Raw genomic sequence first — 235,689 nt, forward strand, 5'->3', positions numbered from 1 at the left:
GCAGTTACATTCATAACAATGGGGGGGCGCTATTGATTTTCTTTATGTTCATGTAAAGTGGCAGAATAAATGCAGGAAATACAAGGTTTCTTCTTATATACAACACAGTAACTTATTTTAGTTGTATGTGTGCACCAATATCATCACCAGCAGCCTGTTGTGTATATATATATATACATACACACACACATATATATTTATACATATATAGTTAATCAGCAATTTATATGCAGCCGAAGCCCTCTAAAGTGCATATTTTCACATTAGAACATAAGAAAGTTTACAAACGAGAGGAGGCCATTCGACCCAAGCAGTACATTTTGGGGGAATGTTGTTTTTCATAAGGGCTAAACAGGATATTCACCATACTTACAAATGTGGGTTATGGGTTGGGATAAAAAGGGCAGTTATTGTTAGCTGCTCTTGGAACATGAGGAGAGCCATGTTTTATCACACTTGAGGGCTTATATTGTCTATAAAGGGAGAAGTTACCTCACCTTGGCCACCAACCTTCCTGTCTCGTCCCAGATATGATTCAGCCTAAAGTGTGCAGAAAATATCTTCTTACACTGGGGACCCCTGCTGCATTCTCCAGGGGAAAGACGACCTCCTGGGAATGTGGGCAGCCATGCTAAGGTATCTTTAAAAAGCATCTGTTTAATTTCCAACAAACTTTCCATGCTTTAGAGGCATAATACCAAAACCTGTCAAAAGAGATCAGTACAAACCGCAGAGAACTCTCCCATGTCGGGCTTCTTCCTAAACATAAATCTTTGTTTTTTTCTGTATTAATCAAGTGGGTGGGGGAAAATACATTTTATTGTCTTCTTCACAAAAGTACAATAAAGATCACTTTCCTTTAAAGGATGTTATACATTTTATTGATCAGCCTTTGTGACTGTGTCAATTGCTGTTGCAGAAGAGAATATATAGTGCTACATAGGTAACTTGTAGTTTAGCTCTGCAAGGAAATAAATTGATTGAAATTAAACTTGTCAGAAAAACAAATGGATAAACAAAAGCCTATCGAAAAGTTTCTAACGATTATTCTGCCAACTAGGAAAATTGAGAATTCCATAAGATCTGTGTTTAAAATAGGCCTCCTATCTTAGTGTCAACAACATGAAAGAAGTCAGCTGAGCGTCATTACTAGAAAAGGCAACACCTTGGCTATTGAGCTGGCCTGTCCTTGGCTTTTTTCAGTGTGTCCTGTGAAGCTCAGATCCATTTTCATTGGGGACTCATGCTGTATTCTGCATAGGAAAGCTGATCCTTAGGGAATGTGGGAAATGCTCCTTGGAATTCTTTTGGCAGCCTTAAAGTAACCTCCTAGAGAAGATTGCCCTCTTAAGAATTTGAGTCATACCCTATCTTGTCAGAAGGGGCCAGTATAAGCCCCTTGATACATCTTCAGACCAGATGGTTTTAATATGGGAAACTAATCCCATCTTGGATGGAACTATTCAGATATGTTCAGATGACACTTATTTACTGACCAATAAATCAACAACAATTTGCCTATAAATGAAGGCCCCTGTTGTGGTGATGTTTCTGGCTATACGTCAAGATATGTTGGGGGACAGAACGGTAATATGGGCTGTGTTGCTTAAGAAGATAATACTATAGGAACAAATAAGGATATGTGTTCTATTAAAGGTGTGTGTATGTGTGTGTATATATATATATATATATATATATATATATATATATATACACATATCTTGGTAATTCAATCCTGACCACCAATTAAGACCACCTTTGTTTAAAGATTTTGTTATACAGCCTCAAATTAAGAAATAAATAAATTATTTTTTTATTTAGGGAAAATGCAGTATATCCCCCTTTATAATAATTGTACAATGGACACTATGCCAAGCAAGTTGTGTTGTGAAAATCATTAGGCAAAAACCTATAATTATGCAAACAAAAACAATAAGAAAGTAAAACAGAAATACTTAACATCAAAGTTTCACTACATAACCATATTTATTGGAAACCACACAGGTTGTCATGGCTTTTTACATTTCAGACTATATTACAGTAAAATCTTAGTTGAAGACAAAGTATATTTAAAATTCAAAGACTTTTGTTCAACAAATGAAACAATTTAAACCTAAATATTAACTGTTCGGTGTCATATAGTGCATTTTGTTTTTTCAGAGGGAATTTACAAAATATCCAATATATTTTCAGCACAGTGACTAGAGATGCATCTACAGGAATTTCATACAGACATGGTGAATAGTGTGCCACACAAACATCGTCAAGAAATAGTATGCTTACACAAAGTCAATTTGTCAATATAAATTAAAATAAGTAAAATTTTAAACAACATTGAATTACTTAATATGTCACCTTATTAGTATTGTTGTTGATTAGTATTATTATTATTATTATTAATAATAATAATAATAATGAGCAGATGCTTTTATCCAAGTCATCTTACATGGTTTTACAGACACTACCATACAACATTCTACATATACACAACATTACAAAGGAAACAAAAGCACTATATAATCTTTCTTGCCATTGTACATATTAGTCATCTGTTTGATGTACATTTACTGTACAGGTTACCTATTATGAAATAAACCATGTATTTAATTATTGTGAACAGTAAATTAATAATTCAGTGATATTACTGCAACAAAAAAACACATACCATTCTGGTACTTTTCCATTAATTCCCCATAATGAAGTATTTGTTTTGCCTTCAGTGCCTTCATTTTTACTTTGTTATTTTGTCATTCCAATAGTTAAAATAGTATGTCCCAAGACTTAATACAATTTACAAAGAAGGAGTTTAAGTTCTTTAAGAATATGGTTTGTTGCTTAAATTGTAATATTCATGATTTATTGTAATATACACACATAGACTCACAAATATGATCTTTTCTGGGTCCACCAAAGTACCTTCAGAGTCAAACTTATGATCCATTTCCAAAAAAAAAACCCACACTTAATGAATCTTCTTATCAAAACAGTCAAAACCATTTCTATGTTTTGGAAAAGTCAGGAGGCTTGATCGTACTAACCTTAAATGGTAGCTGAACATTCATACTTCAGTCGTTACAATTTGCTACTGTTCTGAAGAGGTGTCCATCAGCATAATAAGGACATTGTACTGCACTTGCTTTGGTAAATGTAAATAGAGGAGGTTGTTACAATGTGACCCTTGGTACGAGGAGATGAAGGGATGGAAAGAAAGAATGGCCTCATCCTAAAGGTTCTCGTGCCACCCAAACAATTTATTTGAAGCTCTTGCCATCTGTTATATGGCACTTCACTCCTAATGCCAACTAACGGCGACAACTGGACAAAGGCCATCTTCCACTGCATTTTTAAACACAGAGAAAACCGGACCCAGAAAGGGCTCTACACCCTTAAAGATGCTCAAATGATTGCAAGTGCAATATTACATTAATTCAAGCTGCTTTGGATCTCTGTACATTAGCCAATATAGATAATTCTATGTACAAGTGTGCATTATATTACTGTCACAGCTTGAGATAAGGGCTTCATATTATTGCATTAGCAGTGAATTAATACATTTGCAGAAGAGGCTTATTAACAGATAATCTATATGGTATATGGGCCTTTTACTCTTTGTTCAATACATAAAGCTTGCAATTGTAAGGCTTCAGTTGTGGCCTAATTCTGATCTGAATGATAGCCTGCAATATGAGGGTTCAGATACTTATAACTCAGAGAATACAAGTTTTACTTTGACAGAAATCGACAATTATCGATAATTTAAACTTCTCCCACATTTCTGTCAGAAACAAGGGCCAGTAGCCCTTAAATTGGGATATTATCATCCTGTAATAGTGTGCAGTCCATAACAAATACAGTTACACATGGAAAGAAGAAAAAGGTTTACACTGAGGTTCTTAAACCATAATCATTCCTTGGTGTTCTTATACACTAATTTTTGACAAATTTGTTCTGACAACCCTTTACAATATTGACTTTCCAAATCTCACCATAGGGATGAATTGTAAGTAGCATTTATTTACAATAAACAGCTAACAATTACATATTAATTTTATACGATCAGAATTAATAATATTAAATAACCATGTAGGCTGTGTATGTATGTATGTATATATGTATGGCAGGTCAATATGATGCTCATCTGTACAGCAATGAGGGGGTCAACTGCAAGGGAATCTTAAAAGTGGCAACTGATATAATTTTATTCTCCAAGTCTTTGGAATGGCTGTCTACGTCTTGGCACTGATGAGACATCTTAGCATTAATACCAGGTATCAAGTTTGATTTCTACAATATATTTCCAGGGATAGAGTAGAATGTATTAAGGCAATGACAGCAGATGCCATGTATGTGGCATCATAAATTACATCTCTGGGGTTTTATAGGAGAATATCATGAAATCTTTCCACAAGACATCAGAAGTCAATGTTAAAGAGAAGGCTCAGGTGATTCAATTTCCTAGGAATGTTTTGTTAAACTTTCTGGAGATGTCAGTTAGTCCTGAATTTAAACTCAATAGGGATTTTGGTACTGCTTTTGGAAAAGTTAAGTGAAAACATTCTACTTTTCAGCATATATAGTTAAGTCCATAAATATTTGGACACCACCTGTACACCACCACAATGGATTTGAAAGGAAACAATCAAGATTTGTAAGTGTAGACTTTCATATTTGAGGGTAGTTACATCCAAATTGGGTGAACGGTGTAGGAATTACACCCATTTGTATATGTGGTCCCCCCAAATTTAGGGTCTCAAAAATAATTAGACAAACTAACATAATCATGAATTAAACTGTGTGGTTTCAATACTTGGTTGCAAATCCTTTGCAGTCAATGACTGCCTGAAGTCTTGAACCCATAGACATCACCAGATGCTGGGTTTCTTCCCATGTGATGCTCTGCCAGGCCTGCACTGCAGCTGTCTTTAGTTCCTGCTTGTTTTTTTGACGTTTTTTTTTTCCTTTCAAATCCATTGTGGTGGCGTACAGAGCCATGATGACAATTGTGTCACTGTCCAAATATTTATGGACCTAACTGTATATGTTTATGTTCAAATTAAAGTTTTGTTTAAAGAAGTCATTATCTTGCTGCTGTAGACTGTAGACGTTTTCACATAACCTCCCCTTCGCCACAAACAAAATGCTATTCTTTAAGCAGCCACTGCTTTAAAGGAGAGTTGTAAGCCTTACTATTGCATTCATTTATCAGAGAGCACAGGAGGCAACAAGAGATGAAAGTTTCTGTTTAATCGTTCATGTTCAATTATTTTAGAATCTCTCCCTCCAATTGATAAATGAGCTTCAGATTTCAATACTGCACGGCACATACACCCCTTATTAAATTTACAGTTAATTTCTACATTTCTGCATTTAAATGCAAGTGAACATACAGCTGCTGTACCGGTTAATGATTAGGTTTCATGTAATAACTTTTGCACTTGCTTACTACATTTACAGCTGGGGTTATTTAATTTGTAGCCCACGACTTCATAATTTCTCCTACTGTTGGAAATAATGCTTGGGACAGGAAATTCAGATAGAATTTTTAAGTTATAATAATGACTATAAAATAACTGGGTAAAAAATAATGAAATACAATATGTTTTTCAGACAGCAAATTCTAAATTCAACAAGAAGATGATAATTATATGTGTCTAACACAACAGGTGAGAGGCCAAGTGGTGGGGGCAAGTCACATTTAATTAATTTGCACACGGTACATATTTTAGCACTTATTTAATCTGCTTTGAAATGCCATTATGTAAATGATCTCTAAAAACACATACTCCAATATTCTTGCCATGTCTGAAGGAAATGTCACAAGTATTACAATAGTGTATCTCTCATGACTGCAGGTGTCCCGTTAGAAAAGTTAACTCTTGGCATTTTCAGTCTTGGCATAGCAAACAAAGCATTTTTTTTTTCCATGTCACTATTTACATAAGTAATTGTGACATTTTAAATTGAGCAATATCCTAACTTCCTTCCAAAAATAGGTAGGAATTCTATTAAAGCATGGTTACAAGACAGTATTACGGACAATAATTATATTATATGCACCACTAGGATATGCATAGCTCCAACATGAAAAGGTCAAAGTTACAGGCAAATGTTGAATCTGCCTTTGACACATACGAAAGCTGTTTAATGTCTTTGAAGGTCCACCACAGACTCCAAGGGTGTCCACCAGGGCTACACATGATATAACCTGGGAGAGACTTGACAGTAAAAAAAAAAAAAAAAAGTGAGCCTCTTTAAGAAGATAAAACACTCAACATGAGTTCCTGAGTGCCTATATAAGCAATAACTGATAAAATCATAAGTAGGAGATTAGAGAAATTATATATACCACAGACTGTGAAAGCAAATACAAACCTTAACCAACAGAAAATGTATTTGGGATGGTATATACAATTTTGCCACAAAGGCTATACAAAAATAAATAAATACATTTGCAGGAATTTGACAATGACGTTACAGTGCACAATAGTTAAATTTGATTAGATTCATGGAATAACCTTAATGTGCAGCAGATGCTTTGTCAAAGTGTTGGTGTGTTGTGTTAGCTATCTCTCAGCTGTAATAAAAACTGCCTTTGATGAAGCAGTCTCCAGTTGTGCGGTTTGCTGCTGTTGGTTGCCAAGTGATTTGCTTAATCTTTTCAATCAGACTTCCAATTTCCTTCTGCAATAATGCTGCACATATTTCAGGGTCATTAAATAGTCTATGACTAGGAATCTAGAGATGAAAAAATAAATACTATTTGAAATTACACTATGGTTGACTTTGAAAAGCCAGTGCTTAATGCCAGCACTGTTTTAGGAAAATCATTCTTGAAGTAATGTATATTAAATGTCGACTTAAAACTATACTTGGAGGCAGTAGTAGGCATATAGTATTGAAAATCATATTTACATCAAATGGATTATTAAAATGCCATTCCAGGCGATAAAATAAATCCAAACAGATCATACGAATTGTCATTTTCATATTACACACTCCTGATAAAGTATTTTAAATCCATTGACCAGCACACTGGACTCTGCTCCTTTTGATTGAGCTGTCCATGACACACACTCTTTGATTCAATTAATGTGGGGAATTATATAATTTATATAAAGCCCCTGAAGGGCTTTTAATGGCCCTGAAAGGCTTTCTTTGGGATTATTCTTAATCATTCTTAACTCTCCCCATATATACAGAGGTGTATTTTGGAAGCATACCAACTTACAATAATAATAATAATAATAATAATAATAATGAACACAATGACAGACATGTCAAGTGGCAGTGAACAAACTGAAATTAAAAAAAGATAATTTGTACTGTATACGTCCTTATCTGATCATAACAGCCTGCTGAGAGTACATAAATCAAAGTAATAATGAATGTAATGTAAAAAAAAATGCCACAGATGCCTTAATCATCCATGAGCCCAGGAAATTAGACGTGTCATGTCAGAAACAAAGTAATCTAATCTTGTGTCTTTAGATGTCATTAGTTTTAATGGAACAGCTTTTGGAATTACAATTGAAAGGATTTCAAGGTGACCCAATGTATCTATTACAAAAGAGGTCATGCAAAAATTCAGGACCAAAGGGTGTACTTATTTCAGGTCCTCTTTACATTTGTGTACATGATCTTGCATATAGGAGTTTAAATGTCTTATATAAAAATGGGCAGCTAATTTAAAGGATACTGTCCTATTTAAAATTCTTCACAATTCTGTAGTTCACTTTTTTTCAGAACCTTGAATGAACGTCTAGCTGCTCTTTGACCTTGTGCAGTCAACAAACAGGTAAGAAGGGTACCTTTTTATTTACTTAAAGCTGCAGCCATCTGTTTCCTTCTGACTATGGAGTGATCAGTATATATTTGAAATGTCCTGTACTTTTTGCATCCCTTTTGCCATAATACGACATTTCCACTTCTACCAAATTTTCTTATTATGATTTATATTGTTTAGATATATTTTCAGAAAAATATAATATTATTTAACCCTTTCATTGCAACAGTGAATGTCTTAAAACACCTACACAATGTAAATCCCTAAATACTTTTCAGCAGACTGGAAGTGATAAACTTTGGTAGCACTCCACTGTGTCACATGACTCCTATTACTGTTTCAATGCACATGTGTTAAGTGTACTAAGGTCATTCTTTTCCAAAGGGAGTACTTACTGCCATACCTTTTCTTTGTGTAAAAACCTAGGGTAAATGTAGTGATTAGAGTTGAAGCTCATCTGCTGTTCTTTTTTTTAACCACTATGAAAAGTGACTGAAGTAACAACTTCACTTCCGTGTCATTTCAGACATACTCTGGACTTTCTGTGTCACTGTCAATCCCTATAAGTGGTTGCCAGTGTACAATCCAGAGGTTGTTGGAGGATACAGAGGCAAGAAACGTCAGGAAGTCCCCCCCTACATCTTCTCCATTTCTGATAATGCCTACCAGTTCATGCTAACAGGTACTGTCCCCTTTTTTTTATCAAAGGTCATTATAGCATATTGTTTCCATTTTGCAACAATATGCAACAATATTTGCACACACACATGCATTCTTTATATACTCATTTTAATATACTGATTTTAACTTATAATAATAAAAAGTTCAGAGACATCAGTGATAAAAATAAAACAGGAGCACACATAATCAACATTACATTACAGGGCTAAATGGATTCTGAGCAATGGAATGATTATATTTGTTATTTCTAAGCTGAGAAACATTTTCAATCACATTTTTTACCTGTGCAACACTGGGTTACTGGATGACTTTAAATATTTAGTTATGTGCTTTTTTGTTTTTTTACAGACTGTTAAAATCAGTCTATTCTGATTACGTAAGTATACGTACATTGTTAACATACATTCAATATAAATATGTATTTATAATTCAAATGTTTGATGATATTCTTTTCAAAGGGGAGAATCTGGCGCTGGGAAGACAGTGAACACAAAGCGTGTCATACACCATCGCTGCAGTTGGTGACCCTACCAAGAAGAAGGATCAGACTTCAACAAGGATGCAGGTATTAAAACAAAACAAAGCCGAATATTGCTTAATTTTACACATGGAATTCAGGTGAAAGGATCATTATTTTGATTGTGCATAAAAGGTAAACTTTTTCAACAAAACATTCAAACTACTGATTATCCTAGTAGACTGATAGATCCTTATACAGAAGCAGAAATCTCAACAGAGACCTTGCTAACTAACTCCACAAAGTCAGAAGATTAGAAATAACCTTTTCTCCTCTGTATGAAAACATTCCTGAGCGTGACAGCTGCACTCTCTTAAGACCCAAAGAACCAAAGAATGCCCACCATGTGTCGATCAGTTTCTAAACTCTTAGTGAGGCAGAACAGTCGCTGGCAGAAATAGATCATTCTTAAGGAAATGCCATAGGTTATATGATCAGTAGAAGGATTAGTAAAAGTAGGCAGTTATATTTAAAGTATAGAGAATAGAAAATTATTCTAAACTCTATCAACAAAGTACTGTCACAAACAGAAGTCTGCAGAATCTATTAGAAAAACTGAATATCACCAGCCAATCATTTTGACTAAAACACATTCTAATGTGACTGGAATGCAGTTAAGATTTAAATATGTCACTTATTTTAGCAATTAGTTATTTTTAGTCTATTCTCTGCTCTCATATTCTTAAAATGCAAAGGGCTGGTATTTTGTTTCGTTCAAAACCAAACTAACAAATGTCTAAATTTAATTAATTATGATAATCAGTATTTTAATGAACACAGATGTGTCATTAATTTGTAATGAACTTCTGAGACCCTAAATTCTGTGACAAATGCCCAGGGATTACAATGTCAGTATGTAATGGCTACACAGTACACAAAGTACAGATATATATTAAAGTACAGAAATACATTTCTCTCCTCTTGGAGAATGCTGTATACATTTCACTCACATGTTTGTGGTTTGAGTTGTTTCACAAAGATAAAATACACTATATACATATCCTGTTTAGCACATACCATATGCACTTTTCAAGCTACCTGTTATCCTTTAAACACATTTATGTGTCATCCTTCTTATGATGAATTCTAATATAGCCTGTAAGTGTCTTCACAAGATTAGAAACCATTGTAACCAATGTGTTTATGGTACTTTTAATTTAGTTTAATTTAATAATTGAAGTACTATTGAGGAACTACTGGCCACTGATGTGAGTAAATTAAATAGCAAAATAGCAAACACTATGGAAAGAAAAACTGCCAAAGAATTATCTGGAATTATACAACAACACTCCAATCCTTCACTCCCACGTCTTTTAAACCACAAGGTGTTTGGTAACCTGACCATTAATTAGTGGGTTTAGCTGCATATCCTTGACTTACATGGTTTACATTAGCGGTATCTAATATTTAGATCTGAAATTACATTACATGTTATAGAGAGCTGTAGATATCCTGGGCTTTAACACTGAAGAAAAGGTTGGCATCTACAAACTAGCAGTTGCTGTGATGCATCATGGGAACATGAAGTTTAAGCAGAAGCAGTGAGAGGAGCAAGCTGAACCAGTTGGAACAGAAGGTATTGATTGATGCCAGATATTTGCTTTAGAAATCTGCCACACACACAAGCCACTTGTACAGTGTACAGCTTTTAAATAAATGTATACATATTTTTGGTAAAATAGCTGTTGCATTGACTGATAAAGTGGCTGATAAAGTTGGGCCTGAACTCTGCTGACTTACTCAAAGCTCTGTGCTACCCCAGAGTCAAGGTTGGGAACAAGTATGTGACCAAGGGGCAGACTGTGCAGCAGGTAGGAGAGTGTTTTGCAATATTCAATAGACTGTACATCTCAAAAATGACTGTTGTAAAAGGCATAACGTTCCGTCATTCTGTAGGTGATCAATGGCATGGGAGTCATTTCAAAAGCAGTTTATGAGAAACTGTTTTTCTGGATGGTGGCAAGGATCAACCAACAGTTTGATACAAAACTTCCCCATCAGCATTTAATTGGGGTTCTGGACACTGCTGGGTTTGAAATGTTTGATGTGAGCCTAGGTGCTATCCTAAAAATGTACATACAGATATACATATTGTATTGTTGTTTGAACAGTGCATTAAACATTATACAGAAAGCTATACACTCACCTAAAGGATTATTAGGAACACCTGTTCAATTTCTCATTAATGCAATTATCTAACCAACCAATCACATGGCAGTTGCTTCAATGCATTTAGGGGTGTGGTCCTGGTCAAGACAATCTCCTGAACTCCAAACTGAATGTCTGAATGGGAAAGAAAGCTGATTTAAGCAATTTTGAGCGTGGCATGGTTGTTGGTGCCAGACGGGCCGGTCTGAGTATTTCACAATCTGCTCAGTTACTGGGATTTTCACGCACAACCATTTCTAGGGTTTACAAAGAATGGTGTGAAAAGGGAAAAACATCCAGTATGCGGCAGTCCTGTGGGCGAAAATGCCTTGTTGATGCTAGAGGTCAGAGGAGAATGGGCCGACTGATTCAAGCTGATAGAAGAGCAACTTTGACTGAAATAACCACTCGTTACAACCGAGGTATGCAGCAAAGCATTTGTGAAGCCACAACACGTACAACCTTGAGGCGGATGGGCTACAACAGCAGAAGACCCCACCGGGTACCACTCATCTCCGTTACAAATAGGAAAAAGAGGCTACAATTTGCACAAGCTCACCAAAATTGGACAGTTGAAGACTGGAAAAATGTTGCCTGGTCTGATGAGTCTCGATTTCTGTTGAGACATTCAGATGGTAGAGTCAGAATTTGGCGTAAACAGAATGAGAACATGGATCCATCATGCCTTGTTACCACTGTGCAGGCTGGTGGTGGTGGTGTAATGGTGTGGGGGTTGTTTTCTTGGCACACTTTAGGCCCCTTAGTGCCAATTGGGCATCGTTTAAATGCCACGGCCTACCTGAGCATTGTTTCTGACCATGTCCATCCCTTTATGACCACCATGTACCCATCCTCTGATGGCTACTTCCAGCAGGATAATGCACCATGTCACAAAGGTCGAATCATTTCAAATTGGTTTCTTGAACATGACAATGAGTTCACTGTACTAAACTGGCCCCCACAGTCATCAGATCTCAACCCAATAGAGCATCTTTGGGATGTGGTGGAACGGGAGCTTCGTGCCCTGGATGTGCATCCCACAAATCTCCATCAACTGCAAGATGCTATCCTATCAATATGGGCCAACATTTCTAAAGAATGCTTTCAGCCCCTTGTTGAATCAATGCCACGTAGAATTAAGGCAGTTCTGAAGGTGAAAGGGGGTCAAACACAGTATTAATATGGTGTTCCTAATAATCCTTTAGGTGAGTGTATATATATATATATATATATATATATAGTATTTACATTAGAACATGCATAAATACATGCATTATAAATAAATATTAAAAAGCATCAATCAAAATATCACAATGAAGCACCAGTTCACATGATTGATATAACTTCTGTTTTTTGGGGGATTTTTATGTCTTCTCTGGAACATGAAGAAGCCAAAATCCAACATGTTCAGCTGGAAATAAATGAAACACAATCAAGAATTGATGAAAAGATAGCCGACAAAGAAGAGGAGATTGGTCTGCTGAAAACGAATCATCAGATGATCCTGGACCGGACGCAGAACTCCCTGGATGCTGAGAATGATGCGCTGAGACTGAAGAAGAAGATGGAGGGTGACCTGAATGACATGGAGATCCAGCTGAACCACGCACAACAGCAGGCTTCGGAAGCACAAAATCACCTTCATAAAGTGCAAGCTCAGCTCAAAATGTGTTACCTCTGTCTTCACTAGCAATCATGAACACAGATCTGAACAGAGCTGTCGTCTCTGTTTTTATGGTTTAACCGAGATCTCAGAAGTTGACAATATATGTTTTGTGAAATGAACTCTAGTATCATTTTTGTGTATTGATTTGGCAGATGCCTTTATCCAGTGTCACTTACAATGTTTACAGGAGGCCACATTCCACTGAGTATACACACACAGTGGTATAACCAAGTCTGAAAGTGTTCTCCAAGAAAAATGTTCAGAGAACTAGTTCAGCATAATAGAGATAACAGAACATAACAGCAGCCACCAATGATTTCCTCTCTAATTTATAAAGAACTTATGAATATTTCAGGACGTTCAAATTCATTTGTATGATGCCCTGTGTGGAAAAGAGGACTTGAAAGAGCAGTTAGTCATTCTGGAAAGCAGAAACACTCTCCTTATTTGTTGAAAATGAGGAAATGAAGGCCACGCTGGAGCAAACGAACAGAAGCCACAGGCTGGCTGAGCAGGAGCTGACAGATGCTAGTGAGAGAATCCAGCTTCTTCATTCTCATAGTGCTGAAACCCACACAGCTTGTTGACAGGCACAATTAACTTGAATTCTATCTTTCTTAAAAAACCCTTACAGAACACAAGCCTCATCAACACCAAAAAGAAACTGGAATCAGACATCATTCAGCTACAGGTTGAAGCTGAAGAGACACTTCAAGAAGCAAGCAATCCTGATGAGAAACTGAAAAAAGCCATCACTAGTGTATGAACAGAGTTATTTTCAACCATAGGGAATGAAATATTTACAAATTTTAGTGTTATTCATTATTTCAACCTCTGCTAAATTATCTTATTGCTGTGGTGATCATGCAATAAATTCACATGAATATTAAGCTATTGTACTTGACCATACAATATGAACTAATATAAGTCAAAATCAGCATTTGTTTTCTGGACAGGCCGCCATGATGGCTGAGGAGCTGAAGAAGGAGCAGGACACCAGCTCTCACCTGGAGACAATGAAGAAGAACCTGGAGGTCACAGTGAAGGACCTGCAGCACCGTCTGGATGAGGCTGAGCAGCTGGCAATGAAGGGTGGAAAGAAGCAGCTCCAGAAACTGGAGGCCAGGGTAAGGAAGAATACACTTGTCCAACTGGCTTTTGGAAGGCTATTTAGTTTGTTTCATTGGATTTGTTTCACTGACAATGTAACTGCTTTCCTTTTAAGTTAGAGAACTGGAGAATGAGCTTGAAGCAGAGCAGAAACGTGGTCTGGAAGCGATCAAAGGTGTACATAAATATGAAAAACAAGTCAAAGAGCTCACATATCAGGTGGGAATAGCTGAATGGCATTCTGAATAGGCAGTAAGTATATGGGGGCCAAGGATCTCAATACGTCTGAGCAGCTAGATTTGGGCCAATTCCTGGTATCCCATGTTATTTATATAGCTAGAAGATTGAGTAATCCTTTAGAATCCTAAACTCCCCAGAGAATGGCTTCTCAAAAACCACAGCACTCACTAATTCTTGAAATCCTAGAATGTGCACAATAGTTATAATCTGAAATTGTCAAGTGTAAGTGACATAGCATCATCAGCTTGCCCTTTAACTTCCATGAATGCCATAGTAATCTGATTGCATCGTAGACTGTGTAGAATGGTTGAGTTGTCCTACTTATTGCAACGGCATAACTAGACGTCAACAGGTTGTAACAATTATTTCCCCAATTCCTTTTTGCTTTTGTGTTTGTTGACAGGAGAATCAAGCCAGTACTAACTTGTCAAAGTTCAGGAAGGCGCAGCATGCACTGTTGGAAGCTGAAGAGAGGGCAGATATTGTAGAGTCCCAAGTCACCAAGCTCAGGGCTAAGAGTCAGGACATTGGTTCCAAGGTAAAAGAACAATGTAAATCCTTTCACTTTATTTCTTTGCTCACAGTAAAGTCTAATCAAAATGTAGATAAGCAAAGATTAAATAACTAGTTGCACACAGATACAAGTTATATTATAAGCAAACACTGTATAAAAATGAGACATTTAAGGTTGTTTTGTTTACTTCTACAGAGAGGGATCAATGTTGAAGAGTGGCATTTGAAGATGTAAGAAAGCACTCAAAGGTGTATAATCATGTTACATTAATGACTGTTTGGCATTCATGTAGAGCTCCTTATTACTTGTAGTCAATAAAGCATTTGCAGCACCAACCGTCCAGTGCATCATTTATTTGTTTAAATGGAAAACCACAAACATTTTGATACCTACACTCACCTAAAGGATTATTAGGAACACCTGTTCAATTTCTCATTAATGCAATTATCTAATCAACCAATCACATGGCAGTTGCTTCAATGCATTTAGGGGTGTGGTCCTGGTTAAGACAATCTCCTGAACTCCAAACTGAATGTCTGAATGGGAAAGAAAGGTGATTTAAGCAATTTTGAGCGTGGCATGGTTGTTGGTGCCAGACGGGCCGGTCTGAGTATTTCACAATCTGCTCAGTTACTGGGATTTTCACGCACAACCATTTCTAGGGTTTACAAAGAATGGTGTGAAAAGGGAAAAGCATCCAGTATGCGGCAGTCCTGTGGGCGAAAATGCCTTGTTGATGCTAGAGGTCAGAGGAGAATGGGCCGACTGATTCAAGCTGATAGAAGAAGAGCAACTTTGACTGAAATAACCACTCGTAACCGAGGTATGCAGCAAAGCATTTGTGAAGCCACAACACGTACAACCTTGAGGCGGATGGGCTACAACAGCAGAAGACCCCACCGGGTACCACTCATCTCCACTACAAATAGGAAAAAGAGGCTACAATTTGCACAAGCTCACCAAAATTGGACAGTTGAAGACTGGAAAAATGTTGCCTGGTCTGATGAGTCTCGATTTCTGTTGAGACATTCAGATGGTAGAGTCAGAATTTGGCGTAAACAGAATGAGAACATGGATCCATCATGCCTTGTTACCACTGTGTAGGCTGGTGGTGGTGGTGTAATGGTGTGGGGGATGTTTTCTTGGCACACTTTAGGCCCCTTAGTGCCAATTGGGCATCGTTTAAATGCCACGGCCTACCTGAGCATTGTTTCTGACCATGTCCATCCCTTTATGACCACCATGTACCCATCCTCTGATGGCTACTTCCAGCAGGATAATGCACCATGTCACAAAGGTCGAATCATTTCAAATTGGTTTCTTGAACATGACAATGAGTTCACTGTACTAAACTGGCCCCCACAGTCACCAGATCTCAACCCAATAGAGCATCTTTGGGATGTGGTGGAACGGGAGCTTCGTGCCCTGGATGTGCATCCCACAAATCTCCATCAACTGCAAGATGCTATCCTATCAATATGGGCCAACATTTCTAAAGAATGCTTTCAGCACCTTGTTGAATCAATGCCATGTAGAATTAAGGCAGTTCTGAAGGCAAAAGGGGGTCAAAAACACTGTATTAGTATGGTGTTCCTAATAATCCTTTAGGTGAGTGTATATTTCACAGATTCCATCAACAAGGAGGGCTTGACAGCAATAACAGGAAACTTTAAACCAACAAAAGAACAAATGATATTAGATTCAGCACTGAACAATATCACATCCTTGATACACAGATCTTAAAAACTGGACTAAATATTTAACCGCTATCAGTCATGGAATATATGAATCTGGTTTCAAGTAGGTTTGCTGTTGCAGAAATAGGTAGTGCACAATGTAGGCTATTGACAAGATTTTCACAGATTTAAAGCAATAACTGTAAAAATATATTGTACATGTTCTGTTTTGCAGGAGAAACAGAAAGTCATAAGGGCATACAATTTAACACCTCACTGTATTTTCATTATAAGGGAGTCTCCACATAGAATTAGCAGTTAACTGATTCCCCCCTGGTGCTGTTACTGACACTGACCTGGACTCAAAGAGCATGCACTGCTATGTTGTCGACTTGAGCAACGAGTCCCTTGTGCATTGTTCAATGTTGTAATGTAAAGTACAACTTGGCTTCGAAGAGAAGAGTATTTAAAACACCTGTCTAGGTGGTGAAATCATCCCATCTGTCTCTGCTGCTCTATCACACTTCATTATCTATCTCTAAGGGGCTAATAAAGAGCCTGCAGGAATGTAAACCAAGTATAATCTACCATACACGTTTCCAGATTCTGCATGATATGACTCTTTAGCCAGTCTTTTTTTAATAACCCTCCGCAGCAGCATTTATGTTTATTATTACACCTGCTTGTCTCTCTATATCTAATATCACCGAGAAAAATGGAAGTGTTGTGTTGGTTAACCGAAAGGGGTGTGATGGTGTTTAAAATCAGGAATTCAAATTAAGCACTTTGTTTACTGTATTCATTTTGGAAAGATTAGAAAGTTAAAATGTGTTCTCCTACAACGACCACGTTGATCTGTTTCTTAAATGTACATTTTCTTAACAAAACAACAAACTTACCTGTGGTTGGTACAAAATATTGCGTCCTTTTACATCTTCTTCTTACAGAGATATATTTTCATAATATTACAATATGCGATAATAACGCTATTGGCTATCTTCAGACTTAGTTCACATGACTGATGAAATGCTTGAACGCATCATCTGATTTTGACATCCAATGAAATTAAATGAATTCTTGCAAGAAAAAAACATTAACACAAAACGTGTAAAACAAAAGTGAATTCGTCAGTACACATTTACAGTACAGTACACAGCTCTATTGTTTAGTTATTTACCATTTGGATGTACAAGGCAGTGAGATGCTACATTTTAAAATTGATTGTTAGCTTACAACATCACGAATAAAGGAAACAGTAAAGTTTTAAAATAAACACCAAGAACTATGCTGTATACACCAGATGATGCAAAATCTGTTGATGCTATGTGGCACTCTTTGCTATAACTCCATTATTTAAGAATGTGTACAATTTATTTGATCTATTATAGTCCTAAAGTAATATTTAAACAGCAAGTTGTTTTATAGACCTTGTGTTCAACATTGACCTGTCCCTGTCTTCTCTGTTGTTTTATGTGATCAACATCTTAATGTCTACTTATTCACATACTTTTAATACATTGGATGCCCTTTGTTCACATGTATATGATTCGGGACTGAGATCTGATTGATCCCAGAAGAGCTGTCTGTCCAGCAGGTGGGCAGGAAGCTGCAGGTGAGCGGGAAACAGAAGTAGAAGCAGGAGGATACTTTTATTTGTTTTTGTATTTTACAACATCAAAATAAAAACCATTCAAAATTTAAAATCAATTAAATTCTAAAATCATTAAAAAAAACTTTAATATAAATCATTTTCAAGAGCACAAAACAAACAGTGATTGAGTGTGTTCAATGAAGGCAAAATTAACTAAATTAAAGTAGCAAAGTTTCTAAATAAAAATCAATCTGCTGCATCGAATAACTAAATGGTAAATGCAATAGACAAAACAAAAAGCATAACAAAACAACAAAGGAACCAAACAAAAACAATCTAATGCATTTTTAAAGAATGCAACAGACAAATAAATAAAAAATCAAACAAGTTCAAAATACATTTAAAACAATTAAAATTGTTTTAAAAAACAATAATTTCTTAAGAGAATAAAAGTTCTTGGACTCAGGCTCCAGCAGGACGAGTATCTATCCCCAGAGGTGGTATCCCATCATGGGATCCTGAGCTCCCCCAGATCTTGGATTTCTCCTCCTTGCCCCTCTGATGGATCTCCAGATTGACATGGTCTTGTACTAGGACCATGCCCCTCCGTGCGATGACTTTTGGGTCCAGCTCCTGCTTGTTAAGCAGACAAATGTTCCGTCCCTTCTGTAGGGCCTGTTTCACTGTACAGACGACACGCCACCAGCACTTCAGAGATCTAGATGTTAAGCCCCTGGCTGGTCCATACAGGATCTGCTGGGCAGTCGTCTGCGCAGGTACGGCAAACCTGTGGAGGAACGGACAGAACAGGAGCCAGACGCAGAGGGGCAGTCCTTAAAATTATGAGCCTCTGTCTCCCTTCCCAGGCAGCCCTTGTAGGGGTAGGTGTCAAACAGGGCTAAACCCCTTCTGTACATGAACACTCGAGTAGGGAGACACTGACTCACAGTCATCCAGGAGACATCTTTCTGTGTATTTGTGAGGAAAACGTGCGTAGCGATAGCTCAGATATTTCTGCAGGTTTTGGGAGGAAAATCTTAAATTTTGCTGGTCTCCTGGGTAGATCTCATCTGACTACAGATGGTCTTGTAGTCCCAGGAGACCAGCGAGGCTTTGTCGAGGCCTACTTCAAGTGCAACGGCTCGGAGCGCCCTGTAGAACAGCGGGGGATCCCACGAGTGTGGCCTGGTGTTATCCATGGTGCAGAAGCTGAATGGTCTCAGGCTGCTGGCAAAGAAAAAGCGGTTCATAAAACTCACTTTCTTGCCAGCAGCCTGGATGTTCTTAACCACATACGCCAGCCCCTGCACCTTGATAAGTTGCACAACGTCAGGGACCCCCCTACCTCCATCCAGGGCACCCTTCACCATCTGCACTCATTTCAGCCTCTCCATTTTACTCCTCCAGACAAACCTAAATATAATTCTGTCAATCGATTTAGCAGTATTCTTGTCTGGGCGAAATATCATGCCTATGTAGAGAAGGATAAGGGAAGAGGATGGCCTTTATGGCCAGCACCTTACCAGTCATCATCAAGGTCCTTGTGCTCCAGCCATGGATCTTCCTTTGTACTTTCGATAAAGCTTCCTCCCAGCTCCAGGTGCCTGTGTTGGTCTCGTGGATCATGATCCCCATTACCTTGATGGCCGGTTTCACAAGGAACACGGTTGGCGGGCCATGCCTGAGAGAGGTAGACCCCACTCTTGGCCTTATTCACAGCAGCCCCTGGTGCTCTGCAGAAGCCATCCAGCAGTTTTTCCACCCTGGCCATGGACGGCGTGTCCGTGCAGACCACAGCCACGTAGGCCTGGGCTTTCAGGAGGATAGGAAAGGCTGCATGTGTTCAGACAGTAGTTTTCCACCAGGGCTTCTCTCTCCATTACAGGCTGTGCTGCTCAGCTACTTGCCTCCTGTTGGCCCAGCTTCAGACCTCGAGACACAGGGAGAGGAAAGGTTAAACAGACACTGTCATATAGCCTTCAGTAGGCTCTAGTCAACAGAGGCAATAAGTAATCAGTAACTCTAAAGATCAGAGAACAACAAAAAATAACAATTCAACACAGAGATATTAAACAACACCAGCAAATGTCATCATGGCAACCACAATAGTTCCATGGAAAAAAATCTATTCAATTTATCCCAGGATCTCCACTTCACTAAGTGAAAAGCTAAGCACTGGAATTCATTGCAGATTGCTTCTCATAGCAATCCATTCTGCCATCCCCCAAACTAAGAGTGTGTGTGTGGTTCTAGTTCATGATTGTGAGCAGAAACATACCAAAATCGATTTAACAAGCAGGTGTACCTAATAAAATGTCCACTGTCTGTATTTGCTATTGTTTGCCAGGCTTCTTCCCTCGCTTTATTCAATATCATGACCTATGCCTCCTCATACCCTTGCATGATTAGCTGCTGTTTAGTAGCACTGAAACAGGCAGCATTCTCTTTTGCGATCGCCAAATCACAGTTTCAGCACCACTGATCATCCTTTATTATCCAAACGGTAACGTGAACTTATCCTCGATGAGCATCGTCTGTCTTAAACTAATGAGCTAATTAAATCTGAGATAAGTGTTGGAAGAACTGAAAATCCCGGATATCAGTTAGTGCATGAGCTCAATCTGGGATATGTCAATTTAGCCTGAATTTGTTAAACCACATATGAAGAACAGACCCCTGAACAAATTTTAGACATCTGAACAAAAAGACAACCAAAAAAACATTAACTGAATGTACTCTGGCAAATTAATAATAATAATAATAATAATAATAATAATAATAATAATATAAAAAGATTACTGTCAGGAGATGCATGTCAGAGTAGGTCTTAAACTAACTAGAGCCATTAGTCCCTATTAAAAATGTTAATGATCAGATTATTTTTACCCTCTTGTTATTCGGGTAGTGAATACATGGCGACAGCCTATGTCTAAGGCAAATATTAAATGACAGACTATACACTTAGAAGTAACGATTCTATAAAGGTTCCCTTGGATAAGCACTCATGGCAGCGTCTTCAAAATCTACAACAGGCAGCTGACAAGAGATGCAGCCAAAACTGAGAGGACAGTGGTGTCATCCAATGCATACCATCCATTTTTGAGGGAGAAGGACCAGAGTATTTGATAGCTGACATGAAGGAGGTCACATAACCTTCTTGAAGATACTGTAGTCATATTTATGAGCTATCTTGATCATTTCACTTGGCACATTTTGTCTACCTTCTGAAATAGAAAGTGATGAAAGGGTGGGTGATTTGATGAAAGGCATAGGCTATTGGTACCAAATTATTATTCTAATACAGAACCCAAATTACAATTTTCGAGGACATTTCTCAAAAGGTGTTCCAATAAAGGCATATGATGTAGAAATATAGGGTAGTATAGCTTAACTATAATTATTGCTTGTATGTGTGTAAAGGTATAATATAAACATAGGATTTATTTTAACATCTGGTATAAACATGAATTCAATCAATATAATGAATTACTTAATTTATTAAACAATACTTTTCAATAACTTACCTTGTGGTAATTGTACAAATTATAATTTATATCTCGTTTAAAAAATACATACAAATATATTAAGACCTCAGAATTCAATACCGATTCTGTGAAGACATTCTGAAAATTAAGTTTGGGTTCCTTCAAAATGCAAAAATGTCAGCATTTCGATTCCTTTACTTCAGCTGTTAACACTAAAACGTAACTGATGCTGCACTGGACTGAAGATGCAGTCAGGGTGACAGCAGGCGTCTCACTAAGTGGAGCATCCCCCTGTGGAAAATGAACTACAGTACCAACGCTGGGAGTGCACTTCCCTAAACACTAGAGTGACATCACATGCAGAAGCACATTTGCTCTCTAATCTGGATTTATGACAAACTTTCTAAAATATCTTCATGACTACATAAGCTTCTATAAAACCTATTATAAATTGGAAGAATATAATTGGTGCATGTGATATGCCCCCCCCCCCCCCGAGATGTTTAATACCAAATATAGAGGTCAACTTTGATGCTGGCCCAACTATGCCTTATAAAAGGCCTTCCTTTCTGTTAGGGCCATGCTTGATGAACTGTTGCTCTGTTGGTAAGACAACTGAAACAGGTCAAATGAGATTGCAAAACAAATACATACATCTATAAATAAATTGTAAATAATAATACATAGTGCAACCCAATAACAAAACTTTAACTTATTCTATAGTACATTGTTTATTTCTTTATTTATTATATCAGTTGCTAAATGAAGTACAGATAGAATAATCCACTATATATTCACAAAGCATTAATATGTATTAATACTCTAACTGGTAAAACTGTCTAAGTTGCAAAAAGTTTTAATACTAAATATAACCTGCAATAACTGTAACACTGTAGGGTAGAAATAATGTTTAATTTTGTTTAATTGTTGTATTCCAGAGTTTGGGTTTCCCTAGTTTCTTGCCTGGCATCGGGGAAGGTATGTATTCTCTTTAATTTTTCATAATTAAGGGAGATTGCATTTATTGTGAATATGCTTTCCAATCCTTAAGCTAATAATACAATATACAAACTAAAATGCTATCAATGTAGTAATATATCAAGTAAAAACATGGGAATGTACATTACTGACTGATACTCGCATCACACAACATAACATTAATTTCCTTTCATTGAGTGTCTGCATTATGCCTAATTTGTTTTAGTGAGCTGCAACAATGAGTTCGGATTCGGAGATGGCGGTTTTTGGCGAAGCTGCCAAATTCTTGCGCAAATCTGAAAAGGAAAGAATAGAGGCGCAAAACAAACCATTTGACGCCAAAACGGCTGTCTACGTAATCGAACCCAAGGAGCTCTATGTCAAAGGCATTCTCCAGAACAAAGAAGGGGGCAAAGCCACCGTGAAAACTGAAGCCGGGCAAGTAAGTACCCTTCTGACATCAAAAAATGTAACCGCGCCTGCATCATTATCATCACAATGATTACCTATACCTTTCAGTGCTTTAAGTCATTTCTTTTTCTTTTTTCCTTTCTAAATATTCAGACTCTAACAGTTAAGGAAGATCAAGTCTTCCCCATGAATCCTCCCAAGTTCGATAAAATTGAGGACATGGCGATGCTCACCCACCTCAATGAAGCCTCTGTGCTGTATAACCTCAAAGAGCGTTACGCAGCATGGATGATCTACGTAAGTCTTCATTCAGTGAACTTACATGCTTCCTCTTTCAATTATAATAATACTGTTTAGTGGTAATGTTATATTTGTGCTATGTTCTAGACCTACTCTGGGCTCTTCTGTGTAACTGTGAACCCCTACAAGTGGCTCCCAGTGTACAATCAAGAAGTTGTGACAGCGTACAGAGGAAAAAAACGCCAAGAAGCTCCTCCTCACATCTTCTCCATCTCTGACAATGCCTATCAGTTCATGCTAACTGGTATGTATCACTTACAAATAATCAGACTGTTGAAGGTACATTCCCTTTAATGCAGCATGGTGCATGTATTATATGAATTGTACAAATTAGTGTTTGTTGCATAAAACTGTTCATATAGAAACACCTAATTGGTGTATTGCTTAACAACAGGCATCAGCACTGTAAACAAGCAATGTGTGAACAACTGAGTTCATGGTAATAGAGTTAAGCTTTAGCAAGGACTCAACAGCAATAAATTGTTATTTTTTTCTGCAGACAGGGAAAACCAGTCAATCCTGATTACGTAAGTACCTGATTTATTACAATTTCAGTTAGATTTGAGTGACATCTAACAGCTGAAAAACATTATTTCCAATTTATCCTATTGATCTATTGTGTGTATTTTAACCCTCAGTGGAGAATCTGGTGCTGGAAAGACTGTGAACACAAAACGTGTCATCCAGTACTTTGCGACAATCGCAGCGGCTGGGGACAAGAAAAAAGAGGTGGTTACTTCCGGCAAAATGCAGGCAAGGAAAAAATAAATATGGATATTTTTGCCACATTCCTCATCTGATTTTTTTTCATCTTCAAAGATTACATTTTTAAACATTATCTGTTACAGGGAACCCTGGAGGATCAAATCATTTCAGCCAATCCTCTGCTCGAAGCTTTTGGTAATGCCAAGACAGTGAGGAATGACAACTCCTCTCGCTTTGTAAGTTCTATGTAGCACGTAGTCTTGCTTTCCTAGATGAGGTGATTCCTATGCCTAATTCCCTTGCTCTGCTCTGTCTAATTAAGGGTAAATTCATCAGAATCCACTTTGGCACCACAGGAAAACTGGCTTCTGCTGATATTGAAACCTGTGAGTTTTTTTTTTCAATACATTAGTCATAATATAATTTTAAATCAAATTTAATACTTAACTTTATGTACTGTATTTATACATGGCTAATTTGTCTTTTTCTTTTTACAGATTTGCTTGAAAAGTCTAGGGTGACATTCCAGCTTTCAGCAGAAAGAAGCTACCATATATTTTACCAGATTATGTCCAACAAAAAAACAGAGCTCATAGGTATGGGAATAGTTTTACCATGCTAATTGAACTTTCAGAACCTGTACACACAAAGGTATCTTCACAAGCATTTAGATCACTTTATACTACCTGCAATATTATGACAGGAGGAACAATGAAAATCAATTGCAAAGAGATTCTGGGGATTGTTTTAAGAGCTTGTTTCAACACATTTTAACAGAAAGCTCCCAGCAGACTACACTAAACAGACAGCATTAATTTAGACAGCAAAAGAATGTGTAGCTGCTTATTTTGACATCTTCTATTTCTGGCAGACTCGCTGAAGAGTTTTTATTGGTGATAATTAATGATACAATTGGAAAGCAATGGTGTACATTTATATCTCTGTTGTTTGCTTGTTTCCCCAGAAATGCTTCTCATCACCACCAATCCCTATGACTATCCCTTTGTTAGTCAAGGGGAGATCAGCGTCAGCAGTATTGATGACGGTGAGGAGTTGCTAGCCACAGATGTAAGTAGTGTTTGCTGGCTGCTGCTTATTACCCAGTGTACATCATTGGAAGTCACTGAATACTTTTCCTTGTTCCCTTAGAGTGCTATTGACATTCTGGGGTTCACTGCAGAGGAGAAAGCTGGCATCTACAAGCTGACCGGTGCTGTAATGCACTACGGCAACATGAAGTTCAAGCAGAAGCAACGTGAAGAGCAGGCTGAGCCTGATGGCACTGAGGGTAAATGTTTTCATTGGATAAGTGTAACTATCTTTTGTGATCATATCCCTGAAATGCTGGGCTATAGTATGGCACTTCACAGACTTTATCATATTGTAAAGTGATGGCTTCCCACAAATTTCCTTGAAAGTTGGAAGGCCTGTAAGTTAATGAACACGTGTATAATGTATGTGTTTGTGTTTCAGTGGCTGACAAAGCAGCGTACCTTATGGGTCTGAACTCGGCAGATTTACTCAAAGCCCTGTGCTATCCCAGAGTGAAAGTCGGAAATGAGTATGTGACAAAGGGGCAGACTGTTCAGCAGGTACTGTGTTTAAGCCGGAACGACCCATAATTGTTAAGGACAAATTTAAAGTGAATGTCACTCATCACATTTTAATCATTCTTAGGTGTATAACTCAGTCGGCGCCCTGGGCAAATCTGTCTATGAGAAAATGTTCTTGTGGATGGTCGTTCGTATCAACCAGATGTTGGACACAAAACAGTCAAGACAGTTCTTCATTGGTGTCCTGGACATTGCAGGATTTGAGATTTTTGATGTGAGTAGTACTATAAAAATAGGCATAATCAACCATTACTGAAGGGGGGGGGGAAATGCATGTAAAAACATTAATTTACTGGATACACAATACATTGTGTTCTTATCTTTCTTAATTTAGTACAATAGCTTGGAACAGCTGTGCATCAACTTCACCAATGAGAAACTGCAACAGTTCTTCAACCACCACATGTTTGTACTGGAACAAGAAGAGTACAAGAAGGAAGGAATTGAATGGGAGTTCATTGACTTCGGTATGGACTTGGCTGCCTGCATTGAGCTTATTGAGAAGGTAGGAATTTTCCAACCATGCATTGAAGAAAAAAAAAGAGAAAGAACAACAAAATCACATAAATTCACATTTACATCTTTATGTATGTATGTAATTATGACATTGTTATTTATACATACATTTCTATCCATCAGCCCATGGGCATCTTCTCCATCCTTGAAGAGGAGTGCATGTTCCCCAAGGCATCAGACACAACCTTCAAGAACAAGCTCTATGACCAACATCTTGGCAAATCCAACAATTTCCAGAAACCCAAGCCTGCCAAAGGCAAGGCTGAGGCCCACTTCTCCCTGGTGCACTATGCCGGCACTGTGGACTACAATGTCACCGGATGGCTGGACAAGAACAAGGACCCCCTGAATGACACCGTGGTGGGGCTGTACCAGAAGGCTGCCTTGAAACTGTTGTGTTTACTCTATTCCACCTATTCTTCTACTGAAGGTGAGTTTGATTTTACAGTGTAATGTTTTTATACACTTCCAACTGAAGGCTATTTGGTTTTCAAGAATATCAAACAAAATGCAATTTGACTGTTTGAGAAAAATACATTTATATTTAAGTTGAACAAGATCTACACAGCAACATTTAGAGCTATCAGTTATTATATTAATGTATATTGTTGCTTTTGCTGTATATGCTTATAGCTTTTTCCTGAGACAAAATGTATGTTATTTCCATTACATCTGAACATATGTGTCAGTTTCATGCTTAAAGTTTTTGTCAAATCCTTGGCAAAACAGAACTATTAATTCATACTACAAAATACAAAAGTGACATTAGTCCAGATACAAAAATGGATACTGTTATTATTATGAATACTATGGTTTTGTGTGTTCTGTACCAATTGTATGAACCCTATAAATGTTTCGAGTTCACGAAGATGTACATTATTATTTTATCTAAATCAGTAGGGTTTTTCTTATCACAAACAATAATATATGTAATATATTGAGATGTATCTCTCTGTATGTTTTTTGTTTGTTTTGTATGTTATTTGAAATTTCAATGAAATTTGACCTTTAAAAAAAACCATGTAAAAATGGGTTATTCCTGAAGTAGGATGAATGATGAGATTATATCATATTTGTTTAAAATATTTTATTTGTCTGAAATTATTATTATTATTTTTTTTCTGTAAAGAAAGTAGTGGATCAAAGAAGGGTGGGAAGAAGAAGGGCTCTTCCTTTCAGACAGTATCTGCTCTCTTTAGGGTGAGTACTCTGTGTGTGGGTGTGCTAAAATCACCTTTGAGATAATAATAAGGTAAAATAATATGAAAAGTAGTTCTCAAAGTATTTTTTTTCTGTAATCTTATAAGTTTTTACTCTCATAGATCTCCTCTTCTTGTTGTGATTATATATATTTATTCTTTTTACTAATACATGCTCTGTGATATGTTACCTGCCCCTTGCCAGGAGAACCTGGGCAAGCTCATGACCAATTTAAGGAGCACCCATCCACACTTTGTCCGTTGCATCATTCCCAATGAGACCAAGACACCAGGTAAAGTAACATAACAACAGTGGCAATAATGTAAATTACCTACAAACACATACATTAATAGTAAAGATAATAGCATTTATTTTAGTCATAAACTAAATTGAATGGATGGATTTTTAAGTACAACTGAAATTAAAAGTAAATACAAATGTTAAAGACATTACATTACTCCCTGACTTATTTTATTTTAATGTTAGGGGCAATGGAAAATCACCTGGTTATACACCAGCTGAGGTGCAATGGTGTGCTGGAAGGAATCCGAATCTGCAGAAAGGGATTCCCCAGCAGAATCCTGTATGGTGACTTCAAGCAGAGGTATTGTTTACAAAAGCTATGTGACTATTTTTAATTATTAATTTTTATTTTTATTATTTCCATTATAGTCAAAGTATGGTGAAAATGTATAACATACATCCGTCCTAATGATTCTCGCAGATACAAAGTATTGAATGCCAGTGCCATCCCAGATGGTCAGTTCATCGACAGCAAGAAAGCTTCAGAGAAGCTCTTGGGATCCATTGATGTAGATCACACTCAGTACAAATTTGGACACACCAAGGTAGGTTTCTCATTTCTCATAAATTAAGGCCAGATAACTGATATCAACACTTCTCCTTTGCTCCAGTGTATGATAGGTGTATTCTACCCTGCAATATTGTCATTAAACACCTTATCAATTGAAATTCAAACTATCTTTACTTTCCACTTAATATATACATTAAGGTTCACTCCAGGTTCTACATATTTTACTCAATTGAAGATGAACGTATTACAAGTATATATTTGCAAATGTTTTATATGTGTTTACAGGTATTCTTTAAAGCTGGTCTGTTGGGCACTCTTGAGGAGATGAGAGACGACAAATTGGCCGCTCTCATAACCAGCACCCAGGCTAGGTGTCGTGGTTTCTTGATGAGAGTTGAGTTTCAAAAGATGATGGAAAGGAGGTAAATAACAGTATTTAAGATGTACAACACACTTTGAAGATTGCCTGACATCAGAAACATAATGGTATGATTTATTTAATTAATTTATTTAATTGTGTTATTTTGTTTATTCTCTTTGCATTGTCTAGGGAGTCCATTTTCACCATCCAATACAACATCCGCTCATTCATGAATGTGAAACACTGGCCATGGATGAAGCTGTATTTCAAGATCAAGCCACTTTTAAGGAGTGCAGAAACCGAGAAGGAATTTGCGAACATGAAGGAAGAATTTGCAAAGTGCAAGGAAGAATTGGCGAAATCAGAAGCCAAGAGGAAGGAACTAGAAACCAAAATGGTGACGCTGCTACAGGAGAAGAATGACCTGCAATTGCAAGTCCAGGCTGTAAGTAAATTGTTCAATGTACACTGCAACTAAAGTTGCATATTCAATTCTAAAGCCAATGCATTCCAGAATGATTAAATGTAACAACTCCCCAAAGTTCCCAGGAGCACACTTTGCTGACTAATTACACTGGGTGTAGACATTTTGCCTCATATTGTCTTGCAGGACATCCCACATCATTGGCCTCACAAAAAATATCTGTAGAAATAACTTGCACAAGAACACTGTAAGAAATTCAACCCCATCTTGCTCATTCATTCTTTTGTTAGTATTTTAATGATGCATACAACCACTTTCTAGGAAACTGAAAATCTCTCTGATGCTGAAGAAAGATGTGAGGGCCTGATCAAAAGCAAAATTCAGCTTGAGGCTAAAATTAAAGAGTTAACAGAGAGACTGGAGGATGAGGAGGAAATGAACGCTGAGCTGACTGCCAAGAAGAGGAAACTGGAGGATGAGTGCTCTGAGCTCAAGAAAGACATTGATGACTTAGAGCTCACCTTGGCCAAAGTGGAGAAGGAGAAACACGCCACAGAAAATAAGGTCTGACTAGTCAATTATAATGTATTATAAAGTATTACATTAACTCAAAATGAATTAAAAGATAATTAATCTATTTATATCTGTCTAAATATATATAATGTCTATATCATCTTAGGTTAAAAACCTAACTGAAGAGATGGCCAATTTAGATGAAAACATTGCCAAGTTAACCAAGGAGAAGAAAGCCCTCCAAGAGGCACACCAGCAGACTCTGGATGACCTTCAAGCAGAGGAAGACAAAGTCAACACTCTGACTAAAGCCAAGAGCAAGCTTGAACAACAAGTGGATGATGTAAGTGAAACAGTACATAATTTTCAAGCTCATTATTGATTCAGTAACAGGATAAGTCATCAACACACATGCTGACACCAGTGGGCCACCATCACACATGGCCATTAACAACATCAAAAGGAGGTTTTTGTTTGAATTCTCTCAAATGTCAGCTACGTGAGCTAGCATGCAATAATTAGTTTTACACTACAGAGGTGACAATAAACATGTAGTAGAGTTAGTGGTTCAATTCAGTTAAGTCTTTGTTTTATAATAAAACAAATATATTAAAAAAATATCCACAAACTCAAGGTAAAGAACAAATGTATGAAACTTAGTAGTTGCTGAATATAAGGTATATATGCCCTCCCTCTATTTTATAGCTTGAAGGGTCACTGGAGCAAGAGAAGAAACTGCGAATGGACCTTGAGAGGGCCAAGAGAAAGCTGGAGGGTGATCTGAAACTAGCCCAGGAATCCATAATGGATCTGGAAAATGACAGGCAGCAAATGGAAGAAAGACTGAAAAAGTAAGACTGTTTGGACTTGGTCGGAGGATCACTGAAATGAAAATCCAGATCGGAAAGTTACTTATTCTGCAAAATGTTTTTCCCCTTAACAGGAAGGACTTTGAAATAAGTCAGCTGCTTAGTAAAATTGAGGATGAGCAAGCATTGGGTTCCCAGCTTCAAAAGAAAATTAAGGAGCTGCAGGTAATTTCTGAAAGAAAAAAAGTATGGTTAGAGGTTTACATCTAAAAAAATGTATAAAACATGCTGTTCTTGTGGTTTTAATAGGCACGCATTGAAGAGCTTGAGGAGGAAATTGAGGCAGAGCGTGCTTCCCGAGCAAAGACCGAAAAGCAAAGGTCTGATCTTGCAAGAGAGCTTGAGGAGATCAGTGAAAGGCTTGAAGAGGCTGGTGGTGCAACCTCGGCTCAGATTGAGATGAACAAGAAACGAGAAGCTGAGTTACAGAAGCTCCGCCGCGACCTTGAAGAGTCGACTCTGCAGCACGAGGCCACCGCTGCTGCCCTCCGCAAGAAGCAGGCCGACAGCGTGGCAGAATTAGGAGAACAGATTGACAACCTTCAGCGAGTCAAGCAGAAGCTGGAGAAGGAGAAGAGTGAATACAAAATGGAGATTGATGACCTCTCCAGCAACATGGAGTCTGTTGCTAAATCAAAGGTAAATAGGTAGTGAGCACCTACTTCACTAAAGAATTAAAACAAAAAGATGACCTGTTGTAAAACTTTTTAAAATTATTATTTACAGGCAAATTATGAAAAGATGTGCCGTACTATGGAGGACCAGCTTAGTGAATTCAAGGCAAAGCACGATGAAAATATCCGTCAGATGAATGAAATCACTACTCAAAGGGCAAGGCTTCAGACAGAGAATGGTATGACACATTTCAAATGACTTGTTTACCTTATATTGTACATCGTTATAGTGCATTTGATACAAATCTTGAAATTATTTCCCATTAGGTGAGTTTTCCCGCCAAATAGAAGAGAAGGATGCCTTGATCAGTCAGATGACAAGAAGCAAGGTTGCTTTCACTCAGCAAATTGAAGAACTAAAAAGGCAACTTGAAGAAGAAGTAAAGGTGTGGTTTTCTGCATAAATAATTCACTCAGAATTTGAATAGTTGGTACAGTTGTAGATTCTACAACTATATATATATATATATATATATATATATATATAGATATATATATAGATACAGTACTGTGCAAAAGTTTTGGGCAGGTGTGAAAAAATGCTATAAAGTAAGAATGCTTTCAAAAATAGACATGTTAATAGATATGTGGGGGCCATTCCATCACTTCCAGGACTCCTTGTTCTTCTTTACATTGAAGATAGTTCTTAATGACTGTCGCTGTATGTTTGGAGTCGTTGTCATGCTGCAGAATAAATTTGGGGCCAATCAGATGCCTCCCTGATGGTATTGCATGATGGATAAGTATCTGCCTGTACTTCTCAGCATTGAGAAGACCATTAATTCTGACCAAATCTCCAGAGGTCCAGAGCACATGCTGCAATTTTTCTGCACCCCAGTTCATGTGTTTTCATGCATAGTTGAGTCACTTGGCCTTGTTGCCTCGTCAGAGGTATGGCTTTTTGTCCTCAAGTCTTCCATGAAAGCCACTTCTTACGAGACTTCTCCAGACCGTAGATGGGTGTACCAGGGTCCCACTGTTTTCTGCCAATTCTGCCAATTCTGAGCTGGTGGCACTGCTGGACATCTTCCGTTTGTGAAGGGAAGTAAGCATGTGCCTTTCATCTGCTGCAGTAAGTTTCCTTGGCCAACCACTGCGTCTACGGTCCTCAACGTTGCCCGTTTCTTTGTGCTTCTTCAAAAGAGCTTGGACAGCACATCTGGAAACCCCTGTCTGCCTTGACATTTCTGCCTGGGAGAGACCTTGCTGATGCAGTATAACTACCTTGTGTCTTGTTGCTGTGCTCAGTCTTGCTATGGTGTATGACTTTTGACAGTAAACTGTCTTCAGCAACCTCACCTTGTTAGCTGAGTTTGGCTGTTCCTCACCCAGTTTTATTCCTCCTACACAGCTGTTTCTGTTTCAGTTAATGATTGTGTTTCAACCTACATATTGAATTGATTATCATTAGCACCTGTTTGGTATAATTGTTTAATCATACACCTGACTATATGCCTACAAACTCCCTGACTTTGTGCAAGTGTACCTAGAAGAATTGATGCTGTTTTGAAGGCAAAGGGTGGTCAAACCGAATATGGATTTGATATAGATTTTTCTTCTGTTCACTCACTTGGCATTTTGTTAATTGATAATCTACTAACACGTCTATTTTTGAAAGCATTCTTACAGCATTTGTTCACACCTGCCTAAAACTTTTGCACAGTACTGTATATTATGGGGGAATGGATCCCAGGAGATTAAAAAAACACCACATAAAAGATGGGAAGATGAAATAAGATTGAAGCTAGTTCAAACAACTTGGGGAGGCCTTCAGCAGTGGATCACTATAGGCTGCTGATGTTTATCATAATATATATATCTATATATATATATATATATATATATATATATATATATATATATATATATATATATATGCTATCTATCTATCTATCTAATATATATATATATATATATATATATATATATATATATAATTTATAATTTCAATATTTATGTCTGGCCAAGAGCCTACGGAAAGTGGCATTTTAGTTGTCTAAAATACTCCTGTACTTCCAAACTTTAATTGGAAGTGCATCTCTCTCTGTGGATTTTTTCGACTCTTCATGGACGTAATTAAGTTTCCCTCTGTTTTCTTTCAGGCCAAGAATGCTCTGGCTCATGGTTTACAATCAGCCCGCCATGACTGTGACCTGCTCCGGGAGCAATATGAGGAAGAGCAGGAGGCCAAGACTGAGTTGCAGCGTTCACTGTCCAAGGCCAACAGTGAAGTGGCTCAGTGGAGAACAAAATATGAGACTGACGCCATCCAGCGCACTGAGGAGCTTGAGGAAGCCAAGTTAGTTCTCATACTTTAGCTACTTAATTAAAATGAAAATATCAATTTTAGACACTAACTGCTTTTTTAGACCTATACCATGTTTAAATATCTCAAAGTATTTTATTTATTCTAACCATTATCTGCAAAGGAAAAAGCTTGCCCAACGCTTGCAAGACGCTGAGGAACAAATTGAGGCTGGGAACTCCAAGTGCGCCTCTCTGGAAAAGACCAAGCAGCGGCTGCAGGGTGAGGTGGAAGACCTCATGATTGATGTGGAGAGAGCAAACGCTCAAGCAGCTGCCCTTGATAAGAAGCAGAGGAATTTTGACAAGGTACGCATCCTTTATCCGTCATTGATGCAAATAAAGTACATTGAAATCATTTTAGGATTAGTTTTTACTGATGTGTGCATATGCATATAATGCTTTCAGGTTCTGGCAGAATGGAAGCAGAAGTTTGAGGAGGGCCAGGCAGAGCTAGAAGCTTCCCAGAAAGAGGCTCGCTCCCTCAGCACTGAGCTTTTCAAGATGAAGAACTCCTATGAGGAAACGCTGGATCACCTTGAAACACTAAAACGAGAGAACAAGAACTTACAACGTATGTTTTCCCTTCTTCTACATATATGTGCTGATATGGTAGTGTTTGTTATTAAGAAATTATTATAATCAATGTCATTGCAGAGGAGATCTCAGACCTTAGTGAACAGATTGGGGAAAACGGGAAAGTAATCCATGAGCTCGAAAAGTCCAAGAAGCAGGTGGAATTGGAAAAGATTGAAATTCAGACGGCCTTAGAGGAAGCTGAGGTAACTTAGAGAGTGAGCTGCTGATTATGGTTGCATAGAACTAAATCCCCAACCTTCTTTTTTCACAAAATAAGTAATACATTCTTTTTGTAAATAGGCATCTTTGGAACATGAAGAATCCAAGATGCTTCGTATCCAGCTTGAATTGAATCAAGTGAAGTCTGAAATAGACAGAAAGATTGCGGAGAAGGATGAGGAGATTGAGCAGATGAAGAGAAACAGCCAGAGGGTTATCGATCATATGCAAAGTGCACTTGATGCAGAAATCAGGAGCAGAAACGATGCCTTGAGAATTAAGAAGAAGATGGAGGGAGATCTCAATGAGATGGAAATCCAGCTCAGCCACGCCAACCGCCAGGCTGCTGAAGCCCAGAAACAACTGAGGAACGTCCAAGGACAACTTAAGGTACATGGCAATCCTACATAAAAAGCTAGTCAAATTGACAGGGCATAGTATACTTCAATTTCAGAGACCTGTTAAATTAAAATTTTCACCTCTTCATGCAGGATGTCACAATTCACCTAGATGAGGCCTTAAGAAGCCAAGAGGACCTTAAGGAGCAGCTTGCTATGGTGGAGCGCAGGAACACCCTCATGATGGCTGAAATTGAGGAAATAAGAGCTGCCTTGGAACAGACTGAGAGAAGCCGCAAAGTGGCTGAGCAAGAATTGCTTGATGCCAGTGAGCGTGTGCAGCTGCTGCACTCCCAGGTTGATAGGAATTCACCTTGCAAGTTTTTGAACAATTTAATTATAGAAAATCATAATATTACAATTTACCTGTTTTAAAACATTGCAGAATACAAGTCTTATCAATACAAAGAAAAAACTTGAAGCTGACCTAGCTCAACTGCAAGGTGAAGTTGATGACAGCATCCAGGAAGCCAGGAATGCAGAAGAAAAAGCCAAGAAGGCTATTACTGATGTAGGTTTTACACTTCAGCAATATGCCACACAAATATGTTGCTAATCCTACAATGTTCTCAAAACAACTCTTGGTCCAACTGGTCCAACAGGCTGCTATGATGGCAGAGGAGCTGAAGAAGGAGCAGGACACCAGCTCTCACCTGGAGAGAATGAAGAAGAACCTGGAGGTCACAGTGAAGGACCTGCAGCACCGTCTGGATGAGGCTGAGCAGCTGGCAATGAAGGGTGGAAAGAAGCAGCTCCAGAAACTGGAGGCTCGGGTGAGTGATCGTACAATTTGTTTTCAGATATGTATAGAATAGGTAAAAATAAACGCAGGCTAATAGATATCATAATCAATTACAGGTGCGTGAGCTGGAAAATGAACTGGAAGCCGAACAAAGGCGTGGAGCTGAGGCCATTAAAGGAGTGCGCAGATATGAGAGAAGGCTGAAGGAAATTACTTACCAGGTATAGCAGCATAAATATAACGCAGATTCACTAATGCAATTGTTATTTATAAAAATGTATTATATGAATACATGTACAATTTATTTATATTTATATATCTATTTTATTCCCTACAGGCTGAGGAGGACAAGAAGAACGTTGTTAGACTCCAGGATCTGGTTGACAAGCTACAGCTGAAAGTGAAGTCTTACAAGAGACAGGCTGAGGAAGCTGTGAGTTCTTTTATTTTTGCATTCTGTATTTATTAACATTTATTATTCACTTTAATTCCTCGGATATATAATTATCTTTGAATGCAGAGTAACAGTCCAGAAAGGAAAGGCATTTATCCACCTAGATCAAACAGTAATGCTTGTCTTTATGACACTGTTGCCTTTCTTGATTGCTCCAGTGAATTTAATGGCATCCAGAGTATAGACCATGTGGCTCCATAATGACACTTTGAGACAGGACAGGATTGTACAATTGCCTTTAAACTGAAAGACATAAATCAGTTGAATCGTGCATTGTTGCTTAATTTCACTGCACAGCATTATTAAGAAGTAAAAGCTTATGTAACATTGGTTACGTATTAATTCATACTACATATTTTGTTAATGGTTATGAATGCATAAAATCAACCATTTATCTTATCAATTTTAAGGAATACATTGCATATAAAACCTAGTCTCCAGATCAAATCAGTTGTTCAGTCTTTCCAATTGGTTGCAGCAAGAGTGAGCATCTGGGCATTCTCCTGTTCTTTGCATGTGATATTTAGGTAACAATAATATAGTATATTGTGCAAGATTGAATTCAAAGTGAATGTCTTTCAGATGAAGGGAAAATTAACCACTCTCTCCTCCACTCTCAAAATGTCTTGGTGTCCATTAATTGGAGCCATATGATCACACTAAGAATGGAGTCATCATGTACAAGGGGTTCACATTGTTCATTAAGAGTCCTATTGTATTTTTTAATCTTTTCAGGATGAGCAAGCCAACACCCATCTCTCCAAGTACAGGAAGGTGCAGCATGAGCTGGAGGAAGCCGAGGAGCGTGCGGACATCGCTGAATCCCAGGTCAACAAGCTGAGAGCTAAGAGCCGTGAGATAGTCAAGGTGAGTGGCGTTCATAACGTATAAAAAAAACTAATGACAACAAATAATTCAGCCATACTGCTTACAATCAACAATTCTTGCTGTTTCACTCTGAGATATATTCACTTTGAAAGAGAGAGAGGTAGAGTGGCAAAAAATTGTGCATTTGATTGTTTATTATTATTATTATTATTATTATTATTGTTGTTGTTGGCTTTAAAGCACTAGTAACAGTTTGATTGATTTACCAAGACAGCAGTATTTCTTGCAACACAGGCAGTTAAAAAGAAAAACAGAGATGCATAATTATAAAAGGCTAAGAGTTTGGTTTTGGATTATTCTATATTACCACAAATAAGCTTGACAGTTTGCTATTTTTCTTTCAATCCCAAAGGGCAAGGAAGGAGAAGAGTAGAAGAACAGTAAGGGTGTACCTGCACGAAATTCATACAATATGAATTTCTACAGTTGTAGTTCTAGGTGTAGCATTTCAAGTGAATGCAAATAAAGCATGTTCAAAATAAGTTGCTTCTGTAGTTTTTGTTCAGTACCTGTTATTCAGTAAGAGTATTACCAGTTACTCTTCAGTACATATAAAGCAATTTAAAAAAGTGAAATGAATGTATTTCTAACCGCCACACATTCCCCATCTGTAGGGTTTGGACACTCACTGCCCGAATATCATTTTGTTCCTCTGTGTCACTAACATGCAGCCTCTCTTTGCACTCCTTTTGTATGTAAATGCTTGACCTTTATATGCTGTTGCAACTACAGCAAATCACAACATAAAACAATAATCTTTTAACTTCAGTAGTTCTTTCTACAATATAGTTACATTTTATAATGCATTATTTTCATAACTGGACACATTTTTCACTCACATCAAAGACCTATTCACACTGAAATAAATGTAATTGACACATAACCGAAGACCAAATCGGTTTGATCAAATTTAATGCAATGCACTAGGACAAAATGATAAGATGCATTGCATTTTACTTTACAAGTTACTTAATGGTGCAATGTTTAAAAATGTAAGCAATTTGGGCTATTCTAGCTCTACAAATGACTTGCATATTACATTTTTAATATGTACAATTACATTACTCAAGGCTATTGTGACATCAAGCTGTCACATCCAGGTGTGTGAATGCTGTGGATGTTTGTATTTTTTTTAAAGCCAGATACTGATTTTATAAGTGTGTTGTATTTGGCCTGGTGTGAATAGATCTTAAAAGGGAAAGCGTTGGCACAATCAGTGGGATTGTGAGCAACAGAACCACGACAAGGTCCTTTCCCATGTCTGCTGGTCAACCACACCCTCACCTGCAACAGCTCCAGGACACACCATCCTTGGCAAGAAAGGTGCCATTTGATAACTCATCACCTATTCCCACAGAAGAAATCTCAGCTTATCAAATAATATCATAATGCAATGACAGTAGAGTTGTATTTTTACATATATGCAAATCATTAATATTGCTTCTTTATATTGCCTTCAGAACCACAGACCAAATCTAAAAAATATGATTAAAAAATAATAATAATTAAAAAAAAAAAAAATTGACTGTTTGGGTCACCCAAAAGCCGAAATTCAACACCATTGTTGTAACAGGTTAGTTTGTTAAAGAAAGCAACAAACTAAATATACTGAATGATGTTTACTTCAAATAGAGTTGAACTGAAAATGGTTTCAGAAAAAAGACATGAAAAAGGTTCATGGTTTGAAGCAGTTGCCATCTAGTGGAGCAAGAGCGATTTCCATTTTTAGTATTGAACTGTGAAATTGCATGTAATGGTAAGATGAAAGTGTAGGTGCATATACTATATTTGTGTACTGAAATGTAGAAGAATATTTTTTGATTACATTTTCGAACAGAAAACCATTTTAGCTTTGGATATGCATTCTGCAAACACGTAGCAGAAATTGCTAACACTGCAGATGGATAGGAAAAGGGAACTTTCTTGATTCTCCTCTGATGTGCAGCACATAATCATATTCCTTTCAAAAAACACTGTAAAAAGCAACACTTTCTTGAACTAGATGCCAATTTCTGAGAAGGGATTACATATCAGTGATTCCCAGTTTACCCCTTAACACAAGTGGCCACAGTTCAAAGGTTAACTGAAATGCAAGAAACCTGAGAACTGTGCAGGATGAAGTGGTTAGCGGTTCAGTGAAATATTTAGTGGGATCACATGTCAGAAGTTAAGTGATTAATGCTAGAAATTCTTATATTAGAACCCTTTGAAAGGAACACCACTCAGCCTTTCCTACTGTCCCTTTAATAAGTTAACTATCATCTTGTACACATTTTCTTTTCAAGAGGGAAAATATTGAAATGTGTTATATTCTTATTTTGATTGTCATTGTTATGCATTCTGGTGTCATTCTATACTTTTTTTAAAGATTGGTTTAAAGTTAAATAAACAGTTCCTAGAATATATATAACAATGTTCCGATATGGAGTAAATGTCAGACTTCTTTCTTACAGTGCTTTGCTTTGAAGTCTGTAAGAGGATAGTGTAACACGTTACTTGTAATAGTGCTTGCCTAGGTTTTCACTGCAACTAAATCTTGTCGGCATGTTATTCCTATTGATTTCCTAAACTACAGGATTAATTGTTAGGTTCTTCATCAGCATTAGAAGTTTGAACTTCCTGTTGGCATTATAATTAATCTTTTTTCCTCTCCTGTTATCCTTGTATTGAGAATACTCTTTTGCCAGTTCTACACACACAGACACAAATGAGAAGCCACTTAGTGCCTTTCTAAATAAATTATAGTAGTTGTTCATATTATTCTATGCCTTGAGATGTTGCTAATTTGGCATAAGTCACTGCTTAACAGATGCACAGCAAACATAGATTTTATTTAAAATAAAATATTTCTTAAATATTTGATCAACCAAAAAAAAAAAGTTAGTGATGAGTAAAACATGCTTTCAATCAAATGTGTTTGTTACAATATATACACATTTCTTCATCATTACTTTAGCTCTGTTTTTACTTTTGTTTGTATTACTCTTGAAATTTGGATTTTGAAGTTAATTTTATTTGCAGCAGAAAAGAAAAGACAACAGGCACACAACCTATTCAACCATTAACCTGTGTTACCTTACATTAAAACATGTGTGTTCTGGATATAGTCACAAACATGCATTCATTCATGACATTACATATTCCTATTTTTGATATATACAAATGCAAACTCGTGCCCATGCATATTTCAACGATCTTTAGGGGATGTATTAGCCTGCTGTACCAAACATAATGCATGCACTAGTAATTAATTTGTTTTGTAGAAATACTGCTTCAAAATCATTTCAAAAACTCATCACTACATTAAGACCACATATGGCAATGTTATGTAAACAATAAGAAAAATAAGAGATAATGTTCTCTTTGCAAGTTAAAATTATATGAAAGTGCAGATTAGGACATAATGCATGATAGTTATTAGTTATATATGGTGTAGTTTAAATAATTATGGAATAAAATCACTAGTACAAACCTTGAACTTCACCTGATATGTAGTCTAAATGGTAATGTTCGTTTCCCCACAGACCTGTAAATAAAATAAATAACAAAATTAATTCATGGAAACCTTTAAAAAAAAAAATAAGATTGACAAATTCTAATATATTAAAAAAAAAAAGACATTCATTGCTGATCTGAATAGATATGTTTCACTTTCCCAGCTGCTCTAAGCGACTGAGGCTCAAATGAGAAATAACATTATGAAGCTGAGCTAGTCCCAGACTTGCCACGGTGGTTGGCAAAGAATGAATGAGACTCACACATTGGCTTTCACAAAATAAAAACAGAAGCACTTGCAAGTAACCGGAACTTTTCCCTATATTTGGCATTAACCATCCACACCAAGGAACTATTAGGGGCTTTAGGGATCATCTGCAAATTGACACATGTCCAGGCAATAAAAATATTTTGAATATTTTGAAACCAAATCCAGCAATAGATCACTCCTCAAGTGGAGTGAAGTAAGTTTTACTTTTATTGGCTGCTCTATATGTAGAAGCCTGTAAATAGATGTCTTCTGAGAGCAGCACACATAAAGGAACATGCTGATGCATAACAAATCTGTCGGAGAAGTTTCATTTGATACGGTGCAAGAAAGTGAGAGTGTGGCAGAGGTGGCCTTTTAGGCAGCTGCATTCAAATTGAATGATCCTTTCTGTAGGAATGAAAGGAGAGATGAGAGGAAAACAGGAGATTGAATTTGTTCCCTGCCATATAAATGTGATATGAAATACCATTATATTGAAATGTGCAACTTAATACAAATATTTTAAAATAGTAACATACGTGGCACATTTAATCAGCAGGTTCAAAATGAAAACAGGTTTTATAGCAAGCTGTTGCCCTAGAACTGTTGTATTAAAATACAAATTGAAAAACTTTCAGAACAGATTAAATAGACTAGCCCTTTCTCAGTAACTAACTACACTAAAGACTTAAATTGACAAATTGGATTATTGGTACTTCTGCTATGTTAATCTACAATAATATTATGTCTGCAAATCCTCAAATATCTGCAAAAGGGCCTGTATCAAAATCCAGTTTAGATCAGCAAGATACAGTCTTTCCTTTTACAATGAATATAGGTAATTTATTGAAAAACCTTACATACTGTAGTCACAGACTTGGAGTAATGGTTTACTCTCTGTACCTGCCTTGCATTTAATAACACACAATTTTACTTTGTTTAATTTTGCAATGCTGTGTGTATGGTGTGCACTTATTTCATTCTATCATATTAATAGAAGGGTAATAAGCTCATCTCACATAATTAACAATTAATACAAAGTTAATGCCAGGTATATAGGAACAGGTTCAAATGAGTGGGAAACAAATCCTAAAATATTTTGCATAACCTAGGTTTATAAGCCCTTTTTACAATTTAGTTCTTAGTACCAAAAGCACACTGCCAATATTCACACTTGCAATAGACCACTGCATTGAAAAGGATGTTATGCTCAAAGCCTCCAAACACGTCGAACAATTAAAGTGTGACCGTATGATCAGTAAGACTTCGATTTACAAATCTTTGCTTCTGGGTTAAAACGTGCAGATTTGAAACATCCATAAACCTCAGATGTATTGCTGTATTGTGGAATTGTTCGGAATGGTCTAAATGGACACATGTAAAAGCTGATTTCCATCACCAGGTGAAGACTGTCAGTGAAACCAAAAGGTGATAATTTTGGCGACTTTTTCTTGTTGAGTTCAATGGCTTGAAAACATTCCCATATTAGGTGCAGGGGAAAATAGATTCTGGCTAATAGATAATGACCTCAGAGGACACACATGTGTCTTCACTTATCACTTGTGAGTAGGTAACTGCAAATATTAATACATGGTCATTACACATAGGATAGAAAGAAAAGAACATGATATTTGCAGTTTTCAATGAGACAATAAGGAGGGCTTACAAAAACCACGCATAACAACACAAATTAGTGAAATGCAATGAGATTATTATGTGCTAAAATGATATTATGTGCTAAAATATTGCAAATGCAGTCAGCTGTAAATGAACTTAGGGACACATGGCATACATTTCCAAAACTTCAACGTGAAACCTTTGTGGAATAAGGTTAAGCAAACTATTGAAAGTTTTAGAAATATGTTCCAAAAAAGTTAAAATATAAAAATAAGAGAGTTTCTAATTCATTACAGTACATGCATGCCTGAGGATTACAGTTTTTGTAACCAGTACAACTGTTTTCAATTCCTCACGTAATACAAGCACTTAAGACCCGCTGAGAAAACCTCACTAGGAGTCCAAGGGCATTGGCACCATGTAGGTGTATGTCATCATGTCAATTTATTAGGTTACAGAAGACCATGTGACGACAAGTGCACCCCTTGCCATCGCTGATCCCTCTGCTGTCTATAATCCTGAAATCTCCAACGTGATTACAATAATTTATCATATTTTTATTCACCCACTCGAGTCATGCATTACGTGGGGAATGGCGTTGCAAAGGAATCACAGTATATTGGCTTGTGATAACAATCCTCAGGCTTGAGTCTCACTTCCAGAAAATGTGTCATCAGAACAACTTCCCAGTATAATCCTCTCACAACCACACAATGACATGACAGGAACTGTTTTTGTGGGAATAACCAGTCTGCATCAGTGTTGACAGAAGCATTATTATAATACGTCCACCAGAAATACAACACGATCCTCCGGTTTCTAATTTCTGTTCCTTTGGCTCCATGGAGATCGTCAGTGATTCAGTTTCAATGCTGTTCCCCAGCTGATGTATGACTCTGGGCTTGTGAATAGATGTATGAAAACATCTGTAACTATCATCAATATATTTCTGGAATTCATACAGCATGGTTGACAGTACATTTGTTGTCAACATCATGGGGTGTTTTTTTTCCCTCCTTTAAACATATGTACAAATTGATTGGTGCTAAATGGCTCCTGTGCAACACCCCTAGGGGATGCTGTACTTCATTGGGGGATCATTTACAATTATTTGGGATGAGAGATTGTACATAAATGTAAGGTATCCTGATTTCATATTATCACTCTCCAAACCTCTCCAGTATCACAGTTATTACAAGCATGTCCATCGCCAAAACAAAAGATAATTAATGTATAAACTGACAGAAAGAAAGGGCAGTTTTAAATGTAGATCTCACAGCAACGTAATTGTTCACACTCCTGACAAAAATATTATCATATTAAATATCAGGCTTGAGGTAAATCATGTATGGAAGATTTCTTATAAAAAAAATGAAAAATAAAAACTCTGTACTCTGAAAACAAATAAACCCAATGCTCCAACTGTGCAAGATCATATCATACTGTATTTGGCAGTTTTCCCATTGCCATATATCTTCTTAGCACTTCTGGCTTCCATGCTGCACTCATTCAAAGTCAAGCCAAGGAGGTATGGGTCAGCTGTGTTATACATTTTCTATCAGCTGTCACTTGATATTACGCCATTAAGCAGCACCTGTTGAGTCATGATTAATTCAATTATCCAAGTTACATTTGAATTGAGAGATCATGAGGATATGGATTCCTGTAAAGCTGGACCCAGTCTGTGTTTCACAGTCATCACCATTGTTTTCCGCCTATATCGATCCACTGCTGGATGAAGGACTCCCAAGATGTTTCCACTTGCTTCAATCCATAGCTTCTCTTTTCCAGGTCACGCCTTCAAACATTATTATAACATCTTCATATCTTTTATCTGGTCTTCTTCTGGGTCTTTTTTCATCTCTTGAGATCCATGTGATAGCTTCCTCTATAGATCTTGTAGAATGTTTTTATGTAGAACAAAATACTGCAGAACATTTCCCACACCTGTGTCACTGTTTTATACTGTATTAATTGCAGACATTAAATTATTCCTTATGGCCATGTATCCTGCAGATATGAAAACAAACTAGGAGACTTAACATTTTGCAATGCATCAACTGTAATAATAAAATGTATGTGCCTGAAGCTTATTTAACAATATCGGTTCTCTGATTTAATATACATATATTAAATATGTATGCTTCACCATATATATATACCATATATATATTTTAGAAAAGCTTAATATTTTTGATTTATGGAACAAATGTTCAAACAATTTAAGTTCCTAATTATCATTAAAGCTCTTTGAGGATTAAATTAAGATGTTATTTTAATGAAGGAGCACATCAGTGTTAAAGGTTGTAATTAAAAATAGACTTGAACGTTTGTCATCTAACAATGTTTTGGTAAATGGATTATTGTTTACGTTGAAATAAACAGTTTTAGCAACAAATGGCATAGCATCGGACCATATTCAGGCAAAGATATGAGCTGGGGGGACAATATTGGGCAATGTAAACCCATGGGCTAAAATTAAACCAAAAACATAAATGCTAATGAGCATCATTGTGGAACCATAACAAAAGCTAGACATGACCTTATACAGATGACAGTTCTGCTTGGTAAGCACATTTGCTCTCAATAAAAGCAGGGCTAGAAACCCTAGGCCAACACTGAGAAGGGTTCCAACTAGTGGTAAGTTGTTTCAAGATCAGTCCTAACAGTCACACACTCATAAGGAATGAATGGGACTGTATTTATTCTTAATTCAAAACACTTTAGATGATTTGTAAATAGATTATAATGAGCAGATGTCTGATATAAGAAATATTACATGATTAAAAAGCTATAGATTTAACTATATACAATACATTTTATTTAAAAACATGTACAGGCATATAATACTCGAAATAATAAAGCCATTCAGTAACTACGTTTTCTCTGTCTGGCTTATTAATATAAATCATGGATAGATTGTAATTTCAAAAATGCCATGGGCATCAAAAACAAATATTTCAGTAGAGAGCTGTCTGAAATGAGGAAAGCATTAAGGCTTTAATTAATTGACTAGATAGCAAAATGATTTGTGTGTTCCGTTCTGAGCATGTTTGAGTTTTAATGCAAAATTAATGTATTTTGTGTGATAATAATGGTCAACTCTCTCTCTATGCAGTGTTGCAGGTGAATTAACCATCATCTACCTGCACTTGCTGTGAAGGAAGGTAAGGTCTACATGTTCAGCTTCAGACAATTAAAATCAGTGAGGCAATTGAGTCTAAAGACATGGACAGTATAGACTGTGAAATAGTGTGAGGTGTATGCTATTTTACATAGGAAGTAATAGTTCAATTAATACAAAACAGAACACAACTAATCCAGTCACATGGAATCAATAGTGCTGGAGACTTCATACTATTGTTTAACATAGACCTAAAGCACAAATATATTTAGAACTTGATCACAATCAGGATAGGGGATTATGCATTCCATCTCATAAAAATGAGATTCATACAAGGATTTTGTGCAGGAGATTCTTCACAAAATGTAAAAGTAATACTATATTCCACACACATACACAGAATAAATGGGAAATGACTGTACCAGTTTGGTCACCTAATTATGTATTGTAAACCCACAGTAAATCGCCACCATGAGTACGGACGCGGAGATGGCCGTTTTTGGCCCGGCTGCCATATACCTGAGGAAGCCTGAGAAGGAGAGGATTGAGGCTCAGAACAAGCCCTTTGATGCCAAAACTGCCTGCTACGTGATTGATGCCAAGGAGCTGTATGTCAAAGGTGTCATCCAGAGTAAAGAAGGGGGCAAAGCCACTGTCAAGAATGAGAAGGGGGAGGTTAGTTATACATGGCTTATTTATGTATTTATTTGTTTGTTAATTTATAAATGTACTCTTTAAAAGAAAATGTTTACAAAATGCAATGTTTCCATTACAGACTCTAACAGTCAAGGAGGACGATGTCCACCCAATGAATCCTCCCAAGTACGACAAAATTGAGGACATGGCGATGATGACCCACCTGAACGAGCCCGCTGTGCTGTTTAACCTTAAAGAGCGTTACGCAGCATGGATGATCTACGTAAGAGAACATTAAAAAAGGAGAAACATTTGCAACATTGTCATAATATCAACACTTTGCACTAAAAAAATCATTTTGATTTCAGACCTACTCTGGGCTGTTTTGTGCAACTGTGAACCCCTACAAGTGGCTCCCAGTGTATGATCAATCAGTTGTGACAGCTTACAGAGGCAAGAAGCGCATGGAGGCTCCACCACACATCTTCTCAGTCTCTGATAATGCCTATCAGAACATGCTCACTGGTATGTACATGTCTATTCAATTGAACACACCCTTACATATCATTTGAATACCATATTTAAGTATGCATTTTACCTTAAACATATAATGTGTCTTTACAGATCGTGAGAATCAGTCAGTCCTGATTACGTAAGTTTGAGATAATTTTGCTCCAGTACATTTCAAATTATATATTTTATTTATCTCCAGCACTAAATTATATTCCCGTTCTGCCCTCAGTGGAGAATCTGGTGCTGGAAAGACTGTGAACACGAAACGTGTTATCCAGTACTTTGCAACAATCGCAGTGTCTGCAGACAAGAAGAAGGAGGCACAGCCTGGCAAAATGCAGGTTAGAAAATATGACTAATGGTAAATGAATGGCTTCGGAAACCCCTGCTGCTTCAGCATTGTTAATGATCCAATTTCCTTCATAGGGAACCCTGGAGGATCAAATCATCTCAGCTAACCCTCTGCTGGAGGCTTTCGGTAACGCCAAGACAGTGAGGAATGACAACTCCTCTCGCTTTGTAAGTTGAAGGCTTAACTTTTGCTAATGAAGAGTATATATTCATATTTTTCTCTTCATTAAAACATACGGCTATAATCATATCATGTCTTGTTTTGTAAAGGGTAAATTCATCAGAATTCACTTTGGAACCACAGGAAAACTGGCATCTGCTGACATTGAGACTTGTGAGTTATTCTTATCTTGAACATTATTTTATTTTAAGGCTTATTATGAACTTAAAAATACAACAGTTACCTTTACACAACTTCTGTTTAAACAGATTTGCTGGAGAAGTCCAGAGTAACATTCCAGCTGTCTGATGAAAGGAGCTACCACATCTTTTATCAGATCATGACCAACCACAAGCCTGAGCTCATTGGTAGGAGAAAAAACATTTTGTTGATTTAATAAAAAAGGTTCACATATGTACCGATTGCAGGCATTTTACAACCTTTGCTAATTCTTTGATTGTTTCCCCCCAGACATGCTTCTGATCACAACCAATCCCTATGATTTCCCTATGATCAGCCAGGGTCAGATCACTGTGGCCAGCATTGATGACAAAGAGGAGCTGGTTGCCACAGATGTAAGTTCTCCTGATCAGGGAGCATTGTCATAAATTACATTTATTTTTCCTATTACTAACGAGATACATTTCTGATCATTTAGACTGCCATTGATATTCTGGGCTTTAATAATGATGAGAAATTGGGCATCTACAAGCTGACTGGTGCAGTGATGCACTACGGTAACATGAAGTTCAAGCAGAAACAGCGTGAGGAGCAGGCAGAACCTGACGGCACAGAGGGTAAACTTCAGATTTACAAGCAACTGTATTATATTTATATTATATTGTATATACATGTGATCATGGATTTCTCACTATGAAGGTGGTATTTAAATTATGATTGGCGGTGAATTTTTATATTCTTTAGTTTAATATTGACATTAGTTTATATCAGATATAACACATATTTTAAGAGTGTTAGTAACATACTCGTAACAACAAGTTTATAAGATGAATCTTAAAATACCATTACATTAATTATTTATACTGTATACTTTTAGAGTCTTAGTAACATTCTGTATGTTTTCAGTGGCTGACAAGGTTGCATACCTCTTGGGCCTGAACTCAGCTGACTTGCTCAAAGCCCTGTGCTACCCCAGAGTGAAAGTCGGAAATGAGTATGTGACCAAGGGGCAGACTGTACCTCAGGTAACATATTCAAACATCCATCTCATTGCTGTGGCCAATACTGAAATGTTCTCAACAAGTGGACATTAACATATTTTCATGAATCTAATTGCATCTTAGGTCAACAATGCAGTTGGTGCCCTGTCTAAATCAGTGTATGAGAAATTATTCTTGTGGATGGTCATCCGCATTAACCAGATGTTGGACACCAAGCAGCCCAGACAGTTCTTCATTGGGGTGCTGGATATTGCTGGGTTTGAGATCTTCGATGTAAGTAATTATATGTTCATTATATTTATCTTACCGATTTGTGGATATTTGCAAAATGTATTTATATCTATTCCAAATGTGTGTTCTGCTTCAAACACACCTGAAATAAAAAAAAATATATATATATTTGGAAGAACTTAGACTGAACAGATATCTTTTAATTATAATTAAATCTGATTGGCAAAATACTGCAATAGAGTACATTAAGACTTGCAGCCAATGTAAAGGCCATTTAATGAAACAAACACACTTCTTTTTACATAGTACAACAGCTTGGAACAGCTGTGCATCAACTTCACCAATGAGAAACTGCAACAGTTCTTCAACCACCACATGTTTGTACTGGAACAAGAAGAGTACAAGAAGGAAGGAATTGACTGGGAGTTCATTGACTTCGGTATGGACTTGGCTGCCTGCATTGAGCTTATTGAGAAGGTGTGTAAAACCTTTTACTTCATTCATAAATATCATGTTTATTCTCTCTGATATTCTCAGTTTGGTTTCTAATATCATGCTTTCTTTACATTCATCAGCCCATGGGCATCTTCTCCATCCTTGAAGAGGAGTGCATGTTCCCTAAGGCATCAGACACTTCTTTCAAGAACAAGCTCTACGACCAACATCTTGGCAAAACCAACTGCTTCCAGAAACCCAAGCCTACCAAAGGCAAGCCTGAGGCCCATTTCTCCCTGGTGCACTATGCCGGCACTGTGGACTACAACATCACCGGATGGCTGGACAAGAACAAGGACCCCCTGAATGACACCGTGGTGGGGCTGTACCAGAAATCCTCTGTCAAACTGCTGGCTTTGCTGTATGCCACCCATGCTGGAGCTGACGGTAACAATGTTTTCATATTCAAATCCTTCATTGAAATTAATGAATTGCCCAGGAATTACTGACCTTTCATGTTTGTGTTTAAAGATGCCAGCGGTGGTGGAAAGAAGGGCGGTAAGAAGAAGGGAGGCTCTTTCCAGACGGTGTCTTGTCTCTTCAGGGTAAATATTTACTTTCTATTAATATATGGCTATGATGTATACCTCTTATTTCGTATAGAAAAGGTATAAACCACACAAATTAGGTGTAAGAAATTATTCATAATTCCAAACTGATTCAAGTCCCAAACCAAAAAAGGAAAAAATGAGAAGAAAACTGCAATAACTGTGTTTTCCCCATTTCACAAATCTGCACTCTTTTCCCATCACAGGAGAACTTGGGCAAGCTGATGACCAACTTGAGGAGCACCCATCCTCACTTTGTGCGCTGCTTGATTCCCAATGAAACAAAGACTCCAGGTAAGTGTAACTTATATCTAATGTGTGGTGTAGCTGATATTTTTTCAATTGATTTCCAAGGTCAGACATTACTTATATCTAATATCTCACTGTTATTCTAGGTACTATGGAAAACCATCTGGTTATCCATCAGCTGAGGTGCAACGGTGTGCTGGAAGGTATCAGAATCTGCAGAAAGGGATTCCCCAGCAGAATCCTGTATGGTGACTTCAAGCAGAGGTTTGCTGTCTTCCTTAACCTCTTAAATCTCTTCTAAACCTACATCTTTTAATGCTTAATTAATTATATTATTAGTATTTATATATATCTATATATATATATATATATATATATATTAGTATTTATATGATATGATATGATATGATATGATATATATTTCTCTCTTTCTTTTTTACAGATACAAAGTATTGAATGCCAGTGCCATCCCAGATGGTCAGTTCATTGACAGCAAGAAAGCTTCTGAAAAGCTCTTGGGATCAATCGATGTTGATCACACTCAGTATAAATTTGGGCACACCAAGGTATGTGTCAATTAACCTTGCTCAGGAACACTCCCTATCCCAGAACATTTAGTTTTCCATTTTTCATAACACAAAGCATACAGAAGCACTCAAAATAGAGATAACTACACTAATTAAAATATATATATATATACACTCACCTAAAGGATTATTAGGAACACCTGTTCAATTTCTCATTAATGCAATTATCTAATCAACCAATCACATGGCAGTTGCTTCAATGCATTTAGGGGTGTGTTCCTGGTCAAGACAATCTCCTGAACTCCAAACTGAATGTCTGAGTCAGAATTTGGCGTAAACAGAATGAGAACATGGATCCATCATGCCTTGTTACCAAAGGTGGTGGTGGTGTAATGGTGTGGGGGATGTTTTCTTAGCACACTTTAGGCCCCTTAGTGCCAATTGGGCATCGTTTAAATGCCACGGCCTACCTGAGCATTGTTTCTGACCATGTCCATCCCTTTATGACCACCATGTACCCATCCTCTGATGGCTACTTCCAGCAGGATAATGCACCATGTCACAAAGGTCGAATCATTTCAAATTGGTTTCTTGAACATGACAATGAGTTCACTGTACTAAACTGGCCCCCACAGTCACCAGATCTCAACCCAATAGAGCATCTTTGGGATGTGGTGGAACGGGAGCTTCGTGCCCTGGATGTGCATCCCACAAATCTCCATCAACTGCAAGATGCTATCCTATCAATATGGGCCAACATTTCTAAAGAATGCTTTCAGCACCTTGTTGAATCAATGCCACGTAGAATTAAGGCAGTTCTGAAAGCGAAAGGGGGTCAAACACAGTATTAGTATGGTGTTCCTAATAATCATTTAGGTGAGTGTATATATATATATATACACTCACCTAAAGGATTATTAGGAACACCATTTTTCCAGTCTTCAACTGTCCAATTTTGGTGAGCTTGTGCAAATTGTAGCCTCTTTTTCCTATTTGTAGTGGAGATGAGTGGTACCCGGTGGGGTCTTCTGCTGTTGTAGCCCATCCGCCTCAAGGTTGTACGTGTTGTGGCTTCACAAATGCTTTGCTGCATACCTCGGTTGTAACGAGTGGTTATTTCAGTCAAAGTTGCTCTTCTATCAGCTTGAATCAGTCGGCCCATTCTCCTCTGACCTGTAGCATCAACAAGGCATTTTCGCCCACAGGACTGCCGCATACTGGATGTTTTTCCCTTTTCACACCATTCTTTGTAAACCCTAGAAATGGTTGTGCGTGAAAATCCCAGTAACTGAGCAGATTGTGAAATACTCAGACCGGCCCGTCTGGCACCAACAGCCATGCCACGCTCAAAATTGCTTAAATCACCTTTCTTTCCCATTCAGACATTCAGTTTGGAGTTCAGGAGATTGTCTTGACCAGGACCACACCCCTAAATGCATTGAAGCAACTGCCATGTGATTGGTTGGTTAGATAATTGCATTAATGAGAAATTGAACAGGTGTTCCTAATAATCTTTTAGGTGAGTGTATATATATATATATATATATATATATATATATATATATATATATATATATATTCTTTAGACCTTGAAATAGTCTAAAGAAAATAAACTGTATAGATTATATGAAAACGTATTAAATATGTCATGCAAAAGCGGAAAAGACCAAGCTCTGACAATGCCGTGGCTCATCTCATTAATTCAAACACAGGTGTTCTTTAAAGCTGGTCTGCTGGGTACCCTTGAGGAGATGCGAGATGAAAAACTGGCAACCCTGGTGACAGCTATTGAGGCTCTTTGCCGTGGTTACCTGATGAGGAAGGAGTTTGTCAAGATGATGGAAAGGAGGTAACTTTCAAGAGTTCTTTTAGGATCAAATGTAGGACACTTGTAACAACAGAATATTACATTTCATTGTGTAGACTTGGGCCTAAGAAAATAAATAAATGCTGCATTAAAAATTAAATACAGACAGGCATACTTTTTGAAAATAAATGTATTTTCTCCTAATGCAATAATAAAACTAAATGCATGACTTGCCTTCACACAGAGAGTCTGTTTTCACCATCCAATACAACATTCGCTCATTCATGAATGTGAAACACTGGCCATGGATGAAGCTGTACTTCAAGATCAAGCCACTTCTGAAGAGCGCAGAGGCAGAGAAGGAATTTGCCAACATGAAGGAAGAATTTGTGAAGTGCAAGGAAGATCTGAAAAAGGCAGAAGCCAAGAGAAAGGAGCTTGAGGAGAAAATGGTGTCTCTTCTACAGGAAAAGAATGACCTGCTCTTGCAAGTCCAGTCTGTAAGCATTACTTTAATATGATACATTCAACTGAAACTCATTATTGTTACATTTTCAAGAAAGACATTCTGAGTTGTCAATGTTTAATTATGTACCAATGTATGAAGATAAAATTTAAATTGTTATTTTAATAATATTTTAACAGGAATCTGAGGGTCTCAATGATGCTGAAGAAAGATGTGAAGGACTGATCAAGAACAAAATCCAGCTTGAGGCCAAAGTAAAGGAGATTACAGAGAGACTGGAGGATGAGGAGGAAATGAACGCTGAGGTGACTGCCAAGAAGAGGAAACTAGAGGATGAGTGCTCTGAGCTCAAGAAAGACATTGATGACTTAGAGCTCACCTTGGCCAAAGTGGAGAAGGAGAAACACGCCACAGAAAACAAGGTAAGAGTTTAATGTATACTTTTGTTAATGCAAAATACTATGTACAAGTTCAAATGATTATTTCACCATCTGATATTCATAAAAAAGTATTAATTTGATTAACCCATACAGGTGAAAAACCTGACTGAAGAGATGGCCACTCAGGATGAGAGCATTGCCAAGTTAACCAAGGAGAAGAAAGCCCTCCAAGAGGCACACCAGCAGACTCTAGATGACCTGCAAGCAGAGGAAGACAAAGTCAACACCCTGTCTAAGGCCAAGACCAAGCTTGAACAACAAGTGGATGATGTAAGTCAGAGGGCCAAGAAGATTTTTATTCATACATAACTTTGATGGATTTCAGTGAATAAATTGTATATCTTTCTTCATCTCTTCAAAGCTTGAGGGATCACTGGAGCAAGAGAAGAAACTCCGAATGGACCTTGAGAGGGCCAAGAGAAAGCTGGAGGGTGATCTGAAACTATCCCAAGAATCCGTAATGGATCTGGAAAATGACAAACAACAGTCAGAGGAGAAGATCAAGAAGTAAGGATTTATACATTTATATTTTTAAATCAAATTTTATAAAAGTATAAAGTAATATAACTTATTTCAAATACATTTCTCACATCACAGGAAGGACTTTGAAACCAGCCAGCTTCTCAGCAAGATTGAGGATGAACAAGCTATGGGTGCTCAGCTGCAGAAGAAGATTAAGGAGCTCCAGGTATGCACTTCAAATTGCAATATTTACATTGATGATTATTGTTTAAAATGATTATCACTAGGTTCAGACTATCTTCACATACATTTCTTAACTCTAGGCTCGTATTGAGGAACTGGAAGAGGAAATTGAGGCTGAACGTGCTGCTCGTGCAAAGATTGAGAAGCAGAGGGCAGATCTCTCCAGGGAACTTGAGGAGATCAGTGAAAGGCTTGAAGAGGCTGGTGGTGCCACTTCTGCTCAGATTGAGATGAACAAGAAACGTGAAGCTGAGTTCCAGAAGCTCCGCCGCGACCTTGAAGAGTCGACTCTGCAGCACGAGGCCACCGCTGCTGCCCTCCGCAAGAAGCAGGCCGACAGCGTGGCAGAATTAGGAGAACAGATTGACAACCTTCAGCGTGTCAAGCAGAAGCTGGAGAAGGAGAAGAGTGAATACAAAATGGAGATTGATGATCTTTCTAGCAACATGGAGTCTGTAGCCAAGTCTAAGGTAAAGAATTACCCTGTTTGTACCAAGTATAACAATACACATGTAAATTATTAATGATACAAGAATATTGCTTATTATTTCACTGACAGGCTAATCTGGAGAAGATGTGCCGTACTCTGGAGGACCAACTCAGTGAACTCAAGTCAAAGAGTGATGAGAACACACGCCAGATTAATGACCTCAGTGGTCAAAAAGCACGTCTGCAAACTGAGAATGGTATGATTTTGAAAATATATATTTTAATATAATTATTATGAAAGCAAAGTACACCCAAAACAACATTTAACTTCAACCACTGTTATATCTAATTTAGGTGAATTTGGTCGCCAACTGGAAGAGAAAGAATCTCTGGTATCCCAGCTGACAAGAGGAAAACAGGCCTACACTCAACAAATTGAGGAGCTGAAGAGGCAAATGGAGGAGGAAACAAAGGTAAACTGTCTAGTTTAAAATAGTTTAATCTGCTGTTTAAATTGTATATATATATATATATATATATATTCAGTTTTTTACATGTAAAGCAAGATGTCTAAGAATTACTTTCCTTTCCTTGTAGGCCAAGAATGCCCTGGCTCATGGTTTACAATCAGCCCGCCATGACTGTGACCTGCTCCGGGAGCAATTTGAGGAGGAGCAGGAGGCCAAGGCTGAACTTCAGCGTGGAATGTCCAAGGCCAACAGTGAAGTGGCTCAGTGGAGAACAAAATATGAAACTGACGCCATCCAGCGCACTGAAGAGCTTGAGGAGGCCAAGTTAGTTTTCATCAATTTAATTAATAGATTAATTGTTGATGTATATTTCTGAACCTGTACTAATCACCCCATCTTCCCACAGGAAAAAGCTTGCCCAGCGCCTGCAAGATGCTGAGGAACAAATTGAGGCTATGAACTCTAAGTGCGCCTCTCTGGAAAAGACCAAGCAGAGGCTGCAGGGTGAGGTGGAAGACCTCATGATTGATGTGGAGAGAGCAAACGCTCAGGCTGCCAACCTTGACAAGAAGCAGAGGAACTTTGACAAGGTGCACAATTAACTTGTACAGTGTTGTTCATCTCATTAGATTATTTTTTTCTTTTATAAAGCTGATGTTTTAATACTGTTTAATTCTGAACTTAGGTAATGGCAGAATGGAAGCAGAAGTTTGAGGAGGGCCAGGCAGAGCTGGAGGCAGCTCAGAAAGAGGCTCGCTCTCTCAGCACTGAGCTTTTTAAGATGAAGAACTCCTATGAAGAGGCTCTGGATCATCTTGAGACCCTTAAACGCGAGAACAAGAACTTGCAGCGTAAGTTCAAAACCAAACAAAAATCTATCTTATTAGTTTTTATACAAGATAACAAATGGTTAGTGGTTTATATATATATATATATATATATATATATATATATATACACACACACACACACACACAAGTTGCATTGTGTCATTCAGAGCCCTTTAAACATTTAAATGCATACTGATATATTCATAAATGAAGAAAAGTTCTTCTGAGATTAGACAATTCTGTGCACTGTTGCATTACATTGTTGTTTCACTTGTTTATGTATCAGAGGAGATCTCAGACCTCACTGAACAGATCGGTGAGAGTGGAAAGAGCATTCATGAGCTGGAGAAGGCAAAGAAACAATCTGAGGCAGAAAAGGCTGAAATCCAGACTGCACTGGAGGAAGCTGAGGTACAGATATTTTATATAAATATTTTTGTAAGAATAGCAGAGTTGAATGTAAGAGTTGTAAAACAATCGTATCAAAAAATAATTGGATACAATCTCAAAGTGATATTGAAATTGTGTTATCTTGAATATGTAGGCATCATTGGAGCATGAGGAGTCCAAGATCCTTCGTGTCCAGTTGGAACTGAACCAGATCAAATCAGAAGTGGACAGAAAGATTGCTGAGAAGGATGAGGAGCTTGAACAGAACAAGAGAAACAACCAGAGAATTGTTGACCAAATGCAGAGCACTCTTGATTCTGAGGTCAGGAGCAGGAATGATGCCCTGAGAGTGAAGAAGAAGATGGAGGGAGATCTCAATGAGATGGAAATCCAGCTCAGCCATGCCAACCGCCAGGCTGCTGAGGCCCAGAAACAACTGAGGAACGTCCAAGGACAACTCAAGGTATGGAACCTGTAGCAATGAGTTATGTTGGTTCCTATGAGGCATTTGGTTTTTGAAAGAAAACATAAAATTACACTTTTTCTTTTTTTAATCAGGATGCCCAACTGCACCTGGATGATGCTGTCAGAGGACAGGAGGACATGAAGGAACAGGCTGCCATGGTGGAGCGCAGGAACACCCTCATGATGGCTGAGATTGAGGAAATGAGGGCTGCCCTGGAACAGACAGAGAGAGGCCGCAAAGTGGCTGAACAGGAACTGGTTGATGCCAGTGAGCGTGTGCAGCTGCTGCACTCCCAGGTTGATAGTTATAATTATTTTATAATAGTTAAGTATTCATGAGAATGTATTTCTAAGAGATTCAAAAAACTAAAACAGTATGTATATTATTTTCCAGAACACCAGCCTTGTAAACACCAAGAAGAAGCTTGAGACTGACATTGCTCAGCTCCAAGGTGAAGTTGATGACACCATCCAGGAAGCAAGAAATGCAGAAGAAAAGGCCAAGAAGGCTATTACTGATGTGAGTGAAAATGCCATTCTAGAAGATCTACTTTTTAATCTTTCTGCACCAAAATTATTTGATCAAGTCAAGAAAATATATTCCTCACATTTCTCAGCAATTCATTATAAAGAAAAGCCAATAAATACAAGATATTTAAAAAAACACTGGTTTTATTTCTTATATCTTTACATGAAGCTAAAATAATGTTTAAATGACTGGGTCAGATATAATCCTTTACATTCATCTTACAGGCTGCCATGATGGCTGAGGAGCTGAAGAAGGAGCAGGACACCAGCTCTCACCTGGAGAGAATGAAGAAGAACCTGGAGGTCACAGTGAAGGACCTGCAGCACCGTCTGGATGAGGCTGAGCAGCTGGCAATGAAGGGTGGAAAGAAGCAGCTCCAGAAACTGGAGTCTAGGGTAAATTCACATTCTGACATAATTTTACTGCCATTCAAAAAAAGACCTAAGAAAATAAATATGATTGCTAATAACTGCTCTGATTTCTAGGTGCGTGAGCTGGAGAATGAGCTTGAAGCTGAACAAAGACGTGGAGTTGATGCCATTAAAGGTGTCCGTAAATATGAGAGAAGAGTCAAGGAGCTCTCCTACCAGGTAATATAACGATGGGCATAAAAGTAACTACATTATAGTTTTGTCTCATAGTATACATAATATTGTCTTTTAGACAGGTTAAATACACATGAGGGAAAAAAGTATTTGATCCCCTGCTGTTTAAAATTATAGACTGATCATTTCCTTGTCAGTGGGCAAACTTACAAAATCAGCAGGGGATCAAATACTTTTTTCCCTCACTGTATTATCTATATTAAGTATGTGTCATCTGTTGTCTCTGCAGGCTGAGGAGGACAAGAAGAATGTGAACAGACTCCAGGATCTGGTTGACAAGCTGCAGCTCAAAGTGAAGGCTTACAAGAGACAGGCTGAGGAGGCTGTGAGTTAAATTGTGATAATTGTGATATTAGTTTACATATTTATTAACATGTATAATTAGTTAATTTTACCTAAACTGTGTTTCTCTGTTCATTGTTCTGTATGTTTACAAATACATTGTAGTGAAATATATGTTTATATGTTCTATTTTTTTTCCTGACACAATTTCCTTTATTTTTCTATTATCTTTTTAAAAGGATAATGCAATTCTGTCTTCCCAGACTAATGACCATAAGGAAACTCATCATCATCTGCTTTCATTTATTAAAATATCTGTACTTTTCCATAATCCTTTTACTTATATGTATGTTTTTTCCTTTCCAGGAGGAACAGGCCAATACCCATCTCTCCAAGTTCAGGAAGGCGCAGCATGAGCTGGAAGAATCTGAGGAGCGTGCAGACATCGCTGAATCCCAGGTCAACAAGCTCAGGGCCAAGAGCCGTGATGCTGGCAGCAAGGTGAGATGAAACTTATTATATTAAAATAGCTTTTGAACGTGTATGTTTAAGCAGTTGCTTTTTTTGTTGCTATTTCTGTTTCATGGCACAGAAATAAAGTGTTTCTGTTTTTTTGTTCTTCATTTAAAAAACAAAATTGCACTTTTTAAGATGCATTGAAACTAATCACTGCATTTTCCCCCTTCTTTTCTCCAGGGTAAAGATTCCGAAGAGTAGAAGCAATGTAGCCGTTTGTGCCTCTGAGATTTGTATAATATGAATTTCAATGTGCTTGCTTGGTTTGTGAATAAATGTGAAAATTATCCCATACTTTGTCATTGCCTTTGTATTCTGATAAATGTTCCATTTTAAAAGCCAGATGCTTCTGGTGTTGGCTCACTGAAAACCAACTACTATGTGCTTACTTTAGTTAGCCTTGATGGCTTTAAAAAAGGCTGCATTTTAGTATACATCATCATGTTAAGGAATTAAGACAGTTTCATTTGTATTCTGTCCCTTGGCTTATAGTGCCAATGTTATAAAATTCTAAGTTTGAAAAGAAAACTCCTGCCAGACCTAGCCTTTACAAGGAACTTTACAATGAACATTACAAAAACAAGATTTACCTTTATTTTATTATTCAAATACATTAATACACCCATGAGTAATGATAATGATGTAATGATAAAGCACCGAAGTTTGTAGTAAGGGATTCTATTAGACTTTTCAAATCTCCTCTTATTCCTTAATGTTGTCTGTTTTACTGTGTATATTAATTATTCCAAAATTCTAAATGGCTGCTACAAGCTAATGAAATTGCAAAGCATTGACTAGTCAAGAAATGGAACCAAACCTGTGCTATCAGACATGGCCAATATGTATAGCAATTGTGGTTAAAATGACATTTAAAAAGCTCTAATAGTTTTTGAGTTGTAAGCTGTACAAAGGTGATGGGACAAAAATAGTGCATACAACATGTCAAAATGTTGCCACTTGTTTGATTACAGGTTCAACTGGCCAAACTCAAAATCAGGTCTTGACCAAACCATAACACATAGAATTCTGGATAAAAAATATTAGTTTGTTTGGGCAGGATTGTGCACACAAACATGATATGGCAAAAGTAGCAAAAAACAAGATGTCAGAAGGGCTGCCATTTGTTTGTTTAGTGTTTGAACTGGACCAAAATCTAATCAGATCTTGGTTAATACATCTTAGTTTTCAGATTATTGTATATGAGTATTAGAATTTAAATTCAAGTGTATGTATATATATATTAAAGTTTAAAATATATATTGAATTTTGATATTCATACATTGAAGTTTGAAATGTATACAATTAAACACACACACACATATATATATATATATATATATATATATATATATATGTAAAAGTTTGATATACATTGCAGTTTCACTCTAACAGTTAACACTAGAAGCGCCAACTTTTCGAACTACCTACGAGCCAAAACCGCTAATTTTAGCAGACAGCTCTTAAAACGCTGTGGTATCATAATAAAAGGCAAACAGTGCTATAAAACTAGCACAAATGGAGTAGGCTATTTAAATGGAAATATGAACATAAAACATTACAATTACTGCTATAAATAACATCAAAGTGCTTATTTTTTCTAAACACGTACACTGCACAGTCAAACCTAATAAATGAAACAAGTGTTTATTTGCGGATGTAATCACTCAGTGTCCACTCAATCTGAGTACAGCTGTGAGAAGACACTTGATATGCAATGTGTGTTCTTCAAGCACATGAAAGACTGTAGGATTTATATTTATAATCTATTCTAGTTAAACATGTTTATGATGTATTTATTTTTGCGTTTATGCAGCTAAAACACATTAGGCATATTTAATACATATATTTAGGAAAAGTCGCAAATGGGTATGCACAGTGTATTCTGGAACACAGAGTAATTAAAATTAAATCGGTCAAACCAATTTCTAGTGTTACATTATGCTTTGGATTCAAACTGCATTCGGAAGGAAACATTGAAGACAAAGGAAAGGTTTTCTGTTTAATTTGTAAGCAATGCTTTTCTTATAAGGGCGTTGTGAGTAGTTTACAGTATTATTTGCGAGCAAAACACCCGTTTGCTGTAGGGATTATAATTTAGTTTTCAGATTATAATAATTTAGCGTTTTTTAAATATACATTTAAATTATTTTTTACCATTCCCGTTCAGCATTGTTATACTGTAATATCAATGCATAGTATTTATTATAAGTATTACTGTGTGGCACAACCACTTAAATACTATTACACTTATTTTAATAAGTACCTGATTAATCTAACGATGAATCAACTAATGTCCACTGATTAACTGATCAAATATTTTAATCCACTGACAGACCTAATAAATATGTAACTTCAAAATAGATTTCAAATTTTGATTTATATATATCAAATTTCCTTTGTACCAATATCAAACATGTATGTGTATATATAATTAAATTAATTGTATATATACATTCATATTTTCCTGTTTGGACACAATACACCATAATATGTGTCACTTACTAATTATTTCTGTAAAATGTCCCAGTACTTACTGTGGTTAATAAACTTACCTCAAGCTGCCTGCCAGTGAGATCACCCTCCTTCCCAGAGACCTTCACTCCCAGCAGATGAATTTGCTGAATACACTCAGCTCCAGTGTTTCAATGAAACAAGCATGTCTTTGACCTGTGAAGAAATCAGTAACACCATGACATATCTTGATTAAGTGAAACTACATCCTCCACAAATATGCTATACACACTCAAAACCTGAAACCAAAGGAAACATATCTATGTAGTAGATCTCATCAATCATACTACATGAAACACGAATGTGGGATGTAGGTTTTTCTTTTCAACCCCAAATGAGGATTTCTCTTTGAAAAATGACATGAACATAATACAAAACAAAGTATGAATATACAAAAACAAGGGTCATATCAGACATTTGAAAACAAATGCTGGAAAGCGTTTCAGCAGAACTAAAGAAAACAGCTGACATTTGAATAGATTAGATACCATCTATTTTTAGACAGAACTACATTTTGCACAGTAGTCAACATTGCCCACAGCTCTGTTACCATATTACTGTATTAACTGCAGTAATGTTACAAGTACAAATAATTATCATAATGTCTTACAATACATGCTATAAACCCATACAAAATAAAAACATTGCATTGTATCAGCTCACTGTGCTTCATTCCTGTTCTCTGAAAGAAGCTTGTGTTAATAATAGTAAAATATGTCCTTGTATCTCTTATTTAAAACATATTTGCAGCACATGAACTCTGCTTCATTGTATGTTTAGCAAAATCTTTATGAGTCCTTTACGGAACTAGTTTAAAAATTGCTCTAAACAACTTTAAGTGAATACTGTTCAATGTAATTTCTGTGATCAATGTGAAAAGTCAAACAAAATAAGAACACTTACATGATTAATCAAAAGAAACATATGCAGTACATGAACTACATTAAAAACAAAGCATTCCTCCAGGTTAATGTTAAAATTACTAAATTGAAACATCAAATTATGTCATTGAGCTATGGTTATTGTATTTGACTGTATAGCATATTCAATACCATTCTATATAAGTAAGCAAGCATGCATTTAGAGAAATAGATATCATAACATATCTGAACATATTCACGCAAAGTAATAACGATACAGGACTGTAATGACTAATGTAAAGCTATGAGCCAAAATTAAAGCAAGAGAGAAAATGCTAATTGATACCCATGCCACTACAACAGCAAAGCATGACCATATACAGTTGACAGTTCTGCTTGGTTAGCATGTGCACACTAAATAAAAGCAGCCCCAGTATGTGTCTCCCATCACTGAGAGGTCTTCCAACAAGTGGTAAGTTGCTCAAGTATCTTTTGTTTGATAAGTTCTAGCTTCAGCAAAGACATAATGAGTAACTGGATCTGTATTTATTCTTATTTCTTTTAATACATCCGATGATTTATACATAATGAACAATGATAAAGGCCTCGAATAAGAGATATGATTTAGTGAAAAGGCTACACAATTATATTTTACTGAACATAATTAAAAATATATATATACACAATAAACTGTCCATTACTAGTTGATTACAAGTCTCACAAGGCCGTCTGAAATAAGGAAGGCATTATTTTAATCACCAAAAATGTTTTCGAAGACGGAGTACTTACATTATCTGTGCATGCCATTATGAGTAGGATGAAGTTAGAAGGCAGAATAAGTCTATTTTGTGTGAACATAACAATCTCCACTCTCTCTCTCTGCAGTGCTGCAGGTTAATTAACCAACCTCTTCCTGCGCTTGCTGTCAAGGAAGGTGATGTCTGATTTTCATATTACTAGACTCTCTTACACATTCAGGACCAGACATTTAGAATAGTAAGCAGTGTGAATTCTGCAGAGACAACCTTGTAGTCTGAAGTCATGTACAGTGTAGACTTCTTAAAGTGAAATAGGGCCATTTCGCTAACATTTTACATTTTAGTAATAATATCAGTAATACAAAACAGAACACAATTCAGACAGTCACATGGAATCAGTAGTGCTGGGGGCTGCATATTCTTGTTACTACCGTTAGATTTTTTGAATTAATTTGGGTTATTTTACCTTTCTGTGCAACTTTTGAAGTTTTGATGGGTATACCCTAGGACATGTGCTGTCCATGTCATATCATAAAAGTCATACAAGAAAGACATTAGCAAGAAATTATGAAATTAAAATGGTAGATAAAATAAACAGTAAAGAAAGAATACATTAACAATCCCAATAGCTGAACAGATCCAAAGAAGACATTTATTTAGAAAAAAGATTGTGGATTATGCATTCCAAATCATTACAATCACCTTCATACGAAAATTGATTTGACTATTAGAGCGTTCTCAGTCTTAACAAAAGTCTTGTCATTGTATAATTTGAGAAGACTTAAAATGATCTACCTGAATTTCATATTTGGAAAGGATGACATTTTGGATGGAAATTAGTATTATCCTGTCTGTGACCCCAATAAATAAATAATATATATATAAAAAAATAATCTCAGCAAAACCTTCCAAAACCTATGAAATAATACTATATTCCACATACATACACAGAAAAATGGGGAACTGACTGTACCAGTTTGGTCACCTAATTATGTATTGTAAACCCACAGTAAATCGCCACCATGAGTACGGACGCGGAGATGGCCGTTTTTGGCCCGGCTGCCATATACCTGAGGAAGCCTGAGAAGGAGAGGATTGAGGCTCAGAACAAGCCCTTTGATGCCAAAACTGCCTGCTACGTGATTGATGCCAAGGAGCTGTATGTCAAAGGTGTCATCCAGAGTAAAGAAGGGGGCAAAGCCACTGTCAAGAATGAGAAGGGGGAGGTTAGTTATACATGGCTTATTTATGTATTTATTTGTTTGTTAATTTATAAATGTACTCTTTAAAAGAAAATGTTTACAAAATGCAATGTTTCCATTACAGACTCTAACAGTCAAGGAGGACGATGTCCACCCAATGAATCCTCCCAAGTACGACAAAATTGAGGACATGGCGATGATGACCCACCTGAACGAGCCCGCTGTGCTGTTTAACCTTAAAGAGCGTTACGCAGCATGGATGATCTACGTAAGAGAACATTAAAAAAGGAGAAACATTTGCAACATTGTCATAATATCAACACTTTGCACTAAAAAAATCATTTTGATTTCAGACCTACTCTGGGCTGTTTTGTGCAACTGTGAACCCCTACAAGTGGCTCCCAGTGTATGATCAATCAGTTGTGACAGCTTACAGAGGCAAGAAGCGCATGGAGGCTCCACCACACATCTTCTCAGTCTCTGATAATGCCTATCAGAACATGCTCACTGGTATGTACATGTCTATTCAATTGAACACACCCTTACATATCATTTGAATACCATATTTAAGTATGCATTTTACCTTAAACATATAATGTGTCTTTACAGATCGTGAGAATCAGTCAGTCCTGATTACGTAAGTTTGAGATAATTTTGCTCCAGTACATTTCAAATTATATATTTTATTTACCTCCTGCACAAAAAAGGGCATTCGATTAACCATTCCTATATTCCTGTTCTGTCCTCAGTGGAGAATCTGGTGCTGGAAAGACTGTGAACACGAAACGTGTCATCCAGTACTTTGCAACAATCGCAGTGTCTGCAGACAAGAAGAAGGAGGCACAGCCTGGCAAAATACAGGTTAGAAAATACTATGAATTAATGGCTTAGGAAACCCCAGCTGCTTCAGCATTGTTAATGATCCACTGTCCTTAACAGGGAACCCTGGAGGATCAAATCATCTCAGCTAACCCTCTGCTGGAGGCTTTTGGTAACGCCAAGACAGTGAGGAATGACAACTCCTCTCGTTTTGTAAGTTGAAGACTTAACTTCTAAAAAGTATATCTTCACCTATCACTCTTCATGTAACTACATGATCATAATTATATAATGTATTGTTCCGTAAAGGGTAAATTCATCAGAATTCACTTTGGAACCACAGGAAAACTGGCTTCTGCTGACATTGAGACTTGTGAGTTATTTATATTAACATTATTTTATTTCAAGGCTTATTATATACTTAAAAATACAACAGTTACCTTCAACTCAATTTGTGTTTAAACAGACTTGCTGGAGAAGTCCAGAGTAACATTCCAGCTGTCTGATGAAAGGAGCTACCACATCTTTTATCAGATCATGACCAACCACAAGCCTGAGCTCATTGGTAGGACAAACACCAATTTGTTGATTTTATTAACATGGTTTACCTATGTACCAATTACAGGCATTTTCAAACCTTTTATTCTTTGTTTGTTCCCCCCAGACATGCTTCTGATCACAACCAACCCCTATGATTTCCCTATGATCAGCCAGGGTCAGATCACTGTGGCCAGCATTGATGACAAAGAGGAGCTGGTTGCCACAGATGTAAGTTCTCCTGATCAGGGAGCATTTTTATATCTTCAATTTATTCTTCCTATTACTAATGAGATACATTTCTGATCATTTAGACTGCCATTGATATTCTGGGCTTTAATAATGATGAGAAATTGGGCATCTACAAGCTGACTGGTGCTGTGATGCACTACGGTAACATGAAGTTCAAGCAGAAGCAACGTGAGGAGCAGGCAGAACCTGACGGCACAGAGGGTAAACTTCAGATTTACAAGTTACTTTATTATAACATATGGGATTTCTCACTACAAAGGTGAGGCAAGGACAAAGATCTGATAGCAAGAAAGCAGAAATGCTCTTAGGACAATGCAATTCTTCCATGGCTACCCAATAACCCAAATCAAATCCTGATGGATATATGCAGGTAACCCTTGATTGGTCCTTGAGGACTGAGGAGAGCACATCCATCTAATTTCCAGATTAGACAACAGTTTCTTTGACCGGAAAAGGATTTGAATCATGTAAACAAGGAGTGCTGACCTAGTCCAAACAAAATGAGCATTGCTCAAAATATTCTGTTGGGCAATATAAACTTTTAGACAGCTCTGGAAAAAAATAAGAGATCACTTAACATTGATTTCTGAATTTGGAGTGGTCTCTTATTTTTTTCCAGAGCTGTATCTCAAGATCCATCTTAAAATTGTGTTATATTAATCATTAGCTTAGAACGATTCCAAGCCCATGGGTCTGATTTCAATAGATTTACATATTATCCTTTCACTTACCAAGTACATGCCTTGACGAATGTATTTCATTTTCAATGTCTCTGCAATTTTGACAATCTAGGATGTAAAACCTTATATATTGTTTACTGTATATCTCGTATGCACTTCTGTAAATTCTAAATTTGTAGAATGTATTATGCCTTGAACTGCACTGTATTATTGCACATTGTATTGCTCTTATATTTTGTAAGTCGCCCTGGACAAGAGCATCTGCTAAGAAATAAATAATAATAATAATAATAATGTCAAAAATGTATCTCAGAATTACATTTTCAGACACAAATAATAATCTGCAGTGATAGTTCTTGGACTGTTATACTGTCAGTTGAGAGTATTAGTAACATTCTATATTGTGATTACAGTGGCTGATAAGGTTGCGTACCTTTTGGGCCTGAACTCAGCTGATTTGCTCAAAGCCCTGTGCTACCCCAGAGTCAAAGTCGGTAATGAGTATGTGACCAAGGGGCAGACTGTACCTCAGGTAAAAACTTAAAATCTCTTAATTTCCTTGCTACTGATCAATTCTCAACTCATATGCATCTATGAGCATCTTAGGTCTGTATCCTTGCTGCTGACAAATTTTCAAATGCTCATTACCATTAAACAAATTACAAATCCACATGAATCTCTTTGCTTCTCAGGTCAACAATGCAGTAGGTGCCCTGTCCAAATCAGTCTATGAGAAATTGTTCTTGTGGATGGTTGTCCGCATTAACCAGATGCTGGACACCAAGCAACCCAGACAGTTCTTCATTGGGGTGCTGGATATTGCTGGATTTGAGATCTTCGATGTAAGCAAATCTTTCATTTTTCATTAATAATTTGGGGACTTGTAGGTCTCATTATTATTTTGAATACCTTGTATAGCAAAAGCTTATATATATACAAGAAATGTGTATGTTCTGTATTTTAAATTACAATAATTTCATGACATAGTTCAACAGCTTGGAACAGCTGTGCATCAACTTCACCAATGAGAAACTGCAACAGTTCTTCAACCACCACATGTTTGTACTGGAACAAGAAGAGTACAAGAAGGAAGGAATTGAATGGGAGTTCATTGACTTCGGTATGGACTTGGCTGCCTGCATTGAGCTTATTGAGAAGGTGTGTAAAACCTTTTACTTCATTCATAAATATCATGTTTATTCTCTCTGATATTCTCAGTTTGGTTTCTAATATCATGCTTTTTTTACATTCATCAGCCCATGGGCATCTTCTCCATCCTTGAAGAGGAGTGCATGTTCCCCAAGGCATCAGACACTTCTTTCAAGAACAAGCTCTACGACCAACATCTTGGTAAAGTCAACTGCTTCCAGAAACCTAAGCCTGCCAAAGGCAAGGCTGAGGCCCACTTCTCCCTGGTGCACTATGCCGGCACTGTGGACTACAACATCACCGGATGGCTGGACAAGAACAAGGACCCCCTGAATGACACCGTGGTGGGGCTGTACCAGAAATCCTCTGTCAAACTGCTGGCTTTGCTGTATGCCACCCATGCTGGAGCTGACGGTAACAATGTTTCATATTCAAATCCTTCATTGAAATTAATGAATTGCCCAGGAATTACTGACCTTTCATGTTTGTGTTTAAAGATGCCAGCGGTGGTGGAAAGAAGGGCGGTAAGAAGAAGGGAGGCTCTTTCCAGACGGTGTCTTGTCTCTTCAGGGTAAATATTTACTTTCTATTAATATATGGCTATGATGTATACCTCTTATTTCGTGCACAAATTAGGTGTAAGAAATTATTCATAATTCCAAACTGATTCAAGTCCCAAACCAAAAAAAGGAAAAGAATGAGAAGAAAACTGCAATAACTGTGTTTTCCCCATTTCACAAATCTGCACTCTTTTCCCATTACAGGAGAACTTGGGCAAGCTGATGACCAACTTGAGGAGCACCCATCCTCACTTTGTGCGCTGCTTGATTCCCAATGAATCAAAGACTCCAGGTAAGTGTAACTTATATATAATGTGTGGTGTAGCTGACTTGTTTCAATTGATTTCCAAGGTCAGACATTACTTATATCTAATATCTCACTGCTATTTTAGGAATTATGGAAAACCATCTGGTTATCCATCAGCTGAGGTGCAACGGTGTGCTGGAAGGTATCAGAATCTGCAGAAAGGGATTCCCCAGCAGAATCCTGTATGGTGACTTCAAGCAGAGGTTTGCTGTCTTCCTTAACTTCTTAAATGTCTCATAAACCTACATCTATTAATGCTACATATATATGTTTCATATTTATATATTTATAGTATTAGTATTATATATATATATATATATATATATATATATATATATATATATATATATATATATATATATATATATATATATTAGTATTTATATGATATGATATATATTTCTCTCTTTCTTTTTTACAGATACAAAGTATTGAATGCCAGTGCCATCCCAGATGGTCAGTTCATTGACAGCAAGAAAGCTTCTGAAAAGCTCTTGGGATCAATCGATGTTGATCACACTCAGTATAAATTTGGGCACACCAAGGTATGTGTCAATTAACCTTGCTCAGGAACACTCCCTATCCCAGAACATTTAGTTTTCCATTTTTCATAACACAAAGCATACAGAAGCACTCAAAATAGAGATAACTACACTAATTAAATATATATATATATATATATATATATATATATATATATATATATATATATATATATATATATATATTCTTTAGACCTTGAAATAGTCTAAAGAAAATAAACTGTATAGATTATATGAAAACGTATTAAATATGTCATGCAAAAGCGGAAAAGACCAAGCTCTGACAATGCCGTGGCTCATCTCATTAATTCAAACACAGGTGTTCTTTAAAGCTGGTCTGCTGGGTACCCTTGAGGAGATGCGAGATGAAAAACTGGCAACCCTGGTGACAGCTATTGAGGCTCTTTGCCGTGGTTACCTGATGAGGAAGGAGTTTGTCAAGATGATGGAAAGGAGGTAACTTTCAAGAGATCAAATTTAGGATAATTGTAACAACAGAATATTGCATTGCATTGTGTAGACTTGGGCCTAAGAAAATAAATAAATGCTGCATTAACAATTAAATACAGACAAGCATACTTTTGAAAATACATGTATTTTCTCCTAATGCAATAATAAAACTAAATGCATGACTTGCCTTCACACAGAGAGTCTGTTTTCACCATCCAATACAACATCCGCTCATTCATGAATGTGAAACACTGGCCATGGATGAAGCTGTACTTCAAGATCAAGCCACTTCTGAAGAGTGCAGAGGCAGAGAAGGAATTTGCCAACATGAAGGAAGAATTTGTGAAGTGCAAGGAAGATCTGAAAAAGGCAGAAGCCAAGAGAAAGGACCTTGAAGAGAAAATGGTGTCTCTTCTACAGGAAAAGAATGACCTGCTCTTGCAAGTCCAGTCTGTAAGCATTACTTTAATATGATACATTCAACTGTATATGAATATGCAACTCATATTGTTACATTTTCAACAGAGAAATTCTAAATTATGTCATTTTTGATTCTGTACAAATGTATGTATGACGATTAAATTTAAATATTGTCATTTTAATTATATTTTAACAGGAAGCTGAGGGTCTCAATGATGCTGAGGAAAGATGTGAGGGCCTGATCAAAAACAAAATCCAGCTTGAGGCCAAAGTGAAGGAGATTACAGAGAGACTGGAGGATGAGGAGGAAATGAACTCTGAGCTGACTGCCAAGAAGAGGAAACTGGAGGATGAGTGCTCTGAGCTCAAGAAAGACATTGATGACTTAGAGCTCACCTTGGCCAAAGTGGAGAAGGAGAAACATGCCACAGAAAATAAGGTAAGAGTTTAATTCATACTTCTTTAAAAAAACATGTACAAGTTCAACTGATAATTTCAACCTGAAATTCTTAACAAATGTTGTAATATTGTAAACCTTCATAGGTTAAAAACCTGACTGAAGAGATGGCCAGTCAGGATGAGAGCATTGCCAAGTTAACCAAGGAGAAGAAAGCCCTCCAAGAGTCACACCAGCAGACTCTGGATGACCTTCAAGCAGAGGAGGACAAAGTCAACACCCTGTCTAAGGCCAAGACCAAGCTTGAACAACAAGTGGATGATGTAAGTCAGGGGGCCATGAAGATTGTTATTCGTACATAATTTTGATGAATTTCAGTCAATGTATATCTTTCCACGTCTCTTAAAAGCTTGAGGGATCACTAGAGCAAGAGAAGAAACTCCGAATGGACCTTGAGAGGGCCAAGAGAAAGCTGGAGGGTGACCTGAAACTATCACAGGAATCCGTAATGGATCTGGAAAATGACAAACAACAGTCAGAGGAGAAGATCAAGAAGTAAGAATTTATACATTTATATTTTCAGATCAAATTTTATAAAAGTATAAAGTAATAGGACTTTTTTCAAATAAATTTTTCACATCACAGGAAGGACTTTGAAACCAGCCAGCTTCTCAGCAAGATTGAGGATGAACAAGCTCTGGGTGCTCAGTTGCAGAAGAAGATTAAGGAGCTCCAGGTATGCAATTAAAATTGCAATATTTACATTGATGATTATTGTTTAAAATTATTATCACTAGGTTCAGACTATCTTCACATACATTTCTTAACTCTAGGCTCGTATTGAGGAACTGGAAGAGGAAATTGAGGCTGAACGTGCTGCTCGTGCAAAGATTGAGAAGCAGAGGGCTGATCTCTCCAGGGAACTTGAGGAGATCAGTGAAAGGCTTGAAGAGGCTGGTGGTGCCACTGCAGCTCAGATTGAGATGAACAAGAAACGTGAAGCTGAGTTCCAGAAGCTCCGCCGCGACCTTGAAGAGTCGACTCTGCAGCACGAGGCCACCGCTGCTGCCCTCCGCAAGAAGCAGGCCGACAGCGTGGCAGAATTAGGAGAACAGATTGACAACCTTCAACGTGTCAAGCAGAAGCTGGAGAAGGAGAAGAGTGAATACAAAATGGAGATTGATGACCTCTCCAGCAACATGGAGTCTGTAGCCAAGTCTAAGGTAAAGAATTACCCAGTCAGTTCCAAGTATAACCATAAACATGTAAATTTTTAATGATACAAGAATATTGCTTATTATTTCACTGACAGGCTAATCTGGAGAAGATGTGCCGTACTCTGGAGGACCAACTCAGTGAACTCAAGGCTAAGAGTGATGAGAACTCACGCCAGATTAATGACCTCAGTGGTCAAAAAGCACGTCTGCAAACTGAGAATGGTATGATTTTTTAAATAAATATTTTTATATAATACATATGGTTATATTCAAAGCAAAGGACACCAAAAACAAAATTTAACATCAACCACTGCTATATCTAATTTAGGTGAATTTGGTCGCCAACTGGAAGAGAAAGAATCTCTGGTATCCCAGCTGACAAGAGGAAAACAGGCCTACACTCAACAAATTGAGGAGCTGAAGAGGCAAATGGAGGAGGAAACAAAGGTAAACCATAAAATAACTTATTTAAGATTTCAAAAATGTCACAAAATATTTCTAGCATTAATATAAAAATTGCACATATATACATTCAGTATTTTACTGGTAAAGCAAGATGTCTAAGAATTACTTTCCTTTCCTTGTAGGCCAAGAATGCTCTGGCTCATGGTTTACAATCAGCCCGCCATGACTGTGACCTGCTCCGGGAGCAATATGAGGAGGAGCAGGAGGCCAAGGCTGAGCTTCAGCGTGGAATGTCCAAGGCCAACAGTGAAGTGGCTCAGTGGAGAACAAAATACGAAACTGACGCCATCCAGCGCACTGAAGAGCTTGAGGAGTCCAAGTGAGTTCTCAAAATTGATTTAATAGTTTTGTAGTTAATGTACATACATGCATTTAAGTTCTAAACCTCTACTAATCACCCCACCTTCCCAAAGGAAAAAGCTTGCCCAGCGCCTGCAAGATGCAGAGGAACAAATTGAGGCTGTGAACTCCAAGTGCGCCTCTCTGGAAAAGACCAAGCAGAGACTGCAGGGTGAGGTGGAAGACCTCATGATTGATGTGGAAAGAGCAAATGCCCAGGCTGCCAACCTTGACAAGAAGCAGAGAAACTTTGACAAGGTGAACAATTAATTTGAACAGTGTTGTTCATCTCTTGAGATATATATATATTTTTTATATATATATATTTTAAAATTGATGTTTTAATACTATTTAATTCTGAAATAAGGTAATGGCAGAATGGAAGCAGAAGTTTGAGGAGGGCCAGGCAGAGCTGGAGGCAGCTCAGAAAGAGGCTCGCTCTCTCAGCACTGAGCTTTTCAAGATGAAGAACTCCTATGAAGAGGCTCTGGATCATCTTGAGACTCTTAAACGCGAGAACAAGAACCTGCAGCGTAAGTTAGAAAATACTTCAAAAATATTTCAAAAGGTTACACGTGATAACAAATACTTTTTCTGCAATAATATTAAGTAATTAGCTTTTTATCATTCAGAGCTATATATGCCCTTCTGATTAATGATCTGTTGTGTTAAATTGCTACTCCACTATTTATAACAGAGGAGATCTCAGACCTCACTGAACAGATTGGTGAGAGTGGAAAGAGCATTCATGAGCTGGAGAAGGCAAAGAAACAGGTGGAGACAGAGAAGTCTGAAATCCAGACTGCACTGGAGGAGGCTGAGGTACAGGCATTATTACCATAATTCCCCTCTTTTTTCTCACACTCTAAATTATAAAGTGTGAAATAGAGTTGTAAAATTATTATTTTGATCTTATGTTAATATTTCTTCCTGTTGTTGTTAATATGTTATGTTGAATATGTAGGCCTCACTGGAGCATGAGGAGTCCAAGATCCTTCGTGTCCAGCTGGAGCTGAACCAGATCAAATCAGAAGTGGACAGAAAGATTGCTGAGAAGGATGAGGAGCTTGAGCAGCTGAAGAGAAACAACCAGAGAGTTGTTGACTCAATGCAGAGCACTCTTGATTCTGAGGTCAGGAGCAGGAATGATGCCCTGAGAGTGAAGAAGAAGATGGAGGGAGATCTCAATGAGATGGAAATCCAGCTGAGCCACGCCAACCGCCAGGCTGCTGAGGCCCAGAAACAACTGAGGAACGTCCAAGGACAACTCAAGGTATGGAGCCTGTAGCAATGAGTTATGTCGGTTCCTATGAGGCATTTGGTTTTTGAAAGAAAACATAAAATTACACTTTTTCTTTTTTTAATCAGGATGCCCAACTGCACCTGGATGATGCTGTCAGAGGACAGGAGGACATGAAGGAACAGGCTGCCATGGTGGAGCGCAGGAACACCCTCATGATGGCTGAGATTGAGGAAATGAGGGCTGCCCTGGAACAGACAGAGAGAGGCCGCAAAGTGGCTGAACAGGAACTGGTTGACGCCAGTGAGCGTGTGCAGCTGCTGCACTCCCAGGTTGATAGAGCAATCTCAAGATTATGATGTATTCATGAGAATGTATTTCTGACTCAGAAATCTAAAACAATCTTTTGGTTTTTCCCAGAACACCAGCCTTGTAAACACCAAGAAGAAGCTTGAGACTGACATTGCTCAACTCCAAAGTGAGGTTGATGACACCATCCAGGAAGCAAGAAATGCAGAAGAAAAGGCCAAGAAGGCTATTACTGATGTGAGTAACATGATTAGTATCAGCATTTCCTACTGACTTTGGACATTGCCTGATTTATTCAACCTGTCAGTGAAAATGCCTTTCTGGAAGATCTACCATTTAATCTTTTTGCATCAAATGTTTGTGATCAAGTCATGAAATATACATTCCTTACCTTTCTCAGCAATTAATTGTCAATAAATACAATACAAATATTATAAGTTATTACAAATAGTAAGCTTGAATGACTGGGTCAGATATAATCTTGTACATTCATCTCTCAGGCTGCCATGATGGCTGAGGAGCTGAAGAAGGAGCAGGACACCAGCTCTCACCTGGAGAGAATGAAGAAGAACCTGGAGGTCACAGTGAAGGACCTGCAGCACCGTCTGGATGAGGCTGAGCAGCTGGCAATGAAGGGTGGAAAGAAGCAGCTCCAGAAATTGGAGTCTAGGGTAAATTCACATTCTGACATAATTGTACTGCCATTCAAAAAAGACATAAGAAAATAAATAATAACTGCTATGATTTCTAGGTGCGTGAGCTGGAGAATGAGCTTGAAGCTGAACAAAGACGTGGAGTCGATGCCATTAAAGGTGTCCGTAAATATGAGAGAAGAGTCAAGGAGCTCTCCTACCAGGTAATATCTTCATGGATATAACAGAAGTAACTACATCAAGTAACGTCTTTACCAAAGGTTAAATGCACATGTATGATCTATATTAAGAATGTGTCATTTGTTGTCTCTGCAGGCTGAGGAGGACAAGAAGAATGTGAACAGACTCCAGGATCTGGTTGACAAGCTGCAACTCAAAGTGAAGGCTTACAAGAGACAGGCTGAGGAAGCTGTGAGTAAATCTGACATAAGCAATACAAATCAACTTCATGAACATTATTTCTCTTCCCAGTTTTCTAACACTAGAACCAGGTTGTGAAGGCAACTGTAACTTTTCATAATCCTTTTACTAATAATGATGGTATTTCCACTCCAGGAGGAACAGGCCAATGCCCATCTCTCCAAGTTCAGGAAGGCACAGCATGAGCTGGAGGAAGCTGAGGAGCGTGCGGACATCTCTGAATCCCAGGTCAACAAGCTGAGGGCCAAGAGCCGTGATGCTGGCAGCAAGGTGAGATGAAACTTATTATATTAAAATAGCTTTTGAAAGTGTATGTTTAAGCAGTTGCTTTTTTGGCTCTAAGGTGAGTTGAAACATATTATTTTAAAATGGCTTTAGAACAGAACTGTTTGAGAAGAGAACTTAACATTAGATGTTTTATAACTTATTTGTGATATTTCCCTTTCATGGGAACACATTAGTTTATACATTATATAATTAGTTGGGATTTTTTAAAGATACATTATTATTGAAATTAATTGCTGCTTTCCATTTCCTTTTATTCCACAGGGCAAAGAATCAGAGTAATGGAAGCCACATGAGTGATAGTGCCTCTGAGATTCATATAATATGAATTTCAATGTTTAACAGATGCTTTGTTTGTTTACTGAATAAATGTGCATTCTATCCATTCCTTTGTCATTGTGTCGATCATTCTATAAAGTTCTATCTCAAAAAGGATGATGCTACTAGTTTTGGCACCATGAAAACCTACTATTATTTTTCCTTGAGTACAAATTTATGGATTATAAACAACAACAGCGTTTCAGTATCCAATATCATTTGAGTGAGTAAAGTAAAATTCTTCCACTTGTACCCCTGCCATTGGTTTACAGTGCAAATGCATTTATGTGTATTACTGTCTCCACATTGAACACAGAGGACTGCCTGACATAAACTCCAAATCTGGGTTTAACAAGCTGGTCTCCAAAGTTACAGTTTCATCCTATTTTAGATTTGAATTCCAATGACAGTTTCAAGGATATTAACATTTACACTCATGAGGAGATGCAACCATATTGAAAATGTATTGTGGGGGGAAGTGAGTAAAGCAACAATAACCTAATTATTATATCAAAACAATAAAGAGAGTAACTGATGAAGAATTATGAACAAATGTCACATGTTTTTGTTACCATTGATATACCATTATGACTGCTTTCCCTTCCTAAACTCATAGGATTATATACTATGTATTGCATTTCAATATAAATATATGAATTCAAGCAATCTTCCCCTTCTACATTGTCTTCCCATATATATTAAATATTTTTTCAACACAATTTAGTAGTGTAAACACACAACACACTATATATATATATATATATATATATATATATATATATATATACACTCACCTAAAGGATTATTAGGAACACCTGTTCAATTTCTCATTAATGCAATTATCTAATCAACATGGCAGTTGCTTCAATGCATTTAGGGGTGTGGTCCTGGTCAAGACAATCTCCTGAACTCCAAACTGAATGTCTGAATGGGAAAGAAAGGTGATTTAAGCAATTTTGAGCGTGGCATGGTTGTTGGTGCCAGACGGGCCGGTCTGAGTATTTCACAATCTGCTCAGTTACTGGGATTTTCACGCACAACCATTTCTAGGGTTTACAAAGAATGGTGTGAAAAGGGAAAAACATCCAGTATGCGGCAGTCCTGTGGGCGAAAATGCCTTGTTGATGCTAGAGGTCAGAGGAGAATGGGCCGACTGATTCAAGCTGATAGAAGAGCAACTTTGACTGAAATAACCACTCGTTACAACCCAGGTATGCAGCAAAGCATTTGTGAAGCCACAACACGTACAACCTTGAGGCGGATGGGCTACAACAGCAGAAGACCCCACCGGGTACCACTCATCTCCACTACAAATAGGAAAAAGAGGCTACAATTTGCACAAGCTCACCAAAATTGGACAGTTGAAGACTGGAAAAATGTTGCCTGGTCTGATGAGTCTCGATTTCTGTTGAGACATTCAGATGGTAGAGTCAGAATTTGGCGTAAACAGAATGAGAACATGGATCCATCATGCCTTGTTACCACTGTGCAGGCTGGTGGTGGTGGTGTAATGGTGTGGGGGATGTTTTCTTGGCACACTTTAGGCCCCTTAGTGTCAATTGGGCATCGTTTAAATGCCACGGCCTACCTGAGCATTGTTTCTGACCATGTCCATCCCTTTATGACCACCATGTACCCATCCTCTGATGGCTACTTCCAGCAGGATAATGCACCATGTCACAAAGGTCGAATCATTTCACATTGGTTTCTTGAACATGACAATGAGTTCACTGTACTAAACTGGCACCCACAGTCACCAGATCTCAACCCAATAGAGCATCTTTGGGATGTGGTGGAACGGGAGCTTCGTGCCCTGGATGTGCATCCCACAAATCTCCATCAACTGCAAGATGCTATCCTATCAATATGGGCCAACATTTCTAAAGAATGCTTCCAGCACCTTGTTGAATCAATGCCACGTAGAATTAAGGCAGTTCTGAAGGCGAAAGGGGGTCAAACACAGTATTAGTATGGTGTTCCTAATAATCCTTTAGGTGAGTGTATATACACACAGTACTGTGCAAAAGTTTTAGGCAGGTTTGAAAAAATGCTGTAAAGTAAGAATGCTTTTAAAAATAGATGCAAAGTGCAAAGTGATTGAACAGAAGAATAATCTACATCAAATCAATATTTGGTTTGACCACCCTTTGCCTTCAAAACAGCATCAACTCTTCTAGGTACACTTGGACACAGTTTTTGAAGGATCTCGGCAGGTAGGTTGGCCCAAACATTTTGGAGAACTAACCACAGTTCTTCTGTGGATTTAGGCAGCCTCAGTTGCTTCTCTCTCTTCATGTAATCCCAGACAGACTCGATGATGTTGAGATCAGGGCTCTGTGGGGGCCATACCATCACTTCCAGGACTCCTTGTTCTTCTTTACACTGAAGATAGTTCTTAATGACTGTTGCTGTATGTTTGGGGTCGTTGTCATGCTGCAGAATAAATATGGGGGAAATCAGATGCCTCCCTGATGGTATTGCATGATGGATAAGTATCTGCCTGTACTTCTCAGCATTGAGGAGACCATTCATTCTGACCAAATCCCCAACTCCATTTGCAGAAATGCAGCACCAAACTTGCTATGAACCTCCACCATGTTTCACTGTTGCCTGCAGACACTCATTCGTGTACCGCTCTCCAGCCCTTCTGTGAACAAATTCTGACTCATCAGTCCAGAGGACTTGCTACCATTTATCTGCACCCCAGTTCCTGTGTTTTCATGCATAGTTGAGTCACTTGGCCTTGTTTCCACATCGGAGGTATGGCTTCTTGGCCTCAAGTCTTCCATGAAGGCCACTTCTGACCAATCTTCTCCGGACAGTAGATGGGTGTACCTGGGTCCCACTGTTTTCTGCCAATTCTGAGCTGATGGCACTGCTGGACATCTTCCGATTGTGAAGGGAAGTAAGCATGATGTGTCTTCCATCTGCTGCAGTAAGTTTCCTTGGCCGACCACTGCGTCTACGGTCCTCAACATTTCTTTGTGCTTCTTCAAAAGAGCTTGGACAGCACATCTGGAAACCCCTGTCTGCCTTGATATTTCTGCCTGGGAGAGACCTTGCTGATGCAGTAGAACTGCCTTGTGTCTTGTTGCTGTGCTCAGTCTTGCCATGGTGTATGACTTTTGACAGTAAACTGTCTTCAGCAACCTCACCTTGTTAGCTAAGTTTGGCTGTTCCTCATCCAGTTTTATTCCTCCTACACAGCTGTTTCTGTTTCAGTTAATAATTGTGTTTCAACCTACATATTGAATTGATGATCATTAGCACCTGTTTGGTATAATTGTTTAATCATACACCTGACTATATGCCTACAAACTCCCTGACTTTGTGCAAGTGTACCTAGAAGAATTGATGCTGTTTTGAAGGCAAAGGGTGGTCACACCAAATATGGATTTGATATAGACTTTTCTTCTGTTCACTCACTTTGCATTTAGTTTATTGTTAAATATAATTTATTAACATGTCTAATTTTGAAAGCATTCTTACTTTACACCATGTTTTCACACCTGCTTAAAACTTTTGCACAGTACTGTATATATACTAGTTTGGGGGCAATGCCATTCATCTCCAGGGCAAATCTCTTGTACTGGTCCTCATTAGTTAATACTCTTCTCTATAACCCTATAGGATATAGTAAATATACCTTCAAGCTGGGTGCCAGTGAGGATATCTTCCATCCACTGAGGTTCGATGCACTTCACTCTAGCTCTTCAATGCAACAAGCTTGCCTGTGTGCAAAACAGAAATACCATAATTTAACCTGATTAAGACAAAGCTAAAAATACATCACAACAATATCCCAAATGCACTGGAAAATCATGGAAGCAAGCCACCATTAAATTAGGCAAGAATATTAAGCAGGATTTGATTCCTGTGTGTCCTCCCCACAAAAGCTACAGCAGGTAAAATACATGTTTTTTGGAAATTACACATATTTAGCTGAAGTTTATATTCATATTGCATCTTTTCCACTTAATTTAAGCAACATTTAAACAAATTATGTAAGAACATCATCACCTCAACTTCTCAAAACTAGATGTATGCTATCAAGGTTTGATTCACTTATCATCTAAATAATGTAAAATAATGTAATAATGTAAAATAAGATAGTACATACATTTTAAAAATGTTATTCACAAATTCAACATTTTCCTGTATTTCAGGTTTCTAGTTAAAATGTAAATCATAGCAAATGTATTTGAATTAGTTCAGGAAAATCATTAAGTATTAGCTAGCAACCTGAAATATAAGAAAACAAAGTGGCTCTCTCCAGGCAAAGCTTGACTTTATTTGGGACAGCTGTGTACCTTAAGGTGTAATGTTAGATTTCCCTTTTTTGCCTAGCCAGGTATTATTTATGGATATTACTGAATATCCTGCATAACCAAGAAACAAATAATTTAAAAGGGAATACACCATGACCATCATGATCACCATAGTGATATCCAGTAACAGCTCATAGTCATTACAAGCATGGAGCAGAGCAATATATATAGAAACAGTTTTAATCTGATACCATCTAATAGGCGGAGGAACGCTGTGCAAGCAGTACAGCACCTTTCCAGATACCATGTTTTTATCGAGGTGCTGGAAAAGTTAATGTTGATTAATGATTTTGTTGTATTTAAAATTCAATTAAATCCCAAACATTCAAATTCCAAACAACTTGTTTTCATTGCTTTTTCTCAGGTGCAGCTGAACTGGCTCACCTGGGCAAATTGCACATAATATGCACATGCACATAAGTACTTACAGTGTCTTGCAAAAGTATGCATACCCTTCCTATGGTGCCCCATTTTGTAAAACTACAAAATTATGCTTTTTGTTTCAAAACATTAATGCTTGAATGGAAGACTTCTGAGGGTAATATAAGTTACATTAAATGTCAGAAAAAACTAAAGGAGAAAAATGAAATATGTTTTTTGCATAAGTATCCAGATCCATCAACTCAATATTTGCTGGAAGGACTTTTGGCAGCAATTAGAGCTGCGAGTCTTTTTGAGTAAGTCTCGACTAAGTATGTCTTGGTGCAATTTTCCTGCATTCTTCTCGGCAGATTTGCTCAAGCTCTCTCAAGTTGCTCGGGTATCACTTATGGACAGCAGTTTTCGAATCCTTCCACAGATTTTCAATAGGATTCAAGTCAGGACCTTGAATGGGCCACTCAAGGACATTAACTTTCTTATTCATAAGCCACTCCAGAGTAGCTTTGGCCTGATGCTTTGCATCATTGTCCTGCTGGAGCTACTGATACACAATATCAATTTCTGTATTTGCAAGAAAATAAACAGGAAGACACAAACTGGGATGCAAATCAACTGCAACCCACAAGATGGCAGTGCAACCATTTGCATGATCATTTCTGGTCTGAAGATATTTTCTTAACATCTTCTTTAAAAAACAAACAAAACCTTTCTGATAACTAAATAAATATGAACATTTGCATTATATTAAAGTGTTACATTCAATTAATAACACAATAATATTATATATACTTTAAATGTATCTGATAAAAGATTAGATTAAGAGATCCCTTATGAAAAAATCCTACAGGATTCCTGCAGGAATTGTACAAGAGTCCTGAAGGAAAATGGTCTGAAAATTCTGTAGGATTTACTGCAGGATTTTTTTGTAAGAGATATAGGAAGATAATTTTCTGGAACAAAATATTGTTTTTGATATAAATACAGCCATGCAGAATCACATTGTATAAATATGCTTACCATGGGCACAAATTCAGATATATTTGTAAAAGAGGTTACTGGAAACTAATAATCACTTTTGTTACTTTGAACCCAAACATATATTACTTGTTCCAAGTTGAAGGATCAATACATTGTTATTCATCTAGGCATTACTTTTCAACATTTGACATTACACTATGCTTAAAGAAATTGAGGGAAAAAATTAAAATGTGAAATATCTGCAGGAAAAAAAAAATCGTCTGCAATGACATTACATTTAAATATAATCAACTTAATTTGTTATTAAGCAATACTACTACTGTTACTACAAATAATAAATATACCAAACATTCGCCAAACTAGAGGACTGACTCTGTCATCAATATTTCCTTAAGTTAAATTAAACTGGTAAAAATTATGTAGTGGATTATACAATGTGCCGATCAGAGCAACTTACCAGGCAATCAGCAGTCACTCAAAAGCAATGAGCTGCTGCTTCTATAAAATGAATATATAAAATGCTCTCCATCATCCCAGCAAAGATCATGCCCATGTTTGGCATAAGTACAACTCTAATTTAAGCTGTCACTTATAATTTCCTTTTTGGCGAAGGGAGATATATTTGATGGCAAGCTTTGAGAAATTTTGGCACAAATACAGAAACAGATCTGCATAATGAAATGCTATGCATGTATGACATTTATGGAGTGATAATTTAATATGGTTCCCTGGGCAGGTTCCCAGTCAGTAAATGGATGCTGCAGAGCAATAAATATGGGATTCATATGATACCAGTGGACAAGCCGAGGAGTGCTGTGCTGTGCAAGCACTATCAGATTTTACACTATAAAACATATGGACATTTTTTGTTTAAACAGAGATTTTATGTAATGTATGTTCTTTCTCATAAAGCAACATGTTTGTTTAACATTATTTATCCATCAAAGTGACAGAAAATTCCATTAAATTCAGTAATTTTAATTCGAATTTTCTGCCTCATCTTAGTAAAGCAAGTGGGAAACAACTGAAACTTATGAACTAATTAATAGCATTTTTGACCAGTGAATAGCCAATGAATGGCACCTTATTAGTTTAGTCATGTTTTATAGTTTTAGTGTTGCCAACAAACCAAGTGCTGTGTTTCCATGATTACATTAGAGTTAGGCTAATTAATCGATGCTACCACATGCTTACCTGTTTACCATGTTCAACAAGCACTGAATGTCCTGTAACCTGGGTTTAATGTCATGTGTTTGGAAGTATAGCCAACATGTTCATATCCAGTGAGTAGCCAGGTCAAGTGATGAGCCTCCCATTGCAATAGGCATGGCATGCTCTATGGGCACCATTGTTAATCATTAGGGCAGATAGCTACAAATTCATGTGTTTATTAGTATATATTTTTTTTGCATAGTACAATTTTTCTAAGGGGAAATCTCTTGTAAGACTGAAGTAGAATTCAATTATTGTTAATTAATGTTATAATAATCGTAACAGTTAATGTAAGTCTCCACTTCTGTAATTAGTTATGATTAGTTAAATCATTAGTTAAATTAGTCAACTCGGATTAGTACAGTGGCAGAGCTTAACCTGTGGTATTTTTAATACTATGTAGATGATAAGGTGCTACTCCCCAACACTGTAGTAGTGACTTAAGAGGGGGGTATACTCTAATATACTGGCGATTTGTGGACTGGCGGGGGGGTGCTGGCGATGTTGACTGGGTGAGTGCTTGCGATTTGTTGACGGGGGTGGGGATCTGGCGATTTCTTGACCTGGAGGGGATAGGGCAGTTTTTGAAGACTTTCCGCCCCCCCCATGCATGTGTCTGTATTAAAATATTATAGAAGGGTATACGCAAAATAACTTCAATTTGTGTGGGCATACAGCGTATACCTCCATATGCACTTGACTACACCACTGGAGATGATACAACAATAATGAGTACAATTCCGTCCACTTTTCTCCTGCACTTTGGGCTAGTGCTCTATCAATAACCTAAAAGTACATGTTCCCTTAGGTACTGAAGTATATGTGCATTATAGCTGTTCACCACAATGTTCTTTAACTGCATTTATGAATGAAGGTTGCATGTTATATTATTAAAAATAAATAAGTTAAAATTATGGAGCTCAAGACCAGCTATTTCCTACACTCACTTGGGTCATCCTAATGTAAAAGACAAATCCAATTTAAGATCGACATGTGAAGGCTGCTGCCAATTACATTTTTAGTTACTTCACATAAGGCCAGTTGCAAGTCACAAATGTATGTTGCTGGAAAGTATGTCTGACATGACCATCTGATGTTGCCAAGAAACTGTAGAAGCAGTGAATTAATTTACAAGACAGCACATTAGACCTTGACACACCCGCTACTAGCAATACACACTTGTACTTTTTATTAACCGAATAGACAATGACAAAAAAAAAAATGAGCCGGCACTAAGTACAGGTTTGTAGTTTTCTTACAGCAGTCAAGGTTTTGTTTTAATCTGGCCTGGAGTCTCAATTACAGGAAGTAATATACAGTACTATGCAAAAGTTTTAGGCAGGTGTGAAAAAATGCTGTAAAGTAAGAATGTTTTTAAAAATAGACATGTTAATAGATTATATTTATCAATAAACCTAAATGCAAAGTGAGTGAACAGAAGAAAAATCTACATCAAATCAATATTTGGTGTGACCACCCTTTGCCTTCAAAACAGCATCAATTCTTCTAGGTACACTTGCACACAGTTTCTGAACTCGGCAGGTAGGTTGGCCCAAACATCTTGGAGAACTAACCACAGTTCTTCTGTGGATTTAGGCAGCCTCAGTTGCTTCTCTCTCTTCATGTAATCCCAGACAGACTCGATGATGTTGAGATCAGGGCTCTGTGGGGGCCATGTTGTCATGCTGCAGAATAAATTTGGGGGAAATCAGATGCCTCCCTGATGGTATTGCATGATGAATAAGTATCTGCATGTACTTCTCAGCATTGAGGAGACCATTCATTCTGACCAAATCCTCAACTCCATTTGCAGAAATGCAGCACCAAACTTGCTATGAACCTCCACCATGCTTCACTGTTGCCTGCAGACACTCAGTCGTGTACCGCTCTCCAGCCCTTCAGCAAACAAACTGCCTTCTGCTACAGACAATTATTTCAAATTTGGACTCCCAGTTCCTGTGTTTTCATGCAGTGTTGAGTCGCTTGGCCTTGTTGCCACGTCAGAGGTATGGCTTTTGGCCGCAAGTCTTCCATGAAGGCCACTTCTGACCAGACTTCTCCGGACAGTAGATGGGTGTACCAGGGTCCCACTGTTTTCTGCCAGTTCTGAGATGATGGCACTGCTGGACATCTTCCGATTGTGAAGGGAAGTAAGAATGATGTGTCTTTCATCTGCTGCAGTAAGTTTCCTTGGCCGACACTGTGTCTACGGTCCTCAATGCTGCCCGTTTCTTTGTGTTTCTTCAAAAGAGCTTGGACAGCACATCTGGAAACCCCTGTCTGTCTGTTTACTCACTTTGCATTTAGTTAATTGATAATCTATTAACATGTCTATTTTTTAAAGCATTCTTACTTTACAGCATTTTTTCACACCTGCCTAAAACTTTTGCACAGTACTGTAAGTAAAACATATATAAAGCAAGTAAAACATACACCTCATTTTAGTAACGATTAACTATGTCATATACAGTGTAATTTTCACGAAATACTAAGAACATAGTTTTTACTGGAATTTAAGTTTAACTGCATTGTCAATACATCACATTTTTCAACAAATGCTACATGAACCTGATCATGCTCCTACAACTGACAGATGCAGCATACTGTTAAGGGAACAGTATCTCATGCACACTAGTTATTCTTTCTATTTTAATATTACACCATGTCCCTTTAGGGGCACTGTTGGGAAGTCCAAAAGTTGTACGATGAATGCATGATGTTTCCCAAAATTATATTAAAAATCCAAGTTGGAACCAGCCTTCCAAATCAAGTCTATCCAGTGATGAGAGCTTGAGGGAAGTGGACAGCATACATTCAATAATAGAAGCTGCATCTTTTAGTAGTACTGTACTCTAGTTTTACAACTCTTGAGGGCATTTATAAAGTGCCATGGCATGGGCTTTGGAGAGAGAAAAATTTTGTTGGATTTTTCCAGTCATGAATGATTCACAAGGGAAGAAATTAAACATCTGCAGCTAACTTACAAGAAGGTTAGATACATGCTGACTGAGGAAAAGCAATGAATATACCTTAGATATAAAATGTTTAAGACATTTCCATTTTGATGTGTAACAACATATGCTAGGTGTCATGATTACACAAAAATCTTGAGGCAACAATATTGTTTCATGGATTAGGGAACACATTCACAAATAAGCAACTCTTTAAAAATATATAGTGTTAAAACATATGCAATATTTGTTTCAATACAAAATATTAAAATGTCCTATATTATATATACACACAAACACTTTTTTTTTATCTTCAATATTAAGTGCTTCACTGCTTATATCCTGCAGGGGATTTTAAAACTGCAGACATTTGAAATGCTGCCTCCCAGATAGATGCATCATATGTCACCTACTATACATTCATGTAACTTCACAGCAAGTGAAAATAACATATGAACGTTTATTAATGAGAAAAGCATTCTGTGCCTCTTACTCTATTTGATATTAGCTTATGTAAAACAAAAGTGTACTGTAGCTGAGTGCATTCTAATCTTCAGTACAGAACCTATATGTAATCAACTCACTTGTTTTATCCCCTTAGTTGAATCTGTTTCGATGGTCATGTAAAGATTGAATTGACATTGATAATGCTAGTTTTTCTCAACTCTACCCAGTGTGAGATTCCCTAGCTATAGTTTATAACATCTCAGGGTATTTTATATGAAATTTTGCAGAGATTAGGTGGATATACAACAGGTATAACCATCATTATCTCAGAGCACCTTGTTAGATAATTGTATTTTAAATAATTACTGTACCTTATATGCTTTTGGTAACCAGAACTGAAACCCCATAACATGTTACAAATAAACAAATTAAGATGTATAAGCTTAGTATAAAACATATCCCATAATAATGCCCTTTCCAGTTAAACAACTGAAATGCATTGGACTGTAGTGCTTATATATTTTAATTGCATACTGTATTGCCTGTGTGGTGAGGTAAATTACGTGAAAATTACACAGTACCTTCCACCTATTTGCCCAATTTAATCTGCCACTGAACACATATTAGTTTACAAGCCAAATGTACATGCAGAGTAGAAAATGATAACGATCAGAAAGACATGCCTAAATATAGGAGAGCATTATGCTTGGTTGGCAAAAGCAGCTTTATAAAAGCAGTGCCAGTAAGACCCTCACTTCACTGAGAAGCCGGCCAAGTTCCAACTAGTGGTAAGCTGCTGCTTTAGATATTTTGTTATATTGTTACTCATATTTAAAATGTGTCCTTAAGTAGTGGTGGTTTCCATAAACATAACTGATATAAGTAATACATAATTTAAACACAAAAAAAATAAATGAAATAGTAATGAAATGGAGAAAACGTGTTGTGCTTACAAATGGGCAACACTAAGATATAGTCTAGCATCATGACATTTTAATGTATATTTGCTTGTTTGCTTTAGTATCATCCATCATCTAGCATGAAGCATGGTCAATTTGAATTGAGTGTGTTTATCAATCAGACTGCTGCAAAAGCAGTATCAGTTGGTAATTAGTAGTGTTCTATATATAAACATCGACCATGTGCATTACAAAAAAACAAAAAAAAACAAATTCCAAACAGAAAAGGTTAAATGATTGCCATTTTTTTTTTTTTTTTTTTTAGTGGTTTGGACAATTTAACATTCAGGATCTTGGGGTTGGTGTCATCAAGGTAAGACATCACCAATAACCAACCTATAAGTATGAGGAAAACTGTAGGTGTGGGTTCCACAAGTTGAGCATGATTACATATAGAAATATTGAATAATGGCAAAAATTATTAGAAGCCCAGCAGATCATGTATTACCTATACCATATTGAGGGATATTTGTCTGATTTAGGTGGAGAAAAAGCCAATTAAATGTATGTTGTTGGTTGATTTTATAAATCATGTTGATACATGTGCAGGGTTAAATGGATTAACAAAAACATATTATTTTCTTAATACCATGCGTTTCACTTGACAAAACAAAGCACACATATATAAAGACGATTATAAGAGTAGTCAGTCTTTTCATTATATTGCATACTGTTTTCTCACAGTGAGCTGCCATCATGAGTACAGACGCGGAGATGGCCGTTTTTGGCCCGGCTGCCATATATCTGAGGAAGCCTGAGAAAGAGAGGATTGAGGCTCAAAACAAACCATTTGATGCCAAAACTGCCTGCTATGTAACTGATGCCAAGGAGCTGTACGTCAAAGGTGTTCTCCAAAGTAAGGAAGGGGGCAAAGCCACTGTCAAGACTGAGGCTGGCCAAGTAAGTACTATCAAGTAGGAGCAACAAAAATATTATTATTCAAGACATCCATTTATTCCGTGCTGCTATTCATGATTTAACCTTTGTTTATCAGACTGTCACAGTCAAGGAGGATGACGTCTTCCCAATGAATCCTCCCAAGTTCGATAAAATTGAGGACATGGCGATGATGACCCACCTGAACGAGCCCTCTGTGCTGTATAACCTCAAAGAGCGTTACGCAGCATGGATGATTTACGTAAGAAAACATTAAACACTAAAAATACATGCTAATGTCATCTTAATATCAGCTATTGCATTAAATATGTAACATTTGATTTCAGACCTACTCTGGGCTGTTTTGTGCAACTGTGAACCCCTACAAGTGGCTCCCAGTGTACAATGCAGAAGTTGTGACAGCCTACAGAGGCAAAAAGCGCATGGAGGCTCCACCACACATCTTCTCTGTCTCTGATAATGCCTATCAGAACATGCTCACTGGTATGCACAAGTCTCTTCATCAGAACACACCCTTACATATAATTTGAATACAAGATTTAACAATGTCTTTCACCATACACATATCATTTTCTTTTTCTTTGCAGACCGTGAGAACCAGTCAGTCCTGATTACGTAAGTTTGAGTTAAATCTTATCCAATTCATGACAAATTATATATTTATTTCCTCCCCTGTACTTCAAGGACATGAGATTATCTTTTTCTATGTTTTGCCCTCAGTGGAGAATCTGGTGCTGGAAAGACTGTGAACACGAAACGTGTCATCCAGTACTTTGCCACAATTGCAGTGTCTGGGGACAAGAAGAAGGAGGCACCAGCAGCTGGCAAAATGCAGGTTAGAAAATTCTGCTTATAGTGAATGAATGGCTTAGGAAACCCCAGCTGCTTCAGCATTGTTAATGATCCACTGTCCTTAACAGGGAACCCTGGAGGATCAAATCATCTCAGCTAACCCTCTGCTGGAGGCTTTCGGTAATGCCAAGACTGTGAGGAATGACAACTCCTCTCGCTTTGTAAGTCAAAGGCTTAACTTCTAAAATGTATACCTTCATCTTTCACTCTTCATGTAACTACATGATCATATTATATAATGTATTGTTCCGTAAAGGGTAAATTCATCAGAATTCATTTTGGAACCACAGGAAAACTGGCTTCTGCTGACATTGAGACTTGTGAGTTATTTTCATCTTGAACTTTATCTTATTTCAATGTCTTATTATATACTTAAAAATACAACAGTTACCTTTAACTCAAATTGTGTTTAAACAGACTTGCTGGAGAAGTCCAGAGTAACATTCCAGCTGTCTGATGAAAGGAGCTACCACATCTTTTATCAGATCATGACCAACCACAAGCCTGAGCTCATTGGTAGGACAAACACCATTTTGTTGATTTCATGAACAAGGTTTACCTATGTACCAATTACAGGCATTTTATAATCTTTTTTTTATTTGTTTCCTTTTCCTCCCAGACATGCTTCTGATCACAACCAACCCCTATGATTTCCCTATGATCAGCCAGGGTCAGATCACTGTGGCCAGCATTGATGACAAAGAGGAGTTGGTTGCCACAGATGTAAGTTCTCCTGATTAGGGAGCATTGTCATATTTTTAATTTATTCTTCATATTATTAACAAGATACATTTCTGATCATTTAGACTGCCATTGATATTCTGGGCTTTACTAACGATGAGAAAATGGGCATCTACAAGCTGACTGGTGCTGTGATGCACTACGGTAACATGAAGTTCAAGCAGAAGCAACGTGAGGAGCAGGCTGAACCTGACGGCACAGAGGGTAAACTTCAGATTTACAAGTTACCTTATTATAACATATGGGATTTCTCACTACAAAGGTAAGGCAAGGACAAAGATCTGATAGCAAGAAAGCAGACAAAGTAAATGGGAAGAAATGCTCTTAGAACAATGCAATTCTTCCATGGCTACCCAATAACCCAAATCAAATCCTGATGGATATATGCAGGTAACCCTCGATTGGTCCCTGTTGAGGAGAGCCCATCCATCTAATTTCCAGATTAGACGACATTTTCTTTGACCGGAAAAGGATTTGAATCATGTAAACAAGGAGTGCTGACCTAGTCCAAACAATATGAGCATTGCTCAAAATATTCTGTTGTGCAATATAAACTTTTATACAGCTCTGGAAAAAAATAAGAGATCACTTAACATTGATTTCTGAATTTGGAGTGGTCTCTTATTTTTTTCCAGAGCTGTATCTCAAGATCCATCATAAAATTGTGTTATATTAATCATTAGCTTAGAACGTTTCCAAGCCCATGGGTCTGATTTCAATAGATTTACATATTATCCTTTCACTTACCAAGTACATGCCTTGACGAATGTATTTCATTTTCAATGTGTCTGCAATTTTGACAATCTAGGATGTAAAACCTTATATATTGTTTACTGTATATCTCAAATACACTTCTGTAAATTCTAAATTTGTAGAATGTATTATGCCTTGAACTGCACTGTATTATTGCACATTGTATTGCTCTTATATTTTGTAAGTCACCCTGGACAAGAGCATCTGCTAAGAAATTATTATTATTATTATTATTATTATTATTATTATTATTAATAATAATAATAATAATAATAATAATAATAATAATGTCAAAAATGTATCTCAGAATTACATTTTCAGACACAAATAATAATCTGCAGTGATAGTTCTTGGACTGTTATACTGTCAGTTGAGAGTATTAGTAACATTCTATATTGTGATTACAGTGGCTGATAAGGTTGCGTACCTTTTGGGCCTGAACTCAGCTGATTTGCTCAAAGCCCTGTGCTACCCCAGAGTCAAAGTCGGTAATGAGTATGTGACCAAGGGGCAGACTGTACCTCAGGTAAAAACTTAAAATCTCTTAATTTCCTTGCTACTGATCAATTCTCAACTCATATGCATCTATGTGCATCTTAGGTCTGTATCCTTGCTGCTGACAAATTTTCAAATGCTCATAACCATTAAACAAATTACAAATCCTCATGAATCTCTTTGCTTCTCAGGTCAACAATGCAGTTGGTGCCCTGTCCAAATCAGTCTATGAGAAATTGTTCTTGTGGATGGTTGTCCGCATTAACCAGATGCTGGACACCAAGCAGCCCAGACAGTTCTTCATTGGGGTGCTGGATATTGCTGGATTTGAGATCTTCGATGTAAGTAAATCTTTCATTAATAATTTGGGGACTTGTAGGTCTCATTATTATTTTGAATACCTTGTATAGCAAAAGCTTATATATATACAAGAAACGTGTATATTCTGTATTTTAAATTACAATAATTTCATGACATAGTTCAACAGCTTGGAACAGCTGTGCATCAACTTCACCAATGAGAAACTGCAACAGTTCTTCAACCACCACATGTTTGTACTGGAACAAGAAGAGTACAAGAAGGAAGGAATTGACTGGGAGTTCATTGACTTCGGTATGGACTTGGCTGCCTGCATTGAGCTTATTGAGAAGGTGTGTAAAACCCTTTAATTCATTCATAAATATCATGTTTATTCTCTCTGATATTCTCAGTTTGGTTTCTAATATCATGCTTTCTTTAAATTCATCAGCCCATGGGCATCTTCTCCATCCTTGAAGAGGAGTGCATGTTCCCTAAGGCATCAGACACCACCTTCAAGAACAAGCTGTATGACCAACATCTTGGCAAAACCAACTGTTTCCAGAAACCCAAGCCTGCCAAAGGCAAGGCTGAGGCCCACTTCTCCCTGGTGCACTATGCTGGCACTGTGGACTACAACATCAATGGCTGGCTGGACAAGAACAAGGACCCCCTGAATGACACTGTTGTGGGGCTGTACCAGAAATCCTCTGTCAAACTGCTGGCTCTTCTGTATGCCACCCATGGAGGAGCTGAAGGTAATTGAGTTTCAGTTTTCTTATAAAAACTTATCACAATAACTTATTTTAATATTATGAATTGCCCTGACATAACTGAGCTTTTTATATATGTGAACAGAGGCAAGTGGTGGAAAGAAAGGTGGCAAGAAGAAGGGTGGCTCTTTCCAGACTGTGTCTGCTCTCTTCAGGGTAAACATTTCTATTCTTTTATTTTTGTCTTGTCCTTGTTGTATGAAACAGAATTAGACCACTAAATTAAAACAAACTGCAAACAATTCAAATTCTCAATGTTATAACTGTAGAGACACAAAATGCAAGAATAATTAATTTTACCATGTCATCACATTTTAATATTTTTGTCCTCTTCACAACACAGGAGAACTTGGGCAAGCTGATGACCAACTTGAGAAGCACACATCCTCACTTTGTGCGCTGCTTGATTCCCAATGAATCAAAGACGCCAGGTACTGTCTACATGCTTCACGTAATTCATATTTGAGTAAACTGTTGAGTTTTAACACATATACTTCAGGTATTATTTACTGTTAACATTTAATTTTCATTGTAGGTCTCATGGAAAACTTCCTGGTTATCCACCAGTTGAGGTGCAATGGTGTGCTAGAAGGTATCAGAATTTGCAGAAAAGGTTTCCCAAGCAGAATCCTCTATGGAGACTTCAAGCAAAGGTGCTGAAAATACCATATTAGAAGATCAAACTAAAGATATACACATATTATACTAAAATATATAGGCCGTGTCAAAAAAGCCTAATTTATTCTCTCTGTCATTTTGTAATAGATACAAAGTATTGAATGCTAGTGCCATCCCAGAGGGTCAGTTCATTGACAGCAAGAAAGCTTCAGAGAAGCTCTTGGGATCCATCGATGTAGATCACACTCAGTATAAATTTGGGCACACCAAGGTAGGCATCCGTAAAGTATGTCTGCGTGGGACAATTCCATCTACATAGACCAAAAAGGGCAAACACTTGACCTAGAGCAGAGGAGAAAACAATTGGCTGCAGAAGTATTGCAAAATAAAATGTACACTTGATCTAAATTGCTTTTTTATAACTCTTTCCACCTGTGCTCTCTCCCAAAATGCACTTTCCATGATTCTTAAATGTACAAAAGGGAAATTCAAGGAAAACTGCTCTGACAGGAAGGTTGTTGAAACTATTAAATATATACATATACACACACAATATCTTGAAAAGCACAATCATTATAATCATAGACTATAATGTGTAACTATTATTTATCATGTACATGAAAAAACACAATATGAACATCAATCAAATGGACAATCACTTCTCCACAATTTACACAGAAATACTATTGCAGTATGATAGTTATAGTATATGAGCAACAGAGAAGTGAAGATAAAGTCATAATTGCTTTTTGTTCCTCAATTACAGGTGTTCTTTAAAGCTGGTCTGCTGGGTACGCTTGAGGAGATGCGAGATGAAAAACTGGCTGCACTGATCACTTGTACTCAGGCACTTTGCCGTGGTTTCGTGATGAGAGTGGAGTTCAAAAAGATGATGGAAAGGAGGTAACAGGAAAATGTGGCAACATTTCAAAACTTAGAATCAAATGGTTTCTTAAACTGTGGAGGAAGAAAATACTAACAATTTATATGACAAATACGTATCTAAGAATGTATACAGCAAAACATGATTCTTAAATATTTCCACTTTACAATATGTTGTCTAAATAACATATCCAATGTAGCTTTATTTTATTTTTCTGTAGTACAGCAGCTTTAACCCTGTCCACCTATTTTATATGATGCATACTTTATGAAGTTATTAAACAAAACTAACCATCTCTCCTACAGAGAATCCATTTACACCATCCAATACAACATTCGCTCATTCATGAATGTGAAACACTGGCCATGGATGAAGCTGTACTTCAAGATCAAGCCACTTCTGAAGAGCGCAGAAGCTGAGAAGGAATTTGCCAACATGAAGGAAGAATTTGTGAAGTGCAAGGAAGATCTGGCAAAGGCAGAAGCTAAGAGAAAGGACCTAGAAGAGAAAATGGTGTCTCTGCTGCAGGAAAAGAATGACCTGCTGTTGCAAGTCCAGTCTGTAAGCATTAATTTAACATGATACATTCAACTGAAACTCAAATTATTACATTTTCAACAGGGAACAGGGAAACAGGGAGTTATGTCATTTTTTTTATTCTGTATAAATATATGTATGAAGATACAATATTAATATTGTTATTTTAATCATATTTTAACAGGAAGCTGAGGGTCTCAGTGATGCTGAGGAAAGATGTGAAGGCCTGATTAAAAACAAAATCCAGCTCGAGGCCAAAGTGAAGGAGATTACAGAGAGACTGGAGGATGAAGAGGAAATGAATGCTGAGCTGACTGCCAAGAAGAGGAAACTGGAGGATGAGTGCTCTGAGCTCAAGAAAGACATTGATGACTTAGAGCTCACCTTGGCCAAAGTGGAGAAGGAGAAACATGCCACAGAAAATAAGGTTTGATCTTACAAAAGTGTTGTAAATTATAATTCCATCATCTGGAATATGTCTTCATTAAGTCTGATTTTTAAAATTCTTCTAGGTGAAAAACCTGACTGAAGAGATGGCCACTCAGGATGAGAGCATTGCCAAGTTAACCAAGGAGAAGAAAGCCCTCCAAGAGTCACACCAGCAGACTCTGGATGATCTGCAAGCAGAGGAAGACAAAGTCAACACTCTGACTAAAGCCAAGACCAAGCTTGAACAACAAGTGGATGATGTAAGTTGGAGAGCCAACTACAACTTCATAAAAAACTGACGCTTCATTCATTTTATTAATATATATATTTTTTTCTCTTTTTTTAAGCTTGAGGGTTCACTGGAGCAAGAGAAGAAACTCCGAATGGACCTTGAGAGGGCCAAGAGAAAGCTGGAGGGTGACCTGAAACTATCCCAAGAATCCGTAATGGATTTGGAAAATGACAAACAACAGTCAGAGGAGAAGATCAAGAAGTAAGAACTGATTAAAAGATATATGAAATTAAATATTATGTAAATGTATTATGTAAAAGGGCTTATTTCAAATATGCTTTGCACATAACAGGAAGGACTTTGAAACCAGCCAGCTTCTCAGCAAGATTGAGGATGAACAAGCTCTGGGTGCTCAGCTGCAGAAGAAGATTAAGGAGCTCCAGGTACACATTTAAAACTAAAATATTTGAATTGACATTCCTTTGATTATTATCACTTGTTTCAGCCTATGTGTACACTCCTTTCCTTACTCTAGGCTCGCATTGAGGAACTGGAAGAGGAAATTGAGGCTGAACGTGCTGCTCGTGCAAAGATTGAGAAGCAGAGGGCTGATCTCTCCAGGGAACTTGAGGAGATCAGTGAAAGGCTTGAAGAGGCTGGTGGTGCCACTGCAGCTCAGATTGAGATGAACAAGAAACGTGAAGCTGAGTTCCAGAAGCTCCGCCGCGACCTTGAAGAGTCGACTCTGCAGCACGAGGCCACCGCTGCTGCCCTCCGCAAGAAGCAGGCCGACAGCGTGGCAGAATTAGGAGAACAGATTGACAACCTTCAGCGTGTCAAGCAGAAGCTGGAGAAGGAGAAGAGTGAATACAAAATGGAGATTGATGATCTTTCTAGCAACATGGAGTCTGTAGCCAAGTCTAAGGTAAAGAATTACTCTGTTTGTTCCAAGTATAACAATACACATGTAAATTCTTAATGATACAAGAATATTGCTTATTACTTCACTGACAGGCTAATCTGGAGAAGATGTGCCGTACTCTGGAGGACCAACTCAGTGAACTCAAGGCTAAGAGTGATGAGAACTCACGCCAGATTAATGACCTCAGTGGTCAAAAAGCACGTCTGCAAACTGAGAATGGTATGACTGTTTTTTACTTATAATGTAAATTAAAAAATAAAATAATGATATAAAGCAATACCTAAATACATCTCTTCCCTCCAACCTATACAATTTTGCATTTAGGTGAATTTGGACGCCAGCTGGAAGAGAAAGAAGCTCTCGTATCCCAGCTAACAAGAGGAAAGCAGGCCTACACTCAACAAATTGAAGAGTTGAAGAGGCAAATGGAAGAGGAAACAAAGGTAATGTTAGAAAGTTGACACCATTAACATGACATAGTACAATGAATCATGGCCAGCATATTGACAAGTATTTTAAATATGTGTTTATATACATATATATATATATATATATATATATATATATATATATATATATATATGTTTATTTTCTCTTCAGGCCAAGAATGCTCTGGCTCATGGTTTACAATCAGCCCGCCATGACTGTGACCTGCTCCGGGAGCAATATGAGGAGGAGCAGGAGGCCAAGGCTGAGCTTCAGCGTGGAATGTCCAAGGCCAATAGTGAAGTGGCTCAGTGGAGAACAAAATACGAAACTGACGCCATCCAGCGCACTGAGGAGCTTGAGGAAGCCAAGTTAGTTCTTGCAATTTACTTAAGTGTTGTTGTTGATTTACCTACATAAACATTATTAAGTTCTATGTCTGTTCTAATCTTCATATCTTCCCACAGGAAAAAGCTTGCCCAGCGCCTGCAAGATGCAGAGGAACAAATTGAGGCTGTGAACTCCAAGTGCGCCTCTCTGGAAAAGACCAAGCAGAGGTTGCAGGGTGAGGTGGAAGACCTCATGATTGATGTGGAGAGAGCAAATGCCCAGGCTGCCAACCTTGACAAGAAGCAGAGGAACTTTGACAAGGTGAAATGATATACTTATTTATCAAGGAAGTCTTCATACCCTGAGACATAAATCTGAATATTGAGAAACACACAATGATGTCCAACTCAAATCTTGCATGCCTTTATAAAATATGATAACAGGTTCTCGCAGAATGGAAGCAGAAGTTTGAGGAGGGCCAGGCAGAGCTGGAGGCGGCTCAGAAAGAGGCTCGCTCTCTCAGCACTGAACTTTTCAAGATGAAGAACTCCTATGAAGAGGCTCTGGATCATCTTGAGACCCTTAAACGAGAGAATAAGAACTTGCAGCGTAAGTCCTATATATTAGAAAAAAAAACAATAAAAAACTATTTCATTTTCTGTCCTATATGAATATTTTAATATTTCTCAGCATGTGTGGGAATAATGAAAACTTCATGTGAGGTTTTATTATTGTGTTACTATGCTATTCTTCTTGTCTTTTTAACAGAGGAGATCTCAGACCTCACTGAACAGATTGGTGAGACTGGAAAGAGCATTCATGAGCTGGAGAAGGCAAAGAAGCAGGTGGAGACAGAGAAGTCTGAAATCCAGACTGCACTGGAGGAGGCTGAGGTACAACAATGTTGTAATTTAATATATGGTTATCATTTGTAAAGTGATATATTCCGGAATGTTGTGCTTATCCCTCTCAATTTTTTATGTTGAAAATGTAGGCCTCACTGGAGCATGAGGAGTCCAAGATCCTTCGTGTCCAGCTGGAGCTGAACCAGATCAAATCAGAAGTGGACAGAAAGATTGCTGAGAAGGATGAGGAGCTTGAGCAGCTGAAGAGAAACAACCAGAGAGTTGTTGACTCAATGCAGAGCACTCTTGATTCTGAGATCAGGAGCAGGAATGATGCCCTGAGAGTGAAGAAGAAGATGGAGGGAGATCTCAATGAGATGGAAATCCAGCTGAGCCACGCCAACCGCCAGGCTGCTGAGGCCCAGAAACAACTGAGGAACGTCCAAGGACAACTCAAGGTACACAATATCTATCAAATAGTATTACCAGTTCCAATGTGGTAATTGATTTATAAAAGAAAGTGCAATGAGTTTTAAAGTTAAATATTATTGGGCATTTGTTTCTCAAACTATACACAAAATTACACTTTTTGTAAAATCAGGATGCCCAACTGCACCTGGATGATGCTGTCAGAGGACAGGAGGACATGAAGGAACAGGCTGCCATGGTGGAGCGCAGGAACACCCTCATGATGGCTGAGATTGAGGAAATGAGGGCTGCCCTGGAACAGACAGAGAGAGGCCGCAAAGTGGCTGAACAGGAACTGGTTGACGCCAGTGAGCGTGTGCAGCTGCTGCACTCCCAGGTTGACAAGACAACTCCATATTGTTTAAGTTAAATTATCTACATTTTTTTATGATCAAATTATATCTTGCTGGGTAATGAGGAAGCTAAATTGCTTTTATTTTCCAGAATACCAGTCTTATGAACACCAAGAAGAAGCTTGAGAGTGACATTGCTCAGCTCCAAGGTGAAGTTGATGACACCATCCAAGAAGCAAGAAATGCAGAAGAAAAGGCCAAGAAGGCTATTACTGATGTGAGTCAAACTGTCAAACACTATCTGAAACAGAACACTATCTGGATAAGCAGATATATATTTGCAGTAAAAGGGATATATTTGTTTATGTTCTATTTTTAATTATAAAAACTCTTTGAAGGAAAACAAGATCAGCCTTTGTTGACTGAATCATAAATCAAATAAATACATTCCTGTTCATTCATCTTTCAGGCTGCCATGATGGCCGAGGAGCTGAAGAAGGAGCAGGACACCAGCTCTCACCTGGAGAGAATGAAGAAGAACCTGGAGGTCACAGTGAAGGACCTGCAGCACCGTCTGGATGAGGCTGAGCAGCTGGCAATGAAGGGTGGAAAGAAGCAGCTCCAGAAACTGGAGTCTAGGGTAAATACACATTCTTATATGATTCTACTTCCAGAAAGAAAGATACATTATTGCTAATTACTGCTATGATTTCTAGGTCCATGAGCTGGAGAATGAGCTTGAAGCTGAACAAAGACGTGGAGTCGATGCCATTAAAGGTGTCCGTAAATATGAGAGAAGAGTCAAGGAGCTCTCCTACCAGGTAATATCTTCATGGATATAAAAGAAGTAACTACATCAAGTAACGTCTTTACCAAAGGTTAAATGCACATGTATGATCTATATTAAGAATGTGTCATCTGTTGTCTCTGCAGGCTGAGGAGGACAAGAAGAATGTGAACAGACTCCAGGATCTGGTTGACAAGCTGCAGCTCAAAGTGAAGGCTTACAAGAGACAGGCTGAGGAGGCTGTGAGTTAAATCATTTGTTTTTAATCTATTTATTGCTTTAGGGGTAAGTTAAAGTCTACAAATGAAGGCTTCTAAAATTATATATATATTGTATTCCTTTGACATAAAAATGCATTAAAATCAATACCAAAACAATGATTTTCATGTAATGCCTGACAAAAGGAAACTGGGTCTGTCTTCTCTTATCTTTCGGTTTATCATGTTTTATTTCCCCATTCCAGGAGGAACAGGCCAATGCCCATCTCTCCAAGTTCAGGAAGGCTCAGCATGAGCTGGAGGAAGCTGAGGAGCGTGCGGACATCTCTGAATCCCAGGTCAACAAGCTGAGGGCCAAGAGCCGTGATGCTGGCAAGGTATTTACCATTGAACTCAATTAAGTAAAAATGTGCTAAAATCGCTGTTTCACAGCTATTATTATTATTTCTATAGGAAGGCACTAGTGAAAGTTAAGATTCGTGCTGAAGAGCAATTATTTGATTGTTCATATCATTTTAGTTTTTTAACAGGAAAAGAATACAAATAGTTTATAGTGTCCTATTTATAAAGTGAGATGCCATTTGATGTATGTTTTGCTATTTCTATCAATATTTTGTATGGCAATATAAATATAGTTTTAAAGTCTTAAAGATGCATTGTAATTAATCACTGCTTTTTCTTCCATTTTAAACAGGGTAAAGAATCAGAGTAGGAGTTAGGAGCTACATGACTGACTGTTCCTGAGATTCATACAATATGAATTTCAATGTTTAAAACCTCTTATGTTGTTTTGTGAATAAATATGCATATCATCCAGCACTTTGTTGTTTTGCCTCTATTTTCTTTTACGTTGAGAGAGAGAAATTCCATTTCAAAAGCAAAACCTGTTTCTGGGGTAGCCTAGATATCGCATTTCATTTGCAATTAATTATATTGCAATGACCATATGAAATAAGTGTTAATTTGTTAGTCTGAACTAATATTAATTGATCTTCAAACAAGACAATCCCCTACTAACTAAAGTAATAATAAAGGCCCTACATGTGCTTTTCTGCATCTTTTGCTCTTCATCCTTCAATATAATTAAGTGAAACAGGAGTACAATCCACTGCAAAACACATTTCTGAGACATATGGATAAACATCTAATGAGTGGTTTAAAAAGATTGTACATCAAAAACTTTTCCATTCAGCATATACAACTTGTATTAATTCAACAGCACACATGGCATGGTTTTAAGAGTATTGTGCTTTTCACACTGACCTTACACATTGTGCTTCATCATCCACACTGATGCTGAATAAAGGTGGCTCTGTCTCTGACCTGAAATGATAATACAGTCACAAATTATATTGAGACATTGGCTTATTTTTTAATAAAATAAACAGCATGCACTCCATGTTTGCCAATATAAAATTGTCAGCAAGGATTACAAAAACTGTAAAACTGTAAGATAGAGGTATTGATATGCAATGTCAATATTTTCTCCTGACAATAACCAGCAAGACACAAACTACCAGGCAAATCAACCCACCAGAGGGCAGTCAAGCATTAAACATTTACATGATCAGTACATCTCATATTTATTGACCCCTGAAGTTTCTTTTCTTTGTTTTTAGAAAGGTTTTTACTGACATTGCCATATCAGAATTTAAAACCACAAATTACTTTTGTGTAAAGTATTTAAGATAATCAATACTTTCTTATAGACACACACAGCTTTGCATTTTACATTATGCTTACCATAATAGAGAGAAAGAAATGGTAACATTTCTCAAAGCGAAAATAAATATAAATATCAAAAAAGACGTATTTTTTTAATTTCTTGAGATACATATTGTCAACAACAACAACAACAAAAAAAGTACCCTGTCGGGCTGATATACAAACTGTTTATCTACAGCCATGTGGACTGCCTAGTCACACATTAAAATATATTTACTAAAGAGGAAATAATTCATAGAAAGTATATGTGCTTATAATCATATAAATCATCATCATCATCATCATCATCATCATCATAACAATACATATAGCAAACTATCACAATTATTTTTCTACATTAAATTTAGATGTTAGGTTGTTACAAAAAACATACAGTACATCATATAAGGCAGAGTGCAGAGCAACTTACCAAGCAAACAGCACCGAACTAACAGGCTTTGAACTACGGCTTCTCTAAACTGAATAAAAAAAAAATGTTTTCCACAGCCACAGCACATATCCTGTCCATATTTGGCATGATCACAACTCTAATGTAAGGTGTCCCTTATAATTTTGGCACAGGGAGATCTTATTTAGTGGTAGTCTAGAATTTTTGACACAAATCCAGAACTAGATCCGCAGAATGAAATAGTGTAACTATGACATTTATTGTGTGATAAACTAATACGGTTCACTGGGTAAGTTCCCAGTTATTGAAAGCATGCTGCAGAGCAATAAATACTGGACATATTTAAATGTGATACCAATGAGCAAGCAGACGAATGCAGTGCAAGCACTATCAGACTGTACCATACAAAATTAATTAATAAATATTATTTACACAGATTTTACTACATTACAAATGCAATTAAACTCCCACATTTCATATCAGATTTGGTCGTGGTTTAGGTCTTTAACTACTAAACTACATCTTATGATACCAGGTGGCCTGTACTCAATAAAAGATTATCATCATATGATTATTATTTGTATTATTAATAAATTAACAGTAATATTTGGCCAGGGAATTGGTGATGAATTCTGGTATGGTAACTTATTAATTTGTTCATGTTTCAGTTGCAGATTATAAAAAAGGACTTTCTTCATTCTTAACATAGGTATTGCTTTAGCTCCGTCAACAAACCATATACTGTAATAATTTAAAATGTATACCATCTTCCATTGAGTTATATTGTAAAAATACTAATAAATTAATAAATTGTATACACAGGCAAAGCTGTTTACTATGTTGAGCAATCATTTGACACCTAATAACCTGGGTTTAGTGTCCTGTGTTTGGCAGGACAATCAACATGTGGACACCCAGTGAATAGATAGGTAACTGGAGTTCTGATACCCTGCTTTTCTTCTTGTTGAAAAACCTCCTGTGAAACCATGTACCCTTTGGGCAAAGGTCTAAAGAGGTCCTTGTAAAATGATAATCATATTGGTGGTTTGCTACAGTTTGGTTCTCATGATGTAAGCTTTCAAATGGGATGTCTTGTAAGACTAATATATCATTATAATTAGTATCTAATACAGGGAGACTGCATGTCCAACTATTCAAAATGCAGGAAAATACAAATTTATTATTTAGTTTTTTTGACATATTTTTGTGTAGTGGAAGATACAGTAAAGGTTTGAAACTAGGTCACATATTTAAGGTATAAGATAGACATATCGGCACCAACTGCCTACATATAAGCGAGTGTGAATTGTTTATTATGTTGCTCACATCAATTATATGTACATTTTTAATACTCTGTACACTGCACAGAAGAACACCACATGTTTTGAAAAGAATGGCTTTTTTTTCATATTCCCACAATCCATCCTGCTTTGACTTTGGCACCAGGAAAAAACTTCAATCTTCAAAAAAAGTCCAAAGCTTCCTATTAACTTCCATGAATATTTTGGGCAGGATTTTACTTTGAGATACTTATATGTGTGAATAAATGTAAACCTTTTGTTTTCTGAAAAGCACAACATTGTAAAATATGAAGCTCTGTACGGTGCTGTTAGATTTCAATGTGTATATTTTTTTAATCTATTTGAGCAAAAATGATTGCACATTTGAATTTCTTCTCTGCAACCATTTGGTAAAATGTATTAAGGGTATGAAAATGTGTGTGCACTGTAATATTGTAATATATTAATAAATACATAAAATATATTTAATAAATAATACAACCTATTATAAATGAGGGGTTGTCAAATTTGGAATTGTGTATACATTTGGAGACATGACATAAAATATAAAAAATGGGAGCCATATGCAGGAGTTGATTGGTTAAACCCAATAACCCCCCCCCCCCTTTAATATACAGTGAACTATACTTAACAAGTACAACATTTTATAAATGCGTCACAAATCCTATTTATGATTGCCATTTGAAGCCTGCGGTCAGTGTAATTTATAAGCTGCTCCCTGAAGGCCAATTATAAGCCATAAAAGTATGTTGCTGGCAAGTATGTCTGGCAATAAAATTTGAATAAGTTGGCAAGTAACTGTAGATGCAGTGCTCTTAATTTATAACACAACATATTAAAGGCAGGCAAACTATTTAATCAATAAGCTTTTCAAATACCCTAATTTACAAATACATGAATGCAAAAAAGGTATGAGCTCCATTGTGGTGGAGTGTTTTTCATTCTTAGAAGGTTTTATTTAAAAATATATATTTAAATATATAATGATATATAATATAAATATATAATACATATATAATACACCTCTACCTATAACACAAATTGGGATATAATAATGTTCAAGAAACAAATTGTTTCAAATGTCGAAACACAAAAACATAAAGCTGGGCGGATTTACAGCATTTTTAAATATTCACTGCACTGCATAAGATCCGTGGCCCTGAAGTGCAAAACACAAGTGCAAAAAGAAAACCACAATTGCAAAAAGCAGAATGTAAAAGCAAAAAGTAGAACGCAAAAGCAAAAGGAAGAACACAAATGCAAAAAGAAAAACACAAAAACAAAACGAGAAACACAGAAACAGAAAAATGTATTATAGTTTCTTCTTCCCCCAGCCGCGTTATTTGGAAGCCCACCGCTGTTATGGGCAAGCTACACGCCCACACAGGACTGAAGCGCTGCTATCGGTTAGCGGTATCCGTTCGCTGTTGTCTGCTCTGTGCTCTCTGCAAGAGAGAAACTCGCAATTTAAAGTATACGTATGATTGGAGACCCGGAAATCAGCTGGCTCCTGGAATTATGATTATTTTGAATGTCACTGTCGCTTCATTAATTAAAACACAAAATAAATATAATGACTCTATTGATTGTAAACTCTTTACAGGGAAGTATAATTAGAAGTGGAGGTGCACTGTATAGAGCGACAAATGTAGATCCTTTACGATAATTTACGATCAAGACCTATATTTGTTAATACAGAATGCAAAAAAACAGCTCTGGGACCAAATGACTTTTAATATCAGAAATAAACACTTGCCCATAACAGCAGTGGGCTTTGAAATAATGCGGCTTGGGGATGAAGGAACTAAAAAAATATATTTTTTTGTTTTGTGTTTCAAATTTTTTTGTGTTTTTCCTTTTGCGGTCTGCTTTTTGTTTTTGTTTCTCATTTCGTTCTTCCTTTTGCATTCTGCACTTTGTTTCTCTTTTTGCATTTGTTCTTCCTTTTGCATTTGCATTCTGTTTTTTGTTTTTGTTTCTTTTTACATTTGTGTTCTTCCTTTCACGTTTCTCTTTTTGCATTTCTGTTCTTGCTTTTGCATTTGCGTTCTACTGTTTTTTTGTTTTTCTTTTTGCAATTGTGTTTTTCCTTTTGCAATTGTGTTTTGGTGCCAGGGTTGCCATATGCTTCTCCGAAACATTAGGGAGTCAATTTCCCCCTATTTCCAAAAATGTTCCCCGATTTTCACAATACCCTTATTATAGAGGAATTGTATATACAGTATTGCCACACTAATGTACTGTATATGGCCCTTAAATGTTCCATTAATTCATATTAACTTGATATAATATTAAACATGTTAACTAACTGAAATAAACTGATTAATACTTCTGTCCCAGGAAATGTAATAGTAACAGGCTGCTGACTAGGTGCATTTCATAGTCTTTTTATGTAATCTTGAGAAGGTGTGCATTTAAGTACAAATTTAAATTGACATGCAGTATGAAAGTCGTTAAGTCATGATGCTTCAAGCCAAAGGTGGATTTCACATATATTGTATTTTCATGTGTGTGCATTTATCCTGCTTTAATTTTATTTTCAAAGTAGGAGATTGATTCAAGTGGGTGTTATTTGGTTTGTTTGTTTTTAAATGCAGCCACTTGCTGAGAAAAAAATAATATTAAAAGATCACTTAAAATTTTAAATATTTGAAAAACTATAGTTAGTTAGAAAACACAAAAATCAAGCAGCTCTCATATTTAAATCCTACTAAAAATCTTGTGGATTCATTGGAAAGATGCTATAGATAAAAATAATAGTGAAATAGTGAGTTGTAACTGAACAGAGGAATTCATGTTGACTCCACTGCAGGCTGTTAAAAGTACTGTTTTATTAATTAAAGGTCTATCTGCCATATTATTGTATATGTTATTTTTTTATTTTTTATGGTGATTACTATTAAATATACAATTTTTTGACAGAATTATTTGGTGAATCGTTAGACAAATTCTGCAACTAGCATTTACTGTTTGCAATACAGCATGCCCCATAAACACCGCATGTAACAATAGTGGAGGGTGTGCACCCCTCTAACAAGCTACAGTATCTTTTAAGTAAGCTTATTTCTTAATTCTATTGTTAAATTAAAGGCAATACAATTTAACCATTGTAGAGATTTGTTTGATTGACTATTAATACCGGAAATGCTCGATGCCAAAGCATAAAAGCTGTAAATAACACGGCAAGATTTGTTTGGCTCCGGAGGACCATGTTATATCAGATTAGAGGTGTATTTAATATTGTTAGGATGCGAGTGCTCAATTATCAAGCACAAACAGCTTGTTTTCATTTGGTACTATAGTAAAGGTACTATATTTGATGTAGCTCAAATATTTATGAAAGTAAAGACAAGCCATACACACGGGTTAAAAAATAATAATTATTGAATGAATTAATACATTAATAAACTAACAGTCTCCACGTATATTATAATGGATATGTTATTATCTTTTCAAATACAGCAGCCATATACATGTACTGATAGTGGCAAAGAAAATTATGACTTGCCATTGTGGTAGTTTGTAATCAACAGATTATTTTGCTTCACATATTTAGCCTTTGGAGTTTTCCTGTTTAAAACGATATCTTTTCTGCAAAGGTACAATCTTCATTTCACAGAGCTATTGCCAATCTCCATATTGTTTTGGCTATTCATAGCAATCATAGCACAGCACTTCAATTGACTATCTGGGTTTCACATGAAATGAAAATAAATAAGAAAGAAGATTGCATGAAATTACTATCATGCCAGATTGGTGCAATGAAAATCTCACTTTTGCCATTTGGTTTAACTTCAGTTTACACCCTTCAGTGGCTCTGGAGGGAAGTGCAAAATGCAATGGTAGGATCACTATCATCTTTCACTAGTCAGATCCCTATAGCAAGCCAAATTATCATTTAGAGATATCTCAAAATGTATTTAAAGATATCTTTAAATGATTTGCAGATATCTTTAAATGATTTAGATATCTTGAAATATTTGAAGATATCTGGAATTATTTGCAGATATCTTTAAATGATTTACAGATATCTTCTAATCAATTAAATATATCTCTAAATGATAATTTGGCTTGCCATTGATCCCTGCTGGACTTCACAGAGACAAAGAGAGCTGTGTCTGTCTTCCTGGTAAAATCTGAGCTGTTCTCTTTCCATTCCTTAAGAAAACATGTTATTGCCAGGAAGCACATACAGAAAGGAACACTTGTCCATGGATCTAGAGATGATTTTCTTTTTAAGTAGAAAAGTTTGGCTTGTGGACATACATTCTTTTAACAATGAATCACTTATGTTTCCCAATTACATTCAAATTCTCTAGCTTTCTTAATTTAATCTATTTTACCAAATCCCTGTAGCACAAGTGAGCAGTATATATATAAAAAAATTCTATATTGGAAGCTCAACCAGTAGTAATAATACTCTACTCTATATAATAATATATAGTACATACCGGTATATGCAGTCTTAGACTGGTCACAGGAGAGATTCGATATTTGCAGTAGACAGTAAATCATAAAATGAGAAGAAATGCTGTTTAGTATGTACAGCTCATATGCAACAATATTATGCAATAGACAATACCAAAATGTGCCACCATTTTATGCAAAGGGTAAGAGTTTACGGTTTTCAGTATTTTGCCCTCAGTGGAGAATCTGGGGCTGGAAACGTGTCATCCAGTACTGTCTAGGGAAAAGAAGAAGGATGCACAGCCTGGTAAAAAACAGGTTGGAAAAATGGTAATTATGGCGAATGAAAACTTAAGGAAACCCAGCTGTAAGAGCCTTATTAATGATCCAATGTCTTTCACAGGGAAACCTGGAGGATCAAATCATCTCACCGACCCTCTGCTGGAGGCTTTCGATAACGAAAAGACAATGAGAAATGACAACTCTAGCTTTGTAAGTTGAAGATATAACTTCTAAGAAGTATAAGTTCATCTCTTGCTCTTTATATAAATACATACCTGTAATTATATCAAATATTGTTCCGTAAAGGGTAAATTAATCGGAATTCACTTCAGAACCTCAGGCTTCTGCTGACACTGAGATTTGAGAGTTATCTCCCCCTATCTTTTTTTTCCCGCTTATTATAGATATAGATATACAATACACAACAGATTACTTAAATTCAGTTTCTATTTACAGACTTGCTGGAGAAGTTCATGGTAACATTCCAGCTTCCTGATGAAACGAGCTACCATATCTTCTACCAAGATCATGTACAACCATAAACCAGAGCTCATTTGGTAAGAAAAAACCCACCATGACTTATTTAACATGGTTCACATATCAATAGCAGAACTCTAAAAACATTCTTAACTTCTTTTGTTTTGTCTTCTCAAACATATGCTTCTGATTACAACCAACACATATGATCACAGTGGCCAGTATTGATGACAAACAGGAGCTGGTTGCCACAGATGTACGTTCTGAGCAGGTATACGTTTGTGACCAAGGGGCAGACTGTACCTTCATGTAACATATTCAAACATGCATCTCATTGCTGTGATCAATAGTGACATGTTCTCAGCAACATGTAAACGAAAACATTGTCGTTAATCTAATTGCATCTTTGGTGATCTGGCAAAATCTGAAAATATTCTTGTGAATGGTTATCTTATCTGTTATAAAAAATAATAAGAAATTCCTATTTGTTACACTGATTTGTGGAGAAGGAAAAGAAGATTTAAGAAAATCACAACTTCTACTTTAGGTTTATCACATATGACAACTCTAACTTACTCTCACACACATTTTCCTTTAGAACTTGGAGACATATTATTAATGGATTTTCTTTAAATACTGTGCAGGTTTTCTCAAAAATCCAGAAACAGTCCTTTCCCCAAAACTGATATCCTGGATAAGATCCCAGACATTAAGGAACATGATGAAGGTCAATACATATAGGGACACATTCTTGTTATTTGAGAGCAAGCAGTGGAATGGTGTATTTTACCGTGTGTGTGAATGCACTGGAGTAGTTATTTACAAGGATTTAGCTGTAATACAAGTTACACACCTTTATACTTGATTATGCCTGGTTTTTACTGTTTTTTTTCTTCAGATCACTTCTGAGATCTGTTTCCCTTTTCCACTATTTTCTCCTATTCTACAGACTCACTCTACTGTGAACTAGACTAGTTCAATTTAAAATAGACTAGTTTAAGAGTAGCGTAGAATCACATCAAAGCTGATTCCAAGACAGCGTTAATAGAAAAAATTAAGAGACCACTTAACATTGATTTCTGAACTTGGAGTGGTCTATTATTTTTTTCCAGAGCTGTATATCATGAAAGAACATATTGGAACCCTGAAGCTGTATTATTTTTGACAGCAGCTAGTGTTTGGTGACCAGTTGCTAAAATGGTAGAATTTAAGAGAAAAAACTCATACTTTACATATACATCTTTATATTTCTTAGAAACTGCAACAGTTGTCCTCTAACCGACACTTAAATCATACAATTCACTAAGTATGGTAAACTTCGAGCTAGTCAAATGTTTGACTTACTGACCAAATACATTAAAAACCATTGTACGTAGATCTTAATACCAGCAAAACAAAATTACAAAAAAAAATCTCCTTGTATAATCTATCATTAAAGTTAAAATAGAAATGATGCTTTCAAAATATTTTAACTGCAAATGTAAATGTGATTTCTTGTCTATCACGCCATGCTTAACACCCAGTACAATTTAGTAACTAGTACCTAGACTTCAGAACTTTAGAAAAGAATGTCAAAAATCAACTTACCAATCATAATAAATTCATCATAATCAAAAAGACTGGAAATCTCCCCAAGCAGAACACTTCTATTCACCTACCTCACAGTAAAGAAAACAATTAACTGTTCTAATTAGTGCTGTAGTTATGGCATGATAACGTGACCCTAGCACAGTGTCAAAAATATTCTTAAGAATTTGTCTCAGTTCCAATTTTAAACCCATGTAAAGCAATTCCAAGATGTGATTGCTGCTGGCAGTGACATTTTTATGTTGATCACATTTGACTGGTAACAAGTCATGTTGAAAATTATGACAGACAGTGGCAAGTAACTGTAGATGCTCTACTTTTACTTGACCACACAGCATATTAAAGCAAGGCACACCATTTTATATCGATGAAGTCAACTAGTTACATGGAGCCTTTCAAAAAAAAGTCATTAAATGTAAATATAGATTATATACAAATAAGTAATACAATTGTTTTGTTGTTACAAAGTTACATTGTAAAATAACACCTCTCTGAACACTTAACTTTCAACATTGAAATGAATAATAATAATGTTTATTAATATTTTCCTCATGTTTTAATATTTAATGCACAGTAGCAAGGGACAGAGCATACTTCCTCAACCATATGTGGCCTTTGGGGATTTCCTATTATATATTTTTTGTTTCTCTTCATGAATACATGTTTTCCTCTGTGAATATATAAGGCTACTTCTATTATTCAATAATTTAGTTCCGCCAGCCTATTCAGAACGTTCATTTTACATTTTCAGGATTACTCTTCTGAGCTGTCTTATTTTATTTTAATAGATGTGTACGTGACATTGCACAAAACCAAAAGCTGTAAAACAACATATGGAATACTTAGCTTGGCTGATCTTTCAATATCAAATAAGGTAAAGATATCACTTTACAACCCCCCCAAAAAATAATGAGACAGGCAATGTGACTTAATGAGATCTAAACAGAATTACATGACCACATATAGAAGACACATTTTGCTGGTGTGGCAAAAACGATCTTTATAAAATCAGCTCCAGCAACCTCTCTAGAGAAGACTGCCAAGTTTCCAACTAGTGGTAAGTGTCCAACTAGTGGTAAGCATACATTTCTTATTTTGTGATTTTTTATATAATTTTAAAATGTATCCTCATAAGTCACTTCATTGATAGACACACTATCACAATCACAATCAGCTGATACTTACATTTATTGTGTTGAATATAAATATTGAATGTGTTACAGTAGACTGAGAAAAATGATATCAAACCCAGCAGGAAGAATCAATGTTTGTTTTTTCCCCCAGTGGTGGACACAATTTAACATTCAACTTCCTGGGGTTGGTGTCAAGCAGGTAAGAAATCTACAGTAAATAATCTACAGTACAATTATCATGAAAACTGCACTGTTCCACAAATGGAGAAGGTGTCTTGTACGAAGATCAGACTGCCTAAAATATGAGTTTTTGACTGTAAATACTGTACTGTACTGACACAATTATAAGGGATACAATTATGTGTGACCTTTCAAATAAGGTGCAGATTTTTTCTCTAAATACCTCAAACACATAATCAGACAAACACTATTTCCAGATGATCACATGTACCCAACAATTACATATGACTGTATATGCGATTACTTTTTACCATTGTTTTTGAGTAATATATAATATGAGGAATTGTATTCTGAGAAACTGGTATTGAGACACCACTCAAACTGCAAGTTGTCTGACAAATGTGATGGCATTTGGATACAAAATGCAGGAGTTATGAGCATTTATAGAACAGTACCGTTTTCAGATCATGTTGAAAATAACCAAAGAATAATTATAAGGATATTAGGCATTCCTGTAATAATCTTTCAATACAAGCAAAATACTCGTTTGCAAATTGTAGCAAGTTAAACTGCTAAATACATGTCAATGTACTCAAGGCAGCAGTCTCCTGTGGTCAGCTTGCTCTTGCCTGGGTGGTGGGCCATCTGACTTTGTTTCTCAGCCACCGGCAGTTTTTGGCAGGCTGGGTTCTCCCTGTGTAAACACAGTCTGTAACCAGGCTTTCTTTTTGTATTTGGTTTTTAAATAAAAGTAGATGTACAAGTAGAACTTATTTAAACATTATGGTTTACCATAAAACGCACAGACAAACCCCACCATACATATCTGCATAATGCGCTGTTTTGCAGTACATTTACATTTAAAGCTAAATAAAACATTCAGCTGTTGCTTTTTACAAGATGTTTGACAATGGCGTTAGTGTTTGCAAACGCGAAGACAACGTTTGTAATTCACTCACTTGATTGGCATACATGAATACGTATTAAACTTAATTTAAGATCTGACAGATTAAGAAACAGACATTCGTAGCAACAGATACAATATATGTGCATACGGAGAAAAGAGTATAACAAATTCAATCCCCAAGTTGATCGAATGTATAATAATTCCGGTGGAAATGCAGCAATTATTGAAACTACTACATGAGAAATCATATGCATGGTACTTACCGAGTAAATACGTGGTCAATTCCTCTTCGAAGACGAGCACGGCAGAAATCCGAGTTTCTTCAAAGCTGGAAATAGCCTCAAACGCTTATCTGGCGCTCAGGCCTTTTTTACCGCAGATTTCCTTGCTTTCTCATCAGGACAGCAGTAATACTGTCCACTGTCCGGTAGCCACCTGCATCCCCAACCCTCTCTGCCCGCACGCATTGTTGCCCTGTTGCTCTACCTTGCGCAGCATAGAGAAACGGTCTCATTGCCCCAGGGACCTTCGCAAGGATCCGGGTGTGTAGCTTGCAGGGATCTGGACAAAAAGCACTGCGATTGACTTTACATGTGCTACACTAGACTGTGCGCACACACGCCATCAAGCGTGGGTTAGCTATATGGTAACACATGCACATGCAATCAAACTACACTAGAGGTACTAAAATGCCATTTAATTCACACACAACTATGTGGCGATTGAATAACTGCACTGTGTAAAAACAAATACAATCTTGTTTTGCTGTAAATGTTAGTATTTATAAAACCATATGTGTTCCTGCTGCCGCCCAAACCTATGCTGTTTCAATTCAAATGTAAAGTCTTAACAACAGCTCATACATAATATATTAATCATACAAGCGTCAAGAATAATATTGATTCATTTTTGCATGACATGCTGTCAGGTTTGCAATCTAATCTAGAATTCTAGGGCATAGTGTAAAGAGGTAAATGCTCCACACACACAGGATATAACAACAATTGTAAATAGTACTAGGTTTACATGGACTTCAACAGAATATTCCTCAAGCAGTACTGCAAGATGTTACACTTCACGTACACGCCAAAGAAAGCTGATTTCAAAAAGTGCATCAGCACAATCTTGTCGCTCAAAGAATGTGATCTGAAAATGTCCCAGTTTACAAAACAAAGCACACATATATAAAGACGATTATAAGAGTAGCCAGTCTTTTCATTATATTGCATACTGTTTTCTCACAGTGAGCTGCCATCATGAGTACAGACGCCGAGATGGCCGTTTTTGGCCCGGCTGCCATATATCTGAGGAAGCCTGAGAGGGAGAGGATTGAGGCTCAAAACAAACCATTTGATGCCAAAACTGCCTGCTATGTAACTGATGCCAAGGAGCTGTACGTCAAAGGTGTTCTCCAAAGTAAGGAAGGGGGCAAAGCCACTGTCAAGACTGAGGCTGGCCAAGTAAGTATTATCAAGTGAAGCAAGAAATATATTATTATTCAGGACATACATTTATTCCGTGCTGTTATTCATGATTTAACCTTTGTTTATCAGACTGTCACAGTCAAGGAGGATGACGTCTTCCCAATGAATCCTCCCAAGTTCGATAAAATTGAGGACATGGCGATGATGACCCACCTGAACGAGCCCTCTGTGCTGTATAACCTCAAAGAGCGTTACGCAGCATGGATGATTTACGTAAGAAAACATTAAACACTAAAAATACATGCTAATGTCGTCTTAATATCAGCTATTGCATTAAATATGTAACATTTGATTTCAGACCTACTCTGGGCTGTTTTGTGCAACTGTGAACCCCTACAAGTGGCTCCCAGTGTACAATGCAGAAGTTGTGACAGCCTACAGAGGCAAAAAGCGCATGGAGGCTCCACCACACATCTTCTCTGTCTCTGATAATGCCTATCAGAACATGCTCACTGGTATGCACAAGTCTCTTCATCAGAACACACCCTTACATATCATTTGAATACAAGATTTAACAATGTCTTTCACCATACACATATCATTTTCTTTTTCTTTACAGACCGTGAGAACCAGTCAGTCCTGATTACGTAAGTTTGAGTTAAATCTTATCCAATACATGTCAAATTGTATATTTATTTCCTCCCCTGCACATCAACAACATGAGATTATCTTTTTCTATGTTTTACCCTCAGTGGTGAATCTGGTGCTGGAAAGACTGTGAACACGAAACGTGTCATCCAGTACTTTGCCACAATTGCAGTGTCTGGGGACAAGAAGAAGGAGGCACCAGCAGCTGGCAAAATGCAGGTTAGAAAATTCTGCTTATAGTGAATGAATGGCTTAGGAAACCCCAGCTGCTTCAGCATTGTTAATGATCCACTGTCCTTAACAGGGAACCCTGGAGGATCAAATCATCTCAGCTAACCCTCTGCTGGAGGCTTTCGGTAATGCCAAGACTGTGAGGAATGACAACTCCTCTCGCTTTGTAAGTCAAAGGCTTAACTTCTAAAATGTATACCTTCATCTTTCACTCTTCATGTAAATACATGATCATATTATATAATGTATTTTTCCGTAAAGGGTAAATTCATCAGAATTCATTTTGGAACCACAGGAAAACTGGCTTCTGCTGACATTGAGACTTGTGAGTTTTTTATAAAATTAACATTTCTCTTTTTTAATGTAATGGCTTATTATATAGTTAAAATTACAACAGTTACCTTACAATCATCTTGTGTTAAACAGACTTGCTGGAGAAGTCCAGAGTAACATTCCAGCTGTCTGATGAAAGGAGCTACCACATCTTTTATCAGATCATGACCAACCACAAGCCTGAGCTCATTGGTAGGACAAACACCATTTTGTTGATTTTATTAACATGGTTTACCTATGTACCAATTACAGGCATTTTCAAACCTTTTATTCTTTGTTTGTTCCCCCCAGACATGCTTCTGATCACAACCAACCCCTATGATTACCCTATGATCAGCCAGGGTCAGATCACTGTGGCCAGCATTGATGACAAAGAGGAGCTGGTTGCCACAGATGTAAGTTCTCCTGATCAGGGAACATTGTCATATTTTTAATGTATTGTTCCTATTACTAACAAGATACATTTCTGATCATTTAGACTGCCATTGACATTCTGGGCTTCACTAATGAAGAGAAAATGGGCATCTACAAGCTGACTGGTGCTGTGATGCACTACGGTAACATGAAGTTCAAGCAGAAGCAACGTGAGGAGCAGGCAGAACCTGACGGCACAGAGGGTAAACTTCAGTTTTACAAGTTACCTTTTTATAACTTATACATAAAGGATTTCTCACTATATAGGTCATATTCAGCTTGTTCTGTGAAGAATCATATAAGCAAGGAGTGCTAACCTAGTCCACAAAATATGAGTATTGCTCAAAATATTCTGTTGTGCGAAATAACCTTTTATATATCTCAAGATCTTCCATTTATATTTATCAGTGGCTGAGAATGTTTCCAAGCCCATGGGTCTGATTTCAATAGATTTACATATTATCCTTGTCATTTACCAAGTACATGCATGGAAGAATGTATTTTATTTTTGTAATGTCCATTTTTTTTTGTTTTCTTACACATTGCATGTGTCAGTTGAGAGTATTAGTAACATTCTATATTGTGATTACAGTGGCTGATAAGGTTGCGTACCTTTTGGGCCTGAACTCAGCTGACTTGCTCAAAGCCCTGTGCTTCCCCAGAGTCAAAGTCGGTAATGAGTATGTGACCAAGGGGCAGACTGTACCTCAGGTAAAAACTTAAAATCTCTTAATTTCCTTGCTACTGATCAATTCTTAACTCATATGCATCTAAGTGCATCTTAGGTCTGTCTCCTTGCTGCTGACACATTTTCAAATGCTCATTACCATTAAAACAAATACAAATTCTCATGAATCCTTTTGCTTCTAAGGTCAACAATGCAGTTGGTGCCCTGTCCAAATCAGTCTATGAGAAATTGTTCTTGTGGATGGTTGTCCGCATTAACCAGATGTTGGACACCAAGCAGCCCAGACAGTTCTTCATTGGGGTGCTGGATATTGCTGGATTTGAGATCTTCGATGTAAGTAAATATTTAATTTTTCATTAATAATTATGTGAAACGTAAGTTTCATTCTTAATTTGAATACCTTGAATAGCAAAAGCTTATATATTAAAACAAACTTGTAAATTCTGTAAATTTTAAATTACAATAATATCATTACATAGTTCAACAGTTTGGAACAGCTGTGCATCAACTTCACCAATGAGAAACTGCAACAGTTCTTCAACCACCACATGTTTGTACTGGAACAAGAAGAGTACAAGAAGGAAGGAATTGAATGGGAGTTCATTGACTTCGGTATGGACTTGGCTGCCTGCATTGAGCTTATTGAGAAGGTTGGTAAAATACCACATGTAAAGTTCTGTATAAACATAACCTTACATCTCTTTCACTCTCTAATCAATTGCCTAATATTTCCACAGCCCATGGGCATCTTCTCCATCCTTGAAGAGGAGTGCATGTTCCCTAAGGCATCAGACACCACCTTCAAGAACAAGCTGTATGACCAACATCTTGGCAAAACCAACTGTTTCCAGAAACCCAAGCCTGCCAAAGGCAAGGCTGAGGCCCACTTCTCCCTGGTGCACTATGCTGGCACTGTGGACTACAACATCAATGGCTGGCTGGACAAGAACAAGGACCCCCTGAATGACACTGTAGTGGGGCTGTACCAGAAATCCTCTGTCAAACTTCTAGCTAATCTGTATGCCACCCATGGAGGAGCTGAAGGTAATTAAGTTTTTCTGTTTTCTTACAAAAACTTATCACAATAACTTATTTTAATATTATGAATTGCCCTGACATAACTGAGCTTTTTATATATTTGAACAGAGGCAAGTGGTGGAAAGAAAGGTGGCAAGAAGAAGGGTGGCTCTTTCCAGACTGTGTCCGCACTCTTCAGGGTAAACATTTCTATTGCTATTCATTTCTATTTGTATTGGAAACTTTCTATTGTCCTTGTTGTATTTCCTGTAGAAACAGAATTAGACCACTAAATTAAAACAAACTGCAAACAATTCAAATTCTCAATAACTGTAGAGAAACAAAATGCAAGAATAATTAATTTTACCATGTCATCACATTTTAATATTTTTGTCCTCGTCACAACACAGGAGAACTTGGGCAAGCTGATGACCAACTTGAGAAGCACACATCCTCACTTTGTGCGCTGCTTGATTCCCAATGAATCAAAGACGCCAGGTACTGACTACATGCTTCACGTAATTCATATTTGAGTAAACTGTTGAGTTTTAACACATATACTTCAGGTATTATTTACTGTTAACATTTAATTTTCATTGTAGGTCTCATGGAAAACTTCCTGGTTATCCACCAGTTGAGGTGCAATGGTGTGCTAGAAGGTATCAGAATTTGCAGAAAAGGTTTCCCAAGCAGAATCCTCTATGGAGACTTCAAGCAAAGGTGCTGAAAATACCATATTAGAAGATCAAACTAAAGATATATACATATTATACTAAAATATATAGGCCATGGGTGTCAAAAAAGCCTAATTTATTCTCTCTGTCATTTTGTAATAGATACAAAGTATTGAATGCTAGTGCCATCCCAGAGGGTCAGTTCATTGACAGCAAGAAAGCTTCAGAGAAGCTCTTGGGATCCATCGATGTAGATCACACTCAGTATAAATTTGGGCACACCAAGGTAGGCACCTATAAGCACAGTATGTGACAAATATGTCTGCAGGGACAAATCTAACTACATTGACCAAAAAGGGCAAACACTTGACCTAGAGCAGAGGAGAAAACAATTGGCTGCAGAAGTCTTGCATAATAAAATGTACACTTGATCTAAATTGCTTTTTTATAACTCTTTCCACCTGTGCTCTCTCCCAAAATGCACTTTCCATGATTCTTAAGTGTACAAAAGGGACATTCAAGGAAAACTGCTCTGACAGGAAGGTTGTTGAAACTATTAAATATATACATATACACACACAATATCTTGAAAAGCACAATCATTATAATCATAGATTATAATGTGTAACTATTATTTATCATGTACATGAAAAAACACAATATGAACATCAATCAAATGGACAAGCACTTCTCCACAATTTACACAGAAATACTATTGCAGTATGATAGTTATAGTATATGAGCAACAGAGAAGTGAAGATAAAGTCATAATTGCTTTTTGTTCCTCAATTACAGGTGTTCTTTAAAGCTGGTCTGCTGGGTACGCTTGAGGAGATGCGAGATGAAAAACTGGCTGCACTGATCACTTGTACTCAGGCACTTTGCCGTGGTTTCGTGATGAGAGTGGAGTTCAAAAAGATGATGGAAAGGAGGTAACAGGAAAATGTGGCAACATTTCAAAACTTAGAATCAAATGGTTTCTTAAACTGTGGAGGAAGAAAATACTAACATTTTATATGACAAATACGTATCTAAGAATGTATACAGCAAAACATGATTCTTAAATATTTCCACTTTACAATATGTTGTCTAAATAACATATCCAATGTAGCTTTATTTTATTTTTCTGTAGTACAGCAGCTTTAACCCTGTCCACCTATTTTATATGATGCATACTTTATGAAGTTATTAAACAAAACTAACCATCTCTCCTACAGAGAATCCATTTACACCATCCAATACAACATTCGCTCATTCATGAATGTGAAACACTGGCCATGGATGAAGCTGTACTTCAAGATCAAGCCACTTCTGAAGAGCGCAGAAGCTGAGAAGGAATTTGCCAACATGAAGGAAGAATTTGTGAAGTGCAAGGAAGATCTGGCAAAGGCAGAAGCTAAGAGAAAGGACCTAGAAGAGAAAATGGTGTCTCTGCTGCAGGAAAAGAATGACCTGCTGTTGCAAGTCCAGTCTGTAAGCATTAATTTAACATGATACATTCAACTGAAACTCAAATTATTACATTTTCAACAGGGAACAGGGAAACAAGGAGTTATGTCATTTTTTTTATTCTGTATAAATATATGTATGAAGATACAATATTAATATTGTTATTTTAATCATATTTTAACAGGAAGCTGAGGGTCTCAGTGATGCTGAGGAAAGATGTGAAGGCCTGATTAAAAACAAAATCCAGCTCGAGGCCAAAGTGAAGGAGATTACAGAGAGACTGGAGGATGAAGAGGAAATGAATGCTGAGCTGACTGCCAAGAAGAGGAAACTGGAGGATGAGTGCTCTGAGCTCAAGAAAGACATTGATGACTTAGAGCTCACCTTGGCCAAAGTGGAGAAGGAGAAACATGCCACAGAAAATAAGGTTTGATCTTACAAAAGTGTTGTAAATTATAATTCCATCATCTGGAATATGTCTTCATTAAGTCTGATTTTTAAAATTCTTCTAGGTGAAAAACCTGACTGAAGAGATGGCCACTCAAGATGAGAGCATTGCCAAGTTAACCAAGGAGAAGAAAGCCCTCCAAGAGTCACACCAGCAGACTCTGGATGATCTGCAAGCAGAGGAAGACAAAGTCAACACTCTGACTAAAGCCAAGACCAAGCTTGAACAACAAGTGGATGATGTAAGTTGGAGAGCCAACTACAACTTCATAAAAAACTGACGCTTCATTCATTTTATTAATATATATTTTTTTTCTCTTTTTTTAAGCTTGAGGGTTCACTGGAGCAAGAGAAGAAACTCCGAATGGACCTTGAGAGGGCCAAGAGAAAGCTGGAGGGTGACCTGAAACTATCCCAAGAATCCGTAATGGATTTGGAAAATGACAAACAACAGTCAGAGGAGAAGATCAAGAAGTAAGAACTGATTAAAAGATATATGAAATTAAATATTATGTAAATGTATTATGTAAAAGGGCTTATTTCAAATATGCTTTGCACATCACAGGAAGGACTTTGAAACCAGCCAGCTTCTCAGCAAGATTGAGGATGAACAAGCTCTGGGTGCTCAGCTGCAGAAGAAGATTAAGGAGCTCCAGGTACACATTTAAAACTAAAATATTTGAATTGACATTCCTTTGATTATTATCACTTGTTTCAGCCTATGTGTACACTCCTTTCCTTACTCTAGGCTCGAATTGAGGAACTGGAAGAGGAAATTGAGGCTGAACGTGCTTCTCGTGCAAAGATTGAGAAGCAGAGGGCTGATCTCTCCAGGGAACTTGAGGAGATCAGTGAAAGGCTTGAAGAGGCTGGTGGTGCCACTTCAGCTCAGATTGAGATGAACAAGAAACGTGAAGCTGAGTTCCAGAAGCTCCGCCGCGACCTTGAAGAGTCGACTCTGCAGCACGAGGCCACCGCTGCTGCCCTCCGCAAGAAGCAGGCCGACAGCGTGGCAGAATTAGGAGAACAGATTGACAACCTTCAGCGAGTCAAGCAGAAGCTGGAGAAGGAGAAGAGTGAATACAAAATGGAGATTGATGATCTTTCTAGCAACATGGAGTCTGTAGCCAAGTCTAAGGTAAAGCATTACCCTGTTAATTCCAAAAATAACAATACACCTACAAATTATTATTTTTAAGAATATTGCTTATTATCGCAATGACAGGCAAATCTGGAGAAGATGTGCCGTACTCTAGAGGACCAACTCAGTGAAATCAAAGCAAAGAGTGATGAGAACACACGCCAGATTAATGATATCAGTGGTCAAAAAGCACGTCTGCAAACTGAGAATGGTATGATTGTTTTTTTACATATATTTTCCATCAAGAAATACATTGAATATATAAATTATTACCCAATACACCTCTTTCCTCCAACCAACAATTTTTCATGTAGGTGAGTTTGCACGCCAACTGGAAGAGAAAGAAGCTCTGGTATCCCAGCTGACAAGAGGAAAACAGGCCTACACTCAACAAATTGAGGAGCTGAAGAGGCATATGGAAGAGGAAACAAAGGTAATGTTAGAAAGTTTCCACCAATACAATGACCAATTACAATTCATTACAGCCAACACTGGACAATTACTATTATTTTTTTATATATATGTTTATTCTCTCTTCAGGCCAAGAGTGCTCTGGCTCATGCTTTACAATCAGCCCGCCATGACTGTGACCTGCTCCGGGAGCAATATGAGGAGGAGCAGGAGGCCAAGGCTGAACTTCAGCGCGGAATGTCCAAGGCCAACAGTGAAGTGGCTCAGTGGAGAACAAAATACGAAACTGACGCCATCCAGCGCACTGAAGAGCTTGAGGAAGCCAAGTAATTTGCAATTTACTTAAGTGTTGTTGTTGATTTACCTACATAAACATTATTAAGTTCTATGCCTGTTTTAATCATGTTATCGTCCCAAAGGAAAAAGCTTGCCCAGCGCCTGCAAGATGCAGAGGAACAAATTGAGGCTGTGAACTCCAAGTGCGCCTCTCTGGAAAAGACCAAGCAGAGGCTGCAGGGTGAGGTGGAAGACCTCATGATTGACGTGGAGAGAGCAAATGCCCAGGCTGCCAACCTTGACAAGAAGCAGAGGAACTTTGACAAGGTGAAATGTTTAATGATATACTTATTTATCAAGGAAGTCTTCATACCTTGAGACATAAATCTGAATATTGAGAAACACACACTGATGTCCAACTCAAATCTTGTATGCCTTTATAAAATATGATAACAGGTTCTCGCAGAATGGAAGCAGAAGTTTGAGGAGGGCCAGGCAGAGCTGGAGGCGGCTCAGAAAGAGGCTCGCTCTCTCAGCACTGAGCTTTTCAAGATGAAGAACTCCTATGAAGAGGCTCTGGATCATCTTGAGACCCTTAAACGAGAGAATAAGAACTTGCAGCGTAAGTCCTATATATTGGAAAAAAAACAATAAAAAACAATTTTATTTTTTGACCTATATGAATATTTTAAAATTTCTCAGCATTTGTGTGAATTATGAAAACTTCATGTGAGGTTTTATTATTGTGTTATTATGCTGTTCTTCTTGTCTTTTTAACAGAGGAGATCTCAGACCTCACTGAACAGATTGGTGAGACTGGAAAGAGCATTCATGAGCTGGAGAAGGCAAAGAAGCAGGTGGAGACAGAGAAGTCTGAAATCCAGACTGCACTGGAGGAGGCTGAGGTACAACAATGTTGTAATTTAATATATGGTTATCATTTGTAAAGTGATATATTCCGGAATGTTGTGCTTATCCCTCTCAATTTTTTATGTTGAATATGTAGGCCTCACTGGAGCATGAGGAGTCCAAGATCCTTCGTGTCCAGCTGGAACTGAACCAGATCAAATCAGAAGTGGACAGAAAGATTGCTGAGAAGGATGAGGAGCTTGAGCAGCTGAAGAGAAACAACCAGAGAGTTGTTGACTCCATGCAGAGCACTCTTGATTCTGAGATCAGGAGCAGGAATGATGCCCTGAGAGTGAAGAAGAAGATGGAGGGAGATCTCAATGAGATGGAAATCCAGCTGAGCCACGCCAACCGCCAGGCTGCTGAGGCCCAGAAACAACTGAGGAACGTCCAAGGACAACTCAAGGTACACAATATCTATCAAATAGTATTACCAGTTCCAATGTGGTATTTGATTTATAAAAGAAAGTGCAATGAGTTTTAAAGTTAAATATTATTGGGCATTTGTTTCTCAAACTATACACAAAATTACACTTTTTGTAAAATCAGGATGCCCAACTGCACCTGGATGATGCTGTCAGAGGACAGGAGGACATGAAGGAACAGGCTGCCATGGTGGAGCGCAGGAACACCCTCATGATGGCTGAGATTGAGGAAATGAGGGCTGCCCTGGAACAGACAGAGAGAGGCCGCAAAGTGGCTGAACAGGAACTGGTTGACGCCAGTGAGCGTGTGCAGCTGCTGCACTCCCAGGTTGACAAGACAACTCCATATTGTTTAAGTTAAATTATCTACATTTTTTTATGATAAAATTATATCTTGCTGAGTAATGAGGAAGCTAAATTGCTTTTATTTTCCAGAATACCAGTCTTATGAACACCAAGAAGAAGCTTGAGAGTGACATTGCTCAGCTCCAAGGTGAAGTTGATGACACCATCCAAGAAGCAAGAAATGCAGAAGAAAAGGCCAAGAAGGCTATTACTGATGTGAGTCAAACTGTCAAACACTATCTGAAACAGAACACTATCTGGATAAGCAGATATATATTTGCAGTAAAAGGGATATATTTGTTCATGCTCTATTTTTAATTATAAAAACTCTTTGAAGGAAAACAAGATCAGCCTTTGTTGATTGAATCATAAACCAACTAAATACATTCCCGTTCATTCATCTTTCAGGCTGCCATGATGGCTGAGGAGCTGAAGAAGGAGCAGGACACCAGCTCTCACCTGGAGAGAATGAAGAAGAACCTGGAGGTCACAGTGAAGGACCTGCAGCACCGTCTGGATGAGGCTGAGCAGCTGGCAATGAAGGGTGGAAAGAAGCAGCTCCAGAAACTGGAGTCCAGGGTAAATTCACAATCTGACATATTTTGATTGCCATTAAAATATATATATACATATATATATATATATATATATATACATATATATATATATATATATATACATATATACATATATATACATATATTATAGCTAATAACTGTTATTATTTCTAGGTGCGTGAGCTGGAGAATGAGCTTGAAGCTGAACAAAGACGTGGAGTCGATGCTATAAAAGGTGTCCGTAAATACGAGAGAAGAGTGAAGGAGCTCTCCTACCAGGTAACATAACGATGGGTGTAAAATAAGTAACCACATCAAGTACTGTCTTTACGAGAGGTTAAATACACATGTATGATCTATATTAAGTATGTGTCATCTGTTGTCTCTGCAGGCTGAGGAGGACAAGAAGAATGTGAACAGACTCCAGGATCTGGTTGACAAGCTGCAGCTCAAAGTGAAGGCTTACAAGAGACAGGCTGAGGAAGCTGTGAGTAAAATTTAATTTTCTTATTTCTTAGCGGTAATTAAAGGCCTCATTTACTTTGCAGAGGCAAAGTGACATTTTTCACATGAAAATGAATTGGCCATTTATTATTTGCACAAATAAAGTCAGCTAAATCATTCATTAGCAAGTTCAATTTATATAAAGGCCAATGGAAATAAATGTAAAACAAAACTGATTTCATGTATTATCTGACACAAGGCATGTTATTGTTCATACATTTTTATATCTTCATTCCAGGAGGAACAGGCCAATGCCCATCTCTCCAAGTTCAGGAAGGCTCAGCATGAGCTGGAGGAAGCGGAGGAGCGTGCAGACATCTCTGAATCCCAGGTCAACAAGCTGAGGGCCAAGAGCCGTGATGCTGGCAAGGTATTTCCCATTAATTGAACTAAATTAAGTAAAAATATGTTAAACTCGCTATTTCACAGCTATTATTATTATTATTATTATTATTATTATTATTATTATTATTATTATTATTATTATTATTATGTCTATAGGAAGGCACTATTGAACACATTTATTACTTGATTTGGTTTTGTACTCCATAGGCTTCAGACATCCACCATGATTTGTGATATATATAGCTAAAAGTTACAAATATAATCAACAGAACAGGGAAATCACAGAGACTTTACTTACACTCCTTAATTATTTACACTCCTACTAATACAGAAGAACATGTAAACCAATCAGTTTAGAAACTTGTCCTTAAAATATATTTTTTTATAATTTCAAATATTTGCAAAAATTAATACATAATCTTTCTATATCTTTTTCTATTAAATATAGCTATAACAAGCACAGAAATCTTAATGGATTAACGATTTGCTTTGTTAATTTCTTTGTTTGTTTGTTTTTAAAGGGCAAAGACGCAGCAGAATGAAGAGAAAACAAGTGTGTGTACCCAAAAGATTCATACAATATGAATCTTATTGTGTAAATATTGACTTCAGCACTAAATAAAAAACATCCTACTTGCATCCTTCTTCCTCTCTTTGTGGAATTTCTTTTGTGATGTGAGTATCTCTGTGGTTTTCCCTATAGTGCTTTATAGATCAAATCCAGGAGTGTTCTGAGAGGTGACATCTGGACCATTTGCTGTTTGTTTTTTATCTTATAAAAAATATTGATGTGCAGGTTTTTTGAGTCTGGCCCATTAACACATCCCTATCAACCATAACAACGATTATCACTCCCATCCAGGGTTGTCAAACATAAATGTGTAGTTTTACTGACATGATTGACTAAGTTGGAATTATTTTTACTGACATGTCCTATTTTTTAATGACACTCCTATTTTGGTCTTAAAAAGAATGAAAACCCAAACATATATACTCACCCTATTGTGCAGCTACCCTGTTGGCTTTTGTGGTCATATATGGTAATATTTGCAGCATTTATCATTTACCATCAGAAGTTTTTGCTATCTTTCACTGTTGTTTTCATTGTCAATATCCCATTCAGCATTTCTGTTGACAGCTGATTTCTGATGTCCATCTTTATCAAGTTCATACACCTCTGGTTTTTGCACCTGACAACTTTAGCTATTTTTGAGTCAGAAAACCAGTCCCTGATGCATTCACTCACATCATCCAAAGGTACATTGTTAAAAATTTACAAAATTAAACATTTTCAATTCTGTTTCGGTTACCTATTTATTCAAACTGTTGTTCTTAGGAGCCTCTTTTACAAGGAAATGAGCTATTCCTGACCTCTGTCTCCTAGCTTTAGAAACTGCATCATGCTTCATGCTGGTATGGCTCCACACATCCCTAACACCACCAGAAGCAATAGAAAATTACTTTTTGCACCACATACTGTATTCATTTTTACAGTTATCTTTGTCCATACATATCCATTTTGGATGCCGTTAACTATTGTTTGTCTGATATTAAGTGTGTAGTCGATTGGTTCACACTTTTGATTGTCAGGCACATTGACCTATCTACTCTCTTCACCAGAGGAAAGTTTGATGGCAGTCAGAAATGTAGCAATGAAGGAAGTAGTAGTAATGGGACATTTTTGCAGACTGTCAAACTTTTTTACAGATTTACGGACAAGGTGAAATTAAGATGGTTGGTAACCCTGCTCCCAACTAACTTTAACCATTCAACAGACCACAACACTTTGGCCAATTCAAAGCTTTTGTGGGACATGTATATTCTCTGTTTCAGTTTGTGTTAGAAAATATGTTATTTAATGGTATTACTCAGTCTTTCATCTGCCAGATGTCAGCCCACAACTGAATATTATCTAAGTCCCTTTGAATAGCCTGTGCTGCTGAGATTGTATCTGCTGAGCCACCTATTTTAGTATCATCTGCAAATTTGACAAGTTTGCTAACTATCCCAGAGTCCAGATCATTAATATAGATTAGAAAAAGCAAAGGTCCTAGTACTGATCCCTGTGGAACTCCACTAACAACCTCACTCCAGTTAGAAGCGACTCCTCTAATCGACACCCTGTGTTTCCTATACATCAGCCAGTTCATAATCCATGTACTTACATTACCCTGAATGCCTACAGCTTCCAATTTGAGGATCAGTCTTTGGTGTGGAACCTTATCAAAGCCTTTTGGAAATCTAAGTATATCATATCATGTGCTTTCACCTGATCCACAGCTGCAGTTGCATGTTAAAAAAAATCTAATAAATTAGTAAGACATGATCTGCCTCGTCTAAACTCATGTCTCCACTAAGCAATAGAACAAAACTCTACCAATTAATATGAATATAAAACTGTTTATGTATACCACTGCCAGCATTACACTCATATGTTTTAGATTACTGTTTACAATATAAAATAAAACAATTTGAACAAATGTAACATTATTAGAAACATTTGTGATTTAAACATTTGCCTTTTTAATTAAACTATGTTGGTTAATATGTTCTCTAACTGCTTATTTCTTCTGACTTCTTCTGGTAGGTTGATATCACTGTGTTTCAAAAACTACACATCTGATGTAAAACTAGAGTTTGCCAACTTAATTTCCTAAATTAAATAGACCTAGAAGCTGTTCACCCCTGTATTTGAGCGCTGTCATCTGACTCCAAAATCACACAGCACTACTAAGATATGGCATGTTTTTACATTTCCCCTGAACTAAAATAAAGTGAATGGTTTTGATGTTGATGATGTGAATGGAACATGAAAGGTTTAACTTTTTTCATCAAATAGTGGAACCAACATACCTTATAAGGTCTTTTAATTTGTTGAGTTGTTGCGCTGTCAGCATTGACCATTCTCTCAGTCTTCCCAGCTGCTGGTCTACAATACCTCAGTGCTTCCACCTACAGGAAAACAAAAGAAATATATATATATATATATTGTTGCAATCAAATAGTTGATATATATAATATAATAGTATAATATATATATATATATATATATATATATATTGCAAGCACATAGCAGTGATATCATTATTGCATAAAAGCGCCCTCCAAAACGACCATTATTGACTGGTAATTGATTTGGCTTTTAAGTGTCTTCACCTGCATCAAATTGTACAGCACTGTACAGAAATTAATCATGGATTTGGCTTAATCCCAAGTCTTTGCATTACTTTAAATCATTCTAGAATTCCATCACGTAGTTTTAATACCCATATGTAGCAAAGAAACTTCAGCTCCTGTTCTGAACTTCTGATATACATGTAACTTTCATGGTTGCCATATGGTAAAATGAAGGCACATTTATAGGAGGGAAACAAAATGGTACAATTTAATTGTACAATTGACAAGGTCAATTATTAGACCTAGACCAAATCAAATGTTTGACCAACTAATCAATTATATTAAAATAACTGTTTTTGCAGCTGATTTTAATGAGGTTTAAGCATGAATCCTAAGATCTCAATACCAGTAAAACGTATACAAATATTTTAACTGAAAATGTAAATATAATTTCTTAATTATCATTCCATGTTTCTCATATAGTGAACTATACTGCTGCCCTTAAGTACAATTTAGTAAGTAGTAGTACCTAAACTTTTGAACGTAAATAAATAAAAAATATCAACTTACCAATCATAATAAATTCATCATAATCCAAAATAATGGAAATCACTCGGAGCAGAACTCTTCTACAATCGTGTAGCTCGCAGTAATATCTAATGAGCTGTCCTAATTAGTTCTGTAGTTATGGCGAGATAACGTGATCCTAGCAGTGTCAGAAATATTCAAAATAATTGGTCTCAGTTCCAGTTTCCAATCCAAATCAACATGTGAAAGCTGCTGGTGGCGATATTTTTATATTGTTCGCGTTTGACCTGTAACAAGTCATGCTGTTGCAACATTATGACCGACACATCAGTTTGAAGCTGGCAAGTAACTGTAGATGCTCTACTTTTACTTGACCACGCAACATATTAAATCATATTACCAATTTATCTGCTGACAATGTCAAAGGATGACTATATATATATATATATATATATATATATATATATATATATATATATATATATATATATATATATATATATGATACTCATAGATTTTCCTCTATGAATACATTACTTCTTTCATACAACCCTGTAGTTTCGGTGATTTTCTCAGAACTTTTATTCTAGGTTTTAAAAATTAAAATATTAAGCTTTTTTTCACTCGAAACGTATTTATGGTACGAAATCACCTGCTCTTCAATTAAGCTTTATATTAACAAATGGGCCATAGTGATGTGGTTGGGTCACGGGAGTCTGGTGTGGAAAACTCGAGTTTCAGTCCGGTCTCAGATGTATTGTTTTTTACATTTCTTAATTAGTAGAAACATATCTTTAGTGCAATCAAATGTGCTGTGTTCATTTAACAACCTTGTCATTTGTTTACATTACTGTAATGGTTATTCCTTTAAATATTTTTAAGAATACGTGATGGAAATCCAACACTATCCATTAAAGACAAATAGTAATTGCTCATTTAACAGAAATAACGTTATATGTCAACATATGTATACGTGACCCCCCCCCCCCCTTCTCACTACGTGGCTGCATTTTTATTTACATTTTCTATACACTTTAACAACCAAAAATGTTATTTACTTTCAATATACATATATTTATAGGTTCACTTTGTGGGGACTTGAACATTGCACACTGCACAGTATCAGAAGATCTTTCAAGATTAGGTAAGGTAAAGATATCACTTCACAACTGAAAACGCATGAGCCCCATTTAAAAGGCAATGTGACTTAATTAGATCTAAACAGAATTACATGACCAAATGTAGAAGAATACTTTGCTGCTTTGGCAAAACTGATCTTTATAAAATGAGCTCCAGCAAGCCTCCACTCATAGAGAAGATTGTCAAGATTCCAACAAGTGGTAGGTGTCTTCTAGTTATTCGTTTTCCTGTTTTGTGACTTATTATTAGAATTATTAAATTAGTCCTCAGTCGTCATTTAACTGATAAACACAATCTATTAAAATGAATTGACTCTTGAATATAAACATTGCATGAGTTACAGTAGACATAAATCCAAGGAGGAATAATCAATATTTCCTATTTAATTTTCAGTGACTGACATCATTTAACACTCAAGTTCCTGGGGTTGGTGTCAAGGAAGGTAGGAAATTTGCAGTAAATAATCTACTATGCAATCATAAAAAAAATGGTTTAACCCATAAAATAACCTATTCTTAAAATATTGTAAAATAAAATGTATGTATGTATTTAATCTGAAGTGGTATGCAAACACGAAGAAGTGCTCCTCTGGTTAATCATGTTTTCATATAAAACATGTTCTAATACATTACATATATAAGAGTATACATTGTAAAATAACAATATAAAAAAGGAAATGCTTAAATAGATGCCTGCAGAATGTCTCTTAAGCAGTAATATCATTTTATGTAATAAGATTTTATATCTTGCAATACAAGCAAAAGAAAAATGTATTTCAAAAGGTGCATCAGTAAAACCTTGTCTCTCAAACAATGTGATTTGTAAGTGTTCCAGTTTACAAAACAGAACACACATATATAAAGACAGTTGTAAGAATGACCTGTCTTTTCATTATATTGCATACTGTTTTCCCACAGTGAGCTTTCATCATGAGTACGGACGCGGAGATGGCCGTTTTTGGCCCAGCTGCCATATACCTGAGGAAGCCTGAGAAGGAGAGGATTGAGGCTCAGAACAAACCATTTGATGCCAAATCTGCCGTCTATGTAACTGATGCAAAGGAGCTGTACGTCAAAGGTGTGGTCCAAAGTAGGGAAGGGGGCAAAGCTACTGTCAAGACTGAGGCTGGCCAAGTAAGTATTATCATGTATGAGAAAAAAAAAAGTATTATTCAGGACATCCATTTATACCGTGCTGCTATTCATGATTTAACTTTTGTTCGTCAGACTGTCACAGTCAAGGAGGATGACGTCTTCCCAATGAATCCTCCCAAGTACGACAAAATTGAGGACATGGCGATGATGACCCACCTGAATGAAGCCTCTGTGCTGTATAACCTCAAAGAGCGTTACGCAGCATGGATGATTTACGTAAGAAAACATGAAACACTAAAAAACGTGCTAATGTTGTCTTTATATCAGCTTTCCATTAAATACGTAATATTTGATTTCAGACCTACTCGGGGCTGTTTTGTGCAACTGTGAACCCCTACAAGTGGCTCCCAGTGTATGATCAATCAGTTGTGACAGCCTACAGAGGCAAAAAGCGCATGGAGGCTCCACCACACATCTTCTCTGTCTCTGATAATGCCTATCAGAACATGCTCACTGGTAAATACTGTACAAATCACTCTAATTGTACACTCAATAACAATTTTGAATTTAACCATGAAACTGAAGTACTTATTTCAGCTCTATTTCATATGTATTTACAGATCGTGAAAACCAGTCCGTCCTGATTACGTAAGATGCATTTATTATATATTTATTTATTTCCTCCTGCACTACAAGGACAGAGATTCACACTTGCTGTGTTTTGCCCTCAGTGGAGAATCTGGTGCTGGAAAGACTGTGAACACGAAACGTGTCATCCAGTACTTTGCGACAATCGCAGTGTCAACTGACAAGAAGAAGGAAGCACCACCACCTGGCAAAATACAGGTTAGAAACAGAAACTACTGATCAGTAGAAATACATAGTTGAAATACATATCTCCACCCTGAACAGTCTCAAACCGATATCGGCTTATTTTCTTTAGTACATTTTATTCATATTTTATTGCGGTGAAGCAGGTATTCATATTACTTTTCTAACAACTGTGATTGGTAAAATAATTCCATTACATAATTGTTCATACACAAAATCATAACATTTGATAATGTGGAAAGTTTAATTGGACCATTAGGTTGGTCTAGTCAAAAGGGCCGGGAGAAATAAGCTGCTTTCACACTAGACAGTTGAAATTAGGAGACCCAAAAATTAAGTTTAAGCTCATTGTCATTTTCAACCTGAGACTAAATCCTGAAGCTGGGATGAACTTGCCTGTGTTAGACACTAGGGTTTAGATTTCCAACCTGGGACAAAGCGCTCAAAATGTTCATGTGAATCGTAACACGTGTATTATAGCGCAGTGCAAATGTGAATGGGAGCAGGACTGAACTCAGGGGTGAGTCACCCCGGCCCTCCCAGAGTCCACCCAACCCGGGATTAGATGGTGTAGTGTGAAAACAGCTATAGATATCTTTATTCTGGCCCACGGCCCATGGGTCTGCAGGTTAACAGGGAATTCTCCCGGTGCTCTAGATGGGTATTCCACTACTGGCAAAATGCAGGTTAGAAAATACTACTGATGGTGAATGAATGGCAGGAAACCCCAGCTGTTTCAGCATTGTTAATGATCCAATGTCCTTCATAGGGAACCCTGGAGGATCAAATCATCTCAGCCAACCCTCTCATAGGGAACCCTGGAGGATCAAATCATCTCAGCCAACCCTCTGCTGGAGGCTTTCGGTAACGCCAAGACAGTGAGGAATGACAACTCCTCTCGCTTTGTAAGTTAAAAGCTTAATATCTCAAAGTATACATTCATCCTTCACTCCTGATATAAATACATGAAGATAATCATATCTTGTCTTGTTTTGTAAAGGGTAAATTCATCAGAATTCACTTCGGAAGCACAGGAAAACTGGCTTCTGCTGACATTGAGACTTGTGAGTTATTTTCATCTTATTTTAATGTCTTATTATATACTTAAAAATACAACAGTTACCTTCAACTCAATTTGTGTTTAAACAGACTTGCTGGAGAAGTCCAGAGTAACATTCCAGCTGTCTGATGAAAGGAGCTACCACATCTTTTATCAGATCATGACCAACCACAAGCCAGAGCTCATTGGTAGGAGAAACACCATTTTGTTGATTTCATTAACAAGGTTTACCTATGAATCAATTACAGGCATTTTATAATCTTTTTTTCCTTACTTCCTTTTCCCCCCAGACATGCTTTTGATCACAACCAATCCCTATGATTTCCCTATGATCAGCCAGGGTCAGATCACTGTGGCCAGCATTGATGACAAAGAGGAGCTGGTTGCCACAGATGTAAGTACTTCTATCAAGGGAATAATTGTATATCTGTAATGTTTTATTCTTGTTACTAATGGGATATATTTCTGATCATTTAGACAGCCATTGATATTCTGGGCTTCACTAATGAAGAGAAAATGGGCATCTACAAGCTGACTGGTGCTGTGATGCACTACGGTAACATGAAGTTCAAGCAGAAGCAACGTGAGGAGCAGGCTGAACCTGACGGCACTGAGGGTAAACTTCAGATTTACAAGTTACCTTATTATAATTATACTTGTATATATGAGATATCTCATTTACAAGGAACATGATGTGATTCGTATAAGCAAGGCATGCTGATCTAGTCCACAAAATATTATCTACATTGCAATAAACATTATGTTGTGTGAAATCAACTTTTATCAGTCTCAAGATTATTACATTTACCAGTGGCTGAAAAAGTTTCCTAGCTCATGGCTCTAATCTCTGTACATTTACATACTATCCTTATCATTTAACAAGTACGTGCCTTGAATAATGAATTTAATTGATATCTGATAGTTTCAGAACAACATTTTCAACACAAATACCAATTTACAGTGATATACTTTATAAAAGAGTGATATTTCTTGTGTTTATTTCTTGTGTTCTTTCTTACACATTTCAAGTGTCAGTTAAGAGTATTATTACCATTTTATTCATGATTTCAGTGGCTGACAAGGTTGCATACCTCCTGGGCCTGAACTCATCTGACTTGCTCAAAGCCCTGTGCTTCCCCAGAGTCAAAGTTGGAAATGAGTATGTGACCAAGGGGCAGACTGTACCTCAGGTAAAAACTTGAAACATTCATCTCTTTGCTACTGACCTATTCTGAAATGCTCTCAATGATTTTATATCCCAGAACTCACATTAAGCTATTTGCATTTTAGGTCAACAATGCAGTTGGTGCCCTGTCCAAATCAGTCTATGAGAAATTGTTCTTGTGGATGGTTGTCCGCATAAACCAGATGCTGGATACCAAGCAGTCCAGACAGAGCTACATTGGTGTGCTGGATATTGCTGGATTCGAGATCTTTGATGTAAGCAAATCATTAATTGATTGATAATGGGTAGGGATTTCTTAAGTCATTCGTATTCATAATACCTTGTATGTCTATAGTTTACATTTAATTCAGTGTGAATATATGCTTGTTCTGTATTATAAATAGCCATAATGTCATTGCATAGTACAATAGCTTGGAACAGCTGTGCATCAACTTCACCAATGAGAAACTGCAACAGTTCTTCAACCACCACATGTTTGTACTGGAACAAGAAGAGTACAAGAAGGAAGGAATTGACTGGGAGTTCATTGACTTCGGTATGGACTTGGCTGCCTGCATTGAGCTTATTGAGAAGGTTGGTAAAATACCACAGTTAAAGCTCTATTTATACATAACCTTACATCTCTTTCTCTATCTAATTAATTGCCTAATATTTCCATAGCCAATGGGCATCTTCTCCATCCTTGAAGAGGAGTGCATGTTCCCCAAGGCATCAGACACAACCTTCAAGAACAAGCTCTATGACCAACATCTTGGGAAAACCAACTGCTTCCAGAAACCCAAGCCTGCAAAAGGCAAGGCTGAAGCCCACTTCTCCCTGGTGCACTATGCCGGCACTGTGGACTACAACATCACTGGATGGCTGGACAAAAACAAGGACCCCCTGAATGACACTGTGGTGGGGCTGTACCAGAAATCCTCTGTCAAACTGCTGGCTCTTCTGTATGCCAGCCATGGAGGACCTGAAGGTAATTTAGATTAACCATTTTAAATTAAAAATCTATAATTTCATTTTAAGATAAAACTGACTTATGTATTTATTTTAACAGAGAGTGGTGGTGGAAAGAAGGGTGGCAAGAAGAAGGGTGGCTCCTTTCAGACGGTGTCTTGTCTATTCAGGGTAAAAAAACAATTTTTGTTAATATATTTTTGTAGTCTCTTATTTCCTCACGAAACAACATTAAACCACTATATAATGTGACAACATTAAACATGCAACCTTTAAAAAGAAAACTGAAAAAAACCCAGCATATAACAGCATTTAATCAATGTGTCCTCTTGTCACAACACAGGAGAACTTGGGCAAGCTGATGAGCAACTTGAGGAGCACACATCCTCACTTTGTGCGCTGCTTGATTCCCAATGAATCAAAGACACCAGGTACTGTCAACATCCAACATATTTCATACCTGAGTACACTGTTGTATAGTAATACACTAACTTCAGGAAATGTTTTGTATTAACATGTAATTTTCATTTTAGGTCTCATGGAAAACTTCCTGGTTATCCACCAGTTGAGGTGCAATGGTGTGCTAGAAGGTATCAGGATTTGCAGGAAAGGTTTCCCAAGCAGAATTCTCTATGGAGACTTCAAGCAAAGGTACTGAAAATGCTAACTTACATCTAAATTGTAAATATAGACTTCATATGTATACATTTGAATATGATATTTCCAGGTACAGTGTCTAGGTACAATAATTCACGTATACTAACTTAAGGGAGCACAGAATCACCTATTTTGATTGGCAATCTCGATGTAACAACCTCGGGGACAGGGATGGTGGATCCCATGGCAGGCTCACTAGTTAGATGAGAGAAATGCAAACAATCCAAAAAGGTGGAATCCAAAAGGCAGAAAACAAGGACAGTCCAGGGGTCAGTTCATTGGGCAAACAGGGAGATACAAGAGAGGAAGTCAAGAACAACAAGGCAAAGGTCAACACACAGGTCACTACAAAGATGGCCATAATGCCTAGAAATGACTCTGAAGAGAAGACAAGACTTCACAAAGTGTCTGCAGAACAGAGGGGTAACATACTGGGCAGAAGGAGGCAGGTAACAGTGGTTGTAAGTGCTGGACCAATGGGAGGAGGAGGAGGATGGAACAAGTGCACATGGGATTTAAGAAATGAAATTTGGATGATTGATCATGGTGCTGGGAAATGTGAGAAACAGGGTTTAGTATTCATGTGATGATGACCTCTGGTGGTAAACTGATGTAGGGTGGAGTGAAGATGTGACACTTGACACCTCAATCCAATAGAAAATTTGTGTTATTAACTGATAAAAGCAGACCATAAGCAAGCTGTGGAAGTGGAAGAATTATCAATTATATAGACATAGTATATATATATATATATATATATATATATATATATATATATATATATATATATATATATATATATGTGTGTGTAGTAGCCACCAAATGTATGTGAAATTTGAGATAATATAAATGTATATATCCTTAAAATTACATTAATATTATAAAATACACACAATATTAATACAAATAATATTCTTGACCCTTTGTACAGATACAAAGTATTGAATGCCAGTGCCATTCCAGAGGGTCAGTTCATTGACAGCAAGAAATGTTCAGAGAAGCTCTTGGGATCCATTGATGTAGACCACACCCAGTATAAATTTGGACACACTAAGGTAGGTGTCTAACAAAGGAAACAAACACACACATACGATTAGCTGTATTGCATGTCAGTGTAATAAAACTCCACATACACTCTATCTCTCAATGAGGGGGTGACATATGACACAACACTTTATAAAATTATATCACAACAGTAATTATTGGCTTGTGCATGACCGCATGCAATCTATGTACATTGGCCACAATTGCAAATATTTATTGACATCTACCATTGATTACAGGTGTTCTTTAAAGCTGGTCTGCTGGGTACCCTTGAGGAGATGCGAGATGAAAAACTGGCCGCGCTCATCACTAACACGCAGGCTCTTTGCCGTGGCTTCGTCATGAGAAAGGAATTTGTGAAGATGATGGAAAGGAGGTAATTCTATATTTTAATACAGTTTTGAAAAACAAACCTACAGAAAACTGGTCAAATTTGATACATCTTATTGAACCAGCTGCTGAGAAATAGATCAATGATTACATTACATTATTTGTCATTTAGCAGACGCTCTTATCCAGAGCAACTTACATTTGTACCCATTTATACAGCTGGGCATTTTACTAAAGCAATCTAATTGAAGTACTTTGCTCAAGGGTACAACAGCACTGCCCCACCCAGGATTTGAACCCACAACCTTCCAGTTATGTGTCCAGAGCCCTAGGAGAATAGGAATCATGAATTAAAAGTAAAAGATCTTATGGTTTAATAGTATAACATACTGCAGAGACAACATAAAAGACACTAGTGGAAAACTGTATTCTGAGAAATACAGTTATGAATCGGAAAGTCTTCATTACAATCCAATAGTGTTATGACATAAAATGGGTGCATTTTTAAGTTGCGAAATACATAAAACCTATACTCTTTCATGCAGAGAATCCATCTTCTCCATCCAATACAACATCCGCTCATTCATGAATGTGAAACACTGGCCATGGATGAAGCTGTACTTCAAGATCAAGCCACTTCTGAAGAGCGCAGAATCAGAGAAGGAAATGGCCAACATGAAGGAAGAATTTACCAAGTGCAAGGAAGATCTGGCAAAGGCAGAAGCCAGGAAAAAGGACCTTGAAGAGAAAATGGTATCTCTAATGCAGGAGAAGAATGACCTGCTGCTACAAGTCCAATCTGTAAGCATCACTGCTGCTTTGAGCAATATGGAATAATATTGTATAAGTGTGTGTGTGTAAGCATTGCCTTAAAACTACACTACACTGTATGTAATTTGTTTTAGTATAATGTGAAACTCAGGTACTCTGCACAATATAAAAAACACATCAGAAACATCATTGGATGTCTGTACCAATTCCATATCAAAAATAAATTAAATAAATGTAATTGATATTTTAACAGGAAGCTGAGGGTCTCAGTGATGCTGAGGAAAGATGTGAGGGCTTGATTAAAAACAAAATCCAGGCTGAGGCTAAAATAAAGGAGATTACAGAGAGACTGGAGGATGAGGAGGAAATGAACGCTGAGCTGACTGCCAAGAAGAGGAAACTGGAGGATGAGTGCTCTGAGCTCAAGAAAGACATTGATGACTTAGAGCTCACCTTGGCCAAAGTGGAGAAGGAGAAACACGCCACAGAAAATAAGGTTTGCATTTAAACATAAGACATTCAGATATATCGAGAATTTGAAAGATGTTTACATAATGACGGATTTTTCAAACTCCTCTAGGTGAAAAACCTGACTGAAGAGATGGCCTCACAGGATGAAAGCAATGCTAAATTATCCAAGGAGAAGAAAGCCCTCCAAGAGGCACACCAGCAGACTCTGGATGACCTTCAAGCAGAGGAAGACAAAGTCAACACTCTGACTAAAGCCAAGACCAAGCTTGAACAACAAGTGGATGATGTAAGTTGGACAGCCAAATAGACCTTCATAAAATAACTGACACTTAATTCAATTGTAAAAGTATATTATCTCCTTTTTAAGCTTGAGGGTTCACTGGAACAAGAGAAGAAACTTCGAATGGACCTTGAGAGGTCCAAGAGAAAGCTGGAGGGTGATCTTAAACTATCTCAGGAATCTGTAATGGATCTGGAAAATGACAAACAACAGTCAGATGAGAAGATCAAAAAGTACGAATTTATTAAAAGAAACATGACATGAAATCATATTTTATAAAAGTATTGAGTAAAAGGACTTATTTCCAATATGCGTTGCACATCACAGGAAGGACTTTGAAACCAGTCAGCTTCTCAGCAAGATTGAAGATGAACAAGCTCTGGGTGCTCAGCTGCAGAAGAAGATTAAGGAGCTCCAGGTACTCATTGAAAATTGAAATATTTTAATTGAGGTTTCTTTGATTATTATCACTTGTTTCAACCTATCTATACACACCTTTCCTTATTCTAGGCTCGCATTGAGGAACTGGAAGAAGAAATTGAGGCTGAACGTGCTGCTCGTGCAAAGATTGAGAAGCAGAGGGCTGATCTCTCCAGGGAACTTGAGGAGATCAGTGAAAGGCTTGAAGAAGCTGGTGGTGCCACTGCAGCTCAGATTGAGATGAACAAGAAACGTGAAGCTGAGTTCCAGAAGCTCCGCCGCGACCTTGAAGAGTCTACTCTGCAGCACGAGGCCACCGCTGCTGCCCTCCGCAAGAAGCAGGCCGACAGCGTGGCAGAATTAGGAGAACAGATTGACAACCTTCAGCGAGTCAAGCAGAAACTGGAGAAGGAGAAGAGTGAATACAAAATGGAGATTGATGATCTTTCCAGCAACATGGAGTCCGTAGCCAAGTCAAAGGTAAAGTATTACCCTGTTAATTCCAAAAATAACAATACACCTACAAATTATTATTTTTAAGAATATTGCTTATTATCGCAATGACAGGCAAATCTGGAGAAGATGTGCCGTACTCTAGAGGACCAACTCAGTGAAATCAAAGCAAAGAGTGATGAGAACACACGCCAGATTAATGATATCAGTGGTCAAAAAGCACGTCTGCAAACTGAGAATGGTATGATTGTTTTATACATACATTTTACATCAAGAAATACATTGACTATATAAATCATTACCCAATACACCTCTTTCCTCCAACCAACAATTTTTCATGTAGGTGAGTTTGCACGCCAACTGGAAGAGAAAGAAGCTCTGGTATCCCAGCTGACAAGAGGAAAACAAGCCTACACTCAACAAATTGAGGAGCTGAAGAGGCATATGGAAGAGGAAACAAAGGTAATGTTAGAAAGTTTCCACCAGTACAATGACCAATTACAATTCACTGGACAATTACTATTATTTTTTTATATATATGTTTATTCTCTCTTCAGGCCAAGAGTGCTCTGGCTCATGCTTTACAATCAGCCCGCCATGACTGTGACCTGCTCCGGGAGCAATATGAGGAAGAGCAGGAGGCCAAGGCTGAACTTCAGCGTGGAATGTCCAAGGCCAACAGTGAAGTGGCTCAGTGGAGAACAAAATACGAAACTGATGCTATCCAGCGCACTGAGGAGCTTGAGGAGTCCAAGTTAGTTCTTACAAGTTAACATAAGTATAGTTGTTGTTTAGTTCTATGCCTGTTTTAATCATGCTATCTTCCCAAAGGAAAAAGCTTGCCCAGCGCCTGCAAGATGCAGAGGAACAAATTGAGGCTGTGAACTCCAAGTGTGCCTCATTGGAAAAGACCAAGCAGAGGCTGCAGGGTGAGGTGGAAGACCTCATGATTGATGTGGAGAGAGCAAACGCTCAAGCAGCTGCCCTTGATAAGAAACAGAGGAACTTTGACAAGGTGAAAAAATTGATAATATATTTATAAACCAAGGAAGTCCTCATTCTCTGAGAAAATTCAATACAACATGAGTCTGAATATTGAGAAACACACTAAAATTCGATTAAATATCTGGAAGCTTTTCATTTTTTTTTATTACAGGTCCTTGCAGAATGGAAGCAGAAGTTTGAGGAGGGCCAGGCAGAGCTGGAGGCGGCTCAGAAAGAGGCTCGCTCTCTCAGCACTGAGGTTTTCAAGATGAAGAACTCCTATGAAGAGGCTCTGGATCATCTTGAGACTCTTAAACGCGAGAACAAGAACTTGCAGCGTAAGTAATAACATGGAAAATATATTGAACTACAGTATTGAATTTTGAATTATAGAATTTTAAATAACTATTTGTACATGCATATCAAATGTGCTGCTGTTGATCTCCTTGTATGTGTAACAGAGGAGATCTCAGACCTCACTGAACAGATTGGTGAGACTGGAAAGAACATTCATGAGCTGGAAAAGGCAAAGAAGCAGGTGGAGACAGAAAAGTCTGAAATTCAAACTGCACTGGAAGAGGCTGAGGTACTAAACATCCTTTCAATCTCACACACCTTCAAGAAAACTGTTTTGCTTTGAAATTCAACTCTTCCAGAAATATATCTGTATTTCTTTTTAAAGGTAATTTCAGAATTTCCTGATCAAATATCCTCCCCATTTTATGATCAGATACATTAACATTACTGAACTTTCCATAACTTGTGAATACACCGATTATTATATAATGCATTTCTTCATTTTTTAAATTAATTCATATATTCATGTTCAATTGTATTAGGTATAGTACCAGTACATGTTCGTACCCAACATCAGTTCCCATTAGCAGGTCAGAAATACCAAAAAATGATGCGTCTGTTTCTAAAAACAGGCCTCACTGGAGCATGAAGAGTCCAAGATCCTTCGTGTCCAACTGGAACTGAACCAGATCAAATCAGAAGTGGACAGAAAGATTGCAGAGAAGGATGAGGAGCTTGAACAATGCAAGAGAAACAGCCAGAGGACTCTTGACCAAATGCAAACTAGTCTTGATTCTGAGATCAGGAGCAGGAATGATGCCCTGAGAGTAAAGAAGAAAATGGAGGGAGATCTCAATGAGATGGAAATCCAACTGAGCCACGCCAACCGCCAGGCTGCTGAGGCCCAGAAACAACTGAGGAACGTCCAAGGACAACTCAAGGTATTATTTATGTCATTTCCCATGGGGCCTTTTGTTTCTGAAAGAAAACACTGCATTTTAATGTTTTTTCTTCATTGAATCAGGATGCTCAACTGCACCTGGATGATGCTCTTAGAGGACAGGAGGACATGAAGGAACAGGCTGCCATGGTGGAGCGCAGGAACACCCTCATGATGGCTGAGATTGAGGAAATGAGGGCTGCCCTGGAACAGACAGAGAGAGGCCGCAAAGTTGCTGAACAGGAACTGGTTGACGCCAGTGAGCGTGTGCAGCTGCTGCACTCCCAGGTTGAAAACACAACTCCATAGTTAAAATTTGAACATTTTTCATTATAAAATGAATGTTACTTTTGACTAATGAAGAAACTAAATGACTTAATTTTTCCCAGAATACCAGTCTTATTAACACCAAGAAGAAGCTTGAGAGTGACATTTCTCAGCTTCAAGGTGAAGTTGATGACACCATCCAGGAAGCAAGAAATGCAGAGGAAAAGGCCAAGAAGGCAATTACTGATGTGAGTCAAATTGCTTATCACCCAAAGGAACTGCCAATTAATTTTCCAATGTACTTTGTGTTAAGTCAGTTAACTTCCTATATCTCACCTAATAACTTGTATTTAAACAAAATTAAACTGACAGCATGAAATACAATGAAGGCATAAAAGCTGAGAGAACATATCATTATTGTTACACCACTTTTGCATTTGTTTCAATTGTATTGTTATGAGTTAGATCAGCCTTCAGTGACTGTATCATAAATCAGATAAATGTATGCCTGTACATTCACCTTACAGGCCGCCATGATGGCTGAGGAGCTGAAGAAGGAGCAGGACACCAGCTCTCACCTGGAGAGAATGAAGAAGAACCTGGAGGTCACAGTGAAGGACCTGCAGCACCGTCTGGATGAGGCTGAGCAGCTGGCAATGAAGGGTGGAAAGAAGCAGCTCCAGAAACTGGAGTCTAGGGTAAATACACATTCTTATATGATTCTACTTCCAGAAAAAAAGATACATTATTGCTAATTACTGCTATGATTTCTAGGTCCATGAGCTGGAGAATGAGCTTGAAGCTGAACAAAGACGTGGAGCCGATGCCATTAAAGGTGTCCGTAAATATGAGAGAAGAGTCAAGGAGCTCTCCTACCAGGTAACATAACGATGGGCGTAAAATAAGTAACCACATCAATTACTGTCTTTACGAGAGGCTAAATACACATGTATGATCTATATTAAGTATGCGTCATCTGTTGTCTCTGCAGGCTGAGGAGGACAAGAAGAATGTGAACAGACTCCAGGATCTGGTTGACAAGCTGCAGCTCAAAGTGAAGGCTTACAAGAGACAGGCTGAGGAGGCTGTGAGTACATTGAATAATTCAAATCTACTGATTTCTTCTTTAGTGTTAATTAAGAGCCTCATTCACTAAAGGGTGCTAAATGACAAGAGTGATCACGTTGCAGAATGGAAGTGAAATTTCACACAAAAAATTATCAGTAGCTGCTGTACTCACTAAGCTAATTATATACACAAATAAAGAAATCTAAACCTTTCTGCAAAAAGTTGAGTACAGCAACGCAAATGAATGCCAAAACAACTGGTTTCATGCATTATCTGACACTTCTTTCATCTTAATGCTTATCATTTTTATATCTCCATTCCAGGAGGAACAGGCCAATTCTCATCTCTCCAAGTACAGGAAGGCGCAGCATGAGCTGGAGGAAGCTGAGGAGCGTGCGGACATTTCTGAATCCCAGGTCAACAAGCTGAGAGTCAAGAGCCGTGATATGGGCTCTAAGGTGAGTGGACTTATTGTGCTGACCTTGCTTAACTTGCCATTGGAAATAAAAACGAGATCACTTTGTTTTTTGCTATTCATATCAGGGTTATTTTTTACAAGGTCAAGGTACTTGGAAATATATTTGCCATTAATTTAAGTCAATTAAGTACAAAATTACTATCTTCATGATTGTTCATTTTGAAGAAAAACTATTTAGAACATGCTATCTCACAGCTACTATTATTAATATAATAATTATTATTATTACTTGATTTGTTTGCAGACACCCTTATCCACAGTGACTTACAATCGTTACAGTATACAACATTATTTTTACATTGTACCCATTTACACAGCTGGGTATTTACTGGAGCAATCTAGGTAAAGTTCTTTGTTTAAGAGTATATCAGCAGTGTCCCCAACTTGGGATTGAGCCCATGACCCTCTACTCCACACTGCTGCTCCTTTTCATTATTACTACTGTTCTAGGAAGATGTTAACATTAAAAGCACCACTGAATGTATTTATTACATTTTCTGCATTCTGTTGCCTGATAAGTGATGAAACATCACATTCTGCAACAGCACTCCGCAGGCTTCAGGCATCATATGACAAATATGATCAGAACTGAACAGAACAGAACTGAGAAATCACAGAGACTTTCCTAACACTCTTTACTTCCACTGCATACTTATTTACACTGCCACTAATACAGAAGGACATATAAACCGATCGGTTTAGAAACTGATTGTTGTCCCTTAAATTATTCACTTTTGTATAGATCTTAAATATTGATTAATTATTTTACTTTGTTTCTTTGTTTGTATCTTTGTTGAAAAAGGTCAAAGAAGGAGAATGAAGAAAACCAAGTATGTGTACCCAAAGGATTCATACAATATGAATCTGATAGTGTAAAAGTTTACTTCAGTCCTCAATAAAAAAATAGTGTGCTTGCATCCTATCTTCCTGTGTTTGTAGAATTTATTCAGTGTTGTGTGCATCTCTGTGTGTTTCCCTGCTGTCCTTTATAGGTCACTCCCATCAGCTTTTAAAATCTGTTCTTATTCCAATCTGGTTTATCTTGCCTGGTTCTCAGAGGTTAGAGGTGGTGTAGAGATGGGTCATTGAGTATTTGGGAAGCGCAGATTTCCACAGTTCCCATTGGTGGAGCAGCACAGAACTCCAGAAATCTGCGCTATACGAACACGACCAGAGATCTCAAGCACCTTACTTAGTTAACAAATTCACTGTTCACTGTTTCACTGTGACACCTTTTTATGCAAGTCTACAGCAGCAAAACATCAGAAAGAAATGATAAATAACCCATGTTTTGTTGGTTGTGACAGAGAATGAAATGCAAACCCAAACAAGGCCACAGCATGTACCTTTTAAAAAATGACACCTACCCATTCAGACTCTCATGAACACCCACAGATGCATGCAGACATTATTGATATGTTACAATGAACATATCAGACAACCAAGAACACAATATAATATTTGTTTATATACTTTATGTACACCTGTTTGGTGTCTTTGTTCCAATCAAGAGCGTAGGGGGGATGGTAAAAACATGCCAATAACACATTTCATACAGATGTCGTTAGGCAATTCATAATAAATAAATAAATAATATATATATATATATATAATAGAGAATGACATGTTCAATTTTGTACTCTCGTGTAACACTAGTGGTAGGAATAAGACGGATCAGACTCAGCCAGGGTCTAAAGTAACTGGCTGAGCAGAAAAAAACATAAGCTGTTTACACACTCGACAGTTGAACCTGTGGTGACCTTGGGTCGAAAATCAAGTGTTTTCACATTGTCCTTTTCAGCCAAAGACGACATACTGATGGCTGGGGTGAACACACCCCTGCTGAAGACTAGGGTTGAGCTTTCCAATCCAGGATGAGCGCTCACCTTTCAAAAACATTAATGTAAATCGTAACCTGTGTATTGTAGCCCATGGCCAATGTAAAAGGAGAATCCCTGGTGGGCCGGTCTGTTTGGACCTGAGTGGGCCACTGCTCTACGTTTGATTTATAATAATATATACAGCTCTGGAAAAAATTAAGAGACCACTGCAAATCTTTCTTAAATCAGCATCTCCAACACAGGCACAGCTCATTCTACTGAATGAGGTACTGATTAGGTGATCACCTGAACAAAATCTTATTTAATGAGGAAAAGTATGAAAACCACTGCTGTGGTCATCACTATCCTCTTGCAATAGGACCAGCTGGATGGCAAAAACAGTGCTAGTAGTACCTCAAAAGTAATTGGAATAAAAAATTAACTATTGGCCATGCCAAAAGAGTTGAAAGGGAAAGTTTTGAGTGAGGAAAAGAAGGGTTCAATTCTGGCTTTCCTGGCAGAGGGATACAGTGAACGTCGCAATGCTTCCATCCTTACAATTTCAACGACGGCGGTTCATAAGAACAAGGTCAAGCAGCAGACATTTAGGACAACAAAGCTACAGACCGGCAGAGGGCGAAAACGACTCTCCACTGAGCGGGATGACCGCCAGCTCATTCAAATTAAACTCAACAACCATAGGATGACATCAAGTGACATACAAAAAGAATGGCAAACGGCAGAAAGCATGCCAAGATGCATGAAAGCTGTGATTGAAAATCAGGGGTATTCCACCAAATATTGATTTCCTAAGCTAAAACATTAGTATTGCGTTGTTTAAACATAAATTTCAACTTATTTTCTTTGCGTTATTCGAAGTGTGTGTGTGTGTGTACTATGTTGGATTGTGTGCGTACTATATTGGTTTGTGTGTGTACTAGATCGGTTTGCTTCGATTCCCACCAGGGGCGACCCTAGACTTCAGGTTTTAGGGGGGTACAGCCCCGAATGTTTTATGAATATCCCCTGATCTCGATTATTTTTTGCTTTCTCCAGTAAGAGCGGGAGGGGTGGTTGCTGACGATGTTTTCCGTCATGCCGTTATGGTAAATAATCGGAGTACAAATCAAAAGACCCGGGGCTAGTACAAAAAGACCCAGGGCTTAAGCCCCGGAAGCCCTGGTCTAACGACGCCACTGATTCCCACAATTAGCCTTCATCCAATAAAAACTGTATTAAAATAGTTGTGGTTGGTTTACAGAGTGATATGGTTGGGACAAGACAAGAGCAGGTGTCTTATAGGTTTTTTTGTATCAGTAAATTTGTGAGCTACCATACACATGCAATTTAAACAGAAGTGTCAAAATGGATGTTAATTGTAGGCCAGCGGGGCAGCTAAAATTAAATTGAATAGGGATAGGGATGTTAAAACCACTGCTTTGCTGAAAAAAAATTCCTGCAATAAGTAGCTTTCTTAGACAAAAAGAGAATGACCATTGATTCTGATCTAGTCATGGAGATGAATTTCAACGATGTTATTGCTCAATTTACGATGTCAACATCCAGAAAGGCAGACTTCTAATTATAAGGTTAAATTGTTTTACCATATTCTACTGAGCTGTTATTTGCTGTATTCGATGCAGGGCTGGAAATTAAGTTAACCTGCTCACCCCTGCCCAGTATTTCGAAGGCATGGTGTATGGGGCGCCAAATGGACAACAGCGCACTATTTTTTAATTTATTTTTTCACATTTAGGAAATACTTAAGCCGTTTAGTAAATATATAGCTAACATGCAAATCCAGTCCCGCCCCTCTGGTCAGGAGGCTGACTGACCAGAGGGGCGAGGCTGGATTTGCATGTTAGCTATATATTTATTTTGCAAACTCCACATTTAACATTTATATTTAACATTTACATTTATATTTAGACTAAATATTTATTTTAAAAGTATATATGTTGTGACTTAGATTGGATTTAGTTAAATATGTAATCAAACAATAAATATTTATTTTTCTAAAATGAAGATTTAGCATTTATTTAAGTATTTATTTAAATAAACAAAATATTTATAAATGTGGACAACACAGCTTAATTATTTACTAAATGTGGAAAAAAACACAAGGTTTAAGTTAAATGTGTGAAAAAAGACACTCTAAAAAAGTGTGCCCTGTTTTACATTTGGCACTCGATGTTTGCAGGACAGAAACACTGCATAATTAGTGTTTGGGTGGAGTATATCTGAAAATTATGCAGTTGGAATCCAAAGGAAAGTATTAAAATCCACCAAAATGAAATGCTCTTAAGATCATGTCAAAGTCCTAGAGGCAGCCAGCTTAAACAAACAAACAAACAAACAAAAAAGTGGACATGCTTGTTTCTTTCAACAACAACAAACAAAGTAGCACTAGTTAAACAACTGGGGACTATTTGATATCTTTTTTTAAATTATGATTTACACAATAGACAGATTTGTTTTCCTGCTATTTATATCAGGGATATTTTGACAATAGAAAAAACAATAGTTTATATTTCCTTATTCATAAAATGTATGCTAAGAATTCAATATGCATTGTAATTACAGTAGACTACATTTTCTGTGTGCGGTTTATCTGACATGGATTAACTGTACACCCTGAGATTTTGGCATAAATGAATAACTCAAGGATTTTTCAAACCTGTTTAAGTGAGTGTGTCTCTGTATGGACTTTTACAATACATGCTTTACTACAAATGATCAAATTATTGTTTTGTTCTTTAACAAACTCAATTTTCTTAACTAAATCCTTTCTATTCATACACATGTAGTCCCCTATGAAATCCGTTTAATTATTTTGAATGTTCAATTTTTTTCTGTTGTTTTTTTTTTACAAGCATAAGTGTTTCATACATTAATAGTAATGCTAGAAATACATTCATTTCTTCCCCTTGAATTCCATGATTCTGTCAAAATTTTCTGCAACACAGATTTAATAGTGCCCTACACATGTCATAAAGATGTCTACATCTATGTAAATACAATTTGAATATCTCGGTACAGCAACATCATAAATGTTTGATCGATGAGGCTTTGTGCTATTTACTGAGCCTAGCTGCATTGTGGTAGCTCTTCAAACACGAAACCTATATCTTTGTGAACATCAAAGGATGCATTGCAAGTGCGTAAGGAGAGAACCTGCAGATTGTATAACTTGTTGTTTTAGAACATAGATATTTTCTCATACAAAGACACAAATAGAGTTTGGAGCAGCTCCATTAGTAAAACATTCAGCTAATGAAATAGTAGAGATGTTATTTCAAGAATCTGGCATTGCAGTGTCTGATAATCAAGAGTCTACTGTAATATATATTCGATTTTTCTAAACTTTTTCATTTTTTTTAAGCCAAACAATCTAAGTAGAAGCAACATGACTATCTGCTCCTCTGAGATTCACATAATATGAATGTCACAGTGTAAAACCTGTGTTTCTGTTCACATTACTCTTATGCAGCATTTGCATTGGTTATGTACTGCTATTCATCAATAGCATAAGTATACATTATTATTAAAATTAATGACATTAGTAGCTCAGTTATTCATTATTGTTAAAAAAAAGTTACACTTTTCCCTGTTGTTGGTAACTATTACTGCTTTCCAACTTTAATCTATCACACAAGAAAAAAAATAATAATCATATACAATTATTTTCAATTATGAAATATATTTGTTAAAGCATTCCTCTGGTCCCTTCTACAATATAGACTTAATCCTTCCCTAATTGGATTTAGTGATACCAGTGTAAATTGCAAATGCATTTCTGAGGGATGTTGAGTAATGTATTGTGAGTGGTTTAATAGTTTGGACAGCATGCATCCGATATCATCCAAATGTAGCCTATTTCTCTAATGAATGGAGGTTCAGAAAGATTTAGTTAGTGAAGATTATTGTCCTTCATAAACTTACCTCAAGCTGCTTGAAGTCCTCCTACCTCAGTCCTTTGTCCAGAAAACTTCTATACACTTGGCTCCACCTCTTCTATGCAACAAGCATGAAAAACCTGTGTGAATATCAGTGATATTGTCAAAAACCTTATTAAGAGAGAGGACTGTTAAAAATTAATAAGTACCACATCTTGATGTCCACGCATGAGAACTTGAAGGATCACGATTAAACAATATCAACAAAGACAGCAATAATAATAATAATAATAATAATAATAATAATAATAATAATAATAATAATAATAATAAAATGTTCAATACATGAAAACAGAGATCGTCAGACCCCCGAATGAACTTTGTTTTAAATGAATAGTATGCAAAGTCAAACACAATTATCAACAAAAAATAAGATTTTCTTAAAAGTATGAAGAAGATGTAGCATACAGTTTTTCTTTTAGCTTACATTTGGTTACATTGCTATGAGTATTGGTGTCCTATACCGTGGAGTGTGGATCAGCTTACCAGGGAAACAGCAGGCACTCTGAACAAACACTGAACTACTGCTTCTCTAAATTGAAGTTAAGATGAAATCACAACCTCCACTTGGCTCTATTTGAGATTAGATCACAACTCTAACTTAAGCTTCACCCTATTAATTTTCCTTTTAAACCCATAGACATATAATTTATGTCTTTTCTTTAAATACTGCACAGGTTTGGGACAAATCCAGAAAACAGACCTTATCCTGGGTAAGTTTCCAGTCAATTAAAAAACATGCTGAAGTGCAATAAAAACAGGGACACATTTCTGATATTTGAGATCAAGCAGGGGAACGCTGTGCAAGCACTGTCACATATGCCAAGTATGTATGAATGTGCTGGACATCTTTATGAGGATTTTGCTCTATTATAAATTATACTCTTGCATTCTTATACTTGTTTAAACCTGGTTTCCATTGCTTTATTCCCTTTATTCTCATGTCTTTTCAGGTGTAGCCTGATTCTGATCAGTTGTACTACATATTGCCATGTGAAGTGTGATGTGAAAATGTAGAAATAGAAGAACATAAGAAAGAATCTGCCTTGACAACTATATACAGACAAACATCATGTTGAACTATCACTGGAAGCCCAATAAGCTGGGTTTAGTATGATGAATTTGGATGAATAGTCAACATACTCTATCACAGTAAGTTTCCTACCAATAATGGACATCAGATGACAACAGTGACATCTTAGAACAAAGGAATATTGATATTAAGAAGCTCTTGGAGAATGTTGGTCATTTGCACTCAAGGCTATAGACTAGATGATTTGCTCAATATAAGCTTCGCAATAGGACATCCCCTCCATCTCCATATGTGCCCTCTTTCTCAATGAGACACTGCGGGAGCCTGCTGTATGAAAACGTCCCCCCACCGCCCCCAGTCAACAATTCAGCAGCAAATCATGGTTTTATTGTTGCTTTCAACATTCAGGACAAAACTAGAACAAAGACTTTGGAATATTAATAAAGAAAAAGAAAACTACTTACGAATCATAATAGGTTAATCATAATGAAAAAGGATTTTCACTCCAAGCAGAAGTCTTCTACATTTGCCTAGCTAACAATACTATAAAATGAACTGTCCTAATTAGTGCTGTGGCAGGATAACATGATCATAGCACAAAAATATTCAAGAATTTGTCTCAGATCCAATTTAAAATCCATGCAAAGCAATATCAACATGTGAAGGCTGCTGGCAGTGACACTTTTAAGTTGTTCGTGTTTGACCTGTTCCAAAGCATGTTATGACCGACATATCAGTTTGAATTTGGCAAGTAATTGAAGATGCCTCATTTGTACATGACCACACAGCACAGTAAATTAAGGCAAACCATTTAATCTGTCAATGAAGTGAAACAGTGACAAGGAGCCTTTCAATACTATATACATAATGTTGATACATAATTATACTTAAAAATAGCCTACACTCTGAAAACCTAATCTTTCACATTGAAGTGAGTAATAATAATAATAATAATAATAATAATAATAATAATAATAATAATAATTATAATAATAATAATAATAATAATAATAAAAAAATCAGTGCGCATCAATAAAAAATAATAATAATACACTGCACACTCCTTCACATGTATTCAGCCTTGACATAATGACATAAATCTTTACATTTAATCTGTAAATACATTATTTTCATTCATTCCTGTAGTTTCTATGATCTTTTATGACCTCTTTGTAAAGATTCGCAGGATTACAATTTTGAGCAAAGTTATATTTTAGTTTAGTTGGTTAAAACAATTGTAGGGACTTCAACAATGCTTATTGCCACAAACTGAGGCTAAGTAAAATGACACATGAGAAACTTACCCCAGTTGATCTTTCAAGATCAAGTAAGGTAAAGCTATCTCTTTACAGCAAGAACAGAAAACTTGAGACACATTTAAAAGGCAATGTGACTTGATGAGATCTAAACAGAATTACATGACCAAATATAGAAGAGCATTTTGCTGCTTTGGCAAAATTGATCTTTATAAAATTAGCTTCAGCAAGCCTCCACTCATAGAGAAGACTGTCAAGATTCCAACTAGTGGTAACCAACTCTTCCATGTCTATATCCTATTTTGTGATATATATATATATATATATTGTAAATCAAGTGTTTAATCAATTCTTCCTTATTTTTCAGTGGTAAACAATTTAACATTCAGATTCCTGGGGTTGGTGTCAAGGTAGGTAAGACATCTAGAGTAAATAATCTAGTGTACAGCAGTCACGTAAACTCTCACTGTTCCAAAGATGAGATAACAATTTTTTGTACATGTTTCCTATTGAGTAATACTTGCCATTTTTAACCAATAATTACCTATTCTTAAAATATTCTTAAAAACACCTTTTATATATGCAGGATTATGTGTGTATTTAATGTAGAAACATGCAGATATGTGGAAAACTTTAAGTGATCCAAGAGTTACGCATGTTGAGAACCTGATATCAGAAGGTATATCAGCAAAACCTTGTCTCTCAAGCAATGTGATTTGAAAGTATTCCAGTTTAAAAAACAGAGCACACATATATAAAGATAGTTGCTGTCTGTTTTCCCACAGTGAGCTTTCATCATGAGTACGGACGCGGAGATGGCCGTTTTTGGCCCAGCTGCCATATATCTGAGGAAGCCTGAGAGGGAGAGGATTGAGGCTCAGAACAAACCATTTGATGCCAAATCTGCCGTCTATGTAACTGATGCAAAGGAGCTGTACGTCAAAGGTGTGGTCCAAAGTAGGGAAGGGGGCAAAGCTACTGTCAAGACTGAGGCTGGCCAAGTAAGTATTATCATGTACGAGAAAAAAAAAAGTATTATTCAGGACATCCATTTATACTGTGCTGCTATTCATGATTTAACTTTTGTTCATCAGACTGTCACAGTCAAGGAGGATGACGTCTTCCCAATGAATCCTCCCAAGTACGACAAAATTGAGGACATGGCGATGATGACCCACCTGAATGAAGCCTCTGTGCTGTATAACCTCAAAGAGCGTTACGCAGCATGGATGATTTACGTAAGAAAACATGAAACACTAAAAATACATGCTAATGTCATCTTAATATCAGCTATTGCATTAAATATGTAACATTTGATTTCAGACCTACTCTGGGCTGTTTTGTGCAACTGTGAACCCCTACAAGTGGCTCCCAGTGTATGATCAATCAGTTGTGACAGCCTACAGAGGCAAAAAGCGCATGGAGGCTCCACCACACATCTTCTCTGTCTCTGATAATGCCTATCAGAACATGCTCACTGGTAAATACTGTACAAATCACTCTAATTGTACACTCAATAAAAATTTTGAATTTAACCATGAAACTGAAGTACTTATTTCAGCTCTATTTCATATGTATTTACAGATCGTGAGAACCAGTCCGTCCTGATTACGTAAGATGCATTTATTATATATTTATTTATTTCCTCCTGCACTACAAGGACAGAGATTCACACTTGCTGTGTTTTGCCCTCAGTGGAGAATCTGGTGCTGGAAAGACTGTGAACACGAAACGTGTCATCCAGTACTTTGCGACAATCGCAGTGTCAACTGACAAGAAGAAGGAAGCACCACCACCTGGCAAAATACAGGTTCGAAACAGAAACTACTGATCAGTAGAAATACATAGTTGAAATACATATCTCCACCCTGAAAAGTCTCAAACCGATATCGGCTTATTTTCTTTAGTACATTTTATTCATATTTTATTGCGGTGAAGCAGGTATTCATATTACTTTTCTAACAACTGTGATTGGTAAAATAATTCCATTACATAATTGTTCATACACAAAATCATAACATTTGATAATGTGGAAAGTTTAATTGGACCATTAGGTTGGTCTAGTCGAAAGGGCCGGGAGAAATAAGCTGCTTTCACACTAGACAGTTGAAATTAGGAGACCCAAAAATTAAGTTTAAGCTCATTGTCATTTTCAACCTGAGACTAAATCCTGAAGCTGGGATGAACTTGCCTGTGTTAGACACTAGGGTTCAGATTTCCAACCTGGGAGAAAACGCTCACCTCGGGTTGAAAAATGTTCATGTGAATCGTAACACGTGTATTATAGCGCAGTGCAAATGTGAATGGGAGCAGGACTGAACTCAGGGGTGAGTCACCCCGGCCCTCCCAGAGTCCACCCAACCCGGGATTAGATGGTGTAGTGTGAAAACAGCTATAGATATCTTTATTCTGGCCCACGGCCCAGGGGTCTGCAGGTTGACAGGCCCAGATGGGTATTCCACTACTGGCAAAATGCCGCTTAGAAAATACTACTGATGGTGAATGAATGGCTTAGGAGACCCCAGCTGTTTCATTCTTGTTAATTACCCAATGTCCTTCATAGGGAACCCTGGAGGATCAAATCATCTCAGCCAACCCTCTGCTGGAGGCTTTCGGTAATGCCAAGACAGTGAGGAATGACAACTCCTCTCGCTTTGTAAGTTAAAAGCTTAATATCTCAAAGTATACATTCATCCTTCACTCCTGATGTAAATACATGAAGATAATCATATCTTGTCTTGTTTTGTAAAGGGTAAATTCATCAGAATTCACTTCGGAAGCACAGGAAAACTGGCTTCTGCTGACATTGAGACTTGTGAGTTATTTTCATCTTGAACTTTATCTTATTTCAATGTCTTATTATATACTTAAAAATACAACAGTTACCTTCAACTCAATTTGTGTTTAAACAGACTTGCTGGAGAAGTCCAGAGTAACATTCCAGCTGTCTGATGAAAGGAGCTACCACATCTTTTATCAGATCATGACCAACCACAAGCCAGAGCTCATTGGTAGGAGAAACACCATTTTGTTGATTTCATTAACAAGGTTTACCTATAAATCAATTACAGGCATTTTATAATCTTTTTTTCTTTGCTTCCTTTCCCCCCCAGACATGCTTCTGATCACCACCAATCCCTATGATTTCCCTATGATCAGCCAGGGTCAGATCACTGTGGCCAGCATTGATGACAAAGAGGAGCTGGTTGCCACAGATGTAAGTTCTTCTATCAAGGGAATAATTGTATATCTGTAATGTGTTATTCCTGTTACTAATGAGATATATTTCTGATCATTTAGACAGCCATTGATATTCTGGGCTTCACTAATGAAGAGAAAATGGGCATCTACAAGCTGACTGGTGCTGTGATGCACTACGGCAACATGAAGTTCAAGCAGAAGCAACGTGAGGAGCAGGCTGAACCTGACGGCACTGAGGGTAAACTTCAGATTTACAAGTTACCTTATTATAATTATACTTGTATATTTGAGATATCTCATTTACAAGGAACATGATGTGATTCGTATAAGCAAGGCATGCTGATCTAGTCCACAAAATATTATCTACATTGCAATAAACATTATGTTGTGTGAAATCAACTTTTATCAGTCTCAAGATTATTACATTTACCAGTGGCTGAAAAAGTTTCCTAGCTCATGGCTCTAATCTCTGTACATTTACATACTATCCTTATCATTTAACAAGTACGTGCCTTGAATAATGAATTTAATTGATATCTGATAGTTTCAGAACAACATTTTCAACACAAATACCAATTTACAGTGATATACTTTATAAAAGAGTGATATTTCTTGTGTTCTTTCTTACACATTTCAAGTGTCAGTTAAGAGTATTATTACCATTTTATTCATGATTTCAGTGGCTGACAAGGTTGCATACCTCCTGGGCCTGAACTCATCTGACTTGCTCAAAGCCCTGTGCTTCCCCAGAGTCAAAGTTGGAAATGAGTATGTGACCAAGGGGCAGACTGTACCTCAGGTAAAAACTTGAAACATTCATCTCTTTGCTACTGGCCTATTCTGAAATGCTCTCAATGATTTTATATCCCAGAACTCACATTAAGCTATTTGCATTTTAGGTCAACAATGCAGTTGGTGCCCTGTCCAAATCAGTCTATGAGAAATTGTTTTTGTGGATGGTTGTTCGCATAAACCAGATGCTGGATACCAAGCAGTCCAGACAGAGCTACATTGGTGTGCTGGATATTGCTGGATTCGAGATCTTTGATGTAAGCAAATCATTAATTGATTGATAATGGGTAGGGATTTCTTAAGTCATTCGTATTCATAATACCTTGTATGTCTATAGTTTACATTTAATTCAGTGTGAATATATGCTTGTTCTGTATTATAAATAGCCATAATGTCATTGCATAGTACAATAGCTTGGAACAGCTGTGCATCAACTTCACCAATGAGAAACTGCAACAGTTCTTCAACCACCACATGTTTGTACTGGAACAAGAAGAGTACAAGAAGGAAGGAATTGACTGGGAGTTCATTGACTTCGGTATGGACTTGGCTGCCTGCATTGAGCTTATTGAGAAGGTTGGTAAAATACCATAGTTAAAGCTCTATTTATACATAACCTTACATCTCTTTCTCTCTCTAATTAATTGCCTAATATTTCCATAGCCAATGGGCATCTTCTCCATCCTTGAAGAGGAGTGCATGTTCCCCAAGGCATCAGACACAACCTTCAAGAACAAGCTCTATGACCAACATCTTGGGAAAACCAACTGCTTCCAGAAACCCAAGCCTGCAAAAGGCAAGGCTGAGGCCCACTTCTCCCTGGTGCACTATGCTGGCACTGTGGACTACAACATCACTGGATGGCTGGACAAAAACAAGGACCCCCTGAATGACACTGTGGTGGGGCTGTACCAGAAATCCTCTGTCAAACTGCTGGCTCTTCTGTATGCCAGCCATGGAGGACCTGAAGGTGATTTAGATTAACCATTTTAAATTAAAAATCTATAATTTCATTTTAAGATAAAACTGACTTATGTATTTATTTTAACAGAGAGTGGTGGTGGAAAGAAGGGTGGCAAGAAGAAGGGTGGCTCCTTTCAGACGGTTTCTTGTCTATTCAGGGTAAAAACCTACATTTTTGTTAATGTATTTTTTTGTCTCTTATTTCCTCTCGAAACAACATTAAACTACTATATAATGCAGTGGTCTCAAACTCAATCCCTGGAGGGCCGTGTGTATGCTGGTTTTCATTCCAACAGCTTCTTCAATGATTTAATTGGTCTAATTGTTTAATTAGCTAGAAACATTTAAACACCTTTCCCGTCCCAGGGATATTGTATAAGCAACTGTACCTTGAATCAAATGCACTTTTAGATCATCAACTGTAAAATATATCACAATATGTTTTTTAAATGTCAAATTGAAAAATGAATTGGACAAATTAAGTAATTGAGGATTCTGTTGGAATGAAAACCAGCATACACGGCCCTCCAGGAATTGAGTTTGAGACCACTGATATAATGTGACAACATTAAAGAGGCAACATTTAAAAACAAAACTGAAAAACCCCCAGCATATAACAGCATTTAATCAATGTGTCCTCTTGTCACAACACAGGAGAACTTGGGCAAGCTGATGAGCAACTTGAGGAGCACACATCCTCACTTTGTGCGTTGTTTGATTCCCAATGAATCAAAGACACCAGGTACTAAGAACATGCTTTACATAATTCATACCTGAGTACACTGTTGTATAGTAATACACAAACTTCAGGAAATGTTTTGTATTAACATGTAATTTTCATTTTAGGTCTCATGGAAAACTTCCTAGTTATCCACCAGTTGAGGTGCAATGGTGTGCTAGAAGGTATCAGAATTTGCAGGAAAGGTTTCCCAAGCAGAATTCTCTATGGAGACTTCAAGCAAAGGTACTGAAAATGCTAACTTACATCTAAATTGTAAATATAGACTTCATATATATAAGTTTAAATATGAGATTTCCAGGTATAGTGTCTAGGTCAGTGGTTCCCAAACCGGTCCTGGGGGACCCCCTACCCTGCTGGTTTTTGTTCCAACCGGGTTCTCAATTATTTAATTGAACCTTAATTGACTTAACAATCTGCTTAGATTTTACTTTTTAAGTTGTGTAAGAAAATAGTTGTTTCTTCAATAAATTTTTTAATATAATTCTATACTTAACTTAAAACCCCTACTGTTTAAAATAATTAAAATTCTCTGATTTAGGAAATTATTAGTTCAATTAAGGGTTCAATTAAGTAATTGAGAGCTCTGTTGGAACAAAAACCAGCAGGGTAGGGGGTCCCCCAGGACCGGTTTGGGAACCACTGGTCTAGGTACATTAATTCACGTATACTAACTTAAGGGAGCACAAAATCACCTATTTTGATCGGCAATCTCGATGTAACAACCTCGGGGACAGGGATGGTGGATTCTATTGCAGGCTCACTAGTTAGAAGAGAGAAATGCAAACAATCCAAAAAGGGGGAACCCAAAAAGCAGAAAACAAGGACAATCCATGAGTCAGTTCATTGGGCAAACGGAAATACAAGAGAGATAGTCAGGAACAACAAGGTCAACACACAGGACACTACAAGGATTGCCATAATGCTCAACAATGACTCTCAAGAGAAGACAAAACTTCACAAAGTGTCCACAGAACAGAGTGGTATATACTGGGCAGAGGAATGCTCATTGGATGATTGATCATGGTGCTGGGAAATGTGAGAGACAGGGTTTAGTATTAGTATATGTGATGATGACCTCTGGTGGTAAACTGATGTAGGGTGGAGTGAAGATGTGACACTTGACACCTCAATCCAATAGACAATGTGTGTTATGAACTGATAAAAGCAGACCATAAGCAAGCCATAAAACCTAAAGAGGTTCTCCATAGAGAAGTGGAAGAATGGTCAATTATATATTTATATATATATATATATATATATATATATAGTAGCTGCCAAATGTAAGTGAACTTTGAGATAATATATATTGATATATTCTTAAAATTATATTAATATAATACACACAGTAATAATACAAATAATATTCTTGACCATTTGTACAGATACAAAGTATTGAATGCCAGTGCCATTCCAGAGGGTCAGTTCATTGACAGCAAGAAATGTTCAGAGAAGCTCTTGGGATCCATTGATGTAGACCACACCCAGTATAAATTTGGACACACTAAGGTAGGTGTCTAACAAAGGGAACAAACATACACATACGATTTGCTGTATTGCATGTCAGTGTAATAAAACTCCACATCCACTCAGCCAACACTGACAGAAATTCTCAATGAGGGGGTGACATATGACACAACATTTTATAAAAATCACAACAGTAATAATTGGCTTGCGCAGGACCACATGCAATCTATATACATTGGCCACAATTGCAAATATGTATTGACATCTACCATTGATTACAGGTGTTCTTTAAAGCTGGTCTGCTGGGTACCCTTGAGGAGATGCGAGATGAAAAACTGGCCGCGCTCATCACTAACACGCAGGCTCTTTGCCGTGGCTTTGTCATGAGAAAGGAATTTGTGAAGATGATGGAAAGGAGGTAATTCTATATTTTAGTAAAGTTTTGAAAAACAAACACTTAAACTTGATGATAGGTATAATAGATATAAAACCTACAGACCTTCACAACTGTTCAAATTAGATACATCTTATTAAATCAGCTTCTGAGAAATAGATCAAAGATTAAAACAATACTGAAATCTTGAATAAAAATCATTAATTAAAAATAAAAAACCTTTATGGTTTAATAGTACAACATACTGCAGAGACAACGTAAAAGACACTAGTGGAAAACTGTATTCTGAGAAATACAGTTATGAATAGGAAAGTCTTCATTACAATCCAATAGTGTTAAGACATAAAACGGGTGTATTTTTAGGTTGCTAAATGGATCAAATCTATACTCTTTCGTGCAGAGAATCCATCTTCTCCATCCAATACAACATCCGCTCATTCATGAATGTGAAACACTGGCCATGGATGAAGCTGTACTTCAAGATCAAGCCACTTCTGAAGAGCGCAGAATCAGAGAAGGAAATGGCCAACATGAAGGAAGAATTTACCAAGTGCAAGGAAGATCTGGCAAAGGCAGAAGCCAGGAAAAAGGACCTTGAAGAGAAAATGGTATCTCTAATGCAGGAGAAGAATGACCTGCTGCTACAAGTCCAATCTGTAAGCATCACTGCTGCTTTGAGCAATATGGAATAATATTGTATAAGTGTGTGTGTGTAAGCATTGCCTTAAAACTACACTACACTGTATGTAATTTGTTTTAGTATAATGTGAAACTCAGGTACTCTGCACAATATAAAAAACACATCAGAAACATCATTGGATGTCTGTACCAATTCCATATCAAAAATAAATTAAATAAATGTAATTGATATTTTAACAGGAAGCTGAGGGTCTCAGTGATGCTGAGGAAAGATGTGAGGGCTTGATTAAAAACAAAATCCAGGCTGAGGCTAAAATAAAGGAGATTACAGAGAGACTGGAGGATGAGGAGGAAATGAACGCTGAGCTGACTGCCAAGAAGAGGAAACTGGAGGATGAGTGCTCTGAGCTCAAGAAAGACATTGATGACTTAGAGCTCACCTTGGCCAAAGTGGAGAAGGAGAAACACGCCACAGAAAATAAGGTTTGCATTTAAACATAAGAAATTCAGATATATCGAGAATTTGAAAGATGTTTACATAATGACGGATTATTCAAACTCGTCTAGGTGAAAAACCTGACTGAAGAGATGGCCTCACAGGATGAAAGCAATGCTAAATTATCCAAGGAGAAGAAAGCCCTCCAAGAGGCACACCAGCAGACTCTGGATGACCTTCAAGCAGAGGAAGACAAAGTCAACACTCTGACTAAAGCCAAGACCAAGCTTGAACAACAAGTGGATGATGTAAGTTGGAGAGCCAAATAGACTTTCATAATAAAATAACTGACATAACATGACATAAAATGAAATAAATTAATTCAATTGTAAAAGTATATTATCTCCTTTTTAAGCTTGAGGGTTCACTGGAACAAGAGAAGAAACTTCGAATGGACCTTGAGAGGTCCAAGAGAAAGCTGGAGGGTGATCTTAAACTATCTCAGGAATCTGTAATGGATCTGGAAAATGACAAACAACAGTCAGATGAGAAGATCAAAAAGTATGATTTATTAAAAGAAACATGACATTATATCATATTTTATAAAAGTATTAAGTAAAAGGACTTATTTCCAATATGCTTTGCACATCACAGGAAGGACTTTGAAACCAGTCAGCTTCTCAGCAAGATTGAAGATGAACAAGCTCTGGGTGCTCAGCTGCAGAAGAAGATTAAGGAGCTCCAGGTACTCATTGAAAATTGAAATATTTTAATTGAGGTTTCTTTGATTATTATCACTTGTTTCAACCTATCTATACACACCTTTCCTTATTCTAGGCTCGCATTGAGGAACTGGAAGAAGAAATTGAGGCTGAACGTGCTGCTCGTGCAAAGATTGAGAAGCAGAGGGCTGATCTCTCCAGGGAACTTGAGGAGATCAGTGAAAGGCTTGAAGAAGCTGGTGGTGCCACTTCTGCTCAGATTGAGATGAACAAGAAACGTGAAGCTGAGTTCCAGAAGCTCCGCCGCGACCTTGAAGAGTCTACTCTGCAGCACGAGGCCACCGCTGCTGCCCTCCGCAAGAAGCAGGCCGACAGCGTGGCAGAATTAGGAGAACAGATTGACAACCTTCAGCGAGTCAAGCAGAAGCTGGAGAAGGAGAAGAGTGAATACAAAATGGAGATTGATGATCTTTCCAGCAACATGGAGTCCGTAGCCAAGTCTAAGGTAAAGCATTACCCTGTTAATTCCAAAATTAACAATACACCTACAAATTATTATTCTTACAAGAATATTGCTTATTATCGCAATGACAGGCAAATCTGGAGAAGATGTGCCGTACTCTAGAGGACCAACTCAGTGAAATCAAAGCAAAGAGTGATGAGAACACACGCCAGATTAATGATATCAGTGGTCAAAAAGCACGTCTGCAAACTGAGAATGGTATGATTGTTTTTTTACATTTATTTTACATCAAGAAATACATTGAATATATAAATCATTACCCAATATACCTCTTTCCTCCAACCAACAATTTTTCATGTAGGTGAGTTTGCACGCCAACTGGAAGAGAAAGAAGCTCTGGTATCCCAGCTGACAAGAGGAAAACAAGCCTACACTCAACAAATTGAGGAGCTGAAGAGGCATATGGAAGAGGAAACAAAGGTAATGTTAGAAAGTTTCCACCAGTACAATGACCAATTACAATTCACTGGACAATTACTATTATTTTTTTATATATATGTTTATTCTCTCTTCAGGCCAAGAGTGCTCTGGCTCATGCTTTACAATCAGCCCGCCATGACTGTGACCTGCTCCGGGAGCAATATGAGGAAGAGCAGGAGGCCAAGGCTGAACTTCAGCGTGGAATGTCCAAGGCCAACAGTGAAGTGGCTCAGTGGAGAACAAAATACGAAACTGATGCCATCCAGCGCACTGAGGAGCTTGAGGAGTCCAAGTTAGTTCTTACAAGTTAACATAAGTATTGTTGTTGTTTAGTTCTATGCCTGTTTTAATCATGCTATCTTCCCAAAGGAAAAAGCTTGCCCAGCGCCTGCAAGATGCAGAGGAACAAATTGAGGCTGTGAACTCCAAGTGTGCCTCATTGGAAAAGACCAAGCAGAGGCTGCAGGGTGAGGTGGAAGACCTCATGATTGATGTGGAGAGAGCAAACGCTCAAGCAGCTGCCCTTGATAAGAAACAGAGGAACTTTGACAAGGTGAAAAAATTGATAATATATTTATAAACCAAGGAAGTCCTCATTCTCTGAGAAAATTCAATACAACATGAGTCTGAATATTGAGAAACACACTAAAATTCGATTAAATATCTGGAAGCTTTTCATTTTTTTTATTACAGGTCCTTGCAGAATGGAAGCAGAAGTTTGAGGAGGGCCAGGCAGAGCTGGAGGCGGCTCAGAAAGAGGCTCGCTCTCTCAGCACTGAGGTTTTCAAGATGAAGAACTCCTATGAAGAGGCTCTGGATCATCTTGAGACTCTTAAACGCGAGAACAAGAACTTGCAGCGTAAGTAATAACATGGAAAATATATTGAACTACAGTATTGAATTTTGAATTATAGAATTTTAAATAACTATTTGTACATGCATATCAAATGTGCTGCTGTTGATCTCCTTGTATGTGTAACAGAGGAGATCTCAGACCTCACTGAACAGATTGGTGAGACTGGAAAGAACATTCATGAGCTGGAAAAGGCAAAGAAGCAGGTGGAGACAGAAAAGTCTGAAATTCAAACTGCACTGGAAGAGGCTGAGGTACTAAACATCCTTTCAATCTCACACACCTTCAAGAAAACTGTTTTGCTTTGAAATTCAACTCTTCCAGAAATATATCTGTATTTCTTTTTAAAGGTAATTTCAGAATTTCCTGATCAAATATCCTCCCCATTTTATGATCAGATACATTAACATTACTGAACTTTCCATAACTTGTGAATACACCGATTATTATATAATGCATTTCTTCATTTTTTAAATTAATTCATATATTCATGTTCAATTGTATTAGGTATAGTACCAGTACATGTTCGTACCCAACATCAGTTCCCATTAGCAGGTCAGAAATACCAAAAAATGATGCGTCTGTTTCTAAAAACAGGCCTCACTGGAGCATGAAGAGTCCAAGATCCTTCGTGTCCAACTGGAACTGAACCAGATCAAATCAGAAGTGGACAGAAAGATTGCAGAGAAGGATGAGGAGCTTGAACAATGCAAGAGAAACAGCCAGAGGACTCTTGACCAAATGCAAACTAGTCTTGATTCTGAGATCAGGAGCAGGAATGATGCCCTGAGAGTAAAGAAGAAAATGGAGGGAGATCTCAATGAGATGGAAATCCAACTGAGCCACGCCAACCGCCAGGCTGCTGAGGCCCAGAAACAACTGAGGAACGTCCAAGGACAACTCAAGGTATTATTTATGTCATTTCCCATGGGGCCTTTTGTTTCTGAAAGAAAACACTGCATTTTAATGTTTTTTCTTCATTGAATCAGGATGCTCAACTGCACCTGGATGATGCTCTTAGAGGACAGGAGGACATGAAGGAACAGGCTGCCATGGTGGAGCGCAGGAACACCCTCATGATGGCTGAGATTGAGGAAATGAGGGCTGCCCTGGAACAGACAGAGAGAGGCCGCAAAGTTGCTGAACAGGAACTGGTTGACGCCAGTGAGCGTGTGCAGCTGCTGCACTCCCAGGTTGAAAACACAACTCCATAGTTAAAATTTGAACATTTTTCATTATAAAATGAATGTTACTTTTGACTAATGAAGAAACTAAATGACTTAATTTTTCCCAGAATACCAGTCTTATTAACACCAAGAAGAAGCTTGAGAGTGACATTTCTCAGCTTCAAGGTGAAGTTGATGACACCATCCAGGAAGCAAGAAATGCAGAGGAAAAGGCCAAGAAGGCAATTACTGATGTGAGTCAAATTGCTTATCACCCAAAGGAACTGCCAATTAATTTTCCAATGTACTTTGTGTTAAGTCAGTTAACTTCCTATATCTCACCTAATAACTTGTATTTAAACAAAATTAAACTGACAGCATGAAATACAATGAAGGCATAAAAGCTGAGAGAACATATCATTATTGTTACACCACTTTTGCATTTGTTTCAATTGTATTGTTATGAGTTAGATCAGCCTTCAGTGACTGTATCATAAATCAGATAAATGTATGCCTGTACATTCACCTTACAGGCCGCCATGATGGCTGAGGAGCTGAAGAAGGAGCAGGACACCAGCTCTCACCTGGAGAGAATGAAGAAGAACCTGGAGGTCACAGTGAAGGACCTGCAGCACCGTCTGGATGAGGCTGAGCAGCTGGCAATGAAGGGTGGAAAGAAGCAGCTCCAGAAACTGGAGTCTAGGGTAAATACACATTCTTATATGATTCTACTTCCAGAAAAAAAGATACATTATTGCTAATTACTGCTATGATTTCTAGGTCCATGAGCTGGAGAATGAGCTTGAAGCTGAACAAAGACGTGGAGCCGATGCCATTAAAGGTGTCCGTAAATATGAGAGAAGAGTCAAGGAGCTCTCCTACCAGGTAACATAACGATGGGCGTAAAATAAGTAACCACATCAATTACTGTCTTTACGAGAGGCTAAATACACATGTATGATCTATATTAAGTATGCGTCATCTGTTGTCTCTGCAGGCTGAGGAGGACAAGAAGAATGTGAACAGACTCCAGGATCTGGTTGACAAGCTGCAGCTCAAAGTGAAGGCTTACAAGAGACAGGCTGAGGAGGCTGTGAGTACATTGAATAATTCAAATCTACTGATTTCTTCTTTAGTGTTAATTAAGAGCCTCATTCACTAAAGGGTGCTAAATGACAAGAGTGATCACGTTGCAGAATGGAAGTGAAATTTCACACAAAAAATTATCAGTAGCTGCTGTACTCACTAAGCTAATTATATACACAAATAAAGAAATCTAAACCTTTCTGCAAAAAGTTGAGTACAGCAACGCAAATGAATGCCAAAACAACTGGTTTCATGCATTATCTGACACTTCTTTCATCTTAATGCTTATCATTTTTATATCTCCATTCCAGGAGGAACAGGCCAATTCTCATCTCTCCAAGTACAGGAAGGCGCAGCATGAGCTGGAGGAAGCTGAGGAGCGTGCGGACATTTCTGAATCCCAGGTCAACAAGCTGAGAGTCAAGAGCCGTGATATGGGCTCTAAGGTGAGTGGACTTATTGTGCTGACCTTGCTTAACTTGCCATTGGAAATAAAAACGAGATCACTTTGTTTCTTGCTATTCATATCAGGGTTATTTTTTACAAGGTCAAGGTACTTGGAAATATATTTGCCATTAATTTAAGTCAATTAAGTACAAAATTACTATCTTCATGATTGTTCATTTTGAAGAAAAACTATTTAGAACATGCTATCTCACAGCTACTATTATTAATATAATAATTATTATTATTACTTGATTTGTTTGCAGACACCCTTATCCACAGTGACTTACAATCGTTACAGTATACAACATTATTTTTACATTGTACCCATTTACACAGCTGGGTATTTACTGGAGCAATCTAGGTAAAGTTCTTTGTTTAAGAGTATATCAGCAGTGTCCCCAACTTGGGATTGAGCCCATGACCCTCTACTCCACACTGCTGCTCCTTTTCATTATTACTACTGTTCTAGGAAGATGTTAACATTAAAAGCACCACTGAATGTATTTATTACATTTTCTGCATTCTGTTGCCTGATAAGTGATGAAACATCACATTCTGCAACAGCACTCCGCAGGCTTCAGGCATCATATGACAAATATGATCAGAACTGAACAGAACAGAACTGAGAAATCACAGAGACTTTCCTAACACTCTTTACTTCCACTGCATACTTATTTACACTGCCACTAATACAGAAGGACATATAAACCGATCGGTTTAGAAACTGATTGTTGTCCCTTAAATTATTCACTTTTGTATAGATCTTAAATATTGATTAATTATTTTACTTTGTTTCTTTGTTTGTATCTTTGTTGAAAAAGGTCAAAGAAGGAGAATGAAGAAAACCAAGTATGTGTACCCAAAGGATTCATACAATATGAATCTGATAGTGTAAAAGTTTACTTCAGTCCTCAATAAAAAAATAGTGTGCTTGCATCCTATCTTCCTGTGTTTGTAGAATTTATTCAGTGTTGTGTGCATCTCTGTGTGTTTCCCTGCTGTCCTTTATAGGTCACTCCCATCAGCTTTTAAAATCTGTTCTTATTCCAATCTGGTTTATCTTGCCTGGTTCTCAGAGGTTAGAGGTGGTGTAGAGATGGGTCATTGAGTATTTGGGAAGCGCAGATTTCCACAGTTCCCATTGGTGGAGCAGCACAGAACTCCAGAAATCTGCGCTATACGAACACGACCAGAGATCTCAAGCACCTTACTTAGTTAACAAATTCACTGTTCACTGTTTCACTGTGACACCTTTTTATGCAAGTCTACAGCAGCAAAACATCAGAAAGAAATGATAAATAACCCATGTTTTGTTGGTTGTGACAGAGAATGAAATGCAAACCCAAACAAGGCCACAGCATGTACCTTTTAAAAAATGACACCTACCCATTCAGACTCTCATGAACACCCACAGATGCATGCAGACATTATTGATATGTTACAATGAACATATCAGACAACCAAGAACACAATATAATATTTGTTTATATACTTTATGTACACCTGTTTGGTGTCTTTGTTCCAATCAAGAGCGTAGGGGGGATGGTAAAAACATGCCAATAACACATTTCATACAGATGTCGTTAGGCAATTCATAATAAATAAATAAATAATATATATATATATATATATATATATATATATATATATATATATATATATATAATAGAGAATGACATGTTCAATTTTGTACTCTCGTGTAACACTAGTGGTAGGAATAAGACGGATCAGACTCAGCCAGGGTCTAAAGTAACTGGCTGAGCAGAAAAAAACATAAGCTGTTTACACACTCGACAGTTGAACCTGTGGTGACCTTGGGTCGAAAATCAAGTGTTTTCACATTGTCCTTTTCAGCCAAAGACGACATACTGATGGCTGGGGTGAACACACCCCTGCTGAAGACTAGGGTTGAGCTTTCCAATCCAGGATGAGCGCTCACCTTTCAAAAACATTAATGTAAATCGTAACCTGTGTATTGTAGCCCATGGCCAATGTAAAAGGAGAATCCCTGGTGGGCCGGTCTGTTTGGACCTGAGTGGGCCACTGCTCTACGTTTGATTTATAATAATATATACAGCTCTGGAAAAAATTAAGAGACCACTGCAAATCTTTCTTAAATCAGCATCTCCAACACAGGCACAGCTCATTCTACTGAATGAGGTACTGATTAGGTGATCACCTGAACAAAATCTTATTTAATGAGGAAAAGTATGAAAACCACTGCTGTGGTCATCACTATCCTCTTGCAATAGGACCAGCTGGATGGCAAAAACAGTGCTAGTAGTACCTCAAAAGTAATTGGAATAAAAAATTAACTATTGGCCATGCCAAAAGAGTTGAAAGGGAAAGTTTTGAGTGAGGAAAAGAAGGGTTCAATTCTGGCTTTCCTGGCAGAGGGATACAGTGAACGTCGCAATGCTTCCATCCTTAAAATTTCAACGACGGCGGTTCATAAGAACAAGGTCAAGCAGCAGACATTTAGGACAACAAAGCTACAGACCGGCAGAGGGCGAAAACGACTCTCCACTGAGCGGGATGACCGCCAGCTCATTCAAATTAAACTCAACAACCATAGGATGACATCAAGTGACATACAAAAAGAATGGCAAACGGCAGAAAGCATGCCAAGATGCATGAAAGCTGTGATTGAAAATCAGGGGTATTCCACCAAATATTGATTTCCTAAGCTAAAACATTAGTATTGCGTTGTTTAAACATAAATTTCAACTTATTTTCTTTGCGTTATTCGAAGTGTGTGTGTGTGTGTACTATGTTGGATTGTGTGCGTACTATATTGGTTTGTGTGTGTACTAGATCGGTTTGCTTCGATTCCCACCAGGGGCGACCCTAGACTTCAGGTTTTAGGGGGGTACAGCCCCGAATGTTTTATGAATATCCCCTGATCTCGATTATTTTTTGCTTTCTCCAGTAAGAGCGGGAGGGGTGGTTGCTGACGATGTTTTCCGTCATGCCGTTATGGTAAATAATCGGAGTACAAATCAAAAGACCCGGGGCTAGTACAAAAAGACCCAGGGCTTAAGCCCCGGAAGCCCTGGTCTAACGACGCCACTGATTCCCACAATTAGCCTTCATCCAATAAAAACTGTATTAAAATAGTTGTGGTTGGTTTACAGAGTGATATGGTTGGGACAAGACAAGAGCAGGTGTCTTATAGGTTTTTTTGTATCAGTAAATTTGTGAGCTACCATACACATGCAATTTAAACAGAAGTGTCAAAATGGATGTTAATTGTAGGCCAGCGGGGCAGCTAAAATTAAATTGAATAGGGATAGGGATGTTAAAACCACTGCTTTGCTGAAAAAAAATTCCTGCAATAAGTAGCTTTCTTAGACAAAAAGAGAATGACCATTGATTCTGATCTAGTCATGGAGATGAATTTCAACGATGTTATTGCTCAATTTACGATGTCAACATCCAGAAAGGCAGACTTCTAATTATAAGGTTAAATTGTTTTACCATATTCTACTGAGCTGTTATTTGCTGTATTCGATGCAGGGCTGGAAATTAAGTTAACCTGCTCACCCCTGCCCAGTATTTCGAAGGCATGGTGTATGGGGCGCCAAATGGACAACAGCGCACTATTTTTTAATTTATTTTTTTACATTTAGGAAATACTTAAGCCGTTTAGTAAATATATAGCTAACATGCAAATCCAGTCCCGCCCCTCTGGTCAGGAGGCTGACTGACCAGAGGGGCGAGGCTGGATTTGCATGTTAGCTATATATTTATTTTGCAAACTCCACATTTAACATTTATATTTAACATTTACATTTATATTTAGACTAAATATTTATTTTAAAAGTATATATGTTGTGACTTAGATTGGATTTAGTTAAATATGTAATCAAACAATAAATATTTATTTTTCTAAAATGAAGATTTAGCATTTATTTAAGTATTTATTTAAATAAACAAAATATTTATAAATGTGGACAACACAGCTTAATTATTTACTAAATGTGGAAAAAAACACAAGGTTTAAGTTAAATGTGTGAAAAAAGACACTCTAAAAAAGTGTGCCCTGTTTTACATTTGGCACTCGATGTTTGCAGGACAGAAACACTGCATAATCAGTGTTTGGGTGGAGTATATCTGAAAATTATGCAGTTGGAATCCAAAGGAAAGTATTAAAATCCACCAAAATGAAATGCTCTTAAGATCATGTCAAAGTCCTAGAGGCAGCCAGCTTAAACAAACAAACAAACAAACAAAAAAGTGGACATGCTTGTTTCTTTCAACAACAACAAACAAAGTAGCACTAGTTAAACAACTGGGGACTATTTGATATCTTTTTGTAAATTATGATTTACACAATAGACAGATTTGTTTTCCTGCTATTTATATCAGGGATATTTTGACAATAGAAAAAACAATAGTTTATATTTCCTTATTCATAAAATGTATGCTAAGAATTCAATATGCATTGTAATTACAGTAGACTACATTTTCTGTGTGCGGTTTATCTGACATGGATTAACTGTACACCCTGAGATTTTGGCATAAATGAATAACTTAAGGATTTTTCAAACCTGTTTAAGTGAGTGTGTCTCTGTATGGACTTTTACTATACATGCTTTACTACAAATGATCAAATTATTGTTTTGTTCTTTAACAAACTCAATTTTCTTAACTAAATCCTTTCTATTCATACACATGTAGTCCTCTATGAAATCCGTTTAATTATTTTGAATGTTCAATTTTTTTCTGTATTTGTTTTTTTACAAGCATAAGTGTTTCATACATTAATAGTAATGCTAGAAATACATAAATTTCTTCCCCTTGAATTCCATGATTCTGTCAAAATTTTCTGCAACACAGATTTAATAGTGCCCTACACATGTCATAAAGATGTCTACATCTATGTAAATACAATTTGAATATCTCGGTACAGCAACATCATAAATGTTTGATCGATGAGGCTTTGTGCTATTTACTGAGCCTAGCTGCATTGTGGTAGCTCTTCAAACATGAAACCTATATCTTTGTGAACATCAAAGGATGCATTGCAAGTGCGTAAGGAGAGAACCTGCAGATTGTATAACTTGTTGTTTTAGAACATAGATATTTTCTCATACAAAGACACAAATAGAGTTTGGAGCAGCTCCATTAGTAAAACATTCAGCTAATGAAATAGTAGAGATGTTATTTCAAGAATCTGGCATTGCAGTGTCTGATAATCAAGAGTCTACTGTAATATATATTCGATTTTTCTATACTTTTTCATTTTTATAAGCCAAACAATCTAAGTAGAAGCAACATGACTATCTGTTCCTCTGAGATTCATATAATACGAATGTCACAGTTTAAAACCTATGTTTCTGTTCACATTACTCTTATGCAGCATTTGCATTGGTTATGTACTGCTATTCATCAATAGCATAAGTATACATTATTATTAAAATTAATGACATTAGTAGCTCAGTTATTCATTATTGTTAAAAAAAAGTTACACTTTTCCCTGTTGTTGGTAACTATTACTGCTTTCCAACTTTAATCTATCACACAAGAAAAAAAATAATAATCATATACAATTATTTTCAATCATGAAATATATTTGTTAAAGCATTCCTCTGGTCCCTTCTACAATATAGACTTAATCCTTCCCTAATTGGATTTAGTGATACCAGTGTAAATTGCAAATGCATTTCTGAGGGATGTTGAGTAATGTATTGTGAGTGGTTTAATAGTTTGGACAGCATGCATCCGATATCATCCAAATGTAGCCTATTTCTCTAATGAATGGAGGTTCAGAAAGATTTAGTTAGTGAAGATTATTGTCCTTCATAAACTTACCTCAAGCTGCTTGAAGTCCTCCTAACTCAGTCCTTTGTCCAGAAAACTTCTATACACTTGGCTCCACCTCTTCTATGCAACAAGCATGAAAAAGCTGTGTGAATATCAGTGATATTGTCAAAAACCTTATTAAGAGAGAGGACTGTTAAAAATTAATAAGTACCACATCTTGATGTCCACGCATGAGAACTTGAAGGATCACGATTAAACAATATCAACAAAGACAGCAATAATAATAATAATAATAATAATAATAATAATAATAATAATAATAATAATAATAATAATAATAATAATAAAATGTTCAATACATGAAAACAGAGATCGTCAGACCCCCGAATGAACTTTGTTTTAAATGAATAGTATGCAAAGTCAAACACAATTATCAACAAAAAATAAGATTTTCTTAAAAGTATGAAGAAGATGTAGCATACAGTTTTTCTTTTAGCTTACATTTGGTTACATTGCTATGAGTATTGGTGTCCTATACCGTGGAGTGTGGATCAGCTTACCAGGGAAACAGCAGGCACTCTGAACAAACACTGAACTACTGCTTCTCTAAATTGAAGTTAAGATGAAATCACAACCTCCACTTGGCTCTATCTGAGATTAGATCACAACTCTAATTTAAGCTTCACCCTATTAATTTTCCTTTTAAACCCATAGACATATAATTTATGTATTTTCTTTAAATACTGCAAAGGTTTGGGACAAATCCAGAAAACAGACCTTGTCCTGGGTAAGTTTCCAGTCAATTAAAAAACATGCTGAAGTGCAATAAAAACAGGGACACATTTCTGATACTTGAGAACAAGCAGGGGAACGCTGTGCAAGCACTGTCACATATGCCAAGTATGTATGAATGTGCTGGACATCTTTATGAGGATTTTGCTCTATTATAAATTATACTCTTGCATTCTTATACTTGTTTAAACCTGGTTTCCATTGCTTTATTCCCTTTATTCTCATGTCTTTTCAGGTGTAGCCTGATTCTGATCAGTTGTACTACATATTGCCATGTGAAGTGTGATGTGAAAATGTAGAAATAGAAGAACATAAGAAAGAATCTGCCTTGACAACTATATACAGACAAACATCATGTTGAACTATCACTGGAAGCCCAATAAGCTGGGTTTAGTATGATGAATTTGGATGAATAGTCAACATACTCTATAACAGTAAGTTTCCTACCAATAATGGACATCAGATGACAACAGTGACATCTTAGAACAAAGGAATATTGATATTAAGAAGCTCTTGGAGAATGTTGGTCATTTGCACTCAAGGCTATAGACTAGATGATTTGCTCAATATAAGCTTCGCAATAGGAATCTCCATATGTGCCCTCTTTCTCAATGAGACACTGCGGGAGCCTGCTGTATGAAAACGTCCCCCCACCGCCCCCAGTCAACAATTCAGCAGCAAATCATGGTTTTATTGTTGCTTTCAACATCCAGGACAAAACTAAAACAAAGACTTTGGAATATTAATAAAGAAAAAGAAAACTACTTACGAATCATAATAGGTTAATCATAATGAAAAAGGATTTTCACTCCAAGCAGAAGTCTTCTACATTTGCCTAGCTAACAATACTATAAAATGAACTGTCCTAATTAGTGCTGTGGCAGGATAACATGATCATAGCACAAAAATATTCAAGAATTTGTCTCAGATCCAATTTAAAATCCATGCAAAGCAATATCAACATGTGAAGGCTGCTGGCAGTGACATTTTTAAGTTCTTATGTTTGAAGACTTGTTCCAAATAATGCTGTTGAAAATTATGACCGACATATCAGTTTGAATTTGGCAAGTAATTGAAGATGCCTCATTTGTACGTGACCACACAGCACAGTAAATTAAGGCAAACCATTTAATCTGTCAATGAAGTTAAACAGTGTCAAGGAGCCTTTCAATACTATATATATATATATATATATATATATATGAATATATCTATGAATGTAGAAGCATAATATAATACATTATAAAGAAAATGTTGCTGTTGATACATAGTTAATTTAAGAATAACCTACAATCTGAAAAGATAACCTTTCACATTGAAGTGAATAATTATCATAAAAAATAATAAATAATAATAATAATAAAAGAATCAGTGTGCATCATTAAAAAATAAATAATAATACACAGTAACAACAGTACACACTCCTTCACACGTATGCAGCCTTGACATAATGACATAATACATTACTTTCATTTATTCCTGTAGTTTCTATGACCTCTTTGTAAAGATTCGCAGGATTACAATTTTGAGCAAAGTTATATTTTAGTTTAGTTGGTTAAAACAATTGTAGGGACTTTAACAATGCTTATTGCCACAAACTGAGGCTAAGTAAAATAACACATGAGAAACTTACCCCAGTTGATCTTTCAAGATCAAGTAAGGTAAAGCTATCTCTTTACAGCAAGAACAGAAAACTTGAGACACATTAAAAAGGCAATGTGACTTAATGAGATCTAAACAGAATTACATGACCAAATATAGAAGAGCATTTTGCTGCGTTGGCAAAATTGATCTTTATAAAATGAGCTTCAGCAAGCCTCCACTCATAGAGAAGACTGTCAAGATTCCAACTAGTGGTAACCAACTCTTCTATGTCTATATCCTATTTTGTGATATATATATATATATATTGTAAAACAAATGTTTAATCAATTCTTCCTTATTTTTCAGTGGTAAACACAATTTAACATTCAGATTCCTGGGGTTGGTGTTAAGGTAGGTAAGACATCTAGAGTAAATAATCTAGTGTACAAGAGTCACGAAAACTCTCACTGTTCCAAAGATGAGCTAACAACTTTTCGTACATGTTTCCTATTGAGTAATACTTACAATTTTTAACCAATAATTACCTATTCTTAAATATTCTTAAAAACACCTTTTATATGTGCAGTATTATGTGTGTATTTCATGTAGAAACATGCAAGTATGTGGAAAACTTTAAGTGATCCAAGAGTTACGCATGTTGAGAAACTGATATCAGAAGGTATATCAGCAAAACCTTGTCTCTCAAGCAATGTGATTTGAAAGTATTCCAGTTTAAAAAACAGAGCACACATATATAAAGATAGTTGCTGTCTGTTTTCCCACAGTGAGCTGTCATCATGAGTACGGACGCGGAGATGGCCGTTTTTGGCCCAGCTGCCATATACCTGAGGAAGCCTGAGAAGGAGAGGATTGAGGCTCAGAGCAAACCATTTGATGCCAAATCTGCCGTCTATGTAACTGATGCCAAGGAGCTGTATGTCAAAGGTGTGGTCCAAAGTAGGGAAGGGGGCAAAGCTACTGTCAAGACTGAGGCTGGCCAAGTAAGTATTATCATGTAAGAGTAAGAAAAAGCTTATTATTGAGGACATCCATTTATTCCATGCTGCTATTCATGATTTAACTTTTGTTCGTCAGACTGTCACAGTCAAGGAGGATGACGTCTTCCCAATGAATCCTCCCAAGTACGACAAAATTGAGGACATGGCGATGATGACCCACCTGAATGAAGCCTCTGTGCTGTATAACCTCAAAGAGCGTTACGCAGCATGGATGATTTACGTAAGAAAACATGAAACACTAAAAAACGCGCTAATGTTGTCTTTATATCAGCTTTCCGTTAAATACGTAATATTTGATTTCAGACCTACTCTGGGCTGTTTTGTGCAACTGTGAACCCCTACAAGTGGCTGCCAGTGTATGATCAATCAGTTGTGACAGCCTACAGAGGCAAAAAGCGCATGGAGGCTCCACCACACATCTTCTCTGTCTCTGATAATGCCTATCAGAACATGCTCACTGGTAAATACTGTACAAATCACTCTAATTGTACACTCAATAACAATTTTGAATTTAACCATGAAACTGAAGTACTTATTTCAGCTCTATTTCATATGTATTTACAGATCGTGAGAACCAGTCCGTCCTGATTACGTAAGATGCATTTATTACATATTTATTTATTTCCTCCTGCACTACAAGGACAGAGATTCACACTTTCTGTGTTTTGCCCTCAGTGGAGAATCTGGTGCTGGAAAGACTGTGAACACGAAACGTGTCATCCAGTACTTTGCGACAATCGCAGTGTCAACTGACAAGAAGAAGGAAGCACCACCACCTGGCAAAATACAGGTTAGAAACAGAAACTACTGATCAGCAGAAATACATAGTTGAAATACATATTTCCACCCCGAAAAGTCTCAAATCAGCTTATTTCTTTTGTAAATTATATTCATATTTCCTTGCAGCGAAGCAGCTATTCACTTTTCTTTACTAACAACTGTGATTGGTAAAATAATTCCATTACATCATTTTGCGTATACAAAATCATAACATTTGATAATGTGGAAAGTTTAATTTGACCATTGGGCCGGTCCAGTCGAACGGGCTGGGAGAAATAAGCTGCTACAGTTGAAATCGGGAGACCCAAAAATCAAGTTCATGCACATTGTCATTTTCATCCTGAGACTAAATTCTGAAGCCTGGGTGAACTTACAGCTCGGGTTGAAAAACGTTAATGTGAATCGTAACCCCTTGTATTGTAGCGCAGGGCAATTGTGAATGAAAGGAAGACTGAACTCAGGGGTGAGTCACCCCGTCCCGCCCAGAGTCCACTCAACCCGGGATTTGATGTTGTAGTGTGAAAACAGCTACAGATATCTTTATTCTGGCCCATGGGTCTGCAGGTTGACAGGCCAACTGGGAATTCTCCCGGTGCTCTAGATGGGTATTCCACTACTGGCAGCTTAGAAAATACTATTGATGGTGAATGAATGGCTTAGGAAACTGTTAATGATCCAATGTCCTTCATAGGGAACCCTGGAGGATCAAATCATCTCAGCCAACCCTCTGCTGGAGGCTTTCGGTAATGCCAAGACAGTGAGGAATGACAACTCCTCTCGCTTTGTAAGTAAATGGCTTAATATCTCAAAAGTATACATTCATCCTTCACTCCTGATGTAAATACATGAAGATAATCATATCTTGTCTTGTTTTGTAAAGGGTAAATTCATCAGAATTCACTTCGGAAGCACAGGAAAACTGGCTTCTGCTGACATTGAGACTTGTGAGTTATTTTCATCTTATTTTAATGTCTTATTATATACTTAAAAATACAACAGTTACCTTCAACTCAATTTGTGTTTAAACAGACTTGCTGGAGAAGTCCAGAGTAACATTCCAGCTGTCTGAAGAAAGGAGCTACCACATCTTTTATCAGGTCATGACCAACCACAAGCCAGAGCTCATTGGTAGGACAAACCATGATTTCATTAACAAGGTTCACATTTGAACTAATTGCAGCCATTTTATATATGTTTTTGTTGTTGTTTCCTTTTCCCCCCAGACATGCTTCTGATCACAACCAATCCCTATGATTTCCCTATGATCAGCCAGGGTCAGATCACTGTGGCCAGCATAGATGACAAAGAGGAGCTGGTTGCCACAGATGTAAGTTCTTCTGATCAGGGAATAATTTTATATCTGTAATGTGTTATTCCTGTTACTAATGGGATATATTTCTGATCATTTAGACAGCCATTGATATTCTGGGCTTCACTAATGATGAGAAAATGGGCATCTACAAGCTGACTGGTGCTGTGATGCACTATGGTAACATGAAGTTCAAGCAGAAGCAACGTGAGGAGCAGGCTGAACCTGACGGCACTGAGGGTAAACTTCAGATTTACAAGTTACCTTATTATAACTTGTATATATGAGATTTCTCATTTACAAGGAAAATTATACTAGTCACGTAAGCAAGGCAAGCTGATCTAGTCCACAAAATATTAACTACATTGCAATAAACATTCTGTTGTGTGAAATCAACTTTTATCAATCTCAAGATTAAACACATTTTTTTCTTACATTTACCAGTGGCTGAAAACCCTGTCTAGCTCATGGGTCTAATCTCTGTACATTAACATAATATCCTTGTCATTTACCAAGTACGTGCCTTGAAGAATTAATTTAATTGATATTAAAATGTAAGTTTCAGAATATAATTTTCAACACAAATGACAATATATGTGATATTTTTTGTGTTTTCATTAGTCTTGTTTTTGTTTTTTCTTACACATTGCAAGTGTCAGTTAAGAGTATTATTACCATTTTATTCATGATTTCAGTGGCTGACAAGGTTGCCTACCTCCTGGGCCTGAACTCATCTGACTTGCTCAAAGCCCTGTGCTTCCCCAGAGTCAAAGTCGGAAATGAGTATGTGACCAAGGGGCAGACTGTACCTCAGGTAAAAACTTGAAACATTCATCTCTTTGCTGCTGACCTATTCTGAAATGCTCTCAATTGTTTTATATCCCAGAACTCACATTAAGCTATTTGCATTTTAGGTCAACAATGCAGTTGGTGCCCTGTCCAAATCAGTCTATGAGAAATTGTTCTTGTGGATGGTTGTCCGCATAAACCAGATGCTGGATACCAAACAGTCCAGACAGAGCTACATTGGGGTGCTGGATATTGCTGGATTCGAGATCTTTGATGTAAGTAAATAATTCATGATTGTTAATAGGTAGGGGTTTCTTAAGTCATTCTTATTCTTAATACCTTGCATTGTTATATTTGATTGATGTGAATATATGCATGTTCTGTATTATAAATAATCATCATTTCGTTACATAGTACAATAGCTTGGAACAGCTGTGCATCAACTTCACCAATGAGAAACTGCAACAGTTCTTCAATCACCACATGTTTGTACTGGAACAAGAAGAGTACAAGAAGGAAGGAATTGAATGGGAGTTCATTGACTTCGGTATGGACTTGGCTGCCTGCATTGAGCTAATTGAGAAGGTTGGTAAAATACCCAGTGTTATGTATGAATACAATTTTACATCTCTCTCTCTCTAATCAATTTCCTAAAACTTCTATAGCCAATGGGCATCTTCTCCATCCTTGAAGAGGAGTGCATGTTCCCCAAGGCATCAGACATAACCTTCAAGAACAAGCTCTATGACCAACATCTTGGGAAAACCAACTGCTTCCAGAAACCCAAGCCTGCCAAAGGCAAGCCAGAGGCCCACTTCTCCCTGGTGCACTATGCCGGCACTGTGGATTACAACATCACTGGATGGCTGGACAAGAACAAGGACCCCCTGAATGACACTGTCGTGGGGCTGTACCAGAAATCCTCTGTCAAACTGCTGGCTCTTCTGTATGCCAGCCATGGAGGACCTGAAGGTGATTTAGATTATTCATTTTAAATCAAAAATCTATAATTTCATTTTAAGACAAAACTGACTTTTTATTTATTTTAACAGAGAGTGGTGGAAAGAAGGGTGGCAAGAAGAAGGGTGGCTCCTTTCAGACGGTGTCTTGTCTCTTCAGGGTAAAAAATATATTTTTGTTAATATATTTTTGAAGTCTCAATTCCTCATGAAACAATATTAAACCATTATACAATGTTACAACATTACAGAGGCAACCTTTAAAAACAAAACTGAAAAAGACACAGCATGTAACAGCATTTAATCAAAGTGTCATCTTGTCACAACACAGGAGAACTTGGGCAAGCTGATGACCAACTTGAGGAGCACACATCCTCACTTTGTGCGTTGTTTGATTCCCAATGAATCAAAGACACCAGGTACAACCAACATGCTTTACATATTTCATACCTGAGTACACTGTTGTATAGTAATACACTAACTTCAGGAAATGTTTTGTATTAACATGTAATTTTTATTTTAGGTCTCATGGAAAACTTCCTGGTTATCCACCAGTTAAGGTGCAATGGTGTGCTAGAAGGTATCAGGATTTGCAGGAAAGGTTTCCCAAGCAGAATCCTCTATGGAGACTTCAAGCAAAGGTACTGAAAATGTTATCTTACATCTAAATTGTAAATATAGACTTCATATGTATAAGTTTAAATATAAGATTTCCGGGTACGATGTCCAGATACAATAATTCAATAATACAATTTCGGCAGCACAGGTTATTCAAAGGTACTTTGATAATATTCAGTTGTGGGCCGACACCTGGCAGATGAAATTCAATGTGGACAAGTGCAAGGTAATACATGCAGGTAACAAAAATATCCACTATAATTACACTATGGGAGGAATAGAACTAGATGAAGTAACGCATGAGAAAGACCTAGGAGTCTAAGTGGACTCCTCACTTTCTCCATCCAAACAATGTGGGGAAGCAATAAAATACGCAAACAGAATGTTAGGGTATATTGTCAAAAGTGTAGAATTGAGAACAAGGGCAGTAATGTTCAGACTGTACAATGCACTAGTTAGAGCTCATCTGGATACTGTGTACAGCTCTGGGCTCCACACTTCAAGAAAGATATCGCTGCTCTAGAGGCAGTTCAGAGGAGAGCAACCAGACTTATTCCAGGTCTGAAGGGAATGTCCTAATCAGTGAGACTGAGGGAACTGAACCTTTTCACCCTGGAACAGAGGAGACTACGTGGGGACTTGATTCAAGTCTTCAAAATCATGAATTGCATCAACCACATTAAACCAGAGGAGCTTATCCAGGTCAGCAGGGACACACAGACCTGGGGACACAAATGGAAATTGGGCTTCAAGGCATTCAAGATGGAAAACAGGAGACACTTCTTCACACAGAGAGTAGTCACAATCTGGAACAAACTCCCCAGCGATGTGGTTGAAGCTGAAAATTTGGGAACATTTAAAAATAGACTGGATAGGATCCTTGGATCACTTAGTAATGGACACCAAACGAGCATGATGGGTCGAATGGCCTCCTCTTGTCTGGAAACTTTCTCATGTTCTTATGTTCTAATTCATGTACATTAACATAAGGGATCACAAAATCACCTATTTTGACCCTTTGTACAGATACAAAGTATTGAATGCCAGTGCCATTCCAGAGGGTCAGTTCATTGACAGCAAGAAATGTTCAGAGAAGCTCTTGGGATCCATTGATGTAGACCACACCCAGTATAAATTTGGACACACTAAGGTAGGTGTTTAACAAAGGGAACAAACACACACATACGATTTGCTGTATTGCATGTCAGTGTAATAAAACTCCACATCCACTCAGCCAACATTGACAGAAACTCTCAATGAGGGGGTGACATATGACACAACATTTTATAAAAATCACAACAGGAATAATTGGCTTGCGCAGGACCACATGCAATCTATATACATTGGCCACAATTGCAAATATGTATTGACATTTACCATTGATTACAGGTGTTCTTTAAAGCTGGTCTGCTGGGTACCCTTGAGGAGATGCGAGATGAAAAACTGGCCGCACTCATCACTAACACGCAGGCTCTTTGCCGTGGCTTTCTCATGAGAAGGGAATTTGTGAAGATGATGGAAAGGAGGTAATTCTTCATTTTAGTAAAGTTTTGAAAAACAAACACTTAAACTTGATGATAGGTATAATAGATATAAAAGTTACAGACCTTCACAACTGTTCAAATTATTTATTTATTCACTTATTAAATCAGCTGCTGAGAAATAGATCAAAGATAAAAACAATACTAAAATCTTGAATAAGAATCATGATTTAAAAATAAAAGACCTTACGGTTTAATAGTACAACATACTGCAGAGACAACTTAAAAGACAATAGTGGAAAACTGTATTCTGAGAAATACAGTTATGAATCGGAAAGTCTTCATTACAATCCAATAGTGTTATGACATAAAACGGGTGTATTTTTAGGTTTGCTAAATGGATCAAATCTATACTCTTTCGTGCAGAGAGTCCATCTTCTCCATCCAATACAACATCCGCTCATTCATGAATGTGAAACACTGGCCATGGATGAAGCTGTACTTCAAGATCAAGCCACTTCTGAAGAGCGCAGAATCAGAGAAGGAAATGGCCAACATGAAGGAAGAATTTACCAAGTGCAAGGAAGATCTGGCAAAGGCAGAAGCCAGGAAAAAGGACCTTGAAGAGAAAATGGTGTCTCTAATGCAGGAGAAGAATGACCTGCTGCTACAAGTCCAATCTGTAAGCATTTCTGCTGCTTTGAGCAATATGGAATAATATTGTATAAATGTGTGTGTGTAAGCATTGCCTTAAAACTACACTACACTGTATGTAATTTGTTTTAGTATAATGTGAAACTCAGGTACGCTGCACAATATAAAAAACACATCAGAAACATCATTGGATGTCTGTACCAATTCCATATCAAAAATAAATTAAAGAAATGTAACTGATATTTTAACAGGAAGCTGAGGGTCTCAGTGATGCTGAGGAAAGATGTGAGGGCTTGATTAAAAACAAAATCCAGGCTGAGGCTAAAATAAAGGAGATTACAGAGAGACTGGAGGATGAGGAGGAAATGAACGCTGAGCTGACTGCCAAGAAGAGGAAACTGGAGGATGAGTGCTCTGAGCTTAAGAAAGACATTGATGACTTAGAGCTCACCTTGGCCAAAGTGGAGAAGGAGAAACACGCCACAGAAAATAAGGTTTGCATTTAAACATAAGACATTCAGATATATCGAGAATTTGAAAGATGTTTACATAATGATGGATTTTTCAAACTCCTCTAGGTGAAAAACCTGACTGAAGAGATGGCCTCACAGGATGAAAGTAATGCTAAATTATCCAAGGAGAAGAAAGCCCTCCAAGAAGCACACCAGCAGACTCTGGATGACCTTCAAGCAGAGGAAGACAAAGTCAACACTCTGACTAAAGCCAAGACCAAGCTTGAACAACAAGTGGATGATGTAAGTTGGAGAGCCAAATAGACCTTCATAATAAAATAACTGACATAACATGACATAAAATGAAATAACTAAATTCAATTGTAAAAGTATATTATCTCCTTTTTAAGCTTGAGGGTTCACTGGAACAAGAGAAGAAACTTCGAATGGACCTTGAGAGGTCCAAGAGAAAGCTGGAGGGTGATCTGAAACTATCTCAGGAATCTGTAATGGATCTGGAAAATGACAAACAACAGTCAGATGAGAAGATCAAAAAGTATGAATGTATTAAAAGAAACATGACATTATATCATATTTTATAAAAGTACTAAGTAAAAGGGCTTATTTCAAATATGCTTTGCACATCACAGGAAGGAATTTGAAACCAGCCAGCTTCTCAGCAAGATTGAAGATGAACAAGCTCTGGGTGCTCAGCTGCAGAAGAAGATTAAGGAGCTCCAGGTACTTATTGAAAATTGAAATATTTTAATTGAGGTTTCTTTGATTATTATCACTTGTTTCAGCCTATCTATACACACCATTACTTATTCTAGGCTCGCATTGAGGAACTGGAAGAGGAAATTGAGGCTGAACGTGCTGCTCGTGCAAAGATTGAGAAGCAGAGGGCTGATCTCTCCAGGGAACTTGAGGAGATCAGTGAAAGGCTTGAAGAGGCTGGTGGTGCCACTTCTGCTCAGATTGAGATGAACAAGAAACGTGAAGCTGAGTTCCAGAAGCTCCGCCGCGACCTTGAAGAGTCTACTCTGCAGCACGAGGCCACCGCTGCTGCCCTCCGCAAGAAGCAGGCCGACAGCGTGGCAGAATTAGGAGAACAGATTGACAACCTTCAGCGAGTCAAGCAGAAGCTGGAGAAGGAGAAGAGTGAATACAAAATGGAGATTGATGATCTTTCCAGCAACATGGAGTCCGTAGCCAAGTCTAAGGTAAAGTATTACCCTGTTAATTCCAAAATTAACAATACACCTACAAATTATTATTCTTACAAGAATATTGCTTATTATCGCAATGACAGGCAAATCTGGAGAAGATGTGCCGTACTCTAGAGGACCAACTCAGTGAAATCAAAGCAAAGAGTGATGAGAACACACGCCAGATTAATGATATCAGTGGTCAAAAAGCACGTCTGCAAACTGAGAATGGTATGATTGTTTTATACATACATTTTACATCAAGAAATACATTAACTATATAAATCATTACCCAATACACCTCTTTCCTCCAACCAACAATTTTTCATTTAGGTGAGTTTGCACGCCAACTGGAAGAGAAAGAAGCTCTCGTATCCCAGCTGACAAGAGGAAAACAAGCCTACACTCAACAAATTGAGGAGCTGAAGAGGCATATGGAAGAGGAAACAAAGGTAATGTTAGAAAGTTTCCACCAGTACAATGACCAATTACAATTCACTGGACAATTACTATTATTTTTTTATATATATGTTTATTCTCTCTTCAGGCCAAGAGTGCTCTGGCTCATGCTTTACAATCAGCCCGCCATGACTGTGACCTGCTCCGGGAGCAATATGAGGAAGAGCAGGAGGCCAAGGCTGAACTTCAGCGTGGAATGTCCAAGGCCAACAGTGAAGTGGCTCAGTGGAGAACAAAATATGAAACTGATGCCATCCAGCGCACTGAGGAGCTTGAGGAGTCCAAGTTAGTTCTTACAAGTTAACATAAGTATCGTTGTTGTTTAGTTCTATGCCTGTTTTAATCATGCTATCTTCCCAAAGGAAAAAGCTTGCCCAGCGCCTGCAAGATGCAGAGGAACAAATTGAGGCTGTGAACTCCAAGTGCGCCTCTCTGGAGAAGACCAAGCAGAGGCTGCAGGGTGAGGTGGAAGACCTCATGATTGATGTGGAGAGAGCAAACGCTCAAGCAGCTGCCCTTGATAAGAAACAGAGGAACTTTGACAAGGTGAAACGTTTGATTATAGATTTATAAACCAAGGAAGTCCTCATTCTCTGAGAAAATGCAATACAACATGAGTCTGAATACTGAGAAACAAACTAAAATTCGATTAAATATCTGGAAGCTTTTCATTTTTTTTATAACAGGTCCTTGCAGAATGGAAGCAGAAGTTTGAGGAGGGCCAGGCAGAGCTGGAGGCGGCTCTGAAAGAGGCTCGCTCTCTTAGCACTGAGGTTTTCAAGATGAAGAACTCCTATGAAGAGGCTCTGGATCATCTTGAGACTCTTAAACGCGAGAACAAGAACTTGCAGCGTAAGTAATAACATGGAAAATATATTGAACTACAGTATTGAATTTTGAATTATAGAATTTTAAATAACTATTTGTACATGCATATCAAATGTGCTGCTGTTGATCTCCTTGTATGTGCAACAGAGGAGATCTCAGACCTCACTGAACAAATTGGTGAGACTGGAAAGAGCATTCACGAGCTGGAAAAGGCAAAGAAGCAGTTGGAGACAGAAAAGTCTGAAATTCAAACTGCACTGGAAGAGGCTGAGGTACTAAACATCCTTTCAATCTCACACACCTTCAAAAAAACTGTTTTGCTTTGAAATTCAACTCTTCCAGAAATACATCGGTATTTCTTTTTAAAGATAATTTCAGAATTTCCTGATCAAATATCCTCCCCATTTTATGATCAGATACATTAACATTACTGAACTTTCCATAACTTGTGAATACACCTATTATTATATAATGTATTTCTTCATTTTATTAATTTATTTATATATTCATGTTCAATTTTATTAGGTATAGTACCAGTACATGTTCGTACCCAACATCAGTTCCCATTAGCAGGTCAGAAATATAAAAAAATGATGCATCTGTTTCTAAAAACAGGCCTCACTGGAGCATGAAGAGTCCAAGATCCTTCGTGTCCAACTGGAACTGAACCAGATCAAATCAGAAGTGGACAGAAAGATTGCGGAGAAGGATGAGGAGCTTGAACAGTGCAAGAGAAACAGCCAGAGGACTCTTGACCAAATGCAAACTAGTCTTGATTCTGAGATCAGGAGCAGGAATGATGCCCTGAGAGTGAAGAAGAAGATGGAGGGAGATCTCAATGAGATGGAAATCCAGCTGAGCCACGCCAACCGCCAGGCTGCTGAGGCCCAGAAGCAACTGAGGAACGTCCAAGGACAACTCAAGGTATGGAGCCTGTAGCAATTACTTATGTCAATTCCCATGGGGCCTTTTGTTTCTAAAAGAAAACAGAAAAAATATTATTTTTTTCTATATTAAATCAGGATGCTCAACTGCACCTGGATGATGCTCTTAGAGGACAGGAGGACATGAAGGAACAGGCTGCCATGGTGGAGCGCAGAAACATCCTCATGATGGCTGAGATTGAGGAAATGAGGGCTGCCCTAGAACAGACAGAGAGAGGCCGCAAAGTTGCTGAACAGGAACTGGTTGACGCCAGTGAGCGTGTGCAGCTGCTGCACTCCCAGGTTGAAAACACAACTCCATAGTTAAAATTTGAACATTTTTCATTATAAAATGAACGTTACTTCTGAGTAATGAAGAAACTAAATGACTTACTTTTTCCCAGAATACCAGTCTTATTAACACCAAGAAGAAGCTTGAGAGTGACATTTCTCAGCTTCAAGGTGAAGTTGATGACACCATCCAGGAAGCAAGAAATGCAGAGGAAAAGGCCAAGAAGGCAATTACTGATGTGAGTCAAATTGCTTATCACCCAAAGGAACTGCCAATTAATTTTCCAATGTACTTTGTGTTAAGTCAGTTAACTTCCTATATCTCACCTTGTATTGCAACAAGATTAAACTGACAGCATGAAATACAATGAAGGCATAAAAGCTGAGAGAACATATCATTATTGTTACACCACTTTTGCATTTGTTTCAATTGTATTGTTATGAGTTAGATCAGCCTTCAGTGACTGTATCATAAATCAGATAAATGTATGCCTGTACATTCACCTTTCAGGCCGCCATGATGGCTGAGGAGCTGAAGAAGGAGCAGGACACCAGCTCTCACCTGGAGAGAATGAAGAAGAACCTGGAGGTCACAGTGAAGGACCTGCAGCACCGTCTGGATGAGGCTGAGCAGCTGGCAATGAAGGGTGGAAAGAAGCAGCTCCAGAAACTGGAGTCTAGGGTAAATACACATTCTTATATGATTCTACTTCCAGAAAAAAAGATACATTATTGCTAATTACTGCTATGATTTCTAGGTCCATGAGCTGGAGAATGAGCTTGAAGCTGAACAAAGACGTGGAGCCGATGCCATTAAAGGTGTCCGTAAATATGAGAGAAGAGTCAAGGAGCTCTCCTACCAGGTAACATAACAATGGGCGTAAAATAAGTAACCACATCAATTACTGTCTTTACGAGAGGCTAAATACACATGTATGATCTATATTAAGTATGCGTCATCTGTTGTCTCTGCAGGCTGAGGAGGACAAGAAGAATGTGAACAGACTCCAGGATCTGGTTGACAAGCTGCAGCTCAAAGTGAAGGCTTACAAGAGACAGGCTGAGGAGGCTGTGAGTACATTGAATAATTCAAATCTACTGATTTCTTCTTTAGTGTTAATTAAGAGCCTCATTCACTAAAGGGTGCTAAATGACAAGAGTGATCACGTTGCAGAATGGAAGTGAAATTTCACACAAAAAATTATCAGTAGCTGCTGTACTCACTAAGCTAATTATATACACAAATAAAGAAATCTAAACCTTTCTGCAAAAAGTTGAGTACAGCAACGCAAATGAATGCCAAAACAACTGGTTTCATGCATTATCTGACACTTCTTTCATCTTAATGCTTATCATTTTTATATCTCCATTCCAGGAGGAACAGGCCAATTCTCATCTCTCCAAGTACAGGAAGGCGCAGCATGAGCTGGAGGAAGCTGAGGAGCGTGCGGACATTTCTGAATCCCAGGTCAACAAGCTGAGAGTCAAGAGCCGTGATATGGGCTCTAAGGTGAGTGGACTTATTGTGCTGACCTTGCTTAACTTGCCATTGGAAATAAAAACGAGATCACTTTGTTTCTTGCTATTCATATCAGGGTTATTTTTTACAACGGGAATATGAATAGTATACAGGTCAATACAAGGTATTCATCATTAATTTAAGTCCATTAAGTAAAAATGTGTAATCTGCTGCATTTTGAAGAAAAACAATTAAGAAATGCTAGTTCACAGCTGTTATTCATATTAATTACTAATATTATTATAATTATTATTACTGTTATTGTTATTATTACCACTATACTATAGGAAGATGTTAATGCTCGAGATGCTCTTGATGCCTGTGAGTTTGGCTATCTGATAAGTGATGCAACGTCACATCCTGAAACCCTGAAACAGCACTCTGCTGGCTTCAGACATACTGAGCTAAAAGTTACAAATATGATGGACAGAACAGAGAAATCACATAGATTTTACTTACACTGCTTACTTATTTACACTTGTACTAATACAGAAGGATGTGTAAACCAATCAGTTTAACAACTGTGATGCCCATACAATTATTCACTTTTATTATAGATCTCTAAAAATGTTTTATATTTGCATAAATGAAAGTAGTCCAAAAATATGTTTCTGTTTCAAATATGGGTATAAAAAACACATCTGCATGGTTCCATTATTTGCTTGTTTGTTTGTTTGCTTTTAAAGGTCAAAGAAGCAGCAGAATGAAGAGAAAACAAGTGTGTGTACCCAAATGATTCATACAATATGAATCTTATTGTGTAAATATTGACTTCAGCACTAAATAAAAAGTGTACTTGCATCCTTCTTCCTGTCTTTGTGGAATTTATTCTGTGATGTGAGTATCTCTGTGGTTGTTTCCCTATAGTGCTTTATAGATCAAATCCAGCAATGTTTAACAGCACACCTGTCCTAATTACAATCTGCTTTACCTTGCCTGGTTCTGAGAGGTGACAGCTGGAACATTAACCATCTTTTAAAAAACAGGCTGGTAAAGCTAATAATTCCAGTATTTTTGAGTCTGGTTTAAATTGGTAATTGTATGTAGAAATAATGTGATATATTGTAATTTGCTAAAATATAATTGTGTTCAATGCTAGATCACAATAATAATCACTCCCAACTAACCTTGCCCTTACAACAATCCACAACACTTTGGACAGTTTCAGGAGACTTAGAAGCTGTTCACCTGTGTGTGAGTGCTGTCACCTGACCATATATATATAGTAATAATGGAATATATATATATATATATATATATATATATATATATATTATAGTATTATATATAGTAATAATGGAATATATATATATATATATATATATATATATATATATATATATATATATATATTCCATTATTACTAGAACTATACAATATCGAATCACTGAATAATATACTTTCAAATGATGGATGTGAATACTTTTGACTACCTATGTAAATAAAATAATGGTTTTCCATCAATTTGTGGAACCAACTTACCTTATAAGTGCTTCTTCTAATTTGTTAAGCTGTGGTACTGCCATTATTGGCCATCGGCCTTCCCAGCTGCCGGACTACAATGCCTCAGTGCTTCCACCTACAGGAAAACAAAGGAAAAGAATATTGAAGTATTACAATATTTTTCCAGCATTCAAATATGTTATATGTATTTCAATGTATCTTTTTCACACTGATATAGGTAATTCATTGTTAATTTAACAAAACCATACAAAAGTGTAATTGTCATGGCTTGTAAGTGTCTTCACCTTCATCTTGGGACAGTGTCATTCATTTCACTCACAAACTAATTGGCGACAGCTGCCATATTCACTCCCAGCCCAGTCTGACTAGACAAACATCAACAGCACATGTTTAGGCATTTCTGTGAAAACGATACCTGGATAACTTTTACACTTTCAACCACAATGCCTTATGGCTGTTCCTACCACAAAGTGCTCCGAGATGAAAAAATAAATATGTACTAATAATAGGCGACATAAACCAACCTCATCATCATCATCATCATCATCATCATCATCATCATCATCGTCATAATAATAATAATAATAATAATATAGCTGCGAGCAGCAATGCAGGGGGCCAAGTACACATCTACACAGTACAAACACAGTCTAACACATTCTAATGTACTTCAAACCTGCTCTTTATGACACGTTATGCAATTTCAGCATTGCTGAAATTTGATTGGCGCATGGCAACCATCTCGTTTTATCAATGATTTTGACAAATGTGGTTGAAGATCTAGCCAAAGGCATGTGTACAAAACTGAAACTGTGCATGTATTTCATAGATACTGCTATCTATGAAATGTGCAAGCAAATGACTGTGCACATATGCAAAATACACATACAGTGAGGGAAAAAAGTATTTGATCCCCTGCTGATTTTGTATGTTTGCCCACTGAGAAAGAAATGATCAGTCTATAATTTTAATGGTAGGTGTATTTTAACAGTGAGAGACAGAATAATAAAAAAAAAATCCAGAAAAATGCATTTCAAAAAAGTTATAAATTGATTTGCATGTTCATGAGTGAAATAAGTATTTGATCCCCTATCAATCAGCAAGATTTCTGGCTCCCAGGTGTCTTTTATACAGGTAACGAGCTGAGATTAGGTGCACTCTCTTAAAGGGAATGCTCCTAATCTCAGCTCGTTACCTGTATAAAAGACACCTGTCCACAGAAGCAATCAATCAATCAGATTCCAAACTCTCCACCATGGCCAAGACCAAAGAGCTGTCCAAGGATGTCAGGGACAAGATTGTAGACCTACACAAGACTGGAATGGGCTACAAGACCATCGCCAAGCAGCTTTGTAACACACTACGCCGTAGAATTACGTTTGTGGGGTACACGGTTAAGCCGTAATGTTGGATTTAACATGTGGCCATGTGTGAATATGAAAATGGCTACTGCTCTGGAACTAAAAAGGCCAGTGCTTTGAAACTGAGCATGTATTACATAGATCCTGCAATGTATCAAATGTGCAAGAGGCAAGTGACTGTGTGCAAAAACAAGGCAGCCACAAGCAAATGACTATGCATGTATGCAAAATACGCGTATTTCTTTGACCCCCCAAAACTCCCAGAAGACATATTCAAAAACTCACCAATAAATGACAATGTTATGTTTGATTATGGTGAGTTTTGTCACCAATGGTGACACAGTGAGGTGGCCACAATGCTTAAGGCCATGTCACATCCAGCAGTGAATATCTACATAATCGAATGGCCTAATGTCCTTAAATTTTCAGTGGGTAACACTAGTACAAAGATCTATCAACACTGATGGAGCCAACTTGATAGGAAATATAACACGGCTGCTGTACACCAATCAAAAAGACAACTTCACATTTTAGCCACATCATGACATTCCTTATGTAGACCTCTACCTCCAGCATGTGGCCAAATCTGTCAATTGCATTCTGTATCTTGAATGACACAATAATGAAATCCACACATATATGCTAGAATTAAATGAAAAATACACCTTACATAGTACCTTAGATCATTGAAGCAAGCAATGAGGAAATTAATACTGAAGTCCACTGACTTAGAATACATACTTCAAATGAAAAAAATGAAAACCGCAAATCTATACTACAGTGAAATTGAAAATTACACATTTAATAACACATGCATTTAAACTACAAATGCCTGCTCAAATCTGAAACCTACTGATACAACATAGAAGCCTTAAAAGTTGCATGCAACTTCTAGTTATTTTTGTTTTCTATCTCCCTTCCCGAGTTTAGTTAAGCTGTAAATGCATGTTTGCCGGATTGGAGAAACGTTAAATATGTTTTTCTGTAAGCCTACCAACAAAGTCACCTGTTCATATTTGATAGTGAAACTATACTCTAGCCTATTTAAACTTTTAAAAATTAATGTTGAATAGTGTACATTGGAACAACAAAAACACAATGGAAATGCAATACGTACAGTTATTAATACCAGTATTTGTTCAATGCAAAATGTAAACATATAAAATATATAAAACGGTATCTTACTTTACTCCATTATTACATTTTCCCAGTTTTGTGTAATTTGTAATAATTCGAATCTGATACCAGCTCTATGATGTCTGATTGGTTACATGCCTTTTGGATGCAGGACATATATGAAGCGCCTGATTGGGTAATTTACTTGTTGAAGGCAGGACTAACAGTGACAGCACAAGGAGCCTAATTAGGCAATGCGAAATGTACTAAACGAAAATAGAATGCATATCATTATTAGGCATTGTACTGATATATATATTATTACTTGTTGTGTTACTATGTTATGTTACTTCTTTATTTTTAGGATTTTTCTCCACGAATTTCCATGTATAGCGCCAATAGCAGCATGGGCACAAATCACAATCATAGATTAAAAAAAAATGTTTTAACCCTGGCCAGTGGGAAATCAACCGGCCCAGATTAAAAATCTGCACCTCTCTGCTCCCGCCCCTCCCCCAAAATCATTGCAGGCTGGCAGGTGGCTGCGCACACACAAGAGCAAAGACGACATTGATATAGAATACTTTATAACAAATTTGCCTCAAGCTGCATGGGCCCCTTTGCTGGCTCGGGTCCCGGGGCTCGAGGCCTGTTAAGCCCTTGCATATATAGGGCCTGTTCATGAGGCAACTTTCCAAAGTAATTGCTGTTCAGTATACATTAAATAAGTTTAAGCTTTATCTTTACTTTCTATTAATTAGTACATTTAATTTGTAAGTTTGCTTCCTGCTTTATTGAGGACGGGAGCCACTCACGGGTACACTGTATGACACGTGCGCTGCTGTTCAATTCACCTTCCCTGGGATCCAGGGAGGGACGATGCCTCCCGGTGCTGTACTGCTGTATCCCTCCTAGGCAAGGCACCACACCAGACATCAGCAAAAGTGTAAATACATTTAGGTCCATAAATATTTGGATTGTGGGATCCCCCGCTGTTCTACAGGGTGCTCCGAGCCTTCGCACTCGAAGTAGGCCTCGACAAAGCCTCACTGGCTTTGAAGATTTTCCTCCCAAAACCTACAGAAATATCTAGGCTAATGCTACGCATGTTTGCCTCACAAATACGCAGAAAGATGTCTACTGGATGGCTGTGAGTTGGTGTCTCCCTTAGTTGGAGGCTTAGCCCTGGTTGACACCTGCCCCTACAAGGGCTGCCTGCAAAAGGAATGCCCCTTTATGTGCAGGGTCTGGCTCTTGTTTCTTCCGCTCCTCCACAGGTTTGATGTTTCTGCGTGGACGACCACCCAGCAGATCCTGTATGGACCGGCCAGAGGATTGTCATCTACTACTCTGAGGTGCTGGTGGTGTGTCGTCTGCATGGTGAAACAGGCCCTGTGGGAGGGACGGAACATCTGACTGTTCAATAAGCAGGAGTCAGACCTGAAATGCATCGCACGGAGGGGCATGAACCTGGCGAAAGACCATGTCAATCTGGAGATTGGCAAGGAGGAAGCCTTTAAGAACTGGAAAATCCTTGATCTGGGGGAGCTTACAATTCCATGTTGGATCCCACCTCCGGGGACAGATACTCCCCCTGCTGGAGCCCGAGTCCAAGTGCTGTTATCTTCTTATTAATATATTGATTGTTTTTAAAAATGATTTTTAATGGTTTTTAATGTATTGAACTTTTGACCTTAATTGATGGTTTTTCTGTTGCATTGTTTTGTTTAATAGTTTTTGTTGTTTATTTGTTTTTGTCTAATGCAATATCCATTTCATTCAACAATGCAGAGACTGTTTTGTATTAAGTTGTTCTCTTGGTTTCCTTTTCACTTTTCATAATTTCATTTAATACATTTAATTTCATATAATGTTGAGTTTCTTTCCTTGTTCTGATTTATTTCAGCATTTTAATGTTCTAAGAAATTATTTTTAGAATTGGATTTAAAAAATAATAATAATCGTGAGAATTAAATGTTTTGTATGTTTTTAATATATGTACAATGCTTCACCTAATAAATAGTATTTTGGCTCTGTACACCACCACCATGGATTTGAAAGGAAACAATCAATATGTGCTTTAAATGTGGACTTTCATCTTTAATTTGAGGGTAGTTACATCCAAATTGGGTGGACAGATGCTGAGTTTCTTCTCTGGTGATGCTCTGCCAAGCCTGTATTGCAGCTGTCTTCCTGCTTGTTCTTGGGGTGTTTTGCCCTCAGTTTTGTCTTCAGCAAGTGAAATGCTGCGCAATTGGATTCAGGTCAGGTGATTGACTTGGCCATTGCAGAACATTCCACTTCTTCACCTTAAAAAAGTCTTTGGTTACTTTTGCAGTATGCTTCGGGTCATTGTCCATCTGCCCTGTGAAGCGCCGTCTAATGAGTTTTTAAGCATTTGGCTGAATCTGAGCAGATAATATAGCCCTAAACTATTCAGAATTCATCCTGCTGCTTTTGTCAGCAGTCACATCATCAATAAATACAAGGGAACCAGTTATGACACGACACATCCGGACTAACTCGAGAAAGCTTGACACCTGCTATTGTTTGGTAAGTTTTACATTTTTTACAAGTTGCTCATATGATGGACTGGAAGAGTGGTGTGTACCTATAAATACATTATATAGTACTTTCTCACTTCTCAACTTTATTTGCTATGAAGTGTGCTTACCTGCATTTTGCCTCTAGAGGGAATTGTTGGATGAAGAGAGTTCTCTAATATATACAAATAGTATAAGGATTCTTTGGGATGAAAAAATGCTATCAAAAAGTAAGGCGCAAAGTGATTTAATAATAATAATGTAGCGTTAAGGGGGGGGGGGGGGCGGTGCATTGTGATAAGAGCATTCTAGCCCTGAGCTGGAGCTCTAATCTAAAGAAGACTTCTCCCTCAGTGGTGGAACTAGAGTTTTATACATGGGGTGGCCAGGGGGTGGCCAAGGCTACTTCAGGGGGTCCATAGACCATGACAGTGTAGCGTTATGTTGGGTGTATTTTGATAAGAGCATTTTAGCTCTGAGCTGAAGCACTGATCTAAAGAAGACCTCTCCCCCCCAAAGTTATCAGATTTCCTTAACTCATCAGCTTGGAACTGGTTTACATCAAAGTGACAGTTTTGGGGAGGATGGCACCGAGAATAGGCCAAATAGTTTGGAATCCTGCTATGAGATGTCTGGAGAAAGGGGCCTGTAGGTAATAAAAAACTCTTTGAAGTGGACGAGAGCCGAAATCCCGACATAGAGCTACGAACCCGGGCCAACCGGCATTTCCAAAAGATGGCATGGATTGACATCAGTCATAAATCAAGCCCCCCTCCAATAGGACACTGGGGGCTGAAACCGAAATCCAATCTCAAAAACTCAAGAACCAATCATCTATTGATCTGACAGACTATAAAGAACAGCGCAGAGTCTCTTTCTCTCTCTCTATCACCTGAACCAGTAACTCGCTGCCACAGCTCAACCTGTAGTTCTTTTGCCAGAACCGGAACCAGAAACCAACCAAGTCTTTGCCGGCAACAGAAGAGTTAAACTGGGAGAAGGAGATTGAGCCGTACAAATAATTATTTTAAAGGACTTTATTAAATAAAGAACTTTACAGACTGCGCATGCCCGTCTGTGCCCACCTGATCAGTGGAGTTTTACAGCTGGACAATTGACTAAGTTGACTGTATACGAAAGTGTTCAGTCATTTAAATAGCTATTTTAGTCTTAAGAAACTTGACCCTTGGAACAAACAGGGCCCTGCTTTCCTCAAAGACCTTGCCTTCAAGTAACTACAGTGGAAACCCTGCTTGCCAAGAAGATTTTGTGCACAAACTTGGAGCCTTCAAACCAGTTGAAAATCTGTTCGGAAAAGACTCTACTTTCGCGAAACCCCAACTTCCAGGTGCATCGACTGAGTGGAAGTTCTTGGACAAAGCCGAACCGGACTGCCTTTGTTCCAAACCACATGGACCTCGTGCCGTGTGCTGTTATCTGAGCCCGAAGCCAGAGAGGCCTCTCTGTTACGAAGTTCAGATAAGTTTAACACTTTGGAGTTCATGATTCATGACATTTGAGAAATCAATTAGGAATGTTAATCTGTGATTCATAACTCTAGAATGTGTAATATCATTTCGTTTTCTTAAATATAAATGTGTGTTGCATTAAACTGTTTTGTTGATAATTTTAGAAATAAAATCTGTCAACGCCGAGAAATATCTTCTCATTCCTGTTTAACTGTTTAGTCTGAAATTGACACAAGTTAATAGACGTTAGATTATTGGTGGCCCTGCCTATCCTTAATCATTGAATAATAATCAGTTAAGGGAAATTGTGGTAACAAGTAATGATAGGATCTTTCTCGGCACCTAAACGTAAATGAGACTGATATATATATAACGAGAAGTTACCTGACATAAATACTAACCTGCGTAGTTATTTAATGTCTGACTAACAATACTAATGAGAGACTCACCTTCGTCTTACTAACCGGTATTGTAGTCAATGTGTTTATAACCTTTTTTGTTTAACGATTTGTGTGATATCATATGCAATCCCATGGTCTTTGATTTGGTCACGGAAGTGATTTGTCTTTGATTTGTTGATCTAGAGTTGAATTTTAATTAGTTTTTCCCTTTTGTATAATTAGTGTAGTGCTACATTTAGTCTTTGTTTTTGAATAAATTTGACAAATTATATCTTTGGAATTGGTGTCTGCGTCCAATTATTACAGAAATTGAGTTCTACAAGATTCCAGGATTCGTGATAAGGTGATACTATAAATTCACTTCTTTAATTGAAATTTATAAGTGTACCTTACGCTACAACAGAAAACATCTAAGGAGCATGAATGAATCCTATGTTTACTGATTAGAGGTAGAAGTGATAATTCACTAAACCCGGAGTTCTTCAATGTGGCAGATAGTGTGGTCCAAAAGGGTTACTTCACTAGAACTCTTTAACATGCTATGAATAGTCAGTGTCTCTACCTTGGAAGTGCAGCTCATTTTCTCTCTCTCACACACACACGCACACACAGAGTACCGTACTCACATACTGGAGAGACTTGGGTCACTCTGTTATCATGAATGTATAATTTGGGTCTATAAGTGTTGAACAACCAAAATATTTTCAGAAAATAAAGCTCAAGCACCAAAGAGATATGATAGCATTTGTGTGTTACATGAATTGCGTAGTTTATTTTAAAAGTCTGATATCTCTCCCTTTCTTTTCGTGTTTAATTGGCCCTATGAAAAAATAAGACAGACTATGGTTACATCTAAGCATCCAATTACCCACATTTTAGTCCAATCTCAATCTTAATTAATCCTAAATTACCAGTTAGATCAGGGGTAGTCAATTATTTTGTGTCAAAGTCCAAATTTCTTGGTCAAGGTATAGTAAAGGTCCAGACATTGGTGGGGGGTCACACCTTCAAATGACCCTTTCCAACACACACACAAAATTCTGTGAATTAGTAATATCCCCGTTGCTTATATTTAGTACATTCATTTAACAAAGTACAAAAATGTTTAAATAAATGTAAACATTAGTATTAAAACGGTTTCAGACCACTTAAATTTTAATTGTTAAAGATTATTGTAGTCATATAGATAAACATAATAGAAACTTTCAAGCATTTTGTGTTTTATTAGATTCAAGTGTTTACCATTTCCCTTTGTCTACTGTGCACTGCACAAAATCAGTGTTGAAAAATGAGGGCAAAGAGGATTGAGTAATTCAGGGCTGGGGGTCTGGGGGTCCCCCATAAGATTTTGACAGCTGAAGACCTGAAATGCGGGATTTTGAGTCATTTCGAAGTCAAAAAACAGCACAAAATCCCCATGAAATCAGGCAGATTTTGAATCAAACATCTTTGCTTCACAATCACAACCACACATCACCAGCGAAAAATCACACATCAACCGACATCATATATGCAACCAGACGCGGTTTCTGTTGCTTGTCAATCACAGATCTGTGTTGGTGGGTCTCTGTGATTGAAACTGGTGAGGATGTGTGCACTGCTAGAAATATGCATCTGCACTGTGCCCCCCAGGTCATTTGTGTGTACTTTTATATTATAGATGCGAGGTTGACATCTGTCCACACGACAAACGATGCGACAAATCACGAAAACCGAATACCTGTTTTTGTGTTGTGTTTTTGACAGTACAAAGTGCCGCTCTTGCCCCAGGGCAGACCGTGTACTGAGACACCGAACAGGCCATCTGTGCGCAATAATTCACTGACTGACTATCAGGACATCCATATTAATACATCACACCCTATCGGCTAATAACCAGGAATTGCTGCGACTGGGTTCCACACAATAACAAGCACTGAGTGCAACACACCTCCGTAACATTACATAAAAAAAATTATAAAAAGTTAATTAATATTATTCTCGCGGTCCAGTCAAAAGCGCCTGGCGGTCCGGATTTGCCCGCAGGCCGCCTACTGACTACCCCTGAGTTAGATCATGGCTAGCCCTACTCTGCAGTACATAAGCTAGATATAATTTCTTACACATTTACGATAGCAAACGGGCTATCTTTTGAGTAACGTTAACAGATTGATAATAACAATTATTTGTTTTGAGTTCAAGTACAAAAATCTAACTGAGTTAATGGATTTCAAATTGCTAAATGTTAACTTGCTGAACACTGACAGCTGTAGCCTATAGTTACCCCACATTAGCTAAACATGCGTGTACTGTAACTTACACACTGCACTGGATGCGTATATTACTAGCACAGATGTGAACGTAATGTTAAACTAAATTAGGAACCGATCCCTCTTTTGTGATTAACTGTCTGTTAATGGAGCCAAAGATCTAGCGTTAACTTACACAGCGACTCAACTTTCATAAAAGTTGTTCAGGAAACCTAAACCTAAACCTTAAAACGTACTTTAAATCTGATGTTTTCACCAATCGCGAAAAGAGCTTGTGGAGCTGTGGAAATACTCTCTTATTCTTCTGTACGTTCGTCTAATTATTATTCTGTATCTCGCAACCGACGTTAATATTGTCTTCCTCGTCCTCGGTTTGAAAAATGCGCCGCCAAATGTCAAACTAAACGCTTCTTTCAACAAAGCCGTGACCTGAGATGTCAATCAGTAGCGAATTAAATTTTGGGGTGGCACCCGGGGTGGCCAATCAGATCCGCCAGGGTTACCAGAATCCCTGAGCTCATCGGCCCATTAACTGTTCTACGTCAAAGTGACAGTCTTGGGAGTATGGCTCACCTAGAATGGGCCAAATAGCTTGGAATCCCTGCTGTGAAAATGTCTGGGGAATAGGGCCTGGAGGTCATAAACCCCTTTTGAAGCGGGCAAGAGCCGAAATCCCGAAACAGAGCTACGAACCCAGACAAAACATTCCAAAACATGGCATGGATTGGCATCAGGCATAAATCGAGCCTCCCCCAATAGGAAACTGGGGGCTGGCACAAATCCAACCTCGCAAACTCAAGAACCAATCGCCTATGATCTGAAGGCATAATAGGTAACGCACAGCACTTTCTCTCTCTCTCACCTGAACCGGTAACTCGCTGCCACAACTCAACCTGTAGCTCTGTTGCCAGAACCGGACCTGGAAACCAACTAAGTCTTTGCCGGCAACAGAAGAGTTAAACTGGGAGAAGGAGATTGAGCCGTACGAAGAATTCTTTAAAGAACTTTACTAAGTAAAGAACTTTAGAAACTGCGCTGCCCGCCTGTGCCCATCTGATCAGTGGAGTGTATGCAGCTGCACAATTGACTAAGTTGACTGTAATACAGAAGTGTTCAGTCATTTAAATAGCTATTGAGTCTTAAGAAACTTGACCCTTGGAAATTAAGACTTTCTTCATAAAGTAGTATGGGATTTGATAAATTCTGTAGTCATGACAAAGTACTGCATTTGCTTCCTTATTTAATATCAAATCTACATTAACTACTATGAAAATGAATCATTGTCTGCAACATTTTTTAGCGTTGTAATATCACAATAAAATTTAATCTGAAAATGCAATGCAATAAATTAAAATAAAGCACCAGCTCATCAGATGTTCAGAAAATGTTTTGTCCTTTGCAATATGTAAGCACATTTCCACTTGTTAGTCACACGGTTGAACTGAAATTAGCTTAATAACTTACCTTCCGGGATGAAAAGATTCAGGGGAATGATCATCATCTGGAAGAAAAATAGAAAGACCTAAAACACAACTATTTCAGGTGACTTAAAAATCTATTTGAACCATATAATATCATGCAATTAATACCAATATTTGTTCTAATTTTACAAAAAAGAGTGTTGCTTAATAAGATAGTGTCTAATTAAGCACAACTCTTTTTTTGTAAAATAAGAAAAGTGTTTCAGAGAGGAAAGTGTTGAAAGCAACCCGTGAGGCACAGCTGTAAGGAGTTTGCAGCACCAAGAGGCTCTCAGAAAGGATAGTACACTTCTCATCACAGCTTTTATAAAAGGAATATAGAATGATAATCACTAGTCATCACACTAGAATGTGTTTCTATATTGGGAACTGTAATTTGCCAGAGTCATTTTTATATGATATCATTTACTTGCTGGCAAAGGGGAAATATTTTAATGCATGTTGTGAATATGACAATAATTTTGTCACAAATCCAGAATAAGATCAATGAGAGATCACACTGGTAAAAGTACCTCCAGCATATAATTCTCTTACTGACAAGTAAATGTTTGATGCTGCATTGCTGAAGCGCAGCCCTTCATATTAAAAAAGTATTCTGTTAACTCGGCATTAATTGAAGCAAATTAACAGCACACGTCAAATATGCAATCTTCTGTTTTTAGTGCACAAAAATGTGAAAACAAAAGCAAATTGTTGTAAAATCCTTAGAAATTAGGTAACTTGGGGTACATGTGTTGGGAAATTAAGAAGCATAACAAACAACATATCAAAGAACATAAAAACAACACTAATATATGATTATTTATATATATATATATGATTAGTCACTATGATTAGACAACATTTGGCATTGCTGAAACATGCAATGAGAATGGCAGAGAAAGTTTCAAGTGTATAGCAATCTTCATGACTTCCCTATGGTCAGTCAGGAGCTAATTTAATTGATGACAAGGAGGAGCTCGATTCCAGGGAAGTAAGTTCTATTTACTAATAAATTAAATGCTGAGTGTAAAATCCTTGCTTTTCTATAACATGGAATAATAATTCAAATTCTTCAGACTGGCATGGGCTTCACTCCTGAAGAGAGAATGGACATCTACAAGCTGCCCAGCGCTATGATGCACTACTGTAACAAGTTCATAAGGATAAGTTTAAGTAAATTATAACTTGTCTCCGGATAATTGCATAGCATTGGGACCGCCGTGACATTATGCACTTAACCAGAATATGCATTACTCAGGAGCAAGATATTTAAATATAATACAAACTTAATATAGTATATGTGCAAATGTAGATGCGTATATGAATCGTCTAAATCAGATTCATCACTAGTATAGTGGTCTTCAGCTATTAGTTGAGACAAAGGCCTTACATTACAAATCAGTATCTTTAGGCCCTTTTGTTTATGGTACCAGAAGCACTAAGTTAGTCAGAAATCAGTAGGAGAATATTGTATTGCCGGTAAAGCAAGCATCAACTTAATAAATCAGCCTGGGATATGGTACAGAATAGTGTACTGTTTCAAAGAAAACTAGGCAATGATCAGTAAAATGCAAGGTGAAAGTATAAATGGGATCATGTAAATAATCAGAATTAAGACAGCTTTGGTCTGTACTAACTAACGTGTAGCCACAGCTGGCCTTCGGAAGGTTCACACACACTGCGAACATCTCTAGGCAATGCTCGTATGAGTTGGGCGTCACTTTAGGCAACTCCTCCAAGCAGAAGAAAACAAAATTACAAATCTATGATATTTTCGAGAAGACGACTTATTTCTCAAATCATTAACTTTTGTATTAGTCAAGAACTAATAAATAACTTTTGTATTCTATATATAATTTCTGAAAATGAGAAACAAAGTCCCAGGTAAAGAAATGCAGGTATTATGAATATTGTGTGAATATTTTCTTTAAAGACCCATCAAACTAGTCAGTGTGCTAGTTCCCCTTAAAGCTCAATATGAAGACAAGGCAAATAAATGCCAAAATAATTGGTTTAATGTGTTATCTGACAGATGGCATGGTAATGAAGGAAACTATATCTCTTATCTTCATCTTATTGCTTATCATTTGTATGCCTCCAATTCAGGAGGAACATCCCAATTCCTCTCTCTCAATGCCCATTTCTCCAAGTTCAGGAAGGCTCAGCATGAGCTGGAGGAATCTGAAGAGCGTGCTGACATCGCTGAATCCCATGTCAACAAGCATCGAGAGTCAAGAGCCGTGAAATGGGCTCTAAGGTGAGTGGACTTATTGTGCTGACCTTGCTTAACTTGTTATTGAAAGTTCAAATAGGACCATGTTGTTTGATTGCTATTTATATCAGCGTTATTTTATACAGTACAAATATAAATAATTTGTAGGTCCTTCTTTATAAAACATTGTAATTAAAACCTTTAATTCATTTTTCTCCTCAGTTATTAAAGCCCCAAATAATCTACAACATTAATTATGATGACAATTATTATTATGATTATTATGTATTTCTAAGCAGACACCCTCACCCGGGTATAAGTATATATTAATATTATAATGAATGATATTAGTAGCTCAGCTGTTCATTATTATTGACTGATTATTGATTCATTGACTAGTTCAGAAAGGAGTTTCAGAAATATATAGTTAGTGAAGATTATTGTCCTTCATAAACGTACCTCAAGCTGGTTGACATCCTCCTTCCCAAGTCCTTTGTCAAGAGAGCTTCAATACACTTGGCTCCACCTTTTCTATGCAATAAGCATGCTTTTCACCTGTGTGAATATCAGTGATATAGTCAAAAACCTTATCAAGAGAGACAACACGAAGCATCCAGATAAAACAAAAACAATAGCAACATACAGAAGATAGCAAAGATAATAACAACAACAACATTAATAATAAATGTACAAGACATGAAAACAAACAACCAATAAAACAAGTTATCCTAGAATGAACTTAGTATTTAATTATAAAGTTTCCTATTTAGTATGAAGAAGATGTAAATTAGATTTTAGCATAGGTTTTGGTTACATAGCAATTGCATTCACATTGTGCAGTAGATCTATACCTTGGAGTGTGAATCAGATGACCAGGGAAACAGCAGGCACTCACAGACACTGAACTACTGCTTCTCTAAATTGAAGAAATGGAGTTGGCTATATTTGGGTTGATTACACTCTAACTTAAGCTTTCCCTTACTAATTTTCCTTTTAAGGCAGGAGACATGCTATTTATGGGTATTAAATAGACTAAATACTCTACAGGTTTTGGGACAAATCCAAAAAACAGACCTTTCCCCAAAAACTGATATCCTGGGTATGTTCCCAGTCATATATAAACATGCTGAAGAGCAATAAATATAGGCACATTTTTGATACTTGAGAACAAACAGGTGAATGCTGTGTAAGCACTATCACATTTGACCTTGTATGTGTGAATATACTGGACTTCTTATTTACGAGTTTTTTGCTGTATTACCAGTTACACATTCGCACTCTTATATTTGTTTATGCCTGGTTTCCACAACACTAGCAGAATTACATCAAAGCTGTTTCCAACACCATTATAAATATCAGAAAACATAACCTGAAACCCTAATAACTTTTGTCAACAGCCAGTTTTTGGTGACTAAGACATTTAATTGTCAAAAGTTGTTAATATGTCAGAACTGAAGATATATATTTTTTCACTTAAACACATATGAACCATATTTTGTGTAACAATTTAATCATACAACTGACAAAGTAGGGAAAACTTTGACATAGACCAAATCAAATGTTTGACCCAGTCACCAATTAAATTAAAAACACCATACTTCATTTGCATGAGGTTGAAGGAGAAATCCTTAGATTTGTTTTTACCAAAAATGTAAATGCAACTTCTTGTCTATAATTCCATGTTTCTTGTACAGTGAACCAAACTTGTTTTACTGTTTCTCTCAATATCCAGTTCAATTTATTAACTAGAATCAAGACTTTGGAATGTTAATAAAGAAAAAAGTCAACTCACCAAAGAAAAGTGTCTTAATCCAAAATAATGGAAATCACCCCAAGCAGAACTCTTCTACATTCACATAGCTTGCAGTAATATAAAATGAACTGTCCTAATTAGTGCTGTAGTTATGGCAGGATAATGTGATCTTAGGACAGTTGCAAAAATATTCTCAAGAATTTGTCTCAGTTCCAAATTAAAATCCATGCAAAGGAAAATGAACATGTGAAAGCATCTGACATTTTAATGTTGTTTGTGTTCAACCGTCACGTTGTTGAAAATGTTTAACAAAACATAATTACTTGGCAAGTAACTGGATGCTTTACTTTTACTTGACCACGTAGCATATTCCATCAAGGCACACCATTTATCTGTCGATGAAGTCAAACACTGACATGGCCTTGATTTTTTTTATAAATGTCTATGCATGTAATGACATGATAGATATAGTCTTTGTTTATTTTCTCTCAAGTAAAAATCTTAATAGATTTGCCTCCGTGAACACATTACATCTTTCATTCAATCCAGTAGTTTCTCTGATCTTCTCAGAACTTTTATTCTAGATGTTCAGAATTACAGTTTCAAGATTGTATTTTATTTTAATTGTTCAGGTAAAATTGTAGTGAATTGAACAATGCACAATGCACAATGCATTGTACCAAAAGCTGAGGCTGAGTAAAATGACGCATGGGATACTTAGCTTAGTTGATCTTGCAAGATCAAGTAAGGTAAAGCTATCACTTTACAATTGAAAAAACATGAGACAGATTTAAAAGTCAATGTGACCTAATGAGATCTAAACAGAATTACATGACCACATATAGAAGAACATTTTGCTGCTATGGCAAAAAAGATCTTTATAAAATCAGCTCCAGCAAGCGTCCGTACATTGAGAACATTGCCAAGTTTCCAACGAGTGGTAAGTCTCCGTTCCATTTGTATTTGTTTCCTGTTTTGTGACTTTTATACAGAAATAATAAATTTGTCCTTAGATGTCTTTTAACTGATAGGCACAATCTATGACAATTAGCTGATGTTTATGTTTATGATGCTTATGTTTGTTTTGAAAATAAACAATGCATGTGTTACAATATACTGTACTGAGGAGGAATCAGTGTTTGTTTTTTGTTTTCTTTTTAAAGTGGTGGACACAATTTAACATTAAAGTTCCTGAGGCTGGTGTAAAAGAAGGTATGAGATTTACAGTAAATTAACTACTGTAGAACTATCACAAACACTGTACCTATTTGTGTGCAAAAATCTTATGGTGAAAAATATGAGCTAACAGGTTTTCTGGTACATATTCCACATGGAGCATTACTTATATTTAGTTTTTAAACTTTTTTGGCCAATAATCCTATTATAATCCTAACAGCTATTGTTAAAATATGTTGCATATGTATCATACAAGCATGAGGAAAACCTTAAGTGCTCAACTAGCATGCTTTCATGTCAAACATGTTTTAATATATATAACATATATAAGAGTATACAGTATATGACCATTTTTAAAAAGGACAGATTTTTCAAACGACCTGGATTTCAACAGAATGTCTCTCCAGCAATAATGTGATTTGAAGATGTACAAATTTAACACACAAGCAAAAACAATCTGGTCTTGAAAAGTGAACACGGAAAATCTGGTCACTTAAGTATCTCAAACAATGTGATTTTAAAGTATTTCAGTTTAAGAAACAAATCACACACATATAAAGGAATGTGGATGACTGTACAGTGTAATATTGCTGTCCGTTTTCTCACAGTGAACTGTCATCATGAGTACGGACGCGGAGATGGCTGTTTTTGGCCCGGCTGCCATATACCTGAGGAAGCCTGAGAGGGAGAGAATAGAAGCACAAAGCAGACCATTTGATGCCAAAACTGCCTGCTATGTAACTGATGTCAAGGAGCTGTACGTCAAAGGTGTTCTCCAAAGTAAAGAAGGGGGCAAAGCCACTGTCAAGACTGAGGCTGGCCAAGTAAGTATTCTCAAGTAGGAGCTACAAAAACATAATTATTGAGGACATCCATTTATTCTGTGATGCTATTCATGATTTAACTTTTGTTTGTCAGACTGTCACAGTCAAGGAGGATGACGTCTTCCCAATGAATCCTCCCAAGTACGACAAAATTGAGGACATGGCGATGATGACCCACCTGAATGAAGCCTCTGTGCTGTATAACCTCAAAGAGCGTTACGCAGCATGGATGATCTACGTAAGAAAACATTAAAAAAAAAAACTTTGCAATGTTGTCTTAATACAGGGTGATTGTACCAATTAACTCATGTTAATTTCAGACCTATTCTGGGCTGTTTTGTGCAACGGTGAATCCCTACAAGTGGCTCCCAGTGTACAATCAAGAAGTTGTGACAGCATATAGAGGCAAAAAGCGCATGGAGGCTCCACCACACATCTTCTCTGTCTCTGATAATGCCTATCAGAACATGCTCACTGGTAAATACAGTACAAATCACTCTTAATGTACACTCAATAACAATTTTGAATTTAACCATAAAGTTTAAGTACTTATTTCACCAATATTTCACATTTATTTACAGATCGTGAAAACCAGTCAATCCTGATTACGTAAGATTCATGTATTATGTATTTGTTTATTTCCTCCTGCAATAAAAAGACATGAGATTAACTCTTATTTTGTTTTGCCCTTAGTGGAGAATCTGGTGCTGGAAAGACTGTGAACACGAAACGTGTCATCCAGTACTTTGCGACAATCGCAGTGTCCGGGGACAAAAAGAAGGAGACACAGCCTGGAAAAATACAGGTTAGAAATATTACTGATGGTGAATGAATGGCAGGAAAACCCAGCTGTTTCATCCTTGTTAATGATCCAATGTCCTCCATAGGGAACCCTGGAGGATCAAATAATCTCAGCCAACCCTCTGCTGGAGGCTTTCGGTAACGCCAAGACAGTGAGGAATGACAACTCCTCTCGCTTTGTAAGTAAATGGCTTAATATCTCAAAAGTATACATTCATCCTTCACTCGTGATGTAAATACATGAATATAATCATATCTTGTCTTGTTTTGTAAAGGGTAAATTCATCAGAATTCACTTCGGAAGCACAGGAAAACTGGCTTCTGCTGACATTGAGACTTGTGAGTTATTTTCATCTTGAACTTTATCTTATTTCAATGTCTTATTAAATACTTAAAAATACAACAGTTACCTTCAACTCAATTTGTGTTTAAACAGACTTGCTGGAGAAGTCCAGAGTAACATTCCAGCTGTCTGATGAAAGGAGCTACCACATCTTTTATCAGATCATGACCAACCACAAGCCAGAGCTCATTGGTAGGACAAACCATGATTTCATTAACACGGTTCACATTTGAACCAATTGCAGACATTTTATAATTTTTGTTGTTGTTGTTTCCTTTTCCCCCCAGATATGCTTCTGATCACAACCAATCCCTATGACTTCCCTATGATCAGCCAGGGTCAGATCACTGTGGCCAGCATAGATGACAAAGAGGAGCTGGTTGCCACAGATGTAAGTTCTTCTGATCAGGGAATAATTGTATATCTGTAATGTGTTATTCCTGTTACTAATGGGATATATTTCTGATCATTTAGACTGCCATTGATATTCTGGGCTTCACTAATGAAGAGAAAATGGGCATCTACAAGCTGACTGGTGCTGTGATGCACTATGGCAACATGAAGTTCAAGCAGAAGCAACGTGAGGAGCAGGCTGAACCTGACGGCACTGAGGGTAAACTTCAGATTTACAAGTTACCTTATTATAACTTGTATATATGAGATTTCTCATTTACAAGGAAAATTATACTAGTCACGTAAGCAAGGCAAGCTGATCTAGTCCACAAAATATGAACTACATTACAATAAACATTCTGTTGTATGAAATCAACTTTAAAAAATCTCAACATAAAACTATTTTTTTCTTACATTTACCAGTGGCTGATAAAGTTCCAAGCTCATGGGTCTGATCTCAATAGATTTACATATTATCCTTGTTATTTACCAAGTACGTTCCTTTCAGAACAAATCTTTCAGACTTAAGTTACAATTCAAAGTGATATTTCTTGTGCATCAGTTATTTATTTTCTTACAGTTCACAAGTGTGAGGTATTATTACCACTTTATTCATGATTTCAGTGGCTGACAAGGTTGCATACCTCTTGGGCCTGAACTCATCTGACTTGCTGAAAGCCCTGTGCTTCCCTAGAGTCAAAGTCGGAAATGAGTATGTGACCAAGGGGCAGACTGTACCTCAGGTAAAAACTTGAAACATTCATCTCTTTGCTGCTGACCTATTCTGAAATTTATATATCCCAGAACTCACATTAATCTAATTGCATCTTAGGTCAACAATGCAGTTGGTGCCCTGTCCAAATCAGTCTATGAGAAATTGTTCTTGTGGATGGTTGTCCGCATAAACCAGATGCTGGATACCAAGCAGTCCAGACAGAGCTACATTGGTGTGCTGGATATTGCTGGATTTGAGATCTTTGATGTAAGTAAATCATTCATTGATTGTTAATAGGTAGGGGTTTCTTAAGTCATTCTTATTCTTAATACCTTGCATGGTTATATTTAATTCATGTGAATATATGCATGTTCTGTATTATAAATCATAATTTCGTTACATAGTACAATAGCTTGGAACAGCTGTGCATCAACTTCACCAATGAGAAACTGCAACAGTTCTTCAATCACCACATGTTTGTACTGGAACAAGAAGAGTACAAGAAGGAAGGAATTGAATGGGAGTTCATTGACTTCGGTATGGACTTGGCTGCCTGCATTGAGCTTATTGAGAAGGTTGGTAAAATACCCAGTGTTATGTATGAATACAATTTTACATCTTTCTCTCTCTCTAATCAATTTCCTAAAACTTCTATAGCCAATGGGCATCTTCTCCATCCTTGAAGAGGAGTGCATGTTCCCCAAGGCATCAGACATAACCTTCAAGAACAAGCTCTACGACCAACATCTTGGCAAAACCAACTGCTTCCAGAAACCCAAGGCTGCTAAAGGCAAGGCTGAGGCCCACTTCTCCCTGATGCACTATGCAGGCACCGTGAACTACAACATCACCGGATGGCTGGACAAGAACAAGGACCCCCTGAATGACACTGTGGTGGGGCTGTACCAGAAATCCTCTGTCAAACTGCTGGCTCTTCTGTATGCTAGCCATGGAGGTCCTGAAGGTGATCTAGTTTTTCTGTTTTGAAACAAAAATCCTTAATTTAATCTTAAGAACTGGCAGAACTGACTTTTTATTCATTTTAACAGAGAGTGGAAAGAAGGGTGCCAAGAAGAAGGGTGGCTCCTTTCAGACGGTGTCTTGTCTCTTCAGGGTAAAAAAAATCTATGCTTATTTCTTCACAAAACAGCAACGATTAAAAGAGCATTTAAAACAAAACAGCTTGTAACAGGATTTAATCAATGTGTCCTCTTGTCACAACACAGGAGAACTTGGGCAAGCTGATGACCAACTTGAGGAGCACACATCCTCACTTTGTGCGTTGCTTGATTCCCAATGAATCGAAGACACCAGGTACTGTCAACATGCTTTACATAAAGTGCACTGTTGCATTTCAACACATATACTTTGGGTATTTGTTTTACTATTAACATTTAATGTTCATTTTAGGTCTCATGGAAAATTTCCTGGTTATCCACCAGTTGAGATGCAATGGTGTGCTAGAAGGTATCAGGATTTGCAGGAAAGGTTTCCCAAGCAGAATCCTCTATGGAGACTTCAAGCAAAGGTACTGAAAATGCTAACTTGCATCTAAAATGTAAATATAATACTTTATATGTGTAAGTTTTGTAGGGAAAAATGTATCATCTTTTTGATAAGTAGTTACATTTTAAAATAAGCACAGATCCACATAAAATTTGTTGATTCTAGAATACAGATATGACATGTATAGGCCTACTATCAATTGCATTAGACAGTAAAGGGAATACCAGCATTTACAGTGGTAGAAATAAGCTTGTTTACCTGATTCTACTGGGAGAACACGTGGGCACAGCCCCTCTACAGTGGAGTATCAGAGAGGAAAGGAAGGTCTGAATATGTGACTCTAATTGTGCATGAAGCTGAGTACATTTTATACTATTGGATTTTATCTTATTACCATTTTTCTTCCTAGGTACATCCCTTTTGGGTGGTACTTTAATAATGAAGAACCATCTCTTTGTCATATAGAACAGTCAAAAATGTATATAAACACTCTTGCTCAATTGTCCTTATCTCTTAGACCAGTTCACACCTGAAGTCCAAGAGCAGGGTTTAGATTGGCCTTTGCATTTCTCTGTCTGGAGTGTCGACTGAATCTTGCTGAGTTATGAGTTGATCACTCATAAGTAGTTCCTTGATCATGTAAACATCTCTATCAGCCAGTAAAACCACAGCCGACCACTTCCATTGTTTTATAGGTTTATAGCCAGGTGTCTTTTATACAGGTAATGAGCTGAGATTAGGAGCACTCTCTTAAAGGGAGTAAATGTCATGTAATTAGAAATATGTAAAACTATGTTTTTAATAGAAACAAAATTGACCATAACACAATTCTTATTTTATCACTAATTTGTCAAGAACAATGTTGAATGCAGACTTGCATTGTCTTACTAAATCAATGTTAATTTAAGCCTCAATAAGGGTCCAGATATAATCTATAATGTATAGTAGCTTCCAAATGTATGTGAACTTTGAGATAAAATATACTTTTATATTCTTATGATATATACATGAGATATACATACAGACTTGCACAAATTTGTTGGTACCCCTCCGCAAAAAATGAAGAATGCACAATTTCCTCTGAAATAATTTGAAAATTACAAAATGGCATCAATGGCATCCACCATGGTTTATTCCATACTTAATAGAAATCAGACTTTGCTTTTGATTTTGTTTTTCAACATAATATTGTAAATAATAAAACAAATGAAAATGGCATGGACAAAAATAATGGGACCCTCAACCTAATATTTTGTTGAACAACCTTTAGAGGCAATCACTGCAATCAAACATTTTCTGTAGCTCTCAATGAGGTTTGATGTGTGCCTTCTCCAGACTGCAAATTTCAGCTCTTTCCATAGATATTCGATAGGATTCAGATCAGGAATCATAGAAGGCCACTTAAGAACAGTGTAATGTTTTGTTCTTATCCATTCTTGGATGCTTTTGGCTACATGTTTTGGGTCATTATCCATTTGGAGGACCCATGACCTGCGACTGAGACAGAGCTTTCTGACACTGGGCAGTATGTTTCGCTCCAGAGTACCTTGATAGTCTTAAGATTTCATTGTGCCCTGCACAGATTCAAGGCACCCTGTGCCAGGTGTAGCAAAGCAGCCCCAAAACATAACTGAGCCTACTCCATGTTTCACTTTAAGTATGATATTCTTTTCTTTGAAAGCTTCATTTTTTCAGCTGCGAACATAGAGCTGATGTGACATTCTCCCAGAAGGATTGTGGCTTGTCAATATGCTTTTTAGCAAATTCCAGTCTGGCTTTTTTTTATTTTTCAAAACTGGAGTCCTCCTGGGTCTTCTTCCATGGAGGCCACTTTCGCTCAACAAGCAATGGATGGTGCGATCAGAAACTGACGTACCTTCACCTTGGAGTTCAGCTTGTATCTCTTTGGCAGTTATCCTTGGTTCCTTTTCTGACATTCGCACTATCCTTCTGTTCGACCTGGGGTTGATTTTCCTCTTGCGGCCACGCCCAGGGAGGTTGGCTACAGTTCCATGCACCTTGAACTTCTTAATAATATTTGCAACTGATGTCACAGGAACATCAAACTGCTTGGAGATGGTCTTGCAGCCTTTACCTTTACCATGCTTGTCTTTTATTTTCTTTCTGATCCCCTCAGACAACTCTCTCCTTTGCTTTCTCTGGTCCATGTTCAGTGTGGTGCACACAATGATACCAAATGGCACAGTGACTACTTTCCTCCATTTAAATAGGCTGAATGACTGATTACAAGGTTGGAGATGTGTGATACTAATTAAACAAACTAATTAGTTTGGAATATCACTATAATCCAATTATTTATTATCTTTTCTAAGGGGTACCAACAAATGTGTCCAGGCCATTTTAGAATATCTTTTGTAGAATGAGCAATAAGTCATCTCTTTTCACAGCTTCTTTGTTATATTCTATGACATACCAAACGTATGCAAGTATACAGGATGCAATAGCTTTTAATGTAATCACTTTTCAGGAAGAATTAAGCATTATTTCAATGAGCTGTAAGGGTACCAACAAATTTGAGCACATTTGTATATATATATATATATATATATATATATATATATATATATATATATATAAACCAATCAGCCATAACATTATGACCACCTGCCGAATATTGTGTAGGTCCCAAAACAGCCCTGACCCGTCGTGGCAAGGACTCCACTAGACCTCTGAAGGTGTGCTGTGGTATCTGGAACCAAGATGTTAGCAGCAGATCCTTTAAGTCCTGTAAGTTGCGAGGTGGGGCCTCTATGGATCAGACTTGTTTTGTCCAGCACATCCCACAGATGCTCGATTGGATTGAAATCTGGGGAATTTGGAGGCCAAGTCATCACCTTGAACTCGTGATTCATCAGACCAGGTCACCTTCTTCCATTGCTCCGTGGTCCAGTTCTGATGCTCACATGCCCATTATAGGTGCTTTCGGCAGTGGTCAGGGGTCAGCATGGGCACCCTGACTGGTCTGCGGCTACGCAGCCCCATATGCAACAAACTGCAATGCGCTGTGTGTTCTGACACCTTTCTATCAGAACCAGCATTAACTTTTTCAGCAATTTGAGCTACAGTAGCTCGTCTGTTGGATCAGACCACACGGGCCAGCCTTCGCTCCCCACGTGCATCATTGAGCCTTGGCCGCCCATGACCCTGTCGCCGGTACGACCGCTTTTCCTTCCTTGGAGATGCTCTGACCCAGTCATCAAGCCATCACAATTTGGAACTTGTCTAAGTTGCTCTGATCATTACGCTTGCCCATTTTTCCTGCTTCTAACACATCAACTCTGAGGACAAAATGTTCATTTGCTGCCTAATATATCCCACCCACTGACAGGTGCCATGATAATGAGATTATCAGTGTTATTCACTTCACCTGTTAGTGATCATAATGTTGTGGCTGATCGGTGTATATATATATGTATACACACAATATTAATACAAATTATATTATTGACCCCTTGTACAGATACAAAGTATTGAATGCCAGTGCCATTCCAGAGGGTCAGTTCATTGACAGCAAGAAATGTTCGGAGAAGCTCTTGGCATCCATTGATGTAGACCAAACTCAGTATAAATTTGGACACACTAAGGTAGGTGTCAAACAATGGAAAAAGCACACAAATATTGCTTGTCAGTGTAATAAAACTCCACATCCACTCACCCAACACTGACCAAAAATCTCAATGGGGGGGTGACATATGACACAACATGTTATAAAAAACAATAGTAATAAGCAGGACCGCATGCAAAAATGCATGGTATATACATATATTGGGCACAATCAAAAATAATATGTGATGGAAAATATACAAAGGCATAATATCTACCATTGATTACAGGTGTTCTTCAAAGCTGGTCTGCTGGGTACACTTGAGGAGATGCGAGATGAAAAACTGGCCGCGCTCATCACTAACACGCAGGCTCTTTGCCGTGGCTTCCTCATGAGAAAGGAATTTGTGAAGATGATGGAAAGAAGGTAATTGTACATTTGTAATGTTTTGTAAAACAAAGACTTAAATTTGACAATAGGTATAATATACAGTGAGGGAAAAAAGTATTTGATCCCCTGCTGATTTTGTACGTTTGCCCACTGACAAAGAAATAATCAGTCTATAATTTTAATGGTAGGTGTATTTTAACAGTGAGAGACAGAATAACAACAAAAAAATCCAGAAAAACACATTTCAGAAAAGTTATAAATTGATTTGCATGTTAATGAGTGAAATAAGTATTTGACCCCTTCGACTTAGTACTTGGTGGCAAAACCCTTGTTGGCAATCACAGAGGTCAGACGTTTCTTGTAGTTGGCCACCACATTTGCATGCATCTCAGGAGGGATTTTGTCCCACTCCTCTTTGCAGATCCTCTCCAAGTCATTAAGGTTTCGAGGCTGACGTTTGGCAACTCAAACCTTCAGCTCCCTTCACAGATTTTCTATGGGATTAAGGTCTGGAGACTGGCTAGGCCACTCCAGGAACTTAATGTGCTTCTTCTTGAGCCACTCCTTTGTTGCCTTGGCTGTGTGTTTTGGGTCATTGTCATGCTGGAATACCCATCCACGACCCATTTTCAATGCCCTGGCTGAGGGAAGGAGGTTCTCACCCAAGATTTGATGGTACATGGCCCCGTCCATCGTCCCTTTGATGCGGTGCAGTTTTCCTGTCCCCTTAGCAGAAAAACACCCCCAAAGCATGATGTTTCCACCTCCATGTTTGACGGTGGGGATGGTGTTCTTGGGGTCATAGGCAGCATTCCTCCTCCTCCAAACACGGCGAGTAGAGTTGATGCCAAAGAGCTCGATTTTGGTTTCATCTGACCACAGCACTTTCACCCAGTTCTCCTCTGAATCATTCAGATGTTCATTGGCAAACTTCAGACGGGCATGTACATGTGCTTTCTTGAGCAGGGGGACCTTGCGGGCGCTGCAGGATTTCAGTCCTTCACGGCGTAGTGTGTTACCAATTGTTTTCTTGGTGACTATGGTCCCAGCTGCCTTGAGATCATTAACTTTGATTGATAGGGGATCAAATACTTATTTCATTCATTAACATGCAAATCAATGGATAACTTTTTTGAAATGCGTTTTTCTGGATTTTTTTGTTGTTATTCTGTCTCTCACTGTTAAAATACACCTACCATTAAAATTATAGACTGATCATTTCTTTGTCAGTGGGCAAACGTACAAAATCAGCAGGGGACCAAATACTTTTTTTCCCTCACTGTAGATAAAACCTACAGAAAACTGTTCAAATGAGATACATCTTATTCAATCAGCTGCTGAGACATAGATACATGATAAAACATTGACAGCAATCTTGAATATGAATCATTAATTAAAAAGAAAAGGCCATTATGGTGTAATAATACAAAAAACTGCAGAGATGACTTGAAAGAAACTAGTGGAAAAGCTAAAGAAAATTGTTGTATGCTGAGAAATAAAATTAAATAATTATTAATAGGAATGTCTTCACTACAATCCCATAGCATTGTAACATAAAATTGTGTATTTTTAAGTTGCTAAACAGACACAACATATACTCATTCATGCAGAGAGTCCATCTTCTCCATCCAATACAATATCCGCTCATTCATGAATGTGAAACACTGGCCATGGATGAAGCTATACTTCAAGATCAAGCCACTTCTGAAGAGTGCAGAATCAGAGAAGGAAATGGCCAACATGAAGGAAGAATTTACCAAGTGCAAGGAAGATCTGGCAAAGGCAGAAGCCAAGAGAAAGGACCTTGAGGAGAAAATGGTGTCTCTAATGCAGGAGAAGAATGACCTGCTGCTACAAGTCCAATCTGTAAGCATTTCTGCTGCTTTGAGCAATATGAAATAATATTGTATAAATGTGTGTGTGTAAGCATTGCCTTAAAACTACACTACACAGTATGTATTTAGTTTTAGTATAATATAACTCAGGTACTCTGCACAATATCAAATCCACATCAGAAACATCATTGGATGTCTGTACCAATTCCATATGGAAATTAAAATTAAAGAAATGTAACTGATATTTTAACAGGAAGCTGAGGGTCTCAGTGATGCTGAGGAAAGATGTGAGGGCTTGATTAAAAACAAAATCCAGGCTGAGGCTAAAATAAAGGAGATTACAGAGAGACTGGAGGATGAGGAGGAAATGAACGCTGAGCTGACTGCCAAGAAGAGGAAACTGGAGGATGAGTGCTCTGAGCTCAAGAAAGACATTGATGACTTAGAGCTCACCTTGGCCAAAGTGGAGAAGGAGAAACATGCCACAGAAAATAAGGTTTGCATTTAAACATAAGAAATTCAGATATATCGAGAATTTGATAATTTGATAATGACGGATTATTCAAACTCCTCTAGGTGAAAAACCTGACTGAAGAGATGACCTCACAGGATGAAAGCATTGCTAAGTTATCCAAGGAGAAGAAAGCCCTCCAAGAGGCACACCAGCAGACTCTGGATGACCTTCAAGCAGAGGAAGACAAAGTCAACACTCTGACTAAAGCCAAGAGCAAGCTTGAACAACAAGTGGATGATGTAAGTTGGAGAGCCAACTAGACCCTAATAACAAAGAATTGACAGTTCACTCAATCTATTAAAATATAATTTATTTTCCTTTTTAAGCTTGAGGGATCACTGGAGCAAGAGAAGAAAGTCCGAATGGACCTTGAGAGGTCCAAGAGAAAGCTGGAGGGTGATCTGAAACTAGCCCAGGAATCCATAATGGATCTGGAAAATGACAAACAACAGTCAGATGAAAAAATCAAGAAGTAAGACTTAAATAAAAATAAAAATTACATTGAAGATTTTTTATTTATTATTATTAAAGGGATTGATTTTAAGAAATATTTTCTACTTCACAGGAAGGACTTTGAAACCAGTCAGCTTCTTAGCAAGATTGAAGATGAACAAGTTCTGGGTGCTCAGCTGCAGAAGAAGATTAAGGAGCTCCAGGTACTTATTCAAAATTGAAATATTTGAATTGATGTTTCTTTAATTATTATCACTTGTTTCATCCTATCTATACACACCATTCCTTATTCTAGGCTCGCATTGAGGAACTGGAAGAGGAAATTGAGGCTGAACGTGCTGCTCGTGCAAAGATTGAGAAGCAGAGGGCTGATCTCTCCAGGGAACTTGAGGAGATCAGTGAAAGGCTTGAAGAAGCTGGTGGTGCCACTTCTGCTCAGATTGAGATGAACAAGAAACGTGAAGCTGAGTTCCAGAAGCTCCGCCGCGACCTTGAAGAGTCGACTCTGCAGCACGAGGCCACCGCTGCTGCCCTCCGCAAGAAGCAGGCCGACAGCGTGGCAGAATTAGGAGAACAGATTGACAACCTTCAGCGGGTCAAGCAGAAGCTGGAGAAGGAAAAGAGCGAATACAAAATGGAAATCGATGACCTCTCCAGCAATATGGAGTCTGTAGCCAAGTCTAAGGTAAAGAATTACCCAGTCAGTTCCAAGTATAACCATACATATACAAATTCTTAATGATACAAGAATATTGCTTATTATCTCAATGACAGGCTAATCTGGAGAAGATGTGCCGTACTCTGGAGGACCAACTCAGTGAACTCAAGGCTAAGAGTGATGAAAACACACGCCAGATAAATGACCTCAGTGGTCAAAAAGCACGTCTGCAAACTGAGAATGGTATGACTGGTTTTTACATATATTGTACTTTAAGAAATACATTTAACACATAAAGCAGTACCAGATACACCTCTTTCCTCCATCCTTTAAAATTTTCCATTTAGGTGAATTTGCACGCCAACTGGAAGAGAAAGAAGCTATGGTATCCCAACTGACAAGAGGGAAACAGGCCTATACTCAACAAATTGAGGAGTTGAAGAGGCATATGGAAGAGGAAACCAAGGTAATGTTAGAAGATTGCCACCATTACCATGACCTAGTACAACTCATCATAGCCAACATATGGACATATTATATGTTTTTCTATACGTTTATTTTCTCTTCAGGCCAAGAGTGCCCTGGCTCATGCTTTACAATCAGCTCGCCATGACTGTGACCTGCTCCGGGAGCAATATGAGGAGGAGCAGGAGGCCAAGGCTGAGCTTCAGCGTGGAATGTCTAAGGCCAACAGTGAAGTGGCTCAGTGGAGAACAAAATATGAAACTGATGCCATCCAGCGCACTGAGGAGCTTGAGGAAGCCAAGTTAGTTCTTGCAATTTACTTAAGTGTTGTTGTTGATTTACCTACATAAACATTATTAAGTTCTATGCCTGATCCAATCATCCTATCACAGGAAAAAGCTTGCTCAGCGCCTGCAAGATGCTGAGGAACAGATTGAGGCTGTGAACTCCAAGTGTGCCTCACTGGAAAAGACCAAGCAGAGGCTGCAGGGTGAGGTGGAAGACCTCATGATTGATGTGGAGAGAGCAAACGCTCAAGCAGCTGCCCTTGATAAGAAACAGAGGAACTTTGACAAGGTGAAACGTTTGATTATAGATTTATAAACCAAGGAAGTCCTCATTTTCTGAGAAAATTCAATACAACATGAGTCTGAATATTGAGAAACACACTAAAATTCGAATAAATATCTGGAAGCTTTTCATTTTTTTTATAACAGGTCCTTGCAGAATGGAAGCAGAAGTTTGAGGAGGGCCAGGCAGAGCTAGAAGCGGCTCAGAAAGAGGCTCGCTCTCTCAGCACTGAGGTTTTCAAGATGAAGAACTCCTATGAAGAGGCTCTGGATCATCTTGAGACTCTTAAACGCGAGAACAAGAACTTGCAGCGTAAGTAATAACACAGAACAGCAACTCTAGTGTAATTTTGAAAACATTTTTGTGAAAATTCAATTAAGAAAAGTGCTACAACATTGAACTCCTTGTCTGTAAAACAGAGGAGATCTCAGACCTCACTGAACAGATTGGTGAGACTGGAAAGACCATCCACGAGCTGGAGAAGGCAAAGAAACAAGCAGAGACGGAAAAGTCTGAAATCCAGACTGCCCTGGAGGAGGCTGAGGTATTAAAAATTCAATGCAAAATTATAGCAGACTTCTCTTTGAAAGCCATGTTTAATACAAATACATCTGTATAAAAAGATTTGTTTTGTACTATCCATAAATATAGTTTGAAATTTAAATTATCAATTCATGAACACCCAGCATAGCCCACCAACAGTTCAAATAAAATGGTTTTATCCAATGTATTTAATAACAGGCTTCACTGGAGCATGAGGAGTCCAAGATTCTTCGTATCCAGCTGGAACTGAACCAGATCAAATCAGAAGTGGACAGAAAGATTGCTGAGAAGGATGAGGAGCTTGAGCAGCTGAAGAGAAACAACCAGAGAATTGTTGACCAAATGCAGAGCGCTCTTGATTCTGAGATCAGGAGCAGGAATGATGCCCTGAGAGTGAAGAAGAAGATGGAGGGAGATCTCAATGAGATGGAAATCCAGCTGAGCCATGCCAACCGCCAGGCTGCCGAGGCCCAGAAACAACTGAGGAACATCCAAGGACAACTCAAGGTATGGAGCCTGTAGCAATGAGTTATGTCATTTTGCATTTGGTTTCTGGAAGAAAATTACAATCATTTTACTTATTTTAAAATCAGGATGCCCTATTGCACCTGGATGATGCTCTTAGAGGACAGGAGGACATGAAGGAACAGGTTGCCATGGTGGAGCGCAGGAACACCCTCATGATGGCTGAGATTGAGGAAATGAGGGCTGCCCTGGAACAGACAGAGAGAGCACGCAAAGTGGCTGAACAGGAACTGGTTGACACCAGTGAGCGTGTGCAGCTGCTGCACTCCCAGGTTAACAAGACAACTCCATAGTCTTTTGGTTTAATTAATAATATTTTAAAATCTTTTTTTAAAAACTTTTTTCTGAGTAATGAATAAACTACATGACATACTTTGTTTTTACAGAATACAAGTCTTATTAACACCAAGAAGAAGCTTGAGAGTGACATTGCTCAACTACAAGGTGAAGTTGATGACACCATCCAGGAAGCAAGAAATGCAGAAGAAAAGGCCAAGAAGGCAATTACTGATGTGGGTCAAATTGCTGATCATCCAAACGATCTTCCATTTAATCTTCAAATGTACATAGTGTTTTACTTAAGCAGTCAGATGACATCCTGTTTATCAGCTAACAACTTGTATTTAAACAAAATTAAATTGACAGCAAAAAATACAATGAAGCAAAAAAAGCTAAGAAAACATATAATTATTGTTACACCATTTTTGCAATTGTTTCCATTTGTATTGTTATGAGTAAGATCAGCCTTCATTGACTGTATCATAAATCAGAAAAATATATTCCTGTACATTCACCTTTCAGGCTGCTATGATGGCTGAGGAGCTGAAGAAGGAGCAGGACACCAGCTCTCACCTGGAGAGAATGAAGAAGAACCTGGAGGTCACAGTGAAGGACCTGCAGCACCGTCTGGATGAGGCTGAGCAGCTGGCAATGAAGGGTGGAAAGAAGCAGCTCCAGAAACTGGAGGCCAGGGTAAATTCACATTCTTATATGATTCTACTTCCAGAAAAAAATATAAATTATTGCTAATAATTGTTATGATTTCTAGGTGCGTGAGCTGGAGAATGAGTTTGAAGCTGAACAAAGACGTGGAGCTGAAGCCATTAAAGGAGTCCGTAAATATGAGAGAAGAGTCAAGGAGCTCTCCTACCAGGTAATATAACGATGGACATAAAAGTAACTACATCATAGTTTTGTCACATAGTATACATAGTATTGTCTTTAAGACAGGTTAAATACACAAGTGTTATTGAAATTAAGAACGAGTCATCTGTTGTTTCTGCAGGCTGAGGAGGACAAGAAGAATGTGAACAGACTCCAGGATCTGGTTGACAAGCTGCAGCTCAAAGTGAAGGCTTACAAGAGACAGGCTGAGGAGGCTGTGAGTACATTGAATAATTCAAATCTACTTATTTCTTCTATAGTGGTAATTAAGAGCCTAAATGGTGGTAAATGATTAGATGTGGTAGAGGGAAATAAAATGTCACACAAAAATGAATCAGCAACTGCTGTACTCTTCTTTCATCTTAATGCTTATCATTTTTATATCTCCATTCCAGGAGGAACAGGCCAATGCCCATCTCTCCAAGTACAGAAAGGTGCAGCATGAGCTGGAGGAAGCTGAGGAGCGTGCAGACATCTCTGAATCCCAGGTCAACAAGCTCAGGGCCAAGAGCCGAGATGTTGGCAAGGTATTTTCCATTAACTGAAGTCTATGAAGTAAAAATGTGTAGACTCAGGTCAACAAGTTGAGAGCTGAGCAACTTAATGGTTGGTTGAATACTAAAATGGAAACCAATACTAACTTTATGAACAAGTTATGAATTTTAATCCTTCATGTATTTTGAAAGGAACATTAAAAACATATATATTTGCCCTACAAAAACCTTGACAGGGAGGGATTTAAACCAGAACCCACTTTTATGATAGTTATCAAATGATTAAGGAAATGCTCAGTTTAATTTTAATAATGTCCCTTTCAATACCAAGATTCAACACAATTATTTTCTTTGAAATCAACCACAAGGAAATTACAGATTGCACAAAAAACTATATATAATTAATTAATCCATTTTGCTACTTTCTTTTAAAAGGAGAAAAGTGCAGAATGAAGGACAGATACATCTTTGAAGCCCATAGATTCAAATTCTATGAATCGCACTACCTGCAATTCTGTGAGCACAAAATAAAAATAGTTTACTTGCACCATTATTTCTGTTTGTGCCGTCTTCTTCTTCTTCTTCTTCTTCTTCTTCTTCTTCTTCTTCTTCTTCTTTTTATTATTATTATTATTATTATTATTATGTTATTCGCTTGCGCTTTCGTGTCATTTTGGAAGTGTTCTGAAATTACCAAATGAAATGCTGGCAAACAATAATTTGTTTTGTCAGTAAATTTATACAAGGTTGATGTATTAATACATGCCATGGTTACTGGTAGTGCAGCAAAGAAGAGACATTTGTATATTTTTCCATTTTAAAATCTCAAAGTCATTATGACTTTCTAATTGACATGCACCTTTTGTGCAGTTTCCTTCATGGCCTCAATTAACAGGAGTACATTTTGAATTCAAGCTTCTTTGTTTTATGCATTTAGACCAGCTATATAATAGGCTCAAAGTAAGTGAGGCTTATTTTCTAATGCCACACGCATTGCCAAACATAGAGTGGGACCCTCACTTATATATTCATAACTTGCCAGATGATATTTTGGCCCAATTAAACTTGTCAGAGCCCCCCTAAAACAATAATCCACCCAAAAGCATTGTTCTTTCTCATAAACTCATTATCCACATCAATAAATCATACATTACTTATTAATACATATTTTCCCATTTCTGTAGAATCAATTAATCAAATTAGACAACAAGTGTCCATATTTCAGAGTTAAAATCAGTATTTCAGCGATTAGGTCTCAGTCCAGCTATTGTGCAATACTTGGGGCAGGAAAACGTACAAAGCAATAACAATGAATAATTTTGAAACAAATTTTTTAACAAATATGCAATATGGTAGACAAATATATGTTTGAATAGTTCAATACTGAATGTCAGAAAATAGTACTGTAGTCATTCATTTATGCAACAAATACTGAATGTGCACTTCCATTTGTGAATAACGTATGTGTATAATTCTGGAGGCAACTGTATGTGTAGTCAGCAGTATTACAAGAGCTCTACTTTTTTCTCTGCTAACTTAAGTTTAGGAATTGAAATGCATGAAAGCACCTGAACACTTAAATAATAATAAAGTGCCAAAAGTAAAATGATTGACAGGAATTTATGCTGTACACAAAAATAGTTTACAGTTTTTTTAATAATAATTTTGCATTTTTGTAAAAACACATTTATAGACACATGTTGTCACTGACTTATAAAACAATAGTATGATAGATAAAACAGCAACGCCTACATATCCTTAAATATAGTTTTGAGCCGATTGCATACTGATTAAAAATGGAACACAAAAAAAGAACCAAAAAAAAAGAAAACGTCACAATATATATGCTTCAAACTGGCACCGAGTAAGCAAGATAATACGGTGGCTCGTTGAGGACATGAAAAAAAAAAAGCACCTCTGGTTATCTCGTGATCATGACATAATGAGTTGTTATGTCGTGATCATGAGATAAATTACCTCCTGTTAACTTGTGCTCACGACATAACGGGCCGTTATATTTACTTGTTCCGTATCTTGCTTCTTTTTTAAGTGTATTCTGGTTTCCTCCCATTTCTACCCAGTCCAAAGACATGCGGTTCAGGTTAATTGGTCACTCAAAAGTGCCCGATGTCCGAGTGTGTGTTCGCGGTGCCAGTAGGGGTTCGACAGATTGGTCTGTGGCATTTGTTTCAGTTTTCTTGACACAACTCATAAAAACTATCCAAACTACAATTATAATAATCATACACATGTTCATATTAGCATATTTTACATGTGCCTATTCATAAATACACTCATTCTGCATAATGAACACATTACATGATGTAACCCCTCAGAACAGCATTAAACCACTTTTAGAGAAAGGTTATGTGTTGTGGTATAGCGGGCTGAACACAACCTTGGGGGAAAGCGCTCAATGAACGAGGCTCAAATCCTGAGTAGGGTTCTTCACATGCGTTGGTTATTTACATATTTATTGCTATTACTATAATTCTTATGCTTTTCCATGTTATTTTTAATCCGTACAATAGTGGGGTTATGTCTGTTAACCATTGAGTATAGTTATGGCTGCTTGAAATTATATATTTTAAGCCTTCATCTGTGTACACTTGCTGAAGTCCAGACCACTTGGACCAAGTGGTCTGAATCACCGCACAGTGGTCCCTTTTGATAAGCATGACATTGTTTGTGTATGGTTTTATAGTTTTAACTGTTACATATGTAGCGGTCTCAGTCCACTGTGCGTTTTTCACTTTGATTACTTACTTTGATTAAATACACCTATATCACATTTGCACGTTTTGTGTTCTCCCCCTCCAGTCCCATGCAGTTCATGTTTAATTGAATAATTGACTAGAGTATTTAAAGACCCTGTGTCGCCAGTTATAGGGTGGACACTCCTTTGATGTGTAGTCCTTCAATAAACCCGATTGTGTTGACTCAGCACTGCACCAATCTCAGCATTGTCTCATGAAAATGACTTAACTTCAGCTTTCTCTGATAGCGAGAGGTAACATTAACTTGTTATCACGACATAACGGCCCTTTATGTCGTGATCACGAGTTAACAGGAGGTAATTTATCTTGTGATAAACTAGTTGGTATGTCGTGATCATGAGATAACCAGAGGTGCTTTTTTTTCATGTCCTCAACAAGCCAGATAAAGTTAAATGCATACAAAAAGATTTTTTAACAAACCGTAGTAAAGTGCTGCTCAGTGTGGGATGTACTGTACCTTGCTGCCTTGCAGACACAACAGAGTGCAACAGAGACACAGACTGTGGAAGGTACACAGTCGATGACCCAGGGGCTGATTAAGGGGCTTTTACTAAATTGCCTACTGTAGCTAGAGTGGCGAGGGATCATCTGAGATAAATCATATTTAGTAAAATGTTTCTATATAGGTTTGACATAAATATAAACAATTCCAATGGCATGACGCAACTCTTCCAGCAGAATAATAATCCTAATCCAACATTTAAATCTTTAACCAAATGAAAGGCAAAATCCATGTTCTTGATTCACCATTACAATCTCTAGACCTCAATCCAATAGAAAATGTGTTGTATGATCTGACGAGCAATGCACAAGCATAAGAAAATAATACATCTGAACATTGTGTATTTAGAAAAATATGTAACTATTGGATCTATTCCCTCAACACTAAAAATCACACATTTCTTTACATCTTTACATCTTTACATGTACATTTAATTGTATAAATATCTTATAAATGAACCAACTTTTTATCAGTTACACAATTTCAAGTGTAAGTCAAATGTAATCAAATTATTACTTCAATTAAGTAACCGAGAGCTCTGTTGGAACAAAAACCATCAGGGTAGGGAACCACTGATGTAGAGGTTACTGTATAGGTTACTGTATACTTAGGGCCCTGTGATTTGTCTTACTAGTTTTTTTCAGCTGTTATTCAGCTGCTTTGCCCTAGATGTCCCTGCAGCCACTCATTCGAGAGTTATAATTTGATAGTTACTCACAAATAAGAAATGAAGACATTAGACTTCAACTAATTAGAAAAACTAGTTATCATATAAATGGTAATTAAATAAACTGGTGCGTTAAAAGTAACATAGAGAAACCTAAACATGGAGTCAAAGACATCGCAATCAAGAAAAGTATATGTTATGGAGCAAGCACACCCTACAGTATCCACCTGGTGTTCTGTACACTGATGGGTATAATATATTTTGCACATCTAGCACAATATCTTTGGACCACACTTGAAAGTCAACAATAGACAGAGTTTAACTTTAAAAAAACTAACCTTCTTAAAAAAAAGCTTTATAACAACCTGATGGAGGTGCCAGAAAGGAAATGGAATGCAGGTAAAAAGGGTGGATGGTGGAGCAGAGAGAGAAATTTGCTGGAGTATATCAAGATAGTGAGGCGTGTTTGCTTTTTCCCTTTTATGGGATGGAGAAAAACTTTACTGTACTCCCTTATGGTTACTTCCGAAAACAATGAATAACAACTGAGATGATCAGGTGTGATGGGACTGTGTTTAGTTCTCCGCTTCAATTAATGAACACACTTTGCTGGTGCCTGTTAACCTTTTTGTTTTTCCACTGTTTCTTGTTTTGTTGTTTTCTCTTCTGATTAATCTTGTACATTTGGAACAGTAACTATTACATTCAGAGTATTTTTCCTACCGTAAGTGGGTAAAAAGCCAGAACAGCCTGGAGCGGCACCTTATCATAATTCAATTAAAAAAAAAAAATCAGTTTTCTCCTTCCAAGAGGCACACAATAGCAAGTTTCATTGCTATGACCAGACTGCAGCCTGTCACCTTGGCATTCTCATTTCTCCCTACATCCCCTCCAGACCACTATCCACTATATATTTCCTGTACTAAAAAGACTGGCTGTACCCCCCCAAACCAACCCACAGATGTCTGAACTGAGCAGTCCCTGACCAATATGCGCACCTGTTTAGACTGTATCTGTAAAACCTCAGGCTTCCCATCCTGGACAATAAGATACCATAGTTCTGAAATTCCTAATCTAACACTCTTTTGCTATACTGTTACATTATGTTTAGTAGGATAAATATCTTACCTTTCAAGATGAGAAGACAAAGGGAAAAGAGTGCCACAGTTCCCACAATCTGAAATAGAATCACAGAAATAATATTTGTAAATGGTACACATTTTGGTAATGATTATTATACAATATTCACAAGATACACACTCAAGCAGTTGAAAATTAGTAGAGCTCTGTCAAACAAAATAAAATTAACTTATTACTCCAAGAACAAATATATATAATAAAAGAACAAAAACAGAAAAAGCAAAAGTGTTGTGCAAAATCAAGCCTAAATTATGAGGGGCCGTACAAGCCATTATTCATTCTGGGCTTCTCACATACATACATTCTCCTTTCACATACATATATTTTCACTCTCACATACATATATTCTCCTCTCACATACATATATTTTCACTCTCACATACATACATACATGGCTGACCACAGCAGAGGCAGAGTCTACAAAAGCTTAACGTGGTTTATGCCAAGACTAACACTTTCCAAACTGTTACACAAAGGATTGGATGTTTAAAGTGTCGTGTTAAGCCCAACCCAGACGTAATTGTGCTTAATGTTGAACTTGTGTTTTACTGGACTTTAAAATGTAACCATTTATTTTCAAACTTTATAATTAACTAGACTGGCACCACCCAGGCTGATAGACAATATGTAATGTTCAAATTGATATTAAAAGCAAAAGTATCTCGTTAAGCCTTGTTGTAGCGAAGTGTGAATTGTGCTTCATATTGAAAGCTTATATGTGGTTATTGGTTATTAAGTGAAGCACTTAGATCCAGCTTTACTAAGGACAAGACCCGCACCTACCAGGCCTATACAAATGAAGAGGCGTTTAACTTAACACAGTCAATATCAACTTCACGTCAGTCTTGTCATTTATTAAATCTGGATATCAATGGTTATTATTAAGTACAGTAAACCACATTAAGCACAATGCAGCTTGGCTAAAATACAATAGGGCTTGGAAAAGACAAGACAGTTATGCTTATAATGTCATTTTAAACATCCAATCTTTTGTGTAACAGTTTGGAAAGTGTCAGTCTTGTCATGTATAGATGGGACGTACACGGCTCTGTTTTAATACAGTAAGTCACGTTGAGCGTTTTCTACATTAAGTGATATTCACCTTAAGTGAATTAATATACGCAGAGCCTAAGGTCATAATCATATTGTTTATGTTAGTAAAAACATATCCATTCTTTATTCATAGTAGGGTGTGCCTAAGTAATGGTTATGCTTAAAGCACATTAAACCATGTAAAGCTTTTTTAGACTGCCTCTGCTGCCGTGTGGTCCGCCATGTGTGACGAGAATGGAGATCGACAGTGTGGTGATCATCTAGGATGCCTGATCTCCAAGCTGTGTTTGAGTCCGTGTGAAAACAGTCAAAAAGATCTGCGAGCGTGTAGAGAGAACTGCACATGCGTAAACGAGATTGAACGAGCGCAGAATTGAATTGTAAGCGTAAAATAAAAAACGTAAGTATAGTTTTGCACGTACAAGTTGTATTTCTGTGCTAATTTTAACCGTCCACGCTGACCGTGACCTGAACATGACCCAGTACAAGCTTCTCAGCCAATCACAGCGCGATAAATGACCTGCCTTCCGTTTCCACTATACTCTCACACATGCCTACATTCTGCTCTTACATTCATATATTCTCTTCTTACATCCATATATTATATATAATATTACATGTATACATTGACTGCATGTGCATGAGAACAAAAGTATTAATGTGTGAGTGAAAATATATGTATGTGAAAGGAGAATGTATGTATGTGAGAGTGCGAAAATATATGTATGTGAAAGGAGAATGTATGTATGTGAGAGTGCGAGAATATATGTATGTGAAAGAAGAATGTATGTATGTGAGAAGCCCAGAATGAATAATGGCTTGTACGGCCCCTCATACTAAATCAATAGGTTGCGTATGCAACCCCGGTTATCTGAAAAAGGAAGCACTGCCCAAGGGGGAGGGGTTTCTGCGCACTTCCGTAGGAACCCGGTCGAAACGTCACTCTATCAAAGCTGCCATTGGCCCCTGCGCGTGTCACTCAGAACAGGTCCCTTCCCACTTCCTGTTCTATAAAACGTGACGTCAGTGCAGGTTCGTCCTCTTTTGCCGGGAGCCAGGACTCCCGCGCGACCTTGCAACCCTTGGGTAGTGCTTCCTTTTTCAGATAACCGGGGTTGCATTCGCAACCTATCATTATCTTTCAAGTCGGAAGCACTGCCCAAGGGGGAGGTGTTACTGTATAACAAAACCGTTGCAAGGGAGGAGGCAGCGAGCTGATAAGGGAGCCTGCCCCGAGGTGCACCGCTAGGGGGCCTTGGCAACACAACTCCAGACTGTAACCTCAGGGGCCCCATAGGGCCACACCTGAGCCGTCCAGGAGCGAGGACCGTAGTCACCCCCCGTCACACGCCGGAGTGGGGGATCTCTGGACGCGGCAGCGATTGCGGCGGCGCCCAGTGAAATGGCGGGCCTCCGAGTGCGCCGTAGTCGACCCGGAAGTCACGGCCAAACTGTGCCGTGGAAAGGCACGTACTGAACATTATCTACTCCTCTTATTAATTTTGTCCATAGTTAGCCCTAAAGTACTGTTAAACGCTGCTTCATGCTTCACCTCACTGAATAGATTGGTGAGACTGAAAGAGCATTCACGAGCTGGAGAAGGCAAAGAAGCAGGTGGAGACAGAAAAGTCTGAAATTCAAATTGCACTGGAAGAGGCTGAGGTACTAAACATCTTTTCAGTCTCAAACACCTTTAAATAAATCAGTTGTACTTTGAAAATCAACTATTCCAGAAATATTCTTTCAAAAGGTAATTTCAGAATATCCTGATACAATATTTCCCCTATTTTATTATCAGATATGTGAACTGCCCCGAACCTTTTATAAGTTATGAATACACCTATTATGATATAATGTATGCATTAATTGTATTCATTTGTTTAATCTATTTATATACTTAATCATAATCAGTTTTATTATGTATAATATAAAAACACACTTGTACTAAAGATAATTTCCCAATAGAACACCAGGAATGCACCAGGAATCTTGAGCATAAGAAGAGAAATAGCCAGATAATTGTCCAAATGCAAAGTAGTCTTAATTCTGAGGTCAGGACCAGGAATGATGCTTTGAGACTGAAGGAGATGGAGGGAGATCTCAATGAGATGGAAATCCAGCTGAGCCACGCAAACCGCCAGGCTGCTGAAGCCCAAAAATAACGGAGGAATGTCCAAAGACAACTCAACCTGTAGCAAAGAGTTATGTAATTGGGCATTTGGTTTCTGGAAGAAAACATAAAATTACACACTTTTTCTTCTTTTATATCAGGATGCCCAACTGCACCTTGATGATGCTCTTAGAGGACAGGAGGACATCAAGGAACAGGTTGCCATAGTGGCTGAGACTGAGGAAATGAGGGCTGCCCTGGAACAGACAGAGAGAGGCCGCAAAGTGGCTGAACAGGAACTGGTTGATGCCAGTGAGCGTGTGCAGCTGCTGCACTCAGGTTGACAAGAAAAAAAAAAAAACTTTATGAATCATGAAATTAACTTCATTTCTGAGTAATGAGGAAACTCAATGACTTACTTATATTACAGAATACCTGTCTTATTTACACCAAGAAGAAGCTTGAGACTGACATTGCTCAGCTCCAAGTGAAGTTGATTACACTATTCAGGAAGCAAGAAATGCAGAGGAAAAGGCCAAGAAGGCTATTGCTTATTACCCACACAATTTTCAATTTAATCTTCCAATATATTTAGTGTTATATTTAAACAGTCAGATGACATCTTGCTTATTAGCTAATAATTTAATTTAAACAAGATTAAACGGACAGCAACAAATACAATGAAGGCATAAAAGCTGAGAGAACATGTATTGTTATGAGTAAGATCAGCCTTCATTGACTGTATCATCAATCAGATAAATACATTCCTGTACATTCATCTCTCAGGCTGCTATGATGGCTGAGGAGCTGAAGAAGGAGCAGGACACCAGCTCTCACCTGGAGAGAATGAAGAAGAACCTGGAGGTCACAGTGAAGGACCTGCAGCACCGTCTGGATGAGGCTGAGCAGCTGGCAATGAAGGGTGGAAAGAAGCAGCTCCAGAAACTAGAGTCTAGGGTAAATACACATTCTGATGTAATCGTACTTCCAAGGAAAAAAGATAAATGATTGATAATAATTGTTACGATTTCTAGGTCCGTGAGCTGGAGAATGAGTTTGAAGCTGAACAAAAACGTGGAGCTGAAGCCATTAAAGGAGTCCGTAAATATGAGAGAAGAGTCAAGGAGCTCTCCTACCAGGTAATATAACGATGGGCGTAAAATAAGTAAACACTTATACTGTCTTTACGAGAGGTTAAATACACATGTAGGAACTCCTCTAATCGACACCCTCTGTTTCCTATACATCAACCAGTTCAACATCTAATTACATTACCCTGCTTTTTGAAAATCTATGTATATCATATTATATGCTTTCACATGATCCACAGCTGCAGTTTCATGTTCAAAGAACTCTAATAAATTAGTAAGACATTGTCTGCCTCCCCCATGTTGACTATCTCCAAGAATATGATTTTCATTAAGATGCTCCTTTATTTTCTGTTTAATAACTTTTTCCAGCATTTTACAAGTAATGCACATGAGACTGATTGGTCTGTAATTTCCTGGCTCAGTTTTTCCCCTTTCTTGTGGATTGGTATGACATTTGCTGTCTTCCAGTCATTTGGCCCTGTTCTAAGTGTCATTTGGATTATTTGAGATAGCACCCTATAAGTATCAGTATCTGCTGTGCTTACTAAGCTAATTATATACAGAAATAAAGGAAGCTAAACTATATAGTAACAAGGTAAATTAAGCTCTACATAAAGACCAATGCAAATAAATGCCAAAATACTGTTTTCATACATTATATGACACAGGACATGATATGGAAGGAAACTAGGGGCAGGATTAAATCAAAACTTCGACCCACCCGCTAATAGCAGACTACAAACCTGTACATCATAGCAGTTACATTTCTGATTAGAAGAAAGTGTCATCTTATTGAAAATGAAGCTGCAAAAAAGTACAGTTCTGTAGTTTTCAATTAACGGGTGGGTCAAAGTCTTGATTTAATCTGGCCCTAGGTCTCTCTTCTTTAATCTGATTGCCCTCTCCATACCAAGAGGAACAGGCCAATGCCCATCTCTCCAAGTTCAGGAAGGCACAGCATGAGCTGGAAGAAGTTGAGGAGCATGCGGACATCTCTTAATGTGCTGTATTACAATTCACACATTTGCTCTCCTACTGGCTAATGAATGGTTTCCATTTTTTTTCTCAGGTTAGACTGCATATACCCATGAGAAGGGCTGTGGGCGGCAAGATAGATCAAAAATAGAGATTTTGCCTAGACAAGTGTATACAGCCACACATCATGTTGAACTATCACTGGCCTCCCAATAAATATCATGTATTTGGAAGGATCATCAACCTATTATCATTAAGTAAATTATTGGGTCATGTCAGTTCTGTGTTTCTTCCCATTTATGCATGTCCATGACAACAATGAGCTATTTGGACAAAGGAAAATTGACAGAAAGAGTTTCTTTGAGAATACTGATTATGTTGACTATTACAATCCAGGCTACAAATCATTGGCACTAGAAAGGCTTCCCAATGAGACATGCCTTACAGAAGTTCACATAATGTAAACATGTTCATATAAATACTTTAAAAATAATTAACATGAAACATTAGAAATAAGAACAACATTCTGCCCCTCCTGTTCTACTGGTTGGTAGAGAGCCCACCCTGGCTTCTCTGTGGTATGTCTCCTCTGGAAGTCAAGGTCACCCAAAGCAAGACACTTGTATGCATTAACCAGTACCATTCATGGTATACATTAACAAACATTATTTAAGATAGTATGAGCTCAGACTAATACTTTAACTAACACACAAACAAACCAACACAGTATGTATACAAACCAGTATAATGTACATATATATTTTACAAGATCTATATTGTTTGTATTTGCACACACCCACAGTTTATACTCGTCAACATTGTATGCTTCAAATATACACTAGATAGTGTGCACTCAAACCAACCCTGTATACACATGAACTGATGTAGTATGTGCATGGAAAACAAATGTCATAAAGGACTCATGAAATATCTATCTATCTATCTATCTATCTATATATATATATATATATATATATATATATATATATATAAAATACACACAAATCATCACAGGAAACATTTTCAAATATTGTGAAGCAGTACATTAGTTGCATACACACCTAGGAACCATTATAAAACCCTAGGTGTTAATTCAATTAAAATACTACATAATTAAAAAATATTATTCACCTCATGATAGACAGAATCCCATCACAAATCAAAATACAAACTGAAACAAGACAAACTTCATGTTTATGTAGTAGTATGGGATGTAATCATTTCTCTAGTCCTTACTAAATATTTCCTTTCATGACATATTCATATCAAATCTATATTAATTACTATGAAGATTAATCCTTGCCTGGCAGTTTTTTGAACATTGTAATGTCACAATCAAATTGAATCCGATTTTTCCTATAATTAAAAAATAATAATAATGTAGTAGAAGAAGAAATGTATATAACACCATTTTACAAATTAACAGAAAGCACCATCTCATGAGATGTCCAAAGTTTTTGCTTTTGCAAAAGATGTTTCTCATTAAGTTAAACTGCAATTATCTTAAATAACTTACCTTCCAAGATAAATGATGTAGGGGAATGATCATTACCTGGATGAAAAATAGAAAAAGAGTTTAAACACAAACTTTAATTTAATTTTAAACAGTATCATATAATGCAATAACATGCATTTAATACCAATATTGCTCTTATTTTACAATAAGAGTGTAGATCAAATAAGCAACCTGTGAGGACACTAAGCACAGCTGTAAACTTGTAAAAGGATTCTAAACTTCTCATCACAGCTTTTATAAAGGGAATATAGAATGATAATCACTAGTCATCACACTAGAATGTGTTTCTATATTGGGAAGTGTCATTTGCCAGAGTCATTTGTATATAATATCATTTACTTATTGGCAAAGAGAGGAAAATTTTATGCATGTTCTCAAGTAAATATGGAAATTATTTTGTCACAAATCCAAAATCAGAGCCATTAAAGATCACTTTCAACAGGAGTGCCATTTTTATACTGGTCACCCATTCCCAAGACTTAAGAAATATGATGCTGCAAATTACCAGCAGCATATAAATCTATTACTGACAAGTAAACTTTTGATGCTGCATTGCTGAAGCACAGCCCTTCATATTAAAAAAGTATTCTGTTAACTCAGCATTAATTGATGCAAAATAAAAAGGCTAATAAAACAAAAACAAACCATTGCATTGTATTTTCAGAATACAGTGCATCCGGAAAGTATTCACAGCTCTTCACTTTTTCCACATTTTGTTATGTTACAGCCTTATTCCAAAATTGATTAAATTCATTATTTTCCTCAAATTCTACATACAATACCCCATAATGACAATCTGAAAGAAGTTTGTTTGAAATCTTTGCAAATTTATTAAAAATTAAAAACAGAAAAAGCACATGTACATAAGTATTCACAGCCTTTGCCATGACACTCAAAATTGAGCTCAGGTGCATCCTGTTTCCACTGATCATCATTGAGATGTTTCTACAACTTGTTTGGAGTCCACCTGTGGTAAATTCAGTTGATTGGACATGATTTGGAAAGGCACACACCTGTCTATATAAGGTCCCACAGTTAACAGTGCATGTTAGAGGTGACCAAGAACCCGATGGTCACTCTGACAGAGCTCCAGCGTGTCTCTGTGGAGAGAGGAGAACCTTCCAGAAGAACAACCATCTCTGCAGCACTCTACCAATCAGGCCTGTATGGTAGAGTGGCCAGACGGAAGCCACTCCTCAGTAAAAGGCACATGACAGCCTGCCTGGAGTTTGCCAAAAGGCACCTGAAGGGTTCTCAGACCATGAGAAACAAAATTCTCTGGTCTGATGAAACAAAGATTGAACTCTTTGGCCTGAATGGCAAGCGTCATGTCTGGAGGAAATCAGGCACCGCTTATCACCTAGCCAATACCATCCCTACAGTGAAGCATGGTGGTGGCAGCATCATGCTGTGGGGATGTTATTCAGCGGCAGGAACTGGGAGACTAATCAGGATCGAGGGAAAGATTAATGCAGCAATGTACAGAGACATCTTTGATGAAAATCTGCTCCAGAGCACTCTGGACCTCAGACTGGGGCAAAGGTTCATCTTCCAACAGGACAACGACCCTAAGCACATAGCCAAGATAACAAAGTAGTGGCTACAGGACAACTCTGCGAATGTCCTTGAGTGGCCCAGCCAGAGTCCAGACTTGAAACCTATTCAGCATCTCTGGAAAGATCTGAAAATGGCCGTGCACCGACACTCCCCATCCAACCTGATGGAGCTTGAGAGGTCCTGCAAAGAAGAAAGGGAAAAACTGCCCAAAAATAGGTGTGCCAAGCTTGTAGCATCATACTCAAAAAGACTTGAGGCTGTAATTGGTGCCAAAGGTGCTTCAACAAAGTATTGAGCAAAGGCTGTGAATACTTATGTACATGTGCTTTTTTTGTTTTTTATTTAACACATTTGCAAAGATTTCCAACAAACTTCTTTCTTTTTTATTTTCTGTAGAATTTTGAGGAAAATAATGAATTTAATCCATTTTGGAATAAGGCTGTAACATTACAAAATGTGGAAAAAGTGAAGCGCTGTGAATACTTTCTGGATGCACTGTAACTACCTTTAAACTATTTTAATACATTATAGTAGATCACAAATATGCATAATCCCCCTAATTGTAGATTTTTTGACGGTTTAAAATAACATTTATTTCCTTTTGAAATCCGCAAATGTAGATGAGTTCATCACCACTGTCCGTGCAGCTCTCAGTAACAAAGTAACCATGAATCTTCATATAGGCAGGTACTGTTAAATCATGACCCTAAATCATGACCCCTGACTGAATAGACTTGATTCCAACCGATACAGTTTTTTGAGGTCTAATACCGATACTGATAACTGTGGAGCAAAATTTTCGGTTTTACCGGTATATCTCTAGATAAGGGTGTCTGCTAAATATATATATATACAATGAGGGAAAAAAGTATTTGATCCCCTATCAATCAGCAAGATTTCTGGCTCCCAGGTGTCTTTTATACAGGTAACGAGCTGAGATTAGGAGCACTCTCTTAAAGGGAGTGCTCCTAATCTCAGCTCGTTACCTGTATAAAAGACACCTGTCCACAGAAGCAATCAATCAATCAGATTCCAAACTCTCCACCATGGCCAAGACCAAAGAGCTGTCCAAGGATGTCAGGGACAAGATTGTAGACCTACACAAGGCTGGAATGGGCTACAAGACCATCGCCAAGCAGCTTGGTGAGAAGGTGACAACAGTTGGTGCGATTATTCGCAAATGGAAGAAACACAAAATAACTGTGAGTCTCCCTCGATCTGGGGCTCCATGCAAGATCTCACCTCGTGGATCATGAGAACGGTGAGGAATCAGCCCATAACTACACAGGAGGATCTTGTTAATGATCTCAAGGCAGCTGGGACCATAGTCACGAAGAAAACAATTGGTAACACACTACACCGTGAAGGACTGAAATCCTGCAGCGCCCGCAAGGTCCCCCTGCTCAAGAAAGCACATGTACAGGCCCGTCTGAAGTTTGCCAATGAACATCTGAATGATTCAGAGGAGAACTGGGTGAAAGTGTTGTGGTCAGATGAGACCAAAATCGAGCTCTTTGGCATCAACTCAACTCGCCGTGTTTGGAGGAGGAGGAATGCTGCCTATGACCCCAAGAACACCATCCCCACCGTCAAACATGGAGGTGGAAACAATATGCTTTGGGGGTGTTTTTCTGCTAAGGGGACAGGACAACTGCACCGCATCAAAGGGACGATGGACGGGGCCATGTACCATCAAATCTTGGGTGAGAACCTCCTTCCCTCAGCCAGGGCATTGAAAATGGGTCGTGGATGGGTATTCCAGCATGACAATGACCCAAAACACACAGCCAAGGCAACAAAGGAGTGGCTCAAGAAGAAGCACATTATGGTCCTGGAGTGGCCTAGCCAGTCTCCAGACCTTAATCCCATAGAAAATCTGTGGAGGGAGCTGAAGGTTCGAGTTGCCAAACGTCAGCCTCGAAACCTTAATGACTTGGAGAGGATCTGCAAAGAGGAGTGGGACATAATCCCTCCTGAGATGTGTGCAAACCTGGTGGCCAACTACAAGAAACGTCTGACCTCTGTGATTGCCAACAAGGGTTTTGCCACCAAGTACTAAGTCGAAGGGCTCAAATACTTATTTCCCTCATTAACATGCAAATCAATTTATAGCTTTTTTGAAATGCGTTTTTCTGGATTGTTTTGTTTTTATTCTGTCTCTCACTGTTAAAATACACCTACCATTAAAATTATAGACTGATCATTTGATCATGATCAAGAATACACTTCACATGTTCTGGCACTGAGACAAATTTAATGCTGTCATTATTATCATTTGAAAAATCTGATCCAAATTTAAATCATCGCCAGCAAGTGATAATGTATATATGATGAAAGACTGGTTGAGTGTTACATGACCAAATAGAGCACAGCCTTTTGCTTAGCTGGCACAATTATCTCAATAAAAGCAGCTCATGAGAGCCTATCGCCTCCCAAGAGAAGTCTGTCAAGTGGTAATCTGACAAATGCTAACTGACTAGGAAAAGTGGTAAATTCCTATTTAAAGAATCCCAGGTATATGCCTGTTAGAGAACATGAGTAAATGTTTCACTCCTCTTGCTCACATTTTGTTGATAACTGAGGGTAGTGATACATTCCCAGATGTAAAGATACTACACAGGAAAACACAAGGTCCATTAACATCTTAACAACACGTTGTAAGAATGTGTACTTTCTCTTTTTGTTTCTTGCAGTGCTGTGGAGTACTTAATCATCATCCTGTGCTTGCTGCCAAGGAAGGTAAGAACATTTCTGGTTTAAAAAAAAACGAATGTCATACTGAACTATTTGACTTCAAACAGTAGAAACTAAATAAACAATATATATATATATATATATATATATATATATACAGTGGGGGAAAAAAGTATTTGATTCCCTGCTGATTTTGTACGTTTGCCTACTGACAATGAAATGATCAGTCTATAATTTTAATGGTAGGTGTATTTTAACAGTGAGAGACAGAATAACAACAAAAAAATCCAGAAAAATACTTATTTCCCTCATTAACATGCAAATCAATGTATAACTTTTTTAAAATGTGTTTTTCTGGATTTTTTTGTTGTTATTCTGTCTCTCACTGTTAAAATACACCTACCATTAAAATTATAGACTGATCATTTCTTTGTCAGTGGAAAAACGTACAAAATCAGCAGGGGATCAAATACTTTTTTCCCTCACTGTATATATATATATATATATATATATATATATATATATATATATATATATATAGATTGTGATGGAGTGTACACTCCCAGAGGTGGAGTGGGAGGCTCTGGGACCCTGCGGGTGGAGGAAGGGCAAGGAGGCTGAAGATGGGGCGGCCATCTTGGTAGGGCCTCTCCAGGCTATAATTGGTTATAATCTAATTGGGCTAATGCAATAATTGAATACACTTGGGGAGAAGTATTTAAGCACATGGGGGAAACAAAGAGGGGGTTGTGAAGAGAGTACAAGGGGAGAGACTAAGGATCAAAGACAAACACAGTGGAGTAAATCAAAGTTTTGTTTTCTTTTACAGGGTAAACAGATCTAGTTGTCCCTGGACAGTTGTTTCTCATTTTTGAAGTGTATTTAAGGGCCCAGAGATGGGCTAGGTTTTTGTTTGTTTGTTTTGTTTCTCAATAAAGACCCGCCCCGGCGTCCACAACTCTATCTGGTGGTGTAAATGTACAGATTATTGACCCAACAGGGAACCTAATCCTTCACAATATATATAATTTCAATGAGCAATATATAAATAGCAACAACAAAAACAATACATAAATCAGGACGTATATTTTATTGATTTTTATAGCAGATTGTATTGTAGTTTGACGTATTTATTAGTACCATAAGACAAAATATGCCATTAACTTTTGGCCATAACCCAAAAACCTTAAATTCACAATATATTTCACAGGACTAGAGGAACTGATACAGTTCCAATGTGGTCACCTTCTTGTATGCTTACATCCACAGTAAACTGTCACCATGAGTGCGGACGGGGAGATGGCCGTTTTTGGCGAGGCTGCCATATATCTGAGGAAGCCTGAGAGGGAGAGAATTGAGGCTCAGAACAAACCCTTTGATGCTAAAACTGCTGTGTTTGTGTCTGAGCCCAAGGAGTTGTACCTTAAAGGTATTCTCCAAAGCAAAGAAGGGGGCAAAGCCATTGTAAAAACTGACGGAGGCCAAGTAAGTAGTATCTAGAAAAAAACAAAAAGCATTAATTATACTACATCCACCTGAACTGGTATGCTTAATAACTACAATTTTGTCTCTCAGACTCTAACAGTTAAGGAAGATGAAGTCTTCCCCATGAATCCTCCCAAGTTTGATGAAATTGAGGACATGGCGATGATGACCCACCTCAATGAAGCCTCTGTGCTGTATAACCTCAAAGAGCGTTACGCAGCATGGATGATCTACGTAAGATTTTGAATAACAAAAGATGTGATAATTCAATTTGTTTATTCAAACTATCTAGGTGAAAAACCTGACTGAAGAGATGGTCACTCAGGCTGAGTTCCAGAAGCTCCGCCGCGACCTTGAAGAGTCGACTCTGCAGCACGAGGCCACCACTGCTGCCCTCTGCAAGAAGCAGGCCGACAGCGTGGCAGAATCAGGAGAACAGATTGACAACCTTCAGCGAGTCAAGCAGAAGCTGGAGAAGGAAAAGAGTGAATACAAAATGGAAATCGATGACCTCCCCAGCAACATGGAGTCTGTAGCCAAGTCTAAGGTAGATTGACATTTTTCTTAGTATAAAAATTATTCCATGTTTCTGATTTGTAATACAGATAATAAATGATCTTGTAATCACAGGCTAATCTGGAGAAGATATGTCATACTCTAGAAGACCAGCTTAGTTAACTGAATAGTAAGATTGATGAAAACATCCGCCAGATAAATGACCTCATAAAATGACCTCAAAAAAGCAAGATTGCAAACAGAGAATGGTAAGTGTATCCATTTGAATGTACTGTGCAGTTTCATAGTTCAAGAAACAGAAGTAAGATTTTATAAATCGCTTTTTTCTTAGGTGAATTTTCTCGTCAGCTGGAAGAGAAAGAAACTCTCGTATCCCAGTTGACAAGAGGAAAACAGGCTAATACTCAGCAAATTGAGGAGCTTAAGAGGCAAATGGAAGAGGAAGTAAAGGTTTGTCATCTGTAAAAGTCACGTTAAATGTTTTTAGTGCTCATAGGACAGTAAAACAAGCCACTTAAAAAGTTTGTTTTAGTTTAGCAAAATTGTTGTTATACACAAAGTTTTAAAATTATAACCTGGTTTACATATTCAATTAAAGCAGAGATATCACATTTTAAACTTGCCAAAATCAGGAAAAGAAATTAAGTTAAAAAATAACCAAACTTTTTTGTATCATAACGGGAATGCTCTGGCTGATGATTAATGTATCCTACTAAATGCTGACACCTTTAGAATGAGCTTGTTTAATTGAGAAGTTAAATATGAAGTATAACTTGAAGCTGCTGTATTAATAAACCAAAACAATGCTGATAGGAAGGCAGAATTAGATATCAGAATAATCCCTTTCACCCAAATGTAAGATATGCTATTGAATGTGTTATT

The 235,689-nt window shown here is 37.4% G+C and overlaps 7 protein-coding genes and 1 pseudogene across 7 annotated transcripts; all 8 read left to right on the top strand.

Moving 5' to 3' along the window:
• Window positions 1-12,495: 12,495 nt before the first annotated feature.
• On the top strand, window positions 12,496-14,959 carry LOC136749020 (myosin heavy chain, skeletal muscle-like; annotated as a pseudogene).
• A 7,668-nt stretch (window positions 14,960-22,627) lies between these two features.
• LOC136749021 (myosin-4) lies at window positions 22,628-35,258 on the top strand. Its single transcript, XM_066702961.1, has 36 exons — window positions 22,628-22,831; window positions 22,954-23,097; window positions 23,188-23,344; window positions 23,600-23,627; window positions 23,739-23,853; window positions 23,949-24,041; window positions 24,128-24,191; window positions 24,303-24,401; window positions 24,770-24,873; window positions 24,955-25,093; window positions 25,279-25,397; window positions 25,483-25,632; window positions 25,753-25,923; window positions 26,058-26,368; window positions 27,068-27,134; window positions 27,339-27,426; window positions 27,621-27,738; window positions 27,859-27,982; window positions 28,234-28,370; window positions 28,499-28,754; window positions 29,055-29,297; window positions 29,413-29,589; window positions 29,952-30,097; window positions 30,190-30,280; window positions 30,365-30,754; window positions 30,842-30,968; window positions 31,057-31,175; window positions 32,892-33,088; window positions 33,219-33,402; window positions 33,502-33,667; window positions 33,751-33,875; window positions 33,973-34,281; window positions 34,383-34,586; window positions 34,675-34,800; window positions 34,892-35,062; window positions 35,148-35,258. Exons 1-36 carry the CDS (start codon window positions 22,628-22,630, stop codon window positions 35,256-35,258), a joined length of 5,574 nt encoding a protein of 1,857 aa, XP_066559058.1.
• Window positions 35,259-44,356: 9,098 nt separating this feature from the next.
• On the top strand, window positions 44,357-94,316 carry LOC136749022 (uncharacterized). The gene is given in 105 exon segments (XM_066702963.1): window positions 44,357-44,375; window positions 44,854-44,902; window positions 45,319-45,534; window positions 45,635-45,778; window positions 45,864-46,020; window positions 46,120-46,147; window positions 46,238-46,349; window positions 46,435-46,527; window positions 46,630-46,693; window positions 46,789-46,887; window positions 46,991-47,094; window positions 47,178-47,316; window positions 47,606-47,724; window positions 47,824-47,973; window positions 48,238-48,408; window positions 48,507-48,813; window positions 48,898-48,971; window positions 49,181-49,268; window positions 49,370-49,487; window positions 49,666-49,789; window positions 51,463-51,599; window positions 51,802-52,057; window positions 52,203-52,445; window positions 52,557-52,733; window positions 52,825-52,970; window positions 53,061-53,151; window positions 53,249-53,638; window positions 53,728-53,854; window positions 53,952-54,070; window positions 54,195-54,391; window positions 54,474-54,657; window positions 54,753-54,918; window positions 55,184-55,308; window positions 55,442-55,750; window positions 55,846-56,049; window positions 56,147-56,272; window positions 56,506-56,676; window positions 56,767-56,871; window positions 57,116-57,211; window positions 57,535-57,669; window positions 62,827-63,039; window positions 63,140-63,283; window positions 63,369-63,525; window positions 63,625-63,652; window positions 63,765-64,047; window positions 64,144-64,207; window positions 64,301-64,399; window positions 64,499-64,602; window positions 64,686-64,824; window positions 65,717-65,835; window positions 65,996-66,145; window positions 66,291-66,461; window positions 66,560-66,866; window positions 66,950-67,023; window positions 67,217-67,304; window positions 67,405-67,522; window positions 67,741-67,864; window positions 68,181-68,317; window positions 68,509-68,764; window positions 68,928-69,170; window positions 69,275-69,451; window positions 69,538-69,683; window positions 69,774-69,864; window positions 69,962-70,351; window positions 70,441-70,567; window positions 70,674-70,792; window positions 70,933-71,129; window positions 71,224-71,407; window positions 71,517-71,682; window positions 71,847-71,971; window positions 72,114-72,422; window positions 72,518-72,721; window positions 72,810-72,935; window positions 73,199-73,369; window positions 73,450-73,554; window positions 73,667-73,762; window positions 73,907-74,041; window positions 85,896-85,943; window positions 86,113-86,134; window positions 86,337-86,530; window positions 86,625-86,768; window positions 86,854-87,010; window positions 87,115-87,142; window positions 87,248-87,362; window positions 87,448-87,540; window positions 87,636-87,699; window positions 87,797-87,895; window positions 87,999-88,102; window positions 88,186-88,324; window positions 89,281-89,399; window positions 89,560-89,709; window positions 89,848-90,018; window positions 90,117-90,423; window positions 90,524-90,594; window positions 90,782-90,869; window positions 90,974-91,091; window positions 91,204-91,327; window positions 91,823-91,959; window positions 92,245-92,500; window positions 92,661-92,903; window positions 92,989-93,165; window positions 93,253-93,398; window positions 93,490-93,580; window positions 93,673-94,062; window positions 94,152-94,316. Coding segments are annotated over 103 exon segments (15,630 nt in total). The 5' UTR covers window positions 44,357-44,375; window positions 44,854-44,902; window positions 45,319-45,330; the 3' UTR covers window positions 94,302-94,316.
• Window positions 94,317-94,469: 153 nt separating this feature from the next.
• Window positions 94,470-97,842, top strand: LOC136749998 (myosin heavy chain, fast skeletal muscle-like). Its single transcript, XM_066704699.1, has 12 exons — window positions 94,470-94,502; window positions 94,660-94,856; window positions 94,953-95,136; window positions 95,259-95,424; window positions 95,584-95,708; window positions 95,810-96,118; window positions 96,262-96,465; window positions 96,573-96,698; window positions 96,891-97,061; window positions 97,138-97,242; window positions 97,355-97,450; window positions 97,672-97,842. The coding sequence occupies exons 1-12, from the start codon at window positions 94,485-94,487 to the stop codon at window positions 97,825-97,827; spliced, it is 1,857 nt and encodes a 618-aa protein (XP_066560796.1). The 5' UTR covers window positions 94,470-94,484; the 3' UTR covers window positions 97,828-97,842.
• A 13,221-nt stretch (window positions 97,843-111,063) lies between these two features.
• LOC136750003 (myosin heavy chain, fast skeletal muscle-like) lies at window positions 111,064-122,667 on the top strand. The gene is given in 39 exon segments (XM_066704704.1): window positions 111,064-111,273; window positions 111,367-111,510; window positions 111,596-111,752; window positions 111,857-111,884; window positions 111,990-112,104; window positions 112,190-112,282; window positions 112,378-112,441; window positions 112,543-112,641; window positions 112,741-112,844; window positions 112,928-113,066; window positions 113,456-113,574; window positions 113,735-113,884; window positions 114,031-114,201; window positions 114,289-114,603; window positions 114,700-114,768; window positions 114,979-115,066; window positions 115,171-115,288; window positions 115,405-115,528; window positions 116,038-116,174; window positions 116,460-116,715; window positions 116,876-117,118; window positions 117,204-117,380; window positions 117,467-117,612; window positions 117,704-117,794; window positions 117,887-118,276; window positions 118,364-118,490; window positions 118,594-118,712; window positions 118,820-119,016; window positions 119,110-119,293; window positions 119,423-119,588; window positions 119,747-119,871; window positions 119,973-120,281; window positions 120,425-120,628; window positions 120,736-120,861; window positions 121,054-121,224; window positions 121,377-121,481; window positions 121,594-121,689; window positions 121,945-122,076; window positions 122,573-122,667. Coding segments are annotated over 39 exon segments (5,823 nt in total). The 5' UTR covers window positions 111,064-111,069; the 3' UTR covers window positions 122,594-122,667.
• A 4,562-nt stretch (window positions 122,668-127,229) lies between these two features.
• LOC136749023 (myosin-3) lies at window positions 127,230-163,269 on the top strand. Its single transcript, XM_066702964.1, has 78 exons — window positions 127,230-127,278; window positions 127,754-127,969; window positions 128,063-128,206; window positions 128,290-128,446; window positions 128,551-128,578; window positions 128,662-128,776; window positions 129,574-129,666; window positions 129,762-129,825; window positions 129,911-130,009; window positions 130,112-130,215; window positions 130,299-130,437; window positions 130,893-131,011; window positions 131,112-131,261; window positions 131,410-131,580; window positions 131,668-131,974; window positions 132,056-132,126; window positions 132,299-132,386; window positions 132,489-132,606; window positions 133,544-133,667; window positions 133,896-134,032; window positions 134,532-134,787; window positions 135,011-135,253; window positions 135,338-135,514; window positions 135,596-135,741; window positions 135,836-135,926; window positions 136,019-136,408; window positions 136,496-136,622; window positions 136,725-136,843; window positions 136,939-137,135; window positions 137,213-137,396; window positions 137,538-137,703; window positions 137,827-137,951; window positions 138,295-138,603; window positions 138,687-138,890; window positions 138,992-139,117; window positions 139,397-139,567; window positions 139,644-139,748; window positions 139,861-139,956; window positions 140,261-140,395; window positions 149,269-149,481; window positions 149,575-149,718; window positions 149,804-149,960; window positions 150,065-150,092; window positions 150,176-150,290; window positions 151,044-151,136; window positions 151,232-151,295; window positions 151,393-151,491; window positions 151,594-151,697; window positions 151,781-151,919; window positions 152,362-152,480; window positions 152,581-152,730; window positions 152,879-153,049; window positions 153,137-153,443; window positions 153,525-153,595; window positions 154,091-154,178; window positions 154,283-154,400; window positions 155,561-155,684; window positions 155,924-156,060; window positions 156,437-156,692; window positions 156,916-157,158; window positions 157,243-157,419; window positions 157,527-157,672; window positions 157,766-157,856; window positions 157,949-158,338; window positions 158,428-158,554; window positions 158,658-158,776; window positions 158,872-159,068; window positions 159,146-159,329; window positions 159,470-159,635; window positions 159,759-159,883; window positions 160,227-160,535; window positions 160,619-160,822; window positions 160,924-161,049; window positions 161,329-161,499; window positions 161,576-161,680; window positions 161,793-161,888; window positions 162,193-162,327; window positions 163,150-163,269. The coding sequence occupies exons 2-78, from the start codon at window positions 127,766-127,768 to the stop codon at window positions 163,165-163,167; spliced, it is 11,625 nt and encodes a 3,874-aa protein (XP_066559061.1). The 5' UTR covers window positions 127,230-127,278; window positions 127,754-127,765; the 3' UTR covers window positions 163,168-163,269.
• A 7,417-nt stretch (window positions 163,270-170,686) lies between these two features.
• On the top strand, window positions 170,687-184,565 carry LOC136749995 (myosin heavy chain, fast skeletal muscle). The gene is made up of 41 exons (XM_066704695.1): window positions 170,687-170,742; window positions 170,837-170,881; window positions 171,256-171,471; window positions 171,566-171,709; window positions 171,793-171,949; window positions 172,054-172,081; window positions 172,165-172,279; window positions 172,961-173,053; window positions 173,150-173,213; window positions 173,299-173,397; window positions 173,493-173,596; window positions 173,680-173,818; window positions 174,274-174,392; window positions 174,493-174,642; window positions 174,782-174,952; window positions 175,033-175,339; window positions 175,420-175,487; window positions 175,658-175,745; window positions 175,850-175,967; window positions 176,971-177,094; window positions 177,334-177,470; window positions 177,852-178,107; window positions 178,331-178,573; window positions 178,658-178,834; window positions 178,942-179,087; window positions 179,182-179,272; window positions 179,365-179,754; window positions 179,844-179,970; window positions 180,073-180,191; window positions 180,287-180,483; window positions 180,561-180,744; window positions 180,885-181,050; window positions 181,174-181,298; window positions 181,642-181,950; window positions 182,049-182,252; window positions 182,354-182,479; window positions 182,752-182,922; window positions 182,999-183,103; window positions 183,216-183,311; window positions 183,616-183,750; window positions 184,446-184,565. Exons 3-41 carry the CDS (start codon window positions 171,268-171,270, stop codon window positions 184,464-184,466), a joined length of 5,817 nt encoding a protein of 1,938 aa, XP_066560792.1. The 5' UTR covers window positions 170,687-170,742; window positions 170,837-170,881; window positions 171,256-171,267; the 3' UTR covers window positions 184,467-184,565.
• Window positions 184,566-200,980: 16,415 nt separating this feature from the next.
• LOC136750001 (myosin heavy chain, fast skeletal muscle) lies at window positions 200,981-217,277 on the top strand. Its single transcript, XM_066704701.1, has 40 exons — window positions 200,981-201,002; window positions 201,575-201,790; window positions 201,885-202,028; window positions 202,111-202,267; window positions 202,372-202,399; window positions 202,484-202,595; window positions 202,678-202,770; window positions 202,867-202,930; window positions 203,028-203,126; window positions 203,222-203,325; window positions 203,409-203,547; window positions 203,952-204,070; window positions 204,160-204,309; window positions 204,447-204,617; window positions 204,700-205,006; window positions 205,092-205,156; window positions 205,269-205,356; window positions 205,453-205,570; window positions 209,030-209,153; window positions 209,403-209,539; window positions 211,114-211,369; window positions 211,592-211,834; window positions 211,915-212,091; window positions 212,179-212,324; window positions 212,418-212,508; window positions 212,601-212,990; window positions 213,080-213,206; window positions 213,311-213,429; window positions 213,533-213,729; window positions 213,821-214,004; window positions 214,145-214,310; window positions 214,418-214,542; window positions 214,740-215,048; window positions 215,135-215,338; window positions 215,453-215,578; window positions 215,868-216,038; window positions 216,115-216,219; window positions 216,352-216,447; window positions 216,626-216,757; window positions 217,160-217,277. Exons 2-40 carry the CDS (start codon window positions 201,587-201,589, stop codon window positions 217,175-217,177), a joined length of 5,805 nt encoding a protein of 1,934 aa, XP_066560798.1. The 5' UTR covers window positions 200,981-201,002; window positions 201,575-201,586; the 3' UTR covers window positions 217,178-217,277.
• The last annotated feature ends 18,412 nt before the right edge of the window (window positions 217,278-235,689 follow it).

Source organism: Amia ocellicauda, chromosome 5 (assembly GCF_036373705.1).
Source record: "Amia ocellicauda isolate fAmiCal2 chromosome 5, fAmiCal2.hap1, whole genome shotgun sequence".
Taxonomy (NCBI): domain Eukaryota; kingdom Metazoa; phylum Chordata; class Actinopteri; order Amiiformes; family Amiidae; genus Amia; species Amia ocellicauda.

What these genes read in the sequence shown, in the direction of transcription:
- LOC136749023 (XM_066702964.1), top strand. Translation starts at nt 127,766, where the DNA reads ATGAGTACGGACGCGGAGATGGCCGTTTTTGGCCCAGCTGCCATATAC. An exon ending in AGGAGCTGGTTGCCACAGAT is followed by an intron (nt 130,216 to 130,298) that starts GTAAGTACTTCT and finishes CTGATCATTTAG; the next exon opens with ACAGCCATTGATATTCTGGG. An exon ending in TGCTGCTACAAGTCCAATCT is followed by an intron (nt 156,693 to 156,915) that starts GTAAGCATCACT and finishes ATATTTTAACAG; the next exon opens with GAAGCTGAGGGTCTCAGTGA.
- LOC136749998 (XM_066704699.1), top strand. An exon ending in ACGTCCAAGGACAACTCAAG is followed by an intron (nt 96,119 to 96,261) that starts GTACACAATATC and finishes TTGTAAAATCAG; the next exon opens with GATGCCCAACTGCACCTGGA. An exon ending in TCAAGGAGCTCTCCTACCAG is followed by an intron (nt 97,243 to 97,354) that starts GTAATATCTTCA and finishes TTGTCTCTGCAG; the next exon opens with GCTGAGGAGGACAAGAAGAA.
- LOC136750001 (XM_066704701.1), top strand. Translation starts at nt 201,587, where the DNA reads ATGAGTACGGACGCGGAGATGGCTGTTTTTGGCCCGGCTGCCATATAC. An exon ending in TCAAGACTGAGGCTGGCCAA is followed by an intron (nt 201,791 to 201,884) that starts GTAAGTATTCTC and finishes TTTGTTTGTCAG; the next exon opens with ACTGTCACAGTCAAGGAGGA. An exon ending in AGAAGATTAAGGAGCTCCAG is followed by an intron (nt 212,509 to 212,600) that starts GTACTTATTCAA and finishes TCCTTATTCTAG; the next exon opens with GCTCGCATTGAGGAACTGGA.
- LOC136749995 (XM_066704695.1), top strand. Translation starts at nt 171,268, where the DNA reads ATGAGTACGGACGCGGAGATGGCCGTTTTTGGCCCAGCTGCCATATAC. An exon ending in TTCTGCTGACATTGAGACTT is followed by an intron (nt 173,214 to 173,298) that starts GTGAGTTATTTT and finishes GTGTTTAAACAG; the next exon opens with ACTTGCTGGAGAAGTCCAGA. An exon ending in GTGAAGATGATGGAAAGGAG is followed by an intron (nt 177,471 to 177,851) that starts GTAATTCTTCAT and finishes TCTTTCGTGCAG; the next exon opens with AGAGTCCATCTTCTCCATCC.
- LOC136749021 (XM_066702961.1), top strand. Translation starts at nt 22,628, where the DNA reads ATGAGTTCGGATTCGGAGATGGCGGTTTTTGGCGAAGCTGCCAAATTC. An exon ending in CAGGATTTGAGATTTTTGAT is followed by an intron (nt 25,633 to 25,752) that starts GTGAGTAGTACT and finishes TTCTTAATTTAG; the next exon opens with TACAATAGCTTGGAACAGCT. An exon ending in AGCAGAGGAATTTTGACAAG is followed by an intron (nt 33,403 to 33,501) that starts GTACGCATCCTT and finishes TAATGCTTTCAG; the next exon opens with GTTCTGGCAGAATGGAAGCA.